General features: G+C 46.5%; 9 protein-coding genes across 11 annotated transcripts in view; 3 read left to right on the top strand and 6 right to left on the bottom strand.

Annotated features, from left to right (window-relative positions):
• smog (G-protein coupled receptor 158 smog) overlaps window positions 1-24,254 on the top strand; it is a 226,614-nt gene extending 202,360 nt beyond the window's left edge. Inside the window, exons 6-12 of the mRNA XM_065441820.2 lie at window positions 7,903-8,012; window positions 8,571-8,815; window positions 11,846-11,987; window positions 14,137-14,242; window positions 19,796-19,975; window positions 20,608-20,986; window positions 23,099-24,254. Of these exons, the coding sequence (XP_065297892.2) occupies window positions 7,903-8,012; window positions 8,571-8,815; window positions 11,846-11,987; window positions 14,137-14,242; window positions 19,796-19,975; window positions 20,608-20,958 (1,134 nt within the window). The 3' untranslated portion in view covers window positions 20,959-20,986; window positions 23,099-24,254. The remainder of the gene's footprint in view (window positions 1-7,902; window positions 8,013-8,570; window positions 8,816-11,845; window positions 11,988-14,136; window positions 14,243-19,795; window positions 19,976-20,607; window positions 20,987-23,098) is intronic.
• Window positions 24,255-36,297: 12,043 nt separating this feature from the next.
• On the bottom strand, window positions 36,298-52,178 carry LOC135909778 (uncharacterized). Its single transcript, XM_065441844.2, has 3 exons — window positions 51,757-52,178; window positions 41,998-42,226; window positions 36,298-37,578 (listed from the first exon to the last, which is right to left on the bottom strand). Exons 1-3 carry the CDS (start codon window positions 52,094-52,096, stop codon window positions 37,380-37,382), a joined length of 768 nt encoding a protein of 255 aa, XP_065297916.1. The 5' UTR covers window positions 52,097-52,178; the 3' UTR covers window positions 36,298-37,379.
• A 12,972-nt stretch (window positions 52,179-65,150) lies between these two features.
• On the top strand, window positions 65,151-79,609 carry LOC135909754 (uncharacterized). Its single transcript, XM_065441821.2, has 5 exons — window positions 65,151-65,307; window positions 66,543-68,074; window positions 70,929-71,097; window positions 75,327-75,525; window positions 78,290-79,609. The coding sequence occupies exons 2-5, from the start codon at window positions 66,632-66,634 to the stop codon at window positions 78,486-78,488; spliced, it is 2,010 nt and encodes a 669-aa protein (XP_065297893.1). The 5' UTR covers window positions 65,151-65,307; window positions 66,543-66,631; the 3' UTR covers window positions 78,489-79,609.
• A 13,648-nt stretch (window positions 79,610-93,257) lies between these two features.
• LOC135909779 (uncharacterized) lies at window positions 93,258-101,673 on the bottom strand. Of its 2 annotated transcripts, XM_065441847.1 has the most exons (3): window positions 101,543-101,673; window positions 101,232-101,482; window positions 93,258-93,851 (listed from the first exon to the last, which is right to left on the bottom strand). In XM_065441847.1, exons 1-3 carry the CDS (start codon window positions 101,639-101,641, stop codon window positions 93,629-93,631), a joined length of 573 nt encoding a protein of 190 aa, XP_065297919.1. In that variant the 5' UTR covers window positions 101,642-101,673; the 3' UTR covers window positions 93,258-93,628. The 2 variants fall into 2 exon arrangements, with proteins under 2 accessions (XP_065297919.1, XP_065297917.1); XM_065441845.2 differs by having other exon boundaries at window positions 101,232-101,673.
• A 12,446-nt stretch (window positions 101,674-114,119) lies between these two features.
• On the bottom strand, window positions 114,120-132,079 carry LOC135909799 (acetylcholinesterase-1-like). The gene is made up of 2 exons (XM_065441859.2): window positions 130,540-132,079; window positions 114,120-116,317 (listed from the first exon to the last, which is right to left on the bottom strand). Exons 1-2 carry the CDS (start codon window positions 132,048-132,050, stop codon window positions 116,164-116,166), a joined length of 1,665 nt encoding a protein of 554 aa, XP_065297931.2. The 5' UTR covers window positions 132,051-132,079; the 3' UTR covers window positions 114,120-116,163.
• A 21,174-nt stretch (window positions 132,080-153,253) lies between these two features.
• Window positions 153,254-168,064, bottom strand: LOC139059561 (acetylcholinesterase-1-like). The gene is made up of 3 exons (XM_070537994.1): window positions 167,989-168,064; window positions 165,795-167,328; window positions 153,254-153,410 (listed from the first exon to the last, which is right to left on the bottom strand). Exons 1-3 carry the CDS (start codon window positions 168,014-168,016, stop codon window positions 153,254-153,256), a joined length of 1,719 nt encoding a protein of 572 aa, XP_070394095.1. The 5' UTR covers window positions 168,017-168,064.
• Window positions 168,065-174,390: 6,326 nt separating this feature from the next.
• Window positions 174,391-177,707, bottom strand: LOC135909756 (uncharacterized). Its single transcript, XM_065441823.2, has 3 exons — window positions 177,533-177,707; window positions 175,974-176,137; window positions 174,391-174,684 (listed from the first exon to the last, which is right to left on the bottom strand). The coding sequence occupies exons 1-3, from the start codon at window positions 177,690-177,692 to the stop codon at window positions 174,484-174,486; spliced, it is 525 nt and encodes a 174-aa protein (XP_065297895.1). The 5' UTR covers window positions 177,693-177,707; the 3' UTR covers window positions 174,391-174,483.
• Window positions 177,708-182,955: 5,248 nt separating this feature from the next.
• Window positions 182,956-259,727, bottom strand: LOC135909755 (acetylcholinesterase-1-like). Of its 2 annotated transcripts, none has more exons than XM_065441822.2 (4): window positions 259,651-259,727; window positions 204,424-206,359; window positions 189,627-189,816; window positions 182,956-185,237 (listed from the first exon to the last, which is right to left on the bottom strand). In XM_065441822.2, the coding sequence occupies exons 2-3, from the start codon at window positions 206,337-206,339 to the stop codon at window positions 189,669-189,671; spliced, it is 2,064 nt and encodes a 687-aa protein (XP_065297894.1). In that variant the 5' UTR covers window positions 206,340-206,359; window positions 259,651-259,727; the 3' UTR covers window positions 182,956-185,237; window positions 189,627-189,668. The 2 variants fall into 2 exon arrangements, with proteins under 2 accessions (XP_065297894.1, XP_070393836.1); XM_070537735.1 differs by lacking the exon at window positions 259,651-259,727 and adding an exon at window positions 214,640-214,751.
• A 15,032-nt stretch (window positions 259,728-274,759) lies between these two features.
• On the top strand, window positions 274,760-285,395 carry LOC135909780 (uncharacterized). The gene is made up of 5 exons (XM_065441848.1): window positions 274,760-274,872; window positions 275,028-275,131; window positions 276,298-276,357; window positions 277,970-278,366; window positions 285,277-285,395. Exons 1-5 carry the CDS (start codon window positions 274,865-274,867, stop codon window positions 285,386-285,388), a joined length of 681 nt encoding a protein of 226 aa, XP_065297920.1. The 5' UTR covers window positions 274,760-274,864; the 3' UTR covers window positions 285,389-285,395.
• Window positions 285,396-288,358: the final 2,963 nt, after the last annotated feature.

Here is a 288,358-nt window from a genome sequence, read left to right as displayed (position 1 = left end):
TCGAGACGCTAGAGTTAAACGCCGGCAACCAGCGAAGGCACGTGTATATACCAGGTGCACTTTTCTTGTTTGTCTTCTTTTCTAGCTCGAAATAATTTTTAAAAATAGCATACTGCATATAGCCCGTTACCGTATCTGGGGCGGATTATCTCCAGGTGGGAATACTACTCGTACAGCGAATCACAAGCTCCAGGTAGTTAAATAAAAATATTCACCTAGTTAACTGCTTAATTATTCACTTTACGCCAGGCTACGATTGCGACAACGATTGCGACACTGTAGACAAGTAACGGTTAAGCCGTGTTTCTTTAGCGCCCACTTCGATACACTCCAAAATCAGCTTTAAACAACAAATTCGAATTAGTTCGAATGCGTTCAAATTAAGCTCGTTCTGAACTGCTAGAGCTACAGCTTTAGGACACTGTTAACTGAAACGCCGATGTGTTTCGCAGAACATTTTAAGGACAAATACCTCGACAGCGGCGCGAGTCTTACCCGGGTATTCTCAAATGATCCTGAACTCGAAGCACATCCTGCACTCCATGATGGTGTTTACTGGCATCCCCTTTAAAATGGGGCGGGGAGAGATAGTCCCCTGACCTGCTTGATTTAATCAGGTTTTACTACATCTATCGCTATCTGGCCTTCTGCCTACCTGATCTCGATCTTAACGTTCGTATTTAAAACCTATATCACTACATTGCACCATCATCTCCAATTGCAATGACTCCAGTTCTATCAATCTCTTCCACCAATAATCTAATCGTCTCTTATTTATCTCGACTGCTGGCAAGTTAATCTTTCCATCTTTTTTTCATCCCAACGCTTCTGTAAGGTAGACACTTCATACGGGTTTCACTGGGTCAATATTTTGGCGTTCCATTACGATTTTCAGAGTCATTTCCGGCCTTTTTCTTCTTTTCTTCTTTTTTTTTTCAGCAAAGACATGCCTAATTTTGTGACGCATATTTGCTCCTGTATGCTTTTGTCCTTAAACAGCCAGCTCGGAGCTGAAATAGCAAGGCGTTATCATACAGATTTGTCCTCCCGATTTATTTCCGTTTTTGTAAATCTCCAAGGGCTTTTATTTACTTTTCTTTGGCTGCCATGTTATTTATCTAATTTGCCGTCTCTGCTTCTCTAACTTTCTCTCTCGTGATTCCTGGTTGCCTATTTACACTTTCAATTGCCCTGTACTTGGTTGCCAACTTGACCTCAACCGTATACGACTGTGTAGAGCAGAACGCCGCTCATCGACCGAAAAAGACGCCACGCTGCTGAAGAATTGCCGTGCAGTCTCAATGGAAAGCATTTCTGACTTCTCTCAAGGGGCGGCGCTGCAATCGACTTCCTCGATTCATTACTTGTCAGCGGTCGAGATAAGTAATAGACGATTGAGAATTCGTTAAAAAATAAAGTAGAGTATTGACTGCTAGAACCGGAGTCATTGCAAGCGTATGTAATGGTACAATATAGCGATACAGATTTTAAACACGAGAGTTAAGATTGAGATCAGGTAGGCAACTGACTATATAGCGATATAGTTAGTAAAACTTGATTAAATCAAGCAGGCTAGGTGACTATTTGTCTCCGCCTCGTTTCAAAGCGGTGATGCCAATAAACATCATCACCATCGGCACCATCATCAGCATCGAGTCGAGTGAAAGGATAAATGAATGATTGTTCTGGAGTACGAAGGTTCGGATTTATGCTAAGCACACGTGCCTCGACATCAGTTTCGCAACTACAACATGAACTCTAAACTGAGCAATTGAATAATTAGAAATTTACTAGTTACCTGAAATTTGTGATTTTTCATGTAAGAAGGGTCTGCATTTTCAGAAATGCACGACCTGAAAACTCGTAACAGCGGTACTATGTATACCACACGCCATTCTCAAGCAATCTGTCCGAACTAAAAAAATAGGAAAAACAAAAGAAAAGAAAGAAAACGGATATTATATAGGAATTTTGTCGCATTGGCCTCTATAGAACCCGCAACGTCTGTAGTTCTGCGCGACGCCGCTGATCAGAAAGCGACAGGTACCATGAATAACGTTTCGTACAAAGCAAACGCTAAGTCCAGGTTTTGTCCGATGTATTCCATCCCTTATTTACTTTATTCCCTTCCCGTTTTTCCGTTATTCCCGCAACTGCCATCTAACGTACTACGTCACCAACTCGTGATAACAGTGTACTTCTACGAAAAAAAAGGTCTTGTGGCGCGCGACTGCTTCTGCGCAGAAGTCGCGACCATCTTTCGTAATGCCTTCATCGATTACTTCCGTGCTGCTGACTGGCCTTTTCCTCAGGCACAGCTTCATATTTCTGTTTCGATTTGCTCCTTACGCCGGCACCTCATGGAATACGGCAACGGACGTCCTGAAATGAATTTTGTAACGAAGCACAATGTCTGCCTTAACGCCTAAGTCTCATGCACTTTATTTCGTGATTCTGCCCCGAACTACTCCGACCGTTCGCCTTTCCCTTACTCTAGTTATTATTCGCCATCTCATGACTTTCCTTTTCTTTTCTATTCTCCGAGCACTGAGCAGTGGTGAAAGACGTCGGCGTGCCATTTTAATCCCAAGTTCTTAATAAAGTCTTTTGGCAAGGCATTGCTGCTGATCCTCTCAGAGGAGGCCTTTCATGAATCTCCCCAACGCCTCGCCGCTTTTCGCTCGAAATTTCGAAATCACATCGTATTACGGTGTTGTTAATTTTACGTCATGATGGGTACAATTACCAAGCTAAAATTACTGCCCTTGTGTTATTTGTGAAACTGTACAGGCCGCAGTGCTGACTTCTGCCTCAAATCCAAGTAAAAAAAATTGTCTCTGAACATTTTACTTCAGAACAGTTATCAAAAGCATAATGTTACGGAACTCAAGGAAAAGCACGCGATAGCAGGCAGGATAAACTTAGCAACTGAATGACAAAAGGAGGGAACTAGCATTAAGGTTTAAAGGTTAAGAAGGAAATGCAACAGAAAAAAAAACTACGAATAATTTCTTTTTTTTTTGCACCGAATATTCGATTCGAGTTCACTACTTGTAGTTTTCCTCGAAGTACCGACATCACTGATGACTAGCTTTCGTTCTTCTCGTTTCTCTCTCTCTCTCCCTCTTCAGTGAATGACTAACATTGGCCTTTACAGAAACTCAACGACAGTGACTCACCGGCTAGTCTAAAAGAAGCATGTGGGGTGAAACCCGCTCACATTTTACTCGTAACCACAAATCACAAAGCAGAAGGCAAATGAGGTTGTAACATTCAAGTGTTAAGTACCTGAGCAACAGCCCATAATCTTTCAGTACCTGAAGACGATTAATGGAGTTTAACGTCCCAACGCAACATTGGGACTATGAGAGACACCATACATACATAGCGGTCTACATTAATTTTCACAACCTGGGGCACGGCTCACAAGCACTTTTGCATTTCGACCCCATTGAAACGTAGCAGTCCCAAAAGGGAATCGCACCCGCTACATAGTGCTCATCAGCAGAATCGCATAGCCACTGCGCACCGCGGCGGGTAGTCTGCGTGCGTGCGTGCGCCATATGCGCGTATGAACGTTTTCCAACAAGCATCCTCCACGCGTGAAACCAGCTCTTAAAGCAGGGAAAAATTGTCAGCTACCATTTCAACGTTTTCACCACTGTTGATTCACCCGTCCTGCACTTTCAGCACTGGTACCATCTCTGCCCCGTTAGATTTTGCAACGACGATTTCCGGACGTTCGGTGCGCCAGCGCGTCTGCATAAACGTGTCTGACATCGCTTCTTCGGGACGCAATGAGTTTCCCGTGCGCCGATTTCCTAGCATTTGTGCCATCTTTCTTTCTATTTTTTTTTATCTTACGGCTCTCCAACGGCGTCATCGGCTATAAAACCCGACCGAATCCCCAAACGAGAACTCCGACCATGGCGCGAAAGCTGCCTCAATGCTTCATTTCCCTCCCTGCATGGCTCTCCTCTCCTTTTCCACGTGACGGGAAACGTTTTACCATTTGTCCTCCCCTTCGTCCGGAACACAGTACCAACTTACGCACTGGAGAAACTGACATTACTGGCAAACAGTATTGGGTGAACAAAAGCAAAAGGATAAGAAATATGAACAATCGATCAAGCAAGGGAGCTCGCTGGAAGCCGGCCACATACAGCGCCCCGATTCCCTTTCCCCTACGCCCTACCCCTACCCCGCCACCGGCCCCGCACCGGACATGTTCGGCTCTAATTGAATGGTTCCGGGAGAGCCGTGTTCCCGGCAGCATCGTAAACGGGAAGGCGCGGTGTCCTACCTCCCCCCCCCCCTGCCCTGTCCCGTTCATCCCTCTTTTCCCAGCAGTCCACACGCACGCACCGACATATACTCAAACGCGCAAGCATACCAAGGAAATCGTCGTTCTAGGCAGAAACAACACGCAAGCTCATACAAACTCACACGGGCACAAAGACATACAACAGACGTCATCCTGTACGCCTAGCGGGCAGATGCAAACGACCTCCTGCGCGCAATCCGCAGAAGACGTGCAAAGGACGTGCAAACGCGAACGCATAAGTTTGCAAGCCAGACCTTCAGTGCAGTGCCACAGGCTGGAAAACAGTGGGCTCTACGAAAGAAAGAAAAAAAAAGGAAGAAAGACGACGGCCAAGCGAAAGGCATTAATGCGGAGAGTAAACATCGGCCAGGAGAGCGGCGCGCGAGTCTCTGACGAATGACGGCTCCCCTTGCCAGGCTATTTCCTTGAGACCGACGCTTAGTACGGCATAAAACACGTCCATCAGGACGGGCGCTAAACACCAAGCTGAAGGGAACGGTAGGGACAAAAGGCCTTGCTAGAATGAGGGAGCACCGATAACCGTGGAAGTTGACGTGCTTCGATAGCAGCGCCGAGAAGCGGTACAGTATCGAGACACCCTAGGTGCGAGTATAATAACTCGATGCGCCTCTCCAGCGGGTGAGAGGAAGCACATCGAGGTATCCTAGGCGCCTAGGGGCGAGCAACACAGCTTCGATTCGCTCGGCTGTGCATACACTCCTGCGCCGCAGCGAACTGCGTTTTAGACAACGCCGGTGGCGACCGGTAACTGATGCTCAAGCGTTCAGTATAGCACGGGTCGATGCGGAGTTCTCGTTATTCGCTGCCAATCACGGCGGCTGAGTAATGTTTAGCTAATAAACACGAGGTCATGGGTTCGGTTACCGGCTGTGGCGGAATAGAGGTGGAATGCATCCCTATGGAGGCGGAATGGCAAAACACTGGGTGCAATGCTTTGGGTACGATTTGTTGAAACCCGTGTCGTGAAACTCAAATTCATGGCCCAGCACTATGGCGTCTTACACTGTGTTATCCTGGGGATTGAGACCCCATCAATCATATAATCAATCAGTCCTTTTTTCTTCCTTCAGCCGATGCGCCACATTCGCTTTAGTACTGAATGACGCCTATGTTCAATCAATTTGCCAACCAGTCAACCACTGAAACAATCAGTGAGCCGGGTCTATCGATCACGCGAATGTTGTTAAAACGTAGTCAAGCCAACGGTCCATCTCTGGATTTTTTCCGAATAAGCTGATCCTAATGCTACTAATGATACAGAATAACTGTAAATAAGGACATTCAACTGAATATAAAGTAAATAATTAGGTTAAATCGGTACATTACTGTTATTGGCAAAATTTGTTAGGTCAACCTAGCGCCCTCCCTGCCTGCGACCTGTGACTTTTTGCAACTACTGCTCTGGAGGTCGTGCAATGGCTCTCACTAGCTGACACGCCTACCACAGACCTATTCTGAGCACTGTAATGACAGTAGCGTGCGTTTGGGTGACGAGTTATTGGTACAACAGCGTCAATGCAGTGGTGGCGTTACGATTGTTCGCTTCCGCTGGTCACGGAAATAATATTTGCCTCTTGTGTGAGGCAGCTCTTCACCGAAATGGAGGAGGCATTGTTCATGATATGCTTTTCTACTGAACTATACAAACATCGACGGCACTGCTATGACGATTCGTGAAAAAAAGGTGGAATTTCAGATGGGAGGTAGTCATCATTCTTCAGTTAAGATCATAATGCGCTAGCACTGAACGCTGAACATGCTCCATTTGACAAGCCGTTTGCAGTACTCCGGAAGCTGCAAGCCTCTTCAGCCAATAGGAAGGCCGAATGCCCTTAGAGGTAAATTCATCCGCGCCGCGTCGCCTGCACAACGGCTGCTGTATTCGCGGCATGCGACGTGCACGCGCAAATTTGCTAACATGGCACGTGCTGGTGTAACGTATCATGCACAAAGCAAAAATAAAACTCTGCCATGCCACTATTCATCCGGCAGTCACACCCGGAGCTGTATTCCACTGCGCAAGGACATTGCCTGCGTATGCCTCGTACCTTGAGAAGTGTTGCAAATGGAGTATAAATGAGTGTACGACTGGCCAGTCGTTCTGACGCTGACTAAGCCGATAGTGACTCATTAGCTTCAAGCTACAGCTTTGAGGTGCACGACTTGCTCCCAGTGAACTATCAGAGCCCTTCTGCGCTGACAGAACCACCATGGAAACTCCCTACTGGTCGAACGTTACGTCAGTGCCTGGATTCAAGTGCAGAAAAAATACCGCGCTATTACTCTTGAGCGTATCAAAAACCGCTACAGTACTCGCTCTCGCATATACGTACACTGATGGCTCTGTCATGCGTGCACCATCTGCCATTGTTGTGTGGGTCCTGCGAAAGCATGTTACCATCTCTGCCAAGCTTAGCCACCGGATTTCAGCTATAGTCACTGAACTAGGTGCACTGCGGGCAGCTTTTGTTTATATTCAAGACCAAAGAGTCCAATCGCGGGTCATTTTCACCGACTCACCAGCGGCCCTGCGATAGCTCAAATTGCAACGCACACGGCCTCAGCTCGTCAGCGACATCAGACGCCAGTGTATTAAAGCCTTCGAACTGCATTACAGCATTAAATTACAGTGGTCACCTGGCAACTGTGGAATACAATAGAATGTTCATGCTCCGCGCCTTGCCGGAGCTGCACATGGCAATCCAACAGGCTCAATTGTAATACCACTTTCGAAGAAGGACGCTCCGACTCTAGTGTTTACTGTTTCGTGGCCTTCTTTCGCGTTCTGTGTTGTGCGATGCGGAAACTGGCCCATCTAGCTTGTTAAACAAGAAACGAGGCATTACTAGACAAGACAAAGCTTGCCTTCACCGCATGAGGCTCAAGGCAGCATACACCAAGCACTTTAAACATGAAATTCAGTTATTAGACTCGCAGATGTGTTCAGTTTCAAATGTTCCAGAGGACTTGCAGCATGTTTTATGCGACTGTAGTCGATATTCACCAAACAGACAATCTCTGAAGTTGCATTTCTAGCACGACTGAATCCTAAAACTGCGATACATTCTTGCCCCGTGGCGAACTTGAGCACTGCTTGCAACAAAAGCGCTCATGACATTTCTGAGAACTATACGGGCTTAAATCATAACTTAAGATCAGTTGTAGTGCGTGCGTGTCTACAAGATTACGTGCAGTTTGTGTGTTTGTCGTATCACTGTGTACATCATATCCTTTTTCTTTCCTGGGATAGTGCTCGCCCGCACAATCAAGTGATGCGCTTCACTGCTTACATCGTATTGCATGGGCACGCACAGGACTTGACCTGATTTGCATACTCCCTTTCTCATTTTTTTACTGACAAAGTTAAAATTCTCCACAAATATCCCTTCAAAAGACAGCTAAGCGAGCGCATCCTTTATGTATGCAATGAAGTATAAAAACATCCCCAGCGCTTAGTTCAGATTTTGGAATGTCTTTTATTTGGACTTCGTCGAGAGCTGAAGTTATCACATAGCTGTGCTCAAGTGCTTGTTTCGCTTTTTTTCCGTCTGTTTCAGATCATAATACGTTACTTCGAACCGACTACGACGACCTGTTTAATAGAACCTTGGTTCCGCGAAATAGGATTCATCGTCCTCTACGGCGCGCTTTTATTGAAGATTTACAGGTAAGTGCAACTGCATGGCGGAGCCGCGACACGTTCTTATAAAGAGTGCACGTGACCGCGCTTCTACCAGCTGTTTCGTGTCTCTAGGCCCTCCTAAAAACCCACGATACCACCTTTAATAGGCAGAAACGCAAAGGGCAAAAGTATTGTTGAGACACTTTATGTTATTTTACATTTTTGTTTAACTCCAGAGCAACATAATTCACCAGAAGAGCCCTTATGTCGTCGCTTACTTGTATAGGAAACACAACTTATTTTGGTTGAAGTGTGGACCGCTGTACAAATATGGGGTCATGGTGATAATAAAGAAAGTGTTTGTCAAGAGCCGGAGCACCGCAAACAATGCACAGATGAGTTTATTTTTCCAACCAAGACATGGGGGAGCCTGTCGGCGGCTTTCAGGTGGCAATAGTGAATGTAAAGCCAGCGTATCCTTCTGGAGGTGCCAGTAAATCGGTTACTTTCAGCTTGTAGTACATATACCTTTCTCTGTACAGACCTTCCCTGCGAGGGAGTGTAGCACAGGTGTTGGTGCTTACACTCACGTGTTCCTTTCAGGATCCTTGCGGAGTTCCGGACGCGCAAGGCGCACCGTGTGTGCGTCCGGGACAAGGACCTGCTCAAGTACCTGCTGGGGCTGGTGCTGGTCGTGGCCGGCTACATGTCGGCCTGGACGGCCGTGGTCATGGACAACTGGGAGAAGGGCCACAGCATCCTGCAGGTGGCCCGCGCCGCTGGGCACCGCTCCGCGCTACGCTTCCTCGTCTGCCGCGCGCTCTGGTGGGACTACGTCACCGAGTTTGGTACGCTTCACGCCATTGCAGTTTTCCCTCCCGAAATTTCAGCTTGCCTCGAATGATGTGCATGCGCGCATGCTCAAATTCGAAGGTCGTCGATGTTTTCAAACCCCGGTGTCAACATGTTACAAGTATTTCCTTGATCGTCTGTCCTGTAATTCAAAGCACTTGAACATGCCTTGTTTTGAACGTTCGAACTTATGAGAAAAAATTGGCCGACTATTACAACACTCTCTAATGCGAAATTTGAGCGCAGCTCTATACCTGTTTTCATTTCGCGATAGATTGGCCGGCTCGGACAATCTATCTCGTGTGGCACATTGCAAACGGAGCGAAGTGTGGCTTGCCTCGCTGCTCGGGAGATCGCAGTAGGCAGCGTGTGGGTAATGTTTGGGCGCGATTCACAGCAGGCGCCGCAGACAGACTTCAAATCATGTAGCGCTTTGTTTCCATATATGGTATGGGTGGCGTCATTGGTGAACAGACGACGCGCGCTACTCTGGCGCCGTCTCGTAGCCATCGACGTCTGGCGCCGTTCTAGACTTAAGTTCTCATGCTTTCGCCATACGCTCCTCCTCAGGTTTCCGCCTCATGGCTCCGCTGCGCCCTCCTTCTTCGCTTTCCTCCTCGCGCTCTCTTCGCTATTGCAGTTTTTCATTCCCCGTTGTGCTCCGCATTCGCTCTTTCATCTCTCGCTGTGCTCGTTCGCTCGGCTACGAGGGACGCCGACGCTCGCCGCAGCAACGGGCGCCTAAGAGCTGCTCTCTAAAAGATATTTCACGAACAGTGTTCATCAAAATTTTCGAAGCCAGTGCTTGTGCAATTAGACGCGACACCGAGCCGCGTAGTAAAAGCCCTGTAGAAATTTAGATTCTCCGAACCGCCAGAGACTAAAAAAATAGTTGTGCTCACTGTCCCGAGCTTCGGATCAGCATCTGCCTGATAGGAGTCATGACAGGACTCGGCGACAAGCCTTGTCGCTGCTGGATTGGCCTAGAAACTTTTGATAAGGACTGCACGTCGCTGGACCCGAAAAAATAGAGGAAGGCGCCGTTATGACGGACATGGTAATATATGTGACAGAGCAATGAACGGTAGAAAAAACGAAATCTCGCTTGCCAAAAAAAACAAACTCAAATGGTGTGCAAAACCTTTCAGTCGGTGGCGTCCACCTCTATGTGGGTTCTGTTCAGTCATCGCTTCAAATACAATGCTAGAGGTCTTGAACGTTCCACGTCCATCGTTGGCATTGCATCTCGAAGAGGTGTTTCCTCTTGCGCAAGAGCAATGCAGGTAATGAGCTCATCAAAACATGGATGTCAATGAAGTTGTTTTGTAGCCCGGCTGCAGGGCAAAGTACTGCAGATCGCACGCAGGTGCCTTGATTTCGATTTCAGTGTAGAGGCGTGCCCTCAATTTTTCATCCACCCTTGTTAAATACCACCACCTGAATTTCAGTGTATTGCTTCGCTTCACGTAGGCAAACGTCGTCGTCGAGGCTATTCTTGGCTGTGATTACACTTAGCCAATTGCACTCGCGTCTCGACGCTGTTTCTTCAGCGGCTTTCTTTCGCGAGCCATTCCTTGCTTCCTAGCATCCTTCCTATACAGTTTGGAGGGGGGGGGGGGGGGAATTGAAGCGGAAAGAAAGGAAAGCAATTTGTCTGTCTGTTGATCCTCCTGATCGACTTTCAAAGCAGGGCAGACGGAGAGTAGCGCTCTACCACGTGGCGTATGCAAATTTGACGACGAATGAGTTGCTCCTCCAACTAAATCAACGGTACGGGCAAACCGAGGCCGCGGTGAGAGACGGCACTCCGCGCGTCTCTCACAAGATGACGCACAGTCCTTCGGACCTAATTTAATTACGCGTCCCACAATATTGTGATTGGCGACGGCGGCCCAGAGCTTTGCTGCAGGCGGCTTTCAGCTAAGAGTGTTTTCTCTTCTCTGAATCACTGGGCACCGTGGCACGCGGACTTCTTGAGCGCGCCTCCGTTGTCATGTCTGCGTCCGCTTACAATTGAGGCGTTTTTTTTTTCGTTTTTTTTCGGACGACAAAAGAAAAAGCGCTTCGTAACAATACTTTCTTTTTCCCTAACTCATGCGGCCTGCTTGATTCTTTATGCGTCGCGCATTCGTCCCGGTGCACAAAATTGCTTGCACGCCGTACGAATTGTCGATCTGGAAGCCGGATCAATTGTGCAGGAAAAAGAAAAGAAAACGGGCATACGCTATATCAGAAAGAAGTTGCGGGTGAGCTCAAATCACAAAGAATTGCCACCGGTGGCCATTGCATTAGCACTCGAGAAAGTTTCGCGTCAAATAGGGTAATAAAGATAATGTTCACCGCGGCTCGTGAAAAATACTGTCTGTTAGCTCGCCCCTCAAATAATTTCGCTTACCTACTGCGAAGGATTAACCAAGCCGGCGGTAAGAAGGGCCAGAGACATGAATTTAAATGCCTGTGTTTCACGTCCCGAAAACGCGCAGCGAGTTACGAGAGGCGCCGCATGTAGTGGAGGGATACGGATCAACTTCCCACCACCTGCATTTCTTTAACGTGCACTGAATGCACCAGTACACGAGCGTTCTTGCATTCCGCCCTCATCGAAATGCGGTCTCCGTGGTCGAGAATCGAACCGGCGACCTCCTCATGCTCAGCATTGCAATGTCGTAGCTATATTTGAGTCACAGGGCCGGCTCGATTTGGAGGTTTGGGAAGCATTAAAAAATAGAAACAAGAGGGAAATGTATAAACAGCACAAATATTAATAAAAGATACCTGTCATATAAAGGCTGGCAATAGTGAAGAAAGCGTATTGCTTACGCAAGTACAGCAAATTCTCAGGGGTTAAAGTAATCTCGAATCACAAATTTTTAGAAAACGTTCAACCATGTTGTGCATAAGGAGCACTGCAGTAAAATTAGCTAACGTGCTGATTGGAACCATGCTGCATGCGACACTGATGAATGGCGTGTTGAGAAATGCACCTTTTTCTTTCTCCCTTTTTCTCTTCCTTTCTCTATCTCCAGGGGAAGCTCTGTTCATGCTTTTGGGCATCTACTTAGCCTATTGTATACGTAATGCCAAAGTTGAGTACTACACAGAAAAATGGACTCTCTGCTGCTCTGTTTACATCGAAACCTTGTTCTCCCTTAGTATGTACATAATTCGGTGAGTACTGCTATGCTCTACGTATTCGCATGATCGTGTAGTACGGCGTAGCTGTGACGCGATTACAAGTATTTAGTGCACCCAAAGCCGTTGATGAACCTTCGCAACTACTAAGATGATTTTCTGGGAGTGGCATCACATGTATGCTGGGTGCAAGAAATCATTTGCCGAGTTTGAGCCGACGTATGAAAAAGGCGCAATTTATGGAGCTTCAGCGCACCTACTGCAGAGTTTCTTTCTCTATTTACTTCGCTGGCCTCATACATGTTATTCTCGTTTGCGCTGATTACCTAACTCCTCGGTAAATCATGCTTCGCGCTATGCTGCCTCTGAATAACGCTAGCCCTGCTGCTGTCAAAAAGATTACTAGAAGGATGTCAGACCGTCGCTAGACACAACTTTCTTTTCTACTCGAAAAAACCCATCGTCTTCGGCTTTCAACTATAGCGGATCTTAGGCAGTTTCTATAGCACAGGCACTCCGATATATTACACGTGTACGGTTGATCAGCTTAGAGGCAGTGCGTTGGTTCGGCAAAGCGGCACGAGAAATGCGCGCCACTCATGCATGGTGTCATATAAAAGCAAGTTACAATACATCAAAAAGCTCCAGAACAAGTCGCTCTCTCTCTCTCTCTCATCCCATTAACGAATCGGGGCGAAAAGGAGAGAGCGGTAAGCGAATCGCCACGCGTTCGCGAATGGCGAATGCTATCGTCGATGGGCTCTTTTGGCGCTCGCCTGTGTATGGCTGCGCTGGCTCCGCGCTGTGTAGTCTATAGCGCTGGGCGTTGAACGTCTATCTTAACAACGTCTCAGGTGGTTCCCGCTTGGCGAAAGCACTCAAAGGGAATGAAAAGATAGTGGAACGCCTTTCAAGAATCTCTAAGTACGCTGGCACACGACATTGCGTAATTCAAGAAGCGCGTTGCATTCGCGGCTGATCGTGTTTACCATTGCAACGGCAAAAACCAGCGCTCTGTCTGAGCACGCAACCATATGTCATGACTCTCCTAATGTCTGCCAGATGTTACACAAGCGCACTGATGCTATACCCACCCGTGTTTCTGTTAGTACAGACTGCTTAAAAAAACGAAACGTCGTAGTCTGAGCATTTGATCTACAGTGCTCGATTATGTGCCTCAGGAGACGCTGAAGGAAAACAGTCAAGTCCACTGGCGCTAACGCTCGTGAACCCTAAGATGTCCATTAGTGAAAAGTTTTCTGGCACTCTGAAGCAGCGCGCCGTAAGTACTGAAAGCCCCGCGCTCGCATTATCGCGTTTCATGCGCTGCGTGCTGAACACTGAACGAACTCACGGTGCAAAAAGAACCAGACCAGCGCAGAGGCGCGCCAAAGTGTGTTTCTGTCCAGGGAATAACGACGCGGCTTTTGGAAGCGCACAGCGTAGTCGTACGCAGTTCCGATCGATAGCAGACGCCGCAACGCGTCCTCGTGCAGCAGCACTGTGAACAAGTTACGCGCGAAAGATCATTTGATGCGCTTACTTCATGGCTGACAGGCGTGCACACCAGCAGTCGGATTACGAAATGACACGCGACGAGTCGATACGAACGGAATGCAGACGGTATCTGCGCAGGCGATGGCCAGTATAACGCTACAACGTCATCTGTCAAACAACCTCTCCTGAACGCATAGCTCAGTTAAGCACTGTTATGCAAAACGGGCACGGGAGAAAAGAGCGAGTGCCCGCCCCGGAATTCATTATTGCCAATGCACAAAGCGTGGAGTCTTGACGATTCACGGGCTCACGGACAATGCGGGATCACGCTCAAACTCTGTAATGCCTTACTCGGCCTGTTGGGTATTTTCCTTTCACCTGTATGTGCGTTAACAATCTTCTTGTCTATGTATTCGGTACACATTAGAAGTGTAGCCTTTGTCGCTCTATTCCGTAGTAATGCTGCCCATTAGCTACTTCTCTTGACACAGACAATTCTTCTCTCGATACGCTAATCGCGACAGTTAAACTGTGTACCGAACGCTTACTTGAGTGCTACGGGTGCAGAGAAAATGAGAGGGGGGTGGGGGGTGGGGGGGCGTGCTCGTTCCTGTTTCGTTCAATGCTTGTGCTCTTCCGTTCTCGCACTCTGAAACTGATCAGGATGCCTTTTTTCACGTCTCTACAGGCACGCATTGGCGGCTGTTCTCGAGCCTGACCATGTGTTTCTGCTATACTTCATTCGCTGTCATTGTACTGTCACCGTCATCCTGTTCCTCGTATTCGCCCCCAAGGTAAGTATTTGAAAGAAACCTGGTACGTACAATAGTGTTCACCCTTAGAGAGAGAGAGAGAGAAATAGAAGTCAGGAAATGCAGGGAGGTTAATTACCACATCATGCCTAGGGGCTCGCAGCTCTGCGTTACAGAAAGTCGAACGAAGGGTTTGGTGCCTGCAGTACTGCATTGCGTCATTATTTTTAATGATCACGCAGTTTGTAACAATAAAGACAGAACTTCATCTTGACTGAAATTGACACTAAAGGAAAAGGAATGGTGGACCAAGAGTCGACGCTAAAGAAAAGGTCGACGTACATGGTGGTTCAAGTGATTAAATCAATAAATGTTGACTGGATCTCTGTATTGTTCTTGTTTTTTTTTTCGCGTTCATTATTTACTCATTTAGTATCGTATTCGTATATTATTTCACGCGCACTAACGCCGACACTTGGTTGATCGCTTCATTTTCTTTACAAGGAGGCCAGGCGGGCCGACACCAGAGATGGTATGTGGTGTAATCGAGTTAATTTTCGACTATAGTAGCGCTGATTACGCCCGTACCGTTAATATTACCCACTTTGCGAATAATTCTCGCAAATTATGGGCACATCCGAAGCCGGTTTCCAGACCCCATTGATTGCCTCGCGCGAGCACTGTTTAGTCAAGAAAACTCGCGCCATTTCCCAAGTGTGCCGCACAATGGCTTTGCCTCAACATATCTATATCTGCGGTGGTGCACCCTTTACAAGAGTACAGTGCAATATGGGGTTTCTTTCTTTTTTTCCAATATTAGGGCTAATTACGTCCGTACCGTTAATTTTACCTACCTTGCCAATGATTCCCGCTTCTTGTCTCACTGAGAATTACATTTTTGATGCTTCTTGCAATTCGCTACGACGATTTCGTAACGGAGAAATGAGCCTTTATGTTTTCTAAGTGGTTGTAAGATACCCAGATGTGTGAAACTCGTTTGAAGTCAGCAGCTAAGACCTTGTCTTCACAAGTAATTTAAGATGTACTAGTAACTTATCCTTCTATAATAAAAAAAAACACTCTTACAGTGAGAAGAGACATGATATGCCAGAGAAGACGCAAAACTAAAGACGTGTGGCGCCGCTGCCTTAAGTTCCCCGCACCAGCTTGCCGTGAGGTCAAGGATTTTAACGGTATCTACTTGCGCCTAATTTTTTTATCGGTAAATATCGACTGCATTGTATTTTAATAGAGCCGAAGAACTGAACTCTGAAAGTTCATGAAACTGATCTTGTAATTCTGTTTAGTGTCCCTTTAAGTTACGCTGTAATATTTTACCCGTGCATTTTGTCCAATCGCCTCCGGGCGAGCTCATCACGATAGCGACAGACTTCCCTGGAACAACGCCTACACGCACAGGAAGAACAGCCGCCGGAAACTTTAGGAGTGCTCTGCATGTTGACCAGGCCTGAACACTGGACAAATATTTGTCCCGACATAGTCGAAAAAAAATTTCCTAAGCAGGTCGACGAGGGTACGGCAGCAAACCTGCCAGCCTGTGAACGTTATTCGCAAAAATACTACGGTCACGACCCCTAGAGGACAATGTGGGATGGATGAGGAGGGGGGGGGGGGCGGATAACATGTATTTTCTTTTTTTATCTTGCCCTGAGCACAAGCCTTTCGTGAGATACATATTCGCACTTTCCCAACAACTATATACGTCTAGACGTAGAACACAAGCAGCATCAAATATTTAACAACAAATACAGAAAAGCAACACATTGTCTTTAGATAACAGTGACTTCTCCCAGCGAAATTTCTGTTGCCGATTTTCCTTGCTTCGGGCGCTCGGCTGCATAAACTTGCTTGAAGCAAATACTCCACTGGCGTCCTTTCAACGTCAGTAGACTTGTAACGCCAAGGCCGGCCATCGACGATTGAAGCGTTATCGCGAACAAATTTATTTATTTTTGTCGCGAATCTTCACGCGGCATTCACGAAATCGTTAAACGAGCCCAAATTCGTAAATTTTACAGAAAATTGGGGAGAGTTGACAAGTGTGCCACAAGGTCGGCAGGGGTACTTTCCTGTCCGAAACGATACATAGGTTCACAGCCTTCGTTACAGGAGTGTACCGGACGTACGCATCGGCCGAGAGAGGACGATTTTTGCTGTGGGACAAAATTATTGTCTGACGGACGTAAGATTGTTATTAGATGTGTTGTATTACCTGCGATAGCAAATCATATTTATCGTTTGCACTCGTTCGGGAAGCCTATATGTGTCATACGTGGCTCTGAGATGTGTGATCATGCAAAATGTTACTTGCGACAGCAAGTTTTGCTTTGTATTTCCGCTGGTTCATGTGATCGTGTCTGAAGACTACTGTGAGTTCCATCTCAAAATAAGAAGGGGTGGGAAGAAAACGCAACAATTTGAACCGAAATATCGGAAGCAACAGCCGTCGTTCGCCCAGTATATGGTAGATGGCGCTCCAACACCGCTGAAGCAAAAAACACACAGGCTTCACCGAAGCGCTTAGCAACTGCGCCTCTCCAGTGCAAGTACGTAAACGTGCACGTGAAGCCTCAATTGATGAGCAAGAAGCACGCACATCAGTGACAGCGGGTGCAAGATAGTCTCCATCTTGTTATGAAGAGCCATTCAGTCGTAGTTTTACGCGAAGACCTTCTAGTTTATACTTACGCTACACGAGAACAGCTGAGCGGTAAAAAGTAAATGAAATAAGATGGCTGAGCGCCGTCTGCGAGGGAAAGGAGATAAGCAAACTGAAGCGAGGGACACGCAAGTCAAGCGCGTAGTAAGAACGTAAGCTACGAACAATCCGTGTCAGGCCTTTCCCTCACGCGTGCAAATACGACCTCGCACAGGAACAAGGCAAAGACGAATTGATCTCGCAGGGCCACTTTCGTTTCCGTTAAAGACATCTTTAAACGGCTGTTCGCTTGCCAGTGGACAAAAACAAAAGATAAACAAAAGGAAAGTTAGTGCCCTCTCTGGCGTCGACCTGTTAATGATACCGGTTAATGTAATGCAAATCCGTTCCGTGGGATCGAATCGAGTTAGAGCGGAGGACCCGCTCTGAAATTCTGCGCATGAGTTCCATAATCACTGCCACGGCTGATCGACTCTCGCTTCTCGCGTAGGTAGGGACTTCTGACTCGGCTCCTCTCCGTGTTTCTTTATTTGCCTGTTCATTCGACTTTTCCACAGCTGCTTTTACAGCTGTAGCTGCCATTCACGCTGTGTCAGAAGGTGGTTAGGAGCGTGCATATACATGGCAGGAGCGTGGAAGAGAGGGAAAGCGACGCGAGAAACTAGTTTGGACCTTTTCACCACGTCACATGTGCACAATGTCTTCTGGAGCGCCCTGGCCGTCGCCGCAATACCCTCTTGAGGGCTGTGACTCAATTATCCATGACTCCCCTCAAGAGCTTTCCATAAGCTGCAGTGCTTACCTTTCCTTGTCTGTTCTATGTATTTCTCTGTCTTGTGCTGCCGTTTTTTTGCACTGTTTTTACCATGAAGGCCATCCAAATCGCCCAATTCTATTACCTTTCTACTAACGTGCAACCGTCCAGAGGGGGGTTATATAAAATGGCAGAGAGGAGGTAGGGAAAGCAGCAAGAGAATGGGTAGAACCGACGCAGCCACGTAACGAGTGAATAACAGCATTGGCACTCTTCGCTCGCAACTCGCATACATTGGGGGAGCGCAGGAGAGAGAGAGAAGGCGACGTGAAAAGGCGAGCAAACACTACTACTATGCACGAAAGCGGTTGTGGACAAATTGGATAAATTTAAGTTCAAAGTACGGTACGGTAGGTTTATGCTATTTCTGGAAGATAAACACCATGCAAATTTGTCAAGCGGACAACTGACGCATTAAAGCACCGTAGCGTCTTCGTAGCACCGTAGTTGCATGTCAATCGAACACGTCTGTACTCGGCATGGTCGCTTTGCGGCTATGACATTGCTCGAGGTCGTAGGTTCGATCCCGACAACGGCAGCCACATATCGACGGGGGCGAAATACAAAAACGATCTTGTGCTTAGATTCAGGTGCTCGTTAAAGAATACTACGGGTTCAAAATTATACCGCAGTCTGCCACTATGGCGTTCCTCAAAATCCGATTGTGGTTTTGGTACGCACAGCCACATAATTCAATTAAAATTCAACAGTTCTGCCACGATGCGATGTGCCATGTGAGGCAATGACAGTACTAACCTTCTCGGCAGTTATGAAGAATGGCGCACAACAACGCCTCAAGCAAATACGTCTCGCTATGTGTTCTGTGTACTACGCAGACAAACAGCAGTGCGGCACGCAAGGTAACATTTACCGTCAACTCACCACTCCCGTGTTGCACTAAACGCTGAAAGAATGAAACATTCACCGTGAACAGCACCGCTAATTATCGTCAATCAAAGGAAACAGCACAGAAAGCTTCGCTCACGTCGATTGCCACTGCGCGTGGGATCCGCTAAATTTCCCTCTGTTTTATGTTTTACCCGACACGTTATCTTGCGACCGAGGGGGCAAAATGTGAGAAGGGGAAGCTGGAAAGGAAACGGGAGAGTAAGAACTGAATAATAAATAAAACGTGCTCATCTTTAAACATAGGTAAAAAGAAACTTCAAGCAGGGTTCAGAGTCCTGCAGGAAGGTACTAAAGCTGACAATTAGTTAGAATCGCTCTTGGCAAGCGGTCTTAACTCTGAGAAAAAGGTTTTCAAATCAAATTACTGTCTTTGTGTGTGCGTGCGTGCGTGCGTACGTGCGTGCGTGCGTGCGTGTGTGTGTGGGGGGGGGGGGCAGGCTTCAGGAAAATACGTAGCGAGAACTTGGCGGTAAACTTGTGGTTGGTATTGTACTTGGGATGTAAAAGGCACTCTAGTTGAAACGAATTGAAATGGTGTAAGCAAACTTGCTGCTAATAAAAGAAAGATTTTATTTACAAATATAGTGCGTTCAAACAGGGTGAGCGCTTACGAAGTTTGCGTGCAAGCATTATGATGAACGCACATAAAATCAAAGTTCAGAACACGTGTGTTAACATCTACGTCATATAGTGTACCTGGGAGACAGTGTTGCTGTTGCAGTGTTGTAGCTATACCAAGCAAGTAGTCATGCAATAACAGTAACGATTCGCTCTTGATGAACTACAAGAAAGTCGTACTCTTTTTTACCTTTATTCCCTCGTTTGCATGCACACGCCCTCATATTGGTCGCATAGAGAGCTATTCTGACTGGGTAAAAAGCAAGTGCAACATCAGCATTTTCCTAAGACGCACAGTGTCGCATGCATACAAAACAGGAGCCAGCCGTGCGATAATGCCTAGCGAGAGACGCAGCCGGCAAAGGCATTCAATAAGGTTAAATTTTGCATCCGTGAAGATTAACGGCTGATCGCGCCGTGAGCTTTTTGGTTTTCCAAAATGGTGAGTCTTTATAAACCTCTAATAACCGCAGTTCTATCACTCACAAAGGTGCACTGAGCGGCTAGTCAATGAGCACGCCATTCCAAATTGACAAAATAATGTTGTTTCCTCGTCCCTCTCCTGTTGTCGCAGTTATGGTACCACCATCGGCCTCCAAACTTGGCAACAGAGCATCGCAGTCGTCATTTTTCATCGTATGAAATTCCGGATCCGCATCCAGAGAATCTGAAACTCCACGAAGCCGTTCTTTCCAACGGAGAGGTGGACATTGCAGACATAAACCTGGCAGACATGGATCCGGAAGACATAAGGGTAAGTCTATACAACAGCAAAAACCTGCACAGGCCACTTTTCTATCCTAATCGTGAGACTAGATCACTCGGCGAATTGGTATATGAAGAACAAAGAGGGAACAACATACGAAAAACAAGTTCGAAGAGCGGGAGGGTTATAGACAACAGGTGCTTCGTTAAGATCCACTTTTTCAATATGCTTTGCTGTGGAAAGCGACACAGAACGAAAATAGAAGCAGAAAAAGAAAGCAACAGCAAGTGTCGATCAACTGATTCGCCATGTATACAAGTTGACGGGTCCAATCTGACCTCGCTTTACAGGTTGTTTGTTCTTAGACGCTGGGGTCACAGTTAAACGACCGTTAAGTCGCTATACGGCGTTTAGACAAAGAAAGAAAAGAGTAGCCTTTCGGCTTTCGCAGCGCGTGCAAGTGCCTTCTGCTCCAACTTTGTTCGCTTCAACAAAACCGTGCCCCACGACGGGCTGGCAGCGAACACGGGAGTAACCGAGGGGGCTTGCTGTGAAAGCTCCTCACTACCGAAAGAACGGAATAATTGTGCAAGCGTATCGTATTTGCCACCTCTACTGAGGCATGTGTAAAGAAAAAAGAAAACCCGCGACGGGCATCACACGCTTGGCTCCCCGCGCAGGCTGAGCTTCGGCGCGTGTACACCCAACTGCAAGTGCTGCGGAACAAGACGATGCGCAAGGACAACCCGCACATCTCGAAGCGCCGCGGTGGCCGCAAGGTGACGCACCGGCGGTTCTCGCTGCAGCCCTTCCACCACAAGCACAAGCACGCGCACGCGGCGCACTCTGCGGCGCACGAGCAAGAGACCACCGAGGTCTCCAAGACGCCCGAGGACTCGACGGCCAGCGGTGAGGGCGGGCCCGTGCCCGACGGACCGTCTGTCACGAGCGTCTCGGGCATCGGCCGGCCCCTGCAGTTCGACGACGCAGCCGCTCCCTCGACGCCCGTCACCCCGTCCCGGAGGTCCTAGGACGCCGACGCTGAACAACGAGACGCAGGTAGGCGGACGAGCTCGCGCGGGGCGACCGCGTCTCCGAGCATTCCTGAACGTTTAAGGACAGCTCGTTGCAGATGACATATAATTACGGTCCTCGAGCTACGTTATTCAGAGAGGCGGACATTACTTGCACGAGAAACCGAAATAAATATTCAACTAATTAACACAATTACTAATTGACTTCCTGATTAATTAATTTACGGCACACATTGAATTTTGCGAATTGTAGCCGATGAGTTTCCAAGGCTAATCCACTTGGAATGAATGCCTAGAACACCAAATTGCAAATATGCGCCCTGAAGTTCGCCGTAAAAATGCACTGTTGTTCCACTTACTTTTTTTTTTTAAATACGCTGTTTTATGCGTGAGAAGTAAACGCAGAGGCGGGAAAGAAACAAGGACGGGACTAGTACACAGGACCGGCGCTTGGTCGATACTGGCGTACTCGTTGTCAGGATTGGGGGCTCAATCCCTTCGTCCGTGGTCCTTTGCCAAGATTGGAGTACGGCATGAATTCGAAGGTAGCTGGCCCATGCCGTCGTCCAACTTATTTACGCTGAGATCGTTGATGAAGTGAAGAACTGCTTCTCATCGAGAACGAGGAAAAAGGGGTTTATTTACAGAAATTAACTCAGTCTAACATGACTGCTTGAGAAAAAGAGTATTAGTCCAACAGGACTGCATGAGAGAAGTGAACCAGTCTAACATGACTGCTCAGGAGAAGCGCGCCCAACAATCGCACAACCACAGTTTTTATACACTCGATCCGCTGGTCCTACGACGCGGCGGCTGTTCGTTTACACACCACCAACTCGCAGCTGCTCTGAAGACCAGTTTACAGACACAAAGGCACACACATTCCGAAGCCCAAGCGACGGCGTTGAAGGTGGTGCCGTTCCGGAAAATCGACGTTGTCGATCGCGCGTCGCTCATTGTTCCGAGCCACTCCAAACCGTGAGAAGCACAAAAACAAGACGTTCCCGCGGTAGCTTCTTCAGGCGTGTCAAATCAGCTCCGCATTGGGGAACTCTAGAATCATTGTCCACACGCCGAATTCGTCCCGTCACCATGTCGAAGGGGCTGGAGGAAGGCGGCGGGTTCCAGCGCAAAGGTCGCTTCTTTGAACGCCTCGCAGCTGCAGCACGGAGAGGTGGAGAGCGGGAGGTGCGCGTCTTGCACCCCTTGTCGTAATCGGGTGGCAAGGTGACAATCTTGTGGTGCAACCCGCCGTTCTTTACATCGTCTCGTCCTTGTTTCTTTCGCGATTCAGTTTTTCCTTCGCTGTTATGAACCAATTCGCCTAAGAAAATGTTTTACCAAGCCATATTTTATGCATTGAAGCACAAAAGCAACTGGAACGGCCATATATATTTCGTCCCAGACTTTGGGAAATTATACCCCGAAGCCGGTGTCATCCTGAAGATTCAAGTGTATACGTCTTGCAAACTCAACGGCTGTAATTCGTAAATTTCGATATGTGCCGTAAGATAATTAATTAGGAATCTAACTAGTAAGCTTTTGTTATTTGGTTAAACACGTGTTCAGATTTCTCGTGCTGGTAATGTGCGCTTCTCCGAACCTCGAATAATACAGCACAAGGGCAAGACTTATGCTATATGCCACAAGCGATTCCTAAAAATTCCGAATATCTTACAAATGATCACCCCGTATATCCTTTAGAACTTCCTCCTTGAAGAGACTGCAGAGGACTCCCTCATATTCTACCGAATCCACAATTCTTCCAGTCTTTGTCCTTTTTATTTCCTTTTTCGGGTGGGAGTACATACGAAGATTGATTGTTTGTAGACCGTTTTCCGTTCTTAGACTTGTCCTTTCTTTTCTATATATAATGTCTGTATTCTGTTTATGGACATAAGTAAACCGCATAGGCTCCCGAAATGGTTGTTTGCTGAATGCATATGACGTTTAGTCGACCGAAATTACAAGGTCAAAATATTGCGGGATGTTCAGACAGAAAATCCATTGACCACACGAAAGTCAATGAACCTTCCATAGACCGTCTGAGCGAATGCTTCTGAAACTTTTCGGCCATCATTTGCCCAACCAAACATGCGTTTCTTCGATCCAACACGCCTTCATTCTCTAATCGCAGGCAAGGGGACCAAGGGAGCGTGCCAAAACCTCTAGGACCACAGAAAACCAGCCACGCGCAACGGCCGGCGCAGAACCTTCGCAGTCGTTCCCGGCAGCCACCGCGCCACGTCCCGGGATGGTGGCGGGCACACGGGGGGAACGCACTACACGCATCTCTAAACGATGCGCAGAGAGAGGACAAACTATACACAACAGCGAAGGGGAGCATCGCGCAAACGGCCAACAGCGCGTCCGCCTCCACACACACACTTCACAGCAGACTCATGCACTAAGGGTGCGTTCCGATTCTGCCGGCCTGGCTGAACGTACTAGAAACTGGGCCGATCCAGGCACTAAATCTCGTTCAAATCCTCGTCGAGCAATCAAAAAGGAAACACGGCTCAGCTTGAGCGCCGAAAATGCGGCATTGTGCTCTCTCACTCGGCTGTTTCGTGCCATGCCATGAAAGCTTCGAGTCAGGCCGGTGCTCTTGTAGCAAACAGAACTAGGCACTGTGCGGACTTCTCTAGATAAGCCTCGTCTGCAGTGACGCGTTCTTCTGAACACTCGCCTTTTTCCACGCCTAAACGAGGCTGCAAGACCATTTTCTTTCTTTCTTTGCGTAGCTTATTTTGCTTTCCGTCATAAATAAAGGTAGCGTGTGCCGGTAGTGAAACAGGCAGCTCTATTCTTTTGTCATTAGGCAGTTCTTTGGTCGTTCGATCCAGCGCAACTGCCTATGGAAGTTGGAGAAAAGACAATTGGCGGTAGCCTCTCTCCCTCACCCTTCCTATAGATCTTCTTTTTTTAATATTGCCCCATGCACACCGCAGGGACAGCGGTCTCAGTTACCATGCACATTCGGCGCCTCTGACCTGCACTGATATCACCAGGGCCGCCAAGTTCGAGGACCACTGGCAAGACGAAGGCTTCGCCGCTGTCACGCTTTGTGCCTAAAGCGCAAACTACGGGAGACGTTGTGACATTATATGACCAATAACGCCGCACGGCTGGTCCATAGCGGCGCCGTCGTCGGGCACGCGGCGTACGGAGACCTTCCTGCTATACTAAGGCTAGCACGAACTCGCCCATTATATTTACTGCGATAACCGGCTCTCTTGCACATTAAGGACATCGGTATGGTCTAGCAGACGACTATTCGTCAAGCGACATATATACATTTATGTAACTGCGTTACAAGGCGAGTGTTCGTATGAACATGCAAAGTCCTCGTTTTTGGGGGGCCATCAATATTAGTCCGTCACACAGCGCCTCGCAACATTTCCTGGACCAGCAGAGACAGATCGGAACGCACCCATGCACTCTGTCAGATGCTTTCCTCCTCTCTTCGTAGAAATAGCCACCATCGATTAAATTAGGGAAGGAAGCCATCGTTCAATCGCACCTCTCAGTAAAGGCTGACGACTTTTCCTCGTCATAATGCGACCGCTGCCACGCCAGATTTCTCTTACGCGCTATCCGTTAGATCTGCGTGCGCGCTCCTCGTCTGTCGCATATGAGTTTTTGTTATTCTCGGAAGCGATTGGGTAGGAAAAAGCGAAGGATACTGACCAGAGGGATATCTATACATATGTGCTTGAACAAACCAAAACGATTGAGCGTGAATGTAGCACGGAAGCAGACGTGACCTTTTGGACACGCGAGAGCTTCAGAATAGCATACCATTGCTAGTGCAGTGGTGCCAGACAGCAAGCGTTCAGAGTGTATTGTTTGTGTCGTGCTAGAGACCGCAATAATGCGCTAATAGCTCGCTGCACAAGCGGCAATGACGTCAAAGGGCAACTCCGGCGATTTTTCTATGTCAACGGATGTCGATGAAATTCGTTGGGTACGTTCCTCCGAGCACTTCCGTCACATCCTCAAAAAAGCAGGTTTGAGAGTCGCGCAGATATTTTACAATTGAATCTAATTAATTGCCTCGAACACCCTACGTCACCTCATCAGTTACAGGCCACATTGTGTTTGACGTCAGGAGTATTCCATGCAGAGCACGCCGGTATGATGCAGACGACAGCGACGGGAGCGTCGAGGAGTCGACGATCGTGAGCTCGTGCATGGCGTGAGAAGTTGCTGTCGCGAGAAGTTACGTTGCCTGTAGACAGGCAAGTGATGGGGGGTGACAAGCGGTGTAGCGTTGTTGGCTGCACGAACTTCAGCCCTCCCCATCCGCACAGTTTCACCCGATGCCCATCGCCTTTGGCCGAGGTTAAGCCTATATGTCAGAGTCGCAGAGTTCGTGCGTCTACTGCTGGCAGACCTGAGCGACTGACCTGAAGCAGGCCATTAGGATGAAGAAAACTGCTTTTATAGTTCAGTTTTCGCCATTCGAATTTGAAATAAACCATTGCTCATATCGTGCACTGCACACACAAAAAGCGAGAAGCAACGACACGGAGCAGTATCGAAATCGGTACATTGCAGTTTTCAACGGAAAGCTGCCAGCCGCACTCACCGGCCCTTCCCTAAATTATATGCGACTACGGACATGGGTGAATTTTCACTTATTGGCATGCATACTCATTATTTAGCTTCCGAGATGCACTACTTGCCTCGTATCCCAATTAGGCAGCCAGCGTAGGGCCCTCCGATAAAGCAGCGTAAACCACCTCGTTCAGCTGCCAACGGTGTCAATATACACTGGCACTGGTGTTTCCGCGAGAAAACTATGCGTTCTCTAAATGAACGATCATACGCGCAAATTCCTCATCTGTGTCTACCTTACGGAGCACATTGTGTGCATGAAGAGCATACGAAGAATAAGTAGGCAGCATGTCAGCGCTCCCGTACTACGGTCTCCCGCTTGCTGTTTTCGAAGGCGTAGTCGCTCACATCAGCGCGATTCAGGGGGATGCAGCGGTGCTTACATGCACAAAATCTGCCTATTTTGATATGTTCTGACAATAATTGATGTCGCCGATGGGCGGCTAGCATTATATCTCAAACAAACGAAGAGTGGTCGCTGTACGTGGCGGTGTAAACAAATGTACCGATTGGTGCTTTGAACTGTCAGCGGCGTTCTTGCTGGATACAATTGGGGAAAGTCGTGCTCCACATCTTACAGTGAGCATGCGAAGCGATTCCCTGAGAAGGAGTAAAATACCTAAAATGGCAAGCAGCACGTGTAAAATAAGTGTTTAGGGCTACCCTCGGTCATGTTGCAGCACGATATGCAGCGCATGGGTGCTGGATCTCGTGGTGGCGGGTTGGATGCGACCGGCTGTTCGTGGTTACTGAATTCGTCAAAATTACAACTGTCAATATTTGACCGATCCGAAGAGCTGGTACAGCTGACGTTGTCACCCGAAGTTCCGGCGCGGTCACGAATCAGCTGAGCGTCTGCTCTTCGGTGGTTTCGTTCCCCCAGAAAGCGATACCGGCATGCCTTGCGCGCCTTCCCCGCTGGGGACACTCGTGACGTCACACGAAGAGCTTCGCTCGGCTGCTCCGTCAGGTTCGGTTTCGTTTATGAGCTTTCTTGTTTATTTAATATTATTTTCGAATTTGCGGAACTATTCTATTATCAGACGCGTGACAAGGGGGTCTCAGGAACCTAAATATTCCATTACCTTGACATCGGCAAAATATCGCCGGACTTGCCCTTTAAGAGTGCGATACGGTCGAATAAGTAGTCGTCAGAATAAAAGCAGCCTACACATGAGTACACACTTTTGTGCTGTTTAAATGAAGTAACTCGAGGTGGGCATCCGATGGATTACCCCTTTGAATAACCAGCCATTACTCTAGTCTTCATTAGTTATGAACCAGAACCGACTTAGGCCACGTGAGCCAAGTGGCGAATGTATGTTTTCTTAATTTTTAGCGCGAATTTGTTGGCGGATGTTCGCAGCTAGTTGTCGAGCGCAGTTATGGCCTTCGTGTGGTACTCGGAAGCAGAACCATTGTCTCAACTACGATTTGGACGCTTGTATATTCGTCATTATTCAACATGGAAACACTCGAGGAGAAAGCAAGGTGGCAGTTATCAACAGTTCATAAAGCTATAGGTTGTAAGCCTTCAATAACTTAGTAACCACCGTGTGAACTTCACTGTGACCATAAAACACAAGTACTCATTCTCTAAGTCATCGACAACACTTTACCACAACAATCATACAAGTACTGCTGTTTCGACTGTATCATTGTTGTGAGCGTCGGAAAATGAATCTTCAAGAAAGCCATTCCGACTCCCAGCAGCTAAGCCATGACGTCATTACCGTACCTGCGGCGAGCTATGCGTTTACCGTCCCGGCTGCTACGAAGGCTTTTTACTGACGTGTGTGCGGGCGACTCGGCGAGGACTTAAAGTGCATTAATTTAGGAAATACGAGCACAACTACAGTTACACGCAGTGTGGCACGTTTTCAAAGACCACCACTTTCAGCGCGAAGGGTTTCATTATTACCGCAATACCAATGATAGTGAGAGAAGGCGCGCCGTTTGCGTCGCAGTAGGCGTGTGAATGAGACATTCCACAAATGTTTAGAGACGGCGTCAAAATGAACGCGGCCATATGGCGACAAACAGATGCCGAGAGGAGAAAGTAATCGGGTGGATCGGCTAGCACTGTGGCTTTGACATTCCGAAGACGACGAAAATATCGATCCCGCAAGACAGAAAAAGACAGGGAGGGATGTTCCTTGAAGAACAGCACACAGAAACCTAGAATATGGTCGTAGGATGAAATAGAACAAAGGGGAGCAAATAGTTAGGCTAACGGGGCCGCAGTGCCGTTTCCTACCCTATACTGGGAGAAGGCGAACTGCAGAAAAGTGAGAGAAAGTGTGGATGGGAAGTAACTGTAAAGAAGAAGCAGGGTAAACAGTCAGGCAGCTTAGCTTTTGCAACATGAGGAAAGGGGCGGAGCTAGACGCAGGCGTACACGACGCAAGGAAGAAAGAGCTTAGTATTACTAAAGACAAGCCTTTCCAGAAGAAAAGCCGATGAATGAGCACATAATCTACAACTCTCAGTATGAACAAGCAATAACCTCTCAAACAAAAACAACATTAAAGGAACATGAGTGTAGGCCATAACGAGTGCGTGGAGTTTGTGACAGCGCCGAGGTAAAAGAAAGTATGCGACGTGTGGATTCACAGCCGAATGCGTTCTGCTGCACAAATCCGCAACGTAGACGCTGATTCTTGAAAGATAAAATTGCCATTTGCTCGAATGTACCACAGAGCTTCATCAGTGAAGCTGTCCTTCCGAAAAACCCGTACAGGTCTCCTTTGCGCCTTCATCTTACATTCAAGGGAGTGCCAACTTTATCTTTCCCTTGGTGGACTAACAAGCCGCCGCGCAACGAGGGTGCGTGGTGCATACTACGCCCAATGCTCCCAGTATGCTGGCAAGGCACTTGCTTTCTTTGCCCAAACCGAAGTATATATACCAGCCCTCTCACATTTGCACGGGCGAGCGTTAATGCGCGTATCTTAACACACGCTTAAGTCTCTGCAAGCCTCGCTGGCGACTTCACCCTGTATCTGACCCTAGGTAAAAGTCTCGAGGCTTCCAGACTCAGATCTCCAGTTCGAGGTTTGGGTTCCACCCACAAAGTCCGGCTGGCGTTCGGGCTGCAGTTTTGCTGGTGCGCCATGAAGAAGAACCTCAAATGCGTGCGCGTCTTACCTATGATGGGATAGCCGCAGCGCCTCGCGATGCTCGTGTCTTGCTCCAAGGCGTCAAACGCCGACCGCTTACGATGCCACAGTCGCGGCTGTTCCGCCGCACGTTGGGGGGGTAGCTCTCGCCGCGGGCTACTACAGCCACGCAGATCGACGACGACAGCGAAAAGCAAGAAAGGTAACAAGGCCGAAGACGGGAACACTACTCCATGCCAAAGTTTTGCCGATGTGTATTTGGTTTCGTTCTGTTTATCCCCTCACAACCATCGATGTAGGTGAATACGTGTACGTCAGTGTCAGGCTGCGCTCCTGTCATGTGAGAAACGGGCTGGATCCTGGGATGATCGACGCATCCAGCGTGAACGAAAGACCTAACAAGGGCACTGACGGGAGGCGATCAAAAATACTTCTAAATACTTATATCCTTCTCTACCAGAAGGCTGCATTACCGCCGCTTGCGGTCTTGTTTACCATTCATATGCAATAGGTAGCCAAAGTTGGATGATACATCTGTAGTTAACGGTTCACGTTACATGTTTGTTGTCAACGTTCGCTGGAGCTGTAAAAGGCCGTGTACCTATTCACTGATATTATTAAAAAATATTTTGTTTCGACGCCACGGTGTCGCCTTGTCATTCGTTATCTCCTTCGATATCTATGCTGTTCTTTTACCTTCAAGCAGTAAAACGAACCAGCGAGGAAGTTGGAAACGTCAGTGTGCTTCTTGGTTTCCCGGAACATTCTATTCAAAAATGATAATTTCATTTCTGCAATTGCGGATTTATCTGCAGTAAATAAAGCCTTGTTACAACAAAATGCGGTGAAGGTGATTACTTAAGTGGAACTAGTACGTCGCAAATAAAATACATATAACAGCAATTATCACGTTTCAGGTATGGAAGCGGCCAAGCAAGTTTTGGAGCAGCTCTAGGTGCAGTGTATTTAGCACTTTGGAAGCAGTTTTGGAGCACAAATCGTGCGTTTTGGAGCAGTAGATACGTGTTTTGGAGCAGCTTCGTCAATATGAGTGTATATGAAGAAAGTATGTTCCTTATTTGACTTTGCAAAGCACTATTATGTTTAGGCAGATCAGTTCTGCGGAAGCCCGAAAGGGAAGCAAAATTCATGACAAAGAAAAATCGTCATCCACCTGACATTAGCACTGAGGTACAAAGGTATACCACGCAGGTTTCTAGAAACCACTATTAAATTACATACCGGATAAAAAAAAGAAATGTGACCAAGAAAAAAATAACCGAAGGCTTTCCGTGAACAACGCCCAACTCTAAGTTGACAGGCTTGTGTTAATGCTAGTCGAGTTTTTCTTTCCTTTTTGTGAACAAGCAAGTAATATTTAATTTTAATGAACTAGCATTTATTACCTTACTTGTTTAATGAGGTGTCAATGCAAACGTTGTGCAATATGTCGAGAAATTACCGAGAACAGCGTACATAGCGACCTAGGTCTTGTGTGGCCCTTCCTGGCGAAAAAAAAAGAAAAAGCCTGCGACTTTTTTTTTAAGTGACGTGACAACGAGTCCCCCGCACCAGTAATATAAGTGGCCTCAGACGCAAGGGTCGTTATCAGTGCATTGCATGTACTACTAACGTGCAAACCTGAACGAGCGAACCGCTACAAGATGGCGCTACTTTGCGTTTTGATAGGGACCGAAGAGGCGCTCTAAAAACTGCTGACGCAGCAAGAAAGAAGCGCGGCCAATCGTTCCCCACTGCCACTATTTGACGAGGTTTGCGTAAATATTGATGCAATCTGTGATGCGCAGAAGCGTTGCCATGGCCACAGCGGGGTTTCTTTCCTGTTTGTATTTTAGTTTATTTCACGATTTTTTTTTTGTCTTTAAGTCTTCACGAATCTCACGTTGTTTTAAATGGCGGTATCGGTCATTTCTCAACGTTGACTACAACTTTTTGATTGACATCTGATCGATTGGGCAAATTAATAAGTTTAGCTAATTAAACGTATTCGCGCACAATAAACGAGAAATATTCACAGTGGCCACCATGAACAACACCCATCGATGTACAATGAACGCCGTTCGCGTAGTGCCCTGAGAGAAATTTTTATTATTGGCGACCTTCAGTTACGATAGCAGAATACCACAGAACAAATGTGAAGCTGACGTATGTACATCTGGGGACTTGCACAAACATTTAATAACGAAAATAATAAAGAATTTAAGAACGCGTTCTTAAATATTCCCTAGACAACTTCTAGTCCGCACTAGAACGCGTTCTTAAATTCGTTATTACCTTCGTTATTATCTTCGTTATTAAATGTTCGTGCATGTCACCCCTGGTCATTGCAGGTTGTATTTCACATCGCTTGCCGAAGGAAAACCCCAAGTTATTTTTTTTAAACAACAAAGAGGTAAAAATTTTCGCTGGCTTTCCGGTCTGCGTCCTCGACCAATATTTTGAATAAGCTCGATTATTCGGGCTAATTAGCGGTTCCGCCGCAGGTGCCATAAAGCCAGCGTAAAACGGCAACCGATATTTCGAGCGCCGAACATTCGCTTATTAAAATTTTTGTACCAGATCTGCGCAAGTCGCGTCGTGAAGATCGTTGCCACGAACACAATTTCGGAGGTTTGCGGTTTCGCCAAACGTTTAATTATCACCACAATTTGGCCGCTAAGGGTGACTAAATATGAAACTTTACATCCGTGACGCGTTCTGCGACGGCAAGTCTGAATTTGTGCGATGTGACCGGGCAGGAAGCTGTGCAGCCTGAGTGCACATTTGAACGACGATTGCGGTTGCCACTGGATATTTGTGACCAATTTTCATATCAGCAAGCCGGTCGTTTGTCGGTGTGCCGCGCGCACTATCATCCCAGTAACCGGAATAGACTTAAAACGTCACACGCAGGATGCTAAACCTAGTATAAGGAAACTGACTAGCTACATGCCGAGCAGACCGTGCGACCTTACTCATTCAGCGCGGCTTTCTTTTCCCGACTGCGCCATGAAATGAGCACCAGTACAAATCATCTTTAGCTGGTCCAACATAACACCACGACAAACAAAAGAAGAACCAATTAGGCATACGATAGTATGGACGCCGGGACACACGGCAGTGGCAGGGAACCAAGAGGCGGACAGGATAGCTCGAGGGTACACTTACTACCGAGCATCCAACGTAGGCGACCTCGAGGAGACCGAACCTGTACCCCAAGACTATTCGGTGATACTAAATTACTACAAGGGCTGCAGAAAGCGGTATCCACCACCGCACAACTCCCTTAGCAGAGAGGACTCTGTCGCGTGGAGGCAGCTACAAACGGGCTCGTACCCGAACCTAAACGTACTAAGCAAAATTTATCCCACACAATACAATGACAAATGACCCTGGTGCCACGAAACACCCACGCTGTATCACATAACGTGGGCATGCCAGAAGCTAGACGTGGTACCCGTTATACCAAACCCCAGTGCGGAGCAATGGGAGGGAGTGCTCTCCAGCGATCGCCAGGTCGACCAAGAAGGTCTGATTCGGCGAGCACGACTGGCAGCAGCATCCAGCGGAGCCCTGGACTAAGGGCAACCGACCGTTGTGCTACAAGATGGACGATTCCATCTGAAGACAGCAGAAGACCAGCGAATCTAGAGCTGATAAAAGTTTTTCACTCACTCACTCACTTAGCTGGTCCACAAATACGCAAACGCGTAACACTTTTATAAAAACATTCGTAATGCGTTGTATAGTACAAAACGGTTTTCATTTTTTTTTTCAGTTATTATTACGCCACCAAACAAACCACACTCCAAAGACGCCGACGCCGAAACAGGCTTGGATCGCAGGGCTAAGCGCTAGCCAACGCGTGCCTATGGCTGTGTGGTTGCCTCTGAACAAGCACACCTTGCTAAATTTGGCAACTTCATTGGAAATTAGTGTTTTGACGCAGTTTGGCGCAGCTCGGTGGTTTGGCGCAAGATGGCGCACTGGCTACTGACAACCATTACTACTACAATCACTGCTACTGAGCTCCACCCGTAGAAGCTCTATAGAAGCAATGAACGTTGAGCTAGTCAGTTTGAAGTCATTATGAAGTCGGCATTAACTATAAAGGAAGCGTTGCACCGCGGAAGCAGGTGTCCCTACTTCTACGGCGCAACGCTTCCTTTATAATTCGAGGCCTCGAAGCTTGGAGAGGTGACGTCACGCTTGTCTGCCAGTATTTCCCATTCTAAAAGCACCCGGCTAAAAGTTGGAAGTAACAGGCTTTTCTGCTAGTTTTCATACCTACATACCATCGCTCGAATGTATCAGCTATCAGCCCAACATGGTGACGTCACCAGCTCGACTTTCTATTCTTTGATACCCTATCTTGCCGTACAGACAATCTGTCGAACCCTATCAATCATGGTAAGTTCCCTGTTTAGAATGGTAAGTTCCCTGTTTAAAGGAGACGAAGAAAACAAGCGTCCACATACCAGGGCTAAGAGGGCCATTTCTTGGTTTCTTCTGGTCTTGGCTTATGCGTGACAGCAACCGAAAACAATGGTTTTCATTTTGCCTTGAGACCACAAATACAAGCGCACTGCGCCGAAATTCCATAGCACCATCCCCTGACCAGGAATCGCGAAGCAAGGTGCTACTCCTACGAGGCATCTTAATCCAGGACCGATGCGGGAATCCGGATGGACAATGTCGGATCCCTGGTACCATTCCGCCTATCGCGGTGTTATCTCGTGCCCACTCGACACTTGCGGCAAACAGTACATACATGAAGTCCACACGTTTTGAGATGGTCTACGACGTACATCTATTATAAAACAAATGGCAACTGAACCATGATGTCGAGCCGGACTAGTTAGAGCGACACAAGAGTTGAAAATGAAGACACAGGCCCCAGCTTGCAAAGTCGATACTGTTGCAAATGCGGATGTGTAGGAACAGTCGCAGCTGACGGGGATCAGTCGATGAGTTGCAAGTCAGGGCGGTTGTGCAATGTCTAATACACCGTTCGGCTCACTCAGCGCGGTCTGTCAGTTTGAAACTGTTACGCCATGCTTGCCTATAGATCATACAAGCTTCGACCCGATGCGAGATTCGTAAGTCTGGCACCCCTTGAGGTAGTCGCTGAAAAGGCACAGTTCCCTATGGTTCTATCACTCCGCCAGCTTGCAACAACTGCACACACTGCACAGACAAGCGCACGCTTTGGCCAGTATGCGTAGAAAGGCGACCGCAGCGCATGCGCACAAAATCCGGCGAGTGCTGTTCTACTTGGCGAAGGCGCAAACTCGGCCCTCTCTTCAGCACACCCGAACTGTAGGCCAGCGTACTGACGGTCAGCCTAGCTAGCGCGCGATGCACTCTGGTCTAGCGGCTCCAGCATGAAAGTGTTTTTTTCGTGCCGGCCACGTCAAGCAGCCGAGAAACGCCGGTCATGTCGCTTGCGCCGTGACGCTAGACTGCACGGTGTCCACTTTTCGTCGACATAGCGTAACTTGCGTCGTCGGTGTACCTTGGTCGTCGCAGTACGTTAAACCAGTCAAAACTCTTGTGTAACTTGAAGCCATCAATTGTGTCGTCTGCTCCTTTCCGCTATTGTGTACAGCCTATTACAGCGCTCTTTAGACTTAGTAAAAGCAAATACTAGCGAATATTAAACCAGGGGGTCCAGCACTTATTGAATCCGCGCTTTTTTGGTGCGGACTACCAGCACAAATTTAAACGCGAACCGGAAATACCTGATAACGCCTGCTATGCCCAAATGTATGAAAATGTGACTCGTAATCGCTCTGTAGCCCATTTCTAAGAATGTAGTAGTTCCAAGTGTACTTTTTTAAGTCTGAATTAAGCCACTGATACACATCCAGGAGAACCTGGAAACTGACAAACGCATTCGAGTATTGGGGGCAAGGAGTTACGGAGTCGCCATCTGTCGGAAGCGCCTCCCTTCCGTAATATGAAGGATCACGCGGCACGCTCCTCATAGGTTGTGCTTACGGCGCTCAATAAAAGCACCACGCAGCAGCCCTCCTGGACATTTCTGTAAGTACTCTCAAAACGGGGAAAGTTTCCTACTGTCGAAATAATAATCTTGGCAAATTGAAAGCACAGAATCGTTTACGGACTCTGTCTGTTTACCGAATACGTACAGCGAACGACACTGAGCGCGATCGCCGCGATGGAGTCTCCAGAACTGGCTTCTTGCGTGAAAGGCAGCCAAACGCTGAAAGTAAACTATGTGAAATATGTTCTTATAGTGGGTTGTCGGTATAACCAAATGGAGCATAAAAGAATGAAGCCTCAATGCAGCGATCGCACGGGTTCGCAGCGACCAACTGCGCGTCTGCATGCATGTCCGCGCACAATGTTCTGCTTTCGCTGTGAGCTCGTTTTCGCACCGTGCCGTGGGCTTTAGGCCGCAGCATATGAGCATTTGACAGTACACTAGCAACCATTGTTGCGTCGACGCTATCAGAACTGCTCAAAAATAATTTCGTTGTAGAGACTTCGACGCCAATACGGTGACTGGTGTGCCGTCGCGATTATTCAATCTTATTTTTTCTTCTAAATTCTTGGACATTTCAACATTCTTTCTCAAGTTGCGTCGCACTGTATGTTTATCGGTCTTCTCAGCGTGAGATTTCCCTCTGCTTCTTTTTCGTAATCCAGTGCATTAATTCATAACACAAACATGACCATATGCCATGCCTTTCTTTAATGTGCGTCTTACCGCTCCCTTTCCGTTCCAGTGAACTTGCCAGTATCTAGCTAGCATCAACAAGTTCATAGACCAAACCGTCATGACTTTAACCGGGCAGCGGGCGAGCGTCTCGGCACGCGTTTTCTGCTACTCACCGAAAATCGCAGTCCCGGCGCCGTAGCAGAAATCTCCCTCGCGTCTGTGCTTGCTGCATACCCGAGTTGCGGCCGATGGCTGTCTGCCAGTTCTTAGTTTCGCGGGCCAAGCTTCACGCAGCTCCTTGTCCTGCGGCTACGTGAGAATAAGGCTGACACCGGGCTCCGTTGCGTACGTGGGGCACTGCGGCACCGAACAGTAGCGTACCATGCTGCACGCCTCCAAAGGCAGCCACTACCTATTACAGTACTTTGAAATGTTGTCAAGCAGACACCCAATGTCGTAAATCCTCACCACTTGACCAGAACCGCAGCACAGCTGGGACTTTAAACTTTCGTTTTCAGCTCGCTTCGGCGCTTCCGAAGCAGCCGACGCGGCCGCTGTGTCCACGTGATCCCTCATGCCACTCCACGCCGACGGTAGCGCCAGCTTTTCCAGTGATGAAGCTCGCCCCCAATAGACTCACAATTGTTCGCGTTTGAATTTACGCTGACAGTACAATTACGTTCCACGGCCCACAAGTACGCTTAATGTTGTTGTCGCCTTAGTCCGTCTTGACATGTATAGAACAGGGATGACATGAAGACGCAAGACAGGCGTGCTTAGATTGCTCGCTGAGAACTGAGGTCCAGCATTTTTTTTTTTTTTGTAGAATGGACTTGACGTTGATGAGTCCAGGGCACAGCCACACAGCTTGCTTTTCCAAATGCTCAAAAAAAAAGAACAAGACACAAACACTGCCGAGCTACTGAGCCAGCCATTTAATGTTGTGTACTTTGAATAAAAAGGAAACCGCGTAACACTTGCATATTATGGCCACGCATCATGCGCATGATCGAAGTGACAACCTACAAACATTTCATTTTGACACAAACAACGCAGCTCCCAGGGCTGGAAACAACGGAGCTGCTTTCTTTCAGCTCACGGCTAGATCATTTTTCATGCAATAATGCGCGATCCTGTCAACGCATTCCTTCAATTCAATAGAGTTATTGCATGACGTTACATTTAATTAATAGTAACCGCTCCTTTTCCTGTGACAAATACGCGCTAGTCCACATAATTGCACTACACGCGAATGTAATGATTAATGATAACTAAACCACCACTTATACTATAGGGTGGTTTCACATATACGATGTAATTGAAGCGCCGTTCCTTCTGTGGTACTGCTGCTGATTACGTGAAATTTCACCGTGATTTCATGCAATGCCACCCGCTCCAGTTCCGGGCCTCGCCATTGTGGCGGCGTAGCTTGATGCAAAGAAACTACGATTTCTCGGACATGGTGGTGGGCATGAACAAAACCCACACCTAATAAAGAAGATTATTGCTGCGTTCTCAACGTAACGGCAGACAACACTACAACGTCGTTTAATCCATATATGGCATGCCGCCGTTTCTCATTTATGCGTGACCACATCGCTCATTTTCATCTATCCTCCATTGAGAACCACCAGTTATCAGCAACATAAATATGTCATGCTTCACTGCATGAACGCCCTGAGTGCGGCAGCCAGGGCTGCAGTAAACACGCATTTATGGACAATACTTCTTTTTCTCGAGACTGCTTGACGGTGTCAAATGGCGCACCGAACTAAATAGAAATAATGCTCTCAAAAAGCTATACATAAAGAACTTAAGACCCCTGACTCACTGTGTGCCATGTGCTCGCGTCGTCCCTGGCTACTCGCCAGCGTTATAATTTAATGCCACTGCTCGCTGCTCCATCGCTTCTCGCTATGAAAGCTTTGTCGCGTTTGCGGACTCATGACGCAAATTTGCGGCGCCTGTGGTTTGTACAGCGTGCCGTCGGAACCTCAGCGCCGTGGCTGAGGCCCGCGTGGTCGCCTGCGGGGCTGTCCGTTCGACTTCCGCGGCGTCTTGTACACCGAGGGGGGCAGGTAGTCCCGATTCAGCGGACAGTAACGCAGCGTGTGCGCTTCATCTCCTCCCGGACATCCGCACTGGGGACACTGGTAGTTCCTCAGCACGGGACAGGTGACGCGACCCCTTAACCTGCGCAGTCATTATGCGCATGCTCAGTGAGTGTGCTCAATACAGAGCACAAAGCGCTGTCCGCTGCCGCAACTATTTCTGTAAAACTCAATATCCTAAGCACCCGCCACGTGCCGTTTACACACGCCCTTTACATACATACGTAATTTATTAACGAAGATTATGGACGCAGCGCACTAGCAGCAGAAAACTTGAAAGAGCGATAACTGCAACACAAAAATATTATAGTGGCCTTTTTTAGCAACGTTGCTGTTGTCCACTTCGCTTTCTGCAGAGGCTCGGCATCTCTGAGCCCTTTTTCTATTATGGCCTTTGGTCTTGTGGACACGGCCACACTTGAATGAGTTCAAGCCTATGTACAGCCAAAGGTCGGCGCAGGGCACATTACTAGCAAAACGATAAATACGGGTGTAACTTTCCTCTAACAAACATGTTAACACTCAATCGCGGCATGTAGCACAACTCTGTTTCTTGACATAGATGACACTCTGAGGTAGACATCGCCTGCACGAGAAATGAAAATAAATATTTGGCTAAGTAACAAAGTTCGCTAATTGGGCCCTACACCATTCTTTATCGAAGTCGAGAAATGCATTCGAAGTTAAATTTCCCTATTACAGAAATACTTTGCCGCAAGAACTATTTCAATGCATTCAGCAGAAGCGAAGTTACTGGCAACCAAACGCGGTGCTTCCTCTTCATCAATGACTTGCACTGAGAAGGCTACGGCCGAGCAGCATGTGCCCTCAATGCTCTGCCTACTGAATGTCATCGCTGCGCGCCCTTAAAATTTGATTTTGGAAGTTCAAGTCATTATCATTATCATCATCATAAGCCTATTTCATGTCCATTGCAGGACGAAGGCCTCTCCCTGCGATCTCCAATTACCCCTGCCCTGCTCCAACCGATTCTAGCTAGCGCCTGCGAATTTCTTAATTTCCTCACCCCACCTAGTCTAGTGCCGTCCCCGACTTCGCTTCCCTTCTCTTGGCACCCATTCTGTAACCCTAATGTTCCACCGGTTATCTAACCTACGCATTACATGACCTGCCCGGCTCCATTTCTTTCTCTTAATGTCAATTAGAATATTGGCTATCCCTGTTTGCTCTCTGATCCACACCGCCTTTTTCCCTGCCTCTTAACGTTACGCCTAACATTCTTCGTTCTATCGCCCATTGCGCGGTCGTTAACTTCTTCTCGAGCTTCTTTGTCAATCTACAAGTTTCTGCCCCATATGTGAGCACCTGTAGAATGCGCTGATTGTACACCTTTCTTTTTAATAATAATGGTAAGCTTCCAGTCAGAATATGACAATGTCTGCCGAATGCGCTCCCACCCATTTTTATTCTTCTGCACATTTCCTTCTCGTGATCAAGGTCCCCTGTGGGTAATCGACCTACTTAAACGTACAACTTCACAGCCTCTAGAGGCTGACTGGCGATCCTGAACCCTTGTTCCCTTGCCCGGCTATTTCCGATTTTAGCACCTACGACGCGCCGGACGCGGTTGTCCTCAGCGAGCCGCAGTATACGCTCAGCCAGCGGACTCGTCGCGGCACCCCGTGGTGACCGTGGTATTTATGCTACGTATCAGGCCGAAGCTACATACAACTGAAGTGCGTATGCACAGCGTTTGCTTTGTGCCTGACAGGGCTGGAGTTCGCGCTCGCGCTCATATGCTACTTTCTGGTTGTGCGATGTGGTGCGGAACGGCTTTGTCCTACACCAGCTTAACCGACGGACAGTAGCCAGATCCAACTTCCGCATTATGAAGCGCCATCAATAGATCAACAGGAAACAGTCTACCAAGGCTTCTAACCAGCAGTGGCCAGGAGAGAGAGAGCGCGCTAGCAAGTATGCACGAGTGGTCTGACCTTAAGTTTAGCATGATTCGAGGCTAGAGTTGAATGCTGAAAACTAGACGAAATTAGCGAGACCCAACGGCTACGACGCCGACAAGCAGGGTGGCCAAACTTTAATTCTTAAAGGGCCCGTCACCAGGGCCCATATCAAATTTAGATTATACGCTGGAAGTTGTTACGTGTCTTCTAGCGAGCGTTCTGCCGCAAAAATTTTTCAAGTCGGCTCATTTATAGCCAAGATAAATATATTTCAGTGCCGCGAACCCATGATTTCAGGGCGCTAGCTCCAGTGCATAGCGAGACACTCTCTCCACTCGCCCCGTCTAGCCTCCGCAAGCGAAAATCTTTCCCTACGTTCTCCCATGCCGGACCTCGAAGATCGCGTCACACATACGTCACGGGCACCGCCTTCGCCTTTTTTTTTCCCTCGCTTTTTTTTAGGCGCTACCTACTTTTGTTGGCGGCGTTGCGCGCGAGCTGTTACCGTTTCGCGCAGCGCACGATTTTCGCTGCGCACAACGACATATGACTAGCGGTGTAGTTCAGTGCTACACGAATACTGAGGCAGAACAACCGGATTGCAGAGCATGATCCCGCGCTGGAACACGGTAGAAAATGGCATGGTTTCGGTACCTGCGCACGGTACCGCACGACCGTGGGAACAAGCAGACGAAGCGGAAGTAAATCTTTCTTGCTTCTGTGCAAAGTAACACAAAAAGCATGCAGACATTCAGTCTGTGTGTTTTATTATTTCTCTAAACTTCAAATCGTCAATGCAAGCAACGTATCTCACAGATAACAGATGTTGTCTTGAATAATTCTCGAAGTCACGTGTCACCAGGAGCGACGTCCCTCTGCGGACACTAGTACGTAGGCGCAGGTACACGAGTATGTCATCCTCCGGCTTAGAGCGCGGCGGCCGCGAGTAAAAGGGAAAACAGCGTTCGGTTTGAAATTTCAGGCCTTTCCGCGGCGCGTAGCGATGTAATACTTTGCAGACACGGTCGTTATCGCGCAATGTGGGCTCTGTGCTTGTCAGCTCAATATGGCCAGACCTGGTGAGGGGCCCTTTAAGCGGGCGACCGCGGCCGAGCGTGAGCGGACGATAGGAGACTTCTTCCTGAAAGGAGAAATTATCTAAGTTCCAAAGAAGATTTTCGCTTACTTCAGCCTACTTATAAACTGCTTCAATAAATATACCCAGTAACAGTAGGAAGAGGCGCACTGACCCGAACACCCTTCTTGATTGATGTCAGATACTGGCCAATAGCAGCCACGTATGGGAATGTGTTATATTACGAAATAAGTCGTCCAGAAGAGACTGAGGAGCGCGGTTCTGTTGAAGACAGCACTTGAGAAAAAGGTGACTTCGCGCTCCACTTGCAAGCTCTACGCGCAGTGCACGACTGCAAAACTTGGCTGAGATGTTCAGCGCAGCGTATGCTATCCGCGGACGGCGTTTCTTCATCAAGCATGAGGGGTGGTTTAGGGCCCCCTTTTAAACTAAATTCTTTACCCACATATTGCAATTTACGAATTGTAGACGGTGACTTCAAAATTTATATACACTTGCAACGAATTCTGAGAATGACACCAGTTTCCAACAGTCCGGTGCGATTGCAGCACATTTTCCCCGCGCAATACGCGACTGCTCTTTGCAAATTATGTCAGGAGACTAGAGCGACGCTGTCACACATGTTCACACAGTCACACATGTCACACAGGTTTCACCTGCTCAAAACACGCGAGAACGCCTGGTCAGGTACAATGACATCACCAAGCACTACCAGCTAGGCAGGCGGTTGTTGCCCCCACCTCACCCCAGGCTGAAACGTCGCCAGGCAGTCATCTGGCGACAATTGCAAACACAAACCTTCCCCAGTCCGGTGCGATTGCAGCACATTTTCCCCGCGCAATACCCGACTGCTCTTTGGAAATTATGTCAGGAGACTAGAGCGACGCTGTCACACATGTTGTGGGAGTGTCGGGTTACATCAGCTACAATGGCAGTAGCTCCGGAGGCTCTTGCGTCGAAGTGGGCCGCCGCTCTGCGCAGCTCCAACCTCAAGACACAAGAGTGGGCTGTCCAGCAAGCCCGAGAGGCGGTGACGAGGCAAGGCCTCGAAGTCCCCTCATGGGAGACCTGAGCCCGGGTCGTCAAATTTGCCGGATTCAGAATAAAGTTGTTTCCATCCACCAGTTTCGAGATCTGAATTCCCAAAATTTGCGGCATAATGCAGTGTAAGTAATTTTTGAGCTTCAACGCATAAAGAAGCATTCTTTTTTAAATAATGTAGGTAGAGCAACATATTTCCACAGGCGATTCTTAGAACACATGCCGCAAGCGATATTTAAAAATTATGGTAACGTAAAAAAAAAATGTGCAGTAACAATCGACGATGCTTGTCAGCGTAAGCGAAATAACTGAACGAACGAAATTTTCTTTCCCATGTCCGATTCCCGACTATCGACCACCAACGAACCACGCAAAGCGTCGAAAGACGCAAAAAAAAAGCTATTCCCTTCAAAACACCCTGTATGTACGCTGGTATACGAACCCAGGGCCGCTGTCTTCACGCAGGGTATGGTTCAAGTAGAAGGAGCGGCGCTCTCCGTTTGTGCGGCAAAAGGCGCAACCATCAAAAGACGGCGCAGAAGGTTGACCCAAACTCGAGCTCGTCGCCATTCTCGTTGGCGCCCCGGATGCAGTCCTTGACAGTCGTTGAGGGGCGTTCACTGCGGCCTGGCTCGTTGCTGGCGCTTCGCTTACAGGTGTCACCTGCGAACCTAGACACGGTATATAGCGACAGCGGCCTCAGTAGACAAAATACACAAGTCATCATCAGGCATGCCGTAGATATTGAAGCGGGAAAGCCATGCGTGCACAGGTATACAAGCCCACCAAAGCTAAATCCGATTCGTTGCCCTATGTAGATTAAGGGCGTCTGTGAACCACACCGCGAAAGAGTTGGGCACTTGCTGTGGGACTGTGCAAATTTCCACAGTTGTCGCTGCGCACTGCTAAACAGGTTCTAGCAACCTAATCTTGCAAGAACTGTGTTTATTGATTTCTTGTTTCCAAAAGGACTCGTTTCAACTCTATATGCGGCTTCACACAGCTATACTATATTTCTTCTCAACCACAGAACGAGACCCTGTTCTGTAGTGCTCGTACTTTGTGTTATGCGCTTTCCTCTTACTTTGACGACAATGTCGTCCTCGGCGAATTACCGCCACTTTTCCATATCGGGTATGTTGTTTATGACGTCTGTTTGTAAACTCTTTCGTCGCCTTCGAACTTTTCTATTTCCTTCCACTTGTCTTTCCTTCTTTCTTTTAATGCGATTAGCATTCCTTTCCTATTTTAGGTAATTTGAGTATATCTGGCTAGTCGTGGCCGTTTCTTCAACGGGATATATATCTGTATATTGATGACTTGACATGCACGCACGGCATATGACATGAACGACGTGGATACCATAACATGGAAATTAAGCGTGATATGAATGTATGGCAAGCGCGACATGAATGACGAGACATGTCATGCCGTGACATAACATTAATCATCATCATCTTAGCGCGAGAGAGGAGCGCGGCTGCATACACGCCTCATATATGACGCGTTTAGCAGTTGGCAATACGATGACTGACTAAATTGCTTTAAGGCCAATCGCATTAACGTCGACGGTCGTCGTGAAGAGGGTTCTGCCGGATTTTTTTTTTCCTCTCCTCTCAAAGTCAACAGGCCACATAGCAAATATTGGTTACGCGCTGAAAGTTATGTGCCCTCTAAGGAGTGACCTACCACAAGAATTTTCAAATTAATTCATTAATAGCTAAAATAGAAATATCTGCAGAGTGCCGCGAAACAAATATTTCAGGAGGCGATTGTCACCGCCAGCATAGACTCACAGACACTCATAGACATAGACACACTCTCCACTTGCACGAGAGCACCTGAATAGCGATGTCCGTGCCACACAAACACTGAGGCAGACGGAAGCGGATCACGGAGCATGATCGCGGCGTTGGAACAGAGTAGAAAATTACACATGTTCGTTCTCTCCGCGCACGGCTGCACAACGTGGGAACAAGCAGACGAAACGGAAGTAGATCTCTCTTGCTACGGTACGAAGTAAAACAAAAAAACACGTAGACATTCGGTTTGTATGTTTTATTATTTCCCTAAACTTTAATTCCTCTATTGAAGCAACAGTTTAAACAAATAACTGATGATGCTCATTGACGTAGCCCGCTAAATTTAGCGAGCAAGAAAGGCATTGGCTGCGATATTGACTAGCAAAAGTGCGTTAAAACATCTTCAACACTTTTCCTCTGTAGATAAGAGCAATTTTACAAGTGAATGCTGCCCTAAGTTACACAAAAATTTTTATGTATTAGTTCTGAGGCGTAATGCGCATGTCTTTTATCTGAAAACTTAAAATAGACTTTCTGCCAGTAAAACAACTTAAAAACGCGCTTTGTGTTCCGGCGCAGTAGACTGGTAAGGCCCGCGATCGGAAGTTTCTTGGGGGTGCGCACTCTGGGCTGCAGTTATCGCGCGAGTGAAACCTTATAAAATTAAATTACGGGGTTTTACGTGCCCAAGCCGCTTTCTGATTATGAGGCACGCTGTAGCGGAGGACTCGGGAAATTTCGACCACCTGGGGTTCTTTAACGTGCGCCTAAATCTAAGTACACGGGTGTCTTCGCCCCCATCGAAATGGGGCCGCCGCGGCTGGGATTCGATCCCGCGACCTCGTGCTCCTCAGCCCAACACCATAGCCACTGAGCAACCACGGCGGATCGAAACCGCCTGTATGAAGCACTACGCGTCTTCTCCTTTAGGCTGGCCGTGGCTACTGTTGTAGGTGCAAAGGTAATGCGATTCCACGAAAACAATAGCCAAAGCCCCCGTAGGAGGCATCCACACACGCCTCTAATGCTTAAGGCGATGAGGGCTTTCTTCTTTCTTTTTTTTTTTAAGAGCGAAGCTGCATACCTCTATCGTCCAAGGAAATTTTCCTGTCGTAAGCGAAAAAAAGTCCCCATACGTGGGCCGATTCGAAAATAGTGCAATGCCGGGCCGACCCACGGCGGAGGTGAAGCAGGCGTTAAGAGAAAGCTTTAGCTCGGGTGCTCCTATCTAAATACATCTAAAAGGAGAATTCCTTTTTCTCGGCAACCATTGCACCAAATGTGACGAGGTTTGTTGCATTTGAAAGAAGACCTTTAAGTCTAGTGACTGTTGATTTCGAATTCTTAAGTTAGGTAGTCGTTTTATTTTATTAAAAATTGTCAAAAACCGAAAATTTTTCAAAAACGAAACTATCAAGTTTACAGCTCTAACTCAACAACGAGAAACGATAATACAATTCTGTGAATTGCATCTAATAGTGCATCTAAAGCGGACAAAATTGATAAGTTACACATGAATATCAAAAAGTTTAGTGATATGGAAATAAACCTTTTGCAAAACCCTTGTAAACAACGTAACACATTCACGTAAGATGTAAACTGACGTATCGAATTTGTCCGTTTTGAATGATCTAATGGATGCCTTTTACATAACCGCGATATCTGTTCTTGATGCAGAGCTATGAACTTGTAAACTTCGTGCTTCTATATATATTTTAAACTGTCGTATATTTGAAAATCTTTTTTAACAAAAGGCAAGCCCTAAATCGAAATTCCACTTCCAACAGTCACTAGAATTTAACTTTCTCTCTCAGATGCAACAAATTTCATTAAAATCAGTCCAGAGGTTATCTCAGAAAAATATTTTTGCGTTTGACATGTATTTGAATAGGCCGCGTTGGAGTTGGGCCCGAGCTTCCTCTTAAGCACTTCCCATACATGGGCCGATCCCGACCATAGTGAAATGCCGGGCCGACCCGCGGCGGAGGTGCAGTTCGCCATTAATGGGCCCACATTACATAGCTTCGCTGGTCATCCTTCTTCAAAGAGTGGAAGGGCACTGAGATATTTTTTTTAAAATAAGGACGTTAAAAAATCTAATCAAGGCAGCCGAGATGGCTGGTGGCTTCATGAGCGTTGTCTTCTCGCGCGCCTGGTGTTCGAGATCACGTAATCTCAAGTTTCCGAGACGCGGCCAAGCCCGATGCACGCTTCCCGTCGCATTGTGACAGCGAGTGTTCGTGGTCGTCGAGCGAGATCTGTTGAAGTTTGCCGGTGTGCACGTGACACCACGCTTGTTAATTTAATTAGCAAGTTAATGTTTACTGCAATTTATACGTCCGATGCATCTACGAACCTTATTTCGTGTAATCGCCTATCACTTTGCTATCGCTATCAATGAGCCCTTCGGACGAAACTGCGACGCTTTTTTAAACAAAACGCCGTTTCATGCATTGAATCACGAAAGTAGCGGGACAACTAATATATTTTTGTGCCACCACTTCGGAAATTATCTCGAACTGGTGTCATCCCGAGAATTCGTTTCCAGCGTGCACGCCTTGCAAGCTCACCAGCTACAAATCGTAAATGGCTATATGTGTGGCAAATTAATTTGTTGAAAACACAGTGAAATTTTATTACTAAGTGGATTATGCATTTCGATTTCACTTGCAAGTAATCTCCGCCATTTCGAGTATAACAGCTCAAGGACTAGAATTTAGGTATCTTGAACAAGCAATAGATAAAAAGAGAAAGAGAGCTGCACGATTGGCTGCGCCAGTACTGGCATCGTTGCTCTCCGTCGAGCGTATTTACAATTGCTAGTAGGTACAGCGGGGCGTGGCACTTGTGGAGACGCCGGACGTCTGCGCGCATGCGCAAGTAAGAGCGGGTGCAAGAGTGCAAATGTGGGGACTTTTGCTTCTTGAATATATGACTCTGCCTAGGCACTATGCAGGAGTTTCTTAGCGCGTGTTGTATGCGTTTGTCCCTAAGCGTGCCGGCAGTAGTCGCGGGGCGTGGTAGTGCTGAACTTAGCGTCGCAAGCTGGAGGCTGGACATAATTATATTTATTCAATCGTGTTTTCTACCAATTGAAACAACGTGTCATTATTTCGCATTACTGGCGGCGCCTCCACGACACAAAAGCGGCAACGGGTACACCAAAGCTAGAACCCGACTGGTCCGTGGGTTGGTGCTCGCAGAGGCCTGTGCGTGCCAGGGGTGAATAAGATCGGCTGTCCGCGATGGCGGACAGCCAATTTTTTAAGCGAGCACCCCCTTGGCACGCTTCGGCCTTCCCTATCCCCAACCCACGAGCCGCCCTGCTCCCAGCTCTGGCACTCCCCCCCCCCCCCCTCCCCTGCAACCCCGTGGGTGCCCTGGAGATCCTGCGCCCCCTGCCTTTATTATAACCTTAGATGCTATTTTGAGGCCTCCTTTTGCTGGTTACATGTGACCTCCTGGAGCAGTGCTTGTAAAAAATCCAATTTATTGTCGCGACAAAAAAGCGACCCGCGACTTACACAACACCAGTCAGAAGCTTGCCCCCCCTTCAGACAGCGATCACCAAATGGGGCGTCCGTGCCCACTGACTCCCCGCGCGGGCAGCCAGCGGCGGAGCGCGAACAAACACGACCGCACTCCGCAATGCCGTCATGTCTAGGGCACAAACGCATACAACACGCGCTAAGAAACCTCCTCCGTAGTGCCTAGGCACACACATATTCATGGAGGAAGGAAACTCAGGAGGGGCCCTGACGTGACTTTTTGTGAAGCTAAAGTGAAGCCGGAAGTTGGCGTTGCTAATGGCGTTGCTCCGCCTATCGGGCCAGCTCTCCTCTCTTGTTTACACTTCTCGCGAAACCACGCCGCGCTGCGCGCAGCCGGGCTGCTCGGACACGCGCGCTCCGCAGCAATACTAAACAATTGCGATGTCTCATTGCATTACCGTTGCCGAAGTCATGTTGAAAGAAGTTCATAATGAAATTCGCAAATTGGGCCGTGAGGTCGAATCGGCTGCTTTTACCGGCTTTTATTAAAATAAACATGCCTTATAAGGCTTGCCAACTGAACTGTTCTCAGGGTGTCTACCAAGTTGACATTTCCAAATTCCCTGAGTTTTCCAGGTTTTCCCTGAGTGCTTTTGCAAAATTCCCGGAGTGATGCAGAACTATGTTTTATGTCAAGTCGCGCTGAAACCATATCGCCCTATGCTGTCACTCTCTAGTAAGCATATGAAACAAATTTTAAAGAAAACCGACTTAATCCAATTTGAATACTAAGGAGTAGTGTTTATGTTATTCAAAAAAAGAATATAAGGGGGGGGGGTTATTAAAATGCACAGCAAATAAAATGTCTTCGAAAAAGTTTTCAAATCGAGTTGGACATTACAAATAAAAAGGAGATGCATACAGAAGCAAATATTTTCGAATATGAGCTATTTCTATCAACTGATAGCGTGCTCAGTGTCATGCAACTGTCCTGACATACTCTCAGCTCGCGCAAGACTCCTCAGTGTTGTGTTTCACTGCTTTAAAGAGTTTAATTTGGTTTGGATGAGGGACACCTGCATCTCAGTATCAGCCAACAATTCGTTTTTTGAGCGCAGGCTCCTTCAAAGAAGCGGTCGCATACTTAATTCCCCGTTCATTCCTCAGTGCGTCGATCCCTTCTGTTCTCGTCCTCCTTTCGCCGCGCGTTCGCCCCATGGACCATTTGAAGAATGCTCTTGGTCAATTTACAGTCAACGTCCAATTTTTCGGTCCCCATAGGGGCTGCGAAAATTTCCGAAAAATCAGGCAGTCCGAAAAAACAAATTCATCTCTTTTACTGCCCTTAAGGGCTAAAATCGACACATGTACGTCTGAAAAAGCTCTGAATGCCTGTCAGTGCACTTATTAGGCATATCGGTGCTCCTACTGTGACAGGTGAGGCCGGTGCACACGTGTAAAATTAGGGAATACATACAGTGTCCCGCGACAATTGCCCCTTCCTACGCTTGTTACGCTTCACCGCGGTACAAAACTGCAATGCGGCGAAGCAGATTTTCGGGAAAGAGCACTAAGCAATGCGCCGTGCTTTCCGAGCTTCGAAGACAAAATTATTGCTGTCAGCGGAGAAATGAAGAATCACGGCACCGAACGACAAGAAGCTTAACAGCGAACGTCGAAGCAGCTAGGCCTAGCGTTGCCGCAGTGGTAGCTACGGCTGCCAGCGGATCTGCGTGCGAGAGCACCGGTTCAAGGCGGCGAGGTAATCAAAATAGCAGTGGTGGTGGTTTTCATTAATGCCGTCTCGGACCTGCGATCACGAAAAACCATAGAGTTTTTCACTATAACACCTAGAGGGTAATCTGGCGCCACCGTATATGGGAGTTTCTTAAGGGGGCACCGTGCCGTCATGGGAATGACGGTATATGTGTCTGCGAGGCTCGTGTTGGCTGGTGTTGTAAAAGGCTTCGTCTAAAACGTGGATATGGGTACGCGAATAACGCGTTCTCAAAGTAAAATCTTCATAAGATGATTCCATTCACGCATATTACATCTTTACTCACCCACAATGCATGACCGAGCAAAGAAAAGCAAGAACAGACGACCAACTGTTTCAAAGCGAGCGCGAACCTTGTCGTCTGTCCTCCAACTTTAGCGGCCCGCTGATACCTTTTACGTAACATGTAGTCGTACACACAATAACAAGTTCTCATAGTTAAACAAAACATGTTCTCGCGCAATAATAAAACTAAAACAGCTTTTCACGTGCTGTTTTAGTAGAAAATGAATCATTGTGACAGACGGAACGGTACTTGCCAAGCGCGTCTTCAAGGTGTCCTGTCTCTACGAGAACGATGCCAATCCGAAGTCACAGTACACCGGCATTCCCATGCATACCACAGCACAGCAGCGCCAGATTTCCCTCTAGGTAATGTAGTGAGAAACTCTATGCGAAAAACGGTTAGAAAATCGGACGGCGAAGAGTTCTTGCGTCTGAAATTTCAGACGTTATGATACATTGACTCTTTGGGGTACGTGGTGGTGCCGCGAAGACGTCCGAGGTATCGGGAATCTGGAAAGTCGGTCGTTGACTGTACACTGGCAACTCCTCCAGCCATTCTCCAGCCATTCGTTACGAGTCTTGTTTGTTTCTCGAGCCAGCATTACCGCGACTTCTGACCCTCTAAAAAAATTACAGCTAATTTTCCCTGATAGAAGCACAAATTCCCTGAGTTTTCCCTGAGTTTTTCCAGACTACTCAAAATCCCTGAGAATTCCCCGTTTTCCAGGTTTTCCCGGTTGGTAGACACCCTGGTTCTCATCAACCGCAGGTACCGGCCGCTGCCCAGTTCTTGCGTGTTTTTAAAAGAAGGTGATGTCTGGCGATAGGAAAAAAATGAACGCATTCTCACTGCTCTGCAAGAACGCACTGGAGACACGTACGACACACGGACCTATTTGCGATCAATTTGGAGTTTATGAGCACAAACACATATTCTCGCTGTGGCTTGAGGTATCGTCGTGCTTTATTGAACAAACTTCAGACGCGCACATTACGACAGCGCGCCGGCGAGGAGGCTGAATGTCATTTCTAACTCCGCGTTTAGATTCATTGACTGCGACGTGAGGTGCCTTCTTCCCACGGTAAGTGAAGTTTTACAGAACCACAGTTTTGCGATAGCCGGCGCACGGTGCAGAACATTACAAGCGTAGAACCGGCCTACGTGGGACCATGTGACAGCCGTTTGATGTGTTCGCGGTCGTGCGTTCTGTGGAGCCTTAATTGCTCACTCTTGCAGCGCATCTGCTAACCTTCACTTCCCTGCGCTTCCCGCGCGCACAGATAAGATACGCCTGCGGTAGGGAGGATTCGTTCCTTAAGTCAAAGCAGCCGCTTCTTTCCCATCTTCCAGGATGAAGCGTCGGCGGGCCGGCGCACGGTGCCGAGGGCAACAAAATGCGCATGTTCTGCGTAACGCTCTATCAGCACGTGTATTGAGGCACACCTGTGCAGGTGCGCCATGAACCTCGAACGCGCTCTGCTTAAAAGACTTCGTGCTGTCGCGAGCACTGCGAGGAACAAGCAACAGTTAAGCATCATGTGTTTTAATATGCACAAAAGCAAGTTGTTACTGAACACGAACTATGCATTCATAACGTACGTTCTACGTGCCGCAAATGCACCATGCGCTGTCAAAAGCAGGAATCACTGACCTGCAAGGCGTTCATTGTACAGATTCTGAAACGCGTAGGTTTCGGCCTGCGATGGCACGTTAGCATGATTCCGACAAAGAGGGCAAAATTTCCCGCGGATATTCCTTCGTCCGTTGCCATTGCCGGGGCGCGGTACATTGCGTACAGAGTTGCATGCGCGTTCATTTCACGAACTTTAGTTCCTCCTGTCCCACCTGGCCACAGCAACATCCGGCAGAGCACGGTCCAGATAAGACAACGCAACGAAGCACGGAGACCAACGCAAACCTGCCCGCACGTACGGCGCCTTTGCCACGGTACGAAACCTACGGAGCAACACGTGTCAGCGCACAGACCATAACAAGGCCGCCATTGTGACCCGAAAGGCGTGGCCACTAGAGCAAAGAAATTAAAAAAAAACAGCAAAAAAAGGAGAACCTACTACGTCATTTCTTCCACACTTTTCTCCTAGCGCGCGGAGAGGGTAGGGCCTTCCTGAGTTTCCTTCCTCCATGAGCAATTGTAAATATGCGATCCCGGCAACCTACCTTGCAGCCGCGTTTAATGAACCGTTGGGATTAAGCCAGTAATAAACACAGGGACCGCACATTACACCTTCGCTGCTGAACTATCTGTACGGAGCGCTTGGGCAGTGATATTTTTTTAGCTATATGTCGTCTTAAAAAAAACACTTATAGCGTATTCTAGACAAATTAGTCATTTTTACCGACCAGCTTCATAACAGGGGCGGTCCCACCATCAGAATTTAGTTTAATCGGCTATACAATAATTAGTTATCAAAATGTACGTGAATGTTCTAAATAATGAGGTTATGGGAAATGTTTTCATTGATTAGTCGAAGGCAGCCACTGCTCAAACCTATTGCAAGAAGATTTTTCCCTTTCACCAGTTTCAGGAAATAAGTATTCAAAATCTGCAACGAAATGCATTGCTGTTGAAGCGGGTAGGTTTCCGCACTGTTAAAGAATTGTGTACAGAAAAATAATGAAGGAAACTGGTACAGCAATGAAATTCGCGGTTTTTGTGCGCAATTCAAGGAATTGTGGCGTTTATACCGTGAGGCTGTTATACCACTGACATAATACGCATATCAGGCAATTAAGCTATTGATATTCTACGCATGCACGACGTAAATGTTTACGGTAATGAGTAAGGGAGGGTGGCGTGAAACGTAAGTTTCAAGCCTCAGAGTACCTCGGAAAACAGGTCCCGGAGGCGTGAAACAGGTCCTGTGGCGTGGAACATAAGTTCCTAGCCTCGGAGTACCTCGGAAAACAGGTCCCGATGGCAGGCCCATGAGCAGTGGCAAGCGTAGCAGACGGTCTACCTCAGAGCGCAGACCGTGGTCAGTATAGGGCACCGCGTCCAAGTTCCTCAGCATTTCGACTCGGGCAGGTGAGTGGCGGCGTCCATCCTCGTAGCAGGGCATCTGATGACGAGTCGCGGGGCCCGCTTTCCAGTCGGCGTTGCCCGAGCTGCGCTTGGTCAGGGCTCGGGGTTGGCACGGGCCGTCGACGATGCCTGTGACACTCATGACACTGATCACACGGATGCACAGCGTCACGGGCCGCTGGACAGCGTCTTCAGCTCAGAATCCGCTCTGCACAACAGCGCACAGTCCGGTTGCTCACAGAAGTCTGACGGTCACGGATACAGAAACGACGAAGGAAAGCTGCGGGTTCGAACTTTCCACTAATGCGAAGTGCTGCTCGTGGCAGTAAGTCAACGCCGATCCCTGCGCTGATAATTTCACGAAAGCTTCTGCCGCAACACAAATGCTGACCCTCAGCAACAAAAGGTATATACGGTCACTCGGCACACGATGAAAGCCTTCACCGCAATGCAACCTCACATGTACCGTAACCTTGAACTGCACAAAGCCGGCAAACGAAAGAAGACCATGATCTTCTTCTTCACTGCCTCCTCGCAGCAAGCACGCTACTGTAATCCAAGACACGCACGCAAGTAATCCGCAAGACTTCGGCCGCAGCTCCCAGCAGTCGCGGCCACTTCTGCGGCGAGAGCGCGCGCTGCGGTGACGTTACGCGCAAATATTGTCGCTGTCGGCACCACACCACTGCCTCGGGTTCATGCCTCAAAGTCAACCACAAGCGGAATATGTACAACTAATTGAACCAATGAACGTACCTATGATCGCTCTAGCGCTGACAAATGTCCCGCAAATTCTATATGCCTCGCTGACACTGCAGTGTTGTTGAAAGCGCGGCGATCTCCCCTTTCCTCTCCTATCGCTTCTTCGTCCCCCTTAGAAAGCATACAATATCCGCAACGGCAGGGCGCCTACGTGAGGCGCCAGAGAGGCGGCCACTTGGCCGGCGCCGAAGAATCCGGGCGCCGCGTTGGTGACTCGGACCAATGTGGTGTTGCTTCGGTGCGCGCGATCTCCTCGCCTGCGCGGTGCAACGGGCCTCTCTCCGCGGAGAAGGGCGTGCGGAAGGAGGAAACGTTCATACGAGGCATGGAGGAAGGAAACTTCCTTCCTCCATGATACGAGGGATCGCCAGCCGTTTGTGCGCAGGCGCGAGTAACGGTCGCAAGAGCGAAAATCTGGGGGCTTTTGCTCCTTGAATACATGAGTCTGCCTAGGCACTACGGAGGAGGAGGAGAAAAAAACTTTATTTTGCAAAGAAATTTGGGACCTCCCAGGCCCCCTGGGTCCCCGCACGACCCCACTGCGCTCAAACGTTCATGTTTAACATGTCCATGACGCTGGCAGCCCGGTTGGTGGCGATCTTCTGCCTTGCCGGATCCGTGGAGCGTAGTGACATCTCCCAGTTCTCCCAGGTTTGGAGTAGCACCGGCCCTCCGGGGGGAGGAGAAGCCGGGCAGACCAGGAGTATATGTAAGGGTGAGGTTTGCTTTCGGCGCATTGCACAGAGGGCAAGAACGTGGGATGGGTCGGCAATGGATAGGAAGGATGGAGTGGGTAGCGTGCGCGTTTGCAGGCGGCGCCATAAGTGTTGCTCCCTGGTAGTGAGGGGATAGCGGGGAGGGGGGGGGGGGTATCTGCCTTTCGGCACGAGCATTCGCGATGAAGTCAGCGAAGGTACACGCTCGCTACCTCGAGAAACCCCCCATGAGGTCCGCCTGTGCCCGGTTTCTCGACCCTTGGGCTAAAGAATCGGCGGCCTCATCGCCAGGGTTTCCCAAGTGCGCGGGCACCCAGATGAGCTCAGTGCTGCGGGAGAAGGGCGGGTTCTGGGTCAGTACGTGGAAGGTGGCAGGGTGAACTCTGCCCCTAGCATAATTTAGCAGTGCAGCTTTAGAATCACTCAGGATGTAGGTAGCACTGCTGAGCTAGCTGCCGAGCGCTAGCGCTATAGCGATCTCTTCCGCTTCCTATGAGTCTGTTCCCGGGGGTAGTTCCTGTATTAAGGGGGTGGGGGTGGGGGGGTTGCGTAAGCAACCGCTACCCATGTTGCAATCTACTCATATTGCATTCTATTCATCGCCGTACCGTTTATGAAGGGCTGCTGCTCTGGCTTTTCGTCGCTCGCGGTTTTGGTCAGGAGGTTCCTTAGCGCGTGTTGTAGGCGTTTGTGCGTAGGCATGCCGGCATTGCTGAATGGGGTCGAGTTTGTGTACGCTCGGACGCTGGCAGCCGGCGCGGTAAAATAGGTGAAGCAGTGGGCTAGATCAGTCGTGGCGGATCATAGCTTTCTCGCGCCTTACGGCGATGTACCTTGTAAATAACATCACGGATATTTCTGTGGGAGCAGCGACCGTAGTAGAGGCAGGGGCGCATATATTGGGAATCTCGACGGCAGAGCGCCTTAGCAACCGCGGTTGAACGCAATTGGCTTAAAGGCCGCCGGTGACGATGACTTACTCAGCACCAGCGCCGCAAGCGCGAGAAAGTCTGTCGGACGTACCTTCAGAGGCATAGTTCTGAGTGGTGTTGCTGAAGTCGCGGGGCGCGGTAGTGCTGAGCTTAGCGTCACAAGTGCGGTCACAGCTGGGCAAGTGCGGTCCTGTGACTTTTTAGAAGCCGCTTGAGGAACTCCATATTTTCTAAAGTAAATACGCTGACCAGGTCCAGCGGTCCATGCTTGCGTACATAATTTGCAAGATGTAATACACAGTAAACATTGTAGGAAGCCTGGCCATTTCCATACAATTTTGCAAAAGCTTCAACAAATGGCTGAATAAGAGACTCGGCATAATCAGTATTATGCCGGCACAGGCTAGGACTTGCCAGAATGTAGACTGCACAGTGCAGCGAAAGAATGTTCATGTGAAGATCTGAAGGCAGAACAGGCATGAGTACTACAGGCTGTTGCAAATGGGTCGCAAGCCCCTAAGGTAGCGTTGGCCTGGCGGCCTGGGGCACAGCTGGAAGCATCCGAAGGTCCTGACAAAGGATGAGTCGACTGCTAACAGAACAACTTTTTTTTTCTAGCATCGCAAAAGAGCGGCCGGTCAGGTCGACCGAAGTGGAGAACGGGAGACCACGTTACTCGACGGAAGAAATCGAAGCCTCACTTGGCGTCCGGGGGCACCTGCTTTTATACTCTCGGAGTCGAGGGCAAGAAGGAACGGCTCGGGATGAGGCGCACGTGACGGCGGCGCACGGACACGTTGAGACGAGAAGTGACGCATCCGCCGGGCCGACGCCGGTCAGACCTCCTCGCTTCACAGTTGGGGAGCTCCTCTCCCCGGCGGCCGCGCTTTGACAAGCGTGGGCACCAACATGCACACAAACGCACACACGAAGACACGTGGCAGTGAAACATGCCTGGACGCGCCTGGCAGTAGGCGTTGCGGCAGCGCTGAACTGGCCAAAATGTCCGCCGCTTTGAACGAAGCCCCGGCGTCCGTTGCATCCGCGCCGGCTATACCGCGCGTCGTAGGTGAAACGTAACAAGGCCCAGTGTAGAGAAGAGGTAGTCTGAATTCTGTTGCCTTCCACCGCTCAGCCTCTGCTACACTGCTAGGTTTGCGTGAAAATTCTTTAGGAACATACGGAGCTAAAGAAAGAAAGTCAGACAACCGTCCACGCTCTGCAGGTCCGAGATGGACCTCTAAACGACCGCCTAACCAAGCACTAAGCAATTTTTTTATAATTCCCAGACACAAAAGGTGCATGTAGTCAAGGCGTTCAGAGGCAATGCAGTCTACGGGAAGCAGCGTCAAGACTGAGGTGCCCAGGTGATGGTCAGGGTCAGTCTGACGCCTGAATGAATCATCAGTGCGCGAAGTGGAGGATCTTGTTGGAAAGCAGAGTCGGCTGCTGCTGCATGTGCCCTATACTGTGCCTTTGGACACCCAGAATACCCAGTGTGTCCTTTAATTCGAAAAACAAACGACCGTGCTGGTGCATGTAAAACAAAACATGTTGCCGAAACCTCAATTACTCACTGCTGAAAAACCATTCCATGCGAAAGAAGCTGTTGCAGCTCACTGACAAGGGGGCTCAGAAAATCATTTGCTGAAACAGGCTTTGATGGGCCAGCAAAAATGCCGACTACAGAGGGAGAAATTCTGCCATGCTCACCATAACAGCATGGTAACTGCATGGTAGAACTTTTTGAAATTGGAGGTCATGGTCGAACTTTTTGAAATTGGCTCTGTCACCCGTTTCGTGACAAAGCGTTGCCAGCTCTCTAGTCGGTAGCGAAGACTCCGAGTCAGGCGTGGTTGAGAATAACAATAGGAACTTTATAGACTATATGCAGGTCATTATACAGGACAAGGTCGGATCGACACTGGGTCCGAGAGCTAACACCAAACGCGACTGTTCCCGCACCGCGACGTCCGGCAAGACTTCAACGCGTAACACTCCACTTGAGAGCGGCACTCGGCTCACGGTGGTTCGGTGTATCCGGTTCTCCAGGCGGCAGCGTTGGGGCTTATAAAGCCCCGAGAAACGATTGTCACTCAAACAGCCCAATACAAAGCCAGCACTCGACGGTCGTCCCAGAGGTCCAACCAGCGACCGCGCTGGCCACCCGCTTCAAGCCTGCCGCGCGCGGTGACCTCCAGGGGAAAGCAAATACGGCGCCGGGCTGTCTAGCACTTCGTTGCACGTTTAGACATGTCGCTCGCCGATGCTCCACCACAGGACTCCGCTGTCTAGGGGCGCAGCATCTTGACTTGTCAAAGGAGCGTTAGGGCGCTGTGTCTTTCGGCGCAGCCCCGGGTTTGTCCAAAGGGCGTTCGCAGGATAAATTCTGCATCTTGTAGATTCGGAATCCGGGCTGGTTGTACGGGCACAACAACAGTTCTAGACTTGCGAATTCTCGAGCCATTGACTGCTGGCTGCCGGTGCGCGATCTGAAGTCCTCGAATATCGTCTTTGTTTCCAGCGACGCTCTCTTTCGCGTCTACGGCTTCTCCCTCAGTCTAGGCATGCTGGCACCTGTGAAGAAAACACATTTCAATACTCAAACGATTTAAAAAGGAAATCGATGTAGCTGTCATACCTTAGTAGCTGGGCAGGAGACTTCGGTAGGCACGGAAGGTGACAAACGAATCAACACATGTCCGCTGCTCCGCTGCCAAAACGATCACGGAATGAAAAAACTGGAGGACGCTTAAGCTTCGCCTTCAAGAGTGGAGCGCGATAGCGTTATCGCACCCCGTTCGCACAGCCCACTCATTCGCTCGGCATGCTCTTGAGTCACACAAAGACGAAACGTGCGCCTGAGCAAGCGGAACGAACCGAACAACTCGGTGTCTCGGAGGGAGAAACGATCTACGCGAGCCAAACATCGTGATCGGCACGGAAAGCCGGGCCGCGACGCGCCATGAAGGCGGACGCGATCATGGGGCTGACGCCACGATGAGATCGTCCTATATCTCGCTTAGGAGCACCACAGACGCATTACTCCTCGCCAGCAGCACGGCACACATCACAGGGGACGCTTTCCCACCAGACGCGCTACGGCGCAGCGATCACGTCAGAGGCGTCCCGCATCGGACGCTGCACCTAGGAATCACGCTGTGAGCTTAAAGAGGAGCCGCGACGCCTAAACACGAGGGTTTGAGGGACGACCTCTCGAAGTTGGTAGGGGAGAGAGTGAGAAAAGTTATTTGACGCAAGGGTATTGGGGCATCCCCGCACCGGTCCCGGCACGGCTCCAATGCGCTCAAACGAGACGAAGGGGAGAAGCGGGCGAGTGGTGCTCCACCTGTCGCGGCTGCGCCGTACATTGCGAGGAGGGGGTCTTCTGTGTTTGCCGCAAGACGGCTCTGCGTGTGCGCCAAGCGCAGAAGAAATGTAGCGGAAACGTACTTCGCTACGCGTTTAACTGCGACTTCTGTAATTTACATGCTCATAATTACCGATATACACCGCAGTATAACTTTCTGCGGCACATTTCTAAGGCAACACCGCATTAACTAGAGGTGCTTTTGCCCGCTTTGAAGCATTGAAAAAAAAAAAACTTATGGCTAAATGGTAGCGTCTCCGTCTCACACTCCGGAGACCCTGGTTCGATTCCCATCCAGCCCGTCTTGCAAGTTTTTTTATTTATGAATTGCCTTCTGCCATTTTTCGTTCACGGCTAACGCCGCCGACGACGCCCCTTAACGCTGTCACGTTAAAACGGTGTCGAGACGATGGCTAGAGCTTGGATTGGATTGGATCACTACCGGGCTCTGCTTTGCCAAAGCTCTAACGCATCAACGTGCATCTACGTAAACAAAAATAGGTTTTTAAAATATTCTATTACTACACAGTGAAATATTTACTTATTTTAGAAATATGCGGTACCTGATTTTCGGGTTTTTAGTTGCTGCTAACGCTCTCGACACCTTAAGCAGAAAAACATAGCCTTTGAGATTACTGCAAATGCATTGCGGCTCTGACGCATTGTAGCTTTCGTAATCCCTTTCAACGGGCGCAGCTACCAAAAGCGTAGCCTTCGAGATTTGTTTTTGTTACCTAATGAGAGTCAATACTCCGCCGCGCTCAGCTGATGCCATCTATGCCATCGCCAGCACCATGAGTGACTAGCGTTAAAACCCCTTAAACTTCGTAAAGTAGTGCCACGCTTTGAAGAATGTCGCCTCCTCCTCGCGCGCTCTGGCCGAAGTCGACGCCGCGTCGCTATTGGCCTGATAACATCACGTCGGCACTCGCGCTGTGCATCAGCGCCATTATTGCTCCAGAAGCATCTACGGAGTGGCGTGGCGAGAAGCGCATCTTGGCGCCGTTGCTGCGCTCGAGCAGTGTAGACGGCGCCACGGTCGAGGAGGGGGCGTGAAAAGAGAAGAGAAACGAGGAGCGAAGGTGGAGGAGGAGAGTGTCACTACTCTACGAAGTTTAAGGGGCTTTAACTATTAATTATTATTATTGTTACTATTGTTATTAGAATCATCACTACGACCACATTCATTGTGTTGAACCCAGCGTGACACAGAATTCAAAATATTTTTGGAGCTTTGTGGGCTCTCACTCTTCTAAATAGAGTGCCAAAGATGTACGTATTCTTCATGAAAATAGTGGTGTTGTCTCGAACACTGCTGATGCCTTTGCAGAACATTTCTGTTTGCTATATGATGTGAAATATGCTTCATGTAACCTTCCTTCTCAGCCTCGCACAGTGTACGCTTTCAGTCAATGAAAACCTTGTTTCCAAGTATATGAAGTGCCTTAAACTTTCCGTTTCTTGTAGTGCATCGCGGAGTGCGGTCGAGTTTGTTTACGCTCAGACGCTGGCTTCCAGCGCGGTAAAATATGTGAAGCAGCGGGCTAAGTCAGTCGTGGCGAACCATAGCTTTCTCGCGCCTTACGGCGATGTACCTTGTAAATACCATCACGAATGTTTCTGTGGGAGCAGTAGCGACCGTAGTAGAGGCAGGGACGCATATATTGAAAATCTCGACGGCAGAGCGCCTTAGCAACCGCGGTTGAACGCAAGTGGCTGAAAGGCCGCCGGTGACGATGACTTAGCACCAGCGTCGCAAGCGCGAGAAAGTCTGTCCGACGTGCCTTCTGAGGCAAATTCTGAGTGGTGTCGCAGAAGTCGAGGGGCGCGGTAGGGCTGAGCTTAGCGTCACAAGTTCGCGGCTGGACGTAAATATATTTATTCAATCGTGTTTTTTTACTAATTGTAACGTGTCATTATTTCGCATCATTGGCGGCGCCTCCAGCACACCAAAGCGGCAACGGGGACACCAAAGTCAGAACCCGGACTGGTCTGTGGGCTGGGGCTCGCCGAAACCTGCGCGTGCCAAAGGTGTATAAGATCGGCTGTCCGCAATCGCGGACAGCCAATTTTTCATGCGAACACCCCCTCGCACGCTTCGGCGTTCGCGACCCCAACCCACGGGCCGCCCTGCTTCCAACGTTGATTCCCCCGCAGCCCTTCCTGCGCCTACTACTTTATTATAACTTCAGGTGCTATCCTGAGGCTTCCGTTTGCCGGGTACATGTGCCCTCCTGGAGCAGTGCTTGTAAAAGATCCAATCTATCATCGCGACGAAAACAAGCGAAGCGCGACTTATACAACACAAGTCAGAACCTTGCCCCTTCAGGCACAGGGTAACCAAATGGGGCGTCCGTGCCCACTGCCTCACCGCGCCGGCAGCCAGCGGCGAAATCATCGCGACGAAAAAAAGCGAAGCGCGACTTATACAACACAAGTCAGAACCTTGCCCCTTCAGACACAGTGTAACCAAATGGGGCGTCCGTGCCCACTGCCTCACCGCGCCGACAGCCAGCGGCGGAGCGTAAACAAACAATCGTTAGCACGTTAGTATGATTCCGCCAAAGAGGGCAAAATTTCCCGCGGATGTTCCTTCGTCCGTTGCCATTGCTGTGGCGCGGTACATTGCGTACAGCGTTGCATGCGCGTTCATTTCACGAACTTTAGTTCCTCCTGTTCCACCTGGCCACAGCAACATCCGGTAGAGAACGGTCCAGATTACGCAGCGCAACAAAACACGGAGACCAACGCAAACCTGCCCGCACGGTGCCTTTGCCCCGGTACGAAACCTGCGGAGAACAATAACAAAGCCGCCATTGTGGCCCGAAAGGCGTGGCCACTACAGCAAAGAAATAGAAAGACAGCAAAAGAAAGGAGAACCTACTACGTCATTTTCTCCACACTTTTCTCCTAGCGCGAGGAGGTGGTAGGGCCTCTCCTCAGTTTCCTTCCTCCACGCTCGGCCTCATTGAATCCCTTCCCCATTGAGCGTGCTCTTCGCCTCTCGTCACAAGTCACTCAGTGCAGGCAATGCTATTCGTTTTTAAGCAAACAAAAGTAACCTCCTATTAACGATGAGAGCATTTGATTGGTCTTTTCAGACAACCCTGTGGGTAACCGCCCGGTGCTTGCGTCGGTGGTTAGCAAATTTGACGTCAGGAGATTGGAATAGTTTTACGTTATATGGCCGTATTGATCGTGCGTTTTGTATCAGCCGTACCGGATATATATATATATATATATATATATATATATATATATATATATATATATATATATATGCAATACTGTCAATCCCGTCAGGGATCCTAACAGAAAGGGCATTCAAAAAAGTACACTGACATACAAACATGACAATGATAATGGTTTAGAAATACACATTAATACACAGAATACACTTATACATCAGCAGGAGTAAAAAATATATAATCAGATTCACGCTGCAAGATTTCGGTTGGACAGATAATTGTGTAAAAATGCAAAACAAAGGTAGTAACAAAGGGATACTGACAGTAAACAAGAATAATTACTGAGATGCAAGTAGATCGTTTTCAACAAGCGTGATAAAAGTAGTTAGTGATGAAGTAATGACAGAGCCCACGTTCAAAGCGCTCCAATCGCGTATAGTCTGTGGAAAGAATCAATACCTGAAAGTGTCAGTACAGAATGAATACTCGTTTAGTGTGTGTGGAGGGTTATGACGTGTTTTCCTCGTTTGAGATTTCGTTATGTATGGTGAGGTATTCAGATTTAATTGATTATTTATGAGTTGGTAAATGATTTTAAGGCGCGCTAGTTTTGCTGTTTTGGAAGGTTAGCATCCCGGCTTGTTTGAGTAGTTCTGTCGGTGAGTCTGCTAGCGTATGTTTGTTAAAAATGTATCTGAGCGCCTTTCTCTGAACGCTTTCAAGTTTTTTAATCAGGTTGTTAGTGAAAGGAAACCAAACTACATTTGCATACTCTAGTACCGGTCTGACAAATGTTTTATATGCTAGTAACTTTATACCAGATGGTGCTAGTCTGAGGCGTCTATTAATGAAAAATAAATGTTTTAGTGCGGTTGCCGTGACTTTGTTAACGTGAGAACCTCATCTAAGGTCAGAGGTTAGTAATATTCCTAAGTATTTGTATTCACAGACCGCAGCAAGAGGAATCAAAGAAAACTTATAAATATACAACACAGGTTATAAACGGCTGAAGACAGAAATAAACAAGTTAAGAAGCCAGGCACAAGTTATTAAGAAAAAAAATGGCTAGGAACAGGAACTGGAAAATTGCACATGTAACAAATTCCACAAGACCAAAAAAAACTAAAATGGACTCAACCTAAATTCACTTGTACCCGTGCGTTCATCGCATAGTAATATCCATACCGTTAAGGACAGTCTATATACGTTTTACTGTAATTTTTCGGGGTTGAACAGGGCCACTGAACAACCGCTATTGGCTTGCTGGCGTGCTTTCCTAAATTTGCGCTTCCGTCGAGGCGTCCGTAGTTCTCCGTTTACGTTTTTGGCAGTGCACCTGACATCAAAACATTTGTATAGGCTCACACCGGCTAGTCCGCTCGCCCACTCGTAGAACTGTGTGATCACAACATTAGGTGGCTCTTTTCGCAGCTTCATATACACATTCAGAATAATTTTCTGAACGCCCCTGCAGAAGCCATTCCCACTGCTGTTTCTCTTGAGCAAGTGGCTCGGTGTCGTCGGAGTAACCTGGGACGTATCTGGTGACGGCGCAGTGCCATGGATGAAGCAGGAACGGCAGATGCATAATCGTGCTCAGCGAGAAACGCTTCCACAGGAGAGACGTCCATGCTGGAAACTAGAGTATGCTAAGCCCCGATGAGTTTTGTGCAGACAAATTTTTCTTGCAACGCAGTAAACGATAATAATAATTATTGGATGTAAACCTTTATTGTAAAAAGTAACAGAATTTGCCATCTTGTACAAAACTGCGACAAATTGTGTCTTTTGCTTCTTGTGAAGGTATGTGGCGCACGCCGGATTTTTGTTTTGCAAGGGTTTTCATCATCATCACCATCACCATAATCATCATAAGCCTGTTTTATTTTCACTTCAGGACGAAGGCCTCTCCATGCGATCTCCAATTACCCTTGTCCTTTCTTTTGTTTCAGTTCAGTAAACAGGCTTTCACGGTTCCACTATAAGAGACGTACGGGTGAAAACGTATAACATTAAGGGTCTTGCAAGGCCCTTATACCTTCATCGTTAGTTATAGAAGGAGCCTCTGCATCCTGTTCATTACTTCTTTGAATGAGGGCACCGCGGTTGCTCTGGGTACTGTACAGGTTAGTATAGAACTCTTCCGTTGCTTTTACTATATCTTCTAAATTGTTGATGATACTGATGATGGTGATCGCTGATGATATTGTCTCCTATCTGCTTACCTTTCAGTGCACACATTTTGGCTTGTACTATGCCAAGTTTTCTTCTCACTGATTTTATGCTACGGCCATTGCCATATTTTACTGCTTCCTCAGCCTTTCTCACGGTAAAATTTCGAATATGCATGTATTCCTTACTTTTTCCTTGATCAGTTTTGGCAGTTCCGCGAATTTTACCTGATCTCTTGAATTGGACACTTTCATACTTTGTCATTTCTTTATTAGGTCCTTTGTTACTTGGGAGCGCTTACCTATTGGTTGTCTTACTGCCTTACTCCCACTACAATTGCTGCTTTTGAAGCAAGCCTAGTTAGGGTTTCATTCATTACCTGTATATCATCTCCATCTCTCTGTTCTAAACATGCATATTTGCTTGAAAGCACTAGCCTGAATTGGTCTGCTTTTACCCTTATTGCATGTAGGTTTGTCTGTTTCTTCTTGACTAATTATGCTCTTTCTCTCTGCATATTGCGGGGAATTCTATAGTAGGATACAAAATAATAAAAAAAAAAACATTAGTTGGCAATTAAGGCACACGGACCGCGCGGGGTTAAGTGTTCTTACTCCGTCAGCCACTCACAGAAGCAAACAAAATCGTCGTCATGCGACCATTTCAATATGGCGTCGTACTTGATACCTCCGGAGCGTCTGGTATTCTTGAAGAGTCTTTTCATCGGCTGAAGCGATTAGGTGTGCAATAGATATGGACAAAGTGTATGGATTCTGAGCATTTCACTCTTCAAAAGCCCGCGGTACAGTTCATTTCACAGCTGACCCCGTTTTACTCATGAAACTTCACTGCCAACTGAAGTGAAAGTTGACAATAAATAGTTGCAGGGGAGCAAGTGTTTTATTTCAGTTCAATGGACAATTAGGTTTTCACCGTTCCACTATAATATACGAATGATAACGTCCAAAATTACGCACTTATTAATTTATTTCTGTGGTTACAGCCTTATTTAGGCAACAGGGAAAGTTTGAAGTACAAACTATTTGCAGTTTCTCGGAGGAACAGTGGCTGGCAGTTATGAGGGCGTCGGCGGGGCTTCCCTGCAGACTTGAGTTGTATCCGACTGTAGACCTCACTGACCTATGATCAATGCACTTTACCCTATCTAACACTTCTACATCCTGCACTATGCTGGGATCGGTAAAATGTATGATATCTATTTCATTTCTAGTTTTTTCATTACGGCTGTTCCAGGTTCACTTCCGTTTGCTACGCTTCCTGAAGAAGGTATTCACTATTCGGAGCTTATTCCTTTCTGCGAATTCTACCAACATCTCTCCTCTAGTGTTCCTAGAATCGATGCTATAGTTTCCAATTGCTTTTTCGCTAGCCTGCAACCTGCTTTTTCTCTACTTTTGCATTGAAGCCGCCCATGACTACAGTATACCGAGTTTGCATTTTTCTCATCGCTAATTCAACATCTTCATAAAACTGTTATATTTCTTCATCATCGTGACTGCATGTTGGAGCGTAGGCATGTACTACCTTTATTCTATACCTCATATTCAGCTTTATTGAGGCTACTGCTACCCTCTCATTAATGTTGTAGAATTCGTCATTGTTGCCTGCTATGCCCTTATGGACTAGGAATCCTACCCCGTGTTGCTTCTCATCTGGGAGACCTCTATAGCAGAGGACGTGGCCGTTAGTCAGCATTGTATAAACATTGTATAGTCTTGACATAAGAACTGTTTACAGCGCAAACACATGCAACCACAAAGTATAAGGGACAGGACACAAGCGCTGTCCCTTATACTTTGTGGTTGCATGTGTTTGCGCTGTAAACAGTTCTTATGTCAAGTATGCACCAACTCGCCCAGAAAGAAGTTTTAATAATTGTATAGTCTACCAGTCAATTGTTTCTTGTCTTTCAGTTATGCGATAAAAATAAACACTGCTTGCTCTGTGGGAGCCTTCCTTTCTTATGACATGTTGTGAAGATGTAGCTGCTGTTAGGATACTTCATTGCTGTTTTTCTGCAGTGCCTGGTATGTCGCATTCAAATTTCAGCGCCAAGTTGGTCCTTCTCCGTGCATGGCTTTATCCTACGGCGGCCTGGCAACAATGGGATCAGCTCATAATGGCTACCTTATTTGCGGGTGGTGTGTTTCCTCGTCCAAGCTGTGGTGTCGACAAATAAAAGGCATTTTCAGGTCAGTCCATCTCTGGTCACTCTTCTGAGACCGATTCTTCCTTACTAAGCTGCTTGAGTACATTGAGTCTTGAACGGACGAAGCGAAACCTACTTGTTCCTTGCATTCCTTCAGTGTGGTAATCTGTGTTCAGTTGTTTGTAAACTCTGGGGCATACTACTCCGTCGTTTAAAGTGAGTGTCTCTATTCATTTTGTGTTCCTGGAACCGAATGTAATTGTGCCTGAATACCCAGAGTTTTTTTGTTGTGCCTAAAAAAGAGTGATTGCCTTTCCTTTTCTTTCTCTGTGTGTTTGCGTGTGTGTTTATCCAAGCAAAAAATATACACATCAATGCCGTTAGCGGTTTGCTTTCACAACTCGCGTCGTCCTGTTGTCTGGTGCTTTGCGCGATTTCCCAGTGTAGTCTGTAACGATTTGTGTCGTTAAGCACTAAATTAAAAACCAGGTGTTGTGAGGTGCAGTTTGTTTCTTATTTCTTGGAGCCCGTGCTTAAGCTTACGAAATTAAAGCTTCCCGAGCTCTGGAAAACTAATATCTTGTACCCTTGGAGATGTTCTTTAGCATGTTAGGTGCTTTACTCGCAGTGTTTTGAAGATCGGGGTTGATTGTACCGAGAGTTGTGAGCAGCAGATATCGCATGCTTTTCTAACCTATGGCGTCGCGGCTGCTTTAGGCGATTTGTTAACAAGGTCAGACAGGTCCTTTGTGTGGTATTCCTGAGTTTAGCATGTCAATTGCGTCTCTTTATTGAATTTGGAACTTGATCGTACGTTTTAAAGTAATACGAAGTAAGCAGGCGTGCGTTGGTTTGCCGCTAGTTCCTGGAGTTCGCTTTTTCTGAAAGTATTACAGGAGAACCAAAAAGTAAATACATGTTTTCAGCTTTATTATTATGCTAGGTTTGCATCAACCTTTCATATGTCATTTTGATACTGCTAGTGCGCGTATGCCGTCTCATGTTAATGTGGAGTTAGTGGCTATTACATTTTTTTTTTTCACGTCTGTATTCAGAACGTGTGTATGCTTCTGCACCTGTGTGTTTGTGGAAATCTTACACTCCTATGCTTTGCAATGCCGTCCTGGCTGTGGAAAAGTGTTCAGAGCTGTTGAATGCTAGACTTATGACTCAACACTTGTGTGGTTTCAACTCTTTTCTAAGTTGGGCTTCTCAGACAATTGTTAGTTTTCTTACCGTGTGCTTTTTCTTTCCCATGAAAAAAAAAATTCTGTCCAGTTTCTGAAGCATCATCAGTGAGGCCCCTACAATGGCAGCACCATTGGTAGCGGCTGTTGTGCCTGCAGGCAGCTGCTGCTTTTCCGACAATGCTTTGCTGTGAACAACAGGAACACCGAGTGTCCCTCCACCTATGGCCTGCCCTGGTTGGTTGCCTTCTGCACAGTTCGCCCCGTGACATGGACCAACAGGCTTCCCCAGGAAGCCTTGACTTCCGCGACGTCCCCGCTCCGGAGGACCACCATCTCAGCAGCCAGGCCCAAGAGGGTGGTGTTGAACAGCCACACCATTCCAGCCACCCTGTCATCTTTCAAGTTGACCTTCACCCATCTTCAGGCCACCAAAACATTGGAGTATGGGAAGCAAGGGTGCCGGCAGCCCGGCCACCATCCTCGAACGTTGAAGATTGTGGGTCTGCAGGAAGTGGTGCAGCTTCGACCTTGTCTGCAGACTGGCCGTCCAAAGAAGGGGCAGGGACATTGCCTCTGAGTGTCTACATGGCTTGTTTGTCTCTAGACTCCTGCCAGGTCTCCAGTCAGCGCTGCCGTCTTGAAGCCACATGCTGCTGTGAATCGCACAGTGCCACTGCAAAGTCATCACCTTCTGACGTGGCCAGCCGCCGGGCATCCACGTCAGGTCGAACTGACGGTTCTACAAGAACCTCCAGGTCACGCTGCTCCCTGGATGAGCCTTCAAATTACACGCTTGTTCTGAAGCCCAAAGCACTGAAGCCTTGCCCCGTGGGAGGGTCCGTCCACTCTGTGCATTCTGCCCACTCTGCATGTTCAGCTGGGGCTTCGTTCGACAGGCCTGAAGTTGTCAGCCGTCCCGGAAGCACACCATCGCAAGTACTTGGCTTGAGTGAAGAGGGCCACGAACTGCTGCCGCAGATGCCCTATAGCAGCCCCAACAGTCCTATTCCATTCTTGACAGCGCTAGGGGACACAGATGTGCATGGGAGGAAGGAGGGAAGAACCTTGTCAACGTGCAGCAACTGCCGCAGATCACGTTCCGCCACTGTTGAGTCAAAGAAACAACTCAGGAGCAAGAAGAGAAAAGAAAACTCTCGCGCTGAGCGATGTTGCTCGGAAGAAATTGGTACGCATGGCACTTGTGACTGCATTGAAGACTTGTCTGGACCGGTCGAAAAGGGCTCTTTGCGGCATTCACTGGCCTCTTGCTTGGGTGCTAGAGGTCAGAGTGCGTCGCGGCCTGCTGAGAAAGCATCATCAAAGAGGCGCTTTTCGTTCACCCTGCCCAATGCACTGCTTAACGTTTTTCGCAAGGGATCTAGCACCTCACCATCTGTGCGAAACAGTTCAAGTCAGACAGACCCCTATCCAGAGGAGGTGGTTCGGTGCAGTGAGAAGGCGACCAGTCCATATGCTGTGCGAGCATTGCCTCCACTTCCAGGCAATGCTACTGTAACACTATGTGACCATTTTGGCAGGGCTGATGCAGTCAGCTGTGCCTCGGATGACTCGGACAGGAAGAGCCTCGACTATGCATCCAGCATAGAGAAAGTTAAGGATGTAAGTATTCCAGTGTACTTATTTGTAAGGGTGTAAGGATGTAAGTACTCCAGGTTGAGTTTTGGGTCAACAAGCAGTTCTAACAGATTTAACAAGTTCTACACGTCTTAGATTGTTAAACCTTGAGAAATACTTTTAAGAGATCTTATTGTGAAGAGTGTTACATGGTGTCTAGAAGCTTCTGCTATCTGCTCAGTCAATGTTCCTAATGTGTGATTGTGGGGCATAAAAGTAACCCTGAGGGGAGGTTTTCCTACCACATGTCTGCTGCATCTGCTTTTGCCATTTTAGCCATCAGTGCATGCTGGATATTAAATCCTTAGTACTCATAGCTCCAAAAACATTTCTCCTGTACAAACTAGGATGTCTATTTTGATATACTTTGTTTATACTGAAGAAGAGATAAAGAGAATGGCTGTAATAATTTGGGTCAAGAAACAATATTCCCACTAATTAATAACACTCCTGAAAACAATGCTTTCATCAGTGCACAAAATGTCTATGTAACTTCACAGTTAACATGACTTTGTGATAAATTATTCCAATGCGTAATTGCACTGGCAAATAGAAAGCTTTTCAAAACAGTATGGCATTGCATTTTGGGAACCCTCTCAACTTGATTCCATAGTCGTGAAACAAATTGAGGTTGTGGGAAGTAATTCCAATTTATTCCTCATTATCAAACCCTCTCAGTGGGTGTTTTTTTTTTTTTAGATTATGCACACCCAGTGTTAGGTTTTTTTCTCAGAGGTTATAAGAATGAGTACATTGGTTTAATTTTTGGTTGTGCAGAAATAAAAAGATGACAGATAATGGCAAATGATCTCTTGGTGTGGTCCCCACATTCCTATCTGACAAAAGAAATGTCGAAAGGAACATGGCAGGACAGAAACACAGAAACATACCAGTATGTCAGTGACGCTGAAAGGGTTAGAGGGTATGCATTAAAGCGTGTCAAATTATATTGTGAAACTGGCTTTATCCAAGAGCTCACCCAAGCTAAGTTTAGAATGCTGTAATATGTGCTGTTACTGAAGTTATAACAACTTTGTTAAAACCAAAACTAGTTTATGGCTAGGCTGCTTCCATTGCGTCAATCATCCTGCCCCTACTGGGTGTGGGCTTGTAATTACTTCTTGTGTATGCCTAACTGCACAAGCTATGTGTGGGCAAACTACTGAGACCGGTCTTTTTCCTTTAAGATCTCGAAAAAATATTTTTTGCTTTCTCCTACTCTGTTCCTGCTTGAATTTAGCAGCAAGGTTGCATTTGAATTTGTTAGATGTAACACTTGGCACTGTGGCTTGCCTGGTTAGTCACGAAAGAAATGTGAATTTGCTGCCTTCTGCCTTTCTCAGACATACCCCTTAGCAATATACGGAAACCAGTCTTGAAGGCCTTCTTTTGCCATACTGCAAATGCCTAAAGCGACGCAGCTGCTCTGTTTCAAGCATTGTTCATCATGAGAGGCCCAGACGAAGGCAAATTGGCATTTTTTTCTTGACAAATCAAGCAAGTTTCAGTGCCTGTTTACATGGAATGATTTCGACCATAAAGTATGATGTTGTTATGAAATATGGGTAGGAACAGAGTAGTGGTAAGTGCAATATCTTTCTTGTTTTATTTTAATTTTAAGAGCAAAACATAGGTCTCTGTGCTTAGGCACTGTGCACCTTTGAGTTGAATGTTGAGGCCACCTATGTTTCCTTTTGAGTTCTGCCTGTGGGTTCTTTTGCTTTCTTTAGGGTGAGGGGGCATGAAACAGAGGTTAAGGTTTCTGTATACGCTTTGTACCTGGTATGTATTGGCAAAGTTAAAACTGGTGAGTTGTTTTACTTACACCCTGCATCTTGCGCAAAACATGCTCATCCTAACATTGATAAAAGGTGTCACAAGAACTGTGGGCTTTGAGCAACTTGTACAAATGTTATGTCACAATATGGACAATTAGGCATATTGGTGAATGTTTTTTTTTTAAACGGCGCAAGAAGAATGAGAGACACAGGCCAGCCCATAGATTATGCACAGTTAATTATAGATGATAAGCTCTACAGCTGATTTATGCAGTTTCTTCATGAACATTTGCTGATTGGGAAAATTAGTGCTACAAAAAGACGACACACACAGGAAGGGAAAACAAGTGCTTCTTGAAGTTTTCCTCCCCAGCATTGTGAGACAAGCTAGCCCAACGATTGATTCTTCTTCATGAACAAGGATTGCACACATTTATTTAAATAATATGCCTTGTTGCAAACTGTGATTAAAAAAAATAAACATAGAGCAGCATCTGTCTTGTGTTCTCCCTGTGCCTTTCATCCCCCCCCCCTTTTTTTTTGTGCTGTGTCAAAATTTAAATCTTGTGTTTCATGAGATACTGGAACCATTTGCCAAAAAATGGTACAGGCAGCAATGGTGTGCATACAATTACGAAAATTCATGCTGTTCATGTTAGTTCACTCCTGCTTCGGCTGAACCGAGTCTGTGACGATGAAAGTAAATGAATATAAGATACTTAGTCATCAGTTGAAATAGACCCTTTTCATTATGGCAAAGCTAGCATTCTTGCAAGGCAGCTTGCCAAACTAAAGGTGGTACAGTCATTTTTGCTAACAGCATGTACAAGTTTGCTTGTATAATATCGCATGGAAAATGTAAGAAGTGGCTCATGTGATGAAACTATGGACAAGAGACAAACCCAAGAATGTGTAGCTAGCACTTGTGTTCATTTGAACAATGGCTGGTGCTGTCATTAGTTGGGCAAATGTGCAGTGAAGAAAAGGGAATTTGCAATTTAGAAACAGAGTTTATTGAGAATAGTATTTTGAATATTTGCTCCCATGTGTCTCTTGCACAGTGTGGCTGGTATTGGGGCCCCATCAGTGGAGAGACGGCTGAACGGCTGCTCGCACATGAACCGGATGGTTCGTTTGTCGTGCGTGACAGCTCTGACGAGCACTACATCTTCAGCTTGACTTTCAAGCTCAACGGCTTTGTACGGCATGTGCGCATTGAGCATGATCAAGGTGGGCAATTCGACATGCTTGAATGCTTGTGTGTGGTCTTGCAAATTTGTCTGGTTGCACATATGCTTTGTGAAACATGCTATAGTCCAAGCTCGTCGTGCAACAAAATAATGCACACTTAGCCCCACTTTTTTATTATGAGCAGGGATGATCACTTTTGTCCAAAAACTAACAGATGTAGGTGCAAGTTTGCTGATATTATGCCCCTAAATTCCTTTACGACAGAACAAATATTAGTATTCAAGGGCAGCACATAACATGGGCTTAAAGACTGTGCAAGATATCGTGCTGAAAAGTTATGCTACCATAAGTGACTCATTGAATTGAATTGCAGTATATGCTTGACTGTTATTGAAAGTTAGCACTTGTCCTGTTTTCGCTCTGGTCTTTCCTTGTGGCTTTTTCTGTGCCACAAACATATCCAAAGCCAATTATATGGAACCTAATTAAATCAAATTATACATAATATTGAAAATTTTCTGAATATTGTGAAACTGCAATGAGAATACATGGCATCACATAGTCAAATTGACTGACAATCGTGTCTGCACCCTATGGATCATGCTTCACGCAGTGTAAGATGGTTTCACAAGTTGTACTTCCCATGTGAGAAATTGTGCAAAAATTACCTGTGTGGGGCAATGGAATATGAAACCAAAATCGCGTAAAAACAGTCGACTGTCAGAGCTAGTGTAGTCAGTATCATCACCATTGCCATCACAGTTCTTGACAAACACAGTTCTTGCATGCCATGCCAGCTCCCATATACTTTCTCTGTGCCAGATGCTAAAAGAACAATAATGCCCGCCACCAGTGGCATGTGCAACAGAAGTCAGGGCTTGAGCTTCTAATAGGTTCTCTGTGCCTGCTTGATCTCTGCACTTTCCATTAGTTTACACCATTGTGATTAGTTCGAAAAATTATGCAGATCCAACGCACATGTTGGAATATGTGTGAAGCGAAGCGTTCGTGAAGCGGTTAATGAAATACAGTCGAAGCCATTTATGGTGAACCTGAGTGTCACATGGCTTCCGTTCGTTCTATCCCGAAGCTCGTAGTAAGTGGGCCACAGCTAGAAAAAAAAGAGTTGCTAGTTAAAACAAAAAATTGATTTTTGCAAAAAGTCCATGATACTCTCTTGTTTCTGCAGTGCAGATCCGATGGGGGGCGGTTTCCATCTGCATTATACACATCCTGCTCCGCGTAACTCGCAATAATGGCTCGGTTTGTTACAAGCTAAGTGGCAACGTCTTGGTCGCTTGCCGAAGCCACCTTGCCGACAGTCGATTTGAAAACAATCCCATGTCTAACTTTGAATCGATGTGGCCAGCCATTGCCTCAGCAGAAGTCAGAAAAGTCTAGCAGGAAAGGGAAGTTTTTTGGCTTTGCCCAGCATCATTGGTCCACCTCTTGGACTGTCGCAAGCCTGTGCGTCAATGCACCACCTGAACAGCGCGTCCTCTACGTCCACGAGGTGGCCTTCTGCAGGCACTTTCTGTCTATCGGGTAAGCGTCGGAGCTGGCGATCTTTTTCTTGTCCATTATAATCATCGAGATGGTTGATTTCGACAAGTTGTACTTCACCAACTCGCTGTTTTTAGCACCCTGGGACAGTTCCATCAAAATTGCTCGCTTTGTTCTATGTTCAGCACTTTTAGTTTTGCGGCCACTGCAGGCAAGGCAGGCGTCTCGTCAGATATGTACCACCCACTTCTTGGCCAAATCCTGTTGCGGGTATGTGCCTTGGTTTGAGCATCATCATAGTAACCAATGCAAGAACACGCTTGTTGGTTGAGTCTCTGTGAGTACATGCTATAGTATGGGAATTATAATCATCACCATGCGACGAGCATTGAAAAAAGCTACCTTACGTTGGCACGAGAGAAGTGTATGTGCGCGAAGTGGTGTAATGGTTAAAGCATCGGGCTGCTGCGCTCAGGGGCTGAGGTTAGAATCCTGCCGCTGGACCTGAATCTCATCTTCATCTGGAAAGGAACCGGTTCCCTGCTACAAGAGGAACGGTGGAGAAGTGGTTCGCTCGAGGGTCGCGCGCGGTGGCGAGCATGATGTCGAGGGTTGCTAGGGCAACCGTGGCTGCCGGCTAGTCTCGCGCCAGCTGACGAGCCGGCACCTAGACGAGACGAGACAGAGACGGCAATGGCGGCTCCTTTGGTTGTGCTGCTGGCGAGCGCCGAAAGACGACGACGCGACGAGAGGTAACGACGCGGCGGGTTCGGCATGGCCGAAGAAGAGTTTCGAAGGCATTTTAGGCTCTTCAAAGACATAGTGCGACGTCTTTGCGATGAGCTGGAAGAACATCTCGGACCTCAAAGATTTCGTGGTGTCGACACTACAATGAAAGTTCTGTGCGCGCTGCGGTTTTTTGCCACCGGGAGCTTTCAACAGTGCGTCGGGAATGAAGAAGCAATTGCACTGTCGCAGCCTTCGGTCAGCCGAATCATTACAGCCATCGCCAAGGCCATTACGGTTGTGGGCAAAGAAAAAGGATGGGTTAGATTCCCATCCACGGTGCAACAGAAAGCCACCGTCAGCTGCTGTCCCAACACACACGACACCTTTGCTAGGTAGGGGTGCTCCTCGACAAATGAAACGAGTATTTCACGCTGCCTCGCTGAAACATGAGGACCCAGCCGCCTGTCCTTGTGCGACGAGATTGTTTCGGTTTCGGCGCGCGAACAAGTCCAAAACATAACCAAAACAAGGCAAGTTGTTTGCATAACGTATGGCACACCACCTAGCGACTAAATAAGAAAACAACACAAATAAAATTACAACTCCCAGTAGTCGTCTGCGCCGCAAGCTCACATTTATTACTGAAAATTATATTTGCAAGTGTTCTATACAAACCAGTGTTTTTTTTTCAAACCAGCAACATCCTTCAATTGCTATACCGTCCCCCAAGTACAAACAAAAATGATGACATGATCTTCCGGCAGACCGCCGCTTGTTGATTGGTTCCCCTCACGCCGCCCTGTTCCACTCTTTCTCCGAGTGACGTAATCCAGACGTAACAGCCAGACCGAACCGGTTCCAAAACGAACCGCTACAGAATACGGCCCCTGAGCTCATCTAAGCACCGCACAATAACAGGTCTCTGATGAAAAATAGCTTTCTGTGTTACTTTTCTGCACCAAACATTCGTCTTGCAACCTTCTTCCGGACTGTGTTTTCAAAAAATATGATAATGAACTTGTAGCAAAAACATTTTGCATGCAGAATTCTGAAACTCTACTGTATGCGATCAGTTTTTAAGTACCACTGTTATCCTGCTGTGTGCTCTTTATTTTTTGTACTTTTGCCATGATGTCAATGTTTTTAGCCTATTGTATATGTAACTTAAGGGCTTGTGCAAGATTGCAGTCACAATATTCGATCGTAGTCACAATATCTGATCGTTATTACATAGCAAGCGTTGCTGCTTGTACCGTGACAGGTCAGTCATTATCAGATGTAAGCGATGCATGTTAGACTTTGTTAAACTGTCGCAGCGACTGCCATTTGATTCATAATGCTCAATGATATTCAGTAAGCAGGAGGCTGATGGCCATTTTCTTCGTTAGATTCTGTGATTGACAACTGTGCTTTTCACTATTGTTGCCGTTGGCCCGATCCCTGTGGTGCATTCAACTGGTTCCTACTACGCTACATGGTTTGTGGCACTAGGGCTGAGGCCTCTTGATATTGGAGCCTGAGAAAGCATGCCCTAGCCAAACATCCAGCATCTCCCAGAGCAATTGTAGAAGCCACGTGTTCGAAATTGTTGGAACTTTGTTCTGCTCCCAGCTTGAATCTGAGAGCAGCACTTTGAATGAACCAGCCAAATCTGTTTCGAGCGCTTGATTTCGACCAGCCATATGTAAACCGCCCCTCAAGAGTGCAGGAATGTAAACTGCCCAATAGCCCTCTCCTGTGCTCGAAAGCAACCAGTTGAATGTACCTTTAGTTTCCCATGCACAGGATCGCTTTAATATTGAGAATGTTTCTTTATCTGCTTTATCCTTGCCTTCTGCCTGTCTGTATACCATAATGTGACAGCTGTGTTGACCTGATGCAATTGTTTTTGCACCTGTCATGGACACTGCATAATGACATGCTGTCTGCTCCAGCAGCCTGCTCATCTAGCTGTTATTTTGTGTCAGGGCAGATGTGAAGACCCAAATGATTGCTGAATGAGTGTGACCTCCCAACTCTTGTCTCTCACACTGCAGGCAACTTCAGCTTTGGCTGCCTGCAGAAATTCCACAGCAACACCATTGTAGACTTCATTGAGAATGCAGTAGAGCACTCGCGCAGTGGGCGTTATCTGTTCTTCCTGCACCGGCGTCCTGTGCTGGGTCCCATGCGTGTCCAGCTCCTGCACCCAGTGTCTCGTTTCAAGCAAGTCCAGTCACTCCAGCACCTCTGCCGGTAGGCTAGAGCCTCCCATCTCATTTTTCCATTTTTTTTGCATCAGCTCACATATTAACCTAAGGCCTTTGTAGATTAGAGACATATGTTTGATTTGGTAGAATGCCAGCACTCATGCAGGCATTCTGTAGTCAAGGAATGGAGAAAGCATGCAGGAATATCTTGGAAAGCACCGTACAGACTCTTGTAAGGGCTGCACCCCCAACTCGGCAGCCCGAAATTGGGAAAAAAGAAATTTCCAATGGAGAAGCAATCTTGTTCGGTGCCCCGATGTCGTGCACACGCATCAGCGAATTTTCGCACACTGCATACTTCTCCGTGTCGCTACTAAGTGGCGAGAGCTGCACATTGACCTCTGGTGCAGTGGTACATCCAGGGATCCGGGGTGTGCACAATAGGCTGCACCGGCACCATTTTGGACAAAAGGTTCAGTGCCATGTAAGGGTTACACCTTGTCAAAACTGTGAAGAAAACTGTGGCCGTTACATGAGTCGATATATTATCTACAGTCATACCTCAGCTATAGAAATTGTTCTCAAGAATAATAGAAAAATACTGACTAAAAAGGGTGTCAGGCATTGTATCTCGTCAGTGCTATTCAGTGCTATTCACTGCTTGCTTAACCTTTTTGCTTCCACCCATTCACCGCTCCTATACACCTGGTGTTCTGCAGCACATTTTCTGGCTTGTTGAGCCTGTTCTGCATAGTAAGGAAACTGCTATAAAATCTGCTACAGGCATCGCACTTACAAAATGTCTTAATTTATTTTGTTCGCAAATGGCTGCTGTGTCAGGTGCATAAAAAAATGATAAAAAGTGAGCTTAAAAAAGCTTGAAACGTGAAGGAACGCAAGGTGAACTTTTGTGTTCCTTGCACTCGGAACGCCTCATAGACTTTTGAACTTGGCCCTTGAAAGCTAAGCACAGCACTGAGTGGTTCTGCTTCACAGTTTCCGGTGGTATTTGCTGAAAAAAATGAGCCCACATGGAAGACTGTATGCCTTCTTTCAAGCCTGGTACGGTGGTTTCAACATCCACAACAGAGCAGAGTCCTGTGAGCAGGAAGCTTTCCATCGTTTTACAAACAACTCCTGCTGAAAGTGTAGACAAATATGTCCATCTAGTGTGCAATACCCAAAACAACTACAAAATAGCCTGCAATCTGTTGCCATATATGAAAAATAGCCAGAAACAGGCATTATTTGAGCAGCCGGTGAATCGCCAGTCACTTCGACTTTGGCCTTGGCCTTTCAGCCGATGGACCGCCAGCTGTGAAAGTGAATGGGGTAAGAGTATTCAAAGTGTTAGATTGGGAAAGTTTCGGTGTAACAGTGAACAAGGAATATCTCAGCAGTCTGCAATTTTCGAATGACATTGTTCTGTTCAGCAATGCCGAAGATGGCTTACAATTAATGAGTTTATTGAAGACCTTAACTGGCAAAGTCTAAGGGTAGGTATGATGATTAATATGCAAAAGACTAAGGTAACATTGAATAATGTGGCAAGGGAATGAGAGTTGTAGTGATTTGTTGCCATCCTCTTGAAGCTGTTAAAATGTACATTATCGAGACCAAGAAGTCATGCATTTCCAGGTCATGAGTGGCAGCTTGCCAATATCCTTGAAAACTATACAATTGGTGCATTTCACCGGCACTAACCAATGCTGAAATCTGTACTAACCTTGACTAAAACTAAGAAAAGTAATAAATAAGCTTGATAAGAGGCTAAGGACCATGCAGGGAGCAATGAAATGAAAAGTGACAGGCGTAACATCGAAACAAGCAGAAGACAGTATGGGTTAGACAGTAATTGGGGAGGAGGGGGTAGCCGGTATTGTAGTTAAGACTAAAAAGTGGAGTTGGGTAGGTCGGGTTATCGGTATAGAGCAGATGGCTGGTGCGGTCTGTGAGAGTAATTGAACGGGTGCCAAAGGAAGCAAATCGCAGTTGAGGAACGGGACTGGTATGATCAGATTAGGAAGTTTGCAGGATTAGAATGGAGTCAGCTGATGTGAAACAGGAATAATTGGAGATCACCGGCTCGCTAGCAATGCCAGGTTGCCAGCGATGAAGCTCCCACGCAGGCTGCATTGCTGACTGCTCTTTACCACCACAGCCGTACAAACTCCTAGCTGACCTTCGATGTGAAGCCAATTAAACACGATGTGAGAAATAGAAATTACAGATTAGTGACTGAAAAAGAAAATAAACGCAAGGCAGGCTTTGTTTATTCATGTAACGTGTACACAAGGTAACTGTTATACATATTGTAATAACTGATAATTACATTTCAGAGCAAAAATTTGGTACTGCAGCTAGTTTGCATTGCTGATTGATACGCTGCAGCGGCATGCCTGGTATCAATCAGCAGTGCAACCTTCGCTGTAGTCCTGAAAGACGGCTGCAAAACTGTCCTTGATAGCTTCACTGTAAAATGCATGCTATAGCAAGAAGATGTGCATTTGGGCCAGCCAGTGCTATTTTCGGGTAGCATCTAACGCTTTCCTCAGAATGGCTTTCTGTAATATTTTTTGAATAGCCCAGGAATGGGAATGCCTGGTTTATGGTCTGTTCTATGGTAACAGAGGGCAAACATCTATTGCAGCATCAAACTTAAGTATGCTAGGGAAAGGGTGCAAAAGAGGAGGTAGGTAGGTGATAGAGATGGACTGACATGGCCGGCTCACCAAACTTGAAAATAATGTCTGTGAAACTGAAGATCCTAGTCTGGAAGAAAATAATTTGGGCTACCACCCTTCTCCCAGGTTCTCCATACTGAAGAGTATACGGCGGGACTTTGTGGATGCGCTCCCGCTGCCAGCACGTCTCAAGGCCTATCTGAACACGCCGCACTACTACTCAGAGGAGCTGGCCGACTCGGTTACCCTCAGTGGTGGGGCCCTGGCTGTCCAGTCCCAGGAGCTGCAAAGTGGTCTGCAGGAGGAGCCTTTCAGTCCAAGTTGATAGTACATCTTGGAAAGGCTTTTGTTCTAGTTCATCTCTCTCTCTCTGTCTCCCTCCTGGGTGAGAATTTTTGTGTGTTTGCTGCAGCATCTTCATCAAAGGTGCTATCAACATGAATTGAAATTCGAGCTAGTCAGAGTGAAGTAGGGCAGATTTTTTGCACTTCTTCGCTCGCCAGTGTCTGCAGCATTGGCATGATTCAGTTGGAGATTCTGAGTCACAGGGCCATGGCGCATTCTATGACTGCTTGGGCACCGATGCCTCGCTGCACTTTAAAAAAAGAACATATGTGCAAGGCATTCACTTTTTTTGTTTTTGCTTTCATGTGTGTTTCAATTTTTGCTGGTAATGCATTGCCACTTGTGCATAAGTGAAGGAGAAAGTAATGCTTCGAGCACTTGTGTGTCTCTGTGTTGATTGAAGAACACTGGGAAACATTCTCATTTTAGTGTTATACCACCTCCTACACAACTCTTACAGATGATACCAAGGACCCCTGCGTTGCATGTCCTTGCATGTCCAGTGCGTCAGAGTTGCCAATGTGTGGCTGAATTAGTGGCAGCATGCCATAGTAAATGTGAAATGTGGGCCTGTTTTGACTGTTATTGCTTTATGAGTGTCAACTTGTCAGCCATCTCTGACTGCATTGTTCTGTCCTGTGAAGCCAGAAAGTTGGAAGTAACTGAAAGCCTCGCTTGAATTTAACGGCTTTGAAATGCATTGAGCATATAGCGAGCCAGCCAAAATTCTGGAATTTGTTCAAATTGATCTAAGACGTTAAATTACTTCTGTGTGAATTATCACAAGCCAACTTGTGTTTTTGCACGAGTGTTGAGGAGATTGTGGGAAGCAGTGAATTTTTTTTGTTGCACTGTCGAGAATAGATAGAGCCAACTTATGAAGGCCATCAAATGCAGCGTTACTGAATTGACTGGTTGTCAGTGGGTGATGCAGGTTATCGTATGTATGTAAAAAGAATGGTGTCGTTGTTTCAGAATTTCTTGAAAGGGGATAACAAGCCTTGCATTTTTTTCCACCAAAGAACTGTATGACTTCAGTGTCAGATGCATATTTGCTATCATTGCTGCACCTACGACAGTATTAAAACCTATACCCTGCTGCTTGCTTGGTCTCTGAAAGCAGAAAGAAGCCTCGAACCAAGTTGCTCTAACTCTGTGTCCAAGCACAGTGACGATGTCTTCTTTTTTCTGACCTCCGCTTAAGAATGCACTTTTGTGACATATGAGACCATCATTTGTATGTAGTGCCATCGTGTCCATGACTTCCTTTTTCCTAATAACTAAACACTTGCGCATAGTACTGTAAGGTCAATAAAGACCGTGAAGATGCGTGTGACCGCCATGCACAGTAAACATATCCAGGTGCTCACGCTTTACCCTGTCTACTGCTCAGAAACACTGCATGTAACGTATGTGATTATTTGGGCAAGGCCAGCAAGAAAATGTTTGTGCTATGTTTGCTTTCAGTGATGCATTAAAGGGGCACTGAAGAGAATATTAAGTTGAGCTGTATTAGTGAATTACTCTTCTGCAATATATATAAAAAAGCCACTCTTACTGTGAGATGAGGCTTGACAAGCCAGAAAAGAAGCAAAAACGAAAAATGGGTGGTGACATGCCGTCTTGAAGACTGTACAACAGCTCATTGTGGCATCACAGATTTTGATGGTGTCTACACAAGCCCAGTTAATTTATTATTGGTAAGGATAGACCACATTGTATTCCAAAAGAGCTATAAACTGAACTTAGCAATAAAAAAAAGTTTTACTGAGCTGCAATGACTCAAATATGAAAAATACTCTGTAACCTGCGATGTTACAGTGATGTACCAGCACTGGGGTTATGATATGAAATTTTAAAGATTGAGCATTGATTTTCTCTACTAATATATTCAACTTATTGCCATGGAATTAATGAAAAATATACTTTTGAAATAATACTTTAGCAGCAGAAATTGATTAAATGTTTCTCTTTAGAGTCCCTGTGAGGCTGTTAGAGTCTTGGAAACGGCACAACCTTTGTGACAGCTTTGACGGTCCGTGCATTTGGGAGCACCCTTGGTCTACTTGTTGATGACAACGTGGTAATGTGGGGCTCGCAGTATCTCGCGTCCTGTGTTGACAGCAACTGGTGTTATTTATGGAGACTGCAAGCAATGTTGCTCAGTGCAAATGCCATCTGGATGCAGAAGAAATGATCAGCGTCGGTGGTGTTGCGTTGCTGCAACAATCATGATGCGGCAATTCTTCAACGTGCACAAGTTGCAATGTTGAACGTACCGTCACAGACGCTTGAAATGCAAACAAGTTAGGGCAAACTTACAACACATTTCTTCATTTCATCTTTTGATATATTGTGTCGTGTCTGAATAATTTCACCTTGTTTGTTTAGTTTGGAACCTACCTCTTGTTTGGCGGCCTGATGTGTAGTGCGAAATGACATTATTGTCTTGTTATCATATTTACCTGGTTCTAATGAACACCAATTTCTTGTGAATTGAAAGCAAAATGATAATGTGCATCCAGATAACCTTAATTTGCAGCCAACTTTGTAGTGAAAAATTGTAGTGTGCCTTATCAGTTTCACAATCGGAAAAAGACGAAACCCGCAGAATTTACTTTCACAAAATGTAAATTTATTTGCACTTATATGTTTATTGTCAGCATTGTTGTACAGCTCTTAATCATTGTCAATGGACCATAACACGTCGTCCTCTGTGTGGTCTGTTGCATTTGGTATTTTCCATTTATTGAACTACTACTACTACACTGTAACTTCTAGTGGTGTGATGGCTGATGCCTCAACTAACAACTTCGCTTGTTTGTACTCCGATGCACATAAGTCTCCAGATGACAAAAACATTTCATGTGGATCTGTTGTGACTTGTTTGGGATCTTTTGAGTCACATTTTGAATTACTTTTCATCACAGCGCATCGTTGCCAACCTACATGAAAACTTTTCCTGTTGACATTTTGTGATGACATTGGTGGTGACACTTGCTCTGACCTTAGGCCATTGGGAATATTTCAGTATTGTATCGGATTGTAGTGTGCAGGCCCTTACTAGAACTTTTTCCTTAAGTAAAAGGTCCATGTTAGCATTAAAGGGGCCCTGAACCACCCCTCTGGTTTGGTGAAATAGCATAGTCTGCGGGTAGCATACGCTACTGTGGGCATCTCACAGCAGCATATGCTACCCGCAGACTAAGTTTTGCTGTCGTTTGCGGCGTGTGGAGCTCGCAAGCGAATTGCAAGGTCACCTTTCTGTCAAACGCTCTCTTTTCAAGAGAAGGCCTTGTCCTCACTCTCTTCTAGATGCACTATTTTGTCATCGTATGTACTGTTTCGTCATTCCCTTAGATGGCTGCTGTTGGCTGATAGCTGACATCAAGCTGCGGTCAGCTACATAGCATAGATACCGTGGCTGCTGCGGGGTGCCATGAGTCCACTGGCTAAGCACACTGCAGCTTGCTGAGGACAACCGCGTTTGGCTTATGTTTAGTGCGTCATAGGCACCAAAGGCAGAAGTCGTGAAGACTATGTTAACATCCAAAATGAAATTTGAACTGCGTGCCACGGTGACATGTAGAAGGCGGAGCGTTGTCGGCACGCCTTACTACACCGTAGCCTTTGCAGTGCAAGGCATTGAAGAACGAATGGGAGCACAGCGGAGGCCTTGCTTGATTGCTAATAACTCCGCTTCTGCTGAACACGTTGAAGTAGTTTTTGTGGCAAAGTATTTCTGAAATGGCCTATTCTCACTTAAAATTCCTTTCTCCACTTAGATCAAATGTGGTTCAGGGCCCCTTTAAGTTAATACAGTAGTACAGTTGCAAGAAGAGGCTTATTACGTTCTCACTTGTATCGTTTGTTCACAGCGTAGTACAACAAAAAGTGCCACAGTGCAAGCGTTTTATCAGCAGAAAGTGCATAAGGTACTACCAGCCACACATTCACTCCTTGTTATCATATTTAGGGGCCTTTACATGGCAAGTAGGTACCCACTGTTCTCGTAGAAGTAATGTAAATTTTTTAAGGAAGGTTGCTAACTGAGGTGTTCATGATGAGGAAGACAATGAAAAACATGCAAGACCTTAATGCACAGATCTGCATACCCTCGCAAGCAAAAATTTACTTGTGTTTGAGACCTTTTGCCAGCTCTAACCTGCATCAGCTAGGACTTTGTTGCGTGCACGCAGTCTTTACTATAGGTGTTGCACTGTGTGTTGTGCTTCATTTTTCAGCAGCTTTCTCTTGATGTCACTTTAATGAAACAGAGATGTAGCTTTGTTGCTATAGGTGGTCATGTTTGTACAGTTTGACTTTTTGACACTTTTTAGAGGCCGTGCTTTACACTGTAGGGCATGCGATTTTAGATTCTTTAGTGGAAGTGTATGCTTCTGAATAGAACAATACTGGGCACAGCACAGAGTTCTTGCCTATTTTGTTGCATCAAAGGAAGGGCACGTAGTGTTCTTGGGACCTTCTTTCTTGTACAGAAATATGTTTTCTTGTTTTTAAGAGGCAAGGCACAAATTTGTTCCTTTGTGTAGCCGTTTCGCTTCATCATACATAACCTGATGCATTTGCGCATATGTAGTAATGTTTCAGTTTGAATGCTTTTTAATAACTGTATGCTGTTCTCCGAGAAGGTTGAGGGGCTAGGTTGTAGTGGAATCGCAGTTTTTTGTGGAAGCACTTGACGAATGGGTGGAGTAAACAAGATGCGCACTAACCCCAATCTGTAGATTTTGCATCCACCATCCTATTCGCTGAGGTGATAGACTGATCGATTGGTGTACCAAGTTGTTCCAAGTGTCAATTTTACTAGGGATGGAAGTTTCATAAAATAACGCAAACCTGAAGCAGCATTTGCGCCGCCACTGTTAAAATACGATGCCAGTTCGCACAAGGTATGCAGTCCTGTGCCTTCAACTGACAGCCAGGAACACAACACGCAACATGTTATTAGCTCCAGAATGAGAATTGCATGGATCAGCATGATAATTTATGAATCTGCTGAAATAGATTATAGTGCTTTCAAAAATAGCCCAAGTTTTCATAGATGAGAGGATCCTAAAGGCAGCCAGTTTGGCCCCAAGTACCCTAATGTGGCAACCCTGTACACAACCTCTTTATCAAGTACTCCTAAGGTCAAGGTGTGTGGCATCGTAACTGTGGTCAGTCCTCGAACTTACTTTACTGCATTGTAGTCCTTGTCCCTCAATGTAATACTAGGTCCCCTCGTGCCTTTTTTATTAGCCGGTGCTTTGATGTCTATTTTTTTTTCTTTGTATAAGATTCCGTTTTTCTTGGTAGTTGCTCTACCATCTACCAGTATCTTGCGTCTGTTTTGTATTACACCTTTGCCACGATGTCCTGTCGTTGCCAACTTTCTGGGACCATATAAGAATTGGCTCAAGCTAAACTCAGTATGGCTGTGCAAATCTGCTACTGGTAGCTTCACTTTCAATTGAATGTTGACACTCTTCTCTGAAATAGTTGGTATAGCTGTTAGTATTGAAAGCTGGCGCTTCTAGAGACCTTTAAAAGTAAGGGAAAGCTGGAGGTGTGAGGGGTAATTTTAACGCTTGGGAAAAATGTAATTTTCATTGTAAATTTGGGGAAAGGGAGGCGCGGGGAGGGAGGTTCAGAAACATAACCTTGTTATGAAAAAGACTGTGTTGAAATAGGAAGCTTACATAAATCCTTGTGTTTACATGTCCTGAAGGCTGTATTCCAACCTAGAAGTTGTATTAAAGTACAAAGTTGGGCGAGTTGGTATACATTCGTAATGGTAATGGCACGAACAAAACGACAACATAGTGAAAGGACACAGGACGAGCGCTGACTCGCATGGTCAGTTGTGAGTCGGCGCTCATCCTGCGTCCTTTCACTCCGTCGTCGTCTTGTTCATGCTGTTCCCATTATGAACTAGAAGTGGTTCTTGTATATATTACTTTTCTACTCTAGACAAGGAGCATTCGGCAAGCAAGAATGGTTAAGGAGGCACTGGTTAGGCTTGTATAGCCATTTCCTTTCCTTTTCTTTTGTTCATGTGTTAATCTAGAAACTAGAAACATAATATAGAAACAGCCCACGAGATTGCCACAGCTCTTAAATTTGGTTCAATAGTTGGGGAATGTAGGAAAAGACAGGCTATTTGAGATCTGTAACTGACCAGTACTCATGAATAATCTCCTTATTGGCTAACTACTAGATAACTTTTTGATAACTTTAGTGCACATATTATAATTGCAGATCGCACAAGGCTAGGGCTTAAGGCATGTCAGTAGCAATCGTGACAGCAGTGCCAGTTTCGTAGATTCCCACAATCGCCAATGAACTTATGCATTGGTTATCTGTATAGTTTTCTCTAGCATTGCTTAAAGAAGGCTTGCTTAAAAAATATTAAGTCAAAGGCAAACTCGTTTTGCTACAAGTTTGTGGATAAGTGTCTCAAACAGAGGCACTTGTTTCAGCTTAGTGCACAAGTGTCGAGCACTGACTGGCATTATTTTAGCCCTTACAATATGGGTGCTAGAGTTACGAATATTTGTCAAGTTAATTACTAAACCTTTAGTTAATAACTAGCTCCTAGAAGATCTTTGTGCAATTTCTAATGGACACCACTCTTACGGATCTTAACCAACAAGGGTTACCATTTCTCCATTTGCAATTCCCAATTTTTCATAATGGAATAGTGTTGTTGCTGAAACGGACTGCAAATGCATAACATGCTCTTGGCCAGTGCGGCCATTATAGTGTTGCTAAAGTGCTGTGAGCATCTTGTTTGCAATTCTGCTAGGCCTAGTCCAAGTACTCTTTTTGCCAATGACATAATTAGATATTGCATAACACTACATATACAGCAGTGTTGCGATTTGTCTTCCACTACAGGAGGTGTACTTTCAAGCTGTTTTCAGTTTGAGCACTGTATTAAGGAATATGAAGTTCAGGCTATTTGGAATTTCACTTGTTGAAGCACTAACATTAGCTGTGGTGTGGGTGCATTCGCCTGCAGGTCATACTGGTAAAACCGTGACCGTTGCTGTCAATGATGCGCTGCAGTGTCAGCTGTGCGATTGAATTCCAGCTATATTGCCCATGTTATGATAGGGACAGGACATGAACAGTGCTAGTGCATTCTATTCTAGGTTCATAGCAAAGAACATTAAAAATAAGCCTTTTACTTTGATGTCCTGTATAGCCCACAGTACAGCTTTGAGATGTAACCCGCACTCTCCCCCAAGTTATGTTTCCCTTGAAGTTAATTGTTTCAATGCAGGCCACTAAAGGTAGTGTTTGCTTTTCAACATGTAATCATGTACAATGTCATGGGGGTTGGGACTTTGACTTGACAGGATTACATTTTTACGTGCTGATGGTCACTGTGAGGCGATTTGTCTTGTAAAGACATACGTCGGATGGCTTTTCATTGGTGTTGTTGAAGGCCTTGTTTGTAACTTTGCCAATAATCCAGAAAGAAAATCATTACTGTGAAATTTATATTTTCCGGGCAACTTTTTGGCAGGCTCAAGGACATTGAGCCATATTTCATTTGAGCCATATTCTGCTGAAACTGCATATATGTAAAAGAGTAGACATGCTGTCTCTATGAGAGCAGTCACTTCTAGTTTCTATTCATATGCACCTTTGCCCTTTACCCTGTCCCTGTTTGTATTTGCAATTTTTCAATGGTGGAAACATTCTGTGCACTGTTGACCTGTGGAGGGATGTGCAGTGTGTGTCACACATAGCTGTGATGCCTAAATAGTGGTATTGAACACTACTCAAGCTAGACATGAAGGATTGAGAATTGGTCTTCCTTTAACACATGTCTGCCTAGTGACCACACTTGTCCGAGAAACCAGCTGAAGGGCTGAGTGCTGCGTGAACAGCACTTAAGCATTTCCCTTCCAAGTATGGCAGCTGTTGCATGTGGATCTTCCTCAGCTGTCGTGTCAATGGCGTTATCATCCCCATCTCCATTCTTCCTTGCCATCCGATGCCTTCTAGGAGGAGGAGAGCTCTTCCAGCGTCCTTGTTGGCTGTGATTTCGTGTGTGCCCTCGCCTTAAGCTCTCGCAAAAGCAGGTGACGAGGCAAGTAAAGTAGATCGTCGTCTGTGCTGTTGTCATCGTGTGCTTGTTTTAGTGTTCTGTAAGAGGGACATAGTATTCAAGGGTGTGTCCTGCTTCCTTTGTATTTGTGCACTGTTGTGACAGGTGGCAGGGTGCTTTCGACCTCTGCTTTGCATTGAGTGTTTTGCACCTAACGACCTGGCTTTAATAATGGTTGGTGTGTCGGGTTAGCCTTCATATTCTCTTTGTCCTTCTAGACCCTGAAGACTAGAGTGTAGTGTTGGTGAAGTGAGTGAAACCTGACGACATTAACATCCAGCAGAAAATATTTTCTGTTGCAGAAGTGTCCAAAACTACCTTCAGTCTTTTTTTTTCTAATGCTGCACTTCTCATTGCTTGCTTTCTGTAGGGATTAGCTGAAATGTATTTGGATTGTTCTGGATTACCCTGTTTCAATATACGATAGAACCCCTCTCATAATGTTTCTCACTGAATTGTGGAAATAGAACATTATAGTTGGAAAATGTGTCATGTGATCACTATATCAGCACCATTGATGACATTAACACCAGGAAAACATGATCAAGGAGCGTATTTTTGCGGTTTTACTGTATAGATTGTCTATGATTTGTCTAACTGTTGCGACTGTCATTGCTCAAAAGGGAGAGACTTGCTTTTGTGGTTTGTAGTTCTTTTGTGGTTCTTTATCTCCAGAAAGCAAAAAAAGTCTGCAGACAGATACGCAGGGCACTTCTGACAGCAAAATATTTATCTTATTTAAGTGCAAGTGTGATATCACATACCAATAAAGAAACGTTTTTAGAGGCTTGTGATATTATCCTTGTTTGTAAGACAATAAAGAGCAAGTATTTTAAGTTCTTTGCTGAATAAACTAGTGGGAAGCAGCACTTGCACTCGTGTTTCAGTCCACAGTCTGTTTTCTTTGTGGCATTATAAAACCACAAATGGATCAATGCCAGCTATCCCAAACCTTCATGTTACACTAACTTTTGCTGAAGTAAAAAAAAAAAAATCAAGTGGTCATTTTTAGTGTCAAGAATGTAGTAATGAGGGAGCGAAAAAATTGTCTTGCATGTTTTGTCATAGGCAGGTTGCAAAATTGCTGATGTGGTTGGGAGTAAAGAACTCGCGAGAGACCCGACTCACAAATGTGAAGTGCCCTGAGCCATTCCATGATTGCTCTTGTTGAAAGCTTTGTGCCACTTTTCCCAGACCTATATGCCCTCCATGGAGACAATCTTTACTCTTGACCAAAATTGACTACGGATTTAGAAAAAAAAGTAATGAAAACACATACACCTTGCATTTTGGATTTTTCTAATGCTTGCCCATTGTGCTGTCCTTGCCGAGTGCATCACGCATATAGTGGACGACTGTTGCTTGGCTTCTTCTTAGTGCTGTAGGAACCTCGACCACTTACATGTTTCACCCATTTTACTCGCAGAGTAGCAAATAAAAAATGAAAATAAAAAAATAAAATAAAGATACTTATGAAATGAAAAATTGAATTGAAGAATGTTTAGTGACTATGGAAGGTATTCAGGACCCTTAGATGCTTGTGGCCTCTTGACATTCTTGACAGAGCAGAACAGAAAATCGGTGTTGCGCAAAGAAAACTTACCATATTAAGGAATAAGCATCCACCATTCATTTGCTGTGATTGAGGCAAGAGCTCAACCAATGGCACTTGGTTAGCTTTCCTGCCAGATTCATTTATGCATGCTGTCTATATAGAGTGGCGAGCCCTGCAAGTTGTTCAGTGATGCTCGTTACTTTTCTGGTCCTGCACTGTTGGCTGATGGCATGCAGTTGTGACCTACTCCAGACATAATTAAAACCAGGTATTCACTGTGAAATGCCACCTCTGTGCAATGTTAAAGTGTAAGCAACCCAGCCATTCAGCCGGAAAGACCATTCATGCCTGACTTACAAATTTATTCAACATTCGGCAGTAAGTGCTAAGGTGGCACCTTGGGGAGATATTGTGAGAGTGCTTTGGCTGGACAGTGGTTGGTATGTCGGAGTTTGTATGGCTTCCTGTGCGCCTTCCTGTCAAGGCTCTCTTGCCAAGTGGGGACATCCTACAAATGACCCAATGTTTCTGTTGGCCACAAGTACATTTAAGGAAGTGCGTCCTTGCGTGATCCTGTCTGGTGTATCTACAAGTCAACAGCGTTCATTGTGCCATCATGTCTGTGCATCTAGTTTTGCGTATGAGCGTCTGTTAGCAGGGAAACAGCTCTGTGCGAGTTGCAGGTTGGCCTATGGGTAGCTGTAGGTTTTTGTGTATGCGCAAAGAAAAATGTTTGGGCTGTTTTGCCAGATGCTAGGTGTCTCTTGACTAGCGAGATGCAGATCCTGCATTTTTTTAATGTGTGTTCTGTGCTGTTAATGGTGGTTTCTGCCAACTTGCTAGGTTCGTGCAATTTTGAGGACTGCGCTGTCTTGTTCCAACACGTCCTTGCATTTGCCCTTTGAGTCGCTGCATCTCTGCCTCCCAGGTAAAGACCAAAGCTCTGTGCATTTGCTCTCATTGCAGTGAGTACGTTTCATCTAGCATACCACTGGTTTCACTGTTGTTCACCTGTTAACCTTGTGCAATTGATATCACACGCTATTTTAGTAGTGGCTGTACATTTAAAAAAAATTCAGAATCAGCCATGCTGTGGAGCTTCGCATGAGCAGAGTGCTGTGTCAGTAGGATGTGAAGGTATTTCATCGAAATCCAGATATGTTTGTTTCCTGACCCATGGAAACCTTTTGGGCAGTATTGCTGTCATTTGTTTTACTTTTTCTTAACTGAAATTGCTTCTCTTTCCTTGAAGCAATGAGTCTGTGTTTAAACATTGTCTGTGCGAATGTTGGAGAAGCAGAAAAGTAGATGCTGTAAGCGCAATGGAAGTTGTGATGTGTTCTCTCATGTGCCCAGGATGGTTGGGTGCTTGCAATTTGCTGTTGCTAGGTGTTTCACTTTGCAAGAGAATGAACAGGGCAGTTCTCAAGAAGGGATTGTTTCTTATGCTATACCCAAGCAGTGACAAAGTGTAGCATCTGTTAATGAATTTTCGTTAGACATTCATGATGATGTGCCGTATTGTGGTGTGACTTTGGGTATGACTTCTTTGAACATGTCTTCTTGGTTAGTACTAGCATGCCAAGTGGGTTTTTCAACAAAGTCCTATGCATGTATGTATTTATGATCACCTTTTTAAATGTCTCTTGTGTTCTTGAATTCATGACAATGCCATGCTTTATTGCACTTCAGCATTTCTATCAATGGACGCTCGCCAATGCTGTGCCAAGGGGCTTGCTCATAGCTTTGTGTTCACTAAGCGCTGCAATAATGTAGGAATAATAGGTTTCAACTCTTGGCAGTTATCATTCTAGTTACCTTTCAAGCTGCAGCAACAGTATAGTCTTCAATGTACGCAGCCACATGTACTTATATGTTTTTGTGAAGAATGAAGTAGACATGTTGAAAAAGAAGTTTGTCTAAACTTGAGACGCAAAAGATAAGGTTAAGAACCACCTTATTGTAATAGCATAAGGAAACAACCTGGGCAAGGCTGAACACAGAGGAACGAAACCGTATGGGCGAACACCTGTTCAGTCTTGTTGCTCTGTGTGCGTTTTTAACTGGCTCATTTCTTAAGAGGAAGCTTTACACTCTAAGAACAGTTTACACGTTTTGGCGTGCCCCCTTTGCCACACAACAATAATCGTCATCTGCCTTGATGCGTTTCCTTTCTTGAAAACGCCGCGCCCGCTACTTTTCTGTCGGGAATGCTATCATGCTAATAATGCGCATGCCGTTCGTTACTGGAAAGTACTGGGCTCGCAGCGTTAAAGAAAGGAAGCGCATCAAGGCAGATGACGATTATTGTTGTGTGGCAGAAGGGGCACGCCAAAGGGTGTAAAATGTTCTTAGAGTGTAGTCCAGGTGCTCCTATCTAAATACATGTAAAAGGAGAATTCATTTTTCTCGGCAACCACTGCACCAAATTTGACGAGGTTTGTTGCATTAAAAAAAAAAAATCTAGTGACTGTTCGTTTTTAATTTTTGAGTTAGGTCATGAATTTTTTTATTAAAAATTGGCAAAAATCGAAAATTTTCAAAAAACGAAACTATCAAGTTTATAACTCTGTAGCTCAACAACGAAATGCGATAATACAATTCTGTGAATTGCATCTAATAGTACATCTAAAGCAGACAAAATTGATATGTTACACATGAATAGCAAAACATTTAGTAATATGGAAATGCAGCTTTTGCAGAACCCTTGTAAATAACCTAACGAATTCACGTAAGATGTAAAATGATATATGGAATTTGTCCGCTTTGAATGATGTAATGGATGCCATTTACAGAACCGCGATATCTGTTCTTGATACAGAGGTATGAATTTGTAAACTTTGTGCTTCAATTGTTTTCAGACTGTCGAATGTTTGAAAATCTTTTTAACGAAATTTGTGCCATAAATCGAAATTACGCTTCCAACAATCACTAGAATTTAACTTTATCTCATGCAACAAATTTCATTAAAATCGGTCCAGGGGTTATCTCAGAAAAACGTTTGTATTTTACATGTATTTGACTAGGCCGCGTCGGAGTTGGGCCTGAGCTAAAGCTTCCTCTTAATGCTAGTGCATTAAGATGCAAGTTCACAAATAAGCCCAATTTCAAGCATTGTTGCAGGCTAAGAAGCAGAATTAAAAAAGTGCTTGTGCTGCTGAAATCTGAATTTATTTACCGTGATGTGGAGCTCGTTTGGTTTGGGTCGATTTGCAGCATTTCTCTTGCAGATTGCTCATTTCCAGCCCACTTGTTGCTTTAGAATGCGAGGCAATGAATATTCTTATTTTCATAAAAGTAGGGGTTTCATGAAAGCACCCGTATAATCTATGCCACTTTGCATTGACTGTACAGTGGAGGTTGTGGTTTTTGAAATGAGCACCCCTGCTCACGAATATTCAGTGTATTACAATTCCTTGAAAGCTCAATGTCGAGGAGGTGTGAAGAAAAGCGGTGCCTTTGACAACATTTCAGTGAAGGTGGTTCTCTCCGCATCGCTTTCGATTCATGGGATGCTGACAAAAGTGGTCCGTTGGTGTTGGATGTGCGTGAGGCAGTAACTGGATAGAAAAAAGCCGCTGAAAGCTGCTGTTATTTGACAAGGCTAGATTCCTCTCGGTGTGCGCAGGGATGTTCATTAAGGGCCCACTGATGAGAGTGCTCAGTTTTATAAATTCCAATGAATGGTGCTGTGGTGGTGCCAAGGTTTTGACCACCTTGTGGGTTGAGGATCAGCTGCGACTTGGCATTGCGTTACACACCTTGGGATGTGGCTTGTGTGCAACTGGGGTTGTTAAGCAGTATGCCATATGGTGTGGCCAAAGATAAGGAGACGGCACTTCTGTGTATGGACATGGTTCTCCAGAGTGGCTTTTTAAATACCATGAAGGTGGGGTAGTGAGAGGAAATACCAAGTTGTAGAGAAACTGTGCATGCCAACACTTGCAGGTGAGAGGCAACTTTTGCACACTCTAGTGTGGCAGGGTGGCACCACTCCCAGGTTGTGTTGCTAGAAATGTAATAATAATTTTTAAAAAACTGGCTGCTCCCGTTCCTGTGGCTACAGATGCATTTTGTTAATGTTAGCCACCAAACAAGTTGCTCCCAACATAATGGCTGCTTTCAGTGGCTTACAAGAAAGAGTTTGTGCTTAAGACATGATATCAGCATACAAAGGTTTGAAGGCAACACCTTCAGCAAGTTCTAAGTGCACGCTTGTGACCAGGAGCCATTCTTAGACGCTGCTAAAACACCACTGGATTGGCCATGCCACAGCCTTTCAGGGTCAAGATCCCTCATCTACCAGCCACACGTAACCAGGTTTCATTATAAAATGTGCATTTGACGTAAGTCCAGCTGCTTGCATGATTGGTCGGTAGCGCGCTTGTACACAAGCAGTTTGTGGTGGCGAAGATCCCGACTTCCGGAATGATCTGTGTACGGAAAACACGCGTGAATGTATATGAATGGACTAGGTGGATGGTACGCAGTCTCCATGCCCGCATTGCTTTTTAAGCAAACAAGAACCTATACATAGTTGTGTTTTCCCTGTATGCCGCTCCGCAAGATTCTTTCCGTGTCTTGTGCTGTGAAGAGATTTTGCAATCATTTATATAGACGCAACAGATTTGTAGGCTTCTATGGAATAAAGTCAACGTGTATACATCATGACTTCTCTTGGATGTGTTTGGCAACCTTGTGCCCATGGTGCCAGACCTATAGAGTTAGTGTAACTAAGTTATACCTACTCTATGGCTAGATCACTGTGGTGGCAGAGTTGCATCTGTAGCACTGCACCACTGGCTCTGATGGCTTAATCAGTGCAATGCGACTTCTTGTATGCGGGAAATAAATTATGGGCGTTTGTACTTTTCTGTATTTGTTTCATAAAGGAAACAGGCGCGCAACACCAAAACATATGTTCGATCACAGCGTTACAGGGAGTTGCCACTACCAATGCTGTTTCCAGAACACGTCGCACCTACACTAATGTTCCACAAGTCGCAGAAGTAGATGGCACTATTTCGGTGTACATTGTGCGTAGGTCTGGGTTCTTAGTGAGTAGGTCTGGGTTCTTAGATTAAACGCTTTATTTGGACTAATTAGAGAACATTGCTTTTGGTCAAGTTCTAAAGAGGCAGAAAAAAAATGCATCGAACAAGAAGCGGGCCGGAGCGCTGCAAATCCAGCTGGTACAACGCTGACTAGCGAGTCTGTCAAGCGAAGGCAGCAATGGCTCACCTAACGAGCACAAATGTACCGTTTGAGGCGATGAAAGCAAGTGTTGATTTGCCCCTGCAGCCGGTGCCTCGGGAAGTCTATGACCTCCAAACTGACTTGCAATGTAGGACGAGTGATGCTGTGAGGAAAACAGAGGGACAATTGACAGTGCCCAATCCTGCCCTGTGTCGTTATGGCGGCTTTGGAGCAAGCCAGGCGCCCGTCACAGAGGGATGTCCTGAAAGCGGTCCGGTGGCCAGGAATCTGTGTCATCCTCTTCGCTGGCAGCAACTTCCACGAACGCCGAGTGTTCGCCTTCGGCCGCTGCTGGGCTGTGGTAGTCCTCCTTGGGCGCCGGTATCTCACCCGGGATGCGCAGCGCCAGCCGCAGCGCGTGCACCCACGATGCCAGCTTGTGGAAGCGCTGCCGCGCTCGAGCGGACCACCTGCATGCACGTGCAGTACAGTCCACTTAAGTACATTATAATGTGCTGCTCTCACTTTGCTAGCGCTTTAGCTGCAAGTGCTGATAGAAGCAACATCATTGCAGTACACCATAGAGTGTAATGGTGCCAGCGCCACCAGCCACAAGCCACCTGCTGCAAAGCCAGGTGATTGTGCTCTACACTTTCGTGTTCTCTTTGACAGTGGACTGCACTGTGTGTGCCATGGGTCCAGCAGGGCTAGCCATAGAGGAAAACAAAGCGACGTACCCTAACCTAACTGCTGGCAACAGCATGAGGCACTTGAAAGTTTACTGTTCCTTCTGCTTTGTTATTTCGAGCTGTGATTGACTCACAGCGCGCACTGCTTTGTGTACACGGATGAGAACTCGCGTATCAGTCATGCGGCCCATGACTTCTGACTGTGCCCTGTGCTAAGTGCTCACAAGAACGTGAAGAGGCTTCGTCGCGCAGGTGCAAAACGCACTCTTCACAGTATTCTCTTTTTGACTGGTGCCCACGCAGGAGGACCTGTCCCCTGAATTGTGGTGGGTATCCTGACGGCGCCCCTTCCGTCATCCCCCCAAAAATATGAAGTTATTAGGGATGGAGTAAGAGAGAAGGTGCAGTAGTCCCCCTACCCCTTAAGGCTGAGTACCGCAGGCACCTAATGTGTACCAGGCAGAATTTATTGAGCAGGCCCTCGGACACGCCCCGAGAGTGATAAACATTGCCAAAAGACCTGCACTTGTTCAGAAAATTCTACCTTGAAACTTCAGTTTGGCTAATGTGTTCAGGGTTGACTGGGCCCTAGACTGGGCCCCCCACCCGATAAGCACTATGCCCATACTTTTCATTAATATTGTTCTTCCATGCCTGGGGCCAAACATTCATTAAGTAAATTATGGGTTTCCCACGAAACAATCACGATCTGATTTCAAATAACGCCGTAGTGGGGGACTTTGTATGAATCTCAGCCACGTGCACTTCTTTCATCATCATCATCAGCCTGTGTTTACATACACCGCAGGACAAAAGCCTCTCCCAGCGATCTCCAATTACCCCCGTCTTGCACTAGCCGATACCAAATCGTGCCTGCCATTTTTCTATCATCATCACCACCTAATTTTCTCCCATCGACTGCACTTCTCTTCCTTTGGCACCCATCCACTAACTACTGTTTAACCAGTTACCTGCCCTACGCATTACATGGCCTGCCCAACTTCATTTTTTCTCTTAATACCAACTAGAATATTGGTTGCTCCATTTGCTCTCTAATCCACACTGCAGACTTCCTGTCGCTTAACCTTATGCTTAACATTTTTCGTTCATAGCTTGTTGCGCGGCCCATAGCTTCTTAAGCTTTTTATGCAATAGCAATTATATGACACTCCAGGCGCATTTTTGCCGTGGCCGTGAGGATACGTTTAAAGTCCAAGGGCGATAAAATGATCGCCGCGCCACCTATGCTGTATGTGCGAGCGAAAACGTGCGAGGGTGAGCCGTTATCGCGGCTCATTCTAGCGCACGCAACGGAGAAAAGCGGGGAGGAAGCTCGCCGTCTTCCGTCGAGGGCAAGGCTGTGGGTAGGGAGGGAGGGGGGGGGGTCGTTCTACTCTGAGTGGACCGGTCGCGTTTTCACAATTGCTAGTAGGTACAGCAGGGCGTGGCGTCTCTCACGGCGTTCGATGTTTCTGCGCAGGCGCGAGTAAGAGCGGGTGCGAGAGACAATATTTAGGGGCCTTTGCTCCTTGAATATGTGTCTGCCTAGGCACAACGTAGGAGGTTTCTTTACGCTTGCTGTATGCGTTTGTCCCGTAGGCACGCCGGCGTGGTGGAGTGCGGTCTAGTTTGCTTACGCTCCGCCGCTGGCTGCCAGCGCGGTGAGGCAGTGGGCACGGACGCCCCATTTGGTGATCGCTGTGTCTGAAGGAGCAAGGTTCGGACTGTATAAGTGGCGGGTCGCGACGATAGATTGCATTTTTTATACGCACTGCTCCAGGAGGGCACATGTAACCGGAGATCCTGCGGCGCCTGCTTTAATATAACCTCAGGTGCTCTCCTGAGGCCTCCGTTTGCCGGTTACATGTGCCCTCCTGAAGCAGTGCTTGTAAAAAATCTGATCTATCGTCGCGACGAAAAAAGCGACCCGCGGCTTACACATCACCAGTCAGAACATTGTCCCTTCGGACACAGCGATCACCAAGCGGCGTCCGCGCCCACTGCCTCATCGCGCGGGCAGCCAGCGGTGGAGCGTATAAACCAACTTGACCGCACTCCGCAATGCCGGCATGTCTAGGGGACAAACGAATACAACGCGCTCTAAGAAACCTCCTCCGTAGTGCCTAGGCTGAGTCATATATTCAAGTTGCAAAAGCCCCCAGATTTTCTCTCTCGCGCCCGCTCTTACTCGCGCCTGCGCAGAAACGTCCAGCGCTGTCAAAAGCGCCACGCCCCGTTGTACCTACCAGCAATTGTAAAAACGCTGCCGGGCTGACCGGCGGCGGAGGTGACGCAGGCGTTAATCACTCCCCATACGTGGGCCGATCCCTAAGATAGGGAAATGCCTGGCCGATCCCTAAAATAGTGCAATGCCTGCCGACCTGCGGCGGAGGTGTAGTTCGCCATTAAGGGCGAACTGCTATCTTCGCCTTCTTCGCAGTGTGGAAGGGCACTGAAATTTTTTTTTCTTCATATAAGTACCCTTCTGTCGCGACGCTTATCTGCAGTGCACGTGTGTACGTCCATCGGCTCCGATTCCCACTACAGCGACTCCGCGCCCTACAGGCAATAGTCAAGTCCGGCGCTTGCCTTCTCTCTTCCAACACTGCCATGCACATTCTGCCATTCCACCGAGTAGGATTCTGCCATTCCACCTTCCGTTTCCCTTATGCCGTGCTACGGTTGGCGTGTAACACCCCGGGCAAAAAGGATGCTCAAAGACCATGCCTAACCGAAACTCAGGATGGATTCCTAATTTGCTATGGTTGTCTCGAATGGTTGCCGGTCTGGCAGGCGCCCCGCAGTGATGACAGGTCCCTTTGTGCGACTCTGGGGTAGAACCCTTTTCACAAACTGTGCGAGTCTAGGGGAGGAAACTCTCCGCAAACTGTGCGACCAAGGGGAGAACTTTCTGCAAACTGTCCGACTCTGGAGAAAGGATCAGCCGCCCATCCCCGTCCAGTCTACGCGGATTGCCGCCAGAGGAGGCAAGCACGTGCAACATCGCCCGGGAGAAAATGAGCATCCGCAAACAGCGACGGGGACGTGCAACATCGCCCAGGAGAGAAGGAGCAGCCGCAAAGCAACGACAGGGACTCAGTGCATGTCACGTGACGTTGACGTGAGCAAGATCCCGCCTACAATTTTAGTGGGCCCATTTAAGGTGCCCCGTAATGTACTTTTTCAATTCATTCATTCTCTTCTTCTATATCCTCCACCAACCATTGAATAAACCGTGCAAGTTTCGCACTAGAAATCGTCTCGTCCCTGCCTGGTCACCATGATTTACCGGACGCCTGTAGCCTGCCGACAATGCCACGCTACCCAATAGTAACGCCGGTCGAGGTTCGAAAAACGGCGTCCCAACAGCCGGCGCATGAAAAGTTCTTGCATTTGATTTTTTCATGTATCAGTTCCCCCTTTGTAATACCCCTTCGGGGGCCTTTAGGGGTATATGAAATAAATAAATAAAGAAATATATATATATATATATATATATATATATATATATATATATATATATATATATATATATATATGTGTGTGTGTGTGTGTGTGTGTGTGTGTGTGTGTGTGTGTGTGTGTGTGTGTGTGTGTGTGTGTGTGTGTGTGTACGTGTGTTCCTGCAGGTACGCCTGGGAGGTTTGGTTAGATGTGCCTTCTGCTTTATTTGTCCGGAGCAAACATCCACCGGTGCTGCTTAGCTTCATGCACGTGGTGGCGGCAGTGGAAAAGAAACCTGCTATGAGTAACTACTTAAGAGAAGGAAAAAAACGAAATCAGGAAACTATTTTTGATAACTCAAACTGAAGCTCTTCTCGAAGCGAGATCTGGGCGCCTTGGAACACGCACTTATAAAGCGACATACAAGGAAGAAGAAGCATGTGCTTGCTGCGGCAACGCTATAGGGAAACGATGGAGCATGCTTTATTAGAATGTGAAGATACGTGCCCAGCGGTTGATTTAGGCGCCTCTAGCGTTCCTGAAACCCTTCGGTTCAGCGAGAGCAGTGCGATTGGAACATTGATGGAAGAAAAGTAGGGAAACGACAAAAGGCGTACAAAAACAAAGTTCACAATAGGGGTTGAGATAGTTTCGTTATGAAAATTCGTCGTGGTTTCTTTTTCTCCTTTTTTTTCTTTTTCAACATAAGTAGAAAACTAGGCAAATAATAACAAGAGCTTGGTGGCGCAAGCCACCACCCGCTTCCAAAGGGGACGCTCATAGCAGCCATCCACCAATTCATCCATCCATCCACCGTGGCTACATCGGCTACATGTTTACAACGCCCTTCCTGTCTTCGCCCACTGCGCAGCTGTGAATCGCGAGCGCGCCCGCAATTTTTCACGCGATCCACCTCCATATTTCCACTGTTGAAGATGCGCAAGAGATTAAACATACCGCATACCGCTCATATTGTTTAGCGGGGCTCTGGCGTACGCTTTTTATTGCTTGATGTTTCTTCGAGTATCTATATTAGAGATCTGTTTTGACGCTATGTAGTCCCACCGCGTAAACACGTAGCAGCTGCAAAGAAAAAGAAAAATTCTTGGTTCTCCCGTAATCGAGTAGATGTAAGCATGAAATGGAAACCGGCAAAGCAGATTGGTTGGAGATGATACTAGCCAAAATCTTAAAATGGGTGTAGTGCATGTTCGCAACACCACACCGCACCACGCCATACTGCCATACTGTGCACTGGTCCGTATGGATGCTGCCAAGCTAGAAGAAAAAAAAAACGGCTGAAGGCGGCGCGACAGGCAGCGAGAGACGTCAGGGAGACAGAGCGCATTGTCCTGCTAGAAAAAAAGCGCCCGAAGGAGGCACCACGCAGCGTGGCGCCATCTCTCGAGACGAAGCAAAACTCGCGCCGCGGAACTCATGGAACGCTAGCGTTCAAAGGAGCACAGGCAACCCTGTCTCAGCAACAAAAAATGAAAATGAAGTGTATGATGCCCTGCATCTGCCTTTTGAACGTCGCTATTGGAAATGGCAAATAATACTTCAGCATACTAGAAGTTACAGCTTAAGCGACAGTGTGAACAAAAATTAAGAACTCGTAAGCAATATTTTGGGTAATTTGTATGGGCAGTAACTAGCGTATGTAATGTGGTCCTGTACGAAGGGTTGAGGGTCAGAGACCGCATTTTCTTAATTTTTGACTGATTCCCCGGATGAACTCGTTTTGTTCTCGTTTGAATACCCGGATAACCACTGGTTTTTGGCTCAAGGTCACTTGAAGGCCGCCGACAACGGGAGCTGAAAGCATGTCATGCTTAAGAAGATATGAAATGGTTCAGGGCATTTTTCTGTCGTCAAAGTTCCATTGGCCTGACATGTACGCCGGAAGCGGCGTACTCTCTTAAGCAAAATTACACCCTTTCGGTCGTATCTTGCCACACAACGACAATCGTCATCTGTCTTGTTCGCATTTCCTTTCTTTAACGCTGCGAGCCCCAGTACTTCTAAGTCACGAACGTCATGCGCGTTATCAGCATGAGAGATCATTCTCGACAGGGAAGTAGCGAGCGCGGCGTTTCCAAGAAAGTAAAAGCAGGCAAGACAGATGACGATTATTGTGTGGCAAGCATACACCCCAAAGGATGTATACTAACATTTATTTAAGAGTGCATGTGCTACACTCTAAAAAAGTTTACAATCTTTCCTAGTGTAGCTAGTGAGGTTGCAAGGCATAGCGACATAAATGAATTTGAGGATGGCACCGTTTTCAAGATATGCGCCGTCAAACAAGGTAAAAATACACTGTTATTCCACTTACTTTTTTAAAGAAAACGCTGTTACACATTGAAGTAAGAAAGTATCCGGAACCCCAATGCATCTCGCCGGACACTTTGAAAATTAATATATAGAAACTAGTGTAGTCCTGAGAATTCTTTCCAAGTGGATATGCCTTGCAACCTCATTAGCTACAAATTGTAGATTGAAATATATGCAGTAACGTAATTAGCTCAAAAGATGATCATTAGTGTAAATACGGCAATTCAATTGAGCATCTCTCGAGACAACTTACCAGCTCGAATTGTGCTATTTATTACCGGCAATTTTTAGAAACTTGATGTAGCTAAGAATAATAATAAAGAAAGAAACTTAAGCGTGCATGTTATACAGGGTGATCATTTTTAATCTCCACGGAATTAAAAAAAAATTGCCTGTGACAGATAACACAAATATTGTCCTTGAGCTGAACTATTCGAAGAGGTAGACACGAGAAATCAAAATACATGTCTATCAAATTAACAACAAATGACTAATTTACCTAGTTACATTATGCCACATGTTGCGATGAGCGAATTTAGCCGGTGAGTTTGGAAGACGCATCTACTTGAAATGAATTTCCAGGATGACACCAGTTTCGGGATATTATTTTCCACAATGTTGGGCGAAATACGTGAGCATTCCATTTACTTTTGAGCTTCAATGCATAAAAAAAGATGTTTTGGTAAAAATGTAAGTTGACCAAAAGTGCATTATTACGGCGAGTTTTATGGCGCGTTTCCCCAAACTGCCGCCGTTCTGGAAACTAATTCTGCGTGTATACGCCTAGAAACCTCACCTGCCACAATTTGTAAATTGCAATATATCCCGTCAGGTAATTAATTAAGATGTTAATGAGTGATTTTTGTTAATTAGTTCAACAATTGGTTTAGATTTCACGTGCAGGCAATGTCCGCTTCCCTGAAATATCCAGCTCAAGGACTAGAATTATGTTATTTGACAGGTGATTAAAAAAAATTCATAAAGCTTAAGAATGATGTATTTAGCGATATGGTCTGTGTGAAACAAGTTCTGTAGCGAAAGTTGGCATGAAACGTTATATAGTGTTATATGCCATGTTAAAAACCATCAAGAAAGCAGCTGTAAACTTCTGGGGTGTAGTCGAGCATAGGTGACGAGGTATACGCTATTAGCAGCAGCACTATAGACAGCGGCCGTATAATGACAAACACATAGCTGAGTATGGAGTAGAAGTCGTATGGTTATCGACAACTATTCACCACATGACAAGGTGTCGTACTTCTGCCTCATTAAAGTCAGTCGAGCGGAGCTAAATACGTCTGTTTTCTTTTTTCTTCTTTGTTTGTATGTGGTTAAACTAGCTCCGGGGCCTTATCGCTGTCTTCGCTGACGCAATCAACCCACCTCGGCCGAGTCTTCTCCGCCGGCGGCTTCGGCTTGTGCAGACGGCTCAGGAACCCGATCAGCCTGAACCGCCTGCCCCCACTCGCCGGTGCGCTGGCGTCGGCGTCCGAGGCACCGTTTCGACGTCGCCCCGGGCGCGCGGGCGCCTCCTCGGGCCCGCTGTGCGTGTAGCGAGGGTCGGTCGGAGCCTGGAGCAGTTTCTGGCAGCACTCGACCAGCTCGTCCGTGATGCCGTCACCGGAGCCGCTGTACTGGAAGCCAGTGACACTGTCAGTTTGGCAAGAGCGGCTTACGTAGCAGTTGGGCTCTACCCCAGCCATGTCCACCATCGGTTCGCTGCGCGCCGTCGGTGCTGCAGGAATTCTCGGCTTGCGCCACTCGTGCACGGACCGCTTGAACGCTGCACGCATTCGATGCGTCTTTGTCTTTTCCAATGGCTGGGAGCTCGTGTCCCATTCCGCGAAAGCTGTGCCTGCTTGTGCTGACAGCGGTGGTTAACTGCTAAAGATATGTGACTACCGAAAAGGGGGGATCAGTACTGCAGGCCTTTGGTAGCGCATCACGATTTTATGACTTTGCTCAGTCGTTGTAAGTTTGCACGCAAGTCCGCCATAATGCGGTGGACCACAGTTGTTGCTTCTGTTGGTGCTGTTGCCCAAAATAATCGAAACGCCAATACCCCGCTCCCTTCTTCAACATTATTTGCGGAGTTAGGGGAAATATGATGCGCGTAAAAGGAAAGGTAGTATTTTAGACTTTGATGCTTGAAGAATATTGATTTACCCCTTCGAGCAATTTCTTAAAATTGCCAAATATCAAGAAAATCGTAATGCCAGGTTCCTAACTCTGCGACGAAAAGGGATATTGCGTATTTTTAAACAGCGTCTGACAAAGTTTAAAGATGTACCTGAGTAACTTAGTCTGATAAACAGTACGAATATTTTGGAAAAAGAACTTCTAAAAAAATTGCGTTACCGATGTGACAATACACGCAAGCGGTATAAGTCACTTTTCTACGACCATCAGACACAAGAATTCGAGCTTTTCTTCTAAATGGAAAACATTTCGTTCAGGTCCGTTGAGCAGTTGCATTATGAGGACATTTTTTAAAAAATTTTCGCGTGAGTTTGTATAACGGGCCGGAGCCAAATAGCTTTTTGCCGATATCATGGTGCTGGCTGGCGTTTCCTACGCTTCGTGCTTATTTCCACGCAGTTCCGGCTACGAAGCTGGCGCTCATTTTAATTCCTCAAATTAAGCGTGCGACTCATATAACGTGTCTCGAGCTCTGTCGCTTATTGCGATAGCGTTCAAGCCGAATCACACGATTTATATGGGCTTTATTCTGAGGATTTTCCGGGATATACAAAGCTACGTCTGCTGGAAGCACGCCAGAAGTGCGAGATACAACGGGCTCATTTTGTGCAAACTGAAAGGGGTCCCTTCTGCATCAGTTAACTACCAATGTGATAAAACACCCGTGCCTCGAGATTTAATGCTGTGTGTCAAACCGAAAAAAGAAATCATTTCGGTTCTGTTTCGGGTTCAACGCGCTCTGATTTTGTTCCGGTCCAGTTCCGGTTCGGAGAAATGAAAATTTATAAGGATTCGTGAACCGGTTCGCAACACTGAACCGGTTCACAATCCAGTTAATGGTGCAGTGCGTCTCATTCCTGGCAATATGCTGCATAGTGCTATAGACTTGTCCACATGGCGCATGCGCAAGTTTCACCAAATGGAGGCAGAAGTTTACGAATGAACACAGATACGGCGGAATTTTCATGTTCATATAGAAGACAGAGGTAATTAGCGAGAAGCCCTGTGCCAACGTATAAGGACCGCGTAGCTTCCACACTCGTTACTTTTACAGCAGCAGAGTCAGTTAATTTTCGTGTTTCTTTTTTTTTTGCTTCAGGTTTTTACTGCAGGACTGGTGGTGAGTGCACTGTGGCATGTGACCTATGGTGTCGAAGACAGCGCGAATGCACATTTTATTACATAAATCGCAACTTCAAACTTCTAGTATGTAGCAAAGAAAGAAGCCAGAACTTGGCATCGAACAGCCTGCTGCTTTTTTAGAAGCAGGTAAGAACATTCACGCTTCTGAGCGGTAAACAAGGGCGGTTTGTGCTGAACCATGGGTCGATATTTCGTGCGCATCTGCACGTGGCGCATAGTCTTGCGCTGGCTAAGAGCGGACAAAGCAGTCAAAAGCACGCACATTGTGCCCCACGAATAAATTCTACAACTCTACCAAGGTTATACTGTGCTTGGCTAAGCACCAAACGTTCGTTGAACCGTGGCACGTAAAAAAATCAGATTTGTCTTGCCGTTCATACAACCGCGATTACCGCTCACTCAAGGTGATGTTATTCGTTAGCGACTACAGTGTTATGGTTGCAATAAGTCATGCAACATAACTTTTTGATATCCATCCATTTCACATAGCTTTAGTAACAGGTTGACTTAACGGCCGAATTGGGAGGTTATCAGAAATGCTGATTCCGCGAAGCACCTTAAAACTACTTTTCGGGCGCGGAACATAGTGGCGTGGCCGACTTCAAATGTGCAAGTGTCTTTGTCAAGGTGTCCGTATATAGTTACCACAACGTACCCATCGTCTATCCCCATTCTCGTACACAACGCAACTCGTGAGTCGTAACAACATGTAAGGTGCGCCGATTGAAGTTGTCGCCTTATATGCTTGAACCAGTCTCCTTATATGTTTGAAGCATCTCGTGTCGAACCGGTAGCTGTCATATTTTTAGGTTTAGGCATAGAGTTTTCTACAAAAATTAGGAAACTCTATGGGTTCAGGCACACTCCAAAAATATCGGTTTGGGTTCAGTCAATATCACCGTTGCGGTTCGGGGATCGGGTTTCGATTCATCATCAATGATGATTGTGATGATTTATTGGCATCATCTTTGAAGCGGTGCGGTGACAAATAACCACCTAGCCTGCTTGAGTGAATCAGATATGCTATTCATGCTTTTCATTTTAGCGTTTTTTTTAACATCTTAATCTTTCTCTTCCTCAAAACTTCTCTACCTCGTACCTCTACCTATGCGGTACAAATACGGTATCTATGCGGTATGAAATTAGTCATCGCCAGTGGCTTCTCTCATTTCCGCCGGTTACTGTTAACATGCAAGCCGCGGAGTTCCGCATGCAATCAACAGCACTTAACCCTTGAGTGATCAAGCCAGGAAACATTGATGCTTTTTACGCCGTCGATCCTTCAGGTGACGGGACCATTTCTCTGACGGCCATGGAATAACGTTACCTCGTTCTGTTATTTCGAAATAGCTTGGTTTCGTGACAGCCGTAGAATACGAACCTTCGGGCTAGTTTTATGGATGGCGGACTCGCCACTGCTATTACCAATATTCCCGAACGCGGCTCGCGGTAGTTGGCAATAGTTGTAAACCTTTTTAATGTGACAGTTGTAAAGCTCATACTTTAGCATTTCGCGATGGATTCAGAAAACTACACACTAAAGAAAATTGCACCCTTACATGTGTTTTCTCGTGTCTATATAACTCACCCCTTACATGCATAGAAAAGGGCGTTTAGGCAAGCTAATACCTTCATTCGAAGGGTGGTTTTTGTAATTGTTCCCTTTTCCCAATGTATGTTTTGGCAAAACCCACTCTACGTTTAATTTTCAATTGCAGCGATATATTTTGGTCTGTCGGTGCCCTAATCTATTGGCCGTCATCAGAAGTAATTTCGAAGTGTTTTCCGAGACGTTTATAAAAGAAAGTAAAGCAATAAATACATATAAAAGCCGCACAGCCTGGATTTCCAGCTGTGGTCTTATAGCTTGAGAATCAGACATGTTTCCTCTTGACCACTCCACCTTTTTTCTTTATTGCATGGGAGCGGAATTTTCAACAAAACAAGAAAGACAAAGCGCTACAGAAGTTTCAGGTGACTGAAAACGCATTTAAAAAAATTGCCGTGGTTGAACACGGTTAAACCAAGTTTGTTAAACAATAGCACGGTTTTGCTTGTTTAGGGAAAGGACAGAGACGCTGCTCGGTGCCGTCAGCAACTACCGCATCTACAAGTACACCACTAGACAACGCACAGACGCAATTCGGCGCGGCAGCAGCAGCAAGCAAATTGACCCTTATGCTGCATCTCGCTTTAACACGGACTAAGCGTCGAAAACACGGCGCATACGAAGCTACCAGCACTCGGCGCACTTGGTCCACATCACAGATGTCTTTCAATATATGGGCGCCCACGCAGCGTACGCAGCAGCCGCCGCTAGTGGCAGGCCGTTTGACCTTGGCTGAGCTGGAAGGTCAGATCTTCGGAACCGGGTGTTTTCGGAGTTTGTACCTGGAGTAGTAGAGCTACCATTCTAAAAGCTATGTCTTTTCACTTCACCACCCCTGACGCCATGTACAAGAAGTAGCAGGTTGACATCCATAGCCTACTGCGAGTATATGACGCGCTCGAACAAGGATTTGGCACAAATTACTGGAAAGTACTTACACACTTATGGCTTTTTGAAGCGAAGGCATCAAATGGCTCATTGAGCGAAAAAGACGGCATTTGTAGCAGCAGAACGGCGCCTAAATTCCTATTGGCTTCCACGCCTCGTCACGTGCGCGCCTCAACGGAGCAGAGCGGGCGAAAGGGAACATTTGCTACCGAGAGAGGGCATCCCACGACGCCACGTTACCCTCGCTCTCCAAAGTTTCTGTTACCTTCGCGTTCCTTGTCCACGCAAGTTCTCGCCTGCGTTCTAACTTCACCTCGGTAATGGCTATAAAGAAGTTGATCCATAAAAAAATACAGTGCATTAGAAAGGACAAAATGGCAGGTGACCCTTATATTTTACTTGGGTGTCTCTTTGTGAGATTGGAACCTCGGCGTTTGTGTTCATTAGGTCAAGCGAGCGCACGTCTTTCCCCTGGCACGATATACGGGCGAGGAGCGAGGGAGGGTGAAGAGGACGCGCCGCGCATCACCTGGCGGAGCGTAGCCCCCTAGCTAGAGGCGCACGAAGTGCACCTTACGCGCCCTTTCAGGTGCTGACGTCAGTGCATGTAACAAGCGCGTGCGCAGCTGTTGCGAGCAAGCGAGCGAGCAGGTGAGCGCTGGGAGAGGAGAAGCGAGAGAGGAGGGAGTGACGCTACGTGCGCTCTTCCAGGCAACTGTTTTGCAATTATTTGCCGGTTAAATATGCCACCTTCATGTGTGTGACGTCACTAGTGACGTCATTACTTCCGTTATATACTTCCCGGTTTCCAGGAATCTCGCCAAAGTCGTGCTCACGTGGCGGGTCTCTTAAGTATACGAGTCTGTGCTTTGGTGTGCGGTAACCAGTGATTTCTAATTAACGCCATTAATTAATTAATTAATTTCAACTTATGCAACTAAACTTATGTTCTGATATATCTATAATGAAACCCGTGAATTTTGTACTGTACTACTTTTTTTCTGATTTATTTGGAATTTCATCCCCGGTCGTCTCAGGAGGTGAACCGGAAGTGCTGCGCAAGAAACAGGTGTGTCACTCGTTGCTAGTGGCACCAAAACGTTGGTGGTAGAGAGTTTCGAACCTGCGACGCCACACTCAGAGGCCGATACTGTGCAGGAGGTTATTTCTCGTTTTCAAGTAAGATCGATGCGGCATAGGTGCGCGTGTGAATAATGCCTTGCAGTGTTGTGCTTTTAACGTCTTGCTTATGTTCTAGCGGCGTCTTTTTGTTTTCCTTATTAGCAGTGCCACATTTCTGCGTGCAGGAATTTGAGGGGCAAGGGAGATAAGGTGCTGCGCCTTACTTCGCTATGTTCCTTAGCGTATGCATTCCGCTCCTAAGGGATACGAAATCATGCAGAACATATACACAACGATACAGAAGTTATGGTAGCTATATTTACATAGCGCTAACCATTATTACCACGAATTCATTAAAGCAAGTCACAATATACTCAATACACAACAAAAAACCATTGATGTTTAATCATCATTCAGTGATGCAAAATCACCAATTATCAAGACATCAATCCACTACGCCAGACAAAAGGACCCCCAACATCTCTCTTTTACAATGGTCGAAACCTGGGAGTGCCGAGATATCAGTACCGACAGTTGTGCATATATCACCAGTGAATTCCACATTATTCGCCTATGAACAATAGCGTAAAAGATAGAGGACTGTCTCTTCGTCTGTATTGTGAAGAACATGGGTCTTGTGTTTGGCGTCCACTGTATAAATCCCAGCCCGATCGATGACAATGCGCTCGTTGGCGGCTCGCGCCCTTATCTTTATCACCGATCTCTGCACTCGATCCGGAATCAAGCCAGCGTGCGCCACAACCGCGGTTACAGACCACCACTCAAGTCTTTCGCAATACAGACTTGGATGGAAGACGGCCGTTTACACCTGACTGTGTCATCGCTGATAGCACCGGTAGTTGCCACCACACGGCCCGGATGCACATTGCCCATACTGCCTGCCGCAGCACCCGAGCTTAGTACGTTATCAGTGGTACAACAGTTGGCGAAGCTTTCACAGGAGATCTTAACATAGCGTCCTCCTGATCCGGACCTCACGCTATTATGAAAAAACATCTGGTGAGTAAAATATTGCATCTGCAAAGGCGAAAGTCGGCTGGCTTTAATAAGGGCTTTTTGAAATAATTTCATTTCATTCACGGTGGTTTGAATTGTGTAACGGCGCAGCAGGATTAAAAAGAATGAGTGGGCGAAAATTTAAGCATTCTTACGGTTTTGAGCTTGAGAATTTCTGTGTAGAGTTTTAATCAATTTGCTTCTTCTAGAGCTTGCCTGCAAATTATGTAAACATGCATTCTTTTAGTAAGCCAGTTGATCTGAAAGCGTGTGCACATTCAGAATTCTGGTGATCCTGCGCTGCACTACGTCGCCTTAAAAATTGTGATGCGAGTGCTTGGCAGACACACGAGATTTTTGCCCGCAGTGTGTGGTAGACACACTGCGGACTTGCTGTGCAGCATTCTTGTCGCGTATCTAGCCTGAAAATGTCGGCGCACTCGCATAGCTCTTGCGCGAAGCAAACTAAGTGAACCACACGCGTTTCTGGCATCCTCTTATTTGGCTCGAGAGCGTTTGTCGATCTGATGAAAGTCTGCAGTCTGCTTTTATGTGTCAGCTGACCGCACCTGGAAATTACTTCCAAAACAAGGTGCAGCAATTAGTGACAACCATATGAAGTGAACATACAAGCTTTTGGGGAAATAATTATGTTTAGTAGAAGCGTAGAGATAGTAAGAAAAAGTTGAAGTGCATGAAAAGACAACTTGCAACTTGAAACAGGCCAGATCAGAGCTCGCATCTTCCACATTACACGTGCAGTGTTTTACCGATTAAGCTACCACTGCGGCCATTTTTTTAATACAATTGCGTAGGTATTTACGTATGCGTACTAGAGCAGCCCTGGGAGTCGCCAAAGCCACTCATGGCTGTGGCGGCGATATGCGCACTCCAGCTGTAGTTTTGAATGGAAAAGCGTATACACCTGTGTCGTGTGGTTCTTTCTCTGTTTTGTCCTTTTTTTTGCGCAGTTTTTCTTTGTTCTCATAATGTCATACCAACTAGCCCCTCACCGTACGCTTCTAGACACCTAGCGGTCGGCGTTTTCAAGCGCCCATTTGGGCTCTACAAGTCTGCAGAGCTTTGAGAAAAGGCATCGCGGCGCAACGAAGATGGTCGCTTTAATACACACGACAATTCAAGCGTGCGTTTAAATCACGGTGTACGATATACTATTTAGGTGTATGTTTATGTGGATAGCGCGCCTTGCAGGATGGCCTGGTAAAGTCCCTTATTTCGAAATGTCGCCACCAGATGACTATCTGATCATAGGTATATCGTGTCATAGGCGGTAATGCTTTTTTATGATAAATGTCCGCTGTTCTGACGTTGTTTTGTGCAAGCACACCCCCCCCCCCCATTTTTTCTTTAACGCGATAGCGTTAAGGAGTCCGTGTTGCAAAAAATCCGGCATCCAGCGTCGGCCTCCAGCATCCGGCGTGTATATGTATATGAGTAGGCCCCGTCGGAGTTGAGCCCGAGCTCAAGCTTCCTCTTAAGAGGAAGCTTTAGCTCGGGCCCAACTCCGGCGAGGCCTGTTCAAATACGTGTAAAGCGCAAAAACGCTTTCCTGAGAAGATAACGCCCTGACCGATTTTAATGAAATCTGTTGCATTTGAGAGATAAAGTTAAATTATAGTGACTGTTGGAAATATAATTTTGATTTAGGGCTTGAATTTTGTTAGAAGAATTTTGAAAAATTTGAATGTTCGACAAACATAGAGGCACGAAATTGACAAATTAATAGCTCTGCATCAAGGACAGCTATCGCGGTTCTGTAAATGGCATCGATTAGATCATTCAAAGCGAACAAATGCGATATGTCAATTTATATCTTACGTGAATTCGTTACGTTGTTTACAAGGGTGTTGCAAAAGCTGTATTTCCATACTATTGAATTTTTTTAGATTCATATGTAACATATCACTATTGTCCGCTTTAGATGTACTATCAGATGCAATACATAGAATTGTGATATCACTTTTTTCTTGCTGAGTTAGAGAGTTGTAAACTTGATAGTTTAGTTTTCTGAAAATTATTTATTTTTCAAAAGTTTTAATAAAAAACGACGATATAATTAAAAAATTTGAAACCAACAGTCACTAGATTTTAAGTTTTTCTTTTAAATGCAACAAACCTCGTCTAATTTGGTGCAGTGGTTGCCGACAAAAACGAATTCTCCTTTTACAGGTATTTAGATAGGAGCACCCGAGCTAAAGCTTCCTCTTAAGCGTCCTCCATAGAGTTTCTAAATAAATACGCTAGAGAGAAATCTGGCGCTAGTTTCTATGGGGGCTTTCATGAGCGTTGCCTCAACCTACATGGGAATGATGGAAAGTACAGGCTTCAAATTTACTTCGACTTTTAGACTAGTGGCATTTGCTCGCGGCGCAGTAAACGAAGCTATACTCAAATATTGTGGCGGAAAATCTAATTTTGTTTCTGCAGTTCCGATTATCGATTTCCCGATTTATCACCAGAGAATAATTATTTATTTATTTTTACAACAGGAATAACAACCGTGCATGTACTTATATAAAGATACTCATAAATCGTGTATGGAAATAAACATGTGTTGTGAGAAAGTGTTGCGCCCTTGAGCGGAATGCTACAAGTGTCGTCTGCTACGACGCCTGCTCGCTACAAACGCGATAATTTTCTCGCAGAAGACAGGCACTTGCGAAGACTGTCACTCTTTCGAAAGGCTGCGTCGTCTGTCAGGATTGCTGAACGTTTTCAAGTACTTTTAAGCACTGCTAGCTAGCTGCAGTGCTGCAGTGCTAGCTAGGACGCTTGTGGCCTTCTACAAGTATGCTTCATTATATTTTATATTGACGTACCGCTTCCGAAACGTTATGGCGTGGCTTTGCACTTACCCATTTTGCAACACTAGACTACAGCCAGGAAGCAGCAACCTTTCCTATCACAAGTAATTTGTTGTCAAAGTGCTGAAACACGCATTTCAATGAGCACAAAAACGAGCAATGCATAATGAAGCCCTCAATAAAATTTTATTGTCAAGCCACTAGAAGTGCAACTGTCTATGTTTTGTATAAGTAGTACCTTCTTTTCCCTATTCTGAAGTTTCATAAAGCACGTAACGCTACAGCGCCAACCTAACACACTTAACAAACCAAGGTCCAAACGGTCAAAACATGTTCTTTCAACGTTTACGATGCCGGCGCTTCCTCGTGAGGGCTTCCACACCACACCGCGGCAGAAACAACATCCCAGCCGCTGGCCCAGCGCGCTATCGCCACTTCGAGCAGCAGAAAAAGGCAGAGAGCTTTGCGTTGCACTGTCCCACTGCAGGTTATAGCAATTGCGCTTGGAGCGAAACCAAAACTGCCAAAAACTAGTTGTAGACTAGCTCGCCAGTCAACAGAATGCCAATCCGTTGCCTGTACTTCCCATCATTTCCATGATGGTAGAACGATCGCAGTGCCAGATTTCCCTCTAGTTATACTAATATGAAACTCTATGGCGTCCTCCAAATATTTCTTGTGCAACAAATAAAATGACATGAATGTGCTGCTTCGTCATATCTTCGTCTTCAGCGAAAGAAGTTCGATCTAGGAGCCTTATACAGACATACTTTTGGCGCGCTATTCAAAGAGATTCCGCGAGTAACCATCTGCATCGTCCCATTTTGCCACTCCCCAAGACGCCACACCGTGCTAGCGCCGCACGCTAAAGACAACGGCGTCCCGGCCACTGACGAAGCAGAAACATTCGCACCGGTCCTGTGCGCGATAAGCGAGCTTACTGTTTGCCAGCTGCCCATGATGACTAGACCATTTACTTTCGCCCTGCTTTTCGCTTGTATGTTGACCCAATTTTTCACCCGGTGACGGTGCGATCGTCAGTCTGAATAAGGGCTATATATATATATATATATGCACTCCTTAGGTGTGACACGTCGCAACAAATGGCGTCACCAGAGCGTCCAGTCTCTTCACGATGTCGCCGACAGTCGGCAGACCGAAATGGGTGTCGGGTCGGCATAGTGTGAGTGAGCTTTAACCGCCCGAGCTCTGAATTCAATTGAATCCTGGCGCAAACCACGAATCCTGGCCACAAATCTTGACCCAAATCAGGTGCCCAAACCACGATTTGATTATGAGGTACGCCGTAGGGGGTGACTGTGGATTAATTTACATCACCACGGGATCTTTAACGTACCCCTAATGCATCGGACACGGGTGTTTTTGCATTTCGCCCCCATCTCTAAATGCGGCCGCCGCGGCCGGAATTTGATCTCGTGATCTCGTGCTTAGCAGCGCAACCCCATAGCCGCTAAGCCATCGCGGCGGGTACCGGCCTAGCTGAGGGAGAGCGTCTAGTAGGGCCTTGAGCAAGTTCATCTGCACTGAGTAGATTTAATCAGATGTGCTGAGTTCCACGGTGCATATAAGGGTGGTCGGGCTGGGTTGGCGGTAAAGATTCGGCATTTAAGAACAGGATGTACTACTTGCTCGATGCCTTTTTGTAGAATCGATGCAGCCATGTTTGCAAGCTCGTCCCGAAGAGAACAAGCTCATGTATGCTCTGTCGCTTGGGTTGTCTCAGCCAAACTTCTTAATCAACCTGCTCTTGTTGGGTTCATGTAAATGAGCGGTAAATCTTTAGAGCAGTTATCGTACACCTGTCTGTTCTCGCCGTTATTTGACTGGGAATGTGTACTAACTTGCATCACCGGAAATTTTATAGATCAATACGCATTGTCACGTGATGATTTTTCGTAGTTACGTATATACCTGGTGTCCCAGTTAACTTTGACTAAGATAAAGAAAGAACCGAGAGCTCTAGAGAAATCGTACCGACTGCATAGTTGTGGCAGTCGTGTGTGCTTACAGCCAGTTTTTTTTTTCATCACGAAGTATTAATAAAGAATGATTTCTAATTAGTGAAGTCCTTAATTATTGCTTGAATCACAAACATGTCAATTACGAAGTTGTAGGGCACCTTAAGTAACCTCTAAATAAAGCATTTATATCGTGCTGACGTGTGCCTGGTTATTTTTTCAAAGAAAAAACAAAAGCCCGCGAAATAAGTGAAATATGAAACATGTGCGCGCTCGCGCGCCGCTGCTCAAGCGCCTCCAAGCCACCTTTGAAAGATATACGACTGCATTCTTTTATCGCCGCATCGTACAAGCCTTCGTCATGTAGGATAGGATGGCTCGAGGGGTTTCACGACCTAACTGGCGTAGTGCGATAAGCGTCAGCACCTGCTGACGCTTATCGTTTATGACGCCTATTCTTGTTAATTCGTCGACTTTGCACTTCAATTTTGTGTGCAAGTAGTGTCCGCCGCTTCCAGTAGGCTGGTTCATAAGTTGGAATTGAGCTATCTTCAACAGGCAAACTTTAAAAAAACTTGAAGGTGTTCGCTGAAACACCTTCTCACTTTTGCACTAATATATATATATATATATATATATATATATATATATATATATATATATATATATATATATATATATATATATATATATATATATATATATATATATATATATATATATTAGTGCAAAAGTGAGACGATACTCGTAGATACAAGAGGAAGTCAAAAAGTTCACGAAATGGTGGTTCATCCTGCTAATGTTACAACCCATGGCAATGCTTACCTAATCACCTTCGAAGGCCAGTCTCTTCTTCCGCCGCGGGGTTATGCGAGTACTGCCCGCTACAATGCAATGGTATTGCGCATTTCATCGTGACGGGATTTCAGGAAGGTTCACCTTTCCTGCTTTCTAAGTGCGGCGTAGAAGATGTGGATATGTGGTGTAACAATTGCTAAAGTATAACACCGCGTGGCACAATGCCAGTTCAAACACGACGAGCGCGCGTTTGTTTTCCTGAAGGTGTGGAGGAAGCGGAGCAGCGCGCCGGCTGTACTTCAGCCCTCGTTGAACTCTCTCCTGCGTCGTCGGATCCATGTTTTACGGAATGCGTTTCACGCACGGAGATTCACGTAAGCTCGGTTTTTTTCTGAGCCACTAACAACACGGAAAACATTTCTTGCAGATTTATTATGTTGCTGCGTCATTGTGTTTATTGCACGCTGAGCGACGCTTACCGCTAAATCGCAGATGAATTTTCGCTTTACTTTGTTGTTACTTTAATGCAAGATTACTTGTAGCGGTATTCAGGCCTGATATTGTGGCTAATGCACGCCAGGACTATACCGGCCATATCGTAGGCGCTTTGTGAAACAGGGTGTATGGTACAATGCCAGATAACACGCACGCACACCCGCACTAACGCGCGCTATGAAGTTACCAGTCAGTGTTCAGGATGTGATATGGATATAACAAGGTTCAGTGTTTTATTCGAGGGGTACTGCATCCGGCAGTCAATAAAAGATTCAAATAACTATACAACAAAGACGACGAGCATCATACCCACGTAACGCTGGTAACACTGGTACGCTTTTCGCGCCACTTACGACTAGGGATGCAGAGCCCGTATTCACAAGACATCTCTTACGCAAGAGCCTTTCCTCTTTAGCCAGCGCTCGGGAGCCTGACTCTCAAGGTATCAATCGGCGTGTTACAAGGATGACCACCACGGTTACGGCCAATCGTAGACGGCATCTAATTAAGAGAAGTTTCGTGAATATGAGCCCAGAACGGCAGCTGCGTAAATAAAACAGAAAAAAAAGAAGATGTCACGCACTGCGGTAATCGTGTGGCATCGTTCTTGTGCACCAAGAGCGCCGCTAATAGTGGAACGTGGCATTCTCATCACGACTCGTAGAACAGGAAACGTTAACTATAGCATGGTGGCAATACCGTTAGTAAATAAAGAACAGATAACATGGTTCAGAAACAATCAACATTAAGGCATGGTGTAAGACCATAACTTGGGTTTTTAAGTGGCACTGGTGAGACCATTGAAAAAATATAGCGCCTATTGCACGCACACGCAATGTTAAGAAAGACATAATGAAACTAAAACGCTTAACATGTGCTCCTATGCAAACGTCAGCAAATAAAACCACACCACGACAGTACAACATACAAAGTCACTGTACATTTGTGGAGTCACGTATTCGGAACACTGCAGATTGGCAACCATTTTCTGTCCTTGGAACAGTTATAAGATTCCTTACGGTAGCCAAATGCCCAGGAAATTAAGGAGATGTGCTCCGCAATCGTCTGGGTAGTGATTACTGCGAGTCTCTTTTTGAAATCTGCCCTTCAGAAGGAAAGTGTGCTTTACGAAACGCGTATTTTCAAACACGTCCAAGACAACGGCTAAAGATGAAACATAAACAATGAGTGCTTTGTGGTAAGGCTGATTTGCTGACACATCTTTAGCATACCTTACGGAGAACAACGACACACGCTGCCATTCTTAGCAGAAAGGAGTTACGTTGAGAAAGAAAGAACAAAAAAATAGCAGTGTTTTTTATCCTCTGCAGGTTGAAATAATGCATACTTACTTAACTGTCTTAGACGTGTACGTTAGCAGAAGAACGTGACATTTCATTGGTACTACTGTAGCCTAATTAATCACCACTGCAGTGCAACTTTTCACAAGCGTTTCTCATGTTTGTAACAGTATTCTGCAAAAACTACAGAAAGGTTCAATACTGCGTGAAAACAGAACTTATTTCTTTGAACTTGTTATGTCGATACGCGCCGTTTATGTGCTACAAAAGATACCCACCTATCGCTTTTACGTGTCAGAATTAATTCAGGCAGAAGGGTATCAACCGGAAGAACTTTGGCCTGGCAAGGAAACAAAATAGTGATGGCCACAGAATTTTCCACAAGGAAAGACGTATAACACTATGTCGTTGTTGCATCCAACTTAGGGTCGCAACGAGACGCCTGGTTAACGTTCCTGCCTTCTCCCTTTCTTTCCTCCTCCTCCTGCTCTTGCATCTCAAGTTGCACTGAGCTTTCCGATGCAATGCGAGTGGGACGAAATACGATAGGAAAAAGCAAAAGCTCTTTCGGTTCACCGCTGTTGTACAATGGTTTACGTCTCCAGTTGGAACACGAAACGAAGTGGAACGAGCATCTGGGTTAGATGTTGTATGACTGACGATAGCCAAACATTACAAAATGATGAAAATGGCAACACAAACAAGAACTATAGTTCACTGAGTTCTTGTAACACGTCGCTCTCGGAGAAGAAGTCATGTTCCGAGGATCTTCGACGGTAACGTCAATGTGATCAGCGTCTTTGAAGCTTTACATCGATGCAGAGGCTCGGCAGTACCGGAAGCTATAGGCTGATCTATAGGCAGCCAATCAAACTGAGGCACATTCTCTCGTGCCTCCTGTTTTGGCACTTGGGCAGATTTGAACAGTGGGTCGCGCCCTCAGCCATCTAACTTGAAGTAGCGCCTCCAGAAGTTGCAGTTCTCTTCCTGCGGTCCTTTCTTGATTGTGAGGACCTTGAGGTTGATGTCCACCATGTAGGGTCCCGCCGCCGAGTACCGGGGCCACGCGATCTTCCCCAGCGTTGGCATGCGCCTGGAAAATGAAGTGGGGGAGGGAAGGTCAGGATATGTTAAGATACTTAGCGAGTTACCGAAGAAAAATTAAGAAAATTGCAATACTCTTTTATTTCAAAAGCAATGTATAGGTAAACCCTGAAGTACAAATGTGACAGGTGTTGTGAGAAAAGGCCTACACTTCCAACATATTATGTCACTGTATATACCTCTCTGAGTGAATGAAATGTGTGTTTTGAAATAAATATTTTCTATGGAAATCACTTGGTCGACGATGTAACAACGAAAAGCAGCCAACCGAAACTCTTCGTTCCGAGCATAACATACTCAGCATAGTGTCAGTGGCGTATAGCTGACAAGACAGGCAACCCACTGCAAATCAGTGTGGCGTTTTCCCCATATACGTAGATTCTCCTGCCCTCGTTTGTCCGAAGTTGAACCGTTGGCTCAGCCACGAGTTTGCTCAGTTCAGGCTGGTTGAGGAGAGAAGCTTTCTCGGCGAAACCTCCCACGCTTTCCTGAGCGTGGCTGCTGCTGTTCTTTGAATGGGCGCGTGCCTCGCGTTGCGTAGCACGTTTGCACGACTGAGCGCTGTAGGGGTTGGAGGCCGGGACGTCGGGATGCAAACCAAACTTGGGAGGATTTAATTACATATTATGTACAAGGAGGTGAGCGTCAAGTAACAGGCGTACACTCATTACGGGCCGGCAGCAACTCGGACGCTGCGGCCCGCGGCAAGAAGTTCGAGAGAGGTGAATCAGGGAATCAGGGCATGTCCCAGAATCCTCAGGTCTCTCTGGAAGGCTTCTTATAAGCCCTTCGAGCACTGCAAGTCACGTCATGTTTGACCAATGGGAGAGTCCACTCCGATGACGCCACTTGCAGCCAATGGTAGGCGCCCGTGTCGCGGGGCACACCTGTCGGGGCTCTCTGCGGACTTGCCACGCAGACTGGCAATCCACTTGTAGGCTGGAGAAGGAGGGGGGGCTGCACCTGCTCCATTGTCCGACGCCCACCTGCAAATCCCGGCGACTCGGCTCCGCAGCGGTGGCAACAGCCTTCTTCAAAGACGAAGGGGGTCGAATGAGCTCCATTGTCCCAGGGCCCCTTCTAATCCCGGCGGGACGCGAACTTGTTGGCACGTAAACTTGTTGCCTCGGCCGCTTCTCTGGAATGCGCTTTCCTGCTCCTGCATTCCTCAATTAGCTGTGCTGCCACTCGAAGCGGTTTGGGGAACTCGAAGTAGCCTCAGGAACCAGCTCCATATCTAACAGCTCGTCCTCGCCCCGGTTGTTCTGAATGGCCGGTGAACTCAATTCGCTGGCCAGGAGGAACGCAGAAAGAAGCTGCAGGGTACTGGGGTCGAGCCTCGTTTGACGAACTTCGGGATCCTAGGCCCTGGAGAACAAACGTCAAACAAACCAAACAACACAGCGCTGCACCACGCGTAAGCGCAGGCTCTTCACCCCTGACTCGCCAGGCTATTACTGAGTCAAAATCAAACCCTGATCTTTTAGTTCCCCAATTTTGACAACAGTTCCAACCACCCTTCCAAACAGCTATCCATTTCTCCTCGATTGCCGACAAGACCAGAGTACTATTGTTGTTGCAAAACAAAAGGGTCGCTGACGATGCAAACAACAAATGAAAACAGCCGAACATAACTTAAGTGGCCTATCTACACGAACAGCATGTTTCCAATCTATCGCAGTGGCGTACTTATCGCACGTATTGGTGCCACTGAACAATCTGGTCAACCTCACAAGTACGTAATCACAAGCGCACTAGCCTTGTGGTCACTAAACAAAACGCGTACTTGCGTTGTAGGCAAACTTTTCATTTACGCTTACTCACGTTTCTTTCCTGAAAGTCCTACAGGACACGTGACATAAACGAACAATTAAACTTGCGGGACTTACACACTCCGCAGAACCCTTAAAATAATGCGTCTTAATAACTCGTTCCACGCATACTTATCAGAGAAGTCAGAATACGGCTGCCCTAACACACACGAGCAACCCAGTCATAAATCTGCTTCCTTCCGTCCACACAGGACATGCGCTAATGGAACTAAGAACGCTTCTCCGTGCAAATCATGCACTCACTCAAATCTACGCGCTTAACCTTACAAAATTCAAAAACGCTTAAAAAGAAAGAAGGTTAAATAACACACGCGCTTTACCATAGGCCTCTGAACGATAACCTTGACCTTCAGGTTACTCACACACACACACAAAAAAAAGCCCATCTACTTATTAATGAGCATCTCGCGAGACTACATGTTTACATAAAACGCATCTTTCAAATCTCGGAGCTTTCTCAAACCAAAACATAAACAAAGCTCAAACCTTACACCTTGAAAGAAATCCTAGTCTCAAATCGCGAAAAACTTTCCAATGCTCAAAATAAAAAAACAAGACACTCCATTTCTACGGAAGGGCTCTTCGCCTCCCTTTCCAAACGCTTATGTCTGACTCATACTCTGAGCCGTCCTCGCTGTGGTCGCGGCTTGAAAGCTACTCTGGCTGCCGAGAGACAACAAAAGGGCTGACTAACTATCAGCTCCCCCAAGACGTTACGGTCTACTGCCAATTTGCGTCCCCGCGCCCCGCTTTCAACACGAACTCGATTGACCGCGTCGCTACTCCCCACCTGGTCTCGTCCTGCCACCTCGCGTTTCTTCGAACTGCACGCTGAGCTATGAAAAGAACTACGGAACGACGAGGAGCTTAGCTGCCTCGTGCCCTTTGTCCGCGTCCGTACAGAACATTCTTCGCGGTTCCCCTTTGACCGGTGGCTCGAACTTTTTGGATGCGTCAACATCGTCCTTGACGACCGCACCTGTTTCCTCGCGCCCTGCCCTTTTGGGTTTCTCGCCATCTTTGGCGGCGCTACATTAATTACCGACTTTCGGTTTTTACCGCGCTTCTTTTTAAGGCGCTTTCTCTTTGCACTAGCCTTCATGTCGCCTTCTCGTGCCTCGTGCTGGCCGGTACACATTTCGTCGGCCCGGATCGGCCTCTTACCCGCACAGTCTGAGTGATTTACATTTAAATCTACTCTCACTTTGCCTCGACTGGCGGACAGCTCAACCGACTCTGGCACAATGCAGTAGGCTTTACTCGAGTAAGACAACTCGCACTCTTGCGAACTGCCCTCTACTACATTGCCCAGCTCACGCTGTGCATCGGCACACAGCCCGTCGGTATCGATCGCTGTCTCACGCGCACAGTCCGAATGATTAACAACTGAACCATCCCTATCTAGGCTATCTAGACTGGCGGAGAGCCGCACCGATCCCTGAACAATGCAGTTGTTCTCTCGTGAGCTACGGAGCTCGCCACCCCGAGAGCTATTCTCAACTGCATCGTCCAGCTCGCACTTCACTTCTGCACGCAGATCTGGCTCTACATGGGTGCTCGCTTCTGTCTGGTCAGCAGTACCCTTTTCTTCGCTAGCAACCTCGCTAACATTACCAGCGACGCACACGCTCGGTAACTGTGCCAATTTGTTCGCAGCTGGCCTAGCTGTCTCTACAGTCATCTGTTGGCACAGCACCTCGTCGCTCTCACTCTCGCCTTTAACGGCCTCTATTGCCACTAAGGCATCGTTAGCAGCTAGCCTTTTCCCTTTACTTATGAATCTGCAGCTAATCTCACAGGCACTACTCTTCTCGTCGGCTTCTGGCGAAAATCCGCTCGATGCTTCCGCATCCTTTCGCTCTGTACTACCTACAGAATTCTCAGACAGCCGTTGTCTCTGTGCCAATAACTGATCACAATACTGTATCTCTTTGATCAGTGCTGCCTTCTCTCTCTCATACTTTTGCTCACGCTCGAGCTTATCTTCCTGATACTCGCGTTTGCATTCCTTCTCACGTTCGTGACGCTGACACATAAGAGCAAGTTCTTGAAGCTCCTGCTTCCGTTCATTCTCGCGTTCTTCACGCTTAAGCTCACTCCTAAGTTCACGACGCGCTCGCAAACGTACACGACGCTCTCGCTCCCGTGGCTCCTGTATCACCTCCCAAGCAAGCGCAATGCTTTCATCATCATTGCCACTATCTTGAATCGCCTTTATGATAGCTGGCGTTTCCATCCGTTCGTCCGCCTCAACTCCCAAATCGTCGCACACCAACAACAAGTCTAACCTCGTCAACCTTCTAAGATCCATGGCAGCTGCCCCGACAGGTGGTTAAAACTGTTTTCCTTAATTAATTTGTGCAAACACACAATGCAACAAACTCCCGATTCCCAGAACTATCAAAATTGAACACACAACCTTTGAGTCTGGCGAATCATAAGGAAAAAAACCACGCGCTCACTTACGGTTGCAGCACCCTGCCATCCGGTTCGTTCGTCCGCTGTCCCCGGTTCCTCCGGACTCCCTGGGTCGAAGGCTCGCTCCTTCTTCGATACTCCCAGTCTCTTCGGACCTCTTTCGACGAAGGCTCTCTCTTCTTCGCTCTTCCCGGTTCCTTACGATCTCTCTGGACGAAGGTTGATCTGTAGCGCTGCCACCAGCTGATGCATTCGGAGGCGATCCCACCGCTGCCACCAGATGTAGGGGTTGGAGGCCGGGACGTCGGGATGCAAACCAAACTTGGGAGGATTTAATTACATATTATGTACAAGGAGGTGAGCGTCAAGTAACAGGCGTACACTCATTACGGGCCGGCAGCAACTCGGACGCTGCGGCCCGCGGCAAGAAGTTCGAGAGAGGTGAATCAGGGAATCAGGGCATGTCCCAGAATCCTCAGGTCTCTCTGGAAGGCTTCTTATAAGCCCTTCGAGCACTGCAAGTCACGTCATGTTTGACCAATGGGAGAGTCCACTCCGATGACGCCACTTGCAGCCAATGGTAGGCGCCCGTGTCGCGGGGCACACCTGTCGGGGCTCTCTGCGGACTTGCCACGCAGACTGGCAATCCACTTGTAGGCTGGAGAAGGAGGGGGGGCTGCACCTGCTCCATTGTCCGACGCCCACCTGCAAATCCCGGCGACTCGGCTCCGCAGCGGTGGCAACAGCCTTCTTCAAAGACGAAGGGGGTCGAATGAGCTCCATTGTCCCAGGGCCCCTTCTAATCCCGGCGGGACGCGAACTTGTTGGCACGTAAACTTGTTGCCTCGGCCGCTTCTCTGGAATGCGCTTTCCTGCTCCTGCATTCCTCAATTAGCTGTGCTGCCACTCGAAGCGGTTTGGGGAACTCGAAGTAGCCTCAGGAACCAGCTCCATATCTAACAGCGCGCGCGTGCGCGCCACCTTCCTTTAGGCCATGGACGCAGGAATTAAACGGCTAAAATAATGGTCGCGGGTTGTACTTCTCCTTGGCATACATCTCCGGCCTCACCCTTCCTCCCTCGACTAACACCACCTTCGTCCTCCTGCCATCACTGCGTCTATGTCTTGCAGTGTGTAGTCGCGTGAACTGCTGTTTTCATTTCGGCTTACGTTGTGAACGCAGAAGCGCATAAGCATTAGGAATGTATCACATCATTGTTGTAACCGGTGCGGTGCATAAACATAAACATCGCGTGATACTACGTGTCGCATATATGACAATAAAGATAATTGTACGCATTGTATTTAGTTTTATAGCATTTAAGTAAACGCTTCGCCATAGCTTCGCGTCGCAGAGATTCCAACATGTGCATTGGATCTGCATAAATTTTATCATCATTGTTACTGATCTTTTGTGCGTATACGCTAACGCCGACTACACTATAATACATAGAGCCTCTTGGCAACATCTTTCTGCATAACGGTGTCTGCTCTAAAATAATTTCAGCTTCACACATATGAGTTCTTCGTTGAGGGCGCCTTCCATTCTAATGTAAGCTTCCACTTCATTGTCATTAAGGTCATTCTATAGTGTATAGGAAGTCGATAGGGATCAAGGAACAGTTGAACGCATTTGCAACCGCTCATGCAGTAAAACCTTTCACCATCGCGGCTGATTAACGTTTCCTCATATGTAGATTCCGCTCTACCAGGTAGCACAGAAATTGAGTAACGTCAAGCCTCCCCGAATAATTCGCGACGTCGTTACAAATCGGCAATGTTTTCACCTCATGTCGGCATGCCGGCGACGCTGCAATCGGGTAGCTGCCGCCAAGGTCACAATACGCCGCCCGATGATTGAGCTCAGCTGTAAGAGCAAAATGATCGAAGGCGGAGTCGCGTGTGTTTTGTTATTTTCTTTTGCCTATTGTCTACGCCTTCTGGCGGTGATTCTTCAGCTCTTATTCGCATTTAAGTACAGTCGATGTCAAAAGCTCACAGACCATGGCATCCGAGAAGAAACAGTGTCCGTATTCACAAAAAGCTATTTAGCTAGAATTCTGAGTAAGAAGGAAATTGCAACCAATCTTGATGCTGGATATATCATTAGCGAAGGTGGCCGCTCAGTGACAAAGAACACTTACGAACGAAAAGCTTTGTTAATTCTGCCCCTTATTACTTCCTCATCCTGGGAACACAGCCTGATATTTGAGGACCCTATTCACAAAAAAAAAGTTATTACATTAGGGAACGTAAATATTATTAGCGTAAGAAAGTCCTTACGTCAGAGGTGTTCGTGAGAGCAGATGCTGCAGTCAATGCTGATGTCATACATATTATTAGCTAAGGTGGCCGGCCAATGACAAACAGCATTTAGGAACAAAAACAGTGGCAATTCTATCCCCGAGTACGCTAGGCTGTACATATGCGAACGACATAGTGTGGTACGCTTTTACTCTTTATAACCAAAGACTGCTGGGGAATTCAACGTTTTCACAGATCGAAATTTTGAGGCCATCTGTAATTGTGAAACTCATTATACTCCTATTATGCAGTCGCCAAACCAACTTGAATAGAATTTGCTGCTGAAAAAGAAAGAGCTAAATTCCAGCCAGTTTGCGGCATATATCGTTTATTTAGTTTCTTGCAAAAATAGAATTAAAGGTATCGACGAATTGTTATGAAATCGACGAATGAATTTTACAGCTTTGTAACTATACGAGACAAAAGCACATGTCGATATTCCCTAAACTACAGAGGATAGTGAGTTGCTGGAACACAAATCGGACTTGTCAGTTTAAAAATTACGTTCAGTATAGTAACCTATAGATTAAGAAGGTCTAACAACATTCTTATTAACGATATAGAAGTGGGTGCGGCACTCAAGTATTATATGCGAACCTCATCCGCTTCATACGCCTTAACACAATCACTTTACAAAATCTGAAACCTCTTTTGCTGAAAAATACAATGCATAATGATCACATAATCAACGTGTAACACATGTTTCTTTTATTCGGCTTGGATTCTAGTGTCCATTCAAAAGTTATATTGAGTAGCAGGAAGCAAACCTTTTCAACCTCTTCAACTGATTCTCCAAATAATATTACTTAATTTGTAAAGTTGATGTTCTATATTTTAAAGTTTCGAACATTTGCCAGTTTAGGGAAATGTATTCCGTAGCGTGCATAAAGAAAAAAGAGTCTGCTGCCACCAGAATTAGTCACCAGAATTTGATTTCTTTGCTTCTCATGCGACAAAGTTTATTCATATTGGTTCAGCCGTTGCAGTATAAGAGAGAGTGAGCGATACGGTTAATTGAAAGGCCAGGACTAAGCCCTGCTGGCTACCCTGCACTGAGCGAAAGGGGAGCAATATATGTAGAGAAATGAGAAAACCAACAGCTCCCGTGCACTGAAATCGCCGACGTAATGAAAATTCTCAGTGCATTCTCGCGAACTGTCGACCAGTCCGGTTGCCTTCAAGAATTGCAGCAGCGCTTTTGTGGCCTTCTGCAAACGTGATATGCGAGACCATGTTCTCAACATCTCCTACGACGAGGAAGGTGTCTGTTACCTCGTTTAGAGCGGCCCGGAGTGCGGGCCTTTCATTTTAGAAGGACAGGCAGCAGCTTAGAGGGCGTTCTAAAGTTTCTTAGTCATGACAGGCATTGCATCGGCCTCGGATAAGAGCATTTATGCGCTTCAGGTGTGTGGGGGTAAGGAAAGAACGAGTTGAATTTAGGCTTCCCGGCTTTGCCTTGTATGGCTAATGACACGTTCTCCGGTACCTCCTAACGGCCTGCTGAAACGTTTCTCTGGGAAAACGTAGGCCGCGTTTGTCACGGTCTAATGTTACACAGCCTCTTACAATACCACGGCGCTTTAGGCCTAAAAAGAAGTCGTTACACATGTGCGGTGTCTGTCTAGATGATGCTTCCTCGTCGATCGATTCGTGGTTTCCAAGCCACCAGAATTAACTAATCCTAAGGTTCTCGTAGGCACTTAGTGAACCGAGAGGCTTCCGGCCTCGTATTTGCGAAACGCTGTTACGCTATAATTGTTGGTGTGAGGAAAGACAAGTTAATCCTGATGCTGGATATCCTGCGCCGCCTCTCATTAGCAAGAAACACTTGCGGACGAAAGGCTTTGCGAATTCGCCCCTGCATATCGGCGCAAGTTACGCTAGTTTCCAGCGCTCAAGAACAGGAACTACTGCACGGCGAAGACACGTGTAGCCTTTCTTAGTGATAGCTTTGTTAGTGAGTGACTTACTGTTGACATATTGATCACAAACGTAGCAAACGACCAAATATGTACCCTGATATCTCACTTCGGCTTCGTTGCGGCCCAAAATGTCATTTATTTTATTTTATTCTTTCTTTTAAAACGTGGAATGAGTGTGCTTCTCGCTGTTGGCATTCGCAAGGGCAATAGAATGTCATTTGTGCCCGTCCCTAGGCAGACGCCGATTTCAATGCACTGCACATCTGGCCTGAGGAAACCATCATAACCGTTATGAAGATTACCACGATAATTTCTTCCGCCGGACCTAAACGAAACGCTGGGGAGATAAAGCGCCGAAGTTCTTTTCCTATTCGTTATTACACAAATTCGTGACATAATATCGCTCTTAGTTAATTACTCCGTCTTCATCACGCATCTGTCCTCGCACCTGAACGTGAATCACCTGAATTACAGGTGACAACATGTGGTCCAGATAGGCCCGCGAAAGTGATCCGGTTTGTACAAATTGTTCGAGTTTCATGGCGGTCTGACCACAACCACAACCTCTGAGGAGATAATCTACTGCGTTCTCCGAAAATAAATATGATCTAGTACTTTGCCCGGGCATTCGTAGAAGCGGCGCTGTAACAAAGCAGCTGGTGGCTAGAAGGCGTATACCGAACACTCCCATCATGCGTCGTTGAGTAGTGCATTGTATTCAGATAAAAGGTTCAATTTCGCCCCGAAAATCTTTTCTCTCCATTTATGCCTGCGAGCGAAAACGTCCGGTCACCCGATGTAGCCAGTCGGGCGTCGTCGTTTCGGAGAACGCTGTTACTTCGTGGCAAAAACAAAGGGGGCACCTCGGCGGTCGTAAAACCGACCGGGAATGAGTTGCCCGAGGCGCCGCTTCCAAGTGCGTTCACAGCTATATAGCCACGGTCTCTGCACTGCGTTAAAGTAGCGAGAGTGTGGCGGCGATCTGTGAGCAGCCTTGAATTTCGCCCGCAAACAGCCGTCCGACCACAGCCGTTGCGCGTATGCGGCACGGCGGTAATTGCGGCTTCATATGTCTCAGAAAACGCAGGCCACGAAGCGTCATGTCTGTCAGTCTCAGGGGTCTACTCGTACCGAGAATAAGGCGCTGTTCGTGACCTCTGCAACGACCGAACCGGACCATCTTAGCGGCCAGCTTACTAGAGGCACATTCATGTTTTATTTTATTTTTTTTTTTCGCATCCGAGATCGACGGGTGCAATGTCTCAGTAAAAGGACTACGAAAATAAAAACGGGAGAGCTGTCTTTAAACAACTCGCCCGCACGGACTTCGATCTAATTAGGGTGATGGTAACACGCTTTTCTAACGATGCATTCAAACGAAGGGTGCTTGAACACGTGTCCTCTCAAGCGTGGCATTTGCGGCCTGTCAGTAACGTTGTGCCTGCGCATGCGATAGTCCTTCTTGCGAGTGGACAAACGGAGGTTTTCAACTGCGGCCTGTATGAGTGTGCTGCACTTTTCTTTATTTTTGTGCAGTGCGTGGGAACCCTCGCTGGCCTTGTCCTACACAGCAGGCAGACGCGTTTTAAGAATAAAGCGCTAAGGCAAGACCTAAGCACCACTGTATATGGGTTGCAGAGGCAGCCACACAATGCTAATGGAGCATTGTAAGCTGTAGAGTCAACAGCGGCTATGCGTGGGATACCGAAGGAGTTTCATGCAGTCAGTGCATATCTTTCATACACGTCTGATGCATCGCGCAAGAGCAAATGTTAGTCTTCATCGCGTATACTCTGCAAATCACCGACGGGCATGGCGGTGCGCGCTTGGCTTTGGCCTCCATGCGTCCCTCGAGAAGGTGTTTTCACTCGAACTTTGCTGGCCTCACTTTTTTTGCACCTTCTAACGATAAAATGGGATCGATTTGACAAGGATTTTCTTTCGTATAGGCTCTTAGTCATTGGCCGGGATTGGCTGGAATTTTTTTTTTTTACGCACAATCCAAGAGTAACAGCTTCTTTGTGAATATGGGGGGTGGTATTCATCTCTCGCTCATAAAATGAGTAGTATTAGTTCGTCTAAACTGCTTCAATGAACATGTTAATTTCTTTCTCTTCTTCTCGAAGTAGTACGTATTGCAGCTGCGACGCGACCTCCTGTAACGAAGGCTGCACCTATCGAACACCTACCATGAGGTATGCTTGCAGAAACAGTTGATGTAATTGTTTTTTCTGTAAGAGGAATCTTTATACGGGGAGCTACTTGGGAATCGAGAATTCATTTTTATATTCGTCCATTGCATCAATTCTGATTAGGTTTGTTGAATTTAAATTCAAAAAAGTAAAGATCTAGTGAGTATAGCAAGCAAAGTTCATTTTGCGCTTGCCGCCGTTTATCACGTTGTGTACGTTGCGTCCTTTGCTTAGCTGTAACTCTAGATAATTATGACATACCAAGTAGCCCAAACCGCTAACCTATTAGGCTTTATTTTAGGGCGCCACTTTCTTTAACGAGAATTGTTTAAACTACAATATTGTAAAGAAAAGAGATGAAATTCATGTACCAAGTTTTCAACTGTGTTACTCAGTAATAAAGAACGTTATCAAACTTATGTCAACTGCACCCTTCAAGGCATCTATAAAGGACACATGATGCGTCTACTATACAGCGCTCTGAAATGCACCGGTACCACTCATTTGTGAGCAGGACTTTTGAGAAACCCTCGTCAATATCGTAACGATTGCACGGAAGTGGCATACTCGTACATTAAATTTGTCCCCTTTATATGCTGTAAAAGATGCGGTTTACAGGGCATGGAGCGTGTTTGGGGCAGAGTTACTGATTTGTAAACTTTATGCTTCGATGTTGTTTTCTAACCTACAGATTTTCAGCAATTCTTGCAAAAAAAAGTTTGAGGTCACAACGTCAAACTTTTTTTATACACTTGCTATAATTTAACTTCATCACTCAAATTCAACAAATCTCATTCAATTTGGTCGGATAGTTGCTTCATGAGATCGATGCGTTTTACACGTGTCTGACTAGGGAAATGGGAGCTTTCCGTAAATACATCTGCAGGCCTGTTCGTTTGTCCAGCCGTTTGTCGCTTGAAATTCCTTCTCGCACATCTACTCGACTTCATAACCATCTCAGTTTCAGGCGCATTTTTGGCCGCACACAGTGATTCAATGACTCTGGATTATCGCGCGCCATCGCAATATGGAATAGCCTTCCAAATGATATTGTTTCATTAAAGAATCCTGCCAAATTTCGTGAACATTTGGAACTTGCTTGACTATGTTGTACGACTTTGTATTGTATTCGCCTTTGTTTTGTGTTATATTTCCTTGACTTTATTTTTTTTTCAATGTTTACTAGTGTTCCTTTTTTTCCAATGTACAAATTTATTTGTTTCTCTTACTATGTAGTTTCCTTTTTGCCTTAATTATTGTCACTTTTCTGTAACCCCCCTACGCGATGCTCCTCCGAGCCTGTAGAGTAAACTGAATGAATGAATGAATGAATGAATGAATGAATGAATGAATGAATGAATGAATGAATGAATGAATGAATGAATGAATGAATGAATGACAGCCGGGTGACCAATCTGTGATACGAACTCAGCATTTGGATTCCGCTGTCACCGAACTGCCGCGTCTTTCTAATTTGCCAAGAACACGTCGCAACAGAACTAGTTAAAAGCAGCTGAGTCTCATGGTATAGGCTAAGTCGCTGCGAATCCTGGAGTCTACGACCTGTTCATTGATTTCAAAGCTGTTACTCATTAACATTTAACAGTGAAGAAAGCTTCAGGCTATTTAGTGAATTCAAACCTTGTGATACTAGCCATCACTGTGGCAATTTTATTTTATAACAGCAAAGATCCCATAGTGAAATGGTAATTTGAGTGCTCGAAACAAGTCTAGAACGATGAGATGACGATGGCAAACACTAACACCAGCGCTAGTGATTTTTTTACAAAGGGTTTGTTATTGTATCACAAGTGGCTACTGTTCTTGTTTTTTTGTTTTTGCTTAGCACTAATTCTTTGGTTCCATTGCGTTGTAGCGAACGTTTAACAGAATCAGCAACTGGAAGTCAGCGTGCATATTTGTGCTTCGTCGGTGCCTTATTTTCTGAAGCAGAGTTCATACTGCTATGTATCAACAAGTTCAGTCCCCCAAGTTGTGGTCTTAGCTCACTGGAAGATCGAAGGCGGCTACGCTAGCTGCGTGAAAGCAACAGCTTTATGTAAACTCACTGATACCTCCTAGGCATGTTTCCTGAAGCATACAACTGCTCGAATGCGGCGATAACAATGAAACTGGGTGAGAGAAATCACTGGATGTCACATAGTTCCTTGCTTTTTTCTTCTTATTTTTTTCTCTTTCTTCTAGCAATGGCTCAAGCCCATCACGGGCCATTGGTTAAGAAGCAGGTGGTTCTCCAAGTGCTTTTTTTGTTTAAATTATATTATAATCAAAATAAAGATAAGATATTAGAGCTCTGGTAAAAAAAAAGAAGAGTAAAGATGAAAAGAAAAGGCTACAAGCAATTTTGAGAGAAAATTATTTAAAATTAAATAGATGAAATGAATGAACCAATAGATAATTTTCTAGAGCAGCAGCCCGTTCCTACTTATCGTGTAACAACAAAATGACGCTCTAAGGGCCCGGCGCACGATGGCTTGCGTAAAAGGCACACTCAGGAACTCAGGCAGCCTCCGCTTTAATTGAAGCGCCGCGCAGAAAAACGAAAGAAGCCAACGCGCGGTCGCAATATTAGGCGAAACAAGTTCGCCATCGTTTTTGTTCGTTCGTCTATATCGCCGACACGCTAGCTGAAAATGAGAGCAAATTGATAAGGTTCCTTGTTTATGTAAGCAGGGTAGCAAGTCGAACAGCATTCTGACAGCAAGCACACGACAGACGCGAATCGTGATCACGGAGATCACTTGCACTCCTCGGTCTAAGTATGCCAGCTGAAATAATGTTCACCTTTTTACTGTGCACCCCGTTTGCCTTCGTTTATTCTTCATTTGTCACCCTTGCTTTTCGCGCGCTCAGTGAACTGACTCGCATTCGAAGCACTTGTGCGTGATGCTGAGGGACAGAAACGCGGCATTGTTGACCGTAACAAAAGTAAAAGAGGAAATCATGCGCACCGTTGACTACCCACCTAAATCTACGTCACGTCGGAGGGCCTAACTACTATACGAGGAAAAGTGAGGGTACCAGGAGAGGAAAGCTGTCGGCAGAATAAGAGTAAGCTTAAGGAGTTTAAGAAGCCTAACGTGTAAAACCTTGCGACAACTCGGGTGTAGAAATACCCTCTGCCAAAAGTTGCCCGCTCGAAACTATTGTTTATTTTTATTTTGTAAGGTACACGATGTTGCGACATCATTACTGTGCTATGCAGAGTGCGTTGCGTAGCACCATTTTTCCTCGTATAGTAGTTAGGCCCTCCGAGGTGACGTAGATTTAGGCGGGCAGTCAACGGTGAGCATAATTACCGCTTCGATACCAGGGCGGTCGTTTTGATGTTCACTACAGGTGAAGGCCAGCATGCGTTCGTATTTTTATACCGAGTAATGTTCGGCAAGGATTTATTTGAAAGAACAAATAAAAGCGAACAAAAGAAAAGTGATAGAAATGCGTGTGATTCTGCGCTGCAAACTTCGCAGTGTCTTTGCAAACTAGCGCTGCAGTCGACTTTTTGCAGTCGGCGTCACTTACCCGATTTTGGCAAACGTCGTCCAGATCTCGACCAGCTGCCTGCTGAGCGCGACCTCCTCGGACGTCACCAGCTCTGGGAAGGCCATCACATGGGCGAATACAAACGGGAACTCGTCGAAGTGCGTCGCGCCCATCCACGGCGGCCACATGCTAAAGCTGGGCTTGTGCGAGAACTGGTAGTAGTACACCGGCTGACCCTTGCGCTGGTACTTTTCCGCGAAGTAGCGGCTGGGACACGTGATAAGGAAGTCACCCACGGCGTCCGATCCGCGCTGCAAAATCACTTCGGGATCGGTGCTGTTCAGCTTGTCCAGGTAGAACTCGCGGATTTCGTTCACGCCTGACTGCAGCATAGTCCGGAAGAAAAGCACCATGTAGAAGCCGAGCTCATCTTTAGTGATGTGCGCCAGATTGTGGAACTTGAGTCCCTTGGCGAGGAAGTTGTAAACGAAGTAGGTGCCTTCGTTCTTGTTGTTCCCGATGAGCAGTTCCACTCCGGAACTCTTCATGGCGTCCATCAGGACATTGGCGTCGTCCGGAAAGAGCTCGCCGTCGCGACTCGGGAAGAACGTCTCGGCCTGGGGCCCCAGCACCTCCGTGGCCACGCTCACGATCTCGCCGGCATCTTTCGAGCGCAGACAGGCCATCACCTGGGGGTCGTCGATAACCTTGTCGAAGCCCGTCGTGCAGCCGAGCACGTTGGCCAGCGAGAAGCTCTTTTGGAGCGCAATGTCTCTATTGTCGTGGAACATCCAGAAGGGACTTCCGCTCTCCATGATGGCCCGCCGGAACAGTCCACGACTGAGTGGCGACACAAGCAGGTACCCCACGGAGATGGCTCCCGCACTCTGCCCGAACACGGTGATGAGCTCTGGGTCGCCACCGAAATGCTTGATGTTGGACTTGACCCACGTGAGCGCGAGGATCTGATCGTACATGCCCTGGTTGCCGTTCAGACCATCGAGTCGCGAGCTGAAGAAGCCGAAAGGCCCGACCCGGTAGTTCAGCGTGACGACAACCACATCTCCAGTCGAAGCGAAGTGGATGCCGTCGTAGAAGGACCAGCTGCTGCTCCCGTACGTGAATGCCCCTCCGTGGATGAAAACCATGACGGCCTTGGGGCCGCACGTCTTGATGTCGCGGCAGTATCTCGCGGGCGTCCACACGTTCAGGTAGAGACAGTCCTCCGTGGAGTTGCGCGTCTGTATCGTGTAGTTTTGGTGCACGAAGAAGTCCGCCTGCTTGCACGGGAACGGCGGCGTCGACGCGTCGCGCAGGCCCTTCCAGGGCGTCACTGGCACGGGCTTCTGGAACCTGAGTTCATTCAGCGGCGGTTGTGCGTACGGTATTCCGTAGAACACGTCTATGGGCCGACCGAACGCTTCTTTCTTGAGCCCGACCAACTTGCCCGAGGTCGTGTACACGGCGGGTCGGTATATCTTCGCGCCAGAGGCGAAGGCCACTGCGGCGGCGGCCGTGGTTAGGAAAATGGCGAGCCGTGTGGCGCTCATATTTCCTGCGCAAGAAAAAAAAAAACATACGCTTCGTCTCACTTATTTTTGCACTTTCACGTGCATTACCAATAATGTGGGCCTTTGCGTCTAACTAGCGCCATTCGCTTCCTCTTGTGCATAGACGACTGCCTAGTACATCAGATAGGACTTTCTAAATTATGTTTTGTTATGAAAGAAATGTTGCAGTGGCTTTATTATGAATTAGTGGTTTGCTTTATGAATCAACCATACCCCATAAAGTCACGAATTATGATTCAGTGCGCTTAAAGCCTGCAAATATTTTCTTGGAAATACGATTGAAAGTGTGCAGAAAACATTTTGGACCTCTAGCATGACCACTTAATTCAATTCAGTCGAGTCGCTATATTTAAAAAAAAAGATTATTTGCTCTTGTTGACCTTTTATAGGGTACGCACTGTATCAATAAAAGAAGGGGCTGAAAAAAAAAATATGGGCAAAGACCTTCTGACTCGCCCTCGTAGATAAGGAGAAGCGTGAAGCGGGGGCACAGGATGTTCAACAGGTTTTCTTATTTTTATTTATTTATTTATTTATTTATTATTTTTTGCGGTTTCAGCTTCCCAGCGCAGAAAGCTGGTCGAATTTTATGGCCCAATCATGGCAGGCACTGTTTTGCTGAGCGAGAGGGCAATGCGCTGAAATATTCGCGCCAAGACAACCACCAATGCGGTGTCGAAATATTACAGGCGGAGAACGCGTAACTGCGGCCCAGCCAAGGAGGCCTCGGTAGACTAACTGGTCTGTAGCAGTAAATGAGTCCAACTTGGCGGTATGTTGGTTCCCACAAGAGCTAATAAATAACAGGCACGCGCCGCTCTGCTGTAGACTTGCTGCCCATATACGGTGTACTGAAAATTGCCACTTGTAAAGGAGCACTGTCGGGGCTAGGTAACCAAACAGAAAAGGAACTGCGAAATAAAATCAACAAGAGCTGTCCTTCACTGCGTACCAGCGCCTTTTCTTTTTTATATTTTCGGCTCCTCGCGGTTCTCCCGATTTGTCATTACGAAAGGTATGGATAGATCTTACATTATTTAAAAAAAAAGTTAAATTATTTTCTTTCAGTCGCGAAGCTGAAGGCTGACGACAAGTTATGCGCCGTTATCCTTCGTCCTTGCGTTGTCTGCCGTTAGGGCAGGAACTCTCAAGCACGTACGCTTGTGCTACGAATTGCTGAGACCCAGGAGTTAGGAATATGCGAATTTTTACACGACGTTCACATTGAGCATATTTCCGTAACACACACACACACACACACACACACACACACACACACACACACACACACATATATATATATATATATATATATATATATATATATATGTTTATATATATATATTTATATATATATTTATATATATAGATATGTTGGCTAGTGTTACTCGTGCACAAAATAACGAGCAGACCATTCGTTATTCTTGCTCGAAAACTCTAGTATGTTTAACCAACTAGCCCACTGGAATATTTTTTCTTTAATGGCGCATGCGTCCATATCGCATCGCGTAATGCTTGTGGCGCTTCACGAGCCTTTCGGTTCGAATTAAACTGACGCGTTAAATTGGACCGTCCCTGATCAAACACACGCGGCTCTCAGAAGACATGCACCTAACTATAATCTAAATATTGTGTGTTGGATTTGATACATTAAAAAGAATAATTTAAAAAGAAATCTTTCGGGAACAACCTGATAGTGAAATAAACACAGTTACGCCTCGTTTAGATAAGTTCCTGCTGCATTAATGATGCCGTCTTAGGTACTCTATTTAGCTCGTCTGAACAATCCTTAGAGGGATATCGCAGAATGGTCAAAAATCTCGTCTGCTTTCTTTGGTGAATGGCCTCATGAATGCCCTCCTACATATCTACATTACGCAATTTCATTAATTTTGTTTCAATGAAAAGGCGATAAACCTCGTGGCATCAGAATTACACATCGTGCTAGCACTACTCTAATGCTGTAAGTCTGGAATAAAACGTACTAAGTGGGTGATAAGGGCAAATGCCTTTACGCTTGCTGCTTTTAGCTACGACCGACTCGCAAATACATGATCTGCGTGACGCCCACGCTGAAAATGGTTAAGCATAGTGCGTCGCGTAGAACTGTATCAATGCGATGTACTATATCAGTTCTGTATCAGTTCCGGCCACTTCTAATAGAATAGACTACTGTTCATTAGAAGAGCTCCATGACCGCTGGGCCGCCGCATCGAGAACATAAACGCACGACATTAACAGAACTCACCTGAAAAAATTCAGATACCCAAACTGCGCAGGGTGTTATCGTGGAAGACGTAATGAAGGGCTCCGGAGAAACGCTTGAAAGGGCGAGCTTCATTGAAGTACCACTCACCTGTAAGTCAAATCAGACGCCGGAGGGACTGGCAGCCTTGGCGTATGCGTTGACTGTATTGATCACACGCTATGTATACCAGTGATACGGATGAGCCGCTTCCGAGGAGGGACCGTCGTGCCGCAGGCTGGGGCCGCCTGTGCGCGGCTGGCTACCGACCGCGAGCACTGCGCGCGACCCAGTGACGTACGACCGGCCGGCCCAGTGCCGTGCACTTCCTTAGCCTCCGGCGATTGCTAACCGCCGCAGTGCATGCAGCTAGCAGCTCCGGGATGGTGTCCTCCTGCTGCAGGCTCTGCAGTGCTGCCCGCTCTGACGGTGTCTGGCCTCTTCCACGGTGCACGCACGTGCGACAACGCGTGGTGGTGCGGTGCTGCCTACGTCGGAGGTCGACTCGCGGCAAGGGCCCCGGCGCCAAGCTGCAGCCGCTTCCGGATTCACGCGCGCTTTCCGAGACGCACTGTTCCGACGCAACCTCGAGAGCACACGCGGCACGTGCGCGCCTTTGCGGTCGCTCCCTTATTGCCTCGCGGCCCTCAATTCTGTCGTTTCTCTTTCTTTTCTCTTCTCCAAACCGGCGACGCTGCATTTTTTTTCGCCGAGTAAACGAAAGCGGTCGCGGCAACGGCGCGCGCGAACGATGGTGAAAGTGGAACGCCTGGTACCCCTCTTGCCCCTTTCTCCTTCTAGAAGTAAGCATGCTTGTAAATGCAGGTGTGTGTGTGTGTGTGTGTGTGTGTGTGTGTGTGTGTGTGTGTGTGTGTGTGTGTGTGTGTTTGTTTGTTTGTGTGTGTGTGTGTGTGCGTGCTTGTCTGTGTGTACTCGTGTGCGTGTAACGCTTTTTCAGTCGCTGCAACCGATGCCGGCACTGAAGTTCTATACCAACAGCCCTCTCACCTCTCCCATTCCTTCTGAGTCTGGCTCAACGTGCGCTCTATCACCTCGGGTGGATTAGTGGCGAGGGCGCATGCAGTGGGCGCGGTGCGCACGCCCGCCATCAATTGCGTCATTTCGCGCGATCGACCGGGAGCCTCCGAGACGAAGCTACATCGATGCGATGAAAGCGCGCGGAGATGATATGCGGGCTGTAGAACCGAGGGAGAGCGCGCGCAGGCTGGCGCCCTCCGCGACGCCGATGCGAGGTAACGAGCTATCGGTAGCCGCGATGCGCTTTTTTCTTGTCTCTTGAGAGAAATAGGCAGCCTTGCAAGTGGCTTGCGACGCCGAATCAGTATCCAACTCACTCATTTCGCCTTCTCCAGTTCCCACTTCATTGCAGCCGTCAGAACGAAAGCGACTAGAGAGTGTTGTGATGTGTCGTGCGTTGTAGGGCCAGCGTTGGAAATATAGACGACCTCTAGAGTGTCGGGGTGGATTCACACTATGGATATCTGTCTTCGTGCTTGCGGGGAAAACCTTTGTCGAGTCTATGTAACTTACCAATGCACGCAGCGTCCAGCAGACGCGGTCTCGCCCCTACTTAACGGCACAATCAACAATTGGTCGCGGGAGGCGTTGTTATCTGAAGCGAACTGACGACCCTCGACCAGGCCCGGTGAGCCGCAGCAGCCAGTGGGGCCCTGGAAGAGGGCTCCACCTGCAGTAACCAAACACAATCTTTATTTCAATAAAGTTGCTTCTCTCTGTCTCTCTCTTTCTAGAGAGGTGTTGCAGAAACTTGCATGGCGCTTGCCATAAGTGTTTTTCGTCCATGTTATGTGCTCGAATACGGTGCCTATCCATCTCTCTCTCTTTCTCTCTCTCTCTCTCTCAATCTAGCTCTCTTTGTATCAAAAGCAGTGTTCATCAAGCGCCATGTTCTTGTCTAACGGGCGTTTTCACCACACATGACATTATTAGACGTCCTTTATTTCCATACATTTAAGAGCGAAAGCTTATCGCCTATAGCCGGCAGATAAGCCGATGGTAATTAACCAATAACTTATTAAATGTGGCGTCTTTGTTTCCTATTAGTATATCGCTCTTCGTCCTAGCCCCAGCTGCGAGCGCTGAGGTACGAATCCTTACAGCAGTGGCAGTTTTCATCCCACATATGGGCTCTTTGTGTCTATCCGCTCCGTTACGCCGACGTCAATTTTATTCATACGAGTCACCTCCTCAACCGCAGCTTCCCTTTCAGCGAAGTAAAACACATATTTGCGTATACCACGGCCATTGGGAATAGAACTTACTCCCCTGCGACAAAGTGCAGCTGATTGCTCGACGCTAAGCACCCCGATTTCGCGCAGCCATGCAGTTTCGTAATTAGTGCGTTTTCTTGGGGGGGCACCACACAGAATCTGTAAATGGTGGCGACTGTGCATATATTTCGGATTCCAGAACAAGCAGTGATTTAGCGGACGAAGAAGACGTTACATGAATGGCAAAGAACCACGTGATAGGAAACAACAACAACAACAACAACAACAACAACAACAACAACAACAACAACAACAACAACAACAACAACAACAACAACAACAACAACAACAACAACAACAACAACAACAACAACAACAACAACAACAACAACAACAACCGATTCATGGCCTATCCTCCATAGTGGGTTGAGCCATAGCACTAGGCACCAAACCAAATCAAACCAAATCCTGAGGAGGTAGGCGTGCCTGCTGTGTGAGCCTGCATGATGTAAATAAGAGCTGAAGAAGTCGGTGAACTCTGCTGATTTTCGCGTGACGCGTCGTTGCCAAGTAGATATAAAACGTAGTGATAGTAGCAGTGAAGCAGGCTTTAGGCACTCCCCATACGTGGGCCGAAACCGAAGATAGTGAAATACCTGGCTGACCCGCGGCGAAGGGGCAGTTCGCCATTAAGGGGCCCACATACGCAGCTTCACTGGTCATCCTTCTTCACAAAGTGGATGGGCACTGAGTGTTTTTCTTTATTTTTTGTATGTGTCTATAATCTGGGTTGATCCCAATAAAAATTCAGTTATGAGACAGCGCTTATGTTGTGCACTTCTTTTCTTTTGTCCTTTGTCTTTGCGTTGAAGTATCGTAAGCACGAATGCAATATTCCAACTAGCCCAATTAGCAGTATTGATTCACCTCTCTATATTGTTTCATGTAACCTGAAGTTTCTGCTTTTCAGTTCGCTTGCGATCGCTCAACCAATAATGTCTATTTGAGATTTCAGTATCTAATATTCTTGATAATGCACGCTAGGGCTACAGCTTGGAGGTTCAGAATCTTCAACGTACGATGCCTTCAGCGATTATTCTTATCCGTTAAGCAACGTTTAATTAACTCGTTATTAAATCAGCCTGATATATAAAGTGCTCCATTTTAAACACAATAAACGTTTGCCAAAGCAGTGGAACATTTTCTTGTCGAGATTGCGGTTGCGAGCAGCACGTATACTCACGCATCAAAATGGTAGTTGGGATCCAAATTAATTGTTTGTTCATAATGCATTTTTTTCTTCCAGCACACGCTGAAACAGGGCGACATACAAAAAAAGTTGGAAGGTGATTCAGCCTCCAGTAATTATCGATGAAAGACGATGGTGGAGAGAATTAGGGGAAATTAACTAGTACAGCCCTTTATGCGTCACTCCTCGCATGAGGTGAGTAGGAGGAATGTCACGCTGGTTAAATTTTTTGACTGCACTAACTTCAGTTTCGGTCTATATTTAGACTGTACACCCGTTAGAAGAAGTACACGGGCCACAGGGTTGCCGAAAAAACAAAATTTCTTCGTAGTTAACATGCATAAACGAAAACTCACGTGTGCACTAGAAAATTCGTAATGCCAAGTTTGGAATGCAGCATTTAATTTCAATTTGCATTTACAGGCAGAGCAGACAATGAGTTTTATCGCGGAAACCCTCGTCCGTATACTTTTGCTCATGGGTGTACATACCAACGGAGACGGCCCACATTTTAGCACTGCTTTGTCTTCGGGATCGACCCACATTTTTAGGCTGCACTATCTTCGGGATCGGCGCATGAAAGAGGCTAGAAACCAATACATCCGACACGAAAAAGCGGAGGTAACTCTCCGAGGATGACGTTCTCGTTAATACTGTTTTCTACTGCTGTGAAGTACCAATGGAACGCGCATGGGCGGTCCTAGCCCAACACAATCGGGGAGTGACGTCATCAACGATTGTAAGCAGGAAATGTGTAGGGAATGGACAAAAAGAATGCCACCACGCTAATGGAGTCAGCGGCCCTCATTTGTTATGGCCGTGGCGTTACTGGAGCGCTTAAGCGTATGATAACAGCGACCGGTAGCTGTACGTATACGAAAGTGACGACGCCACTCGGGCAGTGTAGAAACACTGCGCATAAGATCAAATGTATAATTGAAAAACGCGAGGTAGAACTTGCCGAGTACGTAATCTCGTTGTTAGTGTTAACTATTCAGATTGCAGTAGCATTGATAGCTGTTGCCAGGATTTTCGCTGCCTAGGTGACGTTGACAAGCCCCGAGAGTATCCCCTTCCCCCGACTGACAAACGTGATATGTTCTGCAGGAGCAGCGGACCGACATGTCAGTGACGTCGTAACCCTGCTCGCTGAAATTTTCGATTCCGTGCATGCAGGTACTCCCGCGTCAGTTAAGCAACGTAAGCATTTATATTGTTGCTTTGTACCAGTAGCTACATTCTGCCAAAAGTTTAGTTCGGTAAGTATCGTGGTTTAAAGGGGAATTTTTATAAAATTCTAGCATTTGAAGGGGCAAAACGGGACAAAAAGGTGTTGAATCGGCATAAATTTTGTTACTAAGCGAATCATTTTTGTACGCGCATAATATTTTGATTTGTTCGGAAAGGTGCAGACGTACAAGAGAAAATTGTCTGGATATCAATAGTGTGGTGTGCGGCCATTTTCCCGCGCTGTTCTAGATGACCCCGAGTTTGACGAGCTGCCGTGCACCAGCCTAACAAGAGAGAATGTGGAAAAAAAGATGAAAACACGAACGCTGGCATGGCCTCGGTGAGTAACACCAAGAACAGCCAGAAAGTTATTCTGACAGGTTTTACTTTCCATCAGATTTCTTCAGTGCCGAAATTAGGAGGTACCAAGGCAAGGAACTCTTAAGCTAGCACAGTTCTAACTTCATCGTCTCACAAAGCCAAGTTAGCCATGATGCAAGCCGTGAAACGCCTGCGCAGCTCTACATCTAGAAAACAAGAAGAGGCGAAAAAGACTTGTGAGAACTGATCTAGCCTTCATTAGTTAAATGAGTCAGTAAAGCGCAAGAGTCAAAGAAAGTGCAACAATAGCACAAAGAAGTGGTGGCGGTGTTTGATCTGCAAGCACTGGTGGAGGACCACAGTGCCAGCCTCTGTTTCATTCATTGCCTGGAGTGTAAAGAGTGTGTTCGTGAAGACTGCGTAGGTGCTCGCGGAGTGAACTTCAAGTGATCCTCCTGCAAGAACTGAAATACCTAAATTTTTTAGACGATCTCGTTCTGCGAACCATGCAGTGTCTCATATTGCCCCGCAGGTTAGGGCACAATGATACATTTGTGCCATTTCTTATTTTTTCTTAAACGTTTGAACAGCGGGAACATAGCCATTGTGTATGTACCGCATACCTTGTACCCAAGAGTGTTTCTGTTTTGTTGTTTTATGGTATTGAATGAAATAAAAAATATTCTCCATTTGCAACTTTCTGTCGCATTTTGACCAGCCTTACCCTACAATGCAGAATGCCGAGCTGCTTTGGTGAGCAGCCAACGCTATACAAGCTTGCGTCTATTCCGATAGTACCGCTTTGCTTGGCATTATACATATTAAGTAGAATAATTATAGACTCCTGGGTTTGGTAGATTTATATATAACTCGCAGTATACGTCAAGTCAGCGATAAAACGCTCACAGTCGTGTTAAATTTGAGCTTCGACATGGTTCCAGTGATCAAATGTGCTCAGTGGCCGCACGACGCCGCTAACATGCCAAAAATGGGTTTTACACGCTATTAGTATACGCTGTTGACACGCTGTTGACACGCTGTTGACACGCTTTTGACATGTAATTGAAATACTGCTTTTTTGTCTAATATTTAGCATCTTGGCACTGCCGTGCAATCTTGGGGTCCCTTCGGCCATGGGCATGAGCACTGTCTTGTAGATAATATTGAACGCGGCTGTACATGCCTGAGTCGTCTATTTTTGCTGCAAAAGATTTAACGAAGCAGTGCTCTGCGTACTTTTCGATTAGCTGAAATTAAGAACATTTTGGTGGGGGGTACAACAAAACTTATTTGCGTTCATACTGTTAGAGGAAGTTGCAAGGAGTGCGGGCTGACGAAGATAGTGCTCAAACACGTGCTATTACAGTTTCAGACGTGTGCATGCAAACAGATGCATAGCTTCAGAAATCACACTACAGGTATCCGCTTGCAAGATGAAGGCATTTCTCGAACTGCGGGTAGCGGCACTGATATAGAAGCCGCGATAAACCGCGCAGTTTGTGAACTGAAGAGAGCGACAGGAAAATACTTTGTCACGCCATGCTTTCTCTTCTCTGTTGCGTCTCTAACTAGCCCGTATAGTGACAACCCATGAGTTGTTTTTGTGCGTTTGGTGAACAGCCTTTGAAAAACCTGTCCTATAGATGGCTGTGAATCACGACAAATCCTTAACAAAATATCCCTCGTCCCGCTTTCACGCCGATTTCACTTGCGGCGATCGAGGTCGGTACACTTTCCACATGACTGGCTGCCAGATCACGCAGCCTACTCCGACTGTATTAGCTGTGATATAAAATGATAAATTCCAGGCGTGACATTTTTGCATTGCTGTTTATGCCATACGAAATCGAAAAGTCTTTGGTACCCAAGAAACCAAAAGATGGGGAAAGAGATCATGGCCTGGTGTTTTATGTTTAAGAAGCTTGATTATGTAACTTAAGAAGCGACAGATTTATGGAATTCTTATGTAGGGTTTGTAGAGACCGGTCGTAGTAGTGAAAGTGTTTGAAGTGACCTCGAACATATCAAGATGAAGTGTCGCGCAGTTTTCTTAGATGGCGTGGTGTGTGACACAACAGCCTCACACCGTGGAACGCCAAGCGGACCCCGCGTTCTGCCGGAACGTAAAAAGTATAAGCCTTTCGTGCCAAGAACTGCAGACGACAAGGTCATGTACACGGAAGCTGCATTCACATTTCGTATTTCACTTTGAAGAGCGACAGGTGTGACCTTGACTTTACATCTGCGTCGTGCTTTGTGACTGAAGAGGCTTACTTCCTGCTTCTGTAATCTATTAACATCTTCAGACATCATTCTGATTAGCCTCCAAGTCGCTTCGGAAAACGAGAGACTCTGCAAGAATTTATAGACTCCGCCCCCTCGCACAGAACGAAATAAAAAAGTGTCCACTTACACAACGAACAGCAGTGAACATATACAACCCTACATGGTTATCTACACCACAGCGCGAACTTGTGCGTATCTTGTATAATAAAATGTATGTGTGTGTGTGTAAGAAAGAAAGAAAGAAAGAAAGAAGAAAGGAAGAAAGAAAGAACAACGCAACACACCCGCTATTGGGGGGTGACATGTGCCAATGCAAACCATTGGAGAGCAGTTGAAGTTGATTGCACAATAACTTGTAAGAGATGATGTTCGAAACGGAAGCTGAAGCTCAATAAAGCGGACGCCCGTTTTCTGCGATTGCTGCGCACGTTAATCTCCGTGTGCTGAGAGCTAATCCGGAGCAGTTAAATAAGCAGCTGGCCAGACTTTTACAGTTTTGGCATGCCTCTTGGCTTTCATTTCATATTAAACTTTTTTATTGCTTAATATCAGCCAGTAAACGTATCTAGCACACGTCGCTTCACCGCATTAGAGCTTATGTTCAGCGTAAACAATGATCGCCACCAAGGTATCGCAATGCAGCCACCTTGACCAAGCTGTTATACTGTTGGCTTAGTGACGCAAAATCATAGTTGCATGTCTCGTTTACTCAGACACGCTTGTAGAGTATTAGAGTTTTACTATGCCAAGCGAGACGGCACCAGTCACCTCGAGTTGCGAGCTGCTGTCGAAATAGAATTGGTTTGCCAACTGAATCGCAGCACATGCGTTTGGCACCGACTGAAGAGCGAGCCATCGGCAAATTGATTTCTTCGCGTGTTGCTTAACGTAAGCAACGAAGACGAAAATAGCGCAATGGCCGACTCGCCGGTCTACATATGGAACTAACTGTCTGTCGGAGTTTTGCTCAGCTGACGCGGGGGGCCTTAACCTTTATTGGCATGCCGCGAACACGATACGTCTTAGTGTAAGTTGTACCTGATGCCTCGTCGTTTTGAAAAGCGTTTTGTTCGAAATTTTGTCTTGTGGCATAAAACGTATTACGCGTCTTCTATGTATACATGTAGCTTGTTCTCTTCAATAAAGTCCAGAGTGGATCAGAATAGAAACGTGAAAGTGGCGAGTTAAACAGCAGCATTCGGTTAAAGTATAGGGACTGAAGGCTCCAACAGATTCTGATCCCCAGTAACTGAGATAAGCAATGCACAGTTGGTTAATCTGAGAATCGCTTCCAGAGAATTTAGAGAACGACGCTCTGACGACCACTTTGCGAGCTCATCAGCGTTAGTCACTTCTTGTTAAGAGTGTAGAGCGTGCCAGAAGACGATGCAGCCGCCCATGCAACAAAGTGTTCTATGTGGCAATTTATTCTTCAGTCAAGAGTGCGGTAGCAAAAGATGACGTGTCAGAGGTGAAGTTAATGTCGTCACACATGGAAAAACGAGGCAATAGCTCGGGTTCTTCCAGCTAGGGCATGGCGATGAGCATTATTAGCTTGCGCAAGTAATGGAGTAACAAACATTTCCGCGTATTTGCAGAGATTTAGTATTTTGTACCCACTTGTGCTCATTTTCACCGCCGCATGCAGACAAAAGGAGTGAATGTTGGCACATTAAACAGACAAGGTGGGCTCCCTAGGCAAGGACACATGATAAAGCGAAACTAAAATGGAACTTCACTTATGGTTGTGCCCTGACTCTCAGCATATAACAGCTGAGCTATGAGTTTTTCCTAGAAGTATATGTATGAAAAGCAAGAACGTTTGAAATGTTGTGTTTTAAGATAGTACTTTAAGGTAATATACAAGCGAAAGCAACAGAAAAGACCGATAAAGTGAATGCTACACGACGACGAGTCTAAACGCCCCGTCTATGCAACCTCAGTGCAGTGTGCAGCTGCCGCGAGACTTACCCCGCACAACGAAGATACATGTCTAGTGGTTTAATTTTAACAAAATACACGTTGTAAAGACCAAACATAGACTGTATTCGAAGAATACCCGTTAAGCTAGCACTATTCAAAGCTCCCGAACCGCACGCGAAGAAAACAGGTGCTTAAATGACAGACGCTGTTTATCCATCTGAGCTGCCGCATCCGTGAGTAGTGCAACGGCTCGTCGGTAACTCCTAAAGAGCGAGTGCGTCTCTTGAAACACTTTACCTGAAAGCGATACTTGATTTCTGCCTCTTACAGGCTTATGTAAATAACTCCTCATAGCTTCAGCAAAATAAGGCTGCCACTGGGTAGCAGAGCGACCTACTTTAAATTGTTGACACCTAGTTGCGGGATTCAGGTATCTATAGCGGCGACACTTCTCCGTTGAACGCACTGGCAGACATACTCTTTGTGTGTTTGTATGGGCATCAGAAACCTCTGCAGAGAGTTCTCGTTTCGTCCTTGCTGATGCAATCGAGGGGAGACCGAAACGGTGCATTTTTTTGAAGAACCCGCCTAGCATCTGCGTCGGCAGTCCTGTCGGCGGAAGCGAGAAGGGGCTGAATAAAACAAGCGCTTCTTGTCTGACGGCGGAGACCCTCTGCGCATTTTCATCTTGCTTATCGATACAAAAGAGCCGGGTGCCCTTGGCGTCGTTCTATCCGAGCATTGTGCTGTATCGACCGGTACGATGGAATCGACAGCACGCTGCCGGCAAGGTTCTCTTAAAGAAAAAAGAAAAGAAAGTGGTTAATTGGGGCAGGGTTAACAGCTTCTGGACTTGACGGTGTCCGCACAGACATGCACTTTGCTTTTGGAGACAGTATGAGGCTGTAGAGGGGCGCGATGCATCGATCAGGCCGTAACAAAAAGGAAAATACCGGCCCTTCAGCGACTGAATACGCCGTAGGCGCAACCATGCATGAGCCAGAACAATCTACCTTGTGGATTTTTAAAAAGTTTTCTACGCTCCTTTCATGCTTTGCACCTGAACCAATGCGTCACATGTGGAGTTTGTGATGAGTTTCAGGTGCATAGAGAAACCGTGGCCAGCGTTGGTGGCTCGGTGCCTGTGGCATCCTGCTGCTGAGCACAAGATTGCGAGTTCGCTACCCGGCGTTTGCCACCACATGCCGATCGGAACAGAACTCAGGGACATCCGTGTAGTTAGATTAACATGCACGTTGAAGAATCCGAGATGCTACAAATTAACCCAGTGTCCTCATCATAATCTTCTCGCATGGTCCCAGTATTAGTTCGACCTGTGAAACCTGGCCAATTTATCAACTCTCTATCACCTCCGCATCAGTCCCCCAGAAAAAAAAGCGCCATGAGTTGTATAACGAAGCCTGGTCTATGCATACAGAAGAGTTAATCGAACAAAACGCTGGCCAATTATAATAGCGACACAGATTGCAGCACAAATATTGGTCGGGAAAAACAGCTGCGAGCGAAATGTGTTTGAGTTTCACTGCTGTTTCTTCGTTTTAAGGCGAGTATACAGTGCTGAAGGATTTACGTCCATAGACCAAAGAAAATTTCATGTGGTGATCAATATTGAGTCTACTTTATATAATTCGATTGGATGGTGCTTCACAAATCACTTAGGAGAGGAGTTTTGCTCGCACCATCTGGCAATGGCTGGCTTTCCTTCTGGAACCACTATAACCATATTCTCTCGCTACTTCACCTTTTATTTGTAAGAAGTACATTGAAACTTGAAGTTTGCCGCAAAGCGTAGTGTATAGTGCTGCTACGATTTAGGAGAAGTGGGAAAGGTGAGGTAATTAGCAGTAATTTTTCCCCAGTTGCTGACAGAAAGCTATAAAACGAAAGTATACAACGTTTCACAAAAAGTTAAATGTTGTAACTCTTAATCTGAACGAAAGTTGGGCCAACAGACATTTTAATCTTGTGTCTGAATTTCAGAGTTTATTATCGAAGAAAACCTCAGACAGTTCTCATTCTATACTGTTCAACGTGCTAGTGAAGTATATGAAAATATGGTGCGATTTCTTGTCATTGCAAACAGCTGTGCACTACTGACCATCACAATGGTTAAGTCTATAGCAAGGAAGGTTACAACGTCAGAATGAGTAAATCACTACCAAGCTGGAAACGGCGCGCTCGCAATGTGGAATTTTCGACGTGTAGCGCTGTTTGTCTTGCAGCGTAAAAATGCCTGGGAAATGCAATGCGCACCGCAAGGAAGGACGTCGCAACCTCGTTTTTTTTTTTTTTTTGCCTAGCTGTTGTCCACGTGCAAGGTCTCAGGTAGGTGGCTGAAATAGCCGGAATGCACGGCAAAGAAAAGGCGCTGGGTAATTTTCCAACAGACGCTTGACCAGCTTACTGATTGCAAAGAGACTCGAGTGAGGAGAGCATTCGTCTTTTCTTTGAATGCAAACCACTTATACTCTAATGAGTTAGCGGCAGGGATTGCGTCCCCGCGTAGTTTATGTCTGCTTCATATCTTTCACGCCGCACCTATGTATCGTTTGCGGTCGGGGTCATCGTCGTTGTTGCTTGTTTGCTTATTTGTCGTTGTTTAACAGTGGTAACTATTGAGGGGACTACATCTATTTAAGAGAAGTCGCCATACGGAGAAATGTTTCTCCTTCCATTACAGAATTCGATCACCAGTACTTGCTGCGATAATCATCATGCTGCCGTTGTCTTGGTCATCGTGCCATTGGCACTGTCCTTCTCGTCTCCGGCCAGCTACTGGCGTAATCGGTGCCACTTTGCGTATTTTGCTTTAAGCGGTCCTCAACCATGTTTTATTCGTGATGCAGTTTTCTGTGCACAGTTTGAGAACAGCGTGCATCTGCCACTGCATAAGCATATGCAATTACAAACCGGTGTTTCATTAGACGAATTTAATGTCCATTCGTCCGCCTATTTGCGCAGATTGACAGGCTTTTGCCACACGAACGTTTTACATTTTATTGCGATAGCAATTATGTGGACTCTCCAGGCGAATTCTTGCCGTCATCGTCGCCGTGAGGTTCCCTATATATTTAGGTATGCGTATGCTATATGACACGCCGGTATCTGCGGTTTGTATGGCCAAACAATTCTATCACCATTGTTGCTCATACAAGGTATTAAATTCTTGACAAAATTGTTCCTCACACTTTTGAAAATGGCAGTCCACAAACAAATATCATGAAAAAAAATTCTCGTTAGCTATGAGTAAAAAAAATAAGTAAAGTAATATTGAAAGCAGAGTCAGGAGTAATGTTTAATAACAGTTTCTTTAAAGTGCCAACTTTAGAAAGTAAAACGATGTGTCACACTGCACACACAAAAAAAAAGAAAAAAAAAAGCTGCTGTCGCTACCTAGTTGTTTAAGGCCACGCCTAGTAATGGCGCCACATTGCTTGGCGGAACGCGTTTTTATTTATTTATTTATTTATTTATAGATACTGCGATCTTTTACAAGATCTTAGCAGGGTGGGAACATACAAGTACATTCATAAAAACATACAGTTCAAGCAATCATGCCGACGCTTGAATTCAAAATGGCAAAAGGACAAAATGCATGAAGAAAGGAGCAAATAAAGTATGTGTGGTTGATTCATGAATGCAAGTGCGCCTGAAAACGGGATAAAGAATTTTGTGTAACGACTTCACCAGGAAGTTTATTCCAATCAACTATTGTTCTTGTAAAATAAGAGTATTTGAAGCAGTTGTTGTGCGGTGTTAACGGGGTTACTGTTAGGGAGTTTTATGCCGAGTAGCATAACCAGTTAAAGGTGTTAAGATGTGTGAGGTATCAATATGGTAGTGGCCATTCATTAGTTGAAAAAAGAATTTTAATCGGGAAACACGATTTTGTTCTGTAATCGAAGAGAAGCCACTACGTTTAAGGAGATCTGTTATAGAAGTTCGACCATAAGAATTGTAGATGAATCGGACAGCTTTCTTTTGAATTCTTTCTAATTTCTCAATATTTGTTTTTGTGTAGGGGTCCCAAATGATTGTTGCATATTATAAAGTAGGACGAACTATTGTATTATATGCCAGGAGGCGGACAGTTGCTGTGGAGAATTTCAGCGACCGTCTGAGGGTGAACAATTTGCGAAGACAATTCGCCATTACAGTGTCAGTATGTTTTGACCAGGAAAGTTTGTGGGATATGTGTACACCGAGATATTTGTAGTGAGATTCTTCGGAGATATAGGTGTTCTGGGCGAAATAGTGGAAGAGAAGAGGCTTTTTTCTTAGTGTTATTCTCATAAAGACGGTTTTTCCATAGTTGATAGCCATTTGCCATTGATGGCACCATGCAACTATTTTGCCAAAGTCACTATTTAGCCTGATTTGATCTTGGGGTGAGTCAATTTCATCATATAGTACACAGTCATCCGCGTAAAGTTTAATTTTTACAGATAGATTATTGCCAATGTCATTTATATAAAGCAAGAATAAAAGAGGACCCAGCACGGATCCCTGCGGAACGCCAGAGGCAACAGATAATGTGTTGGAGGAAGTCGGGTTTATTTCAATGCATTGGAAACGGTTGGTTAGGTACGCCTGTATCCATTTGAATAGCTTATCATTTCTAAGTATAAAACTTAATTTGTGAAGTAATTTGCTGTGGGCTACTTTGTCGAACGCTTTACTGAAATCCATGAATATAGCGTCGGTTTGTTTCCTATTATTTATTGTGTTGTCAAAATCGTGAATTATTTCTGCTAACTGAGTGGTTGTGGATAAGCCCTGCCGAAATCCATGCTGAGCGTTTGTCAATACGCAATGCTCATCAAGGAAACCGATTACATGCTTTTGTGTTAAAAAATTTTGCATGTTGTTGAAGTCAGGGGAAATTGGTCGATAGTTTTTTATGCAATTCTTGTTTCCCGATTTGTGTAAGGGTCTGATTATTGCAGTCTTCCAGTCATCCGGAGGGATGCCATCTTGAAGCGATTTACTAAATAAAATTTCTAAGTATTTCGCACCCCACTCGGCATAACGTTTTAAGAAAGTGTTTGGTATGCCATCTGGACCGGGAGATTTTTTTTCATCAATTTTTAACAGTAAGTGACGTATACCATTCTCAGAAATGACAATATCGGGAATGGGAGGCAAATCCATGTAAAAAGAGGGCAGACAACCGTCATCCGTTGTGAATACACTACTGAAATGATTGTTAAAAACATAACATACAACCTTCTTATCGTGTACTCTCTCACCGTCTATTATAAACATATCGGACAGGGAAGAAGAATGTCCCATCGTCCTCCAGAATCTCCCTGGAGACGTTTTCATGAAACTAGGAAGCTGTACATTAAAGTAATTATGTTTGTCATTTACGATCATTTGTTTTAATTTCTTTGATGCTTCCTCAATGACCCTTTCGGAATTGGAACTAGTTTTCAATTTTGCGGAATGTTTAAGCCGTTTAAACCTGCGTTGCTGGCGCAACGTCTCCTGGGAAATCCAAGGATTCCGACGCGTAGCCTTCCTCGCAATTTTTGGGACAAAGTGTTGCATACAGTTGAATGTAATGTCTTTCAATAGAAGCCACAGATCATTCATGCTAGCTGTGTTATTTTCAAAGTCGTCCAGATGAAATGCTAGTGTATCAATTACAGACGCGTCATATGCACGAGAAAAATTAGGGTAATATTGAATCTTGTCATTTTTACTACGAGGGGCACATTGCAACGACAATACCACTGCTTGATGATCTTAAATGCCGTCTGTGACAATACATGAGACATCATGTTGTATATTTCCACTCACAAAAAATAGATCGAGAGCTGCATTTGAATCTTTGTGGGTTCTAGTGAAATCCTTAACTACCTGTAATAAGTCAAAATTAAAAGCAATATCGATCATTTTACTATCAATATTTGTGGTGGAGCGGGACGTGAACGTGCTCCAGTCGACATTTGGCAAGTTAAAATCGCCGTTTAAGATGAGTTTATCTGCTTGTTTTATATGGGTGTACATATATTCCCCTAAGCATTCCAAGTTTGCGACAGGCGAGTTTGCGACAGGCTAGTTTGCGACAGGCGAGCATTTGGACTGGTACTAATCAGGTCTTGTTGTCTTGCCTTGGTCCATGGTGATTAATCTTCTTATTGAAGTTGCAATACTTCACTTGCACTTAAGTTGATTGTAGATGCTGTTTCTAATTATAACAAGCTGTTTTTGTGCACGCATGCTTAAGTTAACAAACGCATGCTTTGCCTGCTGACTCCCGATCGCCATCGCCGCCAATTTCAAAAAAAAAAAAAAAATCACTTTTCTTTCTCGTGTAGCAGCGCGTCGCCAAAATGACACTCAGCGCGCTGAAGTGCACTTCCTCAAAGTGCACTTTAGCTTGCCCGTGTGACAGGGGTATTAATTACACTTCGTGTAATATTCTAACATGTTGCTCCCGCACTGATTGCTTCGCGCTTACGCCGAAACTGCGATATTTAAAAAAAAAACTGATGGGTATCAGGCACACAGATAACCTTACAAACAGCCCATTCCCTTTCCACCTAAGGCGACGTTGGTTAAAAGGTGCGGCCTTAATTATGTAAATGATTACGTCTAAACAGCGAACAATGTAGCCGTCTAGGTTTCTAGCTGCTGACCATGGTGCTTAGAGTTAACCACCTTGGATGCTTGATCATCTTGGAACTGACCGTGGGGGAAAGCTTTTACTTGGCGTTTGCACACCACCCAAAGAAAGAAGAAGATAACTCAAAGCAGAGAGATAGCGTTTGCAGGCCAACAAACATCCACGCCGAAAGAAAGGAGAAGTCGGAGGTCGTTTCGTTGGCAACCTCCTCGCAAACAACGGGTGCAGCCTGAACGAGCCTTTGTTTGCGTTCAGAGTTTTCGCTACGCTCAACCATCTCGCTATGTCTATTATCAGACGAGACGGTAGGTTCTCATTGTGTAGCTTGTGCTCGCATGCAAGGCCCTTCCCGCGCCGCGATGAGCGCTGCGTCTCGGCCGAGACGAGACACTGGTCGTGTGAAAGGGTAAGAGCGAAAAAGGAAATGTGAGAGACCAAGATACCGCATTTACTCGCGCAAGGCCTCCCTTCGCGCAAGGCCCGTAGCCGGTATTTCGGAGTTCAAAATTGAGAAGAAGAAATTACAAGCTCTCAATGAAGATAATATTGGAGATGGCCCAAAATAATATTAGCTTAATTTAAAGAGGTAGCCAATTAGCTCAACTTCACGATCTAGTCGCCGCCATGAAGTTGTTCATGTAAAAATAGTTTATCCAACCGTGGTTTCGACGGCAACAACGATCTGATGAGAGGAAGGTGTCCCTGTAAATATACACCTCGTTTTCATTTTTTCTGTGTATTATTTGATGTTATCGTTACCTTCGCGGAATGTTGGGAGTAGTTTATTGGCAAGATGTGTGAATGAATGCGTCAGGGTGCAAAGTAATCCATGACAGTTACCGTCGTAAATGTTTGCGTAAAGGACATTGCACCAACAGGGAGGGCAGTGTTCGGCGATAGCGACGAAGAGTATTTAATAACAGTTTTCGTGCTGTATGGTTATAGCGGCTGCATATTCCGTCTAGGAGCCACTATGCATCATACAGATTTTCCGAGCTAATATGGACCAATATTTCTAAAGCGATGAGTCATTTTGCATGAACTAAACTAAGTACGTGTATTGTCCAGTCCAGTTAAGAATCCACCAGTGTATTTTTGTTTGACATTCAATTAGGTGATAAGCAATAATTATCTAACGCACTAATTACCATCCTGATCGAAAAGAAGTTAATTGCAATACACAGGGCTCATAAGTTATGTTTCATGTATCGCAGGCTTTCGTTTTCAGTTGAAAAAGATTAAGTGCTCTAATTGTACCTTGCTGAAAACATCCCGGATCGATGTTTCTTATAACTGCCTACAACTAGGGTCCTCATTTACTACTACGAGAGTTATGGGGTTCCACCTATACATGATGCCCAACATGTAACCCTTCGTGCAATAAAGAATTTGTTAACGGCTTTATTAAGCATTGTCAATTAGGAGACCAATTACCAGGTTAGGACTCACGGTAGCTTCTCAGGTGAATTGTTGACGCTATCTACTTGGCTTTGTACGCGTAGAATGGTCCATCTTTTCTAAACACTCGGTCAATATTAGCTAGGACACCCTGTGTATCAAGATATAACTATAAGCTTGACTTACGTATCCATACCAGTTCCTGTCAAAACTTCGAAAAAAGAAACAGGAGTATTCCACGAGAAAATACGGTGCAAGCTAGATGACAGTCACTTTCTTCATTTCCTTTTGTGCAGCGAGGCCATTAAGCTACGAGAGTAATACATACATGCCGTGCTTGCTATATTAATGTCGAAATGCACTTGTCCGATACGTTGTTGTGGTTCTATATATAGACAGTTACATCCGTGTTGCTTCTTCGAGGCAAACACCGACAGGCAGCTTCATAGCCTGTGTTGCGCAAGCAACGCGCGATGAGTGGACATCGCAAAAAGTAAACGAAACGAAAGGAAGAGTTTTGCTTGAATTATTGAAGCTGTCCTCGGGGGGAGTGTGCCGTATGTATGACTAAGCGAAACGTGCGCCAAGGTGGCGGTAATGACTCTGGAGAGGCGGATATGAAAGTTTTGCTGCTGCGAAGAATAATACGAGTGAATTTGGTTGCGGTCGTCAAGAAGGCCCGTACATAAAGATGAACATTACTTAAAGACCTATAGGCAAATGAAATGAGCGTTGAATGCCTAAGTGAAAAAAGAAACAAGTACAAGGTTGAGGGATTCGGAACGGTGGGCAAGCGTATAGGATTTTCATTTTTAGGTTTCGCTTACAGCTGTCTTTCGCAACCTGAGCGATGTGCTTAAGCCAGGACACTTCAACGATTCTGCGTTGTGATATGTGTGTGTTTGTCGTACGGTCTAGCCTTAGTGTTGAGTTATGTAATACTGGACGCTCGGGTTTACGAGACAGACTGATTTTTTATGGCATCGCGCAGTTTCGCAATGCCTCAATTGTCGGTAAGAACGTGTCCGTGGAATCTGACGGTAGATACTCTATGCCGCAAACGTTAGCTTAAAGCCCTCCTGGCCTAACTGGGTGCAAGGGCATTTAACGGCACTGTGGTCACATAGGCGGAGCTGATCTACCGTTGTAGAGACGTCTAGACTCTTGTATAGCTCTAAAGTATATACATACCTTAGTGTCGTCGTATGAATACACAGCAGTGGGGGTCATAGCGCTGGAAGACGCGGACACGAGCGAGACACCAAGGATGAGCGCTTTATGTAAACAACTAGCCCAAACAACCATATTTCTAAACTTCGTTTATTGTATGAATACACGCCGACTGCGAGTACTTTGACGTGGGAGCTCTCGCGACAGATAGCAGCTGACGGGGGAGCGATAGCACACTGTGTAAGTACACTCCCGAACAACCTTGTTCCTGAGCTTCTGTAGTTCAGTTTTTAGGCATACTTCGTTGAACACCTCGCTTCCTGTAAAAGACTGCAATATATGCTACGTGTACGTTTTGCAAGTTGCTTCACCCAAGTTCAAAACATGCTTTATATAGATAAGAATGAACACTCTACATATAGAGAGCATGAGAAGCGGCTCTCGTTTTATTTCTTTTCATAAGGCGTCTCGAACGATGTGCTTTCTCCAGTACTGGCATCTGTGCTCGTGCACACCGCGGCCCACGTGGAAGTGCTTCGGGTTGAGTTCCATGTAGTACGGAGCCTCTTCCGAGTACTTTGGCCACTCAGTACCATTCACTCTGGGAGGACTCCTGCAGAAAAGGTTCAAGGAGAGACAAAAAAACAACAGAATCACGTTAGATGGTCATACAATTTCTTCTTGCCTACTTCGTTTCGTCTTCTGAAGAATAAATCGCAATAAACAATTTGACGTCCGATCCACCTTCAATGATTCCTACAACAAAGCAGTTCGAGGGGCATGCACTAACTGAACGTCAGAGAGCATTTATAATAAAGTGGAAGCGTTCTTGCCAGGTTCTCCCAGTTATACCTTTTGACAAAATTTTTAACGCAACACGCCTTACAGCAGTAGCACAGTTCATTCACAAAACCATGTCAAGGCGAGTTATAGTGCAATAAACCACGAAACAGGACACATAGAACAATGACACATTGGATGAACGCGGTAAAATGTGTCATATTTGTAAGTAAGTGCCCTCCTGGGTCTTCTCGTGTTCTCAAGGTGTCTTCTTTTAATTTTTCCTCCTCTGTAACACGTCTTGACATGACGAATCAACAAGCCTACAACGCAAACATGGTCAATCACAAAAAGATATTTAAATAAACAATCACTATATATACCTCTTTCCGAACAGTATGCCAAGTTTACTGCATTCACTGCAATAAAGTCAAGCAAACTTTGCCAACTGCACGTCCCTTGTGTTTGTTTCTCTTCTTTTTGTTCGTGTATTTTTAAAATAATATGGAATTAAAGAAGTGGTCAGCACCATTACAGACGCCCGCTACTCCTTTTTGCAGGGTAAGCAAAACTAAAAGCGCCAAGGAGGGATATACAGAGGCGACAGTCAAATAGCACGAACATTCGCAAAGTTCTACTCCCAGAAGAAAGTAAAAGAACATCTAAGAGAAATACACAGCTCCGTAAACACGTAAAAGTGTACAGAAGAGTCTGAAAACATACACATTTAATTATGTGCATATGTGCACAACGAGACGCATATAACAACATATAACAACGCCAGATGTGAGCTATGCACTCATACAACATAGTACACAACAACTGTGGTGTTCAAAGGAAATGTAATAGTTGGTCGGTGGTATAATTCACTCTGAAGTTCCTTAGTGCTTACTCTCGTCTTGTCTATATTAAGGCGAAAGTTTTAAGCGGCTCATAGCTATGGCTCATACCGAAAGAACCCGTCGTCCCCTCCAATGGTGCAAAAGCTATCATCATCACCAATGGTACATATAGCCCCTAAGAAAGCAAAAAAAAAAAAGAGAGAATACAAGCTGATCCCTCTCACAGCAAGTTGGGCGAGTTGGCGCTGCCCACCCTTAGGAATATGATCCCTCTCGTAATGCAGAGGATACAAGCAGTCAGCAAAGTGAAGCGTGAAGTGCGCACATTCATTAGAATCACGCATATAACGTATGCAAGAGTGTAACTACAAACAGGGGAACATACGTAGACTTGGTGTTCCACAACCACGATGCTGCTAAAGGGTTGCAGCACTTCGCCTGCTATATTACAGACCATAAGGCCATAATTATCTGCTACATTACAGACCATAAGGCCATGATTATGTCTCTGAACGTCGAGATGCCACGGCTGAGCTCTAGTGAAGGTGTTTGGTTAGAGGATCGGTTACCACCAGACGACACTAAAAATAGACTTTGACAAATAAGCGATCATGAAGTACAACAATCACATGTCTCTTTAATTGCCTGCTGGTTGTGTTACACATTCGTAACTGGCGATAAGCAAGCTGCGCCTTTACGTAGTGCATTAAGCGCTCGCAAGTGTCGTGTAGGAGGTCGACCTACAGCGCCTTGTGTTTGATTCACAGTTCGGCTCGTTATGGCATGCAAACAGTCTGACCCCTCAGATCGTATAGGCTAATGCGTTGCCAAGTGTGCTGCAGGCTTTCGTCTTCCCGTGTTACAGAAGTGTAACATGCTGCCGAACTATTCTTTTAACCCAGACGAAGTTTTGCATGGTCCCATGTCCTATTTATTTACGCAATAAGTAATATGGCTTACATCACCGTTGCCGCATAGTTTCATCATCGTACTCCTTACGTTGGCGATTGACGCGATCAATATACACTGTGCCATGCGCAGTCGGTGCTACAACTTATATCAGATGACTCCACACCCGTTTTTTTTTTTCGGCTAGCAGTCCTGTTTTCAAATCTACCTAAATTTACATGGCAGCCCTTTCGAGCCGCACCGCATTCTTGGAGATTGAAATAGCAATGGTGGTGCTTCGCGCGCCAGCCAAGTTGCTCTTCTGTAGCTTTCCTCCAGCAGACTGTCCTGGACTAGACTAAAACAGACAACCTTGTTGCTTTGAAAAAGAAATAATTTTGGGGTTTTTTAGGAAACAAAATCATGATCTGTTAGTAAGGCACGCCGTAGTGAGAGGCTCCGGATTAATTTTGACCACCTTGGGTTATTTAACGTGCAGCTAAATCTAACTACCCGACTGTTACTGCATTTAGCCCTTCGCCGCTACGGCGCGGGGATCGAACTCACGGCCTCGAGCTCAGCAGCGCAACGCGTTAGCCTATGGGCTACCGCGGTGTGTGCTCTAGTTACATGTTACGACGTGTGCACAGGACACATTCTAGAATTAAACCTCGTCGTCACCAGCACATCTGGAAGATTTTATGACGCATGTATAAAATTGTGAAGATATAACGAATATGTTGAAATTTACGGGAAGCGAAGCTTTCGGGGAGAAGTTAATTAATTGATATAAAACTAATTCCTACATGAACAAGTGTACTTATTGTCATCCTATGCAGCATGAAATGTCATGCAACATTTATGTTTAGGAACCACCCAGGTCACATCTTTAATTTCATGTAATGTTTATGCGCTATACTGTTCGCAAACTCTGCCGAAGTGCGAAAAGTTCGCGAGAACGTACACTGTGAGATATCAATGCTGTGATAATCATAAGGACGAAAACGATGCTTGATGTCTGTTCAGGGAAGACCCTTATACCGAACTTTGCTTTTAACCATGTTGCTGCTGCTGTTTTGTTGCATAGCTCACACAAAGGCGTGTTCGACGGTGGAATCGATTCTCGGTCTCCCAACACAATATCCCGATGCTGTATCAGATGCTGTCACACTTTTTTTAATTTGTTTCACGCATACTTCCCTCGTGCCATCCCCAGGTATCTCTGAAACGATGGCCGAGCAGGTATAGCAAGTGTGTGGAAAAGCACGCGCCCATCGTATTTAGCTTTATAACATTTAATTAAGTGCTTAACGAGAGCTCCGCTTCGCATAGATTCAAACATATGCGTGAGCTCTACAGAATTGTGCTTTCTGTGTATGAACTGCTTGACACGACAGCACCAGAAGCCGCCACCGTTAGCAGAGGCTGCGAGAATGGGGCCACACGCAGGCAGTCGTCATTCGATTCGTTTGACTTGTTGAACGCCGACCGCACTTGTTGATATCGACACCACCGCCGAATTGTACCTCAGTTTAGAGGCCACAAGGACGCCTAATAAGCTACGTACCCTCAATTCTGACTCTGCCTACCTGCCTGACTGCCTGCATACCTGCCTGGGCGCCATCAGAAACAGGTAACAATAGGGTGTGTCTGTATACCATGTATGAGAGGGTCATTTCATCCGTCGACCTCGTCATCTGAAGTAGCATGCTGGGCTTATGGCGAGCGAAACATCCCAAGCATCCCGTTAATGAATCGCCCTCCCTCTCTCCCTAGGCTGACACGCCAGTTACCATGAGGCTTCTTGAAAAAGAAATATCACTAGGTTTTCTTTTTTTCCCGTATGCCTTCACCTTTCATCTTTCCTCTATGACAAGTATGATATGGCTTCTTCAGTTGAATCAAATAAATTCAATGCAAATTCGACGATGCCAGACTGCTTATACTACACAACTTACAGTACCCACACCCGGATGAACGTGTAGCCGAGGGATCGTAGCCTACACCAATCTCTGACCATGCTTTAACTCGCCGCAGTAGATCTCTAATGCTCAAGTTGCGCATTAAGTGTGTTAATGTGGCACATCGCCTTCACTAACAAGGACGTGCGCCGAGCCATTGGTGCGTTACTTGTGTACACACTACAGCGAAACGTTTGAACGCTTGCTGTTAGAATGTCCGACATTATAAAGTATTCGATGCGTGCTACTGAGAAAGTTTCGTCAACTTAATATTGCTCGAACTTAACTTAATGACTGATATCTTGTTTGTTTATCCTTCAACTCGATATGAGGCTTACAAAAGTGTACAGGAATTCTTGTCAACCACCGGACTATACTCTCGTCTCAAATGCTCGTACTCTGCGTCTGAATGTGTAATGTGCTGTGGTGTCTTCCTCTCCCCCTTTTCCTTCTTTTAGTGCCTTGTGTTTTCTCTCTTTCTTTTTCCTTCTCGGCTTCAAGTGGGTGGGCTTGGCGTCCCTTTTAGGAGACAATTGTTAGTACGCTTTTCTGCCTGTTTTGGAGTTTTTGTGTATGTTTACATGGTTAATAATAATAAAAAATAACGTAAATGTAAGAAAAGCAGAACTTGCCTTTGTCTGCGCTTACTTAGGGAAAACGCAGTGATGTAGATCAAATTTAGGCTCGTTGTCCCCGCTCCTCAATTGGCGGTATTGAAGTAAAATGTCGCATTTCATTTCAATTCATTTATTTCTGAAAGTGCCCAAGAACAGCTATACGCCCTAGTATTGATTCACTTATGTTACACAAAGAACAGAAACAGAAAAAAAACGAAAACCTGTAAGAACAGGGGTACAAGATGCAACAAAAATTAAATTATATCAGATACAGAAAGATAAAGAGCAACTACAAGAGCTGAGAATGTCAAGATCATAGGGCAGGATATTTTGTTGTACTACAGGACGTGCTATAGCGATATAGGTGCAAGCTGAATTCAGGTATAAAATGCTCGTATTATGTAAGTTTTGGAGATGCGTGTATAGCGTTGCAGCCGACAGTAACCGCAGACAGAAGTAGTTGTGAATTAGTTTATGTAAGAATAAGTAAATACAACATTTTCTCCTTATTTCCAGGGGTTTAATATTAAACATACGCAGTGCACGATCATAGGCATAAAATACACGTCGTCTCAGAAATCGATTGCACAGGATACGAATGAAACGTCAATGAACACATTCAATTTTCGCCACATTGGTCAAATTAATACAGTTCCATACAACAGAACTAAACTCTAACTTCGAGCGGACAAAAGAAGAATGCAAGAGAACAACGCAATTGACATTCGTAAACTTTTCTGCGATTCTTCATATGAGAGCTAACTTTTTGTAGGATGCATTAACAATGCTTGAACCATGTTCTTCGAAATTCAGTCGGGAGCCAGCCAATATTCCTGAGTTCCGCGTACAACTCGCTCATTTCAAAGGAACGGTATTACGTGAGTATTCGCATAGTAAAGTGGAAATTTTGCGGCTAAAGCACACAAGTGTCTTAGTTGGATTAATACGCAAAAAGTTGGAAGCAAACCACTGCGTGACAGAATTTACATCTTCCTGTAATAATTCACAATCCTGCGCTGATTCTTTTTTACGATAAAGTTTAATATTGTCAGCGTACAAAAGGAGACGCGAATGACGCAAACATTTTTGAAGATAATTAACAAAAATATCGAAAAATAATGAACCTAAGATAGACGCTCGTGGAACACCTTAAGTTGATTCATAAGGCTAAGAGTACTTAGCAGCAACGCGAACGTAATATAATCGAGTGAACAGGTAGTCTTTAATCAGCGTACTTCGAACCTCATGCGGGGAACCAGCGTTGCCTAGGACGCGCTAAGACAGTCAGATGGCTCGGTCAAAATATGCTGGCGCCATGCTATCAGTAAGGAGGCTCCGGAAATACCGCGACATTTTGAGCGAATAACAGACGCGCGCCTGCATCAACGTTTGCTTTCGCTGGATGACTCCAGCTATGCTGCGTCCAAGGCCATGAGCGTTCCGAGGAGGACAAGCGCTCCTAGGTTTCAGCACGACTGCGCCAAATCATGTCAGAAGTTGGACACATGTACCTCACTATGAACGGTAGATTTGCCTACGCCATATTGAAGCATGTACTACTGAAAACTGCCTCCTCTGCTTGCTGAGCTCTGTTAGGACGCTGCCGTCGATACGTGAAGGTTCAGCGCTGGTTGCCTCTAACGGCTTTTGAAGTTCTCTCTCTCTCTCGCACACACACACACTAACAAATACGCGCGCGCGCGCACGCACGCACGCACGCACGCACGCACGCACGTGCAAATAAATAAATAAATAAGTAAATAAATAAATAAATAAATAAATAAATAAATAAATAAATAAATAAATAAATAAATAAATAAATAAATACCACAGGACAACAGACGTGGTACTTCAGTAGATTATCGCTTCACCATATCCAGTTCTTCCTTCCTGCTTTCGCCGCCTCGCCAATACCGCAATCGTTGAAAAAGCAAACATCGCGTTATATCCATGTGGAGAAACGCCTGGCAAGGCTTTCACGGAGCGTCGGAAACTAAGAAAAAATGAGATCGCCCGCTCGGCCATGCGGGTCTTACAAATACGCTACGTGTCGAAACTCTCGCTCACGAGACGGCGCACACGCTTTCTGTTTGCGTCACCTGGCAATGCGACGCATCGAACGGAAAAGTATCGGCCGAGGCGATGTAAGAGAGGGGGGGGGGGCCCGGAGATGGGAGGCGATCGGTCGCACATACTGCACGTGTCATCGACGCCTAGGCACGCGTGGCGTTCATGCGGGTGGCCTCTAGCCCACTTCATAATCTCCTCCGGGAAGGTTTACAACACGCCTACTCGAGGACTCCACATTGGCGCTTGCGTTCACTTTGACCTGCCGTACTTGTGCAATCGTAACTGTTTCCTCATTTCCGATACTTGTAACCCGAGCGGTTGCTTAGAATCTACTCGGGTGTCTAATTACCTGAATGCCATAATCAGCTGGGTGAGTTGAGCTTACGCCCTGCGGTACGAAAAGTGGCAGTGTACAGGAAGTGAGCTTGAAAGAACCTGCGGGCCATTCAACAACCGATGGTTTAGGGAACGTATGCGAGCTGTTGGTAATATAGTTGAAGTCAAGGGGATCGACTAGACGTGAACGAGATAAAATAAAAACGCAGTCGTGGCTGGCCGCCGATTAGATCGAGTGATGAGATGAGGCAATTCGCAAACACGCAGTGGACGCTGTTTGCGCAGGGCACAAGTAACTGGGAGTCCTTGTCCAGCAGCGAGCTTGACTACAAGCACAAACTCGGGGACGGAGAATATTACTGCTCTTCGATCTCGGACGTATATGTAGCAGATGACTGTTCCGTGAGCAGGAAAATCTCGGTGACATTGGGCCCACCGCAGACACACATACACAAATGGTTATTAATTTCGCAGGGACGCGTTCCCATCAAGAGACTTGATAGTAAAAATATGTATCATTGATTTCCACCACCATCATCGCTTTCTATATAGAAGGGATGCGCCTATACGTCAATGCTGGCTACACATATGCACAGGCATTTTCGCTAGCTGGCGTAAAAGGTGTACATCTTCCATCCGAAATATCGCTTCCTCTTTCTGTTAGAAGACAGTGTTAGCAATATTATAAACAGCAGCAACCGACACTGTCACTTCAGGTTCGCGCATGAAATTTTGTGAACGAAACATAAGGTCAAAAACAAACCTAAATAATGATCGAAGCCTAGTGATTACTGTTAAGGCAGTCATGCGAGCAAAAGACTGTATTCATTTGGGTCCCTTCTTGCTTACGCTTGCTACTAAAATTGTTGACGATGCGCGCTACGTAGCACACACATGCGTGGCGCCCCCTGTTGCGTCATCAAGACGGCATTAAGTCTCCAGTATCGGAGTACCTCCACTTCCTTGCGAACTGTGGCGTGCTCATTGCCGTCACTGGGAAGCACTCGCGCACTCGGCGAACGTGCAGAACGTCACAAACGTTGCCCGCCTTTAGAGTTTATTCTTTAAATCACTGCCACGGAATACCTTAAGGGCGCCAAGCTAAAGAGGAAGAAATAATGATTTGGGATTAGTAGACAATTCTTTAAAGTCGGTATTTGCATTTCATCGAGTGAAAAAGTGTTTACGATTGAGGAGATAGTGAAGGCGAAACTTGGTATTGTCAATTTCGCTCACAAGTTGCAACGCTAATGACGTCAACCCTGACGCCACGCATTTTACTGTAATTTGCATAATCTTCCCCCACCTCAGTGCAGGGTAAATAACCGGAAATTTTCATCTCGTTAACCTCCCTGACTTTCCTGTTTTCCTATCTGTAGCGCACATTCTGACGGTTTCCGCTGCCGCCGAACGTAACGATAAAAAGTGAGTCCGCACCAAGGCCGAAAGTGCTCTGTGGGGTTGGAGCATGCAGACTTGCACGCAGGCTGCGAACCCAACGGAAAGCGACGGCCAAGTTAGATCTGCGGGTGCATCTTTGGTCGACTTGTTCGCAGTGTTTACAAAGTCGCGCTGTGTTGCGGAGCATCGTTTTACAGTGGTGGAGCCTGTTGCATCCATTCGTGCATTGCCAGGATCGAATGAATATGTAAGAGTTGCGCGGTCGTTTAACGCAACGCGCTTGTGAAGAAATTCACGTGGATGTTCTTTACACAAACTATGCGAAGGCGGCCGCGGACCTTGAATATAATAAATTGTAGGGTTTAACGTTTCGAAACCGTGCAGTGCGTTGCGACGGAGTTCGCAGTGGAGGGCTCCGTGCTATTGTTGACCACCCGGGACTCCTTAAGGGGCACTTAATGCACCTCTCTCACCTATCGCATCCCCATACCCCTCCCCCGGTACAGGGTAGCCAACCGGAGATAATCTCTGGTTAACCCCCCTGTCTTTCTTTTGCCTCTCTCTCTCTCTTAAGCATGGTACCCCGATAATTTTTGCGTAACACCCCGACCAGAAGGCGGCCACCACGGCCGGGGCCGCATCCACAGGCTTATGCTCAGCAGCGCAACGCCATAGCTCCTGCGCAAGCGCGGTGGGTCCTCTAAAGTATAGATAAATAAAAAGCAAATAATTGCTTCTTTGTCTGCTTCCAAGCAATGACCCCGACTCAGTGCGTGAGATTGATTAAAATGCGGGACTTAATTGGAAGAACAGGAACGGTCAAAAGCTAAATGAGTGGTATGAGATCAATGGAGATAAACAGTAGAATAGACTAATCAGAAAGTAAGTGGTTGTTGTTTTCATTCATTTCACACTTTACTCACCTTCAGGCCAGTATACCCGGACAATCTATATATGTGTCTAGAAAGGACGCTGCGAGAAAACTCGGGTCGCTAGCCCGTACACTATAGCTGACTGGAACTCTCTCCGTTTCTCTAACTGTCGTGTATACGAACTTTCAACGCTTCCATGGAGCGCCAGCTACCACGAGCCCCCCGTTTCCGCTGTGATGCAGCGTTATTGCATCGCTGGTGGCTGTGTATAGCATTCACGGAGAGAGCTATTAGTCCCTCACAGCAGCCACACATCTCCCTGCGAAAGCTGCGAGTGTCAGAAGTCTATCGAGTACTTCCTCCGCGTCTGTCCGCTAGCCCCGACCAGCGCCTTCTACTCCACTGAACGTTAGAGCATCTTGTCCGGAAGGAGACAGATGAACCGTAACTAGTTGAGCGAGTCGATACAATTGCCATATTTATGTCCACAGCGCGAACAAAAGAGCCTGGACGCTGAGGGAGGATGACATGACACGAGGGCTGCCTCTCGACTGGAAGTTTATATTGCTAATAAATCACATATAAATGTTTCTGGTGATACTTTATTGTGTTATGCAAGTTTTCATTGTTATTTTATATGAGTTCTTGTGTTCTTTCTTTTTTGTGCGGGGGGGTGGGGGGGTGTGGATAGGATAGGCGATGGTACTTGCGGTTTTGTTGTTAGGCGCTTGCGCGACTTTTTGCCATATGTATATATGTCTCCATATGTATCTCTCATTTTTTTTTTTTTGCTTCAGCTACACGAAACTTAAAATTGCGTCTGGCAGGTAGCGCAATTCTAACCGTCGAGATAAATTACTCGGTGAGGGGGCCCATTACTTCTACAAGCAATCAAAACTATTAATTAAATAATTAACATAATACCATGAATAACATTCTAAATAATTGCTTTACGGCACATACCCCAATATAGGAATTGTAGCCGGTAAGTTGCAAGGCATATCGACTTAGAAAAAATTCTGAGGATGTCACTGGTTTTGAGATATGCGCAGTCAAACTTGCGGTAAAAGTGCACTGTTGTTCCACTTACCTATTTAAGAAAACACTGTTTTATGTACTGAAGCACAAAAGAAACTGGAACGCCAATGCATTTCGTTGGAATTATTGAAAATTATAATGTCGAAACTGTTCTAGTCCTCAGAATTTGTTTCAAATGGATACGCCTTGCAAACTCGCCAGCTACAATTTGTACATTAATATATGGGCCGTAATGTAATCATTTTAAAAATTAATTAATGTACTTATGGTAATGCTTAATTCCGCATTTTCATTTCACATAGAAGTAATGGCCTACGTTCCAAGTAATTTACCTCAAGAGTCAGAATTGCGCTACCTGCCACAGGCAATTAAAAAAAAATAATGGTGCAGCTAGGAAAAAAAAAGAAAACCTGGTATAGGGTTTCAGTGCGCACCTCTGGACGAAGTTACACGTTCAGTGTTTTCTATTCTTTCTTTCTTTCTTTCTTTCTTTCTTTCTTTCTTTCTTTCTTTCTTTCTTTCTTTCTTTCTTTCTTTCTTTCTTTCTTTCTTTCTTTCTTTCTTTCTTTCTTTCTTTCTTTCTTTGGCGCCTAACCACCCTTGCTCCGCGTTGAGCAGCAGATCGGACATGCGTCTGATTGAACTCCTTGGCTTTCCTTCAATTCTCTCTGTCGCTTTTTTCTTCATAGCCGGAGTACCCTGTATTACGTCATGATCCCCCTCTACGTGTTCGTGATATTGTATTGGCACAGAAACAACAACAAGTTCATCATCCTCCACTATTTAACGGGAACAGGCATGGTGCAAAAAGGACGCGCCTGGCGTCATCCACAAAAATCCAGACATTCTTCCCGCCCTCTGTCAGGCGCCAGTAGCATTAGCTCTTGCAGTAACGCGCTGTACTGGTGGCGGGAAGAAAACTGATATAAATGCTTATTTACTGTTGTCTAGAAAGCCTTTAGAGCTGCACCAGCTAATAGCCTTATTTTCCCGTGCCGCTCAATAAATCACTGTAATTATATCTTTCTGGTGGTGATGTGGCCGTACACACGCCAGTAATACGCGTGTACCTCTTGCAATAAGGCTAAGCACAGGGCCAGTTGAACTGATATTCTTTGTGTTGTCTTCATGAACGCAAACAGTGAAAACATGTGTAGCAACCTCTCAGGTGACGCCCTTGAGTACTGTGCTATATATATATATATATATATATATATATATATATATATATATATATATATATATATATATATATACTGTGGCACATTTCCACATTAAATAAAGAGCTTATAAGTATCTCGAAAAGCGCATGGTATTGCATTCGAATAGATCACAAACATCGCTTATGATATATCTGTGGTAATTGGTTTTATTTAGAAAGACAGATGGCTGAGCGAGTTGTTAAGGATTTATAGTTTGAGAGATTTAACATTGAAGGCAAGGAGAGAAAAGAAATAAACGTCCGCAAAACACCATCTGAAAGGTCGCACTACGGCGGAAAAGAAGGAGGTACGTCGTTTCGTACGTGCCATATTGGTACAGATATGTTAATTTTACCTGTGGACGACCTCTGTCCTTTCAGGAAAGCATTTTCGGAAAGGAGAGGTGGGTGGGAGAAGATCCCGACGAGTGAAAATTAAGCTTTGCGCTTGTTTGTCCGAGCCCTGTTTTTCTATTTTCTTTCTTTTCCCTCTCTCTTTTTCTTGTCGTTGCGGGTTTGTGTACATTGATGTGACTGTGACCCGTTTTGTAGCAAATATCTTCAGCTTTCAGCTATGCAGTTGTGCTATTTCCATGCAGTAAGATAAAATGTCGGCGCATGAATAACTTGCTAAAGTGCCAGGCCCTAAATCAAATGTTTGACGATATGCTTTGCTGCCAAGCAACGCTATAGCAGTCGTCTGTCTTCTGAATAGAGTGAACGACGGCTTTTCGTGAATAACTACATATATTATAGATCTACTGCGACGCTTCGCCAAAACTTGGCAGGCTAAAGCTGGCTATATATGTAAGCTCTTCGTATTGAGAACAGTTGTATAGGAGTAAAGTACCAACTTGCCAAATTTTGTGTAAGGCAATCAAACGTAGCAGAACTTTAGCACAACAAAACAATAATGCAACGCATACTCGATGTGAGACAAGCGCTCACGAAGCAGGCATTAGTTAGGCGTTGAAAAGCATTGAAGCCTCACCCGTTTTTGGCGAATGTTACCCAGATGTTCATCACTTGCCGGCTGAAACGTATCTCTTCCTCGGGGTAGTGGAGATCGCACCAAAATGGCAGGCCGGTGACAAACGGAAACTCCTCGAAGTGGGCCACTCCCATCCACTCTGACCTGTTGGTGCGGGCTGAACGGTGCGTATAATAGTAGTAATAGACATCACCACCTCTGCGAGACACGGCCTTGGCGAAGTAGTTCACGGGGCACGTGAAAGCGTAGTCACCCACAGCGTCCGACGCTGCCGTGAGTACGGCGGAGGTGTTGGGATTGTGCATGTGTTTGAAGTAGAAGTCTCTCACTTCAGTGGTCGTCTTGCCCATGAGATACTGAAACATCAAGATGAGGTAGAATCCGGCTTCGTCCTTCGACAACTCGACGACGCCATCATGGGGGAAGATCTCGGGAAGGATCGTGGTCAGGAATACAGAACCTTCGTCTTGGTTGGTGCCCAACAGCACGGGTGTGTTAAGATCGAAGTTGCCGCTTTCGAAGCTCTTCACGGGGTCTTCGGGTAGGAACTCGTCACCGTAGCTCGGGAAGAAAGCGCTCGAGTGCTTCTTGCCGTACATCTGACGACCGGCTTCGAGGATCGCCTCTACGGAAACTTTTGTTCGCATGCAATGCATAACGCTCTCGTGATCTCGCTGGAAGTCCACGTCGGCGTCAGCGCAGCCGACTTTCTTCGCCATGTTGAGAAGCTTTTGAGGTCCGCTGTCAGTGTTGTCGCCGATTCTCCAGTACGGACTGCCGCTCTGCATGATGACCCGATTGACGATGCCCCTGGCCAGGGGAGAGACCAGGAAGTAGCCAACGGTAACCGCTCCGGCACTTTCGCCGAACAGCGTGATCTTGTCAGGGTTACCACCAAACGCCACGGCATTTTCCTTGATCCACTTTACGGCCAGAAGGGTGTCGAAAAGCCCCTGGTTTCCAGGAGCTTCGGGAACCTTGCCGTTGAGGAAGCCGAAAGCACCGACTCGGTAGTTCATATTGGCGTACACGACGTCTCCGATCGACGCCAGAGCAGCGCCGTCGTAGATGTCCCAGTCGCTCGAGCCCACGCTGTAGCCCCCTCCGTACACGTTGACGAGGATGTTCTTGAGCGAGCAGTTGCAGTCCTCCTGCGAGCATGGCGGCGCCCACACATTCAGGTACAGACAATCCTCGGACCCTGGCTGTTTGCTCTTGGTCCAGGTCATGGGAAGCTCGAGATCTATCTGCGCGCACGGTGGTGGAAGCCGGGTCGCGTTTCGAATTCCGCCCCACGGTTTGACCGGGACGGGTTTCTTGAAGCGCAGGTCACCTACGGGCGGCTGTGCGAATGGTACGCCGAAGTAGGTGTCTACGGGTTTTCCCATGACCATCTGCGTGCTGCCGCGTAGAACGCCCGACTTTGTGTAGGCCAGCACATCGCTCGACGGCTGCTCCCGCCGAACGCAGAGCGTGGAGAGTGGGCATAGGAGGAGACAGATGAAAACTGATTTACCCATTTCGCCTGACGACCCTGAAGTAAAGAAAAGCAAGAAATTAAAAGGCAATCAAATTTAGAGTATAATTTATGCGATCTATCAAATGGATGCTTTCTCGAAAACTCGGCACGGCTTCCACGTACAATATCTGCGCAAACATATTTTCGTATGCGTCTGCATTGCTGTTGAAGTGAAAACAACAATTACAGGCAATAAAATATTTTGCCCGTTTGAATAGCGATTATTCAAGGCAAGTGCTAACAAATTTATGAAAAAAAAGGATTTTCCAACTTATAATTGATAACTGCAGAACGCGATTATCAGTGCAGATAAGTAATATTCGCAAACAAAGTACCGTGTTTGAGGAGCCAGCCCGTGAAGTGCTTCGAGAATCAGATCCCTTCCTCGTCTCCTTGCGCGCGCGAACCTCATTCTACGCAGTTATCTTCATGCTTCGGAAAGATAGCTATTGTGAACTGTTGCAGTGTCGAGCGTGGGCTCGGAGCCACGCCGTGCCTACGCGGGAAGCGATTTTCAATATCTCTGCTCTTGCGCAGTGATCCCTACTCCGTCTCGCGACCGAAGCTCGGACTGCATCGCCGGTCTGCTACGTCGCTGCATTGTTGTCGGTAAAGCAATGTTCCGTTCAAGCTAGACACGGGTGTATTGTATAGAAGGAATATATCGATGCTTACCTGCGGTCTTCTTGACAGAAAGGTGCATTCCACCCGTTCCATTCAAGGGCGCCGCGTGCGCTGCGGCCGACTGTGCGGCCGGCGACTGGCCGAAAAAAAAGAAAAGGTCGCTATCTAGGTTAGTTCCTATATATACACACTCCACTCAGAGATTGGCCCACGCGTTCGCTTGTCAGTAGGCATGACCTGAATCCAGGAGAGCCAGTGAAAGTCTCCTGGCGTGCATCGTGAAAACGAGAGGAACAAAAAAAGAATAGAAGTAGTAGAGAGGGTACGCACATAGCCTGTTTTTAAACGCTGCCTACTATCCGCCAGGCGCATACCGCCCTTGCACACCCGCTTGGCGAGAGAGATGGTTTCGACGGTCATTGTCACGGTCATTCGATTGAGGCGCTTCCGTCTCATTTAATTGCGACGAACAAACTTCGCGAGCTGTACTTATGACAATGATGCAGTGGACTTTCGCAGGGTAAGGCGATTATATGTCACGTTTCTGCTGATTGCAAATAGGGCTTTACGTCAGTTTTGGCTGTCAGAAGCCGGCTCTGTTCATTCACTTTGAAAACATTTTTTCCCCCCGAATGTTTGTGCGTTCCTCTATCGTCTAAGTGGGGCCTTCCCGCCGTGGGGGAGCATCGGCTTTGGCGTTGTGCTGCTAAGCCCGAGGGCGCGGGATCAAATCCCTCGCCCTCGTTTACAGCCGCATTTTCAGCGAAATGCAAGAACACAGAACTGCGCAAGTTAAAGAACCCCACTTGGCCAAAACTAATTCGTAGTCGCCTACTGCATCATGTCTCGCAATCATCCATTGTGGTTATGGCACGTAAAATCTCAGAATATATATATATATATATATATATATATATATATATATATATATATATATATATATATATATATATATATATATATATATATATATATATATATATATATATATATATATATATATATATTGCAGGTGGAAGTTGGAATTATCTAAGACAGAGTAATCAGCGCAAGACAAGGGTAATTCAGATCGCTGAGGGAGGCCAACGCCCTGCAGTGGACATAAATAATAGGCTGATTATAAATAGATATATAATTTCTGGCGCGGCTTCCACAGCTGGGAGTCGACCCCAGCTGTACCAGAGTTCAGCTGCAGACAGCCTCTGTGGAGGATGACGTGGTGTCACAGCGACCTTATTGGAAGACCTCGTGCGGAAAGAAAGGCGCTATCACTATGGTAAAATCTCGCCAAAGTAAATCCAAATAAGGTGGTGCCGAAGAGCCAAAGTAAACACAGTCAGCTGAGAGACAATGCTAGCAAGTGGATATGGCGTCGTTATCATATTTCGCAGAGACAAGCTTTTGTCGTTTATAGTCAAACTACTCGCTAACTAAATCAATACGGCTAAATTGCCACAAACCATACGCTTCACGAATAGAGAACATTACGGCATTGCCAAGGTTCAAAAGCTCGTGTTTTCTACCTGTTGAGTGTCATTGCACTTCGGGATCGAACAATATCGAGCCAATGCAAATAAAATAGTCTGTGCCTTGGCGATTCCACGTTTTCCAGTGTGCGAAAAATGATGCATGTCATGCAATCAGTCACACAACTACACCATGTCGGGCTCAAGATTGATTTAAGATGACGCGTAACGTGTTGATGCGAAAGTATCAAGTGGCCCATTGAGCGAGAAAGCCGGCGTCTGTAGCAGCGAAACGGCACCTAAATTCCCTCTCGCTGCGACGCTACGTCACGTGCACGCCTTGGCGGAGCAGAGCAGACGAAAGGAAACACCTGCTGACCCGCTAGCGCGCCGTGTGTTGCGGGAGGTGAGAGGGCATCAACGCGACGCCACGTCACTATCGCTCTCGAAGGCCTGTGTTATCCACGCAAGCTCTCGCCAGCGTTCTAACTTCCCTTCGATAATCACTATAAAGAAGTAAATGTATAAAAATTCGGAATAAATTCGAAAGGAAAGACGTTGGCGATGGTGAGTTTCGAACCCTATGATCCTATGCCCAGAAGCCGAGCGTCTTACCCACAGGGCAGTAACAACGCCTCTTAGATAGAAGGCCTGCGCACTCTACTTTATGGCATAATGCTACTTGGACCGATATTGCCATTGCCAAGCCCGGCCTGACGAAAGCTGTGACGTGAAAATCACAGCGGCTTACCCGGGAGCGTCCCCATTAGATTCTGTGGCAGTCGGGCAAGGCGGAATGACATCACGATCGAAGTGCACCGGCCTTGTGCTATCTGCGAGGCGTTGGCCAAGCGTCTCAACGCGCTCGCTTGCCCGCGAGGAGTTCGTAACTCGAAGGACCGCTCAGCGGCGTTCTACTGGATATTAATGCTTTCGCATTCACAACTGATAAGAAGTGCTTAGGTGTCCTCAGAATTTTCTTTCATTAATTTTGATTGATTGTTTGATTAGCAATTGAAGTGAAAATCAGTCTGCGAGTTAGCTTTCTGCACTAAAGCAGGGAGTCTTGTCGTCTGGCGTCACAATGCAGCTCAACGCTTCGTGAACCGCTTACCGACGAAAACCTATGCGTTTTCTAATCGCCTGTTACAGCACGGTAGTGACTGTAAGTGGCGGTGGTGAAAACTTCTTTAATTTACAGAGATGACCTCGAGAGCTATAAAAGGATGGGGCAAAGTGTTGCACGCCTAATATCAGGGAGTCTAAATTGACCGAAAGGACCGCGAAAGGACCGCGCCATACGATGGACCATTTAGCCATTTTTGCAGGCCATTTTCATCTCGGGTGCTGATCTTGGATTGGGCTACGCAAATAATCGCGGTTGTCTGCGAAGTCCATAGGCGATGTTATGAGTAACCACACCGCAATGCGAAGGCTACCGTTATAGCAGCAAACGTCATTTGTGCCTTTCAAAGTAAAGCATTCGTTACGCTTCCGGGTTGGTCGTGGTTGATGCTGCTACTGGCTTCGGCTAGGTCGGTTAGTCGGAATCTCGGCAGGTGTGTTTGTGGGTAGATATACAAAGGTTACCCGTGCTCCAATCGTAGGTACCGGAAAATAGCTTCTATGAAAACTTCTATGAATACTTCAAGTAATATATAAACATAGCCGTTCTGAAATAAAACGGCGACCACAGTGCGACGGATGATAAGTGGGTAGTTAGTCGCGACTTAATAAAAATCCGTTAATGAACCTTTATGCTTTTACTTTCAGCAGGCTCATCGTAATTCGGAAGTTGAAGTGACCGGCTATATCAAGATTTGGATGTGGAAAAAAAATGCGATTACCCGTAGAACTGCGGCGCGGCACCCGCCGTGGTTGCCTAGTGGCTATAGTACTGGGGTGCTAAGCACGAGGTTGCGGCACCGAATCCCGGCCCCGGCGGCCGTACTACTACGGCGTGCATCATAATCAAATCGTAGTTTTGGCACGTAAAACCCCATAATTTAATTTTTAATTCGGCTATCAGAGCATGTGAAGCCGACACTGGGAGGCTGCCGCGGGCGCGAAGCCACGCCCTTCGAGGCGACATTCTGCTTACGTCACCCAGCAGCGGGGAGCCAGCGCGCTGCGACAAGACTGGCGGCGCGCTGCTGAGTGTCGTCTAGAATAATGTTGCCAATTTAAAGGATGAGAAAACAACCGGTTAATTTTTCTTAAACATATTCCTGATGCAACCGGCATCTAAATTAACGAGGTGGTGGTACCACTTATGTATAGTAGCCTACCGCGGTTGCTTAGGAGCTATGGTGTTATATATTTCCGAAATATACTTCTCAAACTTTCAATATTTGCATATTGCATGACAGAAGATCGATAGGCGAGTAAATAGCGACGGAGACACATAATTACACGCACGAATTTACTGAGCACAGAGGTAAGCGCGGCATGCCTACAGCTCCGTGAATGCTTCCTGAAGTAAGCTATATTTGGTGCCACAGTCCCAGACAGTGACAGAGGAGGACTCTGGCAGTGGCGTTGCTTTCCAGTTCTTCCTATGAGATTACGCTTCCCGAAGTTAATTCGCGCCAAGCGTCCATGGCTATCTTCAAGGAAGCGCCGTGGAAAGGCGGCGCTTGCCTCGCGTTTTCAGCCATCGAAATTGCCGCCTCTAGCTCCCTCATCAAAAGAGCGCCTACTTCGTTTCCCACTAGGCCCCGAGAGGTCGCTGCGACGACCGCCGTCATACACAGTCATTGCGCAAAGGCTCCCCACGCAGTCGTACGCAGTCGCCAGTACTTCTTTCGCCTACGTGCACCCCGTTGATGCGTACTTCTGTTAGACGACGCCAGCCGGCGCTTTCGCCGAGGCGACTTGCCTACTATCGAGAACGTAAGCTGCGACCAGGGCGCTTGATTCAAATTATGCGAAAAAGGTGAGGTTGGTGGTGATGGTAGTGGGGCTGACGTTGCCACAGATGGGATAAACCTTGCAGACCTAGATTTTTCTCACCCTTTCCCTGTACCGAGATAGCCTCTTGTCGATTCAGTAATTCACTAGTGACCGCACTGTTTGGCACAAATGACACTGTTTGATCGCTCCGTCGGGACAGCAGTGTGTTCACCTGGGTGAACACGAGTGTTCCAATCTGTTCCTGGGACAGTGCTCGCTTTTAGGACCGATGTACGACATTTCTTGCGTTCGTAACTGCCCTGTTCACCCTGCATACCAAACGTTCAAGAATAATTTTATCGCTCCAATTTTCACTGTGGTTCCTTTAAATAATTGTGCTCCTAGGTCCCGCAATGTTGAGGGTGAGATTTGCCCCTGTCCTGTAGTCGTATTTGCATCCGTACATTCATTTACGCTCCCAGCTATTCACACTATAACTGTGCCCCATCACCGACCATGTCCTTCATGTTCTTACTCATATTACGAGACGTGCAGCGGAAATGTACACAGATAATAGACAGAAGATCTAAGTATTGCTGATATTGCTTGGTCTGATAGAATGTCCCGCAAGAAAATTTCGCAGGAGAAGAGCGCTATGAGGAAGCTAGTCTATTTCTTTCGGTGTTCCATACCACCATGTTGTTTTTACCCGAGCGCTACCAAGTTTTTAAATTGGGTTTCGATGCCCAGAAAATGGGTTTTCGGGTTTTTTAATGGGTTTTCGATGCCCAGCAAATCATTGCCTTTTCACATCATGAATTGTATCTTTTCTAATAACACTCATCATCGTTCATCGTGTATTAATGATGGGTGGTCGTGAGCCCACTCTGTGCTTCTTCCAACAGATGTAGTAGTTATGAACTTCTTCATGTGTAGTTAAATGTAGTAACGAAGTAAACTACAGTGTGATACGCCTTTCCGTCTCTGATTTGATACTTCTCTATTTGACTACATAATATTTTATTGCTTACAGTAAAGTCCGCCTTCAATAAAGAGCAACAAATAAACATACTATGGCTTGTACAAGTAAGATGTTACAGTGCAGGTTATGTGCACTTGTTATCTCTATTGGCTGCGCTTTTCAGTATTCTTGTTGACAAAATATAGTTCTGGCTTGAAGCGCATTAAAGTGAGACAGCACTGCCCAATTGAAACGCTCTTACAGGCGTGGTTTAAAAATGTGACATCCGTATTTCCTGCTCAATTACTTTTGTCGTGCGGACTTTCGTGCAATCCGCTGTCCTCACTGTTCATGCAAACTCGCTTCTTCGGCAGCCGGAGGTACAGCAACTGTACTTACCCGAGTCTCCATGTTCTCCTTGTCCTCTCTGTGTCTGGGGACTGAAATACAACTGATGTTCCTGGTGCAAAGTTTTACACAACGAAAGCCGTATTGTTTTGCGAATCCGACGAGCAACATTAGATCACTGGCACCTCCTCCTCTAGAGCGAAGTTGACGTATTTAGAACAGGTGCAATCGAACGGTTTGCTGCTTGTTAGAATAGCGAACTGGGGAATTTAACATTTATACATATTAGCACCACAAAGCAAAACTTGAAGTCCCGCACGAAGTTTATCTCCTCATTGAATGCAAAAATGATATACATTGTGTGTCCGGAAAGCTCAAACGTTCCCACTGAAACAGAAACCTACAAAACAAAGTGAAAAAATCAAGCGATCTTCTCAACACAGAAATACTTGAGCACAAACATTCATTGCAGCCTCAGAGCGCAGTTCATATGTGACCGATATCATGGTAGGGTCGGCACACTCTACATAAACAAATTATTCCCATGTTCGTACCAGCACTGCTGATCCAGCGAGCTCAGAACATGATAGGATTGGGCTCGTGAGATCGCTCTAGGGAGCACTGGCATTAACTTATGAACAAAAGAAGTTCACAGATTCATGTCGCACCCGTTACCTTTCTTTGTTTTTTTCAACCAGAATTTTACAGAATTCCAACAGTCAACGAAATCAGCGTATTTGAGCTCTGTTGTCTTGTAGTCCGCACAGTTCAGCCTCGTATTTTATTAGGACAGCTTGTCACCGCAAAATCTGACGAGTCACACTGCTGTCGAGCAGTTTTATGAACATCAGGAGTGATTACATGATGATCCAGTGGTCATTAGAAGTCTCCGTAGTGGAACTCTTCGTCTTCTTCAATTACGTAGCCGATGCAGGAGATGCCCTTGCGCACTTTCGTCGGTGGTGTCTTCCAGTCTAGGACTTCGCACTTGAGTTTGATCGTCAGGAAAAGCTTGGGTTGCTCGCAGGTCTCCAACTGCAGCTCCGGGAGGTCCTTGGACGCCAAGACTAGCAACGAGGCCTGTGCAGAGATCGACAAGGCAAATTATTCAGAATGGCGGGGACATGAACTACACACTTAGTTTCGTTAGCATGCTATAATGACATTAGGAAGGGCAAAATATTCACGGAGTTTTGTCCGCTTCCTAGTAAGGCACTGGGCACGATTGGCTTATTTAGTTTTGTGTCCGACAGCAGCACCTGGGCTATGAGAATCGCCGTTATAAAAGGTTTTAGGAGCCGAATTCACAAAACTTTTCGTTTGTAAGTGCGTTTTCCCATTGGCCAGCTATCTTCGCTAATAGTATGTCGGCCATCACAGCGAGCATCCGGTCTTATGCATAGTTCGAGCGTAAGTACTTTTTTTGTGGATGAAGGCCATAATTCTTCCAACAAGTTGACCAAACTTATGACTTATGTCAATGCATAACCCTTTTGGGTATCTTGCTTGCAAGTCTGTCAGGTACGGCGTGTTCGGACCGAGGGCAAGAGACGCCTGTGCATGCATGCTCGAAGGCGCTTTCGGCCTTCTTAAGAACTAGACTCAAGAGACTCATGAGATATTCGAGAATTCCTTTAAGAGCGCTCGGAAAGCGCTTCGATGGTGGTGTAAAATAGCAACAAAGCTTTAGTCAGAACATAAAGATGGCTCGAATGGCAATAATGAAACAGAATTAACCTTACGCTCTTATTCTCGTTTAACAACTTTAGTTCTTTAGATCTCACTTTCACAACCGTAGTTGCACTGCCGTGGCCCTCAGAAATTACCAGTCGGATATATTATATGCGTTAGTAGACTTCTTAAACAACGCTGGCGTGTCTGTCTGTAGTGCGGATTTTCATTATATATACGCATATTATGACAGCTTTTATCAAAGTTATCATCTCTCTCTCTCTCTCTCTGCTACCATGCGGTCCTGCCACCATCGTTGGCACTTAGAACAATGCAGCATGCATAACTCGTTGCCACCTGCACACCGCAGTAACAGAGTGGCTATGACATTCTACTACTGAGTATGAGGTCCCAGGATCGATCCCCGGCCGCGCTTATATGGGGGCGCAATTATAAAGCGCTTGTGTACTTAATTTAGCTGCATGCTACGGAACCCCGTGTGGTCAAAATTAATCAGGAGCCCTCAACGAGGGCGTCTCGCATAGCCGTAATGTTGCTTTGTGACGTCAACCCCCATGAATGAGTCTGTTGTTCCACTCCAGCGGCCGTGGTTGTTCGTACAACATTGTGTTAGAAAAACTGCGTTGTCCTGAACTGAAAAAGGACACAAGAGCCATCATTCGCTTTCAAGAGTATACCTCGTAGTGCCCCTTGGCGATGTCGATGAGCCTGAGCTGCTGCAGGCGGACGGTGGGTGCCTGCTCGGCGCTGATGCAGTAAGTGGTGGACTTGCGACCCTCGATGAAGAACTGGAAGCGGACGTCGTACCAGTACCGCTCGATAAGCTCACCGAGGTCAGCTTCTGCACAGGAAGATGCGATGTCGACAGAGAGAGAAAACTTGCGCAAGAAAATTCTAAAATGCTTTGGGATCATCTAGCCCGCGATGGGCTAAAAGGGCGATGGGGCAAAAAGCACGGCGTGACGATGAGGACACAGGATAGGGTGCTTCCAATATGAGCTTACACAACATATTTATCTAGCGGGCATTCATTATCGCGGGTTGCCTACTAAATAAACTAGGACACTACCGGCTCGGTAAGCTTATTTGCAGTCTTGTCAAATGCTGACCGGGACATTTAAATTACTGGTCTATATGGTACATGGCAATGAAAGCGACATGAATGGCATACGTGAGCACCCGACGTAAGAACAAACATCGTTTGATATACAATTCACGAAACTAATACGCGTGTCGCACGTGATATCGAAATGATCATTGGCCACTATCACTGTTGAATCCGCTGAAGTCTCTAAGCACTGAAAATGGCTTTATCACCATGAAGACAGGAAATAAATGTCATATATTTGGTCTAAGAGCATCTAACGGAGTGAACCGAGTAAAGGCGAGTTCTGCATCTTCAGTGACGACTACAAGTTCAACTTTAGCAATCATAATTGGGAGTGCGCATGTCGCCTGTTAACATAGATAACTTCGTGGGCGCTGTTTAAACTGGCGTTCACAAAGGTGTGCCCTCCATTAGAAATCAGTGCCCAAGTTAGCCAAAAGGTGTTGAAGTTTGCTCTCGTCAGCTTTTACTACTTTAACTATGAGCTATTTTGTCGGGCATGCCATACTGTCGATTATTTCGTGCCGCTACTGTGACCGTTAATTGCATTTCAATAAAACTCGGAACTTCAACCAGCTGTTTAATGCTGACCTCTTTAACAGCAGAACTGATGGGGCGTGTGTTACTCATCGATAAGATATTGGTGACATCTTTTTCACGAAAAACTGAAAGAAATTTCTTGCGTTATTTCCATCAAACAGCTGAAATGGAGTTGGCAGTGGCCGCGTTTAAACTTTTCCACTTCAACTAGGCTGTGGCGCCATAGTTACGAGATAAAGTTACGAGATAGCCGTATCTTCGCGAGCAAGCTCCGTTAATGGTCACTCTAGGAAAACCGCATCTGTAAGATATGAAAAGAGCACTATGGCATCATCTTCCCTATGCTACTTTCGCAACAAATTTATGTATTGCGTTTTTAAGGCTTTTATAACAAGATTACATTGAAATTTAAATTTCATAAGGAATATTGTTTGCAGACGTGCGCCATCGGCTCCATAAAGGCGGTACGACCAGGAAACAGTATAACAGAAGCTTTGCGCTAGCGTCGAGAGCGATCACCAACGCACAATGTCTTGGCATCGTGCGAGTCCTACACTGCAGTAGAGAAGGCACAGAAATAGCGCTTACCCGCAGCATTTCTTCCGGCAAACCTGATTACGATGTCTCCTTCCTGTGGTACACGCTGGGGTTCAGCTTGAATCATTGAGGAAGCCGCGATCTTGTTCTGTTGTTGTTGACCAGAGAGTACACGGTGACGATGATGATGACCTTGTTGTGTTCGGTGCATACCCACTCACCGGGGATTGGCCATGGCGCATGCCCACAGTAGGGAATCGGGCAGGAATGCAGTGATTACCACATTCCGAAAGAAGCGTGGTTAATTAGCGACTTGGACGTTATCAGATAAAGGGGAAAAAATAAAGAGTGCGTTGTGCGATTAAACACCTTGTTGTGACGTGAGCAGAAGCTGTCTTTGTTCTCATGTTCGGCGGCTGTAGAAATAGGTCAGTGAATATTTATTGACAAGTACCACGCAAGGAAACACGCGCACACACACACACACACACACACACACACACACACACACACACACACACACACACACACACACACGCACGCAAGCACGCACGCACACACACACACACACACACACACGCACGCACGCACGCACGCACGCACACACACACACACACACACACACACACACACACACACACACACACACACACACACACACACACAATGGCGAGTGGATGTCAGAGAAGGTAGGCATTAAGCAACCCCTTCCCCGTCATGGCTTTCACAGTGTTTAAACAAAATTGCTGTTATGTATGCAAGTTCAGCATGTAATGCGGCAATGTATTTAGGGTGCACTGAATACAATAGCAATAAAATATACAGGTCTTTCAAGAAATCGAAACATCTGGTAGACCTCAAGGAAACTTGAATTCACAGATTTCATGGCTTTGACTTCGCAACGTTATGTACAAGCAATCGGCGCTACACTGAAACTTTTGATGCCTTTTGCATTGTAGGAATATTATGTAACTTTTATAAAATGAGTGTTAGTGGGAGCCATGCGTCGTGTGGTACTATTGCACTTACCCATGTAAATCAGTGTGTAAATCTATATTAAAACTGTATGTAAATCAATACTTTCCAAACATCAGGACACCAGAGACAGTCTGAGTGGTGCTCTCGCCTGTGTAGAAATTGCATGTTGCTACTTGTAGGCAGGACTTCTTTCATATTAATTTACCTTTACCCTCCTTAAAGGTAGAACAAATGGTACCGTATATGTTTGACTGCCTGCAGGAAACGACACATTTATCTATATAGCTCCAGTCCTGCAGCAGCACCGTCGATCGTCCTACTCACTGTGGTATTCAGCGTAATAGCACAGAACGCAGTGGCACATATAGCAAAGAACAGGAATACGCCAACGCTGAAACGAAAACAAGGGCACCAGCTGCTTACTCTCGTTTTTTTTTTCTTGTCACTTACTAACGTATAGCTAATACGTTTCTGCTTACAAGAACTGACCAGTGGACTCCAACAACCTGAGAGGGCTGCACCTTAAAGCTAGCCAACACTGTCGTTGAGATCACATGTAATAACACAATAAAAGAGAAAGAAAACAGCCCGGCAACACAGCATTCAACACATCTTTTGAAGGGATAATATAGGAAGAATCATGTACAAGCACATGAAGTCAAGTAAATCAACATAAGACTCTTCTGATAATTTATTGAGAGCACAGACATTACAGCATTGCGGTGATCGGTGGCTTTACAAAATGGGACATATAAGCTGTGAGGGGTAGTACGATTCTTTGGAGTATGGTTAGTGCTTCTGGTAATAACTTATGCATTCCTTGCAAAAGGACGAAAAATGAGATTACAATGCGTCAAAAGGGGCACTTAAAATTGAAAAATCCATACTGAACAAAAGCCAGTTAATAGTTTTGTCCTAACTCAGGAAAAACTTATCAAAATGAGAACACGTAAGGATTTGTCGTCGCAATACCAAGTTTACGCGTCCATTCGCATGAGTGGCTTTTAATCTTCAATTTTAATTATGTAAGACGTGTTATGAGTGTTGGCAGCGCTTCTTTGGCACAACTGGGTGTTCGCATGGAAACATTTCACAGATGGCGTATTGGAAAGTCACTACGGAACCTCGCACCTGCATCTTGCTCATTCATGAATTTTTAGACACCGCAGCGAAACAATAACCGTAGTAAGCTGCATTCAGTTAAGCACTTTCTGCTAGTCCTTACGCATAATTGTCGTTTGAAAAGTCCTGTCTTCATTGTGGCGTAGTTTCTAATGAAACGATAACCTTCATTGCAGCTAGTATCTGATCAGATAAGGCAAAATGAAGATTAAGGACATTAATTGACAGAAAACCTCGTAAGCTACTCCAGATACGCGAACTAGAAGAGGCATAAGCCAGTGATAATATGTAGGTCGGCCGCGGTGTTTGAAGTTAAAGATAGAAACAGTCGGTACTCTCGAGCTACGGCTGGTATTCACGGCGTCAAACTAAACTGAGCTTCTCAATGCCCAAAAAACGCTGCAAATTCTTTACCCTTTCCGATTTTCAATTACACCATTCTCAACTATTCCAATACGCAATTAAATCAAATTTTTGCATGCAAAGGAGCTTTCAAGGTAACTGTTCGACGCTTGAGATGCTGAAACGTCTACATATTTCTACCTCAAATAACGCGCTATTCACTGGGACATACATGGGCGGCTTCGATACTTTTAAATGCAAATTTTGAGCGCACTTCATTTACAGTTCCTTTTCGTTATTTTCAAAGCATTTGAGCGCAGTTTTTTTGCAAGAACAGTTCATTGGTTTGCAGTCTTTGTTCTTTCTCTCAGAAGCGCTTTTCTATGTGCAAACTCTTCTTCACTCACGTTCTGGCACTTCAAAGCGCTAATCATCTATGCGAGGTTACGACGTCACGCTTAAGTCAACAGCCAACCTGCGTTTGTGTTCTTGCGTCACCCTAATGAAGTATTGAGCAGCCACCATCCTTGCTTCACTTGCCTTCAGTGAACGTAATTTATAAATAGCCACAAGGATAATTTTTCAGGTCAACAATATTACGTTGAACACGTTTTCGTAACAATGCTGCAGCTACAATACAAGCCGATAAAATATTCGTAACAAGGTGAATTAGATCGAAATATCGAATATAGAAAGCTGCGCAAACACATAATGGGCTTTAAGTAATAACAAAATCCTGTAGCGATAACGAATTAGAGTATTGGCTAAGGAAACCAAGTGATTGGCACTTGACCTTACGTTTGCAGTGGCTATAAAATCTAGAAACAATTGAATACCAAACAACTGAAGGTCAGTTTTGCTGATTACAGATCGTTATGTTGAGTGAACGACAATCTTAAGCATTCACGGAATAGCCGAAGGATTTTCCTGGTTTTAAGAAAAATTTACTCTTCTTAACCCAGAATTCCGCGGGGATACGGAGAACATGGTGCACCATTTGCGTATGTTCGAAAACAACTTGACTTTGGCACTATAAAAAAAAAAAAAATTGGGGGACGCTTAAGCTTCGCATTTAAGAGTGTAACGTAATGTAATTCGAAAATCCCTGGCTGCTTGTTACGCTTCCCGGCAACCGCAGATTTCTTGCGGACGCGTGGAGGCGAGCGCCGTCTGGATGGTGTTGTTGCAAAGAACCTAGCGGGACGCGCCGCTCTATGAAGGGTGGAAATGCTGGAAAAGGGGCTTGTGTTTGAGTTACCGTCTGACTGAATTATGTTTTATGGTATATTAAAATTACAGTCCGACGCTATCGTGGCTTTAGGTTTGTGTTTAGGTCGTACTTTACGATATTTCAGACGCATTTTACTTCGAGAAATTCAATTAGTTCAGTAACGCCTCTGCGCCGCGCGGAGGGCCAGCGTGGTTGTGGTTCGGAGATATTTCTTTCGGAGACGACGTCCGAAGCCTGCACTGGATTTTTTACGACATGGAATCTTAACGCTATCATGGTAAATGTGTCTTCTAGTGCCGGCATATAATGCACTGAATGTACGACAAAAAAAAATTTACAGCCTATGTTAAATTGCCAAGCGTCTCATCCACATCGTCGTAACGAAGGCATAATGGAGGAAGGATTGATTCTGGGGGTGTTTTAGAAAATACTGATTCATATGCAATGATATATGCGCAAAGCATGATAAGCGAAGACATGTATGTACAAGACAAGCAGTTAAAACTGTCCGCAAAACACAGTTCTCGAGCTACAAGGTCTCTATGTACAATAAAGCACCTTAACGAACAGCAGGTGGCCCTGCACTTGCGGCTCACTTTGAAGACGTCCGTGCGCTTGTCCAGCTGCTTGTTAGTATAAGCAGTCACATAACTTATACGTACATGAGAAACCTAGTATTTAGAATGATCACAAGCCTAAAGAGAAGCGTGTGAGTTTACGTTATGGTTAAAGCTTTAGGCCACTAACCACAGGATGCGTGCCTTATACGTGCGCTAGAAGGGAAAATTTTCGCCAGTGTGGAGTAAAAAAAGAGCAATTTATTCTGTTTGTGCAGACTACTTTTGAGCATTATAATTCTTACTAACCATTAAAGCTAATTAAAGGAAAGAGTCCAAGGGTTGCTCTTATATGATTGAATATTAAAGTCTATTTACTTATCACGTTACCTCCATCATCTCATCCTTTTTCACGTGATTTCTGATGGTTTTTATCCTTGTTTTGCCTTTAAATATACTGTGTTACATGCGTCTACCTGAAACTCTCGCTGCCATTTCACGAATGGTAGACGTACATGACATATAAATGTAAATGCAGACGTGCATGCCACATAGTTTTTTGTAATTATCTAATACGTGTCACTGAAAATGCTCATAGCATATAATCAATAACAAGATTGTACAAAGACTGCAGAAATATTTGTCATTTGCAAGCGCATTCTATACCGGTAAGGTATATTTCGGTGTGGCGAAATTCGCGGTTCGTTCGGCTTGAGCTGAAAGAACGCTTTGCTGAATTTCGTCCGTGCGTCTGTTAGAATTTCTTGTGAAAGAATGGGACAGCGCAGCACAGGGTCGGAGGCGAAGCCTTCCTATATTTCGGCCATCTCCGATATGTTATATCGGCATGCATGCCCCTTCATTGCACGCCACATGGTGTGCTATCGGAGATCGTTGTTCGGCGTGTTCGTTCAGTTACCGGCGCGCGCGATTGGCCCACTCCGCGCCGACGTCGCCAGCCGCGGGGCACGGCCACGTTTTTGGTGACGTCAAAATGACAACACGCTCCTGTCAATCACCGTGCAACCGAGCACGTCGTCTGCTATGCGCCGAACCCGATGGGAGTTGGGAAGTTTGGAGCGATCATACACTCGTTACGAGACCGGCTTCGCATGGCGCGTCTGGTGGATTGGATCGGATCCAACCAGCAGTTGCGGCTGCGGCATGGCACATGTGGTTCCAATCCATAGTTTAATTCGAGAAAATGGCGCTTGCGTTGCAAAACTTGTTGTTGCACGGGCGTTCCTCGAGGAGGAAGAAGAGCGGGTGGAGGAGCGAAACGCGTTTGAAGAAATCGTAGAAAGCGAATTCCGGCGTCGCTTTCGTTTCTCGAAAGAAATAGTGCGTTGGTTGTACGGCGAAATCGACCCCGTCATCGGGTGCCAGCGAGTCGCTGGAATGTTTGTGCTGCCTCTTGAAAAGTGCGCCGCTGTTCCCGTCGTTTCCTTTTCTGTCTCGCTGTGCGCGACACCACCTAGGGAATACTCAGAGAAACTAATTGTTATAAATTGTAGTAGTCACACGTATTACAATTTGAAAACGTGTTTAAGCTTGAGAAGAAAAAAATACATTTTTTGGATAATGATTTCATTCATTGGAAGACGAGAAACATTTCGTGTTGTAGTATACAGTCTGCAAGCAGACGACAAACAAGGGAAGTAAACATCCGGGGAGTTCACCGCTTGCTCATTGGCTGCTCTCTCAGCCTCGTTATCACAAATTTAGCATACTGACACTTTGTGACGTTGCAGCAACCCAACAGAACACGTATCGAACAAAGATCTCCGACCGCGCCCATGGTCGGCAACATATATGTATGTCCGAATCACTACGTTTTAAGTTTTGCGTTACGAGAAGCGCGCCACTAGATGCCTCTTGTGCATGAATGCAAACTTTTGTTTTATTTCGTGACGACATATCTTGCTTTGACTTCTGCGGTTAGGCTGCTATGTTCACTTGCATCCTAATAATAGCTTACTGAAGCCGCCGATGGAACGCGGAATCCCAAGATGATGTTTCTCTCCAATATAGCTTATTGGTACATTCTGTTCACTATACCACATATTCAACGCGAGCCTAAGCACTACTCATAACGTAGCCCGCACTGCGTTTTTCCACAATCTGCAGACGTTTTCAAAGGATACGCAAAGAGAAGTGTTGTAGACATTGCACTTGATCATGACTTATACGTAAAGAATAGGCCTGCGAGAGAATGTCTTACGCCTTCATCGCGGTAGACTTCAGAAACCTAATAGAGTACTCCTTTCACAATACTTATTTGCGTAGTCCTCGGCAGGTTCAATAGAAACCAAATCAGCACAGTATAGCTTCCACATTATCGCGTATACTTTGTCAGAATTTACAATTATATATGATATTTGTCAAGCTTCAGTAATAGGTGTGCGGCGCTTAAGTTGCGAATATTGGCAATACTGCAGAGTGTGATTTTCCTAGTTGTTATTCTTTACTTTTGGTTATCAGAAGCGTCGAAATTCAAACGTGAGGGGAATTTCAGTGTTTCCTCAGCTTACACTGCTGCTGCTTATTTTCTACGCTCGCTATAATTATCTTGATATCGTGCGTGTCGCGTAGATTGTTTTAGTGGACTGACTCAAACGTGTAATACACTGAGTATGTGTGTGTATATATATACACGATATTGTTCTGCAGTATCGTCATGTCGTACGGTCACGTACTTCGCGTAGTGACCACGACTCATCTTCAGCTTTATCCAGTGTCGATAGTGACCTAATGCCGCCATTAGCCTCATCCTCTATAAATAGTTATGCATACTATATTGGCTGAGCTAAGGCATAGCAAACGCACCGCGAAAGGAGTGGCGGTGGGCAATGGACCACCACGTTTTCTGCAGTGTTCTCTTAGTCTACGTAACCCCCGTGTTATGTGGTGAGATTCTATCACATCATTTTTCACTGCAGGCGGCTCCTAATTCTTAGAGAGATCTTACAAACCACGCACCCGATATCAGCGTATGAAATGACGAACGAAGTAATGTAATACTGCGCGTGATGTCGAGAACGCATACGGTCGTCAGCGTAGAAATAAAATATAGTGTGATCGAGTGATGCTTAGTCTTTACAAGCGCACAGGAGTCTTCCAGAGCCACTCAGGCACGCTGACAGGTCGTGGTTTACCGCAGCGATGAAGTGATGACACAATGACGCTGCACGTTGCTGTGAGAGTGCTCGCTGGCACGAGCACTCCAGAACGCGACAAAAGGGGTGGCATGTTGGTCTACTTGCCTCACACTGATGGACCCCATGCCAGACAAACCAACAAGGCTGTTGCCAGGCTGGTGAGCGATGCTCGTGTGTCTTCGCAAACACACGTACACGCACCTGATTGTGTGGATATGCTCACACGCACACATACACTATCACACGCGCACTCATTGTGCCTCAAGGTGTCTGTTTCCCTCCTTTTGATGATGTATCTTCGCCGTTCGGCATCTTGGCTATGGGCGCCTCGAGAAGAATCCACGGATGGAGGAGGTATTCTTGTGAACCTGCATGCAAAAGAATTAGTCACAGCTGTCTTCGTATTGGTTTCATGATTTAAAACAGTGTCAAACACCCATCACTGCTTTAAATGCAGGGTGCGGCACGCTCTTTTGTAGAAGAATCGCGCTTATATAAGCGTTACTCAGTGTGCTAGTAGCTTGGGCTTAGTCGGCTTGCCGCCAGACATTAATGTGACCAGCAAAGCGCTTACCTCACCCGCACAAGTTAGACAAACGACAAGACAGCATGATTAGCGTGCTCATATTCGCCCACACGGGCACGTGCTGCGCTGCGTCGAGCCATCAATGCACATAACATCAACCAATCAAATTAACACGCGGGTTGCAGTGCTGTGACACTTGCTTTATATAATTTTTTGGTAATGATCCCATCACCTGCTATGGCAGCTTGTTTAGACCAAACTACAACTCACATAACGAACCGTGAATGTTTTACTATGACTATTATACATCCTCTATGAGTACATGAGCTGCGAATACTCGGTTACGACTTGGTGCTTAATGGCGGTGGTAGGAACCTGTTTGATGAGCCTAGAAATTGTGGTGGGCACATTTGCTTCACTGACCATGGGTGCTATAACGTAAAGCTATTCCAAACTTTTCTATTCCAATTATGCAATCAGCCCTCCGCGATTGGTCAAGGACTTTTTTGAACCATCGCCACTTCGCCTGTCTGTCACACGACGTCACAAAAACTGCGAAAACTCACCGCGTCATAGGGACGTGTACGCGTTAAGGATACATTAATATGCCGAACAAAACTGAGTTTTTTCCTGAATAGGCGCAGGCTGCCCCGTTCCGAAAGGAATAAAAGATGGCGGCCGCCGATCGCTCGGGCACTGGCTACTTGCACCTGCCGGAGAGCATGGGTTTATTTGGGTACAATAAACGTTTTTGCGCACTCGTGTAACGTTTTTGAGCACTTTGGGCACGTTTACGACCTCGCTCTGCCAATTCTTCGTGCTGAGGATCCGTTTTATCGCCATTCTTAACCTTCCGTTGCATGCCGCCGATGTTTTTTATCAGCCAACTCAAGCTAACTAAGGGAAAGCGGACTAATCGCAGACACCGGCACAACTCTCTTCACCCGGTTATAGATTTTCAGTGCAGTGGCTTGGCCCTATCTATTCCCTCTCGACTTAAGCGTGCTCCTCGCCTCTTGTCAGCCGATTAGATAAGACAAGCCGATCAGTGCAGGTAATGTTATTCGTTTTTAAAGCAGACAAAAGTGACCTCCTATAAACGAGGAGAACGTTTGATTGGTCCGTCCAGACAACCCTGCGGGTCACCGCCTGATGCTTGCGTTGGCAAATTTGGCGCCATAAGATTTGAATAAAACCATATTGGAATAGTTTTACATTATAGGGTCCCATGCTTCGGCAACTTGCTTTCTAAATGTATTGACGCATCAAGCAAAGACAGCGTCAAAAATTGTGTGTCTGGTCATTATAGAATTATTCAATGGAATTAAATCCAAAATGACTAAATATACGTTCTCTTAAACTCGGTATCCATCCTGGCACGTTACATTAGTACAGTCCACGTCGACAGCGGCATATGCGATAGAATATTTAGGATTGGCGCCATTTTTGCGCTATGTACGACCACACTCTCCTGTTTTTCTACAAGTATGCCGCACCACATGACACTTAGGAGTTACTTTACAGAATATTTCATACCCTCGAAACGTACCTTGTTCCTCTGCTTGTTTCAATGGAGACCTGCGCTGGAAGAGCATTACGAAAAATGTTTTGCATGTCCAGAGCTGATCAATTCGAACACAATAATCAGACCGCATGGCGGTCGGTGCTTTTTGTGGCACCGGTGAGCACAGAGTGATCGCTGGGGGAGGGGGGGGGCGGAGGGGGCAAGTGCAGTCACAATCGTCGAAAATGCTCTCGCTTTTATTGCGTCCTAATTCGTCATCTAGGCGTCCGCAGCGGCCATCGGTAGCGCAAAATGCGCAGCCACTCCATGAGCTTCGGACATCGCGTTTGAATCGCTGAGCACTGTCCATCTTATCATTCGGAACTTTCTAGCAAATAAACAAAGTAGGCCTGATGTGTTAACTATTCAACTTGCAGCTTAATGATACTGACGCGTCTTTGGACCGAAAATATACCAGGGTAACATCTAGACGAATCATAAGCGTATGAATCCGCAATATTTTGCACAGAGCTTTGACATACGTCCTTCCCTCAGATCGTCCCGCACGAATTTTCTCCGAAGACGGCAAACATTGACCTAGTTGATTCTGCTCGACTCAAAGTATAACAGCGCGACTTCTCAAACGAGGATAAAAACTAACAACATACAAGGACAAGCGCCTGTCTTTGTCTGTTCCACGGTTTTGTCCTAGCTCAAGAAGCAGCGCTCTCATGGCGCCAAACATTGGCACCTTGAAGAATGTGCCAATGTTTGGCGCCCAATGTTGCGGATGTCACTCTGTTGAATACATTATTATTAGAGAGTTTTAGCTTGAGCGTTTTTACGGCCAGCGGGGCGGAGCGGGCGAGCGGATACACCAGCGGAGAGGCGCGCGAGAAAATAGTTTTAGCCGGGCGGATTCGCCCGTCTTTTCGAGCGGAGTAGAGTCACTTGCTCTGCTGCTCCACCTATTGGTCACAATTCGAGTTAGAGTGAAAATAATATCAATTAAACCTTCTAATAATGCGCTGAAACTGTTTAATAAAGGTAGGTTATGTGTTTTTAGTTAGTTATTTGGTTAAACTTCTAAACGGGCCTGAGCAGCGGTCGCCGTCGACAACGCAGCAGCGCCGGCGCTTGTGTTGACGGCTGCCATCTTAAATACCCATACACGCCCGCGCGCTTTTACGCACGCTCGCGCGCTGCCTATCGCTCCGCTGGAGAGGGCTTCCCAGCGGGCGTAAGCTGCGCTCCGTAAAAACGCTGGCCGGCCCAGCGACGTGCGCATGCGCAGTGGCGTCTGCGCTCGTCCGCTCCGCTCCGCTGGCCGTAAAAACGCGCAAGCTAAAACTCTCTATTATAGAGAGTTTTAGCCCAGCGGGTTTACGGCCAGCGGAGCGGAGCGGGCGAGCGGAGACGCGACTGCGCATGCGCACCACGCTGAGGCGGCCAGCGGTTTTACGGAGCAGCGTTTACGCCGGCTGGAAAGCACTCCCCAGCGGAGGGTATACGCAGCGCGCGAGCGTGCGTAAGGGCGCGCGGGCGTGTATGGGAAATGCAAGACGGCAGCCGCGAACATGAACGCCGGCAGTTCTGCATCGACGACTGCGACTGCCGCGCTGACCCGTACATTAGTACTCAGTACATTATTGACAAATAATGCACTGAGAACATGTAATACATCTTTATTCAACATTTCTTGCATAATAAAAGCAAGCGTAATTCAAATTCATTTCTCAGTAACTCCTATTCGAACCACTAGGTGGGGCAGCAGAGCTCCCCGCTCTTTACCCCGCTCGAGCGGGTGATCCGCTGGGCTAAAACCACGGAGGAAGGAAACTAAGGAGAGGCCCTACCCCCTCCGCGCGCTAGGAGAAAAGTGTGGCGGAAATGACGTATAGGTTCTCATTTCTTTTGCTGCTTTTTTATTTTTTTTGCTGCATGGCCACGCCTTTTGGGCCACAATGGCGGCGTTCATCTGATTTTTTGAGCGCTCACACGTGTTGCTCTGGTAGGTTTCGTGCCGTGGCAAAGGCGCTGTGTGGGCGGGTTTGCGTTAGTCACCGTGTCTTGTTGCGCTGTGTTACCTGCACCGTGCTCTGCCGGATGTTGCGCGAGCGCGCGCGCTCGGCGCGCGAAACCACGTGCAGTGCGGCGTGGTTTCGCGAAAGATGTAAACAAGAGAGGAGGGTGGCACAAAAGGCGGAGCATCGCCATGAGCAACGCCAACTTCCGGCTTCACTTTTGCTTCACAAAGAGTGACGTCAGGGCCTCTCCTTAGTTTCCTTCCTCCGTGGCTAAAACTCTTTTTTCGCGAGCCGCTCCGCTGGCGCAACGGTGGAGACCGCTCCGCTCCGCTGGCCGTAAACCCGCTGGGCTAAAACTCTCTATTGTAAATCGCGCGGGCAAGACGCAGCACTTTACGGTAGGTTCCACAGCTAGAAGAACCAAAAGAAGCAATTATGATCGTTCCAACCAGTCCCCATCTTAGTGGTCTCTGTGTTAACTAAACGGAAGCTGCGTGAGTATGAATATATCTGAAAACCCGTCGCTAATTACGTGGAAGTCGCGTGCACGTTGAAAGAGGTGCGGTGACTAGGCACAAACGTCGCGTCGTAACCGGAGCTTGGCAGCACAGGAACTGCAATAAAACTTAGCTACTCCGATTTGTGGACGTTTGCTTGTCGATTCTAGTACAGGAGCGTCACCTGGGCCGTTCGCACTTGCCTTTGTAAATGGAAATGCACTACGATGAAGATGCGGCGTACGTCACTTGAGAATGAACTTCTTCCAGAACCGGCAGTGGTCGGCGTGTAGCCCTTTGCCCAGCCGGAACCGCTTGGGACTCAGTTCCATGTGCACCGGGTTAAGTTCCGAGAAGCGAGGCCACGGCGTGCCGTCCATGGCTGGCGGCTTGCTGCGGGTAACATTCAGGACACGAAAAGAAGTATCAGTATATACTCACGAGCGATGAGAAATGCCGTGGTGCGCACGGTGGCCTACAGAAGCGGGTATTCTTTAGTATTTATCTTTATATATATAAAACATGTGTCTGTGTATCATATATAAATATATTATATATAGATATATATCTATACCTGTATCTATATGTATCTTTAGCATATAGCTTGAGTAAGTAAGTAAATTTGGGTTTTATTAGCGCAGCAGCCGGTTCCGGCTATAATGCATCAAGAACAGTGTGATCGCGTTATGAAACAGAAAAGTTTGTACCCAAGACTCAGAGGCATTATTCCTCAGTGTTCTAAATGAGTAAAGCTGTTTCAGAGTTCCTATCGTTTGCAAATATTTGGAAACGTCTTGTAATGAGTTTCATAGTAATAGTGCTGGGTGTAGTGATATCTGATTTGTAAAAAAACGCAGTAGAAAAGTTTCGTCTTTCCACTTCATAATGTTGGCAAGAAATTACAGCTTGAAGAATTGCTAATTGTCCTTGGTATGTTAGGCATCTAGGCTGTTTGTTCATTTAGTAGAAAAACACTGTGGGTTAGCCTTGCCGGTCTTGTTCTAAGGCGACAAAGAACTACTTCCTAAAAGCGGTTCGTGTGCCTACAGCTTGTCTATTCTGTTAGCACTGGTTGCAAGATGCGGAGTTTGTTGTTCGTCAGTTCATCCCAGTCGAGTTGACAAGATTAATGGATATTCGCCTTAAAGTGCAATCTATGGTCTTGGTGTGGTATGGGGAAATTGCGTATGGGTAAATCTCTGCCTATATTTGCTAACGCGTTGGCTCTTTCATTTCCTTTTATATCTATATGGCTCGATAAAACATAGTTTGTTGCCCATTGCATCAGTCTGTTGTTTAAGCATACAAACTGAAATAAAGTAGGGTCTCTCTTTTGAGACAGTGCTGGAGACGTCTGGGATAGTCGATTCTGCACAATGGTGTATACGAAACTGTGATCTCTATGTTGTAGTCTGTGCATTACGTTCAAACTGGGCTGCTTGCATGGGCGTTGCCTGTGATAGAGCTTAGTACAAGCGCAGTAAACACGACGTGTGGTATCTGTAGTTGCCAGATACAGCCAAATGTTCAGAAAAGTTTATGAAAAAACAATCGCAGTGACTGAATGCAAGAATGTGTTAAGCAGGCTTTGGGAGTTGGTTATTTGTGGCACTATGGTTTCACTATGTGTAAAGTGTGGCGTTCTCCATACCACCGTGCCTTACCCGTACGCAGGAGCCAACCGGTACTTCGAACGCCACTTCCTCAAGAACCATAGGCGCAGCATCATAACGACAGCGTCTAGAAAAGCTAGCTGTGGCGAGGGAACAATACGAGAACGCTTTCCCTACCACCGTGCGATACAAGTGGTACCACCAGTACTACCATAGGGTTTCTACCGCTGGGCTCTACCGACCGCACTATCTGAGGGATCGGCCCACGAAAACGGTTCAATAGCCACAACAAATTGCGGTTAGTTTTCAAAGAATCCTAAATGCAATTAAATTTTTCGAGCATCACTGGGCGTGTGGTAAACCGCTCCATTGTTAAAATTATGCACATTTTTATTTCTTTTTTGCACTTCATATATATATTGTAATGTGTGCGTGTGTACGTGCGAGATGTTTCTGTAGAAAGAAAACCTGAATTTAATGTGACGACTTCCATTCCAATACTTTTCCTTCGCGCGTTTCACAATTCATAGCAGCGCTCCGCCTGCGTTATCACTAAAATCAGCGGGTCGTGAGCGGAGGGGGATGAAAACAAATGAATAGAATCGAGCGAAAGCTATCCTCGTACGTTATTCTGGTTATTCTGGCCTTGATGTACTTAATCGTGGTTCACAGCATTTTATCCGTCTAATGCAATAATTTTATTGTGTGTTATTTGTGTCGTTTGGCGGTGGCACCGTGATTCCTAGAGTTGTTTTAATGACGCTTTATGACTGATGAGCCGAGGCAATGAGCATATATATACGTGCATGATTATGGACAGCGCTAATAAGGAGGAAGAAAAAAGGAATTTACGCAGGACGAGTGGCTCCACGTTGAAGAACAATTAATCAATCGCTCACTCACTCACCTAATCGCTCACTCCTGCTACCTATTTATCTGTCTGTATGGCTGTCTGTCTGCTGTTCGGTATTTCTTTCTATCTTTCTATCTTTGTCTTATCTTTGTCTGTCTGCCAGACACATGCACAAACTGACCACCACCTTGCTAAGTGTTTTGTTATTGCTCCGTACTGAGCGCTTCGCCACAACTCCTGCAAAGCCGACCTCGATCTTTCCCGTCGTGCCAGCGGCAAAGCACGTCCGCAGAGCGGTTATATAACCGCCCAGAAAACAAGGCCGCCTCAGCGGGCGCGATCGAGTAACCTTGCGCGCCAAGGGAGGGGAAAGTGGTGGCCGCCGGCTTCTGTTTAACAACTGCTGGCTCCCTCCTCTACAACCCCTCCTCCTTACCACGCGGAGCACGTGGTGGTAGCTGCCGGACATTTCCTCGAGTGCTTCCGGTGGCGAGGAGGAATGACGCGAACGGGGATGGCCTGGCCTCTTAGCCCCAATTTGGTTACGGCGGCGGGAAACGATGGCGTTCGCTCGCAGCGACCATCCCGGTATATTTGACTTTCCAGCTCGTCTTCACCACACCAAGTTTCGCAACTTTTGTGAGTGCGAGTATTTAAATCATAGCTTTGAAGAAAATAGTTTTTGATATAGTCAAAGAGTCTTAGTCCAGGCTTACTCGAGCGCTCAGCCGACACGGACGCAAGAGTGGTCTTTCAGTTGTAAACAAATTGTTGTTTTAAAACATACGCATCGCTTCTCGACGACACTAACTCGGCGCGAAGCATTCAATTGCACACTCTAGAGTGTTATAGCGTCCCTATTAGTGCTTCCTTTGCCACATGTGGGGTCTCATCTATTCACTTGCCCAGTGAATTTACTCATTCACTATATGATCTATGCAGACTAAAGTACGTGATGTGACCGGTGGGTTTGTTTTGGCAACATTTAGAATTTATGTTTTCTTTTACAGCTGCTTTATCTACCCGATAGCACATTCATCAAAGCTATCTTCTCTGCAATAAGAATCTTCGTGCGGAGAAGCCGCTCCTGCAATAGATTTTCATAGAAGTACAGACGAAGCTATGCTTCGTCTGTACAGTGTACAGGAAAACAGTGTCTACACACTGTTTTCCCAGTTGAAGCACGTAATACGTTTCACCTTTTTGCATGCTATAAGATATCCCACTTCTTGGTACGTACTTTGGCTCTTTTAACTCATTCATCGTACGCTGTTGAATGAACGCGACGCAGCCATGCCGAAAATGCATCGCCAACACGTTCCATGTCTTCAAAGCGCGGTTCAGCCAGCTTAGTGCCAATCCCAGAATCACTAGGATGCATTTTCGCATGGATGCATTTTCGCATTTTCTCCTGTGTTGAAGAGATAATGCAGTCGTTACTTCTTTTGCAGCAGCGCGCTACTATAGGATGCGCGGATTCCATTATATGACCATCATGGATGAACTAATAAGTTAATCTTATGGCGCTTATAACCATTTATTCGTTTAGGCATATATTGTTATTGCGTAACTCAAGTTTGATACCATACTTCAAGCACAGACGCTTAGAATTAACCCTGAGATTAGCGCCGCTTTTAACATATCTCTCCCCAAACATAAAGAAAAACGCCCTGACGTGTAGGGTAATATATCCCAAAACATCTTCCCTTGCTCAATACGGATCGAAGCTAACAAGAACACCAATATATTTTCCGGAAGCGTTTGAGAACGAATACCTCGAAACTGGCTTAGACATCAGGATTCCTGCCAAGTGTGCATGCCTTGAGCGGTGACCGGCTTCAATTGCGCATGTGCGAATGCTTTAGTGTAACTAATAGCGAAGTTAACCAGCAGAATTTACTTCGATATTACGTTAATTAGTGATCAGCATATACTTACTTATATCAGCAGCCGTTACTAATGCTTTGACGACGAAATAAATACATGATTATTTCCACTAATCGGTTTCGCGTCTAATTCGCGTCTAATCGGTTTCGTTCTCCATGGGAGTTGAGCGTAAGGTCGCTGCACCACACAAAGTAGAAGCACACGCGAGGCGTTCGCCAACGCGCCACCTTAAATAAGACTGGAAACATGTTTTGTGAGGTTGCCGCATAGAAAAGAGGCGCTTCGCTACGAAGCTTGATAACACGGCAGCCATGTGCAGAACGATTGTTGATTAAATTAAAAATTAAATGTAGTTTACGTGCCAGAACCACGACTTGATTATGAGGCACACCGTAGTGGGGGGAGTCGCGATTCATTTCGAACACCCGGGGTTCTTCATAGCGTGCACCCAATTCACGCTTCGCGCGCGTTTTTCGCATTTCTCCTCCGTCGGAATGCGGGGGCCGGGTATCGAGTCCGCGATCTTGTGCTCAGCAGAGCAACGACCTCAGCCGCTAAGTCACCGCGGCGGGTAACCATTATTGGTTGTTGCGTCACTGAGTAACGGGTTAGTAGTGTGAGAAATTAAGACTATCAAGTACCCTGTGCGCCATTATGAAAGGGAACGCCAGAGTTTCTTTCAAAGTCGGATATTTTTCTTGTTTCTACGCTGAAGTAAAAAGTTCCACTGCAAGGATTCTTCGCCGCGTGAACCATAGTATCGTCCAGGAAAGCTAAAATTGAACCGCTTAGTATGATCGCTTTTAGAACACAGATTAGATGTTCCGTTTTACGTTGACGAAGTGTGTACGTTTCAGGTGGATCGGACACGTATAAGGTAGTACGGAGGGTAACTTCCTAAGTAACCTCGACTTTCTAAAAGGTGTTGGGTATCGCCCGTCCGTCTTACAACGCTCTACTGCGAAGATATTTTTTCTCCTCACCTCGCACGCATGTATACTGGAAAGAGAGCTATGAGTAAGGCGCACGTTACGGTAGTGCCCGCAAAATGATTTCGTCTGGTCTGGCGCACTCCATCGCTCCGCGTGCCGTCTAACCGGGGCGTCACCCCCAAACCGAAGAAACCCAGCACGCACTCATTAGCCGGCACCCTCCTTATATTCGAGAACAGCGCGACGTATACGAAGAAAGGCTCCCGCTCTCCACGCGTTCGGCGCTCAGCGGCACGGAAAGAACGCCGTGACCTCCACGAATCCCGCGGAAGGTGAACTAAGCCGAGCCGGAAGTAATCGCGCTGGCTCGGGGCATGCAGACGACCCCTCGGTTCCGTTCCCACTTCCCGGTCGGCGGTACAGCAGCCACCAACACACGCGCACGCGTACTGGCGCGCGCGCGTTCCAAGAACGCTTTCTCGCTGCTTAACCCGGGGCGCGTCGTGCCTGCATTGACCAGTCGGCACGTGCGCCTGCCGCGGCGAGAGCTGGTCCCTTCCTGTCGATTCTGTCCCGTCTTATTTGCCAAGCGGTCGACGTCCTTTGTTTTCACCAGCTCCTCGTTTTCTTCTTGTTCCCTGTCGACGGCGCCCTCGGCAACAAGTTCGAGGGGCGCGGCTGTAGACACCCGTAGAACTAGGAAGGGGGTCGCGGCTTATGACTCGTGCGGTTATTAGGTTCGGGGAAGCCTGCTATTGGCAGCAGCTTGCGTATAAGTCGAAATGATCCCACGCACTCGTTCTCACGACCTGATTATAGCTGGCTCGATTGATTGAACGACGGAAGCGCGTGTTGGAGATTGCTTGGTCGGGCATAAAAAAGGAAGACAACGGGCGAGGTCGGTGACCTCCCAAAAGAAGCGTGGAGACAAATTGTTTCTAAGTGGCCGTGTCCAAGCGAACTTTCGCTTTGTTTCCCAGGAATTTTCATTTGCTCGCATGGTTATTGAGTTAACTGGCTGTCGTAGACTGAACAGAACTACCTTTATCATACGCTGATGAATAATCGCCATTGAAAATTTAGTTTCACCATGTTTCTTGCATCTTCAGAATTGTGAAAAGCATATAGCTGCATAACAAATTAGGAACTTTGAATTCAGACAGTTTTCTGGGGGTTACAGAATGTTGATCCCATGCGAGCGCTCTGAACAGGAATTTGAGATACTAGATCATCGGTTATGATATGTCTAGCATACTTAGATGGCATCTATAGCGAGCCTGATGTAAACCAGCGCAAAAAACCACGAAAGGCGTGAACCCGCTACATGACGCCACACTGTCACCTAGAGCAAACAGCTAACCGTATGTAACTTCTAAGTCGTTTGTTAAGTTAAAATTGATCACAATTAACAGCGCCATAATTAATTATATGTCACGTTAGAGCATATATAGTTTTATTCCGTGATTATCAAACATAGATCAACCTAGTCAAACATAAGAGTCACTAAGAAATATTTGGATGTCAGTAATCGTTTTGCTTACTGTACGCAAGAACAGAGTTTACGCCAACTCTGTTATTATGCATTTAAGAGTGATTGACATATTATCTGAACCAATCATTGGCTTATTAAATAATTAATTAATTTGTTCAGTCACCCGACAGTCAAGGTACTCGCCGTAGTAGAGTGTACTTAGCTGTAGTGGTTATGGGTTTAGGGTACTGAGCATGAGGTAGCGGATTCGATACCCAGCTTCGGAGGCCGCATTCTAATGGGGCCGGAAGGCAAAAAAAAAAGGTCTTCTATTGTGCTTCCCATTGCTCCTCGGCAAGCGCAATAGAAGGGCTTTCTTGCGTGCCGGCCTTCTCTCCAGCACTGACCGATACATCCAGACACGGGCCCTGGCACGAGCTGAATACGTCATCGAGAAGCACAGCCTAGCAGCCTACTAGCATAGCCTTCTTTACCCCTCACCCCTTAGATTAATAAAACTGTCACTCATTCACTCTAATGCGCTTGTAGTGAACGGTAAGTTGGTCAAAATTGTCCGGAGCCCTCCTCCACGGCGTCCCGCCTATTAACCCACTCTGAAATTTCGAGACGTCATAAACTCCACTTTTTTAAAATTATTGAACTGCCAATGTCGATTGCTCAGCTGCTATGGCTTCTACTGCCGAGCACGAGGTCACGGGTTGTGATACCGGGCCTCATCCAGGCGGGGCCGGAATGCCAAAACGCTCACGTAGCATGCTCTGGCTGCGCGTTGGGGACCCGAGGTGGTCGAAAATAGTTTGAAACCTCCCACTGCGGTGTGGAAAAGTTAGCTCCTTGTTCAGTCAAGCTCAGCGTAAATAATAAATAATTATCTTTCCTTCACTGATATCTAGAGGCGCACAAGACCGATGCAAACGCGTACGTCCTCACAAAGCAGTTCTTGATAAAGGTGCGCTATGGAAACATATGTGGGTGCGTGTTTGCGGCAGCTCGAGAGTTCTGAAGAGTATGTGGGCACCTCGCATTTTTTTCCTGCGCTACTGACTGGGCGGCTTGAAAACGACTACCTATAAGGTTTTGTTGAAGGCGGCAACGGCGATATAACAGATTGCAGATTAGAGAAGCCAGTATTTTTACCCTTCCTCGGGTCTGTTTTGAGTGCCACTTTAGCCCAATCCTTGATTCTTTTGCCATTCTTTGCTACACAAAGCTGTCTAAGCAGACCCTTCGATCCAGCATTGGCCGTCTGTATGCCTCTGATTGGGGCCTCCACGATGGACCTGTTCGGGTCGCTTCTTGTTTTGCCTGACCCCAAAACGCGCCGGCGCTCGCTGCGAGCTCTGCGAGGGGGAAGAAATGACTGAACTGGGATCCACGTTGTGTCTTCGTGTCGAGGAAATCTCTAGCGATCTGCCTATTGTTCGGACGACAAGATGTCAGCGGTGGTACAAGTGGTCCCCACCCGACCCCTCTCCTATCTTATATCGCGTATGATGCGCGCATATATAATTATAGCACGAGCAAGCGGTCGTGTCTCGTGGGACTATAGGTGGAAACTTCCGTTGTTACACACATGGTACGAGCCGATGTCGTGCGATCTGACGTACGACTTGCCCTACTAAATAAATTAACCAAACAAGTTGCTAACGTGTTGGGACATATTAGAAGCACAAAAAATAATAATAATAACACCGAGCTAAGTGGAGTCGTCAAAGGGTTTGACGTTTCGGTTCGCTAGCAGAGAAAACGTTTTACAGTTATCTATTTCATGCTGGTTCCGACGTGCTACGCCTCCATTCAGACACCGCATCATATCATGCGCCTCGTGGACCGTGATGAAAATGTGTTTACCGTGTCCGTTGGAACATGTCGGAAACTTACATGTGCATGTAGGTGCGATCACTCGTGTACGTCAGATCGCATGGGGTATCGCACCGTGCGTCTTCTGTATTAAGATCTTCGATGCATTCGTGGAGTCATACATCTGTTTCACACCATCGTCGTGGATATTATATGACAGCTGTATGGACGAGGGTTTCGTTTTACATACGAAGCGAGGAAAGCCGTTGACTTGATATTGTAATTACAGAGTGCTTATCAGATGCTTATCAATGAGAAATTTAAAAAAAAGTTACCGTCTGAACACAACAATATATGCGCCCACCACAACTCCGCTAACTGAGGCTTTACAATGTTTTAACGATGGCGGATAGCAGATGGGCACGAAGTCGCCACTATTTAGGCTACATAACTGTAGGAGGAGGGCAGGCATTCAGCGCAGAAAAGTTACGACGTGTAATTAGCTAAATATAATAAGCCATTTACCGTTTGAGTCAAGAATTCAATAAGCACGTTATAATTTATAAGTTACAAACATTCTTGTGCTCGAGGAGTGTCGGTTTAGCAAGAGTAGTGCCACCAGCACCATTCACAAGATATGTGTCTCTGAAATGGGACATGCATTCAGTCTGTCTGTATTAAATGAGTGCAAGTTTGTTTTTAGTTTATTGCACGGTGTTGTTTGTTTCACAATTACTGTCACTTTCAGTCGATATTTAGCTATATGCTTCAGGCGACTATTAAAGGTTCTGTAAATACTAAAACAAAAAAGGAATGACATAATGCGGATTCTAGTTGTAGTACATGAAATTCTGGTTTTGTTTCGACAAATTCTTCATTATTCTTTAGAAATGTCACAGTAGGTCACCTGGAGCTTGTACCCTGTGACGCACATTATACTTGTGTAACTTTTCAGGAGCAGTAGGCGTTTATTATGTGCAAGACTACATGGCTCAATTAAGTGATATTGATACCCCCTATAGTCACGACACTTAATAACGCCGTTGGAAACGTCTGCCGTAACAGCTTTACTAAGCTTGACGCACCGCACTAGTCTCTACATGCTGGAATAGAGTGTTCAGGCTTAAAGGGACACTAAAGCTAAACAACAGATCAGTTTTGACTAATAAAGCATTATTTGAGAACACTGCAGACAGTCATTTCAAAATAATAGTTTGATTATTAGATGAGAAAATGAAGGTCGAAGTATCAGTATTTGAATTTCGCGCTGAAACCTCGATGCAGGTACGTCAGTGTGACGTCAGGAATTCCAAAGTATGTTTTCGCATTTGGGCCATGTTGGCTGAGTAAAGGTTCCCGAAACTTGCCATGTTTAATATCTGGTTCCTTTAGAACACAATTCAGTCAATCTGAACCGTTATATAATTTAGTAGGCCCTGGAAGATGCCATCAAAATCCATGACGTCACAGTGACCAAGTGCGGGAACTTCAAGGAGGCGTCGCCACCCGCCTTTCATTCTTGAGCTTTTTTCTGGCTTAACGAGCGTCTTATCACAGTAAGAGTGGTGTTTTTTGGTGTCCTAGAGAGGTAATTTACTGATGCACAAGATATTTTTCTCTTTAGTGTTCCTTTAACTAACTTTATTCTTGGAAACTATATTTAGCACCAGCGAACAAGGACAGAAGGGAGACGACACCCTTCTGTCCTTGTTCGCTGGCGCTAAATATGCTTTCGAAGTCAGTTTACCAACACTCCCAACAAATGGCGATGCTGTAACTTTAATCGACTCACAGCTGGCCCAGCAAATACTGCAACCGCTAAACTACGTACGCGGAAACAGCTTATAATCAATAATGGGCGTCAGTTACAATAGGGAGTCACTCTGCGAAGGCCGCCAGCCAGGTGCACGATGGCAAGCACCGTCCAGACCGACATAACCACCGGAGCAACGGGTAGAACCTTGCATGAGCGAACACGAGTTGCTTTGAAGGAAGAGACGTCCCGGCTCGCGCACTATTTTTCCATGACCTTTACTCCGAATACGCATTTCCATTGTGGCTGACATGAAGACATGGTGTTTGCTGTCCGCAGTCCGTCGCAAAGCGCGAGAATCTATATTGAACTAGCACGAGGAAACTGAAGTTGGTCCTACTCTCCGAGCACGTACAAACTGAGATTAATATGTGTATGTTCAGGTTACCCATAAAGCAGTGATCATAAGTGCTTCTGTGAGATACCATTCCGATTCACAATTGGCATACTACCGTGATCACGAAACCTGAAAGGCATCACAAGCGTAAATCTAAGATGATATCCCATGACCACATGCTGTCCTAAGAAAACGGGTTCGCATGTTCGTGACATGACAATGTGAAACCAAAGCTTCGTCACACAAAGGAAAGTAAGGAAAGCGACAGCAATAGGTAAAAAAAAAGAAAGAAAAAGGTGAGTATGAGTCTGCCAAGAGCTATCTGTTGACACAGCCAACTGTTACACACGTTCTTCGCCTACTCGTAGTTTCCTCACTTTCTCTTCACCATGCAGTGTATCTGCGGGGCTGCCTCCACCAGTTACAAAACGCACTGCATGGTTTCTCCTCTTCCGAATTCGTGCGCTTTTTCTTTTTCTTTTACTGTTTTGTTTTGCCATTGACGTATTTCCTGCTTCTGCATTTTTTCCTGGCGAGACATTCGCAATGCCCTCCGGAATCCCCGCTCGCGCGCCAGACTACGCGCGGCGTGTTGAAATGTAAATCTGGCGCGACGTAAGAGGAGTATCCGCCGCCCTCAGGGAATCGCGGAAGAGGAAAAGAAAACGACACGTTTTACTTCCTCCACGTGTGCGCGCATCAGCGCCTCGGCTGCCTGAGCTCGTCTTCTGCCACGTGGGTGACAGAGGCGTTTCCGTCACGTCGCCTTCCGCACGTTTCCCAGGGCGAAGTACGGCACTAGGCGCGATGTTCATGACTTCTTCAGCGTGAAAGGCATCGGAAGGAGAGATTATACATGTGAATAGAAACGTGTAGCTGAAGAAGCGGGAAACAATGTCCATATATATGCGCGAGTTATTCAATACTTGATAGGAATTCCTTGCAGCTGCTGATAACAAACTTTGTTGGAGCCCCGCGCCGCCTTGTGAATATTAGAGTTGCATGTGGCGTAGATATGCACATGCATGTTATGCATGTGTAGTATACTTATATGTACACTATGTTATTATGCCATTATCACGTATGCTAGACTCGTCTCTCTGTTTTTGTACTGCGTGATTCTTCACCGTCACTACAACGTGGCGATATGTACAGCATGCATATGGGTATATGTTAAGTGCACAACAGTATCAGAGCTACGACTAAGGGTGCATATGAAGGAGCATATGTGTAAAGCTCTATCTCTTAATGAGACAAAGGGTAGCGGGAAAAAAATATTAATTTCAATATGGCCTCTGTCGTCGCTATCACCGTCACCTTATTAATGTCCACTTCAGGATGAAGACTTCTTCCAGAAATCTACCGTAACTCCTCTCTTGCCTCACCTGTCTCTACCCTCTGGTGTCTTCGGCTGCATTTCACTTCCCTCGTCACCAGGGCCCGTATTTACTAAAACAGTTTACACTAGAATTGTTCGTAACAATGAATTTCGGCCAATCGCACAGTGCTAGATATATTATTAGAGAAGGTGACCGACAACTGGCAGTGATCCCTTACACGAACGAAATGATTCGTGAATTCATCCGCAGTTTTGCTATTCTATTATACTCTGATCATCTGCTTCACGTGTTGCTTGACTTCCCCAACTTCACTTCCTTTGATCTCGACTAGAACATCAACAACAGCAGCGCAACTTACTAATCTAAACTGTCGTTTTCAGATCTTCTCATCAGTCTCAGTACCATAGCTCCTTGCGCAGCCTTCTTTTGTGCCCTATGCCTTATTCTAGTGGTGAATTAACAGCGCACGTAAGAAAGCGCATCCCATATTTGCCGATCAGGAGTGAGATCGGTCGGACGTATTGAAAGTTACTTGCTTCAATGCCGCTAATGACACATTCCATCCTCTACTGGAGTCGAGGAAATTGAGTTCAGGACAACGAACATGTGGGGCCGTGCTTACAAAGCTTCTAAATCGTTAAATCGTAAGTTTCCATTGGCCAGCCGCCTTCCCTAATAATGTGATTAGCATTAGGATTGGCTGGAAGTTGCACTTACCAAAAAACTGTAGCGTAAGATCTTTTTGTGAATACGGGCCCTATTCTCAAGCGCGCTACGACAAAGCAGCGACAAATTAACCAGCGCGCTTTGTCATAGTGGCTCCGCAACCACATCTTGCGCCTGCAAAAGTAAGGCGCTGACATAACCTCGCTTTCGTGCACCCAAACGCATCGAGGCTGCATGTGCCGTCTAAGCGCACCTGCCGGACTGCCGAACGAATAGCAGAGAAGGAATGGGAGGAGGAGGTGATCGCAATGTGGATGTGCGTGGATCACGGAAACGGCATAATTTGACACACTAAATCGTTCGAAGCGCTGCACTTTTTCATTCCCCAATGAATGCATGCAGGCCCAACGTTTGTTCGATCTTTTACACACAAACAGAGCTCTTCTGTCTATTTGAAGAAGGCAGCGTGTCGCTTCACTGCGTAACACACTAATGTAGATCAATCATTCAAAGAAAAAAATGAAAGAAAAAGAAAACACGAAAACAATTTTGTGTGAACACTCCAAGAACAAAAAAACAATTAAGACATAGAAGAAAATTAATAAAGGGAAAATGAGACATTAGGAACATGAGAACAACCTTAATATTCATGACAGCATGAGAACAGAAGAACATCCTTAAATGTCCGCACGTCAACGCAGCTACACTGGTGAAATGGAGGGCAACTCCTCTGTGTGCTGCGCTTAGACGTGAAAGACATTTCTTGACTTATTGGGGGGCTAGAGATATGAAATCCCGCACTGATTTCTATTCTAGCGGTTAGAACTTGAAGAAATAATTTTGAAACACACACGTGACCCTGTTTACTCAAGACTGCTGCCGTGGCAATTGATTTGTAGTTGCGGTTGTGTGTTCATTTGAGAAATATTGTTTCCCACTCTCCCGGGAAAGCCTAGACAAAGTAAAGAGAATAGCGTGAGTTGTGCACCAGCGATAAAGTACAGATAGACATCAAAATGGCGCGGCGCCCTCGTTCGCCGGTTTCACGACTTCCACTCCTGTGCACCTAGTCGGGCCGAGAATTTGGGTGATCCAAAGATAACTGTGCGTGGGGAAAGCGCCTTGTCGCAGGCAGCACCAATGTTCACAAGAATTACCAGCGCCTGCCTCGCTTCCGGTAGTAATTACCGAGACGCTCATTCTGAAGCAGGTGATTGCGTCAGAGTCAACGTCTATAGATGGCGATCAGCGCCGTCTGTGTGCGTAAGTGAGATTCTTGCGTAAAATAAACGGCCATAGAAAGAGCACACATAAACAAGACAACGCTTGCCCTTTGTATGTGTATACTCCTCTCGTGGTCATCTGTTTCTTGCAAGAATCTACTATTTATTGTTATGCGCTAACCAGCCATACTATATATTCTTATGTTCCCCCTTCAGGGTAGCCAACCGGAACTACCTCTGGTTAACCTCTCTGCCTTTCTATGCATCCTCTTCTCTCTCTATCTTCTCTACAAGGCGGTGGGGGTCACCCGGTGTGCCACTTGCCCACCCCTTCCCCCGAAATGTTTATGTTAGTATGCGGCCGTAATAGTCCCCCTATCCTATTCATCCCCCTTCTCAGTAAAGTGGGTGAAACTCTCTCTCGAAAAAAATTTCTGGTTACGCCCCTCCATGTGCACAATGCTCCCACCACGTGACAAAATCTGCTGCAAGGCGACCACTTCATGCTAATTGCATGCGATGTGGTTCCGGGCTGACGTGTCTGTAAGAAATACTCAGTAATTTAATTCGCAAGCAAAATGAATCAAAAGTGCCATAATATTACAAATGTAACGCAAGAATGTTGAGGTTGCGTGTGTACTAGTCTTGCGAAAAACATAGCCTAAGGCAACAAAGACCTTCAAACCTTCCAAAATCGGCATGCTAATAGCCAAAATGCTTAGATACAGTATGCGAGTTCACTCTGCCATTATCGTTTTGCTTTTTTGTCGTGTGTCCTAGAATAGTACTAGCTCTCCGTGGTGCTCTTCAATTGTCATAAGGCTAGATTATGGTTACATTTGTACGACGGAGGTACTTAATCAGTACATGGAACCTAATTAAAAAATACAAAGGAACTGTCACGGCAAAATGTGCCTGCTAAACATTGTTAGTAGCTCCCAAGGGATCAGCCCTCTTGTAGCAAACAGTAAGAAACAATAGGCCGTCAGGTTAGTTGGATATATTTCCCATCTCGGCATGCAAACCTTGAAGTATTGTACTCACCCCGTTTTCGCGAAGGTCATCCAGATATCCATAATTTGACGCGAGAACAGTACCTCTTCTTCTGTGAACTGCTTGGGGAACCTGAGCGGCACACCAAACACAAACTCCACCTCGTCGAAGTGCGCCGTGCCCAACCACTCTGGCCAGTAGCTGTTGCTGGGCCGGTGCAAGAAGTGGTAGAAATAGACGCTGTTGTTGAACTCCGAGTACACCTCGCCGTAGTAAATGGTAGGGCAAATTTGAAGATAATCGCCGATGGCCTCGATGAATGCGTTTCGAACGCTCGGATAGTCTCGGTCCTTGATGTTCTTGAAGTAGTGGTCCCTAATGTCACGAGTACCTGTCCGGATGATGTACTGGAAAAAGAAGATGAGGTAGAACGCCGCTTCATCTTTGGTTATGTTTGGCGCTAGGCTGTTGAGGAAAATGTAAGGCAGCGTGTTTGCGACGAAAATGCTGCCTTCATCCTTGTTCACACCCAGAAGCACATCCGAGTCCTTGAAGAGTCCTTTCTTGAGAGCCTCATGCGCGTTGATTGGCATGAAGTCATCGCCGTGCCGAGGGTGGTACGTCAACACACGTTTTCCCAGGGCCTTCTCGGCCGTGCGGAAGAGCGTGTTAGCATCGATATCGCGCAGACAGTGAACTACGTCGTCTGCTGCGGCCCCATCCTGAAAGTTGTGTGTGGAGTTGGCGCACTTGAAGATCTCTGCGAACTCTGTGGCCTTCTTAATTCCGTCGGCCGTGTTGTCCGGCGTGTCCCACAACGGGCTGCCACTCTGCAGGATCACGCGCTTCACCATGTTGCGGCTCATGGGCGAAATTAGGTGCAGGCCGGCAGACACTGCGCCGGCGCTTTCGCCCATGAGCACCACGTGAGTAGGATCGGCACCGAAGGATCTCGCGTTCTCGTATAGCCACCGTAGAGCCAGGTGCTGATCGTACAGCCCCATATTACCAGGGATGTCTTCGATGTCCGCGTTGAGGAACCCCAGTGCCCCGAGTCGGTAGTTCATGGAGGCCACCACTACGTCACCGTAAGCTGCAAGCACACCACCATCGTAGAACTCCCAGTCAGTGGAGCCGATGTTGAAACCTCCACCGTAAATGAATACGACCATGGGTCTCAGTCTTGTAGAGCCATTCGTCGCATTGCGTCCTGTTGTGTCGGGAGACCACACGTTTAAGTGCAAGCAGTCTTCGCTTTCAGGTTTTTTGCTGGCAGCCCAACTCCAGCTGGATGCGAAAGAAATGTGGTAGCACGGTGGTCCCATCTCTTTAGCCTCCAGAACGTTGTCCCATGGTTGCACTGGCAGCGGCTTCTTAAATCTGAGCTCTCCTAGGGGTGGCGTAGCGAAGGGAATGCCAAGGAAAACGTCTAGCTTGCGACCGAGCACCTCCGTTTTAAACCCCTCCACCCTGCCGGTCGTAGTATTGACGAGTGGACGGCCATCTTCGGTGGTCTCGGGAAACCTAGGCAACGATGTAACCGGAGTGGGCACGGTTGTTTCTGCTTCAACTGCGATGCTTATGTCTGTGGCGCTGAGTACGTCTACGTTCGTCTCCAAGTCATTGTTGCCACCTCCTCGGCTGGGTGTGTCTGGGGGACTGCCCGCCGAAGGAACCAGATAGGCGTCGGGTAACGGGTCCTGTGGCGCCAGCAGCGATTGCGGTGGCCCTGCTCCAGTGTTTCTGTCAACGCCATCAAAAGTGTCGGACACGTCATTTACAGGCCCGATGATGGTTAGGTCTCCCTTTCGCTTCTGCGGCACCAGAGGCGGGCTGTCCTGGTCCGGATGATTTTCGGGCCCAGAGCTAGCCAGGAGTTCGGGCGGGAGCTGAAGCACCAGGGTGGCAATGGAAATGGCGATAAGGCACACAAGTCCCAGCAGCAGGCACAGCACCCATGTCCGCATTGCGCCTTTCGGTCTCCACTCTGCGCTCGAGAGGAAAGGTGAGAGTTACGCGCGCGCGTCTTTGATGCTGACACGTGTTTCTTTTTTCTTAGGCGAGAAAGGAAAGAAGGCGGCGCTCAGGAAGGAAGCACGCTCGGCCCCCTTCCGGAAGAATCTGCGGCAAGAAAACGTTAAAATGCCGGAGAGAAAGAGAGTGGGGTACCGATGTAACAGGGTCTGATTTGGGAGTCAGATAGCTGCCTTTCACTTACGTGTCTTATGTTTTGATGCAGTGCATCTGCTGTAGCGCACACCCATTCGCTTTTTTATATTCCTTCCCCGTAAGTGTCGCTTTACGAAATGTGGTAGCGCGCACAAAATTTCGACTGGGCAACGAATTCCTGTACTCTTTTGCCGAAAATCTCAGAGGGAAAAGAACGCACGTAGATCTGCTGGAAGCTCGCGTTGTAATATATATGGAAGTGGCAAGTTATATTCGGAACCCTTCACGTTTCTTACCATGTGCTTTATTGGAGCCTTGTTTTGAATACTCACGCCTAACAAAGGGTGCAGTGTCAGGGCCGGTGATAAAGGGTGACCTTGCAAATGTGCAAATGTGCCATACGAGAAGGAAAACAGCAATCCCACAACCTTATCTATCGATGCCAGCTAAAAACTTATGTTCCTGGCCGTCTTCCTTATGCACCTTTATTTACACCCATGGCAGTTAAACAACATTTCTGAGCACTGTTATAAACTTACTTCCATACTGCCGTGTCTAGTCGAAAGTTTTTTTAGCCTTCCTGCCGTTCCCTCGTCCCGTTTCCATCTCTCGTTCCTCTCCAAAAGACAAAGAAGATAAACGAAACACACTGAAACCTTGGAAAATCCATACAGAAGGCGAAATCCAGCTTGAAAAATTACTGGATAATTTCTGTTAAGTATAACTGGGATACGCTATGTGATGAAATTACACTGAGGGCTGGTCCATAATGGGGTGAATTGAAGTCATTTCGATTCTCGGTATCTCCCACTGAGTCTCACATGTGTTTACATTCCTAAATATCTAAGCTATGCTAAAGATTCCCTGTTTTCAATCAAGTTTTATACAAAAAAAGAAGGGAATAGAAAAGTAACAAGCTCATTCTGCGATGATGCAGTTTGATCAAAACCCTGTTGATAGCTACTTTCTGAGGGACATACTTACCCGATTTTTTGGAGAAAATACGAGCCAAGCCTAACCGACAAAAGTATTATCGTATGGCTGCACTATCACATTCGCTCGACATATTTTTTTTTCGCAGCATCGAACCAACAGCCTTATGTATGCACGCAAGCAGAACGGAATACAAAAACTATAGGCGGCACTTCGACTCATGTTTTAAAACAGGGAAGCAAAAACGTATGCTCACTCTGGCTTTCAAGTTTTAACTCTGTGCGACATGCGTATGCCAGATACAGCCCAGCTGCTACTTACAGCGTGCAATGTTACACGCTATGTGTAAAACTTAGATGTCACAAGCATACAAAACGAGAGTTACGCCACCCCGAGCTTAGCGCACACATTATGCGCATCAAATTGAGGTCGCCTCTTTTCGTGCAATGGATGCAGAAATTTATATTCGCCACATGTCGTGCAAAATCGTCATGGGGCAACCATTCGTAACGAACGGTAGAGTGATTAGCGAGCATTGGCTGTACAAGCGATCAAGCTCCTACTCTCCCGTGCATAGTATACTATGCTCGCTGGTCGTATACGTGCAAGCTCTGCTGGATGATGTAACAAATTTATATTTCCATTGGGGTTATCGGAATGCAGCGCGCCGTGGCCTTGCTCCGGCAGCCACGCAATCCACGCGTGTTGCGCGCGAAGCCCGAAGCAAGGGAGAGTCGAGAGCAAACGTAGACAAGGAGGGCAGGTTGCTGGCCGACTGCCGGTGCTTGATCTGGTCAAGGACAACGAAGAAAGCAACGCGTAACCTCTTGCGTGAGTAAACGCGAAGGGGGAGTTCGCACTAAAAACATCGGAGGGACTCGGTATGTCGGCAGAGTGCTTACAGTACTACTACCCCAGATCTTCGAGAACGTGCAAAAAGAAAAAAAAATGAAACTGATGAAACGCTTGCCAGGAGCCTCTTTGTCACCGTGGGCGCTGCCGCCGTGCTTGCCAGGCCTTCTGCTCACAGCTTTCACATTGCTGATGGTTTAAGACGCTAGCGAACGGTGTATGTGTCATTCTCAACTATTTAGTAGACACTAACAGACTTTGAGTAATAGCGCGTTCACAGTTTTACCCGCCCTAGCCGTTATTCAGCGACCCCTTAACGGTGTGGGGCAATAGCTTTTCTGCGGGACACAACATCTATGTTATTCGGTCGGTCAGCTACTCTGAGACATGCAATATGCATGAATACCTGCGACTGATGATATATATGTTTTGTTCTTTCTTGCTCCATCGCATATTATCTCTGTGGTTCTCATTGTTCCTGCAAAACAATGCAATGCACGCGACTTGAAACTTCCGTGCACAGCATAATCAGTCATCATTTCAAGTTAGCCCTATCGTTTGAACTCGTTGAGAAAGCCTGAGGGAAAACTTTCGTACAGAAAAATTTATGCAAAGCACCTCAGTGGCTACAATGTAATACCAGTGTAAGATTATCTGCTAAATGTATCTCTCTGATGAGGGTGTAATTATTGCGTGTAAGCAGAAGGGGAACTGAAACCACAGGCGCGCAAGACTGATAGCGTTACGGTCACATTTCCATTATCACGAGCTTAGGGAGCTTTGCTCTGCCACACGACATCATTTCTTTCAAGGAATGGGCTTCCTCTTGGGAAACTCATTTGTGCTGCTGGCATTGACGCTTTCCTTTGCACTATAGAATGTAAAGAAAGTTGTTTGTTTACTAAAGTACATGCATATATGTGACAAGGAGGGTCTCATTTTCGGTATGGTGAGTAAATAATAGTTGTTCGGAACAGTATAAGCGCATTCTTTATCAAAGAGACTGGGCGTCCTGTGACATAATTCTTATTGACTGCTGTAGAGACTCGCAAATATTTTTTTATCCACCCGCTACATTTCTAGAGGATCTGTGACCTAGCGTAGAGAATGTTCACCGTTTGCCCAAATTATTTAAGCCATTGCAATAGTGCGAAGATGTCCTGTTAATAAACAAATGGGAAGAGCTTCTGGTTGGATACAAACCTTGTATATCCTGTCTATTTATTCCCTCTGGTTTCTGTGATATTCTGACAAATATTATGCTAAAGCACTATGGAATCCTTATCGATTCTGTAAGGACGATAAAGAGAAATGCGGAAAACATTTGTAATTGTTGGATTGTTTAGGGAAGCGTTTCAGTGTGGAGAACATTGCACATGTGTCCGTAGTACTTGCTGGACCATGTGGTTGAACTGCTGTGACACCTTTGGCGCTGAAAAAAAAATTGTGTAAGGGGAGGACGATACTTTACTGAATACTATAAAGTATCGTGTCAATATGGTGGCGACAGCAGCCCGTCAGAATGACTTAGAGGGAGCTATGACCAAACAAGTTGTGGCTATAGTAACATAAAGTTAAGATATTATGCCCGAAAAGGATAGTTTCGCTAGACTTCTTTTCCAGAGGAAGTGAACCTGTGGAGACCGGTTTATTTTTATTTATCCGAGCAGCCTTCGTCATTTCCATCACCATGAAGTCCTTCTATAGTTTTAAGAAGTTACCACGGCGGTCCCGGACTGGGGACACCCCCCCCCCCCCCTCTTTAGACTTTGTAAAGGCTGGGCCCTTAGAACTCGGCTCATACCTCTTCTGTAAATAGCAGAAGTAAAGTTTATCACTACCACCACCACCACCGCAAAGAACACACGGGACGAAGAAAGAGACAACACGAAGTGGTTGTTGGAGCTATATTTGGATTATATTGGGACTACTGGGGCTTCGCCCAGTGGGTTCTTGGCGGTAACTTCACAAATCATGATTCACGAGCTGGCTTACTCCCACACTCTTGTAAGTTCCATTCTATAGCTTCATTACTCACGGCCAGGCAAAGGCATGTGTCAAGGCATCTTTTTCACACTGCTCGAGTAAAACAAAAACGCGTGACTGTCAAGCAGCCTGCAACATTCCTAGCGAATACCAGCACTCCGAATTGCCTTACTATCGAAGGTCTAAGGTTGCCTGAATGCTCCCAATTCGCGGAGAACGGCTAAGCGCCATGCCTTTATTACCTTACGAAACTCGCATCAAAACAGCAATGTCGACAATGTTTACGAACCTATTGCACCACCGGCAATCGCCATATTGAACCGGCCGCTCGTTAGGCAAGAAAGAAGGCGTGCATGCTACGAGAGAAATGATTCTGCTTTACCATGCGATAAACAGGAACCGCGACGCACGCGAGGGCGGCGCTCCTTGCGGAGATCAGGGCAGTCCACAAACAACACAGGCGCAATTGAGTCATTCATCATACACAGCCCTGCTCTAAAGCTTCGCTTTTAAGATGAGGCAACTGCTTCGGAAGCAGGGAATCGGCCGCTTTCCAAGATAAGCAAGGACTCTTTCGTACAGTTCTCTTACTCCGTTGTATACGTTTCACTTCCTACGAGCTCCCGCAGGCTTTCGGTTCATTTGCTGCGGCTCGCGTATTGTATTACGTGTCTGCGAGAAAGGTAGGTTTCCAGTCCAAGGCCAGTCACTGGCACGGGGGAATTCCGACACGTGAGAAAAAGCTTCCGTGACCATTCCAGCTGTCGATTGTATCAGTATAGTCACGGAACTGCCGAGATAAATGGCTCAAAAGGAAGAACGCAAATTGCGCCAATCACGTTGCTTCACCCCTGCGTTTCAACTTGCGATTCTCTCGGTAATAACACGCGGGCAAGTGTTACGCGCGTTTCATCATCCTGTAAAGTGAGTGCTTTGAATATGTTGCCCCTAACGTGGCGCCTGCTAGTCTGATCTGGAAAAAAACATGTTTCTTCGATTGCACATTTTTCCTTCGACGAAGCCGGATAAGTTTTCCTTGTAGCTTCTCGCGGGTACCTGTGAATGACAGCTTTGTTTTCAGAAGGAAACTTATTGACAGATAATTTAGTGCATTTAGTAACTGTGAAAGAGAAGATAACAAAAATAACAAATTTCTTTTATGGGGTTTTACGTGCCAATACCACTTTGTGGTTATGAGGCACGCCGTAGTGGAGGACTCCGGAAATGTCGACCACATGGGGTTATTTAACGTGCACCTAAATCTAAGTACACGGGTGTAACTAACCTAACTAAAGAAGTGAATGTTAACCAGAGATGGTTTCGGTTGAGTTTCTATACAAATAGGGTAGGCTATAAGAAGATATAAATAGAAGGAAAACTCAGAACGAGAAAGAGCTTCAAGCGTGCACGGAAACGATGGGTAGCATGCTCTCCGGTTGTACGTTACGGCACGTGACTGACCACTGTATTGAGCTGAAATCTATATTCCGCCGATATACTCAAAATCCTACCGCTTCCAATATTAATGTCGTCTTTGTAAGGGCGCCGATATACGGTGTTTTTCCGTTTAGGCGAGTACCGCTCAGAAGACTGACGTTTATACGAAGTTCATTTCCCGGCTAGACGTCGCGATGCCGAGTTTATTGGTGTAGTGAACCTGTTCCATAGTTACATGATGAAGACAACTCTTTGCACTACGTGCCAACTAATACATCACTAGATGAAACAAAGAGCCGACACATGAAAAACCAATACAATTGCGAATGATTCTGGTCGAAATAGGACTTCAACGACGGGGGGCCTTGGAAGTAATATCCTATCTTTTCTAAAAAATTGCTAAGAAAGGAATTCATCCGAATGGAAAAATAAATCTAGCTGACACACTAATCCTTTTCTCCCTGATAGGCTTCATTGAAGCAATGACCTTCAAGTACAGTCGTGTCGGATTTTGCAAAGCGCAAGGTAAAGGAAAGTGTTGCTGACATCGCGGAAACATATAAGTCTACCTGGAAGCAGTTATTGATCGTCACAGGTCAGTTAGAGGAAAAGCATAAAGAAGGCAGCTTGCATTTCCGCATTATAGGCATGCGTCATATGCATTATGGCCACCGTACTGTCCATCTTGCTTCATGTATTAGTTGATAAGAACCCCCCCCCTCCCCCCTCCCCCGCCTCCCCTGCCATGTATATAACCTAATGGCAACTTCTAAAGAACTGTTTGCAGGCAAATAAATGTTTTCTTCATAACTGGAACTATGATTGCCCATACATACAAGACTAATGTGAAGGATGAGTCTCAAAATCCAATGTACATCCCTGAAGCTATTTGTTCTTTCATTCAAGGATGCGAACGACCGCACTGAGACTTAAGGCCGGGCAAAGAGCCCTGTCCATCTGTTCGGCCGTGCGCACTACCGAGAAACACAAACAATCAGACGTCGCACGCAACAACGCTTGACTCTTCAACCACGCCCTAGCGCGATCTAGTGACCCGCGAACTGCAATCATGGCACGGTGGATGGACTGACAGCTCATAGTGAGCATCCTCTGAACATAATCTCTGTTATTCTAAAGAATGATGCGGAAAAAAACTAAAACATAAAAGCAAATACCGAAGCAATCACTACGGCACTTGGACTGTTCAATTGTTGGCGGTCCCTCAGAAGAACGGCTCGCACGTTGAGGTGCTTCCGGGTTCTCGGTATTGACATTTATGGACGGCCGTGTCTGTTGACAATGCAAGGAAGGCATTGACAAATGTTCCTCCCACAATCGTTTCTTCACAAACAAAGCTACGGTCGCGGAAGGCAGGTATCTCGGCTGCGCACTCACGTTTGATAGAAACGGTGGCGATAAGTGTTTTGTTCTGCCCGAGTCGACAATTTTTTGTCGGTAAACCGAACAAGGAAAGGCAGCCAGCCTTTCAGTTTTCTCGCAGTTTTTCCCGCGAGTATGAGTCATTCCAATTCGTGTTCGCGCGAACGTTTGCACTTTTGTTGTCGTATTGAATGTTTCTACTCGGCAAGTCTCGATTGGAACATTCGTAATTGACGCAGCCAGCGTTGTATATGAACACGTGAAAAATACTCGCGAGGATGACGCGTTGCCACCATGCACGTGAGGTTGTCCCCTGGTGCGTCATGTATTAGCTTTATTGAAGTTTGTTTCTTTTCACGGATTGGCCTTCCAGCGCTGAACCATGCTGACTGGAATGAGTCGAAATGCAATCACAGGCAGCGCAAAAAATACGTGCAGTTGTCTTGCTGCGCTCACGCAAGTTTCAGTGTGCAAAGAACAGCACTGTTTATCATGCTAAGCACTAGTTGAAGAAAAATTGATGAAACAGCGGTGGGGCCGAACGACGTCGGCACACAGAAGGCAGGGTTCGGTGACCGGCTGTGGTTTCTATTACGAGATCACGAGCGATTGCCAGTGTTAAAGATCACGTGTGTTCCCACACATCCATCCTTCCGTCCTTTCTTTTCTAATTTCGTCACATTACGACTTTGACGATGTTAAATATATGCTAACGAATATTTGCTTCAGTAAACTTCTGGCCCACACTTTTTCTGATTTTCTCTCTCTATCAACACACTCAGTCATGACATTTTAACAGAAATAAAACGATGGCTAAGGGTGGCGTTGTTTCAGTTTCAGAGATATGTTGATATTATCAGGAAAATTACTTAAGAATACTTTAACGCTAAATAAAAGAGGAATATTCTAAATTCTATGATCTGCAGGACATGCGGGAGGCAGCTAGACCTTCATTGGATTAGCATAAAAGTGTTACTGAAAGTCGCGATGAGCAACATAGTAAAATATTGACGCTGGTAACAATGTAGACTACTAAACTTGTTTACAGTGAAATTCCCGTGCTGTAGGGTTAGCTCGTTTCAGATGCTCCGACTTGGTCACAGCTGGAAGTTTGGTAGAAAACTGATTGATTTTTTGGTGCAGACTGGAACTAATTAGAAACTTTGATCTGGGAAAGTTAAGATACAATTTCGTTTGAATGAGATATATGCATAGATTGGAAGCAGCATGATGGAGGATGTTTACAGTTAACTTGCAAAGACGGTTTCAATTGAAGAATGAGGCGCAGACAGAAACAAATCAGCTTGCGATCTTGTTAGGACATCAAGAGAACAGACGCGAAATCGAACTTACGAGAACTCCTTAGCGAAGCGAGACAGTAAATACGAAACGATTAGCCGCGGACAGCGAACCAGAGAAAACAGGAAGCTTTCCTTTTCAAGTCCTTCTTTCACGAACAGCATATAACCGATAGAGAGACGTAGGACCCGGTCGTCGCATCGCTACTCACCGACACTGCACCGTCTGCTGCATGCGTATCCGACGTCGTGTTCACGTCCCGGCAAAAGCAGCACACACTGGCCTGTTAGAGTGCGCGCGCGTGTACACGACTTCTTGCTCGGTGGTAACAATCCATCTGGTCACCGCCTTTTGTGAGAGGAAAGTCTAGGCAGCCACCGCGGTCACGCGACGCCGGTTGTTGCCCGCTCGACTGCTCATGTGCGCGGCTGGGGAAATGACCAGGCAATTAAAGTTAACCTGTACCTCGTTTCCATGTACTGCCGCGGAAGGCAGAATAAGCCGGAAAGGCGGCCATTCCTGGCACTGCACGGCGAACGCATTCCAAACACAGCGTCTAGCCGCTGTAATGCCGACAACATTGCTCGAGAGGTGAAGCCGCGTTAGGCAAAATGTTTCTGGTAGTACATGCTCCCAAGGCGACGCGTTTTCGGAGGTAATTTTGGAGCAAGAGCGAAGGGCATTCGGCAGCTTACGTTTCACGAAAAACCTCGCGCTTCTTGAGTCTTTGAATCGTCATAATCACGAATGCCTAGTGGCAGAGCTGCCAATGATCTTCAATTACCCTGTCTTGCGTCAACTGACTTCGTCCTGTGCTTAATTCTTTTCTTTGTATGTGTGTTTAGCTGATATTGTTACGTAAATGATGCTTCATTTTTTTTTTCGGACTCGCTGCCATTACGATGTGTGGTCGCAAATCGTGCTGAGCTCCTCAAAGAGAGAGTCAAAAAGTACACAGTGCCATCTTTGCTTTGATATATCTAATGGCGCTGAATGTTTTGTTAAAGTGGAACTTTTCTATCTACCTGATTGTGCCATAAAACGACTAGGAAAACTCAACCGGGTTCTTGCCGCATATGTGCCGCATATGTAGAAAAATTATTCCTGGTCCGGGGAACGAACTTGAGACCACCACGTGTCTAGGGCAGTTGCACTCTCAACAGAGCGAACCAGGAAGCTATCAGCTGGCAGCCTGGTGTAGATGTGATCGACGTATCGCCAGCTTGCGCATTTCCGCGGAAGACATTTGGTAGACAAGGTTTGAGATCACACCCTGCATCCGCGGTAGCCCACTAGTTAAGCATTTGTGGCGGTGTGGAACTATATGGGAGCGTGCCTGCTACCCTACACGTCACTGCTGATCCCCGCCCTCTACTCAAACAGACGTAAGAACGAACGAACGAACGAACGGAAGAGAGAAAGAAAGAAAGAAAGAAAAAAAAGAAAGAAAGAAAGAAAGAAAGAAAGAAAGAAAGAAAGAAAGAAAGAAAGAAAGAAAGAAAGAAAGAAAGAAAGAAAGAAAGAAAGAAAGAAAGAAAGAAAGAAAGTCATTCCTGGCTTCACCTCTCATTCATCAACCACGACAAAATTTGCACGGCAGACAGGCGTTCTTTAAAAAGGAAGAGTCGCGAATGTACTCCTCGAATCTCCTACTCCTTTTCCTACCGAATAAAGAAACATGTGCTGCTACTCGCATCTCGAGTGCCCGCTCTCTACGGCAAGCCTTTTATTTGCATTAAGATTTCTCCAGCTCTCTCTGTTTATGTTAAGCTGGTTCGCCCTCTTCGACTGGTACCGCTAAATGCCATAAAACTTAAGCGCGGCTGCAATGCTCGTCACGACCAATGTACACTTATTTAATACAGGAAACTTTAGACGAGAGGAAAGTAACGTGACAGAGCTGCTCTGTGCCGCTGCGACGAAGCTTACAGTTCCGCTTCCGGGAGTGTGGAAACGAATGACGGGCAGCCATCCTTCGGCGCTTGGACGACCCGGAGCAGTGCACCACCGCCTACCGGAAAGAAGATAGATATCCGATCTTCGTGCAAACAAAGGAAGCGTAACCCGCAGGCTCTCTCCACACACAAGCGGGTCCACGTGTGCGTGAGTGCGTGCCTCAAGCTGGTTTCCTCTGGCGTCTTTTGTTTCGCTGCCTGTCAGTCGTCGCTTTGCTCGTCTCCTCTGCTGGAACCGACACGACAGAGCACAGACGGTTACGAGCTGTGAACAACTTATACACACACACGCTCTCTCTCTCTCTTTTATTTGCCTGTGATCTCAAAATAGCCATAAAAATGTGTTGCTCGAACAGCGTCTCGAGGGCGCTGTTCACATCTCTCGGCGTTTAGTGAGCAAGGAGGTGCAAGCTTGTCATACTGGAACAACGGTGTTCATGATGCCAGGAGTCAATATGTTTTGAAGCCAGGATATGTTTGATGTTTTTGGACATAGCAAGGGTGTTCTGTTCTTCTCGTACTCCACGTTTCAAAGAAAAAGGGCGTGCATTCACTGGAGACGGTGCACATTCCCCACATGTCCGATTGAAATTTCTTTATTTTGAATCATATTTCTCTACACACCCACTGGGCTCTTGTATTTATTCATTTTCTTTTTGTGTAGCGGAGTTGTGTCTTTCGTCATGTAGAACGTCCTGCGCTGTAGTCAGAAGCACATTACCGCCCCCTATTTCGCAACGACGTCGCAGTGAAATTCGACGCCGTTAAGAGATAGGATGCACTGAAAAATTCATACACTCATCTGCTAGCCACCTGGTCAGCTGCCACCTGGCCACCTGGTAGAGCGGCTGCCCCGAAAAGACGGTGGTCCCGGGCTCGAGTCCCGGACCAGGACGAATTTTTCTTTAACTGCGAGGCTTTTCTTTTGAGAAACCCATATGAGTTTCCTTTGTAGCAATTACTACGAACAGGTGGACGTCTGATTTTCCCTTTATTAATTACTTCCCTCCAGCTTACGGGTTTCGGCAGAACTATTACGTCAAATTCGTACACTCGTTTACACTCTTGTCGACAAAAAATTGCGCCGATCAAACCAACTTGTTGGAATCTGAATGGTGAAGCTTTCGTGAAACGGTTAAAAAAATCACATACTCAGGCGCGCACACACACACACAAACACACACACACACACACACACACACACACACACACACACACACACACACACACACACACACACACACACACACACACGCACACACACACACACACACACAAACACACACACACGCACACACACACACACACACAAACACACACAGGCGCGCGCGTATTGTCACGCTCTAATAAAACTTAAAACAGTTCCTGCCGTCCGTTCCCGCGCGAAACTACACTCGCGCTTATAAATCGCAGCTCTACAGAAAACCCCCAAGCATCTTGGAGGAAGAAGAAGAAGTTTGGTTCGACACAGTCGCACTGCTGTCTCGCTCCCTAGTGTTTTTGAATTTTTTCGACGTTTTGTCAAATAGATTTGTCGAAGACGTCGGACGACTCGCCAAGGTACCTTCCCTACCGGAGGCCGGGGGGGCCTTCGCCTCCCGTCGCTTCGATAGGAGCCTGCAGAAGAGCCCGATCTGGTAGCGGCGAGAGCTTCGTCATGACTACGCCTGACCTGACACCGGGCCAGAGGCCACCGACTGACCCTGAGAGCAACCGTGACTGTAAGCGATACAAGGCTGCAGAAACAGACGACGAGTCCACGCTTATTGACAATTGTGACATAGCTGACATCACAGATCTGGACGATGAAGGCTTCAGGCTTGTGCGTCACCGCAAGAAGAGGACCGTCAGAATCCCAGTGGTTGTTACGCCTGCCACAGAAGGAGCCGACCTGAAAAAAAAACTGGCTGTGGCTTAGCTAAGGTTAAGCCCAGGATGCGAAGCATACTAGCCTTTATTTTAACGCGACAGCGTTAAGGAGCTCGTGTCGCAGAAAAGCCGGTGTCGTCGGCGTCGGCTCAGGCGTGCGGCGCTTGCTCAGGCGCACATTTTGTTGTCGCGCCGAACGCTGCGTTGCTCGACGCTCACCGCGTCCGATGCGGGGCGCGTAGTCGCTGCGCCGTAGCAAAGCCACCTAGAAACAGTCTCTGTAGCACGCCGCAACCTTCGCTTCTCATTCCGACGAGCAGCTCTGTCTCCAGGAGGCATCTCACCTCGTGAGTGTCTAGCAGAGGCAAGCGCAGCTGCTTATATACCGCCGCGACGCCGCGAGCGACGGCGCGAGTTGGAGCCCCGTTTCTCCTCTGTCTTGACGCCACGGGGTCACGTGGTCAGCCTTGAAGGCGATGCCGCGAGCGACGGCGCGAGTTGGAGCCCCGTTTCTCCTCTGTCGTGACGTCACGGTGTCACGTGGTATTGAAGGCGACACCGCCGCGCCTGAGGAGCTGGGTTGAGCTCCAGTAATATGCTTCGCATTAAAGTAAATCCCATTGTTCTGTCTACGGAAATTGAAAAAATTCTTGGCGCATCGCCAGTTAGGAACCGCTTTACTGCTCAAGGAGCCCTGCTTCTAGATGTACAGACAGAAGAGCATGTGAATTCCCTTCTCAGCTGCAAGTCAATCTCAGGGACTGCAATCTCAGCACGAGTGCCCAATTCGTACCTGCAAAACACGCGCATTATTAGAGGAGTACCGAAGTGGTACACTGACGAGGAACTGTAGCTATACTTAAAACCACAAGGAGTTTACCATGCAAGGAGAGTCACGCGACGCGTCCAAATTTCCGAAACCGATTGGGAGTCCAGGCGAACTAGCTCCGTGGTTCTTACGTTCGCTCCAAATACAGACCGTCCAGAGAAGATCAACTTGGGCTTCACAAGACACGACACCATTGACTACGTTGAGACACCACCTCGGTGCTTCAAGTGTCAGCGCTATGGACATGTGGCCAAGTACTGCCGTGGTGAGCAGCGGTGTAAGAGATGTGGAGGACCCCACGACTTCAAAACATGCGCGTGCAGAGAGAACTTTCTATGTGCAAACTGTAGTGGTGGTCATCCAGATAGTTATAGCAAGTGTCCTATGCGGGCAGCGGCAATAAAGCGTAAGAAAACGTTTATCTTGGGGCCAACAGGAAACGATGAGAAAAATACGACGAAGAAAAAGACAGAAAGTCAAAGAGAGTCAGACGAAATGAGATGGAGCTCAAAGAGTGAAACTGATTTTCCAAGCCTGAAGCCTTCTCGAGGAATCCAGGACACAGTGGTGCCACCGCACAGTGGAACAGCTAAAACAGTCAAATCAATGAACAGAGGCCCCGTAGACGAGAAGACTGCTGAACAACCGGAACAGCGAAGTTATGTGTCTGTACTGCAGCGACCCCAATCGCGTTGCGATGAAAACACACCACAGGAGGACTGTCAGCAGGTGCTACGTGCTCTCTTCAAGGCCTTGCGATCACACATAGAGAAGATGCCGGCGAGCTCGATGAAGGAAATGCTCGAAGTAGTCCTGGCTCTCGAGTCAGTGATTCTCAGCTGTGCCTCTTTTTAAAGCACCTATCAATATGGATGCGGTCAGGACACAATGTTCACCATCTCGTCCACAGGTGCCACTTATTATGTAATGGAACTGTGCGGGTCTTGCGTGCCATTTACCTGAACTGTCGCTTTTCTTGCGTAACATGCTTGTGCCGATATTGGCCTTTTCCGAGGCTGGTCTTCCAAGTTCCAGATCAATTGCTGGTTATGTCGCACATGGAAACCATAGTATTCCGACATTTACGAACGGAAGCGCCATGCTATATGTGAGACGTGAAATACCACATTACGTTCTACCAGTGCAAGATCTTTGCAGCAGTGCTTTGGAAGTCACTGTTGTACAAGTGCGGCTGGGAAACCGAAGCCTCAGCGTGGCCTCCGTGTATGTGAGCTCTCGCCTGAAGGTTTCGATGCGAGAAATTATAAGAGACCTCTGCAGCCGCTGCCCAGCTCCTAGGATTATATGTGGCGACTTCAAAGCGCACCATACTCTCTGGGGCGACAAGGCGACTGATGCACGTGGAAAGGAAATTGTTAGTGCTTTAAACACCGAGGAACTCTGCGTGGCAAATGACAAACAGCCAACGTTTTTTCGACCACCGGCCTCTTACAGTGTCATTGACTTGACGTTACACTCAACGGACATCCTCGCATCGTCAACGACTAGTAAAGATAGAATGGGTAGTGATCATTTTCTTGTCTTCGTTAACATTGCTGGATATAGAACCAACGGCCATAGATCCTGTCCTGTGGCGCACTGGGATACGTACAGGGACGGCCTAAGCGAATCATCTGGAGACCTGTTCGCGGACATGCTACGTAGCAAGAGATTGGCTACCGCTGAGCTGAAGCTACCCGACCACTTCCCCGCTCCGGATCTAAAGCTCAAAAATCTATGCGCTGCCCGTAGAAGAGCGGAACGGAGGCTGATGAGGACGAAGGGCGACCCACCAATGAAGACTATATATAACAGGATTAACGCAGTAATTCGACGTTATACAAGGAACCTAAGAAGAGATCAATGGGCATCATTTTGTGCAAGCCTCTCGGCCTTCACGCCAGTTCCACGGATATGGTGGGTGGTTAATAACCTTGCTGGAAACTTTCGACCAAACAAGCCATTTGAAGCCCCATTTGAAGTTAGGCAAGACACTCGCTTGTCTTGCGAATGCCTTCGCTGAAATATACTCTTCCAGAAGGTCAGCCGGCACAACCAACCCGCCCCCGCTGCTATCGTGGTCTCTAATGGATGCTCCTTTCACACTCAGAGAGCTGGAACTAGCTATGAGCAGCCTCCGACGTCGCTGTGTGGTGGGACCTGACCTTATCAGTAATCAGATGCTGACTAACCTACCGGTTGAGAGACGGCGTGATTCGCTGGCATTTTTTAACCAAGTATGGGCCAGTGGGGCTATCCCACATTTATGGAAGGTAGCATGGGTAGTACCGGTTCTGAAGCCTGGAAAGAATCCTGTAACTCTGGACTCATACAGACCGGTATCACTGACCTCGTGTGCAGCGAAGCTAATGGAGAAGATGGCGTGCACAAGACTCACTTGGTATGTCGAGCAGGGTCGAAAACTACCATCGTGCATGACCGGGTTTCGGCAGCGTCTAAGCGCTCTAGACAATGTGCTGGACCTGCTAAGCCACATAGAACATTACAGTGCGGTTGGCCTGTCGACGATTGCTGTTTTCATGGATGTTTCTACGTCTTACGACTACGTGTCTCAAAGAGCCATCATCAGCCAGTTGCAAGTTATAGGCGTCACGGGTCATCTCTTGCACTTCATACATACGTTCCTCAATGATCGTCGCATCAGAGTTCGTCTTGGCGACACTTTCAGCGATGAAATACGTATATTTCGCGGTGTGCCACAGGGGAGTGTTTTATCTCCCTTATTATTTAACATTGCCATGAGTAGCCTCCCTAGAGTACCAAACCATCGTACACCAGTGAAGATATCTATATATGCCGATGATATCTGCATATGGGCCTCCGGCTACCAGCATCGCCGCCTCGCACGAATAGCCCAGGGAGCAGTAAAAGCCATTCAGGGCCACTTGGCAACGATTGGATTATCACTATCAGCAGAGAAATCATCATTCGTACTATTTCCTGGAGTGAAAAGAAAATCTACACGCTTGACGCTGAATTTGGACAGATACCAGATTCGACAAGTCACCAACGTCCGATTTCTGGGCGTTACCTTAGACCACAGACCACTCTGGCGCCGCGGTATTGACTATGTTGTGGCGTCATCGTCACCCAGGCTACATGTGCTCAAGCGAGTCGCTGGCATACGCTGGGGCAACCACCCGACGTCGATGCTACGGCTACATACAGCGTTGGTTACCAGTCGAATCCTGTATCAGCTACCTCTGATGTCACCCTCAGACAGCCAATACGAGCGCTTAGAAGCCATCCACAGAAAAGGTATGCGACTTTGCCTTGGAGTCCCTCAGCCAGCGTCAAACAAGAAAGTGCTCTACGAAGCTGAGTCACGCCCTCTACGACTTCAGGCTTCCCAGGCTCTGATGATCCAGCTCCTACGATTGAGTGAGTCTACGCCCGGTAGAGCCCTCTTACGACGTATAGGTAACAGGCCGCGCTCACATTTTTATGCAGCATTGAACACGCTTCGCGTATTAGGATTGCGCTGCTCGAGACAGAGGGAAAGGGTAGAACCACCCTGGACATTCGAGGACATCACATGCAACTTAAGTGTACCACGATTGCAATCAAAGAGCTGCATTCCATCTGCAGAAGCCAAGTCATTAGTCCTGGAACACCTGAACACGATTTACCCGAATCACCTACAAGTATACACAGATGGCTCTGTCAAGGCAGACGAAGACCGCTGTGCAGCTGTATTCTATATTCCCTCTCTAAGATATACGTGGTGTGGCCGTCTGGACTGTATAGCCTCGTCGACAGTTGTGGAAGGCGTAGCAATAGCTTCTGCTCTGGGCAAACTAAAGACTTTGCCTCCGCAGAATGTGGTTGTCCTTACGGACTCAAGGGCCGCATTACAACAAATATACCGTGGTTTGCCATCCCTCAAGTTCCCACGCAAATCACTAGCCATCGTGAAAAAACTCAACAACAAAGGCTTCACAGTAAAGTTTCAATGGATTCCTTCCCACATTGGCATCTCAGGAAACGAAAAAGCTGATGCGCTTGCATACGCAGCACTCTGTCATCCTCCCAAAATCAAGGCTCCAAAGAGTAATCAAGTGCAAAAATCTGACATTCGAAATCACTTTGCGTCGCTTTGGGTTCCGCCGTATATGCCCTGCCTAACCAAGAGATTGCACCGAGAGGAAGCCACACTTCTATACCGAATAAGGACAGGATCTGCTAATACACCGGCCTGGTTATTTAAAACGGGGCGAATCAATTCTCCGAACTGTACGGCATGCAATGAGACAGGAAACATTGAGCACTTTTTGTGGTCCTGCCAGCAATTCCAAGATGAAAGAGACACTCTCCTGAAAAATCTGCAAAACAAGGACCTTCCGCATGCACGCCTGCAAGACCTTATATTTCCCGAGGGATCAGTTATAGCCCGCAAGGAAACTTCACGTCTCCTCATCGATTTGTTAAGAGAGACCGGTTTGACGGACATATGGTGAAACCCTTCAGCGGTATTGTGCGAGACGCTCAGGCGGAGCAACTGCCGGCCTTGTTCGCCAGGCTAAACCCGCCTGTTGCTACAATTCACCACCACCACCACCACCACCACCACCCCAAGCATCTTGTTTTTCACGCAACATGAACGCAGTATGCGTACGAAGTGGATATGGGCGCCTTGTCCGACTTGCGTGATCTGACTCGCTGCTTCGGTGGCCGCGCGCGAAACGACTCGACACCGAGCGACCGCCCCCGTTTTGCTGTATCGCGCGACTTGCATTCCATTCTCCGTCGCATGAGCGCCATTTCTATTGCCTCTCTCGCCGCGCATGTTGCCCTCGCCATCCCCGTAAATGCGCTGCGACAGAGGCGCATACGACGAGCAGGAAGCGCGATCTCAATTTCCGAAAATTTTATTTTGTCATGTATTTCTTTGTTTTGTTTCTCCAAGCCCTCTCGCGTGCGCTTGGGTATTGAGAGAAGCGGAAGTTCTTATTAAAAAGGAGTACGGAATGCATAATTAATAATGAAGCACCAAGTCATTGTAATGCGCAGCTTGGCATCTAAGTTCCCATTAATGTGTAGGCGGCTAGAGATACAAATACACTGAATATGGGGGCACTCTTACATCAAAAGATTGAAGCTGTGTGCGAAGCGGCCTTCCTGGAAACATTTAGGATTACCGCTGAGAAGCAAACACAGCATAAGAAGGTAACTCAATAGGAAAGAAGTTACGTTTCCGGTTGTTCCCAATCAAAAGGCTCACGCAGAAATACAGGTTGCCATAGTCAAGGCGGGATGTTACGTATCGTAGTTGCAGTGTGTGAACGAGGTTCTTCATCCATCAATTGAGCAGCTTATTTAACGCTAACGACAACAGGGGCGCTAGAACGTAAAGCTATTCCAAACTTTTCTATACCAATTCTGCAATCAGCCCTTCGCGATTGTCCAAAAACTTTTTTGGACCGCCCCCACTTCGCCTCTGTCTCATGCGACGTCACGAAAACCGTGATAGCTCCCAGTCTGCCATGACGTGTACCCCCCGATTATGCATGATTGGACCGAACAAAAGTTAAATAATAATTTCTGATTCGACGCTTTTCTCCATTAGCCCTCTGCTATTGGTCAAAAGGTTTGAGGCTGCACCCACTTCACCTGTCTGTCACTCGACGTCACAAAACCGCGAAAACTAATTGCATCAAAGTGACGTGTACGCTTCAAAGATGTATTAACATTCCGAACAAAACAGGATTTTTTTTCTGAATAGACGGAGACTGCCCCGTTTTGAAAGGAATCGAGGATGACTGCCGCCGATCGCTCAGGCAGTGGCTACTCGCACCTGCCGGAGATTATGGGTTTATTTGCGTATAAGAAAACTTATCGAGATTTGTCAGCACGTATGCGACATCGCTCTGCCAACTCTTTATTGCTGAGGATCCGTTTTAGCGGCCTTTTATGCGAAGCATATTACGAGAGCTCAACCCAGCTCCTCAGGCGTGGCGGTGTCGCCTTGAAACCACGTGACACCGTGACGTCACGACAGAGGAGAAGTGGCTTTGGCTCAACTCTTGCAAGACGGGCTGGGTGGGAATCGAACCAGGGTCTCCGGAGTGTGGGACGGAGACGCTACCACTGAGCCACGAGTACGATGCTTCAAAGCGGTACAAAAGCGCCTCTAGTGAATGCGGTGTTGCCTTAGAAACGAGCTGTTTCTAAGGCGTGCGTCTCTTGCTCAGGCGCACATTTCGTTGCCGCGCCGAACGCTGCTTTGCTCGACGCTCACCGCGTCCAATGCGGGGCGCGTAGTCGCTGCCCTGTAGCCCATTGTCTTACACCCCTTGGCGGGTCGACGGGAACGCTGTCGCGTTCCACTCTTGAAGGCGAAGCAGTAATGCATGAGTTGTTTCTTCGTCTAGCCGAACCAAATATAGCCAAGCAACAGCAGTTCACCAGGCTTAACAGTGGTTCAACAACTAAAATAAAGGCTAGTATGCTTCGCATCTTGGGCTTAACCTTACCTAAGCCACAGCCATTTTTTAACTGTCCGTTACATGTCACCGCGATTTTAGACAAGTCACGGCAAGCTATGTAAGGGAAAGCGGACCAGTCGAAGACGTCGGCACCTCCCTCTTCATCCGGTCATCTTTTTTCAGTGCGCTGGCCCGGCCCCATCCAATCCCTTTCCACTTGATGTGCTCCTCGCCTCTTGTCAGCCAATCAAATAACAAAACCCCTCAATGTAGGCAAACGTATTCGTTTTTAAAGCAAACAAAAGTGACCTCCTATAGACGAGTAGAGCGTTTGATTGGGCGATTCAGTCAACGTTGCGTGTCACCGCCCGATGATTACGTCGGCGGTTACGTAAGTTTGATGTCAGAAGATTGGAATAAAAACATATTGGAATAGTTTTACGTTATAGTGTCCCAGATCAGCCATTCGGCAACAACGAGTGCTTTTGCTTTTCGAGCAGGATTTTTGCTCATGCTATGCTTTGCCGGTACGGTGCCGAAATTGAGGAAAGTGGACGGGAGCAGGTCTTCACGATCTCACGCATCGAGAACGCTAATCTCGGGTGACGAGAAGCAATCAAGGCACAGGCAAAAATTAGTGCCTACAATGCATAGTTTCGTTTTCAGAAATTGAATTCCTTCCTTGCTTCTTTTCTCCACTGGAGATTACGAATCCATATATAACGAACTCCTCACAATATCGTGTTTAAGTTCTTTATAGGCAGCTTTGGTATACTGTATTACCTGATATATCGAACCATTTTTATCGCATGAGCTTGTTCGTTATATAAAGGTTGGACAGCATAGCAATGCGTATTGGACTGCTGCTCTTCAGCCGGGCAGAAGAGGACTGTAATTTTGCTTCGACCAGTTCGTCCACTTGTCGCGAATGCGGTCTCTCAGGGTCCCAAAGACAGCCTCTAGCCTTCGCCAACGGGAAAACGCTTTGCGCGGGAACCACTGCCAATCGGCGCTTCTGGTAATATTCAGCGCCGAGACGCGTTCTTCGACATGTAAATATACAACCACCGAAACGCGGCGGGTGCTTGAGCTGTATCGCATGTTACCTGATATCGGACGACACCACCCACGCTGCCATCGCTGCAATCGATAATGTAACAAGCGTTCGCAGAAAAGGAAAAAATGAAAAACGATACGACGACTTCGACGGACTGGGCTGACAAGAAGAAGCCAGACCCGACCAGACAACGCGGCCAGCGGCATTCGGCGGCGGCGCGGCACCCAAGTTCAAGGTGTTGGGCCGCCGCCGCCGCAGCAGCGTCGGAGCGCGCTCATTGTCCGCGCTGGCGCGCAGCACTTCCTTCCTTTCGCCATGATCTTGACTTGCGCGCGCGCGCGCCCGCCGATCGCCTTTCGCTTTATTTTCTTTCCGTCGGACCCGCTGTGGCCTGCAACAGCCATCGCACTCTCTCTCTCTCTCTCTCGATCTATTACCCACTCCCTGCTGCGTCCATCTCGTCCTTTCCGCGTTTCCTGGTTGACCGGCGGAGAGGCCGCAGCTGGCGGCTGCGCTGTCCTCGCCCGTCATCTCTCACCGCCGCTTCACACGCTAGGGGACGCTGGCCAGTATTACGCGGACGTTACGCGGCGTACAAGTTCTTGGCGTGCTAGCGGCGGGCGGCGTCGCGCTCACGCAATGCCGAATACGCCAAGTGGAGCGCCACCACGGCGCGCGCTCGCGGGAACGCGCCGAAGGCTCGCTTACTTCCACGGCACTTTCTTCCGTCCTCCTCCTCGACACCCCTCGCGTTAGCGAACTTCCGCGTCGGCGATGACCGGACGCTGATCGTTTTCTTTCTTTTACTTACTGTGTTTCTTTTCTGCTGCGTGTTTTTCCCCGCTCCTGATTTCTTTCTACTTGACCTGCCGCGATACCAGGAAGTAGAGACGGCGCGAGGTTCTCGCCGAACCACGAGCACGTGTTGTCGGCGCCCGATGTGCGCTGAGAGCGGCGGGCGAACCAGGGAGCACGCTTCTGGGACGCGCCCTCTCGACGGTGCCTTCGGGTGTATGCACTCCTGCTCTGTCGTGAGGCGATGACGAGGAAGTAGAGGACTAAAGGTCGTGGCGCGCGCTCGGCCGCGCGTCGTTCTTCCAATCGAATGAGGAAAGGTCACGCGTGAACTGGAAAAATGGCCGCTGCGGGCATTGTTTGTTGCGCGGCTCCCGACGCACTCAATGCGAAGCGCATGCGGTTAGGTACGATAGCATTTCTAGGCCCCAGAGATGTAAGTGCGCACGAAGTTGTCACCTCTTCCACGTTGTTGCGTCGCCTAAGTGGAAGGAATGAAGGAGAACAAGAGGTGAAAGGCAAAGAGGTTAACCAGCTCAAGTGTCCGGTTGGCTATTCTGCACAGGAGAGGGGGTAAGGGCATAAAAGACAAGAAAAATAAAGATAAAAAGAGCCTAAGTGGAAGAGACCATATGTGAAGAAGTCTGGCCAGAGCTAAAGCCCTTTGACAAGTCCTTCCTGACGGGTAAGATGACTAAAAGTGGCACGACCAAGAGCACGAGGCTGAGTTGCTTTCGTTCATCCATTGAAATTTAATCTATATAGTACCCTGGTCCGGTTCCTTCCTGTCATTCTATTCATTCCATTGCGGATATGAAACCATTGATCGTACCTTATTCTCTCACTCACTGTCGCAGAATTTCTTTGCATTGATCTGTAACTGTTGCCTCACCTTTCTTAGGTTCAGCGACAGGAATATTTGACCCGCGATTCAAAGCTATCTTTTTGATACCAATCGCTTACTTCGCTAGTCCCCTTCTTTTTTTTTTTGCAGCTCATATTTCCCAGATTTTTCCTCGTTTTCAACGTCCATCTCGTGAAGCTCAAACCGAAAACTGCGACAACAAACAGGTCCATTCATGGCCCATCGCCCGTACTGTGAGACCGACAACTACGACAGAAAGCTGTGGAACTGTATACACTTCATAGCGTATGTGTTAATTTGTTGCGTTTTCGCTGCCGGATATCTGGCCAATCCCTCAGATTGGGTGTGTCTAGGAAAGACAGCTACTGCAGGATAGTACTGCCCGATGTAACTATAGCTGCCGAGCAAAATTAAGAACTCGCCTATTACAAGCAGCAGGCAAGACGTCGAAGCGTAGCACGCACGTCAGGGATCCTGGGGACGCTCTCGCGAAGCGACGATGCCTCGCAATGAGAGCTCCCGTCATTACAGGGTTATGGACTAAACGGCTTTTTCTAACACTTAGCACATTTTCTGTGTTCGTTTTTGCTAATAATTTGTAATTTGTAATTGGATTGACTTGTCTGCAATCGAAGAAGCGACAGGAAATTACATTTAGCTGCTGTTCTTCTTTTCTATATTATATCGATTGCGTAAGCAGGTTTCTGAAAAGTGCTTTACAGCCAGGACGTTGTTTACGTCACCTGACGTTAGCATACTTTGATCACACACAATTTATTGTTTCTGGAAATGTTTGAGTTACAATACTTTCCAACAATCGATAATGTCAACGTGAACATTAGTTCATGAGCATTCTTAATTTCCGCTATGTTCCCATTACCTGAACATACTTGTGTTATTCTTGTAGTATGACAACTTTTTCTTTTTTTTCTTCGTTACCTACGGACTTGCTCTGTTATTGTTTTCCCATTTTCTTATAGACTTGAGAGCGCGTTGTATTTTCACTTTTTCTTTTGTGGTTATTTAACATTTTAGGATCTTCGGATCGGCGGCCCTACTTGTGGCCAAACTTCCTAATTTGGACATTTAATAAAGAAAAAAACATATCAAAACAGCTAGCGTCTGAACTTCTCTGCTCGTGTATCAAACCGAAATGGCCCCTGAACCCTGCCCTATCCTCTTTTCGAGGCACAGTTGGGCTGGCAATAATACTCAAAATAAATTGCCACTTCCAATCAGCAGCACTGTCAGCTTCGAATACATGCCACCTAACCTCGATCGAAAACCGATGTAGATAAATTTTTTGAAGTAGCAATGTGAAATCTGTAATCTCCTGCAGTTTGTTATTCTCAACGGTATCTTCACGCAGAATAAGTGAACCTTAAACCACCCGTGTATAGTTCTTGAACACGATGTGGACCGTTAAAGTCAAAAGATGATGGTGATGATGATGATACTACTACTACTACTACAACAACAACAACTACTACTACTACTACTACTACTACTACTACTACTACTACTACTACTACTACTATTACTACTACTACTACTACTACTACTAATAATAATAATATAATAATAATAATTATTATAATAATGAAACCATTGTTTGACTATAGTTTAAACACGTTCATTGAATCGAACTCGGAAGTAAACAGGCAATCTGTTTTGTGGTATCTCCTTGAGGCTTGACTTCCCTGTCCCAACATGGGATTAGCCAGGCAGGTGGCAAACCCTTGTACAGGACCTCAACAAACGTTTTTCCTCGTCCTCCTCTTCCTCCTCTTGTTTACGTATGTTATCTGCGGACAAAGTTCGGGGTATTTGGTAGTAGAATAAAATCTGCTCACCATAACTTTTAATCTGCACTCTCACTTCGAAGTAGTCAACTAAAGCATGAATACAGAGATCCCAGCTTTTCTCCAACAATTCCATGATTTTGTGGAAGTTTTCAGGTGTTAGTGCGTTGAGGACCTGCTGCGACTCTGACTAGATATCTTCAAATGTTCTAAACTGGTGCCGTTTTAGCCTCAATTTTCTTTTCGGGGAGAAGAAAAAGCCACAGGTGGCAAGCTCAGACGAATAGGGTGGGTGCAGAAGCACTATGACGTGTTTGGAAGTCAGCAACTGTCGAACAACGAGTGATGTGTGAGCGGGCACCTTGTCGTGGTGGAGAAGCCAGTTGTTTTTTTCACTTCTACGCATGTTTGCGCCGAATTCTTTCACTTATGTGCTTCAATACCTCACAGTATGCTATTGACGGTTGATGTCCAGAAGGTTAGAGTTCCTTGTGGACAATTCCATGAAGATGGTAGAAAACAATTCGCATGGACTTCTTGACATGGCCACAAACTTGACGTTCTTTTTTCGACCGTGGTGAAATGGGCAACTTCTATTGCGACGACGGCTGATTGATTTCAGGATCATAACTGTAAACCCACGTTTCATCGCCAGTTATGAGATTGGAGATGATGCTCGGGTCGTCATAGACTTGTTGCATCAGTTCCGTACTGACAGAAACATGGTGGAGCTTCTGTTCGTCGCTGAGCAAACTTTGGCATAAATTTTGTTCAAGATGTTCAGCGTCATGTTCAAAACGTCAAGCGAAATTCGCTGAACTGAGCCGTATGTCTGTGTTACGACATCACAGACATCCTTTATAGTTAGCGTGCTATTTGCAAGGATAGCCGTGCGAACGTCTGCTATCGTTTCCGATGTCGTGCTCGTTGACGGGTGTCCGGAACGCTCATCGTCAACTGATGTTCGGCCGTCTTTCAAGTGTTTATACCTCATAAACGTCCTGCTTTGTGTCACGTCATTGACTACGAAAGCTTCCTGTAACACACGATGGGTTTCTGCCGCATCTTAGGTTTGAAACAAAACGTGATGCAGATTTTTTTCTCGTTAAAATCTGCCATGTTCATTGAAAATAAATGCGCCGAATCAATAAGACATAGCGTTGCCAAGACGACATTCAGCAAAACAACACATCCTCTGAGGTGCACGGCTGTCAGTACACTGATGCACAAGGCGTTACCTTTCGTCACATCTTGCGGTAGAAAACTGTACTAGCCCGGTTCGTGTGTTCTACTTACACTTCCCCGAACTTTTGGGTAGTAACTCGTATACCGCGAACTTCAATTAGCAGTTGTTCTCACTGTCGTTTCAAGCACTTGTCAGAGCGTTAGACCGTACTTTCTATGTGCGCTCTTATTACTAAACGGATTGGTCATACTGTGCTTAGTAAGTTCCTTGCTGACCCCGATAGCGAGCCTAGTATTAGCGAAGGAGCTCGATGACTTAGAAACTGGGCACGTATTCGCAGATATTCTCTTACGTCAAACCATCTAAGTACTGGCCGGCGTTATATTACGTGAATAAGCACCCCGTTCATTTTCGCGAGTCAAAGGCACACAACTTCTGCGTTCACACTCAGTCGCTGTTTCGTCGGATTAGGAGGAAGTTTTAGCTCAGGCCCAATTGCGATGCCTCCTATTCAAATACATGTAAAACGAAGAAATGCTTTTCAGAGATGACCCCTGTACTGATTTCAGTGAAATTTGTTGCATTTGAGAGCGAAAGTTAAATTGTAGGGGCTGTTGGAAACGAAATTTGGACCTAGGGCCTCAATTTTTTTACAAAGCTTGCTGAAAATCGGTGAGTTTGAACAAACAGAAGCACTAACTTTGCACATGTGAACTCTGCGCTAAAAGCAGATATCGCACTACTGTCAACTGCATACGTCAGAGCATCCGAAGTGGACAAACTTGATATATTTTCTTTTTATATCCTACGTGAATTTGTTACAATGTGTACAAGGTTTTGCAAAAGTCCAACTCACGTAATAGTGGTGAATATAAGCGCCCTGTTTGGATGCATAAGTTATGTCCGTTTTAGATGTATTATTAGATGCGATTTACAGAATTGTGATTTAATTTTTCATTGCTGAGTTAAAGAGTTCTAAACCTGATAGTTTCGTGCTTATTTATCATTTGAAATTTGTAACGATTTTTATAAAAAATGGACGGCTTAACTGAAAACTCCGCTCCAAACAGTCACTAGATTTTTCTTCTTTTAAATGCAACAAACAACAAATCAAATTCGGTGCAGCAGTTGCCGAGAAAAACAATTTTTCCATTCTCATTTATTTCGATATGAACCCCCGAGCTCAAGCTTCATCTTAACGCCATTTCATTTGACAGTTCTGACAGTTTACACATGGTTTACATGGTTGGTTGGTTTACATGGTTGGCTCACCGGACTAAGAGTTGAATCATGGTTTAGCCTGCTGACTGCACACGCAAATATGCGGAAAAGGTATAATGTACATGCGCTTCTAGTTTTTTAAATTAAATACCATCGGTTGGAATCGTTTTTCTTGAGAACATCAACCTACTATTCTTAGTGACTGATAGTCCTTTCTCATCGAGAAATGACATATTGTGGCGGCTTGGCATATGATGGTGCGCGTTCACACGCATGAACATAGTGCTCCACACTCGTATTCGAAAGACTCTTTCTTGAACTTTGCTGACCTTTACAAGACTAGCGCCTCCTCTTCCACTCCTATCGAGCCTTCGTTTCTCAAAGCAAATACTACATCGGCTGAAGACAACTATTCTAGCTTGAAAGATGTCATAATGAATTAATTACTCTGGTTTAACTAGAAGCTTGTTGCATGTTTCCCGAGAAACACACAAGTTACCACAAATATGTATATAGACTTACTGCCAGTTAGATGTCTAAGTACAATGCGGCAGCCCTATATATAACCTAACGCTGCGTCTAGACTACGATTTATCTACGATAAAAAAGAAAAACTGAAGGATGTTTTCTGTAGAGCAGCACGAACAAATAAAACCTTTTGTAACATCACAACGTGAGCACGAAAGAAATGTGCGCGAGAATCGTAGGTTGGCGTAATTAACATCAATGAAAAAAATAACGCCGTTACGTACGGGTGCAGCAGGAATGGAATAAACCAACGGGAATTCCTTGCGTCGGGCCGGTCGCTGCAAAACACATGGCGCCAGCCAGGGCTGGTGTCTCTTCAACAGCTCGGTCTGTTCACGTTCAGCGTAAGAGTCGGATAATGCACGGAAGTGCCGCAAGCTACGGGTATTCCTTTTGTCTTCACTCGCACGCGGTGTTTATTTCGCATCGATGTCAGCTACCGGCTGCTCCCCATGCGCAGTCTAGTTTCAAGCTTCCCTCTCGGATCCGACCTCGCTCTTATTTTGTGTTTTGCATTTTTAAAGTGCGTCCGCGGGAAATCTCGTTATCGTTTGAGGAAAGGTCGCGTTTGAAAAAGGAATCAGCGCGCGAGAAAGACCCCCCCCTCCCCCGCCCTCTCCCCTGCTTTCTCAGGGTGGGCGGCGACCCAGCAACCGCACATTTCACCGCCGGTGTTTATTCCTTTCACGCAACACGGGCCGGCGCCCCTCGAAATGGCTGGTTCAGCTTTTATCTCGGGATATAAACGCAAGAAACAGCAGCAGCAAAGCAGCAACAACAAATGAACCAATGCTGGGTTAGCGTGAAGCTCTGCGCAGCGCGCGCATTTGTCTACGAGTAACGGGCTCTCTCTGACCATCGTTGGTGCGTGACGTAATGGGCCGGGCCGGATGGCGTGCGTCCGGCCGTATTAGGACGCACAGTGGTGTTGGGCTTCGCTTCCTGATCCAATGACCTTAAAGAGCCACTCAAAAGTGGCTGCTAGCCCGCGTCGTTCCCCTCCCTCTTCTTCATATCCTCCCTCCTGCTTACCGACTAAGTATACGGCGAGCATTACGGACCGTGCAGATGAATGGTCTTGCGTAACGCCAATCGCCGCGGTGGCCTCGAGACAGCCGTGGTATAGCGCAAGTACAAAGGGTGCCTCGCCAATGGGTCTGTTGCCTTATTCGATGATTCATTTCGAATGTAAGCGGTACCTTGGTGCCTTTAGATTAGAATCGTAGAAGGGCTTGACACTTGAACTAAAGAAGGCAATGCGGAAGCTTTCGAGCCTTTTTTTACACACACTACTTCGGGTCGCGCTCAGCGTTCGCAGTTGACGGAGCGCCCGAGGCATCACGCGGGTCGCTGTAGGCTAAAGCTGCATTGCTGTACCTGAGAGGCTTCTTAATACGAAAGAACACCGCCAGTTGAAGAAGGCGTATGTAATAGCGCCTTCCACCTTATCCAGCATTTCCGGGTTTTCCATGGGGGGAACGGAAATGGAAAGCCCGAAAAGAAGTACACCTTCTCAACAATACCACGCGACGAGTAAACGGTCGCGGCAACGCTTTTCGCAGCCCTTTCTCACACCATCACGGCGAAGTCATGCACGTCAGGTGTAGGCAGTTTTCGGTCAAAACAGCTATTTTCTTGCGGACATGCCTTTGTGTTCTTTGTATTGAAGACAGACTTTTGTATTCTTTGTATTGAGCTAGTCACATGTTGGGCAGGTGTATATATTGACACAATTATATTTGGCAGAACCATAATTCAGCGGGTATGCGCCAGTGGGGACGACACTGAAGTAGCGCGGGTTTTCAGGCTGAAGCGGGAAAAACGAAGAAGACGTTGTTGTTGTTCCCTTGGACGACTGATAAAGTGCGTTTCTTGGCGGTGCTGCTACGCATACTCGTCGATCCCACGTCGTTACAATATATATATATATATATATATATATATATATATATATATATATATATATATATATATATATATATATTGTCACGTGGTGGTGACGTTGAATAACACAGTAGCAATACTGTGAACGACAAATCTAACCTTTATTAGGCGAACCTGTGCCCACAAAACAGGCTACACTTATAGCACAACGATAGCGGCGAACACGGTCGGCGATCGTCGGAAAAACTGATCAGCGGGTCAAGCGCGTCGGCTTTTATAGATCAGTCGTCGAATGTTCCAGATTAACTGATGGGACCCGCGTGTCTTCCACAAAGTTCTACACCATTCGTGTCACGCGATGAAATCTGATAACACAAGGTTCGGTGACACCAGACACGCGGATAGAAGCGTCGATAACTTTCCAGAAACGTCGGATACATGCAGGCGCGTACCTCGCTCTGCGATTACAGTTGTTAAGCGGCGAAACGTGGTTGCCCGATAAAGATAAGTATACGCGTCATTACCCCCCTTTTAAAAAGCATCGACCCGATGCTGCAAACAAACGAAAGTAATAAATAAGCACCGTAGCAATGAAAACAACAAAATAAGGGAAGTTCGTTAGCGTCCGTAAAACGGTTTAAGACGCACCACGTGGACCACTTCAGGTCGTGCGCGGCGCCGCTGCGAATGCGAAATGCCGTCTGGCACGACCTCATAGTCCAGTGCGCCAATACGTCGGATGACCTTGTAGGGTCCGAAATAGCGTCGCAGTAGTTTCTCACTCAGTCCTCGTCGGCGTATAGGGGTCCATACCCAAACACGGTCGCCGGGCTGGTACTCGACGAAGCGTCGTCGGAGGTTGTAGTGTCGGCTGTCGGTACACTGCTGGTTTTTGATCCTTAGGCGGGCGAGTTGTCGGGCTTCTTCGGCGCGCTGGAGATAGCTAGCGACGTCAACATTCTCTTCGTCAGTGACGTGGGGCAGCATGGCGTCGAGCGTCGTCGTCGGGTTCCTGCCGTAAACCAGCTTAAACGGCGTGATCTGTGTTGTTTCTTGCACCGCCGTGTTGTAAGCAAATGTTACGTACGGCAAGACGGCATCCCAGGTCTTGTGTTCGACGTCGACGTACATCGCTAGCATGTCGGCGAGGGTCTTATTCAGCCGCTCCGTAAGGCCATTCGTCTGCGGGTGGTAGGCCGTGGTCCTCCTGTGCCTTGTCTGACTGTATTTCAGAATGGCTTGGGTGAGCTCCGCTGTAAAGGCCGTTCCTCTGTCGGTGATGAGGACTTCTGGGGCGCCATGTCGAAGCAGGATGTTTTCGACAAAAAATTTCGCCACTTCGGCTGCGCTACCTTTCGGCAGTGCTTTAGTTTCAGCGAAGCGGGTGAGGTAGTCTGTCGCCACGACGATCCACTTATTTCCGGTTGTTGACGTCGGAAAGGGTCCCAGCAAGTCCATCCCGATCTGCTGGAATGGTCGGCAAGGAGGCTCGATTGGCTGTAGTAATCCGGCTGGCCTTGTCGGCGGTGTCTTACGTCGCTGACAGTCTCGGCATGTTCTGACATAATGGGCGACGTCGGCGGTCAGGCGCGGCCAATAATACTTTTGTTGTATCCTCGAGAGTGTCCGGGAAAAACCGAGGTGTCCAGCGGTCGGATCGTCATGTAGGGCGTGCAATACTTCTGGACGAAGTCCTGACGGGACAACAAGAAGGTAGTTGGCGCGGACTGGTGAAAAGTTCTTCTTCACGAGGAGATTGTTTTGAAGCGTGAAAGAAGATAGTCCGCGCTTAAATGCCCTGGGGACAACGTCGGTGTGCCCTTCCAAATATTCCACCAGGCCTTTTAGCTCCGGGTCTGCCCGTTGCTGCTCAGCGAAGTCTTCTGCGCTTATCATGCCAAGGAAGGCGTCGTCATCTTCGTCATCTTGCGGCGGCGGGTCAATGGGGGCACGTGATAGGCAATCGGCGTCGGAGTGTTTTCGTCCGGACTTGTAGGTTACAGTGATGTCGTATTCTTGTAGTCTGAGGCTCCACCGCACCAGTCGTCCTGAAGGATCCTTTATACTTGCTAGCCAACACAAAGCGTGATGGTCACTGACGACTTTGAATGGCCTGCCATAAAGATAAGGGCGAAATTTAGCTGTAGCCCAAACGATGGCGAGGCATTCCTTTTCGGTCGTAGAATAGTTGCCTTCCGCTTTTGTCAGCGACCGGCTAGCGTAAGATATCACCTGTTCGACTCCGTTTTTCCTCTGGACTAGAACGGCACCGAGGCCTAGACTACTGGCGTCAGTATGGATTTCTGTATCGGCGTACTCGTCGAAGTGCGCAAGTACCGGCGGCGACTGCATGTGTCGTTTGAGTTCTTCAAATGCGTCGGCCTGCGGCGTTTCCCACTTGAACTCAACATCACATTTAGTTAGACGTGTCAACGGCTAGGCGATGCGTGAAAAGTCCTTGACAAAGCGCCTGTAGTAGGCACACATGCCAAGGAATCTACGCACTGCCTTCTTGTCGGTGGGCTGCGGGAACTTTGCGATGGCAGCTGTTTTCTGCGGGTCGGGGCGTACTCCGGATTTACTGATGACGTGGCCTAGGAACAGAAGCTCGTCGTAAGCGAAGCGGCATTTTTCTGACTTCAGAGTGAGCCCTGATGACTTGATGGCCTCTAGTACTGTGGCAAGCCGCCTAAGGTGATCGTCGAAATTTCCGGCGAATACAACGACGTCATCCAAGTAAACGAGACAGGTCTGCCATTTCAATCCCGCTAAAACCGTGTCGATCACGCGCTGGAACGTTGCAGGCGCCGAGCACAGTCCAAATGGCATAACCTTGAACTCGTAGAGGCCGTCTGGGGTGATGAAGGCGGTCTTTTCGCGATCTCTTTCGTCGACTTCTATTTGCCAATAGCCAGACTTGAGGTCCATCGAGGAGAAGTACTTAGCGTTGCAAAGCCGATCCAATGCGTCGTCTATCCGTGGAAGGGGGTATACGTCCTTCTTCGTGATCTTGTTCAGACGACGATAATCGACGCAGAAACGTAGGGTTCCGTCCTTTTTCTTCACCAGGACAACAGGGGATGCCCACGGGCTTTTCGACGGCTGGATGATGTCGTCGCGCAGCATTTCGTCGACTTGTTCTCTTATAGCTTCGCGTTCTCGGGACGAAACTCGGTAAGGGCTTTGGCGGAGTGGTCGAGCGTACTCCTCGGTGATTATGCGATGCTTGGCGACTGGTGTTTGTCGAATCCTCGATGTCGTCGAAAAGCAGTCTTTGTATCGTCGGAGCAGACTTCTGAGCTGCTGTTGCTTAATCGCTGGGAGACTTGGATTAATGTCGTAGTCTGGTTCGGGAACCATGGTCGTCGGGGTAGATGTGGCGGAATCCGAGAGGACAAACGCATTACTGGTTTCCACAATTTCCTCGATGTACGCGATCGTCGTGCCCTTGTTGATGTGCTTGAACTCCGGGCTGAAGTTTGTCAGCAACACTTCAGTTTTCCCTCCATGCAGTCGAGCGATCCCTCTTGCGACGCAAATTTCACGGTCTAGCAGGAGGCGTTGGTCGCCTTCGATGACACCTTCTACGTCAGCGGGTATTTCGGTGCCGACCGAAATAACAATGCTGGAGCGGGGAGGGATGCTCACTTGGTCTTCGAGCACACTCAAGGCGTGGTGACTACGAGAGCTCTCCGGCGGTATCGCTTTATCTTCCGACAGCGTTATTGACTTCGACTTCAGGTCGATGACTGCGCCGTGTTGGTTCAGGAAGTCCATACCGAGAATGACGTCTCGAGAACACTGTTGGAGGATAACGAAGGTGGCAGGGTAAGTCCGGTCATGAATGGTTATCCTTGCCGTGCAGATTCCAGTCGGCGTAATCAGATGTCCTCCAGCGGTGCGAATTTGAGGGCCTTCCCATGCAGTCTTAACCTTCATCAACTGGGCGGCGATGTGTCCACTTATGACGGAGTAATCAGCACCGGTGTCCACTAAGGCGGTAACTGTGTGGCCGTCGAGAAGCAAGTCGAGGTCGGTGGTTCTTTGTCTGGCGTTGCAGTTAGGTCTTGGCGTCGGATCACGGCTGCGTCGTGTTGAACTGAAACTGGAACGTCGCGTCGTCAAGTCGTCTTTCGTCGGTGTAGTCTTGGCTTGCTGACTTCGTCGGGACGGCGGCGTGTCGTCATTAGGTCGTCGAGATGGTTTCTTCATCGACTTCGTCGGCGGCGGAGGATCTTCGTCAGTTCGACGAACAGCAACCGCACCTCCATCGGTTGCTGCTTTTAGTTTTCCGGATATGGGCTCGCAGAGCGGCCCCGAGCTGGACCAGTGTACGGTCGGCGCTGCGGTGACAGGTAGCGGCCTGGTGACGGTGAACGGGATGGTCGTCAAGAGTTCCGCTGAGTGGCGGCTAAGTAATCGGCGATTTCACGTGGGCGCTCGCCAAGCTGTGGACGCGGCGCGTTGACGGCGAACCCTCTCAGTCCCAGGTCGCGGTATGGGCATCGGCGGTACACATGGCCGGCTTCTCCGCAGTGATAGCAGAGCGGGCGGTGGTCGGGGGCTCGCCAAATGTCCGTCTTTCTCGCGTAGGTGCGCTGGGCGACGTATTGGCGTGCTGACTGCGGCGGCGGCGGCGGACGACGGAATTGCGGCGTTGCAGGACCCTGGCGCGGTCGCGCAGGGGGGCCTTGACGGCGGGCGACGGCGGCGGCGTAGGTCATTGCCTCCGGCTGCGGTGATTCTGGTTCCCTCTCAGGAACTCCAAGAGATCGGTGCACCTCTTCTTTCACGATGTCGGCGATCGAGGCCACTTGAGGCTGCGACGAAGGCAAGACCTTGCGCAGTTCTTCGCGCACAATGGCCCTGATGGTCTCGCGCAGATCGTCTGTGGCCAGTGATTGAATTCCTGCGTAGTGGGTAGAGCTCGTACGGCGGTTGAATTGCCGGTTCCGCATTTCGAGTGTCTTCTCAATGCTGGTTGCCTCACGAAGGAACTCTTCTACGGTCTTCGGTGGGCTTCGTACCATTGCGCCGAAAAGTTCTTCCTTCACACCACGCATGAGAAGGCGGACTTTCTTCTCTTCGGGCATATCCGGGTCGGCGTGGCGGAAGAGACGTTTCATTTCTTCCGTGAAGATAGCAACGTTCTCGTTCGGTAGCTGCACTCGGGCGTCCAGCATGGCTTCGGCCCTTTCCTTGCGCACGACGCTCGTAAAGGTGCGCAGGAAGCCGCTACGGAAGAGGTCCCATGTCGTTAAGGTCGACTCCCGGTTCTCAAACCACGTTCTGGCGGCGTCTTCTAAGGCGAAGTAGACATGCCGCAGCTTGTCGTCGGAGTCCCAGTTGTTGAATGTCGCGATTCGCTCGTAGGTCTCCAGCCAGGATTCCGGGTCTTCAGTCGCTGCTCCATGGAAGGTCGGTGGGTCCCGGGGTTGTTGTAAGATAACGGGGGACGCTGGGGCAGCCATTGAGGTTGTCTTGACCACGATCTTTGTCGCCTCAGGTAGAAGTCCGTGCTCTGGGGGCAGTCCTTGCAGTCGGCGGCTAGCACGCTGGTCTTGGGTGACGTTGGTTTTGTCGTCGGGCTTCGGGCTAGGATCGCGGCTTTGCGGGGGCGTTCGGTACATGAACGCGCAAGCACCTCCACCAGATGTCACGTGGTGATGACGTTGAATAACACAGTAGCAATACTGTGAACGACAAATCTAACCTTTATTGGGCGAACCTGTGCCCACAAAACAGGCTACACTTATAGCACAGCGATAGCGGCGAACACGGTCGGCGATCGTCGGAAAAACTGATCAGCGGGTCAAGCGCGTCGGCTTTTATAGATCAGTCGTCGAATGTTCCAGATTAACTGATGGGACCCGCGTGTCTTCCACAAAGTTCTACACCATTCGTGTCACGCGATGAAATCTGATAACACAAGGTTCGGTGACACCAGACACGCGGATAGAAGCGTCGATAACTTTCCAGAAACGTCGGATACATGCAGGCGCGTACCTCGCTCTGCGATCACAGTTGTTAAGCGGCGAAACGTGGTTGCCCGATAAAGATAAGTGTATACGCGTCAATATATATATATATATATATATATATATATATATATATATATATATATATATATATATATATATATATATATATATATATATATATATATATATATATATATGTGTAAGCTTTAATGATATGCTGGAGATGTTATAGAGCAGGTGTATGAACGCCACCGAGCTGCAAGCCAAGAGTGGTGCGAACTCCTGCACTACGTGAGGCTACAGACCATTTTGCAAATTCAAGTCGACGATTGCTGTCAACAAAGCTCAAGGAATACGCCGCGTAAACGTTGAAAAGGGCGAGCTGGGCTGGCAACGTGCACTTACAGAGCAGCATACCTTCAGATATGGCAAAAGAAAAGCAGAAACCCGAGATGCGCGTGTGACAGCGACTCTTTTCATACTTATAAGGCACTTAGTCTAAGGAATACATGACAGAAATGACAATGCTTGTCGGAAGCTGCACTATATTTTCGTTACATGGTACGAGTACACTTACGGTTTACCAAGTGAGTGTCATACGCACCTCTTTTATTTTCTTTGTATTTTCCTCTATAAGCTTTTTCACGTCTAAGAGCGCGGAAGTTTCCGGATGTCTCGAAAAGAGCAAATACAATGTTAATTTTGTTCTCAGTTACTTTCGTCGTGTGCCTCCCGACCCGCTTATGCTCTGCTTCGCGTGCAAGTATTTATTGGTTCACTTGACGATTGACAGCCATTTCATGTCGAAGGCACGTGTGAAGGCGTTTAGTTTGAACCCCGAAAAACGCTGCTTGATTCACATCTAACTTAAATTCCTATGTCCGTCTTCTTGGCCGTTGTCGTAGCCATCTAAGTCATCTGGTCACAGTTGTTCCGCCGACTATACGTGAACAAGGTGTATGATGTATGAAAGCTAACATTTAACTGAAGTCGAGGTTTTGACTGAAGCCCGTCTGGTCGGGAGGCATCATGAAGAAGGGTAAAAAGAAGGACACCGACCACTGAATGAATACAAGAAAAGAAGAGAAGAGAAGGGAAGAGAACATTTAACTGAACAGTTTCGGTCTTACGTACATGGGGAATTATTATTTTCATACTCATGGTATCTCATCGTACAAATGTCTATACCGGTCGACAGCAGAACTTCATCGGTCTGCTTTGTCAACACTGAGCCCGTGCAGCGCGTCAGGCTCTACGTCTAACATATGAAGACAGTGCTTAATATTGTTTCCTACAACTTCCAGAGACTTGACCGTGATGCAGAAGTGGCAAAGACGAAGAAGTACACATGTAAGTATCTGGACGTAGAAAGTTGGCTCGCACTTAGCAGAAACTGTTAGTCTTGTGCTTGGGGCGTCCACTCTGTGATTCAGCCACAGGAATGCATGCTCCGCTGTCCAGATATTTCTTATGGAATCCAACCAGATGCCCTGTTAAAATTATATTTATTTTTTCTTTTTTTGTGTGCGTACTTTTTCATTATTAATAAATTCTTCGTATTACTGCGGTCACTTTAACAGGTAATCTCACCTTCTGCAGCACTCAGTCGACAGCAATTGAGAAATTTTATTTTTCAATATATCTTGGAGTAATCCACCAATTTCTTGGCCAACAGGTGAGTAGGAGCCATATGTTCGATAAACAACAACATCAACAACAAATCAAACGAATCCCGGGAGCAAACGACTGTCGATGCCGTGTCGTGGACAGGGTGACTGCCGACCTTGCACAGAAGTCACCATGTGCATATAAAGAAACTAAACATCTGAACAGAGCGCAACGGGAGCTCGATTTTTCGGTGCTAATGCACGATGCCCCTTGAAATAAAGTAAATGGCTATGTTGTTATTGTTGTTGTTGTTGTTGTAAATTTGCCCTTGGGGACAGATTTAGACAGAGAAAGAAGAAATGGAAAGGCAGGGAGGTTAACCAGAAAAAAACAACTCCGGTTAACTACCATACACAGGGGAAAATGGATTTAAAGAGATAAAGAGGGACAAAGATGACTTGTGAAACAGAAATCGGCACACACACACAAAAATATTCTGATGCGGCACTCGTCCCTATCACGGCACTTATCGCAGGTATGCAGACTACAGGAAGTAATCAAGCACTCTGGCAGCCTTGAAATCCACTTACATTCTGAATCTCTCAGTTTGCTTCAAGGAAGTACTGTTGATACCTATCGATAAATAAATGAGAAAGGCGCATGTTTTGACATTGCTTTTATTGCTTTCGAAAATGTGTGCGTCAATTCTGTTGAGAGAGCCAGCAAACGCTGCAGCGCTTCGCGCTGTTGTCAGTGTCGTTGGTGTAGTGTCTTTTTATAACTTGTTTTGCAGTCAATAGCTCGGCGAACGCACTGTGGCAAAGCGCTACCAAACTCGGAAGGGAGGTTTCCGCGTATTTAGCTCGGCTGCAGATGCAAGTGCCCTCCCGCACCTTATTTGCTGCTCATCGGAAAGAGAACAGCCGCGGTGACCCGGTGACTGCTGCTGTGCACGAGGTCTGGGGTTCGAATCTCGGTCGCGGTGGCTGCATTTAGATGGGGTCGAAATGCGAAAACGTTCGTCTCCTTTGATTCTAATAGGTGCACGTACTTTTGAAGGGTGCCAGGTTTTCTCAATTATTCCGGAGCCCTCCCTCGCGTCATCTCCCGGAGTGTTGTTTTTAATCTTAAATCGCCTCAAGAAAGAAAGAAAGAAAGAAAGAAAGAAAGAAAGAAAGAAAGAAAGAAAGAAAGAAAGAAAGAAAGAAAGAAAGAACGAAAGAAAGAAAGAAAGAACGAACGAACGAACGAACGAACGAACGAACGAACGAACGAACGAACGAACGAACGAACGAACGAACGAACGAACGAACGAACGAACGAACGAACGAACGAACGAACGAACGAACGAACGAACGAACGAACGAACGAACGAACGAACGAACGAACGTTCGTTCGTTCGTTCGTTTTGAAATAATTATTTTATCGGGTACTGGCCCCCACGGAAGATAAATGGGAAGAAACATGAATAAATACACAGAAAGAAAATAAGCAATTTATGTCAAGATGTTTGCCGAGTTCCTGCTTAAGCGTTACAAGTCGGTCAAACGAGTCTGCCGTATAGCTAAATAGGGCACGGCACCAATAATCTATCGTTTCGTTACGACTTACGAGTGCGTTCACTTTCTGTATGAACGCTCGCGTGCTCGCGCGACCTCCGATAAAACAGTTCCAGCGGCGGCTAAGCATGCACTAGACTGAGCTAAACTTCACTGAACACAAGTGCTGAACTAAATCGGTCGTCGACATCGCACTTTGTGACCGGAAGGTACGAGAATGCGCGCTGGTCCCTTACCGTGTCTGTACCGGAGCTTATTCCATCTTGGCTGCAATCTCGTAGAGAAAATTTATTTTTGAGGGAGACAGAGATTTCGTCCAGAACCAGCGCGTTCTATCCTGTTATTTATTATATGCACCTTGGGAAGAAGACACGGGTCAAAGGTGGCTAGGGCTGATGATAACGCATAAGATAGGAATGCGCAAAAGTGATGCAGGCCAGATCAGTATTGCGCTCATCATCCAAAAAGCCTGCAAATGTAACTTAAAGCAATTTAAAGCGATCATACAAAAAGTCACGGGGTTCTGTGGCTTGACTGATGCCGCTGACTCAAATGAAGCTCCCTAAAGAAGCATAAAATGAGTCTGTCCTTCTGGTGCGTGCACTCTGGTATCATGACGAATCAAACGCCATATTCCTAAAAGTTCGGTGCCGCAAAATCTGTACTCATTTCTTACTTGATTTTCTCCCGGACGAAAAAAAAAAAGAAAAGGAAAGGAACCCAAGGTCACACCGAGCCAGTGTCGTTATGGGGTGTCGATCGCGTTGATTCAGTGAACTTCCGCGGTGCAGTTAAACTACGAACAAACAACACCGCAGTGAGCGATATGCTTGGCATGACGGCGGCCTCCTCGACATGCACAATTGCATTTACCTGCCGCCATAATAGCAGCGAATAGATGTTCGCGCACTGAAACAGGGGTAGTTGAAGTCTTCATGCCATGGTTTCCTTGAATGCTACGAAGTTCGTAAAACCCAAGAAAAGCAATGTTGTAAAAATAATCTATGCAGAACCTGGGTAAGCTGGGTAAGCTGAATTATTGCAACTCTGTTTTGGTACGGCGCCTCGAGTGTCCGCAAAGTTGCTAAAGCAATAAAAAAAAAGAAGAAAAGAAAGTAAGTTTCGGCTTTTCAATGCCTTCATAAATGGCTTCATATTTACTTGTTTATTTACTTATTTATTTATTTATTTATTTATTGCAATAACAATTATGCGAACACTTGGGGCACGTTCGCGATGTTGGCGTTGTGATGTTTTCATGGTACGGACGCACATGCACGGCCCATGCGTGGAGGCCTTTGGCTGCAAAAGCGACGAAGCCAAGTGGTTAAAACAGACGTTTGGACGAGTTGGTAAGACATATTTGAAACAGAACAGTGCGGTGTTCACGGGGACAAGCAGGGAGAAACGACACGGACGAACAGTTGCAAGTCAGCGATCGTCCGTGTCGTTTCTCCCTGCTTCTCCCCGTGAACACCGCGCTGTTCTGTTTCAAAGAAGCCAAGTGGACGCACCATCACGCTCACGAACACGGTGTGCACGCACATTAGCGTTACTGTTGAGCAGTGTGAGCAAATCACATCGCGAGGTGCATACACTGGCGTGATCGGAACGGACCAGTAAACATCGAGATAGATCGGCCTAACCTTTCTTTGGGCGCTGACGAACGACGACGGCTTTCCTTCGATCTCATCTCGCGCACCATCGAGATGCGACGTTTGCGACGCCGTCGGCGGTGCTCTTCATCACGCCAGCCATCGAGACGCCTTCAGCGAAATGCTGAACCTTGCTATCGCTTTCAATGCCTCGCCTTCGGATGAAACTATGTTTTATTAATTTCCCATTGTAACCCACCCTATTCCCTTCGCATCGCAACCGCTGCGGGCGGGAATTATTTGACACGATTTTTATCTTTCAACCCTCGACCTAGAGGGGCGCTTTTGTGGACCTTGTCTTGATTATTCCGCGGCAGACGTCGACTCCGGGTTAATCTAATACCTTGACTGAAACTGATTAATGGTGTATTGGGCATTCCAAAGTGTTCTGCAGCCTCGTTACAAATGATTTCGCTCTCACCGACAACTTCCAGAGAGTCTTCTACCCCTTTTTTGTTTTGTAGATTTTCACCTTGCTCTGACGGCATATGACGGCCGCATTGTATTGAGGATAGTTAACCGCTCAAAGGTAGTGTGGTGATTCTCCTCGTCAGTTTCACATCACGACTGTCGCGAAACGGATGCTTGCGGTCTGCGCGCGTGCACATGTGTGTGTGTGTGTGTGTGTGTGTGTGTGTGCGTGCGTGTGTGTGTGTGGGTGTGGGAGTGTGTGTGTGTTCCCTCGCGCTGCGCGTGTGTTGTTGTGTCTGTACGCGCTTCACAAAAGCACTTCCTGGTCTGCGGGATTACCCGCCACCCTCGCACCACGGGGGAACACGGTCAGCCACACGCGCCCACGTGAACGCGCGAACGAACGCCGTGTGATACAAGCTGGCTGCCGGGAGCCACTCCCTCGCAACGCCAAGCAGTGCCGGCCGTCACGCCTGGGATCAAGGCTTCTTATATAACACTGCCGTTGCTCGTCCACGCGAAACAATGGAGACAATGGAGCCTCGCCGCCACGAGGACTCTCGACTCGTTACAGAGCTTGCCGCGAAAAGGGGGACGAGCTGTGCTTATTTACTTGCGATTTCGCTCCACTTCGTAATTTACGACGCCGTGCCGAGCGCGCGGTATTGGCTCTGGGTTCGCCCCGGTTTCTTTTAATGCTCCATTAGAGCGAACCAGGAAGCTGCGAAGTTTTGTCTCTAAGCGCGCGAGGACTTTGGCCTTGCTGCGCAATTACGTTGAATTAGATACAGGGCAATCATTGTGTGATTACCCGTCCGAGCGCACGATAAAACTGTTTGGGCATCGTATTTTCTTTTTCTTCTTCTGGCGCGCCCACTATACTCTTCACTTCGACATAAACTTCATAAAGTAGACTTTTGCTCTTTTCGAAGGAGAGCCCCTTTCTTGGAGTGTCGTCAGTTTCTTTCGGAGCTCCGATTACATTGCCAGGAGAGCAAATAAAAATATTATTCATGTTGACAGCTATCTTTTCACTTTTCTCAGAACGTCGCTGGATTGACTGCTGGATTCCTCTGCCTATATATAGATGTGTTTGCGCAGTGGACTTTTGTTGCATAAGGAAAACTCCAGTTGTGGTATAACGTTTAAATTATTTTCCTTCCTTTACCCTCTGTTGTAGTCGACGCGTTGCTTGTAAGTTCAGAGTCCACATACGATGTTGTTACGCAGTTGGCTTATCGTTCAAGCTATTGATGATGATGATTAACATGAGCTTCTGGTTAGAAGGCGCCCGGTGGTGTAAATCGTCATAACAGATGAAGTTATATTTTTGAAACCTTATTTTTTATTTACATCAAAAAATAAAGAAACAGAATTTTTCGCAACACACGCGCGAATCATGTATGTTTGTAAATATTGTGGTGTGCATTAAGACTGTCCAACTATAGCACTGTGTATCGCAAAAACCTGCGAAGACGGCAGTGTGTTGTCCATTTCTCACATGTCAGCGGTCACGCTTTTACTTAAAGCAGCTAGCCCCTCTCGATTGCTGGCCCGCTCCCGAAGGCCATATCGAAATTACGGACCCATAGGTTTGTTGATCGTATATAGTGGTGTGGCTTACAAAAGAGTTTGGGTTCCTGCACACGGTGTTCCGTCGGCGCTTTAAATTCCTAAAACAAAATATATGTTCATGAATATCATCTTCATTTCCGTCCTTGTGTACATAAGATGAAGCCCATGAATATGCTTTATCGTTGGATCCGTCTGACGGCGGCCGACAGAGCCCAATGAATGTTGTACACCTTTGCTGTGGAATCGGGCATCCGTCGCAGGACATAAACGAGTGGAGCGGCAATTCTGCTTCATGAGGCCGATGAGCCATCATCATCACCATCAAAATTTTGTGACGTATGTCGCAGGTATCATCAGTGCGCTATGCTTCGCGGAGTAAATTGCTAGAGACTAACAGCATTACGCCACTGGCCCAGCGACGTGTAACATTCGGAGTCTCATCAGAGAGCTTTCGGGTTGCCGAGTTTTCGTGTAAGCCAATTCGTAGCAGTTTTCGTATCAGTTCCCGTCTCATAGATACGGCAATCGTTTGCGCTGCAGATGTACAGTTTTACTAGTCGGAATGGTTCACTGTTCGACAAGGTGCTTTTCCGCACCTGCATAAAACGGCATGGCTAAATCTCCATCGCCGTCACGGCGTCACTGCTTTCAAAACCATGCTTTTTTTTCTTGTCGTTCTCTCATTTAGTAATCGTCTTCGACCCTTCATCATCTTGTCGTTGTCGTTCAGCCGCTGCCATTGTCCACAGCAACCTATCGCTGTTTCTTCTCGCAATAGAGGCCTTCCTAGGGCAGCCATTTTAAAGCTTTAGTTTACGTTAAGACCTACACCCACTGTTTCTAAATCTTCGTTACGACGACGAAATTGGGGCCACAATCGCAAGCAACGCGCGCCCACTCCAACGAGCCTATAGCTGTGCACTTCGTCGAGTGGAAGGAATAAACGTGGCGTGCGCTACTTCAAATCCGCTCGGCACCCTCGTCTCCCCTGCCTGCGGCTCTAAATACGGTCATGCGGTCAACCATCGTCCCTGTTTGTTTGCCGTCAGCTTGCCTTCTCGTTCGCGTCCCACAAATCCTGTTCAAGCGCGACGGGACGCGGCGTACACGCGGAAGTAGCTTCCGCATGCGCGCGTTCCCTTCCCCACCGCGCGCCGCAGTGCCCCCTCTCCCCGAAAAGAAAGTAGGGAGCTTTATATCCATTACCGGCCTGGCACATGGGCGAGGTTCTCTGCACGGTGTCGTGCCCGTGAGACGCACGCGGCGCGGCACGCGAGTGCGTTGTTGCCACGGTCAGTTGACCCAGCGAGAATTGACTCTTTTCTCCCGTAACATGTTATGCCCGTTCCCCTTGTCTGCTTCCACTCGCGCCATCTGTAATTCCTCATTTTTTTTCTTCTTGATATCTATGCCTTCGTCGCGGCTCCGTGCCAACGTCTTTCTGGGTCGAGGGACCAGCGCAGGGGAAAGCGCGATCATCATTTGTGACGCCGTCTTGGGGGCTGCGAACGCCTCCTTTCCATTATCCGTTTCCATGATCGCGCTCCGTACATCGGTGGGAACGCGAGCCGTTAAGTGAGTCAAACGTACGCCTTACGCCTCTGCGCGCAGTCCGTTGTTCTTTCCGTTTGCTTACTTCCCACGGGGACTTCTCGAGGCCCCCTTTGGCGCTGTCCTTCGCCGTGACCTTCGTTCGGTCCCGGAACAGACCTTGCACGAGCATTCGAACAGAAACAATGTGACTCCTGGAAAATGCACACATACTCGTTGGTGATCCTCTAGTATGTAACGGACTGCTTCTGGCGTTAGGAAGCGGCCAGGAGATGTGCCTCTAGAGTAATTTCTTGTGCTGGTGAAACACTGCGTGCCTACTCCTAATAGTTCTGCTCAATAAATCTGAGGTGCAGTGATTGCCCAATTAAAACGCTACACGATTTAAAGCATATCATAAAGGCTATAGGGTATGCTGAACAGGAAAAAAGTGTTTTCTTACAGTTTGAAAAATCAACACCAAAAATAAGTTTCCCATAGAGCATCCTTCCACTGCTACGTCTTCAATTTACTTTTGCTTCATATGAACTCGCAAATATATGAATGAGAGGCCGCTGCGATTTAGTTACGTTGAGATTTTTTTAGCATCCTAAGAATTTGCTCATTATTACCCTACTTCCTTAATCTGCATCACTTGTTGACCTCATAATCGCTGTGACATATTTAGAGCTAAAAAGCCGAAAGTGCATAAAAGCCTAAGTTTTACCAAGAGTATGGCCAGCAGAACTGGCGATTACCCATTTCTTATATTTACTATGCAAAATAGGGATGCCCAGGGAGACAAGTTTGAGTACGACATCATTTCTTCACCGTGTTGTATAACGCTTTCATGTAACGCACGTTGAATATGCTTATTGTCAGTATAGGATAAGAGAGATATGGAGATTATAGATGGAAAATTTCGGCAACGATATGCCGTCGTCATGCTCTCATCCTCGTCACCGTGTAAATCTCAGTGTCCTTCTCTGTCGTCGTAGTTTTCACACCGCTATCGTTGCGATCGACGGTGCCGTGCATTAGCTACTTCGCGCAGCAAATGACTTAAGCCTGTCTTCGGTGTCTAGGCATGCGTCACCTTTTTTTTAAATCTTATACCTAAATTCGTTACCTCTTGACACTCGGAGAAGCCATTGTTTTCATACGCGAAGCAGGCCATAGCGTGAAATGTTTTCTCCGAAAATTTATTCATTCATTTACAGTTTCGACAACTCTATTCCACCGATTAACGAAATGTTCCTATAACTCAAACCTTAAGTTCAACCCCAACTTCCACGCTCACCGCTCTTTAAGCATACGTAAACTTTATCTCCATAAACTACCCGCCCGCGACCTCGAGCCCTTAGCAGCCCAATGAATTAATTATTACTTCCTACTTTCTGAGGACGAAGTGTCTTTTGACACAGTGCTGTTCTTTCTAGCTCCAGCTCATTTCTGTGAAAATCAAAGTGCATCCGTTGGTCTTCGCTCCTTGCTCGGTCGTAATGGAAGTGGACGACCCCGCACGTCTGCAGGCGACGGCGGCGTCAGCGGCGGCCGCATCAAGGAAGCGGATCGATCAACACAACGACAGTGACAGCGAGGACACGTATGTCTACTCTCTCAGCAGTGAGGACCTGTCCGATGACGATTTAGAACTTGTGCAGAGCCGCAAAACGAAGAGAAGGAACACCAGGACGTCTTCATCGTAAAGCACGCAAACAGTAAGACGCATGCAGAGGCCAGACGCCAATTCCATCATATTTGTGCCTGTGCTTCCTATCGTCAAAATGAAGCTACTTAATAGGCAACCAGTGTCGATGTGACGGGAAGCTCTGGTGCCAGACAATATATTGGACGTTCGGGTGAACACCCGAAAATATCTACTGACGGTTGATGTCCATCATGAGGGTGCTCTGACCACTCTACGCAGTGTATACAAACCTTGATGACATTCATGTGCGCTCCTACATCCCTCTAGGATCTGATGTAGTCACCGGCGTCATCTAAGACGTAGACGTGACCATCCTTAATAACGACTTGCCGATTCTTGTCAACCAGCAGATGATCATATCATTGTTGATATTACTCGACAAGGCAGTTCACGCCTCATGACGACAATCAATATGGCTGCCTGCATGTCAAAATGAAAACTGTGTCGTTCAAACTTATTGGAGCCTACATGCCTCCAGTGGGCCGGTTTGACGGCAAAATGATCAAAGAAATACTGCTAATGACCAATGCCCCCTGGGTTATCACAGGCGACTTCTACGCGCATCATTATCTATGAAGAAACACTAAAATTGAATCCAAGGGAGTCTTGCCTCCTTTGTTGCAGACCATGATATATGCTGTATGAATGATGGCAGCCTACATTTCTGTGAGACACGACCTACAGTAGCTGCCTGGACTTGACTTTGGTGCCACGGCGCTTCAACTCGAGCGTCCTATGGTTTACAGACTTAGACACACACGGAAGCAACCAGATTCCAACATGCATAAATATTAGTGGAGTCGAGCAATCCTCCTCTACTATCTTTCGTACAGTTGATTTGTCAAGGTTTAAGGAGTGTATGGATGACGCATGTCGGAAAGGTCGTTCACACAACATAGAAGACACAATCGCGGAAGCAACGAAAGCATTCATCTGCTCGCTTATAAGGTCAGCAAGGCGAACAAACTTCGACATGGAACTGGAGAGGCTGAGTGCGGCACACTAACATGCGGAAAGAAGGTATCAGTGCATGAAGTCCGTTCTAGATCTGAGGGCTTCACGACGCATATAAAAGAAAGTCCAGCATCGTATGGTAAATTGGAAGACAAGTAATGGAAATTTTTCTGTCAGTCGCTTGAACTCCGAATATCGCTGGTGCATATATGGCAAACAATTTAGTGGTCTTCATTCATGTTCACATCAAAGGAAGCCCTTTGCTTCTCTGACCCTCTGCCATCGCCACTCGCTGCTTGAAGTGGCTGAAGAGATCTGTGCGTGGGTTGCTGGGTACGTGGTCATCACTACTAACGCAGCACTGAGTGACGTCCCTGAGGCACCTGCACTAGAAATGAACGGGCCATTTTCACTCGAGGAGATCGACGCTGCGTTGGCGGCCTGCAGGCGTTCTTTGTCACCAGTACCAGTTGTCATCACGTACGTTTCCCTATGGCATCTTGAACATGACGCACATGGTGAGCTGCTCAAGTACTACAATGAGTCGTGGCACAACGGCGTCGTTTCTAAACCATGGGAATCGAGCACCTTGATTCCCATTCTGTAATCTAGAAAGTCCCCGCTTGATTTATCATCATATCGTCCGATTGCGCTTGCGAGCTGCGTCGGCAAAGTAATGGAGAGAATGATCCATGCTCGCTTCGAATGGTACCTCGAGCGATTCGACATCTATCCAGGTGCCATGGCGAACTTTCATCGAGATCGGTCATCTACCGACAACATTACTGATCTCGTCACCTAGGTTCAAGAAAAAAAAAAACCTCAAGCGACTATCAAAGGCACTTTTTCTCGATGTCAAAGGAGCATACGATGACTTCGACCATGAGGCTGAGGTCCTACTTACCTCACTTGAGGCTGCGGGAGTTATTGGCCAGATGTATTGATGGATCCTAGACTATTAGACGGAGAGGTGCTTTTTGTTACAAACCGAAGACATCTCAAGGTCAGAACATTACATCTGCCATGGTGTGCCGCCGAGTGGGCTGTTATAGTGAGCCCTATATTATTCAACCAGGTCCTGATAGGACTTACTGAGTACTTACCGCGGACAGTTCATGTCTCAATATACGCCTACGACATTTGCATCTGGGCCTCCGCGGTGACTCGCCCACAGGTGCGGGCCAGGCTTCAGCGGGTGGCAACTATGACGGCGTTTCGTCTCAGAGAGCAAGGCCTCAATGTGTCTACCGAAAAGTCCGCATTGGTTTGCTTTACGCGCAAACAAATGTCATTGTATCCCGTTAGAATCAAGGGTCAACCTGTATCTTATATTAAGACACATCGCTTTCCGGGTGTCATCATTGACCGCAGCCTCTCGTGGAGCCCTCACTGCGTCTAAGTGAAGAAGAAGTTATTTGCCATCACTCAGGTCTTCAAATTTCTCTGCGGGAAAACCTGGGGTACACTAGTCCATGCTATGCTGTAGCCGTGCAGGATATTGTTCCTGCGACCACTGCGTTACCGTTTGCCAGTTTTATGAAATACATCCAAGACCAGCATTCCCCCTTGAGCTGGCATACAAAGTCAAGGCCTATACATGTGTTCAAGGTGCCTCGGCGCACCTCAACATTAGCAACAATTGCCATCCCGAGAGACCATATGATCCAGACACACGTAGCTGTCGACCCGCTCAGAGCGCACATTCTCCATCTGTCAAGGATCACCGACCATCACTTAGCTTCCCTACGAGCCGAGAGACCTCAAGCTACCTTGCTACCTTTTCACGGGTGGTTAGCGCTCATCAAGAGTGCATGCGGTCATCTTATACACCAACGGCGAAGCCTTCAACTCGCCTGCGATACCTGCGGCAGCCTCAAGTGAACCTTGCTATTCCCGGAATATCAAAAAAGTCCTAACATCCATCGCCAGCTTTGAAGCCAGTGACGCTATTATTACTGCACCAGATATATCATGACTGCACACGTATATGTACCGACGGTTCCACTTCATCTACGAGCACAACTGTCGCATTCGTTGTTCGAGCTACATTACCATTACCACATCTACGGTGGCAGAAATTACAGTCCTCCATGCCACTATGATTTACGTCACCGAAGAATCGGCACAGAAATGGATCATATTTTGTAAATCTAAGGCAGCTCTCCACAGTATCAAGCTTGCGTTACATCACAGAACAGACGAGCAGATGATATCCGACGTTCGAGAAATACACCACTATGCTCTGGAAACGGGGCACAACATAATCGTTCAGTGGATTCCTGCTCACTGTGGCATCGTCGGCAACGACTTTGCTGACAGCGCTGCCCTGTCTGCCTACAAAGACACTCAGACGTGTCCAATACCTTTGGTGAGGACGGACGCTGCCAAGGAACTTCGTTTGCTTGCACACAAAAAGACACAAGCTTGCTGGAGTTCTTCAAGCACCTTCAATTGCCGATTGCATACGCTGGGCCCCTTCCTACTACTACAACTGCCATCTAGCCTTTCCCGGGGCGAAACAACCTTGCTGTGCCGCTTGTAGCTGGCAGTGTCGTTTACGAACGCTCACTCCTATTCTATTGGAATGGCCGAGAGCCCGATGTACGACTCGTGTACGTGCGAGGAAATCATCGAGCACCTGTTCTGCACATGTCCTCGCTACGACGTACAACGCGTTTATCTCAGGACAATTTTAAACCGACTGGATTCAAGACCGTTGTCTCCGTCAAAGATACTCACGTGGCCACATCCGTCAGTGGCACAAAAAGTAATTCATAAGCTGGTACAGTACTTCAAGTGCACCCGTTTTCAAGAGATCACTTATAGTGTCCCACTTACCACGCGCACTCAGTTCTCACTCTCTTCCCCTTTTTATTCCCTCTTTCACTTGCCCCCAGTGTAAAGTAGCGGACCAGACGTTCGTCTAGTTGACCTCCCTGCCTTTCGTTTCCTCGCTTTCTCTCTCTCCTAATTTCTGAAATAAAATGCACAACTCGCTCATTTGTGCGTTTTGTAAGTATCTGCGGTGGAACCAAGAAGTGCAAATCGACTCAAGCAGCGATAAGAATACACAAAAATTAGAATTTGTGAAATGAAAGGTATTTCCCCTCTCATATAGAAGATAGTTGAAAGAAGTGTGCCATACTTCTGTATTCGGTTAGGCCGAGTACTACGCGACAAACGAACTTACCTTAACGGTTTCACAACTTAACGCTATCAATAGCAACATACCGAGCATAGGAGCTGTTCGTGCTTCGTTTCCTCACGCTCATTGACACTTTACGTCGCGCAACGTGTCCTTCACGTGTGTTTGTGCATTTAGTTCACCCATCCTCGTGTGCTGAAAGCACGCGGTCTAACAACTATAAGCGTCTGTATTTATTTTTTGTTCCTTTCCTCGTCATGCACGACCCAGAGTGTGCGGACGTTTTGTCGTGACTTGAGACGGCTCTCAACCCGTTCTTTCTATCTGACCAAAACACCGCGACGAATTTTATGCGACGCTCATGCGCTCGCATGCAACTTTTCCACGGTTCTTATCCGGAAAACCGTGCGCGCTTGATTTAGAAGCTTGGTTAACAGACGTTACTTGGCTTCTTTACCGCGCAACGTGCAGCGTGAAAGTGTCGAGTAAACCAGTGCATGGTCTTCAAGTATTTGTGCTGAGGCAAAAACATTTATAACGTATTGAGTTCGGTGACCATGTTCGCTTAATTTTACAGTGAAAAACAGCTGGGTCCGAGAGAACCAAATTTGAGTATAACGCCTTCGTTTCACGGTGTCGTGTAACGGTTTCGTGCGACATACTTTAATTATCATGGGAAAGAAAGAGAGATAATTAGATGAGAGTTACAATTTTCCCAACGAAATATCATCGCCGTGCCATCGTCGTCATCATCACGGTGTCTTCAGTATTGTCTCTGCCAGCGTTGTCCTATAACCATTGCCGTTGTTGTCATTGGTGCCTTGCCATTAGCACTTGCAAACTAACGCCTGTCGACGCCTCTATGCAGCTACCATGCTTCACCCCGACGAACACTCGTGAAGGCAACAAAATCATTGCTGCATTCAATATATAGAGTATTATTGATATTGTTCGAAGAGTGAAAATAATGAAGACATTCGCAACGGTAATAGAAACAAACGGTATGCGTTAATTTAAATGCAAAACATGTAAGGCGAGATCACTTACTATGTAAATACACAGCGGTGCTTGCCCGCAGAGATAGAGTCAGCTGGTTTAAGAAGATCAAAGTATAGCAGCCTAGAACCTAAAACAAAATACTTCAGATTGATTATTCATGACGAGGCTTTCGATATGAATGACAGCACATGCAAGAAGTTTCACTTACGAATCCTGTCGGCTTCCGGTGCGTGAGTAGCAAATCCGAACTGTCAGGATGCTTTGCATTCATATGTATAAACAAATAAATAAATTTAGTAATTGAGCGTAATTATTATTATTATTATTATTATTATTATTATTATTATTATTATTATTATTATTATTATTATTATTATTATTATTATTATTATTATTATTATTATTAAAGCTATTTGTGCACCGTCTTGATCAGTATGAGAGAAAGTATGTAACTGCATTCATATCAAGAATGTTGTTCAGCTATAACTAAAATTATGGACTGACGGCGCCTTAAGGCAGAATTCTGCCGTAATACTAATAATAACCATCGACACAATAACACTTAATATTATTACCCGTATCGGAACGCAGCTGCGCGCTCGCACACAAACGCATATACTCGCTGCGTTGACTCGGTGGCTGTGGCGTTGTGCTGCCGAGCACGAGGTCGCTCGTTCGACTCCCGGTCGTCCGTTGGGGACAGAATACAGCAACGTTCGTTCACCGAGGTTTTAGTGCACGCGAGGAACACCATGCTGTCAACGCTAATCTATGGTTATCCGCTACAGCATCTCCAATATATTAAACGGGGATATAAAGTGCGCTAAAAAAGAAATAAAGAATGTTGTGAATCGCGTGTCCAAAGCTTCCCCTCTCACCGGTTGTCGTCTGCAACGTTTATGTGGAGTGTAGAAACGAGGAGCCTGCAAATGTATATACATATATTTTTCTTTTTATCCGTTCAGGAACGATCAGTTCTGCAGGATCTCCGCTCTTGGCGATCTTACGGGTACAAGCCTACGTTTGGAGAGGTATCGCCTGTTGCAATCAGCCAAGATCCACCACGTATTTTTATTCCGCAATTCTCTTGCGCTGCCTTGACCCCTTTTCCTGGCGGTGCTATTCGCTGGTGTTGTGCAACACGCCTCTCATCTTCAGTCCGTGTCCTGCGCAACCAGTCTACGTTTGATCAGAAATACTGTCCAGGGGGATGCAAATCCTAATATACCATTACAACATCGTAGTTCAGAAGGAAGCGCATTGTTTTATTTAGCAAGAGTGTAGTCTGCGGTCGTTGTACTTTATTAAATCCTAGGTTGTTTGTTGTTTCCGTGACTTCAAACAGTTGTAATATATAGCGATCCTAATTACGACAAACGATTACGTCACTTATTGTTTGTTCCAAAAATATTGTGGAGGCTTTGTTGTTCGGTCGCATCTGTCTGTCGCGTTCACTGAATTGATTTCTAAACCCAGAACCAACATTTTCCATGACAATGCAATGCTGTCACGCAACCGGTGATCAAACTTTTCCTTGTTGATCCATATTGCCTTCGACTGATACGCCATGCGGATTCTCATAGCCATAAGAAGCTGATTTTGGCACATTCTACCTCTAATAACCAACAAAGGCAAAATGGAAACAAACATAATTTAACGCAGGATATTTGTAAAAAAAATAATAGGAATCACGCGAAGAGGTTTACAGTGCGGAATGCGGTTGTGTTTATGTTTGGCCCAATTTATGCCTTCTCTGCAAGAAACCTAATCAAATCAGCTTTGGAATGTTTACTCTGCCAGCGGTGAATTTTTTTCAAATCCCTTCTTAATACACGACGTCTTCTCAGCGACCTTGGAACCAAGTTGTCGGCGTCTGTACAATAGAAAATCCCAGTGCATATCTGTGCACTTCCGCTATTCCCGCAAATCCACAAATCCTGCAAAGCGCTGTCATGGATATTTTGCTTTACTGAGGCAAAGAGAGAAGGTGCAATACTTGACATATACTGAGCGAAACTGTACCCTACTTTTTTATTTGCAGGTTGATTGCTATACTTCACAAAGCGAGAAACTGCCCTTTTCTCATTAGTCCGAGAGCAATGCACAGTTCGGAACAGACAGCGGCTGCCGACGACAGCGGCGTCTCTACATTTTGTGTAATATCTGGCAAAGCATTACGATTATCGCGAAATATAATTGTTTATCTTGAATATGCGAAAACATTACAGATATTTTTGTACGGCAATCAGTGAAGTTACAAGGACAAGGGGTACCACTTGGCCTTTTCACGTGCGTTGGTCCGGCAAGGACGCTAGAAGCGATGTAATGACTGTTGTAATGACGCACTTGAACGGCTGTTGTTTCGTATATGATCTTAGAGAGAATGTTTGTAAAAGCGTTTTCACCAACGTAGACCCCCTTAGCATTCTGGCGCATGTTCGGGCTTGTACTTTTGTCACTGCCAGAATTATAGTACTTAATTATATTTATGAATGCTGTGACACTAACAGCACCTTACAAAAGCTCATAGAACACCTGATACACTGCGATAGGGGTGCGATGGAGCAATGCTTCAAGAGAAAGGCGTGTCCGGTTCATGCTAACCACCCATAGCCGTAATTCGTTCGTTATACATATCTATACATCGTTTGCATGTACACTGCGACTAAAGGTTCCTACATCACAGGTGCTAAACAGCATACAACGAAATTATATAAGCATTATCATTGCTGTACATTGGACGACAAATTACGCCACCTGTACTGCTGAAAACCACATAAGTAGAAACCTCAGGGCATCAATGCTAACCCAGAGCGCGTCAGTGCGACATTCCTCATGAGCCGAAGGGAAGCTCTAGGGAGTTATATCTCATTAGCCAATGAAAGCAACATCTTCAGAACAATTTTTTGAATCCATGACAACGTGTGGTCATCCGGCAACAGCCGGTGTTGACCTATGTTGCAAAATGTTAGTTTCTTTCCGAACAATTGTAAAGCATCACTGCGAAAGAGAAAGCTCAAAGCACGCGCAGAGTTGCAGAAGTTACCGACAGGGATTTTAAAGGCGCGCGGTTTACGGTGGTGGCTTGCTGGGAAGCTTCTCTCCAAGGTTTCGTCATAGTAGCGTGGCAACTTTTCCCGCCATTTCACAAATATATATAGCAGGTGTCAAGACAAAACGTGCACTTGAATAAAGCGTGAGTAACAGATCTGGTCATGTTTGTTGCTCGCTGGAAGCTGCCTTTTCCCGATAAGGCCGAGCACAGAACTATTGAAATGTCCCCTTCGGGTGTAAACCAACGGCGTAGATGTCCCTGATGTCACTAGAGAATGACCCACAGGGGATCTTGTACACCGTTTATGAAATTTCTCCTTAAGATATCTTGGCAGGAGTGTCAATTGAACTGTATCGCACGCTGAACGCGCCCACTTGTCACACATTCGTTAGCAATGAGAGGGCTTCCGGATTATTGAGGTAGCGCAGAGCTCATGGGGACTCCGTGAATACTATCGGACGCTCAAGTTTTAAAACAAAACGTAACTACGCGAATGTCCCCAGAATACGACTCTGGAGCTTCCGTAGACATCTACCAAGGCGTGTGGCGCAGCGCAAGAGACGGGAAAGTAGGTGACACGGGAACAGAAAAGCGAAACTCACCGTAGCGTCTCCCGGTGCAGAGCACGTGCAAAGATCGGAGGTAGTACACTGGCGCGACGGAGGTGTGCGCTGGCTCGATTTACCGATCTGATCTCGACGGCGGCTTTCCCGCAGGAAACCGCGCCGGCGACATTCGCGTTACGTATGCCCGGCACGGCCCGCTCATTGGTTGACCCCCAGCTACTAACCCGCGCGCGAGAGAGAGAAGCTTGCAGGACGGCGCTGGTAGCAGCCGAAGAAAGGGAGCAGCGGCGACGGCAGCTAGCGAAAAAAAGGAGCGCGGCCTTTAGACGGTGGTTGTGAGAAGTGAGCGAGGCCCCACCGGAACAAAGAGAGCCGCTTTCGCTTTCTTTCCTTCCTTGCTTCCGACGCGGCGGCGGAAGGATGGCGCGTCTGCTTCTTCTTTCCCGTTCTGACAAGCTCGGCCGCGAAGCACGCTTGTCAGGAGACCGGCGTGGGTCGGCGCTCACCATTCCACCTGCTGCGTCCATTCGTTATTGGCGGTGTGCACAGTTGTAGTAGTGGTATCAACGGTGCAAGCAGATCTTGGTTGGCATAACGTCACGGAGATTTGCTCAGCCGAGAGGTTACTGTAGCAGATGACACTAGGCTGCGCTTCTGCTAACGTATAGAACCAGTGCTGTACAATTTCTCTTAATCGAATCTCGAAGGTGATTGTTTCTCCGTCTGGGTTGCTCGAGGAGAGGCAGCATTATACCGGAAGCGGTGGCCTGTTTTCTGCCAACCACCGAGCAACGCACATTGCTCAATGTAGCTGACTGTGTAGTCGCTGTCAAGACAGAGGGAGAGAGAGAGAGAGAGAAAAGGAAGGCAGGGATGTTAAACAGTCAAGAGTACGGTTGGCTACCCTGCTCTTGGGAAAGGGAGTAGGGGAATAGAAAGAAGGGAGAGAAAGAGAGAGATGGGGCTAGACAGATGTCCACGAAATGCACTACAGAGTCAAAGGCACTCGCACAAGCCAGACATTCTCAGAAAGCACAGAAGCGCCTTTAGTGCCTTCTGAGCCAATGATCGGTGGGGACGGTGTTCTAATATTGGCTGTTCCCTTTTGTGCTTAACAAAATTGACCGGGATTTTCCCGCGGAATGTAAAAGTTGTGGACAAACTCCGTGTCTATTTGATCATATGTTCTGGCTGTGCCCCAACCAAAGTGCTTCGGATCTCAACAGTGAGGAGGACTGGAGTCGGCGCATATCTAGCGAAGTCCTCCAAGATCAACTCCTGGCCGTCCGGAGAGCTCACGACATCGGGAAAGCCTTTGGCCTACCGGTGCCTGCGTGGGCGGAGCCACCGACTTAGCCTGGGGGCTTGTGCCCTCGGACCCTAGTTTCTCTGGACTAAAATAAAGTTCTTGCCATGCCATGCCTCAGCAGACGGTCATCTAGTTTCCTGAATGCGATGGTCATAGATTATTTTTGTACTTCAAACTGAGGACGCTGTCAAAATGCGCGATGTCACTACAACATTGTTGTACTGAAACAGTGACTTATCGCCAAAACATATCTTGGAAAACCATGCCCATGTGCGGACTGGTCCGAAACAAATGTGGCTGAGTAGATAGCCTCGGCTCTGATGCGACCTCTTGTCGGCGAATGCGCACTGACCTGAGTATCCATAAACTGGGCCGACTGCTTAGCAAATTTGTGCAGGTGACGTTGCAAACCATATTTATCAGTGGATAGCAAGGAGCGAGCTAATAGAAGTTCTGTGATGGGAACGACTCATAAATGCACTCTGTATCATAAATGCCAGTTTGGGAATCCTGCAGTACTCAGCAACTGGGATGCACCCGTCATGTGTCCGTTGATTTGTGTCACGTTAGGGCTAATTTCCGCTGTCAGTGGCCAAGACGTGCGGCGCAGGGCAGGAAATGTGACCTCTTTGGTATCGTCCACTTATCACTTTCCAAGTCCTGACATGTGTATGTCTTTCAATCCAATCTTGAAAGCGAGCTGCATCCCAGAAATCTTCAGAGGTTTACAAAGTTTACTGAGTGAAACATGCCTGCTTAACAGTAGCACTAGTGTCGGTGCGTCTGTATTCTACTAGTTGTCACATTTGTTTTTATTTTATAGATGACAAGACAGGGTTTCCCACTGCATTGTGTCTATTAGTCTAATCCACAGCGGACGATAGGTCCGGTCCGATAGAGAAGTAATTACTGCGTTCCATTCAGTCGGTTCCGAAAACATGTTTCTCTTGGAGTGTGTGTTCCCAGACAGACAAAAAGAGATCACAATGTATTTAAATTATGACTTGAGGGCAATTTAGGGAAGGGAGGAAGAGGAATGATCGAAATATGTCTCATTATGGAAGCCTTACTTGAGAAGTCTCAAAGTGCCCTAAATGCCTCGCTCTACCGATTGCGGCTCAAGGACGTGCAGGGACGGCTGCTCGCGCTGCGATGAATGACAGTGTCTGACTAAGCGTCTTGGCATGCTGAACGGATATGGTGAGTTTACGCTTTATATTCTGTCTCTAAAATGCAGCACTCGAGTAGAAGCTACAGCTCGCGTCAGCCAATCAATAGAACAGTAGGTCGCATGCACGTGTCTCCACACTATTTGTTAGAGAGCTGTCTGCTCCATCTCGAGCGCAGTCTCAAAAGCGGGATCAAAGTATTATGATCTCAAATTTGCGTAAACAGTTTCGAATTTCGTGAGAAAAAATGTGTATGAACTGTATATGACGGGCTAAATTGAATACGGTGTTTTCGAATATGAAGCACGTTTTGGGATTCATAGTTACGCCATACAGGACCACCAATTATTATTTAAGTTACTGAACCGTTAATTGCGTAATTATGAAAAGCAAAATTCCTAGTTTGAGGGACGACGACTGTTGAAGGAAGACCGCGTGTACCATCCTCGTATCTCATTGTAGAGCCATGAGTGGGTTTGAGCACGGTAGGCCAGTTTTGACGTGGGCCCAGGCCGGACTCGGCCCTATAGGAGCTTCGGGCTCGGCTCGGCCTCGTTCTTCATTCGAGCCTGTAATAGGCCCGGTTATGGTGTTTATAAAATCGCGAAGAAATCGTCTACGAAAATTTCCACCCGCACAGAATTTTGGTTCAATGGTGCTGGCAGGCCTATGGGAAAGCAGAGGCAAGCAGGCTACGTCATAGTGTATAGCGGTATACTCCACGGATTAGCGTACGTTAACGGCCCCCCTCCGACTCAGGCAAAACAGTGTCAGTGGCCACCCGCGCCCCACCTCTACACGCCCCACTTTTTTCGTGTTCGCGACACTGGGAAACTCTGGTGAACGTAGTTCCCAGGTTATTAAGACCTCGATTTCTTCAACTGAGCTTCGTGATGGGACACTGAAGGCCCGATGTTCGAATGCCGGCGGCGAGATGAGCGCAATCGGCCCCGTCGGAGAACAATGGAAGGCGTGTTTGCTGGGTGATGAGTGGCGGCGAAGAACGAACTTCAAGAGTGGGAAGACGTCACACAGTTGGAGCAACACGGCAATAGTTACGCTATTTGCATTGCGATGAGTAATAAGGGATGGGACACCTGCTGGAGTACTGAAAGGCTAACATAAAAGAAATTCTGTAGACTGTCTCCCCTTGGCAAAAGTATTCTTCGTAAAGCAGCGAGAAATGCAAGCAGTGAAATAAGTTTCATTACTGCTGGTTACATTATTAAAAAGCAGACGGGGTCCTTTAAAGCAGTCTTTGGATAACCTTTTGTTTCTGCAAAAAAGTATCCAGACTTTCGGCAGCAGTCAATAATGTGGCGTCTTCCATTGCCTAACATGTGACCACTATAATGCGAAAACAATATGAAACAAATTTTAAGAGTGTTCTAAATGGGATGAAATACTTCATCAACGTAGAAACGAATAAATTATTGTATATACATTCAACCATAATGTTACGTGCTAAGGCATAGTGCAACTCGGTACTGTTTTCCATTGAACTTCTTTGTTATTTGTTCCAGCGAGTTGAATAATGGGTCGAATTTCATTGCAAAATTAGTCCAACACAACTTAAGACCTTTCAGTTGCTCTTAAATGCATACTTAGAACCAACGGTGTTGCTGCAATATCTTGCAGCGTTGGTGAATGGGATAAGGAACAGAGCAGAACGCAGAAAAAAATATCTCCCATTGCAATTTTAACGAAGTTCTCATACCTTAAACAGTGCCGTCCTCATGCTCATTGCTTTATACTTGTCCTTTCTGGCACTACGCGGTTTCGCAGTGAGTCCGCGAGATCGAAGCATGAACTTGATGGAGAAAAAAAGAAACTGCGTTGTCTGCTCTGTAGATGCACTCTGCAAAACCCTCCCCAATACCGCACTACTATTTCAGAAATGCAGTAGGGGCGTTAACATCACACAATAACGCGCGAGCGTAATGGACAAATGTAATTTCTTATTTCTCATTTACTTGTTCATTCGTCAGCAACAAATTCAGTGGCAAACCTGACCCAATCAAATCTACCTCTGTAGTGAAGAGCCTCCGTGCAGCTGGTGCCTTCACAATAACTGAGATCTGAACCAGGCTTCGTTCAGAATCATCGGCTAACGGGTCAAACCTTGCCGCATCCCGAACGGAACAAGTACGAAACCACGGGGCCGGGCTTGTACGGACAAGCGCCTGACACTTACAGGCTTGGCCCGGGCCAGGGCCAGAAAATCTGGCCTGTGCAGGGCTTCCATAACCTGTCTCGTCCCTCTAATAGCTTGGGCCACTTCAAGTGGAACACCTTGCATATAAATTATGCATTAATGTTGGGCGGGCTTAGACGTTCGTCTTTAGAACATGTTTTCTGTGAAGAGTATGTGACATGTATTTGCGCAAGAACATTCTGTCTGGACTTGTTACTCCTGCGCTTAGTGCGTCTATAGTGCACATCTGCGTATTAGACAGCGTCGCAGTTCACTGTACTACAGCCTAATTACCTGCCATCTACATCTCTTTCTCAGTCACTACCCCTTACGCCGGGGAGGAGTAGTAGGTTAGAGACACGCTCTCCAGGCCGACCTCGCCTCCTCTCTATTTATTAGTATCTCCTCCTCGTGCATCGTATCTGTGAAGTTTCCTTTCTTTTGCGTGCTAAATAACTGTAAAGTGCTAGATGCTCCGAAATGTCTTGCTTTAGAGCATAAAGGTACATAGTGGTATGACAATTATCTTTCGTTTTTTCCCCTGACACTTCTAAATATGTCTTCACTCTAGAGCAAGGTGCTGTAATGAGGGTGTATTATAGCTCGAGCGAAATGGGGCATTCGTTTTGTAAAGGCTGATAGACACTGTGTACCTGCTTGCTCTTTTCTTCAGCGTCACCGCGTGGGGTGGAATTACAGGTTGCCTTATTGCCGACAACTGTAGCTGCTATTCTTCGAAACAGTAATACCAGGCAACACGAACAGTTTTATTTCCACTGCCCAACTCGCCTCCACAGAAGAGCTCGAATTATAACCGCACACAGCTGAGTGAGATATAGCACACAGTAGCAGAGAAAAATTCGGTAACTTCTGAAATATTCGCTTCTATTGTCGCGTGCTTGTTGCTCCTCTTGAATAGGAACCCTGCAGCATTTTAAGTAATCAAGCCTCCTATTCCAAGCAGACGTCTACGCCCTTCATGCATTCTACTGCTATCATTGCAATGCCACACAGCAACTTCACAGCTTAACACCGATGAGGCGCTTCATATCATCATCGGTCAGTATACTAAACCAGGTATACTAAACATGCTTTTAAATCTGAACATAAACAGCTTTTCTGGCCCGGCGGGCAACGTTCCAAACACATATTTAAAACAGCATGCAGAATGGACATCAAAGTACTTGAACGTTCTGTTAATGAGGTCACTGTGCGAGGAACAAGTACCGAGTGACAGGAGGACAGCAAGAGTAAAGTCACTACATAGAACAGGAAAAAAGCAATGCGTTCAAAACTACCGTCCAATTTCTTTCAGATCTACGGTATGTAAGCTTTCGGAACACATAATCCATAATCATATCTCAGAATTCTTGGACAACTACAATATACTAACAAAGCATCAACACGGATTCGGAAAAGGCTACTGTACCATCACCCAATTGGTTTAACAGTGCACGACTTTGCGAAAGCAATTAACAATGGGAAACAAATAGATGGGCTTTTCAAAGGCTTTTCATGGGCTTTCATGGGCTTTTCAAAGGCTTTCGACATGATCTCTCACAAAAACCACTTCACAAATTGATCAAGGTACTGAAAAATTCTCCACTAATTAATTGCTTCACAGCATACCTTGAAGTCAGAGAACAGTTTATTGTTTTTAATGATCAATATTTTCAACGACTTCCGGTAGGCTCTGGTGTTCCCCAGGGCTCGGTCCTTGGGCCTCTTTTGGATTCATTCATGATATGCTGCATGGTATTCCAAGTATGGTTACGCTTTATGCTGATGACTGTGTATTGTACTCAGAAATAGACAATACTACTGACCAGGAGTTCCTGAACGATTCTTTTCGACAAATTTTTGCCTGGTGCGATGCCTGGCAAATGTCGATTAATTTCGAGAAAAATGTTTTCATGTCCATTACACATAAGAAGCATAACCTAACGTTTCCGTAGGGTAGTAATAACATATTTCTTTTCGAAGTAACACATTGTAAGTATCTCGGACTCTGGACCACTAATGACCTCACATGGACTAAGCACCTCGAAGCTAATGCTAACCGCGAGCTGGTTTTTTTTTGTTTTGAGGATGGAATTGAAAATTTCTAATCCCACTGTACGCCTACTCGCATATAGAGCTGTTTTCTGCCTATATTACACTATGCATGTCTAATTTGGGACCCTTTTACTAAAGCTGGCATTAACAACATAGAAACAGTGCAAAGAAAAGCAGCTCTTTTCATTTATAACATCTTCGGACGCACTTCAGTCATAGACCTCTTACAAAAAGCAAACCTGCCACCATTAACGCAAAGAAACCGTGTATCACGACTAAAATTCATTTTGCAGCTTATTAACGGTCACTGTAAGACAGATCTCACGGGAATAATTATTTTTTGATCTGGTTACACTACTCGGCGAAGACATAGTCGAATAATAACCCCCTTTATCACGGGTACTAATTCTTTTAAGTATTCCTTTTTTCCACGAACAGTACTTGAATGGAATCATCTAACCAATGACCAAGTCCTAAAATAATCACTTTCGACGTTTGCTTGAAGTATTCAGTAAAAATGTGTTGTCTTGCTGTGCCACTGCTATCTCCAGGCTCTGTTGAACTGATTTGTATTGTGTTCGTTGCCTATGCTATAGTGTTCTTTACATATGTATTGTATCCCACTCTGCTAGAATCCTCAGTGTAGATTGCAGTATTGATACATAAAAATGAATAAATAAATCATACCAATTAATGTGCCGTTGAAGACATTGGCAAGTGGTATATGGATGCTAAGATTGCGCTCTTAGTACAATTTTAGGCCGCATGTCCAGGAATGTTGGGCATTGCACCTTCTGCAATCTGTTGAACTTCGCCGCAACACACTAGCGTAACTCAATGGGCAGGCCTTCCCAAAATTGCGCTTAAAAGGATCTATCTAGTTTCAACAAGTTTTTGTTAGCAACGTCGAAATGGTACTTCCTTCTAATTGCATGCGCATTTACGGTACTTAGTCCGTCATCGATGTTTTATAGCAGTGTTTTGGTCCTGACGAAAACACTGTTATAACCCAACACTAAGTGCCGACTTAGTGTCCTAAACGCGTATGAGTTTAGAAGGAAGTACCCTCTCGACGTTGCTAACAAAAGCTTGTTGCAACTATATAGATCCTTTTAAATGCAATTTTTGAAAGTGCTGCCGATTGAGTTACGCTAGTGTGTTGTGGCGAAGTTCAACAGATTGGCGAAGGGGCAATGCCCAAAATTCCTGCGTATGATAGCGAAATAATTTTTTGCGCTAGAATACGCGGACTTAAAAAAAGGGGGGGGGGTTGTACAGGACACACGAGCGCAAAAAAAAAATCATTTCGGAATGCATAAGCAACTTGACCAATTCACCACTCTGACTAGGTAGGATTTATAAGATTGTGTGAACGGAAGCACACATGTATAATGTAGCCTAAATGTAAATGTGTGCCGATCATTAAATGGCTGATTCTCAATTGGTTAGGTCGGTCAGAACCACAGGATTCTGGTCTGGAGCTGCACACAGCACGTTCATTGAACTTCAGACATTTGTGGGACAGGTCGTCGCACGACGTTTGAGCAGGGACAACGTAATTAATGCCGCGACAGGAATCAATTCGGCCCAGCTTGCCTTTGGAGAGAAACGACTCTCGCGGAAAAAGTGGGGCTGGCACAACGTTAGGGGCGCGGGTGCAAACGTATACTCTCTCGACCATATTGAAAAAAAAAAAAAAACACGACGCTGCGGATGCCAAGCCACATTGTCTACGTGATTTACTGCACGTCAATAGAGCGGCACGTGACCCCACTTCACGTGGCTCTACAAGCTACTTTGATCACGGCATCTTGCCCAGCTGTTAAATGCGCCGTTGTCGCATCTCAATGTGACGCGGTAGGTGGTCTCCTTCGAGACATCCCCAATGGCAGTGGTCTCCTTTAGTTTTTGGCCTCGTGTACACCACTAATCGGACTACAGCAAGCACTTGTTAGACACGAACGTCAGAAGTCTACTTTTTCGCTATAAAAGAGGGAGAGAAAAAGAGGAATAAAGGGAAATGGAGAGAGGTTAACTATATGGCAGTATTCGATTTGCTACCTTCCGCTTGGGGAGGCGAAAAGTAGAAGGTAAAAGCTATAGGAAGGAAGAATTGTGGCTGAACGTGATGTAAAACAGTTGCACCGGGTGAAAGCAGCAGTAATGTAGATAACTGCCGAGAACGCAGCGCAATAGTGACGAGGCCAAAGAACACACAGTACATGGAACGAGTACTGACTGACAACTGAAGTTTTGCTGCAGATACGGCGCATTTATATCTGCACAAAGAGCATTATCGCATTTACATTCACAATCTACCTCGCCGAAACCCTCTAGACGTTATATATAACCTATCAGACAACCATTCCGCGCAATCTCTAGCGATATAACCGTTCGCTCGTGTGTTGGATGTCTGGCCGCGTGTGCTATGTCCCCGTTATTATTGCGCTGCATTCTCGCTAGTTATCTGTGGCTCAACATTCCGAAATAAAAATTCTGCTCGAAATATAGAATTAATCTCGTTTAGGAATGCTTTAACGACTGTGTGTTTATTCCAATAATGCCACGTATTTGACAATTTCTGAACCTGCTTAAATTTATCCTTCTGCACAGGTAGGACGCGATAAATGTTACTTTTCTGCCAATCCAAGCAGGCATAAAAAACGAAAAAGAAAAAAGATGTGCTCTGCAGTTGCAAGTATGCGACCTGTGGAGCTTCCGGCAAGTTAGGACTCCAATCCATAGTAAATCAAGCATCGAACTGGCGGCGCGATATTGATTTCGCTCCTTCAGCAACGCTGGCCTGTCAATGCTGGCCGCGGCATGCACGGGTATCTGCGACCCGCTCGCTGTGGCGCGGACGCGACTTCAATAAGTAATCTCCGCCGTGGCCCATCCACCGTCACTGCGGATCGCGCGCTTCGCGCAGTCGAAAGCACACGCACTGGAGGATAAAGAGGCGCCCAAACCTCTCGATGCGGGCACCGTCCCGAAAGGAAGCGCGCTCTCGCTGCGCGGCGAAAGGTAAAACTGGTCGGCACCCAACCCGGGGCCCCTAAACGCATTCGACGCGCTGTCACGAACGCGGGCTTCGCGCGACGTTCGGGTCTGTACGCGGAGCCTCGCGCAGCGGGCACGCTCGACGCTCGGTGCGTTCTCGTCTATCTAGCTGCCAGATAGCGCGCGAGACAAGCGACTCGCGTCGCCTCTGTGCAGTGTACCTACGTAGGTTGAAGGTGAGAAATGTGCGCAACTGGAAGTATCCAGAACGTGTCGAACCATTCTCCGCGAGAAATTCGCTCACCGCCCCTTCTATATTCTCTTCCGCCATCATTCTTACATGCTCGAGCACGGGCACCAATCTAGGGCGCTAAGATCATCGGCGGGCTTGACTCCCGTGAACATCCTGCCTGTTCCGTACCGTTGGCCAAGCTGAGTCCTTTTGCACGATGCGTTTTTTTTTTTTTGCAAATGAACGTTCGTGGTTGTCCGAATTCGGCTGGCGACATGCACCGCTCCACCTTCCGCGAAGTTGTTTCAAGCGAGCCGTGCTGATTAACGCACGTACTCTCGTGCCCTATCGATAATTTTGTGCCGCAAGGGATCGACGCAGAGGATGAGAAGGCGCCCAGCGCTCGGGGATATATGCTGGCGTGCGGCACGAAGTACCCGCGTTTGTGGAGAAGGGCGGGTACCGGAAACTCGCAAATGTGCGTTTGCGCGTTCTCCTACGGAAGGGTAATTGTTATTGTGCACGGTCAAGCGCCGGAGTCCTCTTTCGAGTAATTTTCGTGATAGCCCAGTAATGCATGCCACGCTTCCTCCTCTGGGCTTTATTCGTTGATTTTATTTTTATTAGAACGTCCATCGTCACAGTTAAGGATTAATGCAGGAGTCATACCCTGCGCAGTTGGCGACGGGTGTGAGCGCTATTTCCCCCAAAAGAGAGAGCGTGCGTGTGTGTGAGTTATGTTTAATGAAACAATGGCGGATATCTAACGAAGGAGCTGAATCTGTGGCCTGCATGCTACTATGTGCAGGAGTAAAGGGGACGGTGGGAAAAGCAAAATGAAAGTGACGTGACGGTGATAGGCATATAAAACTATGGTGTTCGCATTTACTGTGTGCACGTTTGTGATATATCGGTAGAATTGATTTTTCTTTTTTTGTATAAAGGATCACTATTCCTGTGATCAGCTCGATGCAGCATACTTCTTAACCACACTTGTGACTTGTCTTTTCGCAACGCCATGCCACTGGCTGTACCCGAACTGGCGAAGACTCTCGCAAAACTGGCTCTGCTCTCGCTGCTTTTAAACTGACGTGCACAAGTGTCAGGGGTCGTGTACTGAGGGAATTAAGACTCAGTTTGAACCGGAATAACGCTAGCGAATAAGCGTTGCACAAGAAACAACCAAATGTTACGAAAAGCTATGTAGCACTTGACCATCGCCGTTTAAAGGTAGTGCTGGCATTCGAAGCGACAATCAACGCTTCTCAATAACGCTTTCAACCTCACTTCATAAAACTACTTCTCTTTATTTATTTATTTATTTATTTATTTATTTATTTATTTATTTATTTATTTATTTATTTATTTATTTATTTATTTATTTATTTATTTATTTATTTCCCAAATGACCATGTCGCCGGTATAATATAAGGATTCGTATCTCTTCATTCTATTCCATTCTTATCATCTACCATTCTTGATGTGGACGATGCCGGTGATAAAGTGGGCGGAGTGCCACTCGGACCACCGGCGAAGTGCGAAAATGTATGCAGCATTGGAATAGAAACGTCGCATTATTCCGTACCAGGTTTCTGTTGAAGTGTGGCACCTTGCGCAAGTACATTCGTACTTGCGCAAGGTGCGATGGCTAGTCGAAGATCGTGCACGTCATGTAAAACTCGAAATTTGACATCTGATTAGGCCCTGTTTCTTATTAAATCAGCCTCGCCTTCTTCGAACGTGGGGAAAACGAACCAGTGAGCACGTAACCCGTTTGTATGTACAGGGTCTCCCAGCTAATGTTAGCCAAGCTCTCAGAAACCAAATATTGAATATACGAGGACGCAACCAATGTTATTCTGTCAGCAATGATGAACTGCACAAGGAGGATTTCTTTTTTTTCGACAGAACTGTCGATAGTTAGACCAAATTAATTACCGAACTTCTTCAATACTGTATTGAGGGCGCGAACTTTGATAGAAAAAATAATTATTGCGTTTTAAAACAACCGTTTCAGTTATTTTTAGTGTGCCATGTCTCGCGTAATTATTTTTCGCGCGGAGAAGGTAGCTCGCAGGTCGCGATGATCAGCGCCGATACCGATGCCTCGCCACTTTCACGTGGCAGCCGGACCAGGCATTGTGCAGAGTTAATAATTCCGAGTAACTCCTGGGATTGCTGGTGTCGCGGCACACAGACGCGTAATCATGCGGCTTTTTTCATATTTCGCACGTTTTCTTTATAACGTGGAAAAAATAATTACGCGAGACATAACTCGCTGAATGCAACTGAATGGGGTGTTCTAAAACAAAATGATTGCGTTTCTACTATCAAAACTCGCTCCCTCAATTCAGTAATTAAAAGTTCGTTCATTAATCTTATCCAATTATGGATAGTTCAGCTATGACAAACGATGCACCTGGTGCACTATGTCACTGCTGACAGAATACTATTGGTTGCGTCTTCATGTGTTCTATCTGTGGTATTCAAGAGCTTGGCTTACGTTAGCTGGGACACCCTGTATATGTACCTTAGGCGTTAGCTGTCTATACGTTACGCGTTTCGCATGAGTTATTTCCATAAGGTAGCAGCAGTATGCTCTTGAGCCAGGGCTATTATATGAATTCTTTTTACGTTCAAAGTTATATGGCAGGCTCAATCACAATATTTGGCGTTTATTTTTGTTGTAGAGCTACGTGACTGTATGCCTCACATTTGAGTTGTTGGGATTTTCTTTTTCTTCTTTTCGTAGACGGAAAGAGGAGGGAAGAGGCTGTGCTTTGCCTTTGAGCTCAAAATGGACTGACGCAGAAACCTCGGTCCACTTCAACGCATTCTTACGTGATAACATATTTGTTAATGCGGCCCATAATTGGGCATAGAGGCAGCTTCTGCTTGCCTAACATTGAAAAGTTTTAAAGAGGAAAGAGTGTCAGTATCTAGTGTTACGATGTCCAGTGAGAAAGTTAACGGCTGAAAGAAGAGAAACGCAAGAAATGTTTCCCTTTAGCAGTCGATGACAACTGTAAAGAGCGGTGTTCTTATTCTAAAATCCCATTGAAGTACGCTATCGCCAGCCCTTCCGCCTCAGCGAGAAAGAGTATCATATGTATGACCGCTGGGTACATGACAACAGATTCCACAAAACACTGCTTCAATTCATACACAACACAGGCCTCACGGCACACATATAATACACATATACGCATAAAGAATTATGCCTTAAGGGCAACTCTTTATCGCAATAAAAAAAAGAGTATCATATGCAAAACTATATATCAATCAATCAATCAATCAATCAATCAATCAATCAATCAATCAATCAATCAATCAATCAATCAATCAATCAATCAATCAATCAATCAATCAATCAGCTTTATTTCGTTGGAATAGGAGGAGTACGGTACGGATATAGTATGCTCTTTCGAACAGGGCAATCTGATGCGTCTGGAAGGTCGCGCCTGGTTGCGGTACCGTATTCGTCACTGCGCTTACTTTTTTATTTTCCGTTAAGATAAAGAAATCCATTTTGATTTCTATGCTAAGCATGAATTGTCATTTGATTAAAAATATTTAGTGTAAAGGGAAATTACTCATGACAAGCGGCATGCTAAAAGCGAGCAGTGTAACCGCAGTCCTGGGGCCGACAGCTTCGATTAAGCCTCGCGCTATATGATGAAATAGACGCAGAGATATTCTTGGAGATATATGCCATGTTTTAGAGGTGCCGCGGCAGCAACAAAAATCTTCAGCGCACTCTGCAAGCCTTTAAAGGTGGCAAACAAAAAAGAAATACAGGGAGGCACGCGCAGAGCTCACGCGGCACGCTACCACGCAGCCTTGCGCAGCGATCAGGGCAGCCGGGCGCTCGGCATTTGAATCTCGCTGGACGTGCTAGGTGGACGTGACCGCTCGGTTCTCGCAAGGCCTACGTAGCCCGTTACTCTCTAGGATGCAGGACAGCGCAGGACCCCGCCGGATCGGCAGGCACCAGATCCCGCCCGAGCGGCTTCCCGAGCTGTTCGGCGCGCAGTTCTTTCGCTTCCTGCCTGGCCTGGACGCGTCGGGCCGCTCCAGGACAGACGAGCCGTCTTCCTCTGAGGCAAGGACTCACCCTTGCATCCGCAGTTGTAATTGTAACGACGGCTATGGCTAGACTGTTGTGCTTCAGGGCGGAGCGTGCCATTTTCGCTATAGCGACCGTAACGCAGCAGCGCGGGTGTATTGATCATTCTTCTGTTGGTGCATGTCGGAGTCGAGGCGTAGCTGCTATGTTAAATCAATCAATCAATCAATCAATCAATCAATCAATCAATCAATCAATCAATCAATCAATCAATCAATCAATCAATCAATCAATCAATCAATCAATCAATCAATCAGTCTGTCAGCTACAGTCAGTGAGCTACAGCTGCCGTTTCACGGTTAGCCGGTGACCTTTTGTGCGAACCTGCCCGTGGTGCCATGCACTGCTTTGCTTGTCACCACCGCAGGCAGTGTCATCTACGGCGGTATCTACCGACACCAGGCAGCTGTACAGCATCCACCTCCCCTCGCTGACGTCTGCCTCCACGCTGATGGCGAGAAGTGAAGAGGGCACCCTGGCAGCCCACTCCGGCGAGAATCGCGTACGGCTGAAGAACGTCCGACACCACTCGCCAGTTGGACAAAGGAATGATTATTTAATCGCCGAGGTTTGATAAAAGCTGATTAGGAATACGGCTTTCCCGCGCAAACGCGTCGCAGTGAGCCGGTCGACATGAACACTTTATTTAATCGCCCTTACGTTTTTCAAAGTTCAGTTGTAGTTGGGCTTTAGGCAATAATTGTCGAATAATTATCACTTCGTGTGACTTCGGTGGTATACTAAGAGCTAAAAAACATTGCGTTAAGCGTTTTCACACATAAGTATGGCGTCTGCCAAGGAGAAAACGGGATAGGAGGGCAGCTGCTTCTGAGGCTGCTGCAGCTGTCTCGCTACAACACTGTAGATGAGCTATTTCATATAGATTAAGCTCAGCCGCATTGACGCACAACGCCCCCACATTGTCTCCTCTGAGTGACCGAGCCAAGCACTGCTTAGTTTGTGTGATGTTGATAGAAACGGCGAATCGCATTAGGAGTACCCCCATGACTCTCGTCACACTGTCTGGTAAACTCGGAGAGTGGTGTTGCTTTTGTGTTGTGGGACGTAGCACAACATCGGTCTCTTATTTTTGTCCTAGGAGCGCTCCGCGGAATCTCTGGCCAGCGGATCGGAGGCACGCACGATCCCCGCCTCGACCAGGGCCATGCTGGCGTAAGTGTCATTGACTGACTTCTTCAAAAACAACTTACGCTTAGTAGCGCAGTAAAGAGGTTTAATTAATGGCGTCTTTAATTCCAGTACAACTCTGAAGTCCGCAGTTATCGTTTCAAAAGAAGTCCAATGCGCATTCTCGTCCTTGAACGCAGGATACGCCGGAGCCGCATCCTGGGAATGCCGATGGCCTACTACGCGCTCCTCATTGGCAGCATGGCGCTGTGCGCCTTCTCCTATGCCTTCGCATCCAAGACGAGTGAGCCGCCTAGTAATTTTGCACACCTACATAGACGTAGTTCATTATACAACTTCATACATAGACAACTTCACTATACAGGCCGCATTCACGCACTTAACTGCCTTTCTATTGATGCATTATAAGGTAGTGAACAGAACTCACAAAAATATTTTTTTTTCCCTCTAAGCTTCAGAGAGAGTGCTTGTCACTCTGGCGGACATTTCTTCTCGCAGCCCTTGTCGAGCATACCTGTCCGAGTGAATTTGTAATTTAGGCACTTGCAAACAAAAATTTCTGTCGGTAATCATTCTTGTAATCATTCAATCAGTCTTGAAACACTGAACGAGTGCGCTCATCTAGGGCAGGTAACCAATCACGGGAGAAGGAAGCATTTTGAGATGCACTTCACATGAACTCTATAGCTCAATGATATATTTGAAAAAACTGTTTGCGTATAATCGCTGAATACTGCCAGTACTAAACAATGGGGTAAATATGGGGTGGGTAACAAAGAAACTTATAATGAAAAGAGAATGATTGACGTACCAGGCACCAAGTGCGAGGGAGGGATATAGGAAGATTAAATTGTGAATGTAAGCCTTCAGATAAATTATATCTGCAGTAGGCGCATAATGAATAACTAGGAAAAATGAAGTTACTATGTTTTGACGTATTTCCCCCTTGAAGAGAAGTAGCATGCGCAGGGTTCTGTGCATTCTTGACGGTAACCCCTCATTATTATTATATCTAATCTAACTTAATAAGGGGAGAAGAAGTAGCCGATGCAACATCTAACAATGATATTCATTTTGAGAATAACCGCCAGCCGTTCATTCCAATCACTTGTGTGCGCTAGAGACTTGAATACTATTGAAGTGTTCCTTCTGGAGAAGGCAACCATGCGTAAACCGCCGCCAGTGTAAACAGCGCAATATAGCCACATCCTATGCCTCTTGTATTGATTCAGCAGCGCCTGCTTCACCTAAATTGTCGCAAGCTTCCTTGGGGTGCTGGGGTACATAAGCGCTTCAATGCAGACCTGTATAGTACATACACCGGGCCACTTTTTGTCGAATATAGTCTTGCCGCCTGGCATATAAGGAACTCTGCGATTCAGTACGATGACAATTTCGCTGCGTGTCTTTGATGTGAATGCTTGATTAAGTGCCATTGTTCTGCCGCAGTGAGCGAGAGGAGCGCACACATCCCAGGCCACTCTCACATGGCCGCTAAGGAGCGACACGGTTTGTTACTGTCTTCCCTTTTCTCTGCGCGCGCGCATGTGCGTGTGCATGTCTGTGCGTGCGTGCGTGCGTGCGTGCGTGTGTGTGTGTGTGTGTGTGTGTGTGTGTGTGTGTGTGCGTGTGTGTGTGTGTGTGTGTGTGTTGTGCTGTGTCGTGCACGGTTTTTCCACTTACCTTTTTCAAGAAAACGCTGTTTATGGATTGCAGCACGCCATTGTATTTTGTCTGGCACATCGAAAATCACCTAGAAACTGGCATAGTCCTGAGAATTTGTTCTAAGCCGATATGCTATGCATACTCACTAACTATAATTCGTAGATTTATTCATGTGGCGTAAAGTAAATAATTAACACGTTAATTAACGGTATTATGCTAATTATTTATTTAAGCATATTGATTTTTTTAGAAGTAATGGCCACCTCATTGAGCAATTTGGTTCAAGAGTTAGAACTGTGTTACCTACCACGAGCAGTTATTAAAGTTTTGGTGCAAATAAGAAAAGCACCGTGTAGAATATTCAGCTGCTACATTTTCTCCTTGAAGGTATTTTAGGGCGCGGTACGCTTAAATGGCTAAGTAGCTACTTTAGAATTCCCAATTAAAATTTTGTACTTTACTTACACAGCTCAAGAACAGTAATATCGAAGGTGGTCAGTTTTATGAAACTGCCTTTGGAAAGCAATCTCCTGCTGCGGAAACCGTAACTATCTCGTTCGGGGTAGACACCTGAACTATTCTGTAGCAAAGCGGTGCCATTAGCACTTGAGATTGCGATGAGATTTCTCGCCCAAGTACCGACGAAACAAGAATATCAATCAATCAATCAATCAATCAATCAATCAATCAATCAATCAATCAATCAATCAATCAATCAATCAATCAATCAATCAATCAATCAATTAGTCAGTTTGGTCAGGTCAGGTCAAGTCATGTTAGATCAAGTCAGGAGAAGTCAGGTGAACTCAGGTGAAGACAGGTCAAGTCAGTCAGTCAAGTCAGTCAGTTAGTAGGTTAGTTCAAATTTACCAATGGGGGACGGGGAGGAAGAAAGCGCGAAGAGACGTGAAAAACTCTCATCGCCTGGTAGCATGCGGCAGCGAGGCAGAGCAGAAAGCAAAAAAAATAATAATAAATAAAAATAAAAAAAGAAAAGAGTGATACTAAAGGCAGGGTCTGTAACCGCACATGAAGATATACACCGCAGATAATGAATGCTTAAACTTATAAGCTTAGCTCTACATACTTGTCAATGAGAACACTGCAACGGCAGCAACAGGATAACGCTACAAGTTCGACTAATACTTCAAAGTAAAGAATTCTCAGGATGTGCACTGATAATGCACAGTAGGTATTACTACAAGCATAAGCGAAGCACTTAATAAACGATACAATGATATTCGAAATATTGTAATATCTATGCCCATATATGAAAATAATTTATTAGGCGCTACAAAGTGTCGTAAAGTGATTGCAGGTGACAAGTAGAACGGCAAGCCGGACGGAAAATTCCATACGCCTTTGTCTCAAAGGCCAAAGCTTTTTTTTTCCCTTTCTAATTTCGTTTGCACATTAATTTCACGTGCCGTCACCGCTCCGCCATCACTTCTCGCAGGCGGCTTGCTCAACGTGCCGGTCCCGCCGTCCTCGTCGACGGGCAAGGACCTCGCGCACACGACGTGGCACCGGCAGCCACCAAGTGTTCGCGCCCACGGCGGGAGTCGCCGCCACGCGAAGCACCCGGGCCGGAAGAGCAAGAGGTCCGGGCGGCGCTCGCACTCCGCCGCAGCCACCGCAGCTTCGACGAAGGTCGCGGTGGAGGATGCGGACTTGACGCCGGACAGCGCGACGCAAGCGCAATGGGAGCCGCCTGTCATGGAGACGACGCCCAGCGTCGTCCAAGACACGGCGGCGACCACGTTCGCACCCGCTTCGCTGCCGTCGGCACCGACCGTGACCGGCGGCAGCATCACCCAAAACGGAACGTTCAACTCATCGGCGAACCTCGACGAGTGAGTATGGCTGCGTGCATTCTGTGCGCGCGGCGTAAATAGAGAGTTTTTAGATAAGGGAACACAAGCGGCTTGCGCACGCAAGAGCTGGGGGGACGATACTGCGCATGCGACTCGGGTGTAGGGGTCCGCGCATGCACAGTACCGTGGCCCCTAGGTCTTGCGTACGCAAGCCGCTTGTGTCCCCTAACCTAAAACCTCTGATAACTAAACAAGGTATAATGTATCCGCATTATGCTACTCACGCGGTAACGTTAGATGTGTCACACAAACGCGCCTCAGCAACAAGGACGAAATGGTAAAACGGTCGGCATAGAATCGCGGCGGTGGCGTCTGTCCTAACATATGAGAGTGACGCCGACAAGAACACAACTGACGTCCGGATATAAGCGCCAGGACATCATGTTGGACAGACGACTGAAAAATATTTGGAGGCGGAGCCATTAGAACAGTTTCGGGATGGCCGTGCATAGACCCTATTTCTCTCTACCACGATAAATTTAACCTCGATCGCATCATAAGTTCGTGAGAAAGGCTTCATTGCCAACGCTTCAGCATCGCTGACCTTTATCGAGAGTATTCGCGAATGCTCCATGTAAGGTTAGAGAATTTACATATGCGCGCACAGACTTTGTGGAAGCGCTGTGAACTACTCGTACTAGGTGCAGTTAAGCTCTGAAAACTGAAACAAGCATGGTCTCTATTTATTAAAAACTGCACTTGTAATTTAAAGTGAAAAGAAAAATGCAACTTTTCGTGAGCAGCAAGTACAACCTGTGTGAAATACAGGCTGCATGAAAAGGGCGAAATGATGCTAGAATTTTATTTCAGGAAAAGTTGTCGATACTCTAGTCAGTGCTGTGGCAGACAATCTTGCGAAACACAGAGATAATTGCCACAACGAAGGCAGTTAAAAAGAATCATTTATGACAATGGCAAATAAAATGTCTGTGAGGCAATGCCATCAAAGGCTCGAAACGTCCTCCGTCGAATGTTGTTCAGGAAATCGCAGGTTTCGGTGGCATTGAGTTTTAGAAACTATAGCTCTCGCACGCCATGATCGTTGCTGTAGCACATACCTCTGCGAATCCTTGCTTTGCTGATATTTGCAGGTTCAGCAAAGTACGACAGCAGCTTTCATGCATATATACGAATGATTCGCTTAAAATTCTACGCTTGATCATTGTTCGACATTAGCATAAGACAAAAGGCACAATCGCCAGCAAGTGGAGACGCTGTGAATTTCCACCTGTAGACACAGCCGCTATCCCACCGGTCGCGTACCTCGCGCTTCTAATGAGGCCGTACATGTTACGCCAGCGTTGGTCTCTCGATCACACGAACGTGGCTCGTACACCACTGGGACACTCCAAGGACGCCCGCTGACAGCTGCGGCACTCGCGCTGTAGCTGTGGCGAAATTCACTCGATCCCTGCTCTCGCCGGAACTTACTTCAGCAAAGGTTCTGCACTGCAGTGCGTGTCTGCGCCTCGCTGTGATCCTTGCCGTCTCAAGAGGTCGCACACGCAAGCGCATTTGTTTAGGGCCAAGCTCTCAGTTAGTTTTGTGGTGCGCCGACAAGCTCCCGTGGCCTATGGTGGTAATTGAGCGAGCAAACAATTCTGTAGCTTGTGTTACGCCACATATGTATACACTTACGGAAGGAGAATGGTTCCCGTCTGTTCTCATTCAATCAGGTTTTCGAACAAGCAAAGTAATTCAAGGCAGGAGAGGAAAAACGAATGTCACCGATTGTGTTTTCTTCGAGAGGAGGCTTAGACTAGCTAACTGTTAACATTTAACTAACGGCGTGAATTAATGCCGGGTGGCACCTCAACACCACAAAGCAGCCAACACTCGCTGCTGTGTTTCTCCAAAGAACGGTGTGCGTGTGCTGTCCAGGGAATTCTCGTTGTTAAATAACATCCCATTCCTCGCCATTGTCAACCTGCCTCAAGGTAGAGCCTCGTAACTAGCGTGCAGTACGACATATCTTCGCTTTCCCGAAGCGCCAGTGGGCAGATTTCAACAGAGGCCCTTTAAGCAACAGCAGCCCTGTAAGCCCTGTTAAGAAGCTTCGCAATGTCGGACGACTTGGCAGCGAGACGCTGTGGCACATGGTGGCAGAGGGCAAAGACACTTCAATTTCCGACCGGTGTGTGCCCGTCTTCGCCTCGCGGTTGCTGCCCGTCGGCACTGGGTCAGACTGGTGGCCTTGAGCCGCTTTGGTCGTCGCCCGCGAGCCCGGTTTGCTGGCGGCGGCATCGCACTTGTGGGATCGGCCGCCGGCGTTTTCATTCGCGTGCGAGCGCGTATTCACGCAGAGTGACGACGGCACACTTCGGTCCAGGCACGCGCCGCGCCAGGCGGCGACCGACGAGTTGGCCACGGGGGCGTTGCCTTGTTCTCCCACCGCGCCTTGTAAATGGAACGGGTGGGCGATAGTGTCGCGGAGAACGTAAATCCTCTCTTACATAAGCTGTTTCCCAATGTTTATTCGCTGGATCTTTCTCGGCGTGACGGCACTTTCATGAAGTTAGCCGTACGTTTGCCCCGCCGAATGTTACTCGAATGCTGTGTTGGAGCACGCCGCAGTCCAACTGCTTTACTAGCTAAAGAATACAGAATAATTTTACGCAGTTCTTATTGTTGAACTTGCGACTACGATGCAGCCGGACATAAAGTTACATGCGAAGGAAATACGTTTGTAGAGGAGCGCGGCGAAAGTGAGTACTCGTGAAGGAATAGTACTAAGTGCAGACTAATTCAAGCGACAGTTATAAGGCACACTAATATCTATCTATCTATCTATCTATCTATCTATCTATCTATCTATCTATCTATCTATCTATCTATCTATCTATCTATCTATCTATCTATCTATCTATCTATCTATCTATCTATCTATCTATCTATCTATCTATCTATCTATCTATCTATCTATCTATATATCTATATATCTATATATCTATATATATATATATATATATATATATATATATATATATATATATATATATATATATATATATATATATATATATATATATATATATGTATATGGTGTCCAAGCTAACTTGGACCAAGATTTTGAAAAAGACCTGTGCGTTCTTCAAAACAAAAATCGCGTGGATCTTGTTAGCGCTTATCGAAACTTGCAGTACCATTTTCTTGCTCGTCTTCGTTTGAGTAATTACCCGAGATAAATTAATAAACTTCTCAAATATATCTTGAAACGTTGAGGCGTCAATAGGAAAGTTGTGGAGCTTCACAAATATTGCTCAACCCAGGTACTTCCAACGAGATAGACTTATCGTGGCCGTTTTTATTCGGGAAAAATGAAAGCCCGCTGAGTTTAAGAAATACCACGTGACAGCGCGCTCTGTGCGCCTGAATGCGCCACGATTAGAGCGCTCTCAACCGTGCTTTGTAAAAAACGTCCCCTGCGCCACACCTTCCCTTCACTTACGAGAAAGGGCTTCAATCTTTGCTCGGCTCTGACGTTACCGGCAGCAGCTGGCGACGGCACTCCGAAAAAGTGCTTCGTCAGCAGCCGCCCGCGCCTGTCGCAGAAGAACGCGCCGTCATCAGCCGTTTATTCCGATATGACGAGAAGCGCAACTTTTTTTTTCGAGCGTTCAAGTGGATGCGGAATAGAAAAAATACGCACAAAACATTCATCATACATCTGGAACCTGTGCGGGAGAGAGCATCATTTGCTACAGCGCCGCTTTTCTTCCAATCTGTGCCAGCGGCTAGATGCATGTGAACTCGACTGTCTATTACTGTAGTGCCACGCAGCCATTTCGAAGAACTTGTTTGCAGTGCCTAAAGCATGCCGTACTCAAGCGAACAGAAGGCGAACATGGTCTTAGCCTTGGGAGCGGCATGGGGTGACAAGAGGAGAGCTGCCAAGGTATACCGAAATTGGCAATGTGGGGGAAGACCTAGCGCGAACACAATGATGAGGAGTTGACGCTGAAAGAAACAGGTAACACAATTATGAGGAGTTGACGCTGAAAGAAACAGGTAGCTTCAAGAAGACGCGGCACAGAAAGGGGCCTATCAGTGAGGAGGCTGAAGGAGACATTTTGGTTTTCTTGAGTGAAAACCCTCATTCCAGCGTGCGCGATATGAGTGGTGAGGTCGGGATTTCAAAGTCTTCAGTGTCAAGAGTTCTTAGGAAGGCTGAAATGCACCCGTATCACCTCCTACTGCATCAAAAGCTGCAAGAAAGAGACTTTCAATAGCGGCTTGATTTCTCAAATTGGATCCTTGTGAACAGTGACGAAATCCCTGATTTTGTTGACAAAGTGCCCTGAACAGATGAGGCAACCTTCTCCATAATTTCTCAAGTCAACATCTATAATGCGCATTACTGGAGTGATACGAACCCGCATTGGGCGGCGCAGGCCAGACACCGGTACCAATGGTCATTCAGTGTGTGGTGCGGTATTTTTGACGGAAGAATAATTGGTCCTATATTTTTTGACCCCATACTCGCTGCTCAGTGGTACGTGAACGACATCTTGGAAGGCCCAGTCGACGATTTTCGCTGTGATCTTCCTCTTGCGTTTTTAAAGCGAACTTGGTATCAGCACGACGGTGCACCAGCTCACAGCAGCAGCCTTGCTCGAGCCTGGCTTGACGAAGCTTCCAAACGCCAGTGGGTCGGGCGGCATGGACCAGTGGCATGGCGTGCAAGGTCACCAGACTTTACACCTCTTGACTTCTTCTTGTGGGAACATGTTAAAGACCGAGTACACCGCAAACTTACAACTACACCAGAAGCGCTAAAGGCAGAGATTGCTGAGGCCTGCAGCAAGATACCGTCCTGCGTCATCGAAAAAGCTACATCGGACATGCTGAAAAGGTGCCAGTAATGCATTGTGGCAGAGGGTGACTTGTTTGAACACATTCTTCAGACAGACATCGTAGCGAATAAATCTCTACAACCTTTATCCATGAAATGAGCCATCTGTTTGAAACTTTTGTACTCCGTGGAAAAGGCACGTAAGTAATATGAAATTACAAATTCTCTGCCGGCAAGGAATGGACAGGAAGCTAAAAAGCAACCTTCCCTGTAAGTTTAAAATTCTTCCTTGTGTGACAACCAGCGTGATTCACACGACGTTATCAAGCTTGTTACAATGCGTGTTTGCTTGTTGGGGTCTCGCTCCCAAATTCGAACTCATGAGCTTGTCATTTTTCCTCCTCATGCATTCTGCTAGCGTGAGAGTGCAATTATCACCGCAGAAACGGGAGCCGCGCTGTATTTCCAACTGCCGCACGAACTCGCTGTCGTTTACCTCGGAACCAAGCACAACGCGAAGCTCTGTCGTGGACAGCACGAAAGGCGCGAAGCGAACGATGTTTTTTACAAAGCACGGTTGAGGGTGCCGTAATCGTGGCGCATTCGGGCGCACAGAGCGCGCTGTCACGTGGTATTTTTTAAACTCCGCGGGCTTACGTTTTTGCCGAATAAAAGCGGCCACGCCAAGTCTATCTCGTCGGAAGTGCCTGGGCTGGGCAACATTTGTGATCCTCCACAACTTTCCTATTGACGCCTGAACGTTTTAAGCTATATTTAAAATGTTAATTAATTTATCTCGGCTAATTTCTCCAGAAAAGGCGAGCAAGAAATGGTACTGTAAGTTTAGATAAACGCTAACAACAACTACGCACCTTATCTACTGAAGAACGCATAGGTTTTTTTTTCAAAATGTTAGTCCAAGTTAGCTGTGACACCCTGTATGTAAAGCGAAAGAGAGTTCGCCTATACCGCGGCCGAAGGCTCGTCGGCAACGCATTTTATTGCTCAGGCCGTCCACGTGAACTGGAACTGGAACTGCACCAATTCTTAGCCTTATGTTTAGGCAGTTCGCAGTCTTAAAATTTGTCTGAGCAGCTGCATGTGTTGCACATTCAAGGTACTTATGCACGTGTGCTCCTTTTACATTGTAGTTTTCCATCTGAGGTCATGCTCTGCCATCGTGTCCTGGTGAAGTTAGTTTAAAAAGGAGGCCGACTTAAAGGAAATATGAAATGAGAATTATAGGTGTAGAAAGGCGGTCTCCAATTGTGTTTGATTTCATTTCGCTTTCGTAAACCAACCTCAACCGGACACAGTGGTCGAGCACAAGAACTGGCAGTCTAAAATAAGGCTCATTCCGCAATAACCTTTCATTGTGGACTCACCTGCTTTCTCACAAACAGATATGGTAAAATTAACGAATAGAGTGTTAGTTTTCCTATCGTAGCATCTGTGCTGCAAGGACATGCTTGAACTCTTTTTTTTTGTTAGCGACCTAATTCTCTTCGGATGATGATGATGAAACAAATTTTATTGAAAACGGCAAGCGTCACAGGAGTCTATCTTGCCTCCATTACGTGGCCGCTGTGAGCCGTTGGGTCCAGCGGCATCTTTGGTTTGCTTGATGACTTGCAGTTGGACCTCGCTGTTTGAGCTGGGCAGCGCGGTCTCCCACTGCTCCGCGTTCGTGTACGTGTTGTTTGGTCCTTGGTTGGAGCAAGCCCAGATTATGTCCGAGGTCCACCCGATGATTAGTCGTTACATCGATCACAATAGAGTTCTGGGTAACAATGGTTTCTGGGTAACAACGATCGGGTTTCGGAAGGTGTTGGTTTGTAGTAGGCGCTTCGGGTCAAGTGACAGTTACTGCGTCCTTTATATGATATTTTCTGGAGACAACTTTACGCTACTGCTTGCCATTACTATGTGATTATTCCTTCTCGTGCTTCATCGTTGATCGGCGATGCACCCGCAGACATCACCAGGCACGACTTGTCCGGGGTGGTAGAGCAGAAAGGAGTTCAATTAGGAAGAAGGAATTGTCACAATAGGCCGACCTTGGTTCAATTAATTCGTTTTTTTTTTAATGTATCGCAGGTACGAGGAAGTGTTCGAGTACTACTACGTGTACGACGACAACGAGACGTCGACATCGAGCACGCCTCAGCCGGCGCAATACGCCGAGCTTGCCATTCCAATAAACCAGTGATGCTCGATGTACTGCTGGGTTGTCTTGCACTAGGATTGCTAGGGGATTTGCGTACGTACTGTAAGAAGACCGATAGCAGGGCGCCGGTTTGGTTGCATACGTATACCGTCGAACATTCTAGCGCAACATCAACACGAATGGGGGCATGTAACGCACGCTCCTTTTTATTAGAAAGTAATGCTTAAACTATTCCATTACTTCGACAAGTGGCTCCACCAGAAATATGACTATAACACGATGGAGATGCGAGTCATTTCTAAGTGCATGATGAAATCGTAACACTTAGCTATCCAAACAAGACAGGGTTAAAGGTTGATGAAAACTTGGAATGATGAGTAGCAGTTGCACAAGGATTGTCTCTTTAAGCCAACGTTTCGACAAAGAGATTTGTTCTCGTCGGGGAATTGTCCGATACAAGTCACCTTGTCAAAACGTTGGCTTAAAGCGACATTCGTTGTTTGACTACTCTTCGTCAACACTTAGCATTGGTGAATTGAGATGGCTTTCATCCTTAACCTTCTTTGGTGATGTTCCCCCTATGATAATTTATAATTTTGTTTAAAAAATGCATGTTTTGTACGATCGGGCTCTCGAGTCGTAGCAAGCACACTCCTTCAAACTCCGCGCATAGTGTTACAACGACAATTTGCCGATTCCATAATATTCAGTTTCTATTCGTGAAGAACAATAAAAAGCTTGAAGCCGAAAGGACGCTTTGGAGTGGACCCGCGTGAAAATTGCTATTTAAGGGCGCGATTTCTTTTTCCGAACCTAATTTGCACCTCTCGCATTTCTATCAATTCCATGCTGTACTGGGAGCTCCCAGCAGCTCCACTAATTGGCACAATTTTCAAAATTAGGTTTCCGCGTCTGCCGTGATCAATCTTCGACAAGTTCTCGCCGCGACACCTTCACACCGGCGCTCTATTTTACGCTCCGACACGAACTGTGTATCAACGCGGACCGCTTATTTCGCTGTCCACGCTTCGCTCGTGTCCGGCACGAAGCTAGACACGAGTCCCCTCTTCGGCGGCTGACCGTGTTTTTTTCTCCGCTGTCGCGTCATGCTTCATTTCTTGGCCCTTTCCATGTGTCCTCCTCATTTTATTCCCCTTTTCAACGGACCTCCTTTGTAAACTGACCTCATCCGGACATGGTGGTCGAGCGAAGGAGACGAGGTCATCCGAAATGCGATTCATTTCTTCCTGCGGAAGCCGGAGAGACTTCGAGGGCACGCAGTGGCCAGCTCGCACGGCCGGAAGTAATTTCACCCGCATGCTGCGCTCTGGCGCGAGCACGGAATTGTGGAGACAGACGCTTTGGCGCGGAAGAAGTCCCGCATCGGCAGCTGTGCGGGTGTACAAGCGCCCCTCATCTGCAGCGTCGATGTTCAGCGCTTTGAGTGAGCGCTTGCGTTCCTTGACGGGTCACGCGGACCTCCCCGGCCTTCTCCATGGTGTGCGTCTATACCCCGCGATCCGTGCGCACAGGCCGAAGAGCAATGACACGCTGCGGTACGCCGAGAAAAATCCCTGTAACGCTTCGTGCCCGGCAATTTTGTCGTGCCACGCACGATGCTATTGATGAACCGAGTTGTCTCGTAATTCGAAGCGCTACCCCAGTATCTGAAGAAAATGCTCACTATTTGCTGTGGCTCTGTCTAGGGACAAAGGCCATATGAGAGGAAGTGCTTGCAAGTGCCAGGATACGCACATAGCAGCCGACAGACTACGAGCGGTCAAGTAGCCTAATTATGGACAAGCTTCAGAAGCTACTTAGGTATATATTTTTTTTTTACAAATTTGTGCGCATATTTAACTATTGCCACGTGCACTTATGTAACCTTTTCTCGGGGACTGCATTTCACCCAATAACTGAAAGTTATCGTTTTGCAACTTAATCGAATGTGGTAGAGTGTAAAAAACTCCGGGAAAACTTCTCTTTTCAGCAGGCGCCGCCATCGATCATAGTACCGTATGCTTAAAAATATGGAGACATTTAGTTAATGCTTATTGATGAATTATTGTTTGCAGCCCAAACCATTGGCAGAGTAAAGGTTAGGATGTACTTAAAACCAGTGTCATCTACCCAATCAGGCGGATTTATCAAGAGTCTGGTGGCTTTCGTACATGTATTAATGTAAAATGGTAAGAGTAATGGCAAACAAATGAAGGCAAGAAGAGTAGCGATATCTTGTGATTAAGCAGTCAGCGTAAGTGAACACAATCGCAAAATATAACAAAATATAACATGCGGAAAAGTTAGGCAGCATGTTACACTGCTGTAACACGTGAAGGTGAAAGCCAGCTGCACACTTGGTAATGCATTAATTTAAACGATCGGAGAGATCAGGCTTCTTGCGAGAAATAACGAGCCATAGCGTGAAGTACACGTGTGGCAACCCGTTGTCTGCGAGCTTCGGCCACCTCTCTACGATGACGTCTCGCATCGTCAAGTTGCTGCTCTCGCAGTTCGTCGCCTTCGGCTTGTTTTCGATGCTTAGTTGTGGCTTCGCGCACCCGTATAGCGGAGTCAAACTCGCGCGAACGACGTTTCTCTTCGGCTTTACGTTGCATCCTCTCAGTAGGGGAAAGCAGCACTCGCGGTCGAATTCAATGAATTCAAGTGATTTCAATGAATGTATGCACTGTTCGTTTCACTTTGTTGAGCGCTTGTAGCCTCTGTCTTAAGGGGGTGTGAGCCATTGCTTACAGTAATATGCGCCATTGCATCTTTGCTTGCTTACGGGGGTACGAGCCATTGCTGATGATGATATTTTTTGCTTCACTCGATGAGACGCCGCGTTTTCTGGGTATGAGCCATTGCGACGAGCCACTTAAAGCTTTCCCCTAAAAAATAAAGAAGGAAGGAGAACAAGAGGCGAAAGATAGAGAAAGGTCGGTGGGACTCGAGAATCAATTTCATTATGGTGATGCACATATTCCTAAAGGAATGACAACCGAGCACGAA

The sequence above is a fragment of the Dermacentor albipictus genome, chromosome 4, assembly GCF_038994185.2.
Source record: "Dermacentor albipictus isolate Rhodes 1998 colony chromosome 4, USDA_Dalb.pri_finalv2, whole genome shotgun sequence".
Taxonomy (NCBI): domain Eukaryota; kingdom Metazoa; phylum Arthropoda; class Arachnida; order Ixodida; family Ixodidae; genus Dermacentor; species Dermacentor albipictus.
This window is presented reverse-complemented; position numbering and strand designations above follow the sequence as displayed.

Bases quoted from the DNA above. Each gene is read 5' to 3' on its own strand.
- LOC135909778 (XM_065441844.2), bottom strand. From the start codon at position 52,096: ATGAGTGTCACAGGCATCGTCGACGGCCCGTGCCAACCCCGAGCCCTG. The intron at 42,227-51,756 runs GTACTCTGAGGC...TACCGTGTCTAG, and splicing joins TCCGGGACCTGTTTTCCGAG to GTTCGCAGGTGACACCTGTA. The intron at 37,579-41,997 runs GTTCGTATACCA...ATGACTGCGCAG, and splicing joins CGTGAAGACAGCGGCCCTGG to GTTAAGGGGTCGCGTCACCT.
- LOC135909754 (XM_065441821.2), top strand. From the start codon at position 66,632: ATGCTTTGCTGTGAACAACAGGAACACCGAGTGTCCCTCCACCTATGG. The intron at 71,098-75,326 runs GTGGGCAATTCG...CTCACACTGCAG, and splicing joins GCGCATTGAGCATGATCAAG to GCAACTTCAGCTTTGGCTGC. The intron at 75,526-78,289 runs GTAGGCTAGAGC...CCCTTCTCCCAG, and splicing joins TCACTCCAGCACCTCTGCCG to GTTCTCCATACTGAAGAGTA.
- LOC135909779 (XM_065441845.2), bottom strand. From the start codon at position 101,641: ATGCGTGCAGCGTTCAAGCGGTCCGTGCACGAGTGGCGCAAGCCGAGA. The intron at 93,852-101,231 runs GTGGGTTGATTG...ACGTGCATGCAG, and splicing joins GCGGAGAAGACTCGGCCGAG to GTGGTCCGCTCGAGCGCGGC.
- LOC135909799 (XM_065441859.2), bottom strand. From the start codon at position 132,050: ATGAGCGCCACACGGCTCGCCATTTTCCTAACCACGGCCGCCGCCGCA. The intron at 116,318-130,539 runs GTAAGTGACGCC...TTCATTTTCCAG, and splicing joins ACGACGTTTGCCAAAATCGG to GCGCATGCCAACGCTGGGGA.
- LOC139059561 (XM_070537994.1), bottom strand. From the start codon at position 168,016: ATGCACCTTTCTGTCAAGAAGACCGCAG. The intron at 167,329-167,988 runs GTAAGCATCGAT...TCTTTACTTCAG, and splicing joins TTCTGTCAAGAAGACCGCAG to GGTCGTCAGGCGAAATGGGT. The intron at 153,411-165,794 runs GTGAGGCTTCAA...CCTTTTCTGCAG, and splicing joins GTAACATTCGCCAAAAACGG to GAGTCCTCCCAGAGTGAATG.
- LOC135909756 (XM_065441823.2), bottom strand. From the start codon at position 177,692: ATGCACCGAACACAACAAGGTCATCATCATCGTCACCGTGTACTCTCT. The intron at 176,138-177,532 runs GTAAGCGCTATT...CTTCCTGTGCAG, and splicing joins TGCCGGAAGAAATGCTGCGG to AAGCTGACCTCGGTGAGCTT. The intron at 174,685-175,973 runs GTATACTCTTGA...ATCTCTGCACAG, and splicing joins TCGCCAAGGGGCACTACGAG to GCCTCGTTGCTAGTCTTGGC.
- LOC135909755 (XM_065441822.2), bottom strand. From the start codon at position 206,339: ATGCGGACATGGGTGCTGTGCCTGCTGCTGGGACTTGTGTGCCTTATC. The intron at 189,817-204,423 runs GTGAGTACAATA...TGTTACCCGCAG, and splicing joins ATGACCTTCGCGAAAACGGG to CAAGCCGCCAGCCATGGACG.
- LOC135909780 (XM_065441848.1), top strand. The intron at 276,358-277,969 runs GTTTGTTACTGT...CACTTCTCGCAG, and splicing joins GGCCGCTAAGGAGCGACACG to GCGGCTTGCTCAACGTGCCG. The intron at 278,367-285,276 runs GTGAGTATGGCT...AATGTATCGCAG, and splicing joins TCATCGGCGAACCTCGACGA to GTACGAGGAAGTGTTCGAGT.